At 52.2% G+C, this 243,793-nt stretch overlaps 1 protein-coding gene across 2 annotated transcripts; it reads right to left on the bottom strand.

Annotated features, from left to right (window-relative positions):
• Positions 1-10,487: 10,487 nt before the first annotated feature.
• Positions 10,488-193,609, bottom strand: KLHL29 (kelch like family member 29). Of its 2 annotated transcripts, none has more exons than XM_043987626.1 (13): positions 193,496-193,609; positions 76,771-77,083; positions 47,757-47,898; positions 45,423-45,935; positions 38,002-38,140; positions 29,605-29,801; positions 28,753-29,012; positions 20,053-20,251; positions 19,329-19,511; positions 18,948-19,128; positions 13,367-13,560; positions 12,749-12,893; positions 10,488-12,284 (listed from the first exon to the last, which is right to left on the bottom strand). In XM_043987626.1, exons 2-13 carry the CDS (start codon positions 77,038-77,040, stop codon positions 12,101-12,103), a joined length of 2,607 nt encoding a protein of 868 aa, XP_043843561.1. In that variant the 5' UTR covers positions 77,041-77,083; positions 193,496-193,609; the 3' UTR covers positions 10,488-12,100. The 2 variants fall into 2 exon arrangements, with proteins under 2 accessions (XP_043843561.1, XP_043843560.1); XM_043987625.1 differs by lacking the exon at positions 193,496-193,609 and adding an exon at positions 140,789-140,889.
• Positions 193,610-243,793: the final 50,184 nt, after the last annotated feature.

The raw sequence follows: 243,793 nt of genomic DNA, 5'->3' as shown, positions 1-243,793 counted from the left end.
TTGTCTTTAATATAAAATGATAGCAGTTTCTGAGGTTGAGCCATTGGACAGGGCCAAGGACTTTCCTTTCTGGGTCCCTAGCAGCCGTGTCTGTAGCCCCTGCAGGAGCAGTCATGCTGCCCCAGACTGCATCTCCCTAGGGGATGTGACCCAGGATGATGGCTGCGGGCACTGGATTGGAGACTTTGCCGTTCTCAAGGCTCTTGAACTCAGGATCCTGGGCTGTCTCCATTAGGATCTGAGGGGAGATAGTGGTCGAGCTGGTGGGGTGGTTTGACTTGCCTTCTTTCTGTCAGGGTGCCCTGCTTGCTGCTCCAGGTAGGCTGGCTTATCTCCCCCGTGTATGGCCATTAGTTGACAATTAGTGAAGGTGTCAGCCTCTTTTCCACAGCAGTTGCTTCCCTGGATGCTGGCTGTGAAGGCTGAGCTAGAGGCAGGGCAGGTGATCTAGGGAGTGGGAGGTACATATTGCCACTTCCAGGACTCCTCTGTTTCTCTTCCCATTGGAAAGTTAGTTAGCAGTTGCTGCTTGTAATGGTGAGGCAGGCGGACACCCCTCGTTGCTCCCTCAATAAAACTGAGGGCTGGGCTAGAAACAAGTCTCCTAGTTTGGGGGACACCACTATTTCTCAGAATCTGGGGCTCCCCAATCCGGGTCTGAAGGGTGGTCTAAGTGGGGGGGGGTTGATTTGCTTGGCACATGCTGGGCTCTGTCTTCCTTGTGACTTGGTTCCCATTCCCACCCCACTCACTGTCTACCCTGCAGCTTTTGCCTCTTGCCTGAGAACTGAAATGTGTAATGAAGCTTCAGGGCACGTCTAGCCCCCTGAAGTTGGAAGCACCCAGGTGGGAAACACCAGGGACCTGGCGCAGAGGGTAGACATTCTGTGCTAGCCTACCATGGGATTGGGAGCAGCTTTTTGACCATTTGCTCCACAGCCAGAACTAGATGGGCCTTTAAATCTGGCCATGACTCAGTTGCTCTCTCTTTTACTGTGGTATCCAGAAATGAAGCTTCTTTCTCCTCCCCCTTGGGCCATGTGATCATGAGAGATGGGGTTTGGAACTTGTTTTGTTTTCCCATTTTCAATTCTAGGTGCAGAGTGGGAGCTAGAACCTTGGAACCCCGGCTTCCAGGTAAGCCCCGAAAAACCAGTGTCCCCACAATCCAAGCCAGAAGCGTTTTGGGTTTGGAACTTAGTGGACTAATGCCGGGTAGGAACTGAGACAAACTGTGAACCTGATCTCGCCCCCAATGCAGGCAGTGTCGGGGATTACATCACCAGGTCCTGGGCTTGTTCTTCACATGCCTTTGAAAGAAATATTTCGATATTCACCTTGGTAAAAAGCTCAGCTGACTGCTAAGTGGCTAAATGGAGCTGTGGTGCTTGGACCGCACAATTGCCAGGGCCTTGAAGCAGTGGCACAGGGAAGAACCGGCCATCCCCCCCCACCCCACCCCTCCCCCACCTCCTGTGAGGTGCAAATGGAATGGACCGGACCTTTAAGCAGGGAAAGGGGGCAGAGAATCACTATTTAAAATGAAATGTCATCTCCTCCATGGTGTGCCCCACCCAGGAACCTCATCATCTTGCAAGGTCACATTAGCCTTGGTACCCAACCTTCATCAGTACCTTATACCCCTGAGGCCTCTCTGACTGGAGAGCAGAGGGGAGAGCTCCCCAGACCTCATTTAAGGAGGTGCCCAGGCCAACCACATCTTCCTTTCTTACCCAGCTGAATTCCTTCCCTTCCCTGCTCCCCACCCGCTTGTCTCTCTTCCCTCATAAGACTGTAAGCTCCTTGGGGACATAATGCCTGGTACACAGTAGGTGTCTAATAAATGTTGATTGAAATCAAAAGGATTGTTATCTCTGTGCATCACTGGGTCTCCCTGTTGTCCCACTCACCATCTTTGCCTTCCTTGGCCAAAACTCCCGTTCCTCCCACTCCCCAACCCCAGCCTCCTCAGGAATGGAAACAGCTTTTATATCTGCATCAATCAAAAATACTCATTGTTTCCGGTCTTGTTTTTAGTTCAGCTGTAGGATTTTTTAAGGAAGCCTTCAAATTGTCTACAAAACCCTATACTTTCCTTTCTCCTTTGCCTATGCTTATTACCCTGATTTCTTTTTCTTCTTTTCTTGCTGTAGTTAGTGTTTTTATTCCTTCCTTTCTTCCTTCCTTCCTTCCTTCCTTCCTTTCTTTTTTTTTTTGGTGGGGCAGTGAGGGTTAAGCAACTTGCCCAAGGTCACACAGCTAGTAAGTGTCAAGTGTCTGAGGCCGGATTTGAACTCAGGTCCTCCTGAATCCAGGGCCTGTGCTTTATCCATTGCACCACCTAGCTGCCCCTGTAGTTAGTGTTTTTAGAACTATGTAAATTAATGGTGGTGACTGTGGACATCCTTGCTTTATGCCTGATCCTATTGGAAAGGACTAGACTTTCTCTGGTACAGATAAGGTTAGTTCTTAGTTTAAAAAATGAAGGAGGGGGGCAGCTAGGTGGCACAGTGGATAAAGCACCGGTCCTGGATTCAGGAGGACTTGAGTTCAAATCTGGCTTCAGACAATTAACACTTATTATTATTAGCTGTGTGACCCTGGGCAAGTCACTTAACCCCAATTGCCTCACATCAAAAAAAAAAGAAGAAGGAATTAAAAGACACTTATTAAGCACTTACTGTGTGCCAATTGCTATGCTGAGCCCTGCAGGTACAAATAGAATGAGCAGGATGGGCCCTGGTTTCATGGGGCACAGCTGTAGGGCAGATTAAAAGTCCCCCAAGTCCTGAGGAAGTGGCTTGTTGTTTGTCCTTCGGCCAGGGAATCAAAGAGGACCATGACATCAGGGTGATGTTGTGACTTGAAGTGAAGTGGATTTAAGGGAGGGAGAGCTGTGCAAGGTCACCAGCCTCACTCCTCCAGAACCATCTGGGTCCAGTGGCAAGATATATATCAGGACAACTAGAGATGGCCCCGGATGTTTCAGGCCATCGGGGTTAAGTGACTTGCCCAGGGCCACACTGCTAGTAAGTGTCTGGGGTGAGATTTGAACTCAGGCCCTCCCAACGTCAGGGCTAGTGCTTTATCCATTGCATCACCTATCTGCCCCTGAGGGAGTGGCAGCAGCAGGGTGAATGGCAAGGCTCAGTGCCCTTAGATTAAATGGTAAGACTAGGTTACAGGGCCAGGGGACTATGGGACATGGAGGCTGAACAGGTGAGAAAGCCCTCTGTTGTTGCCTCCCATCTCATCTACATCCTATGACAGTCAAACAGCCCAGGCCAATGGGGAAGGCAAAAGCTTCAGAGAGTGACCATAACTAAATTTTCTAAAACATTTTTCAGGTCCTGAACTTAATCATTTATCTTACTGTTAATTTGTCTAGGTCTGAAAGGGGCACTTTGAGGTCCCCAACTAGAGCCATTTTACAATCTTATTTCTCCCTGTAATTCAATTAATTTTTCTTTCAGAAACTTATGATGCTATGGCATTTGGTCTATATAATAAGGATAGACAGATGTATCTATCTATAATTATGCATATGTATATATACACACACTTATACACATGTGTACATACGCACATTTATATATTTGTCTATGGTGCCTTTATAATTCCCTGCTTATCTCATTTCTATTTTTATGGTTGTCTTACCTGAGATCATGATTGTTACCCCCGGTTCTTTTGGAATTTTCCTAAAGCAAAATAAATTCTGCTCCACTCCTCCATTTTATTTTTTTTAATCAAATTAAATTAAATTAATTAAATTCTATTTTTTCTCTTACCAAAAATCTGCCTTAGTGTAGTTCCTGACACATAGAAAACACTTAATAAAGGTTTATTGATGACTGCCTCCTCTCCCTTCCATCTTCCCACCTCTCCCCTCTCACATGGAGAAAAAGAAAACCCTTGCATAAAAAACATGCATAGCCAAGCAAAACAAGTTCCCTCTTGTCTATGTCCAGAACAATCTCAATTGTCCTCTCAGTCCTTCACCTTTATCAGGAGATAGGTTGCATGTTTCATCATGGATCCTTTGAAATTGTGGTTGGCCATGGTGTTATTGGTCAGAGTTCCTAAGTTTTTCAAAGTTGTTTGTTTGTACAGTATTGTTATTGTATACATTCTTCTGGTTCTATTCACTTTACTTTGCATAAGTTCATACAAGTCTTCCCAGGTTTCTCTGAAACCATCCCCTTCATAATTTCTTATAGCACATTAGTGTTCTGTCACATTCATATGCCACAAATTGTTAATTTCCCAATTGATGGACATCCCCTAAGTTTTGATTCTTTGACACCACTAAGTAAGCTGGTATAAATATTTTTGTATATCCTTAGTTAGATTTCATTTTCCCAGGCCCTTTGTCCGATTGAACTCGTTCTATAACTCCTAATTGTGATGGAGTTCTGGTGGGACACAACTCCATCCCCACAGTAGAATGCTATCTTATAGTCAACATGTTGACTATTTTAAGTTTTTCTTGACCTCCTGTATTTGCATTTTAGAGTTTCTACACAGTTCTGGTCTTTTTTATCAGAAGTGCAGGTAAGTCATTTCTCCCCATAGGATTATACTAAGCTAATTTTGGTTTTAGGCCTGCATTTTTCGACTTTTGGAATATATTCCAAGCTCTCTGCTCCATTAAAGTGATGGCTGCTAAGTTTTATATGATACTGACTGTGGCTCCTTAGTACTTGAACAACTTTTTTTTTTCTGGTTGCTTGCATTCTGGTTGCAGCATTTTTCTTTAACCTGGAAGTTCTGGATTTGGGCTGTGGTGTTCTGAGAGTTTTCATTTTGGCATTTCTTTTAGAGGTGACTGGTAGATTCTTTGTTTTTCTTTTGTCCTCTGGTTCTAAGAGATCTGGGCAGTTTTCTTTGAAGATTTCTTGGAATATAATATTAAGGCACTTTTATTGATTATGCCTTTCAAGGAGTCCAATTATTCTTAAATTATCTCTCTTCAAGTTTTTTAGGTCATTTGTTTTTTTTTCTGTGAGATCTCTTACACTTCTCTTTTTTCTCTTTTTGGACTTTAATATTTCTTACTTGGTCTATTCTAATTTCCATGGAGTGTGTTCCTTGGGCAATGTTTTGTAAGCCTTGTACCATGCTGTTAATTGCCAATTCTATCTTCCATAAATCTTATTTCTCAGATTATTTCAGGTGCAATGGATAGAGCACCAGGCTCTCAGGTCAGGAAGACCTGAATCCAAATCTGGTCTCAGACACTTAGTAGCTGTGTGATCCTGTGCAGGTCACTTTACCTCTGTTTGCCTCTGTAAAATGTAAAATGGGGTTTCAGAACAGCTCCTTCCCTCCTCTTCTCCTGTTTTCCTCTTGCCCATCAGAAGTTGAAGAAAGAAGGAATTGGTTCAGTATTTGCAGTCTATAATTGAAATTGGCTGTCCATATTCCTCTGTCCCTCCTTGCCTCACCATGCCCAGATCTGGGCTCTGTTGTTTATCTCTCTTTTCACTCACCTTTGATGACTGACCCTCCAAAGTTAGTTTATTCTGCTTGTTGTTCTCTCCTTGATTGATTCAGTTTTCCCTCTTAGACTGCCCCCACCTTTCTTTTTCATGTTGCTTCCTGTCTCCCTTTTGGACTTAATTGTGTATGTGTGTGGTGTATATTCCATCCTCCTTGAACCCTGTTCAGATAAGAATGAGGTTTTGAGGTGTCCACTCACCCCCCCCCCATTTCTCTTCTTTGTACATACCTCATGTGTGCAAATCAGTGAGTTCCTCATTTCTTTCTTACACTTTCCTTTTTTCCTCCTTTTTCCTTTGTTTAAACAAACTCATGCCCAGGTTCTGTGTTTGTCCCATTGACCTTCCTCTGTGGCCCTTGAAGACATTATGAGAGGTAAGGGCACTTACCCTCCCCCAGCCATTAGAGCCCATGTTTTTTGTTGTTCAGACCCCCTTCCATTTATTAAAGCGTGTTCAGCTTTTTAGGGTTCTCTTGCCTCTCATGTTGGTGTTGCCAGGTTTCAGCCCAGGAATTTTAGTCAAGGTTTTTTAAATGGCTTCTGAGTTATTGTTGTTTCTTAGACTTTATCTTTTGTCTTTTGGCATATTGTAGTTTAAGGTGCCCTCATTTGTAGTGATCACTAGCAAGTCCTGTGTGATTTTTGCTGAAGTTTGTTTCTGGATCTTAGATACTCTGGATTTTGGGTATTTTCAGAGGCAGCTAGGTGGCACAGTGGATAGAGCACTGGGCCTGGAATTGGGAAAATCTGAGTTTGAATCTGGCTTTAGACACTTACTAGCTGTGTGACCCTGGGCAAGTCACTTTTCTATTTGCCTCAGTTTCCTCAACTGTAGAATGAGGATACTAACAGTACCTACCTCCCAGGCTGGTGTCAGGACCAAAAGAGAACATTAGCAGTGTGCTTGCACAGGACTTGGCCCCTAGTAGGCCCTTAATAAATGCTTCCTCTCTCCCTTCCTTTTGGGGGGGAAAGGGGGAGAGACCAGGGGACTTAGTACAGGTAGATCCTGACATATTTTGCTCTTCTCTGATTCCTGATGTCTAGGCTTTTCCTCTGGCTGTGGCTTTTAGAGTCACACTCTCTCTGCCAGGCCCTTGTCCAGATCCAGGGGTGGTGAGGAGGAAGAGTCACCCCCCAATTCTGCCTGCCCTTGCAGGGGGAGGGGCTCACTCACAGACCCCCTCAGGGCTAAGATCCCTCACAAGCACGTGAGGAAGGCAGGGCTCTGCCACCCCAGCAGCCAAAAATCGAAGGTGCCCACTAGCAGACAATGAGCAATTGTGGAACCAAAAGTCCCGACGGAGTCCTTGCCCTCTCAGAATCTACGCACCAGTTCAGACCTTGGAGGGCCCGGAGCCCTGCCCAGACTGAGCCCCGATGGGGCCCCACCTTCTGTTCTGAGACAGCTCTCTGCATGAATTAGCCTTTTCCCACATCTAGCCTAAACATTCCAGTATGTCCTTGTCCTGCCCTCCCAGGCCCCTCCTGCTTGAAGGCTGCTCCTCCTGTAGCACTGCTGCCTCCCTTGGACACTTGAGCTCACCCAAGTCTGTCTTCAGCTCTGCTGCCCAGCTGAACACTGCCCTGGTCCTGGAAGCTAGGTCTTCACCATGGCAGCCAAAGATGACATGAGCTCATTGGGCTGATACTCAACTCCTGTGGAGCTAGCAGTGTACACAGACCCCCCAGATCGTTTTCGGAACAACTGCATTCCATCATAGCTCTTCCTTTTGTACATGGGAAATTGAGTTTTCATCACTTCGTATTCATCTGCATTGCATCTCTTCGTCTTGGATCCAGCCCGGTGTGCTAGATATGGCTCTATCATCTCACAAGCTAGGGTCTTTCCCCATGCCTGGAAGGCTCCTTCCTGGCTCCTTTCAGGTTCCACTTAAAATCCCACCCTCTGGGGGCAGCTAGGTGGGATTGTGGATAGAGCACCAGCCCTGGATTCAGGAGGACCTGAATTCAAATCCGGCTTCAGACACTTGACACTTACTAGCTGTGTGACCCTAGGCAAGTCACTTAACCCCAATTGCCTCACCAAAAAAAAAAAAGTAAAATAAAAATCCCACCCTCTGAAGGGATTTTCCCAATCCCCTTAATTCGAGGCCTTTCTTTGGCTATTTCCGGTTTCTCCGGTTTCTGGTTTATTGGTACATAGCTGTTGTATGTCGTCTCCCCCATGAGACTGTAAGTTCCTGGAGGGCAGGAGCTGGCTTTTGCCTCTTTATTCCCAGTAGGCGTAAGGAATGCCGCCTGAATTAGCTTCGCCTCCTGCTTCTGCGCCCTTTGTAGATCTGATGGCCGTGCCACTGACATGTTCACTTGAGTCCTGATGGAAGGCGTTCCAAAGCTCGGGGCCCTTCCGGGGAGAGGCCCTTCCGAAGCCTCGGCTGCTGTGGGCGCCGCCACCCCCTCGCGCTGGTCCCGGGCGGCTCAGCCTTCCCTGCGCCTCGGAGCTCTGGAGTGCCGTCCCTCCGACCGCATTCCAGGAGCTGGGTCAGCTCTGTGCGTGACGGAGCATCCGCGGACGCCAGCCTGACGCTGAGCTGACGCAGAAGCCTCGGAGCCCTCCCTGGCGCGGCCGCCCGCGTTCGCCCAACAGGGTCTAGCCCACGTCCTGGGAGGCCCAAACCTCAGCGGGGTGGGCCACCCGGCTGGCCGGTCTCTTGCATCACAGAGCGGGGGAGCCGCGGGAAGAACGGCCCAGCCATTGCTCGGGGACTCCCGCGGGAGAGGTGCCCTCCCTGCTGGGGAGCTTCTGCTGTCAAGCCGCCACTGGGCTCCTTGCCACTTTCGGGGTCCCCGCGTGTCTCATCCCTTTTCCAGGCCTTCCTGCATTGAAAGGAAGCTGTGATTGATGTCCCTCTCCCTAGAGCCCTTAGCCCTTAACACACAAGGGGACGCTTGACACAAAGAGCCGTGGGTCTGCCCTGATCTCATCGAACCAAGACGGCGGAGTCAGAAGACCCGCGTTCAAATTTTGCCTTTGATACTTAGGACTTGTGTGATCTGGGGTGAGTCGCTTCTCTCTGGGCCTGCTTCCTCAGGTGCCAACGATTCCTGCTCTGGTTCCAGGATCCCGTGATCTCGCTGGGCCTCAGTTTCCTCCTTTGTAAAATGAAGCACTGGCCTCAGTGGCCTCAATAGCTCTAGATCCAGAATCCTCCTGGCTTAGATTTGCTTTTCATTTCCATATAGACGTTTGAAGCCGGCACTTGGCTCTTGGTTTTGCTTTTGGATAAGGCATCATCGTTGCAGTTGGACCTGACTCCAGATCTTGCCTCAGCACATCATTGGTTGTGTGACCCTGGACAAGTCACTTGATTGTTTCCTTAACCACAAAATGGGACTGCTAATAGCTTACCTCCCAGCGCTTCTGTGGGACCAGGTGAGCGCTCGACAGGCTATTTATTAAGTGCCTACTGTGTGCCAGCTACTGCGCTTACAATTCAAGGGAGGAAGCTGAAGGGCTGGGATGATGGAGATGACACCGTGCTGAGCCCCGGCCGGGGAATGAAGAGCTGCCTGCGCCCTAGTACAGTTCTTAGAGGGAGGTGGGCGGGGCAGGCAGGTGGTTTGTGGAGACCGAACCAAAGCGCCCTCTGCTGGGCAACCTGAACACCGGCTGTCCTCTTCACGGCATCTCTGCCGCTGTGCTGCTCTTTGTGTTGCGAGGCCGTCTCTGGGAATCTGGCTCCCACACCCCGCCCCAGGCTTCTCAGATCAAAGCCCTTTTGGACTTTGGGAAAGATTTGGGCAAATCCATTTCTACTGTCCTCAGGACAGGGGCTGCTGGTGGCGCAGTGGACAGAGCGCTGGGCCTGGATTCAAATTCAGACTCAGACACTTCCTTGCTGGGTGATCTGGGCAGGTCACAACCTCTCTCTACCTCAGTTGTCATGAGGATCAAATGAGACCCATTCGTAAATCGATTTGTGATCTCCAGGTGCTCCCAGAGCTGAGCCCAGAGGGCTGTGACTGGGACTGAATGATTCCTCCCCCACTCTTGGACCGGGAACTCCCCTTAACTCGGCAGCTTCTGAGCCCTTGTTTCTGCCCCATAGCTCTATTGGGCACCTCCTGCTTGGCATCCCAGTGCCCCTGAGCTCTGGGAGTGGGAGCCCTCTGGAGAGTCGAATTCCTCCATCTTGAGTGAGCACCCATCATTGCTTTTGCTTGGGATCTTTACTGAGTTTTGAGGGCACTCTCCCTGTCCCCCAGAGGGGACCCCTCCTCATCCCTCCTTAGAACCTAAGAGCAAACTTCAGGTTCTCTTCTGGTCCCTGGTTAGCCATCGTCTCCTTGGTTACTGAGACTGGAGCAGTGGGACTGAACCCATTGGGTGGGCAGATCCCAAAGACCGGCAGTGTGGTGCAGGGGGGAGAATGCTTGAATTAGAGTTTGAAAACTTGGCTTGAGCCAGAGCTCTGGCATTTGTGGGGGCCAGAGCAGGTCACCCAGCTGCTCCCTTTCCTCCCCCCCCCCCACTTCTGAGTTGATAGCCCTAGGAGTCTATGACTTGGGCATCTCTGCCTAGGTAATTCTGCACCTGCAGACAGGGAGGCCCACAGGGCCCATTCACTGGAAGCCCCGCTAGTCCGGGTTTGGTTGATCTGATGTGGCCTGGATGGCACATTTGTGGCTCAGTCTGTGGCCCTAAGGGGAGGGTGGGCAGCTTCCCAGCTGCTGTTTCTTCTTTATGAAGGTGAGAATAGAACAGAAGGGGCCTTCGTGGCCAGTCTGGGGGTGTGTGTAGCCCCTCCCATTCTTCCTAAGTGACCCAGTGCCTGTTTGAGGCCCGCTTTTTTGTAGAGAAGGAAGTGAAGCCCGTGCAAAGGGTGAGGCGGGATAAGTATCAGAGGCATCGGGATTTGTACCTGGACTCTGTCATTCTGCCGCGGGTGGGTGTGGCCTGGGGCTGGCCCCAATGCCCCCACAGCTCCCACCAGCCCAAGAATGCACCGGGGCACTGGGAGTCTAGGTCTATAAATAGATTTATTACGGTATACCAAGAGCTAACCAATAAACATAGCTATATACACTCCTGTAGCAGAGAACCCTGTTCAGAGAGCTCACAGAAATTGCCAGCTTCGCTCCAGTGTGACCGACGAGGAGAGGAAGTCAGTCATCCCGCTGGGATGCTGGCTGGGCCTCCCTCGGAGGCAGACTCGCAGCCCGCACCCTGTGGACCATGGAGGCGCCATGACGGAGGACGGGGTGGAGTTTCATTGTGCTTATTACTTTTAAAAAAAGAATAAATAATCTCCCACATCGCTGCATAACCAGGATCGGCGGCAAGGTGGAGCCAGACCCTGCAGATCAGAGGTCCGAGTGGGGGCTCAGATCCTGGGACACAGAGATCTCGCTGTCCATGTCTCTGCGTCCCTGACCCATGGGCTGGAGGCCAGTGGGGGATATGCACCCCCTGCACAGCTCTCCTGATGCCCAGTGGCTGCCCAGGCTTGGCAGGAGGCATTCTGCCCTGCCCGTCCCTGGCTGGAGAGGCCTGGCCCAGAGCTACCTCTAGGGGGCATGCTCTGGTGTCATGGACTAGTTAAAAATTGAAAAAGGCTGTCCCCATCATGAGCTCTCATGGGAGCCATTCAATATATAGCTATCAATATCAAAAATAATCTCCTGTGCTTTGTAGAGAGACGCTCCCCCTCTGCCCTGGCCCCGATCTGGCCCCCACTGGCACTCGCTCCTTCCTGAGGCCAGTCCCAGCCTCTCCAGGGGCATCCCCACAAGGCACAGCTTCCGCGGGCTGCTGGGCTAGAAAGGCTCCCAAAATAAAGATGGGGTGTGGTCCCCAGGAGCAGCCAGGAATCTAATATGGGCGTAGAAAAGTTAGCGGGAGGGCCCTGTTTGCTTGCTTCCTCCCACCCCAGAGGGTGCAGGGATGAGTCTCTCACCCCGATCCCTTCCTCTACTTACCTCCTCCTCCTTTCAACCCCCCAAAGTGGCTCTCGAAAAGGTCAAGAATTCGGGTGGGATTGGAGAAAGCAGGCCTGGCTTTTTGCCCTCCAGCAGCCAGACTCGCCCGACAATCTGCGTGGGGGTGGGGGCCGGGCTGCTCTGTCAGCCTCCCTGGATGCCACTGCCATCCCCCCATCCAGAGCCGCCCCTCCAGGCTGCTGTCAGCCCCTAGGGAGCTGCCCCCGCAGTGCCCCCCCACGCCCCACCGGGCAGGCGCCTCCACTCAGCCGCTGGGAGCCTGAGGTGGTTTGAAAAGCTGAGCTTGGACTCAAAGTGAGTGAGGGCACTTGGGCCGGCCTGGCCGGAGCCTGGGCTCACTCTGGGCCAGGGAGGGAGGCTGCGTCCCTCCCATCCCACAAGTAAAAAAGAGGGAGTTTCTATTGCACCTGGACGCGGGAAGGGCGCGAAGGACACAGGCAGGCACCAGAGCATCCCTAGCGCGGAGCACCAGCCGCAACCCCGCTCCCCGCATTCAGGGGGAGGGCGGCTGTTGTACATTCGATGCAGAGAATACTCTCGAGTCCGTGCAGGGAGTCCTGTGTCCGTCCGTCCGTCCGTCTGCTGCGCGTGGCCTCCCCAGCCACGGCCGCAGCCCCACGGGCGTGTCCCGCGGCCTCAGCCGCTCTGGATGTACTTCTTGATCACCACGCAGCCGTGCCGGAAGACGGGGCAGGGCATGTGTGGCAGGAGGGTCCACGTGTTGGTGGTCGGCTCGTAGGCCTCCATGTTGCCCAGGGCCGGCCCCTCGCTGCTGACGATGCCGCCGGTGGCGTAGATCTTGCCGTCCAGCACAACTGCGCTGTGGAGGAGAGCGGAAAGGGAGGTCAAAATTCCCGGGCTAGGCCCAACCCCCGGACTCACGTCACGTCCCTTGGGCCAACGCCCTCTTTAGCGTCTGTGGGTGGGGCATTTGGCCCGGATGGAAGTTTAGGACTCCCAAGGTCATCTAGTCTGCACCCTGCCTTTGACAGACGAGGAAACTGAGGCAGCCCAGACAGGTGAGGGAGGAGAGCCAGAAGGCCCAGACTCCCCTGCTAATATGGAAACCTTGAGCCCTGGCCCCGCTGACGGAGGATGGGAGGAAAGGGAGATGCTGGCCCCCCAGTGCACAGGATCCGTGTGCATGCGCATGCACGTGTGTATGTGTATGTGTGTTCATGCATGTAGATGCAGGCGTCTGTATGCGTTCTGGTGTGGAGTAGCGAGAGTTGCAAGAAGGGGAGCCAGGCCCAGCCCTGTGCCCTGCGCCAGCGTCTGGCTCACCTGCAGAACTGGCGGGAGTGGTTCATGTTGGGCCCCGCCTTGATGTTGCCCTTGTCTGGGTCGTAGATGGTGGTGGCCCGGGCGTAGGCACCCCCCAGGATGAAGATGAAGCCGTTGAGGGTGACCGCCGGGGCATACTTGTTATCTGGGTGGAGGGAGAAGAGCAAAGCCAGAGTCAAGGCTGGGGGGGGGCACTGGGCACGCACGAGGGTGCAGGGCTCCCCTCTGGGTCCCTGTGCTCCGCCCCAGGCCCCAGGTCTGACTACAGTATCATAGGACCTAAGACCCAGGGCAGCTAGGTGGGGCAGGGGATAAAGCACCGGCCCTGGAGTCAGGAGGACCTGAGTTCAAATCCGGCCTCAGACACTTGACACTTACTAGCTGTGTGACCCTGGGCAAGTCACTTAACCCCCATTGCCCCGCAAAAAAAAAAAAAAAAGGACCTAAGACCCTCCCAGCCAGAGGGCCTTTACTGACAGCAGAAGCCCGGCCCTCCCACGTCAGTTCCTGTGTCAGCCTGGGGGCCGGGAGCCTTTAAGTCAGCATGTCCCGGTAGAAGTGGGGTGTCTGGAGAGGCCTCCCTCACTGTCCCCCCAACTCCTATATCCTACTGCTCACCGATCATGGGGGACTCAATGAAGCTCCACGTATTGGTGTGCGGGGTGTAGGACTGCAGCACCCCGGCAGCCCGGCCGGCCTCGTTCACTCCTCCAAACACGTAGATCTTGCCCCCGCACACGGTAGCTGCAGCTGAGTGCACGGCCTTGGGGAGTGGGGCCACCGGCTCCCACTGGTTGGTGATCGTGTCATACCTGTGGGCAGAGCACAGGGCCCCGATCACGTCCAGGTCACTGGTGGGGATGCTCAGGGAACTGCGCACCAGCAGATGGGTCCTCCGCATGCTCTCCCTCAGCCCCCCCTCCACTCAGAAGCTGACACACTTCCTCTTCTGGCCAGGAAGGTCCCCTCCTCCTGTTTTCCACCCTCTCCTCCTCCCCTTTGCCCCCACCCCCACCCCAACGCTCTCCTCCTTGTCCGGGGAGGGGAGGACGGTGACATGGCAGCCAGGAACACAGTACCCAGATGTAGAAAGACAGACATGCAGAGAGGGGCAAAGCTTTCCTCTCTTGGTGCCGAGGTCTCAAGCCACGCTCCACCATCCGGTGGCAGTGGTGGCTCTCTCTGACTGTCCTGCTTTTACTTGGAAGGTTTTTAAAGGTTTTGGGGGAGGGATAGGGTGCTGGGGGCGGGGCATGGAGTGCCAGGTCAAGGGACAGGATCAGAGAAAGTACAGTCCTTGTACAGGAAAGTTAAAAGAGGTGGGGTTTGAAGGTTGTTTTGTTTTGTTTTTTTAATTCGGACTTCTTTCAGAATTCTTTAAGTCAACTCGAATTTATGCAAATGTACATAAAGTGAGAACTGTATTGTATCTTTAAGGGGCAGGAAGATTTTGGACCGTTTTCATTTCACTCCCATTCTCTTAAGAGTTGAACTGCACAGCTTGTGGTTAACTGTGATGCCTGGAGAGAAGATCCAGAAGAGGGGGCTAAGAGAACTTCTATCCCAAGAAGTCCTACATTTATTCCTTATCTTGTGAAGAAACACGAAGAGAATTCCTGGGGGAAAGTTTGCATTGTCGTGCTGAAAGGAAGAGATGGTAGGGCTGCATTTCCAGAACTGAGGAGCAGTTAGCAGTTGTAGTGCTGGTTAAAGGTGTCTTTAGCTATGATCTTTCTCACAGTAGATAGATTGTAAATAATTACATCTTTGTTTTAATCTTGGTTACATTGGTAATAAATAGTATAGACAATCACTTTGATATTGAAGTTTAGAAGACTGAAGGTTTTGAGACATAAAACATGATGTATATTATATATGTATAATATATACATAAATATAATAGAATAAACATATGGAAATGAGAAAAACTTATGGAAAGAGAAAATTTCATTTTATTAAATGACATTTCATAAGCTAGAATGATTTATCAAACAATTAATGGAGAAATGTTGAATTTACAGTCATTGAAAAGGATATAGCAAAACATATCCCTTCACTGCCTTCTAGCTTAGAATGAGAATTAGTCATGAAAATGGACTGGGTAGATAGAGAGGTGGTCACCCCACACAGGCTCCACATAAAGGGCTTGACTGACACAAGGACTCCTGCCATCGGGATTTTTTTATCTTTAAATTAAAAAATTTTTTTTTGCAGGGCAATGAGGGTCAAGTGACTTGCCCAGGGTCACACAGCTAGTGTCAAGTGTCTGAGGTCGGATTTGAACTCAGGTCCTTCTGAATCCAGGGCCGGTGCTTTATCCACTGCCCCACCTAGCTTCCCCCATCGGAATTTTTTTAAAGCAAAGAAAGGAGGACCAAAGATGGGACGGGAGGGCTGCTGGGGAGGGGAGGGCTTGGTGAAAACTGCTGACTCGGAGGAGGGTGAGCTGCTCAGCTGTAACTTCGCTTCTTTTTTCTCTGGCTAGGAGACTGTTCTTTGGGCTTTTTTTTTTTTTTTTTAGTGAGGCAATTGGGGTTAAGTGACTTGCCCAGGGTCACACAGCTAGTAAGTGTTAAGTGTCTGAGGTCACATTTGAACTCAGGTACTCCTGACTCCAGGGCCAGTGCTCTATCTACTGTGCCACCTAGCTGCCCTCTTTGGGCTTTTAAAAAAGAAAGAACAGAAAGGGCTAATGGGGAGTTGGATCCCAGAGAAGTAAGGAACCATTAAAGGCTTAATACCTTGCGATCTGTGAGCACGGATGGCAAAAAGAATCCCATCTTCCTTTTCACTGACCTCTAAATGAAATTTAGCATTTCCTCCAATGATGAATTTTAAAATTCTGAGAAGCCCTTCATAGGCTTCCCAAAGCATCGAAGGGATCCATGACACAAAAGGTGAGGCCCCCTGAGATGCTAAGACAGCTGCTCGGGACAAATTCCAGTCAGCCAAGATGGAGCTGAAATGAGTTGAATGGCTCTGTTCAGATATTAGTCATTAATGTCTTAATGTCAGCCGGGAGGGGGTGCCCCAGGAAGGACTCCCGAGGCTGGGGGCAGGCCCCTAGGCAGCATGTGGAGGGGAGCAGGGGAAGCCAGGGACAATGGAGTCTTGTATTCAGCCCTGTGAAGTCCTGTCCCTCTTCCCATCTGGAGAATGGAGGGCAGTTCGTGACGCCCTGAAGTGCAGGTGAGTGCACAAGCCTTTCTTAAGCACCTGCACTTAGTGAGAGGCCGGTCTGGCCATGCCAGAGTTGGAGGAGAGGAATGGCCGGTGGAGGAAGGCCAGAGGGGCTGAGCTGGCCTGTCCGCTCTGCTGGCTCATTTCCAATCACTGAATGATGTTTCGTATTTGTCACTGAGTGTAAGTTTTCAAAATGAGTAATCAACATTTTAGAAGATTAAAAACGGCCGACAAGAGCCGGGACAGGATGACAGATCCAGCCCGCTTTCCTCCCACACAGAGAATATTCTTTTCTCCATGTGTTTATTATTGGATGACAAATGGCCTTGAAGCCGGGCTTGATCAGAAAGCCAATGCTGCTGCTGGCTGTTTTGCACAGGCCCCGTGGGAGGTGAGGGCCCGGAGCTACCTCAAGCTCATGCAGTGCATGTCGCGGTTGCTGTGTACCATTGATCGTCCTGGGGCTGACGGGTGGGCACCGAGTGTGCCCCCTCATGGCCCACCCTGGAGTGGCTCAGGCCCGGGCTCAGCTTGGACAAAGAGCTCAGATGACCCCCATCTACTCCAGAGCTGAGCCTCATCTCGTCCATAGAAGACCCCACGCCATCCCACGACTTCTCGGGGGCTCACTAATGCACAGCAGGGCAAGGTGGGGGTGGAGGGAAGAGCCCTCCCCCCATCCCATAGGCACATCTTAGGTAGCCCTACACCCAAGCTAGGAAGGATGCGTGGAACTCAGCAGAGGGTGCCTACAGCCTGGCCTGGTCTTTGTCCAGTAGAGAAATCTAGGATTCAGTCCTTTTCCATCTCTCCCCACAGCAGCTCTCTGCCATCTTGAGTGACCTTGGGATCAGCAGACTTCCCTGCACATGCTTTTCCCTTGCGTGGTGTGATGGGGCAGTGCTGGGCTGGGAAGCAGAGAGCCTGGGCTCACGTCCTGGATTTTGGGGGCAGCCTCACTTCCCACCTGTACAATGACAGAACATGACACCAACGAGTTCCTTGCACCTCTAAGCTGATTCTCTTGTGTGGTGTAGAACCATGAGTCAGTCTGCAGAGATACAGTCGCTTCTCCCTAAAGCCCATTATCATGTTATGGCCCAGGTGGCTCTGTGGTGATGACCCTTCTCAAAGGCAGATCCCTCCTGCCAAGAGCTCTGGCAGAGGAGGCAGAACCACAGGGGACAAGACCACCAGGCTGGGATGGCGCTCTGGATAAATCACCTCTTGTGTTCAACCTTATGTCTCCTCTCTTTTTGCTTCTTTGGAGAGACTTGCCACTGTTGAGTCGTGTGTTCCTCCTCTGCTCATTGTTCCTGCTGTGCAGGCCACCCACCATTTCAATTCTTCCAACTGTTCTGGAACCTGCTGCAGCAACTCCTTTCTGTCTTGGGAACTCACCCAGTTCTGTGGTTGGTCAGTTGCATTTCCATTGTCTTTTTTTTTTTTTTTTGGTGGGTCAATGAGGGTTAAGTGACTTGCCCAGGGTCACACAGCTAGTAAGTGTCAAGGGTCTGAGGCCGGATTTGAACTCAGGTCCTCCTGAGTCCAGCGCTGGTGCTTTCCACTGCACCACCCAGCTGCCCCACATTTCCATCATCTTTCAATATTTATTTTGAGATGTTTGAAATCTTCTAGTTGTCTTGTTTCTCATCTTCTCTTCTGGGCAGAGTTGAGGTCCTCTTCTTCTTGCAACATAATGCTGTTAGTAAGGTCAGGGGCGGCAAGTGCAAGGACATTCCTGAGCAGGTGGCAGAACACGAGCCGGGGGTCAGCTGGTGTGCCCTGCTTGGTGTCAAGGCTAGTGGGGGGAAGGGTGCTGAGAGCTCAGGGATGAGCAGTCTTTACTGTTACACCCCTTTCCTGTCCCAGTGACTGGAGGAAATGGCTAGACCTCCATCTTGTTGACACCACTGGATTGTTTTTCAAGTTCGAAGGAGAACCTTGGCCTAAGAGCGCCCAGGTCTTTGTCCCTGCCCTGCTCCCCTCACACCTCCAAGACTGAGTGTGACCATGAATTCTGGTCAGGCCTGGCCTCCATCAGGCTTCTTGTCTCCTCACGGGGACCCTGAGTCTGGGATCCCTAGAGGACGTGCTTGCGCCCAAAGGCCACAAGAAGGTTGGGGAAGGCCTGAGGCCTGAGCTGGCTACTTCTCCAAGCCCAGAGGTTTTCATTGGGAGGACCTCAGTTGTTTTTCAGTCCTTTCCAACTCTTTGTGGCCCCATTTTGGGGTCTTCTTGGAGTGGTTTTCCATTTCCTTCTTTAGTTCATTTTACAGATGAGGAAACTGAGGTCCACAGGGTGAAGTGCCTCAGTAAGTGTCTGAGGCCAGATTTGAACTCATGATGAGTCTTTCTGACTCCTGGCCCAGGACTCTGTGCACTATGGTGCCCCCTAGTGGCCAGGGGTGTGGTTCAGTTCTGCTGAGCCACTTTCTGTCGCAGTCTCATCCCAGGCTCCAGGGACAACAGCTGTTATGTCCTTGGCACCCTGGGAATAGAGGCTTGCTAAGGTTTATGCAGTAAATCTCAGGGGCAGAATTCAAACCCAGGGTCGTGGCGCCACGCTTTCCAAGAGGAAGGAGTGCCCTGCAGAAGTGGGTGGGGGGTGTGTGACAACTGCACAGAGAAGGCCTCCAAACATTCCAGAGGCAGCAGGGAGCCGCTGAAGGATTGATGGAGGGCTTACAGCTCAAGAAGATCATTTTAGCGTGGGCTGGAAGCAGGGAGTGCAGCGAGGAGGGGCCTCTGAAAGGCCTGGCTGGGGCCCCGGGCTTCTGCCAAAGGTCACCAAGTGGGGACATGCCTCCGCTCTGGCCTAACGCGTTCCTTCCGGGGCTGAGCCTGAGCGGCTCCTAGCCCCTGGATGCCGGCAGCTGGAATGGACCAGGCGCAGCTGCTGTGTGCTGAGCACATTCCCAGCAGGACCTCCTCTGGGGACCTGGGCCCTGTTTCTGAGAGCTTGAGCCCCTGTCCTTTGACCTCAGGCAGCAGCTCCCCCCAGGACGCCCCCTACCTTTCCACATGGTCCACGTTGCCAGCCACGCCAAGGCCTCCCAGAGTGTAAATCTTGCCGTCATACACCAGGCTGTTGTGTCGACATCGGGGCACCGTCATCCTGGAGACCAGGTTCCAGTTGTCAAGCAGGGACATGTAACACCAGACGTCAGCCAGAGTCACCCCCGACTCCATCCCACCTAGAGTTGGAAGCCGGAGGCAGAGAGAAGCACAAGGTGAGCACCGGGCTGAAGAGACCAACCCTTCCTCTGCTCTTGCTCCGCCCTGGTGCCCGTGGAGCAGGAGTGGCCGCCCCTGGGCGTCCCTCCCCTGGCCCTGATCCACACTCCCCGCCTTGGGGCCGTCCCAGTTCCCTGATACCTCGGTCTCAGGGCCTCACCAGAGAGGTAGACGTTGTCCCCGGCGCTGACGACACTGAAGAACTCCCGATCGTAGAAGGGCAGGGCTGCCAGGGGGTACCACTTATTGTTTTGGGGATTCCAGCAGGTGACGGCAGCCAGGGACCGCTGGCTCATCCCGACCATCTGTCGGCCCCCGACCAGGACGATGACTTCAGCCACACCTGCGGGAGCCCGGCAACATACTCCCTGTTCACCAGGACACTCACTCCCCCCAGTCCCCAAACCGCCATTAGGATGTGTGTGGGTAGGGGCAGCTAGGTGGCGCAGTGGATAGAGCACTGGCCCTGGATTCGGGAGTACCTGAGTTCAAATCCGGCCTCAGTCACTTGACACTTACTAGCTGTGCGACCCTGGACAAGTCACTTAACCCCAATTGCCTCACCAACCCCCCCCTCCCCCCGCCAAAAAAGGATGTGTGTGGGTGCGCATGTGTATGTGAGTGGGTGTGAGTGTGTATGTGTATGTGAGAGAGATATGTAGGGAGGGAACAGAGAAGTGGGGGGAGGAAGAAGGGGGAAGGGGGGAGGGGAAAGGGAGGAGAGAGAGAAGGGCGGGGGAGGAAGGGAGGAGGGATGGGGAGAGAGAAAAGAAGAAGGGAGAGAGCCAGAGCCTGGTGTGCACGGGTACAAGTGAGTGGCTGGATGATCTGTCCAGAGTCCTCAGGGCCCAATCCCCCTGCCTAGCCCACTTCCTGGACCATACCTGCTGAGAGCCGGGGCCTTGTGCGGGGTGTCTGCATCTCCTGGCGTGCATGGGGCAGCATGTGGTAGCGCTTGGCCTCATTGACCAGGTCTCTGCAGGCCTCAGATGACTTGATCAGCTCCTCATTGTCCACCACATTGAGCAGGTAGCTGGGGTGGATGAAGGGAAGACGCACTACGGCCAGTAGCTCCGCAGCGTGCTGGGGAGAGAGGTGACCAGCTAGTCCCTGCCCTAGGAAGGCAAAGGGGCCAGGGAGGGAAGAGGGAGTTCTGTCTCTGAGGGAGGTGGTATGGGAAAGCTTTGTAGCATTGTTTGACCCTGGCCCTGCTTTGCTGAGAGACCAGATGATTTGCTTAGTACTTAACTCTCAACTTAAGTAGGTTATGCTGACTAGACACCTTTCAGATCTGAAGACTGATGGGAGGAGTTTCCTCCCACTGCTCCACATGTCTTATCTAAAAACTGCTCCAGTGTTTGCCAATCAGCTGTTGTTTCCTTGGTCCTCTGAAATGTTAGTGATAGACACCTTCCACAGACTCTGGGGGAGCAGCCACCACTGGATTGGCTCTCCACTCTGCCAGGTGACTTTACAAACTTTCTACACTCTTTCAGTTCTGGGTTTTGTTCTCTGCTGCCACACAGTGTCAGAAGTGGGGTCTCTGATGATCAACCCGAGGGGTGAGGCTGATTGTACCCCAAGAACCAGGTGATTAACCTGAGGATTCAGGTGAAATGCAGTCATTGGTCCTTTGTTGGAATTCTCTATAATATAGGGGCTTGTATGACACTTTGACGCAGGGAATTTCTCAGAGTAGGCACCCTTACTGACAAATCAGGAGTCCTCTTGGATTAATCAACCAAGGGCTTTGGGAGCAGAGCTCCATCTACGTCCTCTGGTCCCTCTGTCACCTTTGTTTTCTCTTCCCTTGACCCTCCTGCAACCATTAGAAATAAGGCAGGTGGGGCAGCTAGGTGGCGCAGTGGGTGGAGCGCCGACCCTGGAGTCAGGAGGTCCTGAGTTCAAGTCTGGCCTCAGACACTTATCACTTACTGGCTGTGTGACCCTGGGCAAGTCACTTAACCCTAATTGCCTCACACACACAAAAATAGAAATAAGGCAGGTACTTGTGTCTGTGACTCTGTATTGGCAGCTGCTGCCCGGGCATTCTGGTGAGTATGGGACTGTGACCATGTGCACTTTCTTCTTATTGGTGCTGAGAAAGGGACCCTGGATAACATACCTGGATAATCCAAACCTGGATTATCCAAACCTACTCTGGAGTCAACCCACTCAGCTCTGTGAGTTCTACAAGCCACTAGATTGAAGACAATGGGCGATCACTCACTCACTCACCCAGCACTTGTCAAGTGCCTCTTGGACACCAGGGGGTGGTCACTGTGCTTGGGCTGAGAATACAGACAAAAGTGAAGCAACCCTTGTCCCTGAAGAGCTGAGGGGCTGGCCACTGAGCCCAACCCTGCGAGCCTTTGCAAAAAGCAGGCTGCTTGCCATGGGGTGCAAGAAGCCTTTGTGCGGCGCTGGGGAGCCAGAATGTGGGTACATTCAGGAGATACTAGTCCATGAGAGCCCTGTCTCTTCTCTTTGGCTGACTCGTCCCTGCCTGGTGCTGTAGTGCAGGTGTGAGATGATGCTGTAAGGGGAGAATCCTCAGGCCCTCCCCATCCAAGGCTGACAATGGCCAACCCACAGTAATGGCCTCAGTGTTTGGTTGTTCATTTTAGGAGGAGATTGAAGACCCCTGTGACCTTGTGAGTTCTCAGAGACCTGGAGAGAAAACCAGTGGGAGGTCTGGGAATGGAGTCAATCCAGCTTGGAGGCCCCAGAAATACAGGGGAACCCTTAGGACTCAGACTAGGGGTGGCTGAGATGAGGCTCATTCATTCAGCTGTGAATGAAAGTCTGCGCCATTGACCAAGACAGAGAAAGAGAGGATGCCCCCCCCCCAAAGTGATGGAGGGAAACATCTGTACTTTTCTTCCTGCTACCTCTTCAAAGTGATTATCTCTTTGTAGAAGCTAATTGACATTAATTAGATAAATGGAACTGGAGTTCTGTGAGGGTGAATACGCCAGACTATGGACTCAAGAGAAAAGGCATTGAAAACCTTCAGGGGTACCTACTAGAAGCCTGAGGGAAAATATGTAGGCCTAAGCAAGGCCAGAGAGCAATTGCTCCAACTACATGGGGAGACAGAGATCTCTGTATAAGTATAAATATAATAGATTAAAAACCAATACAATGTTATTTGGGGAGGGGGTGTCAGCAGCTGGAGGAATCCGGAAAACCTTCATGGAGGAGGTGGTATCTGAGCAGTGGAAACCACGGCTTCTGAGAGGCAGGGGGGGTGGTGGACGGGACAGCCTGTGCAAAGGCCTGAGTGGGAGATGGAAGGACAAGGCCAGTGTGGCCAGACCACAGACAAAAGAAAAGAGTCATGTGTAAGAAGACTGGGAAGGTAGGAAGGGGCCAGGTGTTAAATGCCAAAGGCATCTCCAATTGCCTTCTAGATATCTCAAACTAGATGTCCAGTAGTCATCTTAAAGTGCTATGTCCAAAACTGAACTCATGATCTTTTCCCCAAACCCTCCCCCTTCCTACCTTCCCTATGACTATAGAGAACAACACCCTCCTCCCAGTCCCTCAGGCTCCCAACCTAGAAGTTATCATTGGCTCCTCACTCTCTCATCCCTGATTCAATATGGTGCCAAAGCCTGTGCATTTCACCTCTGCAGCATCTCTGGTCAATTTCACCTCTGCAGCATCTCTGGTCAATTTCACCTCTGCAGCATCTCTGGTCAATTTCACTTCTGCTGTGTCTCTCATCAATTTCACCTCTGCAGCATCTCCAATGTGCCCCCTTCTCTTCTCTGACACAGTACCCACCCCCTTTATCCCTCACACCTGGACTATGGAAATAGCTGTTGGGGGGGGGTTCTGCTTGCCTTAAATCTCCAGTCCATTCAGCCACCAAAATGACTTTCTATAAGTTCAGGTCTGACAATGTTACACCCTACTCTGTAAACTCCAATGGCTTCCTATCATCTCCAGGAGCGAATAAAAAATGCTTTACTTGGCATTCGAAGCCTAGAGCCCTCATACCTTTCCAGTCTTCTCACACCTCACTCCCTACCATGTACTTTCCATCCAGTGACACTGGCCTCCTGGCTGTTCTGTGAACAAGACCCTCCATCTCCTGACTCCATGCCTTTGCACTACGCTGCCCTCTATGCCTGGAATGCCATCCCTCCTCAACTCCACCTCTTGGTATTCCAGGCTTCCTTTATCTCAGCTAAAATCCCACCTGTCGTAATTCTCCCCCTCCCCGCTTCCACCAGGGCCTTCTCTCCAAGATTTACCTTTCATTATTCTGTATCTTGTACATACAAGGTTATTTGCATATTGTCTCATGAGCTCTTTGAGAGCAGGGGCTGTGTTCTACCTTTTTTTTTTATCCCCTGCCCCTATCACAGTGCCTGGCACACAGTGGGTGCTTAATAAATGCTCGTTGTTGTCTATGATAATTATGATGATGCCAGCTTTGGCCTGGCTTTTGTAGCCACCCGTGGAAATTGGGCGATCATAGATAAGGTCTGGTAGGTGCCTGTCGGGGCATCTCACTAGGGATCCATCCTAATGATGTGGATGAAGGGAAAGGACTCAGCAGTGTGAGTGACCCTCCAGTTGAGCACTGTCTGCTTCTATATAGGACACCTTTCTCCCCAGCCCTTGGCTGTGGCTGCCCACACAGCTCAGCCATGCCAGATATATTTGGGACTCAGTCCCTTCACTGTGCCAGGGACTTTGGGTGAATGAGGCAAAGGATTGGGACCATGGATCTTCATGAGATCATGAATGGAGCTGGAAGGACTCCAAAGGTCATCTAGTCCTAATCCCTCAGTTTACAGATTGGGGAAACAGGCCCTGAGGGTAGTGAGTGCTTCGTCCAAGATCTGAACCCTGGCTCTCTGTCTTCAGAGCCACAGCTGTTTTTCTCATGTAAGGCGGTGAGGCCCAGACCTTTGTCCACGGATGGTAACACATCAAGCAGTCAGGCCCCTTGTTCCCACAAGAACGCATTCCATGGAAGCCCTGTGGCTCCAGGTTGCTTGGTCAGTCAGAGGCTGTGGTGATGGATTCTTAATAAACACCACAAGGTGGCGCAAGACAGGCTGGGGAAGCCTTCACTCTCCAGATCCCTGCTGTAAGTCTGTCTCTGTCTCAAGGTCTTTCAAACAGAGCAGTTGGCATGTCCCTGCTTTGCTTTTTCGGTTGATTCATCTTTCAGAAGGGGGGAAGAAGCAGTGAGAGGAGCTGCTCTTCTAGACCTGGCAGAATAGAGAGGAGGAGGAAAGGGCCACTCCTCCTTGGTGGTGGTAAGAGAGGAAGGAAAGACCGGACAGACAATTCCCCCCACCCCCACCCCCGCTAGACTTGGAGAGCTGATTTCAGGGGGTTCAGAGAAAGGCTCACATGAAAATGGCATCAAGGTGTGGATGGTGCAGTGTGGACTGGACTGGCGGAGAACCCCTGTTTTCTTGGGGGTTTTAAGCCAAAGTTAGCACAAGCAGCATAGAATCGATCTATGCTCTTTTGCATCTCAGTCTCAGAGGCTGCACTGAGTGCATAATTATCTGAAGACAAAAAACAGAGCATGAGTTCTCCCACTTTAGTCTTGGCTTGTAGCCTTTTCTTTTCTTTTCTTTTTTTGGTGGGCAGTGAGGGTTAAGTGATTTGCCCAAGGTCACACAGCTAGAAAGTATCAAGTGTCTGAGGCTGGATTTGAACTCAGGTCCTCCTGAATCCAGGGCTGGTGCCTTATCCACTGCTCCACCTAACTGCCCCATGCTTTTTCAAGTTAAATGATTTACCATCAGTGTGGTGGCTGACCTAGATATCCCTTTTGTCCTTGTTGAAAGCATTTGACAAAATTACTGAAAACATCATTATAAAATATGGGAGCAAACACACAGCCCTGCTTCACTCCATTGGTGACTGGGAAAGTTCTAGAACATCATCCATTATCCAGAACTTGTGCAAGCACACTGTCATTAACTGGAGTACAGTACTCAAGAACTTTTCTGGACAACCACATTTTGCCATACTCTTCCACATACTGTCATGATTGACAGTATCAAAGGCCTTGGCCAGACTGATGAATGTTGGCTTCAGAACTCTGTTCTGTTCCTGGCATTTTCCTGAAGTTGTTGGGCAGCAAACACCATATTGATCATCCCTCTCTGAAGCCACATTGACTCTCAGGTAAATGACCATCTTCCAGGTGAAGGATGATTCCGGCAAGAATCTTGCCAGCAATGACTGTCATGGGAAAGTCTATTTCCTTTACCTTTATAGAGATGGACCACAGAGGTGTCCTTGAACTCCTGGGGCATAACCTCCTCTCGCCATATAACCTGGAAGATTTCTGTCAGCTTTTGTATAAGCAGTAGACTAGCCCCCTCCACCTTGTAAATCTCTGCTGGGATAGAATCAGCACCAGGCGCTTTGCCACAGGTGAAGAGCCTAATGGCATTCAAAACCTCTTCTTCAGTTGGAAGTTCAGCTATGGAGGGAGGGACTTCAACCCAAGATAAATGGTCAGTGGCTTCAGCATTGATTGAAGGTGGTCTGTTGAGACCACTGTGGAAGTGTTCAGTCCATCTCTCCAGGATCATGTCCTTTTTATTCAACAATGTGACTCTATCAGCACTGAGGAGCTGAGATGCACCATATGTCTTTGGCCCATAAATCACCTTTGGGTTGTCCTAAAAGTGCTTTGGATTGTTACTATCAGAGTAAAACTGATGTTCATTTGCCTTCTTACTGAGTTAAGAATCCTACATCTCTCTAAGCTTTGCTTCCAATATACTTTTTTTTTTTTTTTTTTTTTTTTGGTGAGGCAATTGGGGTTAAGTGACTTGCCCAGGGTCACACAGCTAATAAGTGTTAAGTGTCCGAGGCCGGATTTGAACTCAGGTACTCCTGACTCCAGGGCTGGTGCTCTATCCACTGTGCCACCTAGCTGCCCCTCCAATATACTTTTTAAAAAATATTTTATTTTTTCCAATTACATGTAGACAATTTTTAACATTCATTAAAAATTTTTTGAGTTTCAAATTTTCTCCCTCTCCTCTCCCTAAAACAATAATTTGATATAGGTTATATATAAATATATGTTACTTCTGATGGGGTTAAATACCGTCTTCTTAGAGATGGGTGAATTGTCCTGCTGGTAAACCCTGTGGAGTTCTCGTTTTTCATTTAGCAGCTTCTGAATTTCCCCATCATTTATGTCAAACCAGTTTTGATGTTTGTGAATGTTCTGGCCCAGATGTGTAAATGCAGTGCTGTACACCAAGTCTCTGGAAGATGCCCATTGCCCTTATCCACTGTTGCCAACCATGTGTTGACACAGCTTTCCCTCCAAGTCAACAAGAAAGTGTTCATGTCAGACAACTGAAATACTAAGAAGAGATCAAGAGCCTCTATTATCCCTCAAGAAGTTCGAGTTGCCAGGCTGATCTGAACTACATCCTAGGTTATTCAAAGGACTGATGGATGTGACTGATGAGCCAGTGATACTGGAAAGATGGTGGAGAGTGGAGGAGCTACTGTAGAGCTGGAGAAAGGCAAATGTTGCCTTGATTTTTTTTTTTTCCGGGGCAATGGGGGTTAAGTGACTTGCCCAGCATCACACAGCTAGTAAGTGTGAAATGTCTGAGGCCAGATTTGAACTCAGGTCCTCCTGCATCCTGGGCCGGTGCTTTATCCACTGTGCCACCTAGCTGTCCCCTTGATTTTTTTTTTTGTTTTGTTTTTTGCAGGGCAATGAGGGTTAAGTGACTTGCCCAGGGTCACACAGCTAGTAAGTGTCAAGTGTCTGAGGCCGGATTTGAACTCAGGTACTCCTGACTCCAGGGCCGGTGCTAGATGGCACAGTGGTTAAAGCACCGGCCCTGAATTCAGGAGTACCTGAGTTCAAATCCGGCCTCAGACACTTGACACTTACTAGCTGTGTGACCCTGGGCAAGTCACTTAACCCCCATTGCCTGAAAAAAAAATCACCGGCCCTTGATTGTTTTTAAAGAAGGTAGATAAAAAGAGTGGATATTTCCAACTAAAGGCTGGGCACACTGACATTGTCATGATCCTCATTATGATAGCTAGCATTTATGTAGTGCCTTATATAGGCACTCACTGTACTGCTTCACAAATATCTTATTTGATTCTCACAATAACCCTGGAAGGTATGGCTACTTTCACCCCCTTTTTACAGGTAAGGAAACTGAAGTTAAGTGACTTGACCAAGACCACATACCTAGTAACTGTCTGAGGCTAGATTTGAACTCAGGTCTTTTTGACTTCAGGCCTACTGCTGTATGTACTATGGTGCCATCTAGCTGCCTAAAACTACAGGCAAAACTCTCAACTGGGAGATGCAATATCTCATGCTGTGGACAAGTTGGAGAGGTGTGGACTAGATAGACAACATGGCAGTTAGATTCAGTTTGGAAATGCTAAGATGGCCAGCAGGGCTTGGTGACCAGAGTCCAATGCAGTGTGTGTGTGTGGGGGTGATGGTGATAAAGCTCATTTTCTCTCCTTCCCCAATCTAACTCAGAGACAAAGCCTGTCCCTTAATATTATCTCATTTCACCCTCATAATCATCTTTGGAGGTTGGAGCAATCATTAGCCACATTTTACAGATGGAGAAACTGAGGCAGATAGCAGTTCAATGACTTTCCCAGAGTCACCTAGCTAGTAAGTATCTGAGGCTGGACTGACCCCATGCCTTCCTCCTTCCAGGCCCATCCATGCTCTGCCTGCCTTTGATCACTGCCCTCTGTTTTCCAGAGTTCATTTCCTGGCTCACAGACTTCCTCTCCCCTCCAATCCCTGAATCTGGGGACAACCTCACCCACGGGGGCTTGATGCAAATGTGGCATCAAGGCCTAGGGAAGGCCCCTGCCCTGGTCAGACCACCCCGGGGAGACCTGCTTGGTTTTGGGTCTGAGGGCACAGATAAGCCAGAGAGAATTTGGGGAAGGGCAGCTACCATGGGGAAGGTTCTAGACTGCACGGCCTAAAAATGGGCCGAAGGAATCGGGGAGAGGTTTGGGCCGGAGGGGAGAGGACTCAGGAGACCTGAGGCTCCTCTCCAGGAACTGGAAAGGCTGTTCTCCTTCCCGATGGGGAGCTGGAGTCAGGACACTGGGGGAGAAAAGAAGGACTGGGCCTGGGCTGTGCTCCCTGAGGGTTCAAGAGGAGGCGAAATAGGGTGGGGGGGCAGAGGGGGCGGAGGCAATGCCCTTTCCACTGCCCACTGTACTCTGACATCTCTGGCAATTCTTGGATTTTGTGACTTAGTTACCGGGAATATGGGTCGTGGCCAAAGCACCAAGGGCAGAGAGTCACCAAGCACCACGGGGTCACCCAGTACAGCCCCTCTACCCACAGCAACCATGTCTTCTCCGACAGCCTCTGTTTTTGTCTTGAGTGACTATGGGCTTCTGCCCCTGGAGTTGGCTCTGGTGGGGTGCCCGAGCGAGGCAATGGTGGGCTGATACCTGGCCCTCAGTCCTCAGCAGGGGGTCCTGGTGTTTCCCCCCCCACCCCCATCCCATGCCAGGCTGCTAGCCCTCAGCGCTCCTCCCTCCCAGACTCCCCTGACTGGCCTCACCTGTGCTCTGGCCGCCGGGTCCTTCTTGATCCACTTCATCACAGTCTCATAGACAAGCTCCTCTGCTTTGGTGTTGAGGCTGTCATTGGACAGGTAGGCGATGAAATCGTCCTTGGAGATGTTCAGAATCTCGTCCTGGGCCGCCACCTCAGGAAAGATCTGCAGCGCGAAGGCCTTGGCCATGTGGTACAACTCGCTGCACTGCATGGCCTCTGCCATGCCCAGCACTCCCAAGCAGTTCCCAGGGGTCAGCTGCTTCTCTGCAGGGCAGAAGGGGGCCTGGTCACTCCCCTGACTAGGGAGCGCTCCCATGCTCCTGTCTCCCCACGGCCCAGAGACCTTCTCCGGCTTGGCCTCCACCCTCTTGATGGAGAAGGGACAGAGTTGGCAGAGCTCTGGGGTCCTCCTTGGCCCTGCTGGCCCTGGGCCGGCTTTGAAGGAACCAGGAGACATAGTCAAGGGACCAGCTTTGTGGCTGACTCGGGAATGGGGGTTGGTCTGTTTGGGACAAGGGCCAGAGACTTAGTCTGTGGCTGGTTTAGGGGTCGGGGAGGATCAGTCCATGGCTAGATTGAGGGTTAGGAAGGGTCAGCACAGATGCTTGAGGGATTATGGGTCAGTCTGTGGCCAGGCTGGGGGTGGGGAGGTCAGCTCGACCCGATTCAATAACATTTACGAAGCACCTGCGATGCCGGGCACCATCGTGGTCAGCCTGGGGCTGGGCCAGGGCTGGCTCAGGGTGAGGGTCTGGCCCACGGTGGGGGTGGCACCCATGCCCTGTGGTGCTGGGCCCCAGGTAAGCCCCCGAGGAGCCGCGATGCCCCGCCTCCCGGGCAGGGCAGGGGAGCTCACCTAGGAAGGACACGCAGACTTTGCAGAAGGTGTGGAACTGGAACTTGCTGGCGGCCTCCAGCAGCGTCTTGGCGTTGGCCGCGTCGATGGTCAGCGAGCCAGTGTAGACGAACTCGAGGAGTAGCTCCAGAACGTCGGCGCGGAGGTCCGGCAGGCTGAGCTCCAGCTTGTCACGGCTGTCGCGCTCCCGGGGAGACCTAGGCACAGCAGACCAGAGCCTTCTCAGCCCCCGGGCCGGCCGGGCCTCGCTCCCCAGCAGGGTGAGGCCTGGCTTCCTTCCCTTCCAGCCTCAGTCACGTGCTTCTCTTTGGGGGATCAGAAAGCGGGGCACACCTGACCCCAGGGCCCCAGCTCCGCATCTGCAAGAGAAGAGCGTGACCCGGAGGGAGCCCGCGGGGCAACAGAAAGCCCTGGTGGGTGCTAGTCGGCTTGTCATGCAAAAAAGGGTGCGAACCAAAAAGGATGAGTCACACGGATGGAGATGAGGGACGGGTTGGCTCCCAAGGGAAACAATACACTTTTGGCCCCCGCCGGGCGGGGGGGGGGGGAGGGGGGCGGCCCTTCGCCCCTCCCCCCTCCCTGCCTTCCTTCCGCGGATGCAGCTGGGAGGCGGCAGCAGAAGGGCCCCGCGAAGGGTGGGGGTGGGGGCAAGGAGGGCCCCCGCAGGGAGGGCCCACGCCCAGCCCCTCCTGCCCAGTCCGGCCCCCAAATATATTGTTCCCTGTTGGGCACAGCAAAGGAAGCCCTTCATGGGATTGCTTGGAAACGGAAGACGAGACGAGATAGACGACAGAATGGTTAGAGCCGGGAGGAGCAGGGGGAGCGACCCTCTCCCTCCGCCACAGGAAGCCAGCAGCCATCCATCCCGCGGGGCCTCGTCTGGGGGCTGGGGCAGCGCCTGGGCCTGTGTGTGAGCTCGTGCTGGTGAACCTGGGGGGGATGCTGGGAGAGGGGGCACGTGGGGATGGGGGAAGGGAAGTCTGTCAGGGTTCGAGGGACAGACAGCGGGACAGAGGGCATGCCCTGCCGCCCGTGGGGGCCTAGCAGGCACCGGCACCAACCCTAGAGAGGACCTAAAAGACAGAAACAGAAAGAAACCCCAGCCCCAACTGTGCCGGCAGGAGAAGGAAGCAAAGATGAGGTGGGTTAGGAGATGGGTGAGTCCTCAGGAAAAACCGCCACCCGCCCGTCCGCTGGAGCCTGGCAGAGCTCGGGGCCGGTCAGGCCGCCCTTCTTTGCCCTCTGGGTGGGGAGAGGGAAGCGAGGTCCAGAGAGGGGCAGGGATTCCGCGAGCCGCAAGCCTGGGAAAAGGTGGGGTCCAGATTCGACCCTCGGGCTCCCAGACCCAGGGGGGCTGGTCTCACTGGCTCCTCCTGCCCGAAGGCCCTGTCTGGCCCCCCAGGCAGGCCAGCAGCCATCAGACCCGGAGCCGACTCTTGGGGCAGGCTCTCCCGGTGGGCGGTGTCCTGGACTGGGGTCCAGGCTCAGCCAGCGACCTGCCCCCATGGTCCGGGAAGGGGTGCTGGCCCCTCCCCCCGGGCCAGGCTCCTCTCCCCTAAAGTGTGAGGAGTTTGACTAGACAGTTGTGTCAGAGACCCAGGGGAGGGGGCCAGAGACACCCCCTCCTTGCTCCTGTTTGCCTCCTTCCGGCCACAACCATCCTAAAGCTGCACTGGCTTCCTTTCGGTGCCCCCTCCCCCCATGTCCATTAGTCACATCACAAAGCCATGGAACAAGCGGAAGGCAGGGGCATAGAAGGGATTGGCCAGAGGGAGGACTTCAAGCTCTGTCCCCCTTGTGGGCATATGGGCACCCCCAAGCACACATGCAGGAACACACAGAGGCCAGGGCCCTGCCCCTGCTCTGTGGGCCTCAGGGGACACAGCCTGTCTCTGCCCTGAGCACACTCCTCCCGGGGGAGGGTTAGGTGAGAGAGAGCCCTGAGGGTCACCCGATGGCCCTGAGGCCAGCAATCATTGCAGCTCCTACCTGGCCCCTTAATGGTCTTGAGAAGCCCTCTCTGTCTCTGCCAGGAGCTGTTCTCTTCCCAGACTGCCCCTCTCCCTGGGCTGCCATGTCCTTTCACAGGTGCCCTGGGTACACCTGGGGGAGGGGAGGCAGGATCATGGCTCCCTCTGGGCCAGCACCTGCCGCTCTGGTGCCACTCGGACCTGAGAATGATGGTGCTGACCACAGGAAGGATGCAAGACCCTTGCTTACCAAAACCCCCTTCCTTTCCAAGCCACAGGCCAGACCCAGGGCAGGGAGGGCAGAATGAGCCCCAGGAGCTTCCCTCAGAGGCCCTCCCTTGTCACTGGGTACCCACAGATGAGGCTTGGCTAGAGCAGGTCTGGAGTCATGAACTGACTCCGGATAGTGCCCCAGACTTGTTCCTGGCTTTTCCTCTTCACTTCTTAAGAGACTTCTTAAGGTAAACAAAGGGAGGCCTCTCATCCCCAGCCCCGGGGAGCTCCTTCTGGAGGGTCACAGCACCCCAGATCTAGAGCCAGCCCCTGAGAGGGAGGTGGAGGCCCAGGGGGACATCCTGGAGGACTGCAGGGAGGATGGCGGAGAGCAGGAAGGGAGAAGGGCAGTCGGCTCCGTTTTCAAAAAGAGGGAAAGAACATCGATCTTCTTGGGAAAATCTCGGCTATATTATTAAAGGGCTGAAGCGAACCTCTCAAAATGGAAGCCCTGAGCACAGAGAACCTGATGAGCTTCAGCCCTTAAGGCACTAGATGGCGCCGCAGCGCCTAGAGTGGTGGGCCTGGCATCAGTAAGACCGTTGGAATCTTGCCTCAGACCATCCTTGCTGTGTGAGCTTCAGCCAATCGCATAACCTCTGCCTCATTTTCCTCATCTGTGAAAGGGAGACGGTATTGGCAGCTACTTCCCCAGACTGTTGAGATGGTGTTTGGAGAGCACTGTGCCAACTCTAGTGCGTAATAATGACTTAGAGCCGTCTTGACCAGAACAGGTTAAGGTTATCATGGGTCAGGCCATACCAACCTTGTTGGCTTTTTTTTTACAGGGTTTGTTTTTCAGGGTCCTTCCGTAGACGTAGAATTCCTGGGTGAAGGACCATAAGGGTTAGAACCTCTTTGTTTTACACAGGAGGAAGCTGAGACACACAGAAGGGGGGAGACTTGGCCAGCCTCTCTGAGGCACCCACGGGCTTCTCTCTCAGAGAGATGTGAGCCGGATGGTGGCCAGAGGGTCGTGCAGAGGGACTGATGCTAGTGTGCAGGGTGGGCCCCAGGGCTCATCTCTTCTTCCCTCAGGGGACCCGTCTTGCTGTCCTCTGTCCTGGCTAGGCCCTGCGTAGCCAGAGCACCTCCTGTTAGGGAATAAGTCAGAGAGCGTCCAGGAGAGGGGATTGGGCCTAATGGCATCCATGGGACAGGGTGAAGGATGGGCCTGAGGAAGATCCGGGGGCCAGGAAGGGCCCCACATCCAATTGAGCCATGAGGCAGGTTCCAGGCAGGGAAGGGGCTTTGGAACAAGGGAGAGCTGTCCAGCCAGGGAGGTAGTGAGCACCTGGTCACTGGAGGTAGTCTAGGGCTAGGCTCAGCCAGGGAAGCACACGTGGGTGGGCAGAGGTCAGCTTCGAGGTGCCCAGAGACAGCCCGCAGTGGCAGGAGAGCAGATGGCCATGGAAGGGTAGTGACCTTGGAGTGGTGTCCCCTCGATCTCACCCAACTGAACCTCATGGCCCTGCCCAGGCCCCGGGGCATGGCCACTCTTCTAGGTGAGGAAGGGGCCCCTCTGAAGTGGAGGAAGCCTCAGGTGAAGTGGGTGGTGCAGGACGTCCTGCCCGGAGACCACCAGGGCCTCTGGGCTCCACACCCCCCACAGAGAAGCGATGGGGGACTCCACTTTTCCCTGGCATCCCTTCGTTGTGTGGGGGTCTCTCTGCAGCCTGCTCAGAGATCCCAGGTGGGCAGAGAAGGTCTGAGATCTCTTAGGGCACAGGTGTCAGAGCTGAGGTTAGAGTCAGGTCTTCAGACTCCCTGTCGGGTACAAACAGGGAGGCACCACCATATAGGAGCAGCTGGTCTGGGACTGACCCTCCTGCTGGCTCACAGGTCTGATGCTTCTGTCAGCGCATCATGAGGGGACACTCCTTGTGACTTCTGTCTGTCTGTCTGTCTCAATCCCAAGCCAAGAGGGTCAGCCGAGAGAGTGAGCCAGGCAGAACCCAGGCCAGAGACCCACAGAGGGGACAGCGCCTTGTAAGGGAAAGCCTGGGCAGAAATGTGGGCCTCGGTTCTGTCACCAGGAAAGGGAGGATGCTCAGTTTCCAGCAGGATGTCCTCAGAGTCTGCCTTGGCCGTCCCACCACCAGAGCTGTCGATGGAGTTAGCGAGGGGCTGGGGGCTGCAGGCAGAGACAGGCGTCCCTGCTCTCCATGAGGTCAGGGCGGGGCTTCGACTCACCCATCCTGGAAGGCCCCCTGGTTCTGCCATTCAATGCCCTTGTGATTCCTTGACTTCTTTCAGAAGCTTTGGTGACTTTTTTGTCCAGGGAAAGATTCACTTCATTGTGCGTGAAATCAATAGATGTTTAATTAGAGTGCAGCAAAAATGGGCTTTCTTGTTCAAATGAACCCCCCTCCTTGGGCTTGGGCATCGGGCATCTCCATGGCTGCACACGCACAGATGCCTCAACAAGACGGCGGCTGATGGCCTGGAACCCCCTCCTGCTTCATGGGCGCACTGAACCAACCATCCCCCGCTGGGGACCAAAGCCTCTCTGCTCCTCACCAAGGGACCCTCTGCTTGGCCCTCCTGCACGAAGGCCCCTTCGGCTCTCCCAGCCCGTGGCACACATCCCTCGCTTCTCCCATTGGAGAGCTTGGAACCACACGGGGGTGTCCTGCCCATCCCCGACCTCACAGCCAGTCTCAGTCCAGGACGCTCGCCCGACTTGGGGCAGCTCTGCCCTAGACTGTTCCTCTGTTCTTCAGGCCATCCCCGAGGTTGGGCCTGGTTCCCAGCTGCCCCCTTGGGAACCGCTGGTCCTCTGGCCTGGCTCTTCCTTCCCCGGGGTCCAGGGCTCCAATTAGCAGCTCGGTGCCTGTCAGCCTGGCAGGGCTCTTGTGGAAGGCTGGCTTCAGGGAGCCTGGACCCTTATGCAGCCTCGGGGGCTCAGGCTTGCTCAGGCCTCCTGGCCTTTTTCCTGGGGCCTGTCTGCTAGGTCCAAGAAGCTGACCACCTTCTGTGTCCCGTCTGGTACCCAGGAGCGTTCAGTGATTCCAATCCTGGGTTCCAATGGAAATGAGAGCATCGGTGCAAACGAATGTCCACTGTGACCTGTACCCCCAGGCAGGGCTGGAGAGTCCCCCCAGACTGGGCACTGTGCCAGCTCACCTGGCATCTGGCGAGTGCCCTGTTGGCACATCCAGGGGCCCTTGGAGACTTCAAGCCCTGGGGACCTGGGCCTCAGGGCATCTCCTGCAAAGGGGCGGGGCCGGAGCCTGACCGTGCCTTATTCTGGCCTCCAGGGATGGGCCCCAAGCTCCATTCAGGGATGGGGCCCCAGGATCTGACTCCAGGGTGGAGCCGAGCCCCGCCTCTAGCCCCAGTCTTCCTTCCCAGGGAGCCTCTGGCTCTCCTCTCTAGTCAGGCCACCTCGCTCCGGCCCCACCACAGCCAGCTCCCACTCCTCTCTCCTTCCCCGGTCGCACAGCTCCCTCGGGCTAAAATGCCCTCCTCTCATCCCAAGCCTGCCTTCCCTGACTGTTCCAGGCCAGACTGTGTGTGTGTGTGGAGGGGCAGCGACCACAGTGGCACCTGACACCATCATGGCTGGCCTTCAGGGAAGGGAAGAGTCCCTGGATCCCAGGCACACAGGGATGGGGTGGAGGGGCATCCTGGGAGGCGGAGGATTCCCTTGATCAGCAGCTCTGGGCCCCGGCCCTCAGATCCAGCGCCACCAGTACTTTGGCCTAGAAATGCCCTCTGGGGCCACACCTCCTTTCTCAGGGGCTCCTGCCAGCCCCGAGAAGCAGAGCCCGTCGGAGCTGGCAGGGACCCTGTAGGTCATGGGCACGGCCCCTAGAGCAGAGGCGATGGGCCCTCCAAGGCTGGCCCCGCCCCACCCCTCTGGGCTGGTCTGAAGGCACCTCCTCCCTCCATCCTTGCCTCCATGCTCCTCTCCTCAGACTCATCCACTTAAATACCACTTGCACTGGCTCTCTGCCCATCCCTTAAATGGACAGTGGCTTCCTATGGCCCATCTGATCAAGTCCCGACTCCCCCCAAACCTGGCTCTAGGAGGGTCCTCGGCATTGTTGGAGGGGCAGGGGCAGATGGGACGTTACCTAGACTATGAAATATGGTCTTGGCGATGGGGGGAGGGGCGGAGTCGGGGAGATGGAGAAAGACACGAGGAGAGGAGGCCAGTTCTGGCTGGAGGGTCTGGTGGCCAGACTGCCCAGGCTGCAGGCTTCTCTGAGGGGCCTCAGGGCTGTCCCTTCTTCCTCCCCGTCCCTCTCCTGTCCAGGCCCTGGCCCAGCTCGGCTGACCCGACCTCCACAGTGTCTCTTGTATCCAGCACCTTCTCTCCCCTGCTGGGGCCGCCACCTCTTGTCACCCGGGCTGCTCGTCCCCTGTCTCCTCCCAGGCCTGCCCCACACAGCTGCAGATAGCAGCTCCTGCAGGACATCCCTCCTCCCAGGATCCAATATAGGCTGCGCTCTTTGGCCCCTGGAGTCCTACACAGTCTGGACCCAGCCTTCCTTCTAGTGCTTAGCACAGGGTCTAGCATATAGTAAGCACGTAATGGAGCCTTCCTTTCCTCCCTCCCTCTCTTCCTTTCTTTCTTCCTTCCTTCTTTCCTCCCCTTCCTTCCTTCCTTCTTCCCTCCCTCTCTTTCTTTCTTCCTTCTTTCCTCCCCTTCCTTCCTCCCTCCCTCTCTTCCTCCCTCCCTCCCTCCCTCCCTCCCTCCCTCCCTCCCTTCCTTCCTTCCTTCCTTCCTTCCTTCCTTCCTTCCTTCCTTCCTTCCTTCCTTCCTTCCTTCCTTCCTTCCTTCCTTCCTTCCTTCCTTCCCTCTTTCCTTCCTCCCTCCCTCTCTTCCTTTCTTCCTTCCTTTTTTCCTCCCCTTCCTTCCAGTTAGGGCAGGGACCTTAGTGAGACCTCATCCTCTCTTCCTCCTCAAATTACCCAGCCCCCACTCATCTTTGTACATGAATGCATCCCACTGGGGGCAAGGACCAGTTCACTGCTGCCTGTGTTTCCCCAGGGCCAAGCACAAGGTTGCACACAGTAAAAGCCGATTCAATGTTGGTTGAAAGGGGAAGAGTGGAGGGAAGGGATGGGGAGGGGAGGAGAGGAGGCCCAGCACCAGAATTCCCCCTCCCAGTCAGAGACAGTGCAGCCCTCCTTGGGGTCGGGCCAACTCTGCCCCCTTCTGAAATGTGGACAATGCCATGGCGGGATGACATCAGAGGAAAGTCACACATATCCACAAGAAACAGAAATATAGAGCTTTAGGCTCAGGACTCGACCGTGTGGAAAGGAGACAGTGGCCAACGGGCCGTCCTGAAACAAAAGGCAGTCGCTGGGGCGTTAGCTGGAGGCTGACAGCATGTTCTGGGCCCGGCATCTGCTGGGAGGGTGCTGCAAGGCAAGCGTCTGGTGGCATTAATGTGCTGATGTCGGGGGGAGGGGATTGGTGGGAATGGGGCCCCTGCTCCTCTAACTCACCAGGAGGGCCCCAAGCAGTGGCTGCCTAGAATTCTCTGCCAGGACGTGAAGGACAGGAATCCAGAAGTCAGTGAGATGGATAAAAACTTTGCATGTAGGCAAGAGGGTCTGTCTGCCAGAACTATCAGAGGATGGGGCAGGAGGCACCTGGAGGGGAGACTGATGCTCAAAGGGTGGGGCCTGGCCTGCATCCTAATGCTCGATGGGATGGGGGTGAAGGAGAGACCTTGGTGCCAAGACTCCCAGGCTGGGCCTAGGGACAAAGCTGTCCCCACCCCTTGGGACCTGGCCTAAAGTGCTCATGGGATGGGCCAGTGGGGAGGGAGATGGGAGGAGGTGAGTGTGATGTGGTCCCTTGGGAGTGAAGACAGTGCCCCTTCTATTCTGGGGTCTGGCCCCTTAAGACTTGGGCTGCTTGGGGTGGGGGGGTGCTTTTCTTCATCGGAATTAGGCAGAGGGACAACAATTGCCTATCTGAGATAGAGTCCATCTGAATCTGAGTGAGTGAGGGGAGATGCTGGGAAGGGATGGATTGGAGGCGGGTAGGGCCCCCGCTGAGGAGGCGGACAGCGTGGCTGCTGGCTCTGGGAGAGGAGAGTCACTCTTCAGGACCTGCAAGAGAGGGGGGAGAAAAGCCACACAATGCGTCCTACAGAGGAGTAGACCAGATCGCGGCTGGAGGGGAGCAAACCTTTTGATCAGGTCCTTGAGATACAAGCTGCAGGAAGCTACCACATTTTGGTGGACTTCAAACACTTTGCCGTCAACAATAATTTTCAGGTCTGTGAACTCTTTCGTTTTCCGCTGCTGGTTCAACTCCTTCAACATTTCTGCAGAACAGAGAAGACAGACAGGCCAGGTCCCATTAAGGTAAGGGGTCGGCGGCTGCATGGGGGGGGGCGGGGCTTTGCTTCTGATTTTTTTTGGGGGGTCAGGAAGTCGAGAAATCAGAAATACTGGACACTGTTTCTTGGCAAGACTGACTCAACACTGACGGTCAAAGAGTCACAGACAGAAGGTGTCAGACAAGCAGCAACAGGAGGAGCTGGGGGGGTGAGAGACCCACCAGAACTGTCACTTTTAAAAAGCAAAACAACAACGAACCACTTAAATTTGAAAGGATAAGAAATAAACAAGGTTTCCACACAGAGAAATCAGAAACACTCACAGAGAATTGAGCCCACAGCTGCTCCCTGCCCAGTGTGGCAGCATTTCTCCCACCAGATGGGCATGATTGTAATGGGTTGGGTACCTGGGCAAACATGAGGATGCGATGGGGGCTGGGGATGGTGCAAAGCCAGCGAGGCTCGTGGGCAGCCCCGGGGATGATCTTTCCCCTGTGGCCGACCCCACCAGAGCCACCACCACTGGCGTCCCTGGGCTCTCCTGTACCTCCTCATTTCTCAGGAGTGCCTGGGGTGTGGAGTTGGGCCCTTTGTGGGTTTTAGGTCAAAGGTTTCCTTGCTCCTGCAGTTTGAATGAGCCTGAAAAACTGCAGTGGAGGAATGGGAATGAGGGAGTGGAGGAGAGGATCGGGTGGCAGTACCTACCTTTGCCTGGCATCCACAACACAGAAAAGCAAATGTTTGCCCACGGGTTTCTTGACCGGGTGAGGGTGTGGCCCAAGCCCCCTCCCCCTGGAAGGTTAACACACCCAAAGCTTTCCCCCAAACAAGTGGGAGGAGGGTGAGGGGAGGCCAGGCTGCCCAGGCAGGTTCAGCCAGGACTCCCTGGATCAGCTCCACTGACATTTGTATTGCAGCAGATGGCCAAAGGCCGAGATGTGGTGGCACGTGGGTCCACCACCTTCTCTCTCACTTCCCCCACCCAGGAACCAAATCCTGTCAGTCTTCATGGAATCGGGGTTTAAATGTGGCCTTCTCCATCTTCCAAGCCTCTCAGCTGGACTACTGTATAAACCTCATCCATCTCTCCAGTCTTTCCCCCTCAATTCATCCTCCACAAGCTGTCAAGATGGATGCCCTAAGCTACGAGATCTGAGCGGGTCATCCCTGCTCAATGAGCTGCCGACATACAACACAGAATCCCGTTTGGCATTTCAAGCCCATCCCAGCCTGGTCCCTTCCTACCTGCCCAGCCTTCTTCCTGGATGGAAGATCTCGGGAGGAGGGGAAGGAGAACTAGGGCTGAAATCTGCAGGAGACAGAGGGGAGGAAGGAGGGCTGGGTGACAGGGCCACTTGTTGCTGAGAGCCCCAGAAGCATGAGGACCGAGACTGGGATTCAGATCTGGTGATCAAGGGATCGTGGGTGACACGGGAGCGGAGGCAGGGCAGCCCGACTTGTCTCAGAGCTGGCCCATGAAAGGGAGAGGAGATGTAGGCTGCTGGCATGGATGGGGAGGCAGCGGACTCCCACGTGCATGTGAAGGCTTTGGCCACTTTTCCACCAGAGGTTAGAGAGTAGGGGGTGCTGCCGAGTACGACAAGCGGAAGATGTGGCGCTTGGGAGAAGAGCCTGGGACAGACGGCCCCTGTTTTCCAAGTGCAGTGGGAGGTGAGGGCTGCAAGGGAGAGAATGCGGAGGGGGTGGGGTAGTCGGCTTAAGAAGAGAAGATCGGGAAGAGATGCCACGGGAGGCACAGCAGTCACTTAGAGTACATGGCTTGGCACGAAGGGCATGGAGGACGCCCAGGCAGGCGACTTCCTTCATTATTCAGTGACAAGTGAGTAAGAGCGGAGGATGCTGATGGTGGAGGGAACCCAGGTTGGGCTGGGCTAGGCTAGGAAGCAAGAGAGTCATGGAGAGAGCGAGCCAGAGAAAACCAACATGGATGGTGAGCGCCTCGTAGGAGAATGAGGTTGTGGGAAGCATAATGAGGTCTAAAGGAGCAACCTGGTGGAAAATGAAGCAGAGCCATGTGATGAACAGAATTTAGACTAAGATGCTGATGGCTGATAGCTGTAGAACCTTCTCGGAGTACTTGCCCTTTTAAAGAGGCCACTGTTCACTTCAAAGATTAGGTGGCATAATGGATAGAGCACTGCATCTGGTGTGTGGAAGACCTGAGTTCAAATTCTGCTTCAGACATTTATGAACTGTGTGATCCTGGGTGTCACTTAACCTGTATCTGCCTCAATTTTATCTTCTATCAGATGGGCATAATGATGGCCCTTCCTCCCAGCCTTGTGAGGATGCAATAAGACAATATTTGTAAAGTGATGTGCAGACCTTCAAGCACTATGTAAACACGGTCACTGTCCAATAACAGTAGGATGAATTGTGACTCGTTTGCCTGTCTTTGTACTTACAGAGAGAAGTGCTGCTAGTGTCTAGAAGGGCACTGTGCTGTGTAGACACGGCCTGGCCCCCCCAGAGTGCTTCATCACTGCATGTGGCTTGATTTGACTTGGGGCGGCACAAAAAGAGGAACAAGAGATTGTGGCCATTGTGGGCAGGGAGACCCTCCCGATCACTCCTTTTACTTCAGGGCCAGAGCAGGATGCCCAGACGTGGGGCACAGTGGAGGGTCGGCTAAGAAAGGAATGGGGTGGTCATCAGCCCAAAAGACTGGCCTCACTGCTCCTGTACTTCCCGGTCGGAATTGGGTAGAGGGAGATCCTTGGGCTGGCCGGCTCCTAGGAGACAGGCAGACAGTGGAGTCCGTGGTCCTTGGGTGACCTTGGGGGACTAATGCGCCTTCTCTGGGCCCTTTCACCATCTGATAAACAGATGGGCTTCCTGCATGCCTGAACCTTTTCTCCTTCCCTCAGAACCAAGCTGATCTGCTGAGAAAGGCACAAAGGGCCACCCCAAAGCTTGGGAGACTGTGGGACCCTGGGCTTTGAGATCTTCAGATGAGACGACCCAGAGGATCCTTCCAGCCCCGGCATTCTGGGACAAAAGCTTGAGCGAGGTTGTTTTGTTTTGTTTTTGTTTTTGCAGGGTCCCACTCATAGCCCTCAGGGCTCTGCTCCTCCTGGGGGGGGGGTTCCCACAGGGGAGACTGCCAAGGATGCTGGACACCTTGAAGTGAGCCTGGACAGGGATGGAGGCTCTCTGAGGATGCCAGGTGTCAGAAGGGCAGGTTCTCAAGGAGCGAGGACACGACCCAGGGACCGACAGAGGAGAGCGGCTCAGCCCAGGAGGGCCGTGCTGGGAAGTGAGGTCTGGGCTGAGGCATAGCTGGAGAAGGATGAAGGTGAGGGGTGGGTGACCCAGCTGTGAGCAGCTAGTGGAGGGCGGCAGAATGGGGCTGCTGTCTAGGGGGCGTCAACAGGGTGATCACTTCTCTAGTTCCCCAAGATCTTCTCACCACCTGGTCCTGGCAGGTTCGAGACACCACCCAGCCCGACTGTCCCCAAACGCCAGAACATTCTTCAGCCGCGCCTAAACCGTGTCACTGCAGGCGCACACCAGCCAAGCCTGTCTCCTGGGCTTGTTGGGACAGAGGCATCCTTGGCACCTTAAGCTGGCAGGGGCTGCTGACGCCACGGGGTCTGTGGGAGGGGGCATTGGGTCTCACGGGCCAGAGGTAGCAGACGTGTGGGGGCTTGGCAGGGACAGTGGTGGATGTCAGGGGGCTAACGGAAGGCTCAGAGGGCAGCCTTCTCAGGCCACTGACCCTCCGGTGCAGCTTCTCCTATTGCTGATGGAGGGGGGGAGTGTCTTCCGGCTCATTTTTCACGAGTGGCGGGGGTTGGGCTGGGCGGGGACTTTGCATCCGGGAGGCTGGCTTTTCCCTCTCTGGGCACTGTGAAGAGAGAGCCACCGGGGCTGTCCCGCTCATCGGGAATTTTGAGGAAGGGACTCTCTCGAGACCTCCTTCGAATCATTGAACCTGGGTCTGGTCATGGGCAGAAGCTTGGGGTCTCCCAGAGAAACCAGCCCATCCTGCGTGGCCTGCGGACAAGCCTCCCTCGGGCCGCTCATCCAGTCAGGTCCCGCTGGACAGCGACACCAGGAAGGCCAGGCGGCTCCCACCCGGGCTCTCATCCCTCACTCCACATCCTCTCTGCCCACGGCCAGGGCCTGCCCTGGCCCCTCATCCCCTCTCATCGGGACTAACCGAGCTCTGCCTCCAGCCCTTCCCATCCTTTTCTCCTTGTCTTCCTGATGCCCCAAGGATAAGGGACAAACGTCTGAGCCAGGTCTTCAAGGCCCTGCGCAATTTGGCCTCAAGCACGTCTGGGGCGTGCCGTCTCCCATCCCACCCCTTGGCCCATAGAAGGTAAGCCCCGCCCCCCCCAGAGGGCAGGGCCGGATCCTCTTCACCCCCAGCTCTTGGCTCAGAGACAATTCAGGTAAAGCACTCGCTCATGGGGGAGGCGCGGGATTAAAGCTTGTGGGATGGAACTGAGTTTGGAGTTGGTTTTCTTGGGCTCCTAAGGCTGCATTGTCAAAGCCAGACCCCTGAGGGCAGAGGTCCCAAGGCGGATGTGGGGCGGGGTGTGCCTTGATGGGCCTGCGCTGCCTCCTCTCCCCCTAAAAAGAGGATGCTGTTTTACATGGCCTCGGAGGAGGCGGAGGCACAGACAACATAAGTGTTTGAGCCCAGAATCAAACCCAGGCAGTGAGTCCAAACGAGAGCAAGTAACCAGATAGAACAGAGCATCAGGCAGAGGAGCTGGGTTCGAATCCTGCCTGTAGACTTGCATGACCTTTGAGAATCTGGGTTGCACCATCTGGAAAAGATGGGGTTGGACTAATAGAGGCTCATCCAAGGGGTGCCACAGTGCACAGAGTGGGGAAGACCAGAGTTCAAATCCAGCCGGGTGAGCTTGGGCAAGTCACTTCACCTCTGGCTGCCTCAATGGTAAAGGGAGCCAATAGGAGCTCAAGGCAGAAGTGCCTGCCTTGGACCCCTTCCTGCTCTGCTCCAGGGAAGCCAGGCTTCATCAATTCCCCACCTCCTGCCATCCTCGAGGAAGGAAGGGTCAAGGACTCGCTTTCTACTCATTAAGGCAGGAGGCATGAGCTCGCCTGAGTCAGCGAGAGATCATCACTCAACCTATTGCAAATCCAAGAGGATTCCCAGCTTCCTTTATTTTTCAATTGATTAATTTTTAAATTAAAGTAGCCAATTAAGAGTCCAGTACCCATTTTGGTGAGCTGCTGAACACAGCCTGGCTAACACCCACGCCATCCAAACTGGCAAGATCAGAAACAAAACCGGGCATTTCACACTAAGCCATTGATGAAGTCTGGGAATATCTAGGGCCTAGCCCCTGCTCTCTGGGGGAGCTCGCTGTCCCTGCTCCCAGCCCCCGAGGAATGGGGAGGAGGTGCTCTGGGGGGGGTGCTTGCTGTCTCTGCTGAGGCACCACCCTGGGCTGTAAAAGAACCATCTGCAGGCTGGCTCTAGTGGGCTGTCCTCAGATTGCAGAACAAGCGAGCCGGTGAAGCTCAGACAGGGAGAATGGACAGGACAACTGTCTTTTGGCCTGGCACCTGCCAGGTGCCCTTCATGCACAAGCATGGAGCCAATGGATGGCTTTCAGAGCCGGCTGACCCCAGGGGCAGCCCCTGAGAAAGAGCAGCCTTTGTCTCGATGTGCCCAGGGCTTGGCACTGCCCACAGCCCACTGTTCTTTAGAAATCCTGTGGTCATTTGACGGGAGCCATGAAGGCTGGCAGATGCCAGGCTCCTGATGCCCAGGAAGGACTGGCTCTCCAGGCTGCTGGGCAGAGACCAGACCCCAGCCTGCCCAGGAAGCCCATGAATGGGTCTGGGAGAGCAGCGGCCAGCATCTCGAGCTTGACGAGTGACTGGGCTGTGTGTGCCCGTAGGACCGGAGCTGGCCTGGCTCATTTCTGGCCTTCCAGGGAGGCGGCCACCTGTGCCCCCTGCCCCTTTTATCTGCTCACTGGGCTCCTCCTGGGGTCTCTGGGGCTTTGGGGTCAGTTCCAGAAGAGGTGGGAGAAGTGTTGGGGTCTCAACTGGCTCCTGTAAAGAATTAATTGTTATTTGAGGTTTTTATGCCTTGGTGAGCACTGGCTTGGGGCTCTGCAAACCGTACTCACATCATCACCACTCGCCGACGCCTACATGGGCCTGGCAAAATGATAATGATTGGAAGCTTAGTGAGGGCAGACCCATGTAGGCGTCGGCGAGTGATGATGACGTGAGGTGCCAGAGCCCTGGCAACGGCTACAACCAGTGGGTGGAGCACCGTGCGGTTTGCGGAGCCCCAGACCAGTGCTCACCGAGGCATAAAAACCTCAAACAATTAATTCTTTACACTCCTGTGCCTATACAGGTATCAAGGTCTAGCCTGGGCTGCCTAGCCCGCTTTAGAAGCCTTGCACGAGACAAAGGTCGGGTGTTGCGGTGGGACTGTCTAATGGTTAGAGCTCAGTGCCTGTGAGGTTACAGGGTCTGCTCGGGGCTGCAATTCCTAGCAGTGGCCTCCTGGGCATCAAGATGACAAAGTAGCAGGGCACAGGGCCGGCCCGCCCCCTCCTGAAGAGTTGGGACACGGGCCCTGCCCCTCCCTATCATGGGCTGTTAGGAAAAGCCCTAACCATCACCCAACTCCAACAAAACACCTATTAGCACTTTAAAAAAATCAAGGATGAAGGCACTAAAGACCAGCCAAACAAGAGGGTTCTCAGCCTTGAGACGTGGCTCCCTCTCTGTTTTGCCAAGATGTGGCACCTCACATAGGATTTCAGCAGCTCTGGGCAAGCCATTCTGGAAGGCTAGGGGCAGACCCACTTTCCTTGCCCAGAAAGTGTCTGTGGCCTCTTTGAGGTCTGTCCTAGGTCTTCTGAAGCCCGAGTTCTGCCCGGCCCAGCTGTGGTCTGCCATCCTGGGGTCCTATCTTCCGCAGCCCTCATTCCTCTCCCTCTTCCTCCCCCCCTCCCTCGGACCTCCCCCAGCCCCGCCCTTCCTTCTGGCTGCTCTTCCTCCAGGCTCCTCTCTATTCTGCTTCCTGTTGCCCTTAATTCTTTTTCTGGCCCCTTTGCCAGTTTCTAGCCTCAGAACCTCATCCCCAGTGGCCGCCTCCTTCCCCAGCCCCAGCCCAGCTGAGGCCCCAGTCCTGGACCGGAGCCTCCTGCCTCATGGGAAAGGTAGGCCTGGCTTCTCCCTGGCCCGGCTGGACCTCAATGGGGCCACGTGAGCCCACGGGTGGGAAGGTCGCAGGACCTACCTTTGGGATGCCATGGGTCTGTGAACTCGTATTTCCCCATGCCAATTGTCCGAAGCATCTGTACACTCTGGCCCTGGGCAGAGTCTGTGGGAGGGGCAGGGGGCCCCGCCGGCCCGTTGGTGGTGGGGATGCTGTTGGGCAGGGCAGCCACAGGCACAGAGGGAGGCGGCGGCGGCGGGAGGACCGGGCACGCCATATGCCCGTTGCCTACGGCCGCGGGGCCTGGGCGGGTCGCCGGTCCCACGCCAGGCATTGAGGTTAGGCTCAAGGGCTGGCTGCCGCTATACAAGTTCTGGCTGGGCAGGGTGACCACCAGACCGCTCAGTGGCTGGGGAGGCTGAGCCTGGAGCTGATAGTGAGCCGGCATCAGTGGTAACGAAGGGGTCACCCCAATGACGGGGGCTGGGACGCTCACGGCTGGACTGAAGGCTGGAGGCTGGGCCATCCCATAGGAATGCGCGAGGAGGGCCGGCTGGCTCCCTGCGGTCACTGCGGTCACCCAAGGTGTGGTCCCTGCAACAGAGACGGGCACGCATTAGCTGAGCTCCCTCCTCCGGACGGAGGCCTCAGAGACGCCCCCTCCCCTGAGGGCGGTGGGGCCCGGGCTCAGCACCACTGCTCCCTAGCTCAGGAGGCTGCTCGCCCCCCAGGGTGGGAGAGGGCAACGAGGGGAATTCTTGGCAGGGGCCTTGGAGGAGAGAGCCGCCTGCCTTGGTGGTGGTGGGGCACTGGAGGTGAGGGGAACCTCTGAGGGGCTCCTGGGATGGGAGGGAGACCCTGCAGGATTGTCATGGCAAAGGCCCAGCGTGGGGTGTTGGGGGCAGGGGACTGGAGGCAGCCAGGAAGAGTGGCACTAGTTGGGTCTGCCAGTCCCCAGGCCCCAGGCAGGGCCTCGGCTCTTAGCTCTCCTTTCCAACAGGCTGGCTGGGCGGGATTCCGGGGGCCCTCCTTGCTCAAAGGCCAGTGGGCTCCAGCTACGTTCTGGGGATCTCTGCATGTCCCCAAAGGAGCCCTCCGAGCCAGCCCTGGGCTGTGAGAGTTCTCCCAGCACTATGGAGACAGGGCAGTCAGTGGACAGCTCCCTAGGCCTGAGGCCAGAGGTCTGGCCTATGTCCTGGCTGGATGAGCCTGCTTCTGGCTCATAGGGAGGGGCATGCCTGGGGGCCAGTCTTGGGTCTCTTGGGCCCAGAGGAGATGATGGGGGACAGAAGGGATGGGTCTGCTCAGCCTCCTCCCCTGGAAGGCCCCTGGGGGCCCTCCCTCCTCCATGGGCTCACCTCCCACTCAGTCCTCTCTTCTTCAGATCTGGCTTCCAGCTCCCCGCCTCCCCCCCCCCCCCAGCTGCCAAGGTGGCTCATTCCATTTGACACAAAACACTGTGCTAGCCTCGAAGAAGATGGGTGGAGATGTCAGCTCCCAGAGAAGGGGGCTCCTCAGACTACTCACCCCTCCTCCCTGGCCCCTGGGATGGCCCTCCCTCCCCTTCCTAGTCTTTGTTCCAGGGTCAGCTCAAGCCACCTTCCTTTCCAGCCCCTCTCCCCCAACCCGGGCTCTGGTTCCATGCATGGCCGATCCCTCCTCTTTGGACCCAGCACACCATGCCTTGTGCTGGACTTACCTGGGTATGTCTGATTGTCTCCCTGAGGACAGAGGGGCCTCCAGCACTGGACTGGGGCCTTGCCCACTGCACAGCAGTGGGGGCAGTGCCAAAGGGCCAGAAAACATCCCTAACAGTAAGGCTGCAAGGGTGCAATGGGATGCCTTGACAGGTAGCGAGCTCCTCATCTCTGGCTGGATGCAAGCAGAGGCTGGATGCCTACTTGGTGGGGATGGGATGGCCTGTTGGGTCTGGGTTGGGTTGGAGGCTGCTAGGGGCTCCTCCTACTCTGAGGGTCTGTGATTCTACAAATTGTGCTTTGAATTCAAAGGAGATGAATGGTGTAGAATGGAGGGAGGAGCCTGGATGGGGACTAGTGGAGTCAGCCATGTGCCAGTAATATGCCCATACACCTGGCACAGAAAACAGTGGCTGCCCACACTCAGGAGGCACAGGAGACCCTGGTACCTAAGGCTGGGGTGGCTCTTTGGGCCAGATCCTTGGAAGGAGGGAAGAAAAGGGCATGGGCACAGTGAGGGCATTCCACTCCAGACAGGGACTGGCAGGGGAGTGAGCTCCGAAGTCCAGAGAGATGTGGCTGGAAGTTCTCAGCAGAGGAAGCGTGGGAGGGAAGGAGGGAGAAGAAGGGTGCCTGGAGATGGAGGGAAGGGCAGGGGCGCCCTCCTTAGCCCTGTCAGGGAGGAGGCACAGCACTGGGCACCACTGCCCCTGTATACCTGGGTTCTCACTTTCCCGAATCTGCTTGGGTGGTGGCTCATCTGTGTCCCAAGGTGTGGACTGGTTGATGGGCGTCTGCCCCCACCTGACACTGGTCGCCAATCCTTGTGATGGAGTCTCTACTTTGGAGAGGACAGGAACCTGTAGGGGAAGAAAAGGGAAATGCCCCTTGGAGCCTGCACACCCTCCCCCTCAGCCAGCAGGTCCGGATAGACCCTCGACCCTCCTCCCACACTTGCCACCTGCAGCTGGCTCTTGTTGCTGGTCACTCATTCTCTCCTGTCCCATGAGCCCACCTGGGCTCCTTCCTCAGGGATAGACCAGCCCAATGGCATCAGAGCCACTCGTAGGAACACCATAGCCCAGCAAGGGAAGAGTGGCCATTAAGGTTAGTGTCCACCCTCAAGGAGAAGCGCTCGGAGCCATGGAAGGAGCTTAGAGGTGACCCACAAAACAAGGCTGAGGGATGACCGGCCACCAAAGTCCTCCCAGCTCCACGTGCCCAGGGGCTCCATGGCCAGAGAGAGTGAGGGAGCTGAAGATCTGGGAGTCAGGGGGCCAGATTGCTGGAAAGGGCAGGGCTGCACAGGCCGGCAACAGTGATCCAGAAAAGGGAACACCGTACTACCCTCCCCTCCTTCTTGGACAGGACTAGTGCATTAGCAGATGGGGAGAATGCTCACCTAGGTTTTAGCAAAGCATTGACACAATGAGGACCTCCCCACTTCCTGCTTGCCTCAGTTTTCCCGTCTGTAACATGCGCTGGAGAAGGAAATGGCAAAACCACTCCCGCATCTCTGCTGTGGGAACCCCAAAGGGCCCTCCAAGGGCCTCCGGTCCTGACACTTTGTACAAGGCAAGACTTCTGGATGGGTCTCAGTTCTGTGAAGGAGATCGGGCCGCCCAGCCCGACCCCGCCTTCTACAGAGCGTAGCCCATTGAGGACACTGGTGACATGGGCCAGGTCTCTGGTTCCCAACTTGCTAATCCACAATGGGGAGGGGGTAGCAGCCCACGTGCCTTTGTGGGAAGGGTCTGGGTGTTCCTCATCACTGAATCAGTGCTCTGGAGGTCAGGTCTGCCCTTCAGCCTTGGCTGGTGCTCAGATGCTAGCCCATCCCTGAGGCCTCTCCCCCTGGGCAGCGATATCGCCACTGTTCCAATCACATGGTCATGAACAAGGTGACCAGGATTCCTGGGACCAGATGTGATCAGGACAGGGAAGTACCAGTGGGGAGACCCTGGCTGCCAGTGCGGATGGGCACTGCCCCTTGAGATCTTAGGGAGATGCCAGGGATGAAAGACCAGAGCACACACTGGGGATTGCCAGAGGCAGGGCTTCCTGATTTGGACACTGGCTCTCTACCCACTAGGCAACACTGCCCCTCATGCTCACTTTGAGAGTGGTAACTGACATCCATAAAGTGCTTAAGGCTTACAAAACCTTGGCATATGTTATCTCATTTGATTCTCACAGGGAAGGTGCTGTTGTGATCCCCATTTATGGGTGAGGAAAAGGAGGCTCCAAGGTAGAAACTTATTCAGGGCCACAGCACTTGTTAGAGTCAGAGGAAGGATTTGAATTCAGATCTTCCTGACTCTAAGTTCAGCTAGGAAGCGTTGGGGTTGGGACTCAAACTCAGGCTTGGGCCAGCCAGAGCCTGTGCCTCGGAGAGGCCAGAGTGGTTGCTACATTAGGCAAAGGCCCCACTCCTCCTTGCTGAAGTCAATGCCCCCCTTAGGCCACGGTTGATGACTCAACAGAAAAAATGATCTTTGTGGCAAAGCAGAAAATGGTGAATGAAGAAATAAGACACAAAACCCAGTCCTCTCCCCTTCATCTCTTCCTCTCTCTCTGTCTCTGGTTCTCTTTCATGTCTGCAAACACTCTGCTTGGGGAAGAGTTATCAGTGACTTTCTTGATGTTCAAGGATAGTCTTATCCTGCCGTCTTCCTTGTACCAGGTCGGGGCGGGTCACCATACATCAGAAAAAGGGTCAGTCTTGTGGATCCCTGGCTTCCTCTGAAGATGAGGAAGGGAGGAGAATGTTTACTTCTCTCAGCCTGATGAACAAGTGACTTTCCGGCTTCATCTCAGGGTCCAGGAGTCCTAGACACTGAGAGAAGGGGACGCACTCTCTGAACCACTTTGTTGCTGCGTCATTAGCTTCTTGGTTTGGAAGCCTCAAACTCGCCTCAGACACATACTCAGCGCAAAGATCTTTCCGTTGTGCTGTGATTCTGGTGACTCTTACCAGCAATGGCTTCCCTCCCTGATCCAGCCAGATAAAACCAGCTGTTCACCACGCCTGTGGCTGCTTCTCCAGCCATAAGCCACTTGTAGGAGATGCATTTCTCTGATTTATTTCTGAGAGTAATGAATACTGCTGCCCACCTCCATCTCGATCAGGACATGGGGGATGTCCCTTCACCCCACAGCTGGCCTTCCGGTGAGTCTGTCTGGCTGCTCAGAATGGCTAGATGGGAATGCCCAGTGGTGTGATCACACTGGTGACCCAGAAGGTGGGTCTGGGACCCCTGCATCTCTGGCTGGGCTTGTCCTCGCTCCCATCCACTCCCCAGTTGGCACTGCTCATCTACCCAGCCCGATGACCAGTTCCCCAGGTCAGCAGGGTGAGGGGCCTTCCCCGCATCTTGCTCTCACCCCTCCTGGGCCAGGCTGGGCAGGATTTGTGGCCCAGGAGTGGAGATTCCTGGGGGGAGGGGAGGTAGCAACAGCGAGGTCAGCCCCTCCCCAGCCAAAGCTGGAGGGTGGCAGGCAGGCTTCGGGGCACTCCTAGGTTCCTGGGCAATGAGATGCTAATGTATTCTCCATGAATGCAGGGCTGCCTTCCAGAGCCCTGGGGCCTCTCCAAAGGTCACCTCGGAGGCACCTCCCCAGCCTTCATTTATTCTTAGTCTGAGGATGGGGCCCCATGCTGGGCCCAGCCACAGGCCGCACACGTGGCTCAGGGCCGCCCGTTTGGAGGGCCAGTGTTGGGGAAGGAGGCCAGGTCCAGGGAAGGGAGCCGCCTCTCCCAGGCTGGGGGTGGGGTCTGAGGAATCTTCTCCTTCCTGGGCCCCCGCAGTCAGCGTCGGGGGTCAGATGGAATCCGCTGGTGGCCCGGTCTGGGCCCGGCCAACCTCCCACCAGGTCTGCCATGGGGGCAGAGCCGCTGGGACAGGCAGGGCTTGCAAAGAGAGCCTGAACCTTGGACTGCCTGGCCCGACTGCAGAAAGGCTGACTCAGGTAGGACCCTCCCAGCCACTGGAGCTGTCCTGGGTGTGGGGCCCACCTCCCTGCCACACTTGCAAGGTAGGATACGAACCCACAAAGTGCAGTCCAGCCGCGAGTTTCCTGTGAAAGGAAGCGCCTCCTGGCTGAATACTGGGCAGAGCTGGGACCTACCCACGGCCCTTGGACCTGGTGCTCATGCCCACAGATGGCTGAGCCGGGAGCCCAGTCGGATGCTCCCCTTCCCCAAGGCACTGCCACCCTGTTTCCAGAGTCTGAGCACTGAAGGCCAAAGCTGGGGCCCGGGCATCCTCAGGCTTCAGCCAGGCCCCCACTCGGGTCATGCCGGTCATCGGAGGCATTGCTGAGCCAACTGTCCCCCTCTTCCCTGGTGGGAGGTTGGCCGGGCCCAGACTGGGCCACCAGCGGATTCCATCTGATCCCTGACGCTGACTGCGGGGGCCCAGGAAGGAGAAGATTCCTCAGACCCCACCCCAGCCACAGCCTCTCTGTCCAGATGGAAGGGGAGGAAGGGGACGCAGCCGGGGCAGCCCCAGAAGTAATGGAGACCTCCTGGCCTCCCCCCATTCTGCTCAGCCCCTACCCCCGGGTGCCCCCCGCCCCAGGCTCCTTCTGCAAGCAGGAGAGAAGGGGATTAACCTCTGAAGACTCGCTAACAAGGCCCTGGCCCGGCCTTCCCTTTAGACTCTAGTGGGAGCTGGTGCTCCGCGGCCCAGCGAAATTTCTAATAATACAAACCAATGATGTGTTAAATTGGACACTTGGAGCGCCAGCGCCCACAGCTTGGAGAGGCTGGAGGAACGAGGCTTCCTTTTCTCCATCAATTCACAGGCGCCTTGGTCTCCGCTCTCTTAGCGGCTCGCAGAAAGGCAGGTTTGGGTTTAAACTTTAATTTCACTCTTGTCATTTTCAATATCCATTCAGATCCCTCGACATGAGTGGGCGCGCCTGTGTCCAGAAGGTCACTGGCTCCTGAGGAAATGGGAGGGGTGGGGCCAGGCACAGGGCAGGGCACACCAGGGCTCTCAAAGCACAGCACCTCCAGCTTCCCACTGGATTCTTCCCCTCATTTCACAAGGGAGGAAACGGAGGCACAGAAATTTGGACTCACTCGATCACAGTTTGAAGCTAGTCTCATCCAAGAGGAAAAGACCTCTACTCCTATCACTGCTGGGTCTGAGGCCGCTCAGACCAACGCAGACTTTAGGATGAGTCTGGAGAGAGTCATGAACGCTTGAGGAGGGGCCATGTGCCCCTTCCCTCCCACCTTCCACCAGAGAATGTCCAACGAGCAAAGCACAGACAGGGTTGGGCTCTCTGCCCTCCCAGTCTGGCATCCCCGCGACAGCGCCCCGCAGCTACCAGGCTGTCTCCACTCTCAGCTCTCCCGTTGTCCCTCTTTCCCCCTCTGTTTCTCTCTCCCCTGCCTTGCCTTCCTGCTTTTCGTCTCTCTTTCTCTCTTCTGCCTTCACTTCCTTCCTGTCTTTCCATGGGTCCCTCTGGCTCCCTCTCCGTCTCTTTCCTGTTTTGCCTCCCCCTCCCCTCTCCCCTCCCCCCTTGCCTATCCCTGTTTCTATCTTTCTGTATTCCTTCCTGAATGAAGAGTTTTGAATGGACCTTGCCCCACTGATGATGGACAGGGTTCCCACCTCTCTGCCTCCTTCCAGCCCCTCAGGCTACTGTGGTCTGGTTTGTACCTCCATCTCTCCAGGAGGCCTCCCCCTCTTATGGCCCCCTCCAGTGATCTTCCACCAGCCCAGCCATGAGCCTGTTTGCCCTGGTCACCGCCCCTGGCCCCTCTGGGTCTCCTTTGGCCTTGGATGCTCCCTGCTCTCCTCCCTCCCTGCCCGCTTCTCCTTTGGCCTCTCTGAGTGGCTGCCCTCTGCCCTTTGCCCTCTACCCTCTGCCGTAGACCCTTCCAAGACTGATTGAAGCTGGGCTTCTAAAACGAGAGCATCTTTATCATAAGGCATGGTCAAATCCCGCCCCCACCCCCCAACCTTGAGTTGTCTGGACTGGTGAATGTTAAGCTAGTATGGTGTCCTGCCTCCCACCCTGCTCTGGTCCCCAGCCCTTCTCAGCAAATGCCAGGGTAGCTTCGACTGGAGACTCCCCCAGGTTCCCCAGCACATGGCGGTGTCTCCCCTGGCCATGGGAGTCAGGAAAAGGGGAGCTGGGACAGGGGGTGTCCTGATTCTTGCCCCCAGAAGCCCAACCTCCCTAGTGCTGGCCTCAGACAAAGAAGGCAGCGGATGTGACAGCACCGGGAAAATCAAAGCTCTTGACCGCTCTCCAAACACTTTCAACTGCAAACTTCTTAGGCCTCATTTCCAGGTAACTTTTCATCCACAGCAAAATCCAAAAAAACATTTCAAAGGGGCTTTGAACTAAGATCACTGAGGGAACGCCCCGCCCCCAGCCCAAGCTCCCTAAACAAAGGTAGCTTTGAAAAGACAGGGCCCCTTCTTCTTCTAAGGAAGGCGGGCGCTGTGATAGTTGATGGCGCCCCTCCTGTTCTGCCCTAGGATGTCGGGGACAGGGACGGCCTCTCTCAGTGGCTGCCTGTGATGTGGGCGAGGAAAGAGGCCCGTTGGAGCGGCAGCGTTGGGCAGGGCCCTCTGAAGGCCCCCTCCATCTTCCATCCGGGCTCCTGGGGGGCCAAGGCCTTTTCATCCCTGCAGCAAGGCCGGCTGGGGGCTCTCTGGGTTGAGAGTCACGGGGTCTTGGCATTTCTTTGAAGCAGAGAGGTAGGGCCCCGGGGAGGTTCCGGCCTTTAACAAAGTCCAAGCCTGGGCCCTCGAAGCCTCGGGTGCTGACCCACTCCGCCTACCCAGGATGTGCCGTCCTGCAAGCAGCAGACATCTGAGAATTCTTCCTGACCTGGGTTTAGGCTCATCCTCCTCACCAGGGCTGATTGCTGGCATCCAGGGGTGGCGGGGAGAGTATGGGGGAAGACCTGGCTTCTAGCCCTAGCCCAGGTATGGGGGCGGTGGCACTGGGGATCCCGAGGGAAGGCCCTCCCACTCCGGAGCTGGTTGTGACGAGGTGACCTCTATGCTATTCTCCAGTCCTGTGGGCCCGAGTCTGTCTGTATGGAGCCCTCCAAACCGTCAGCGGTGCTTTCTGCTCTGAAGGACGAAGCTCTCTAGCTGGGTGGCTGCAGGAGCCCCGAATCTCCCTGGCCCTCAGTCTCCCAATCTGTAAAATGGCACATTGGCACTGCCAGCCCGGTGGAACCCCGGGCCCTGGTTTGGCTGCTCTGCTAAGTGGTCCTGGGAAAGTCTCTTCCCCTTTCTAGGGTTCAGTTTCTTCATCTGTACAGGAGGGACTGGACCCAAGGGGGATGTTTACAGAAGTGTAGGCAGCTCAGGGCATGTCCATGGTGGCTGGATGCTGACTGCGTGTGCCTGGCACTGTGCTAGGGGCCAGGCAGACAAGGAGCAGACAGAAACAGGCTCCTCTTCTGGGAGCTCCACCCTGGTTAGGGCACAAGCAGAGTCCTGGGATTGCCTCCGAGTGCCCTGGCTAAGGGAGGTGCTGTCTCACTTGAGTCTGTGCATACCTAGTGTCTGGTCCAGAATAATGACTGTTCATTGACTGTGACCCTTCCCTCCCTGGCCGCCCTGCTCTGGACACTAAGCTGTTATATCCAGAGTAGAGCCCAGTCCTCCCAGCGAGTCCAGTTGGAATAGAGGATAGAGGCAGGCCCACCTCTCTATTTTGGGAAGCTTTGCCTTCATGCAGCCCAAGAGCTCATTAGTTTGGTGGCCTGCCTCGTTACTCTGATAACCCATGTTCAGCTTGAGGTCCACTCAGACCCCCCAGATCTTTTCCCAGATAAACTCCTGTGTAAGTAGAGCTCACAGAAGGAGTCTCTCCTGGGAAGGTCCAAGCCTGGGCAGGGCAATAAGGAAATGAGTCCTGGTCCCCTAGTTACTCTGTATGCTCCCCACCCTCCCAAGCCTGGGGTCTGATTATGCAGCCATGGCCCACGGTAGAGGAGAAGGTTGGGTCTCTTAAGGTCTGACTCACAAAGCAGGGTCCCTCCAGATGGGGAGCAGGGGGTGGGTCCGAGAAGAGCTTGGATGTAGGCAAACACAGTCGAGGACAATGGAGCTGAGTCAGTCAGGGTCAGGTAGGACACAGCACAAAGGCTAGCCAGGTCTGCAAGGGGCCAGAGAGCTTCCTGGCCCAGGTCTGAAGACTTGCTCTATGCCCAGAGAAGGCCTGCAGCTCTGAAGGACTGTGCAGGCCCTGGGTGGGGGACCGAGCCCCAGAGTGATTTGCAGGAAGTCAAGCCTATCTATAGGGAGGATCATTAGGGGTGTGGGGAATGGTATGGGCAAAGGGACAGAGACAGGAGGGGGCAACATGGCAACTGGCACAGGAGGGTTCCAGTCCGGCAAATCGGGGAAGGTTGGGGGGGCGTGTGTGATTCAATAGTATCCTTGAAAAAGGCAGTGGAGTTACACTCTGCAGGGCCTTGAATGATAGGCTAAAGGCTTTTTTCACCCAAGGGTGGAGAAGAGACTAAAAATATTTACTAGTCGAGGGAATACTGTTCATGGCTGGAAATGTAGCCCAGAAAGATTTCTGGGTCAGCATTTGCCGAGATGAGCCAATGGCTCTGGGGATGAAGTTCGGATTCTCTGCTCCCCTCCTCCACTTCCAAAGCGCTCACTACTGCACCTCCCTCCCATCTTCCTCCCCACACCGGGCCCCTCCGGGGAATTCGGCGCTTCGGAGAGAGGGCTGGGACCCCGGCAGGGGCAGAGGTGGAGGCGGGCTGTTTGCCCACCGGCAGAGGAAGGCTTCGGCGCACCCACAGAGATGCCTCCCAGACAGTCTCCCCAAACAGCTCCAATTCCACTCATTTTGGATTGAAAACAAGAAAACATCAACAAACACAAAGGGGAAAACAAATGGCAATGAGCACGGGAGGGAGGATGGGCCTCCTCGGACCAGGGAGGACAGCCTCGCACCGCTTCCAAGCTTCCAACGTGGCTCATGGGAAGGCGTTCTCTGGCGCGGCGCTGAAACCGCTAAGGAACTGCGGCCTGTGCTGTAGAAATGGGCCGGTGCCCCAGGGCACGCCAGGAGGAGGGGGCGGCTCAGCCGGGGCTCCAGTCCCACCTCAGTCCTCAATGGGACCCTCAGGACTAGGAGGCAGGCAAACCATTCCCAGTCCGGAAGGTGGTCCAGGGGAGGAGGGCGTGGCCTTGGGTGGGGCAGACGAGAGGACAGAATGCAGGCAGTGGGGTGATTTAGGAGGGCCCCCCGCGGTGAGCTCCCTGGCCCGGAGCGAAGCGGCTTCGCTTCAGACAGAGGCTCCTTGTCGTAGCGGGGCTCCTTTGGGATAGGGTTGGACTTGAGGCTGCTGAGGTCCTGCCCACTGGAGACATTCAATGACGCTGCCAGGCTCTGGAAGGCAGGTGGTGAGTTTGAGGGGCAGCCTTGCTCAGGATCTTGGCTCTGCTCCTTCCTATCTGTGTGACCTTGGAGCGGCCTCAGCCCCTTTCTGTGCCTCAGTTTCTTCATCTCTAAGAGAAGGCGGTGGAGGGTGCTGAGGGTCCCCTATGCAGTAAGCCCATGAGCTCAGAGATGCCAGAGGACCCAGTGACTGTCTCACTCATACCTAGAAGAGAATCCTCTGTCTTGTACCTCCCAGAGGTCTGATAGGAGGAAGGCATGGGAACCGGGGCTGTCCCTGGGGCTGCCTGGATACTGGCTGGGCGGGGGGAGATCCCCATGGACAGGGCCTCAGGGACCCAGAAAAACAGCTGGCAGTTTTGGGGGGCTGGGCTTGTCATCAGGCTGTCACTAGGGCCCCGGCACCCCTAGAAGTCAAGTTTCCTGCCTAAGCAGGGGGGTCACTGAGTCCTGGGGGGAAGCTGTGGATTCACCTGCTCCGGCCTGAACAGAACCCACATCAGCACTGCCCCCAAGCTCAGAGGCTGTGCCCCCTCTACCCCCATGGGACTCAGACTCTGCAGGAACTGTATCGGGAGCTGGGGGCTGGGAGGCCCGGCCCTGCCTCTTCAGAAGACACTCGGGCTCAGAGAGGTCGCAGAATTTGAACCTTGGGCTCCTGACTGCAGAACCTACTGCTTCTGGCTCCCTGAGGTCCTTGCCAGTCCTGTAGAGGTTGACTCCATGTCCACACTCCCAAGTACTGTGCTGACAGCATCTGCCCCTGCCCTTTTCCTCCCACCCTATCCCCTCCTTCCTAAAGCCCTCTGGGGACTCTGGTCCTGAAAGCCCCACCCAGGCCCCTAATCTGTGGCTGCTGGAGGGGGCAGCCACAGGGTCTTCACAGGCCGAGGGCACAGGGGCCCTCCTTGGCTCTGGCTGCAGCTGACTGGCCTCCCTTGGTACGTGGGACAGTCTGTCTGTCTTGCTGGCTCCCAGCACAGCTCCTCCTTCTGTGGGAAGCTGGGGAGCTCAGCCACAGAACCTCCTCCCTGCTCCCCCCTCCCCAGAGGATATGTCCAGGGCACCTCCCCCTTGGCTTGATCCCTCTGGCCTACCCCGGACAGCCGCAGCTGCCACCTTTCCTCCATGCACTTGCCTCCCCTGGGGACCCCTCGGGCCCCAGCTTTCTGAGCCGCTGGCTCCTAGATGACCTACACCGTCAAAAATGTTCCACGGGTGGTTTCAAGATTCCTCAAAAACAACTGGAGACTTTGGAAGGCGCCATCTGTCTGGGGGTGGGTGGGGGTGCCAGGGGTAAGATGAGTCTGTCAGCCCCTGGGGACACTGCTAAGGGCCTGGCTGGCTGGGCTCAGCCTCAGGTCTGTCTGTCCTGCCACCTGCCTTCTCCTACCCCGCCCCCCTCAGCCCCACTTTGGGCTTCCCTCTGAAGAGGAACATCTGGCCCAGGATTTCTTCTGAACCCCGAAATGGTAGGCAGTCACCCACCACAGCAGGCATTTCCTGCATGCTGGTTTCCCAGTCATTACTGGAAAGTCTCAAATCGCCAACTGGGCACAACACCCACCCTCTGTATTTCTGCTCCCAAGGGCCCCCTCCCCAGAGCTGGCTCGGCTGCCACCTCCTTAGTCACCCCAAATCTCCTTACCGGGGCACGTGCTGCTTCTCTCCCTCACTCCGCCAGGAGGCTGTATGCGTCCTGAGGGCAGGCACCTGGCCATTTGTCACTGAGCAGCTTCAGTGTAGACGTGTAGCCCAGTGGTTGGGGGGGGGGAAGGCTCTGGCTGCAGCAGGACTTGGCCTGCTTTGCCCAAGAGACTGGGCAGCAGCCAGACTTGGTTTCTCTGGCAGGGGGAGGAACAAGGTCTTGCATTTCACCAAGGTGAGGTCCATCAGGTGCTAAGAGCCCCCTGCCCACTGACTAGCCTTGGAGTTGGAAGGCTAAACAGAGACAGGATTCTTCCTTCACCCAGGGGCCCCAGTCAGGAGGCTGAGGAGCAGCCAAGGGCAGGGTCTGGAGGCCTCGGCTGACCAGCTGTGTGACCTAAGGCAAGCCCGGCTCTCTCTGGGCCATTGGACCAAGCATCCCTAAGGTGGCTGGGCAGGTGAGGTGTGGTCTGGGGTGTGACCACAACACTTTCGAATGGGGATTTCCACAAGCACACCCGTGCTCAGTGTGAGATGGGAAGGTGAAGACTGTAAAGCCTCGGCCAGACAGGAACCCGAGGGCACCAGTCTGACCCTGCTCTGGCCCAACAAATCAAGGCCCAGATGATCCCACTATCATTTCTTGAGCGGCTCTGAAGGTCTGGTCTCTGCCCAGGAGACTCAGCCCCCATGGGAGGGTCCCAGGTCTGGTCTTTGCTGAGAAGAGGAAGGCTGTAGGGAGGGGCTTGTCCTGCTCCTGCTCTGGCAGGTGCAGAGCCAGGCCTGCTGAGGGGCACTGCCTCCCTCCTGGGCTCCTGGTCTGGGCATCTTTTTGACCTGGTTGCCCAAGTTTCATTTCTAGACTTCATTCTATTAATGCAAGTTTGACTTTCAAAAATAATGGTAGTAACTGGGGGCCTCCCAGACTCAGGGGAGTGTGGGGGTGGTGTGGGGCAATAGAATGTGGTTAGGGATGCTCTGGGGCTCATCATCTCCACAGCCTCCGCCCCCCCATCATTCCACAGCCTCTCCGCCAGGCTCACTTCTCCCCACATCATCTTATCAAGTTGAGATAATATGAGTCAAATGATACAAAAGGCCAAATCACCCCCAGGTTTAAGGATAAAATAAGCAACCTTACACCTGCCTGGGTGGGATCTTTGGGGTGGGGGATCTGGGGCCACTGAGATGGCACAGAGGCCAGGTCCCATGATGAGGCAGGCAGCAGAACAAGGTCTACGTGTGGGGGTGGCGTGGAGCAGAAGTGTGCACCCCCCAATTCCGTGACCAGGGCAGAGCAGGGAGAGGAGGGGTAGGGGTGTGCACCCCCCCCACGCTGTGACCCTTCCGTCTGAAGTGGCGGGGGGTGGGGGGCCCGGCGGAGGCCGCGGCAGCTGGGGCGCTTGTCTGATATGTGCAGCCAGGCCTAATGGGCAAACAGAGGGGCTCCCAGCACGGGCACTGACCTGGGAGACGGAGCAAAATAATTACCACAGAAGGACAGCGATAATTGAAACACCTGACCCAGTAAGAGGCGCGCGAGCTGAGCCAGGAAATGGAGGCTGCAATTAGCTTAATTTCCTGAAAAAGGAATCCCAGCCTGACTCCGGCGGGACAGCGAGGGGCCTCGCATCCACTGTAAAATGTTTGTTAAACGATGCAAAGTTGGGAAGGAGCTGGGGCGCCGTCCGGAGGCCTTTGAACCCCGCCCACCCCAAAGCCCCCTGCGCTGCTCCGGGGGTCTCTACGAGAACCCAGCACCCCAGGGATGGACGATTCCGGCACTCGGAGCGGAGGGGGCGTCGGGGAACCTGAGAGGGGTGGGGCCCGTGTAGTCTCACGGAGACATAGGCCCCACGCTGAGAAAGGGGATTCCCACCAGACTTGAGCGAGGTGGGGGCGGGGGAGGACCATTGAGCTTCCCGGGGTCTCAAAGCCCGGAGGAGTCCGTCGAGGCTCCTGAGCCACCGGGGTGGCTGGGGGGAGGGGGCAGATTTGCGCAGACCTGGAGTTCGGGGGTGGGACCCGGGCAGGAGAAGGGCCCCCAAGCCAGAGGCCGAAGTGCCCCTCCTGCCTGTTCGTCAGCCTGCTCCCCTACGGGCCTCAGCACCCCGCCCCTTCCCCTTCTTTATGCTGTTACAGATATTGAGAGGCAGGAGGTTGGGGCGCCTTTGAATGCTTTTCATTCATCTGAGTTCAGGGGGAACATTCCTGGTCCTAGGGAACAGAAGAGGGCCCCCACTGCCCCGGCTCTGTCACTGGTAGGGGTTACCACCCACCATGGATTCTCCAGTCACTGGCTTTGGAGCGCCGGCACCTGACCCCGCCCACTCCTCCCAGTCCATTGCCCCCAACTGGGAGTGACTCCCGAAGGGGATGGTCAGCCCAGGCCGGGTTGGCCTCGGTGTCCCCGGAGGTCCCGCCCCCTTGACTTAAGAAGAGCCCAATGAAAAGGCCCAGCCTGAGGGCATTCGCTCCTCTTTGTTTGAGAGGACTTGGCACATGGGCCTGGAAATTCCTTGCTAGGGAGAGGAGAGGCCTCCGTAGCCAGGACCAGAAGGGGCATGCCAGGGAGGTGTTTTGGTCTCCCGGGTAGGGAGTTCTGTCTTTTTTCCCCTTTTCCTCTGAGAGGTTAGAGAAGGAGGCTTTAGGCTAAGAAAGCATGGTAGCGTCCACTGTTCCCTGAGGTGGAGCTAGCCATGAAATGAATTCTGGACAGCAAAGCGGAGGCCTGGAGGCTGCAAGGGTAGGGCCTGAGCAGGGGCCCTGAGCCTGCCGGGGTCAGCAGCTCCTCCAGAGGTGTGGCCAAGGCCTGAGGCTCCATACAGGGCAACGCTCCCTCTTCCCAGTTGCTCCGTGTACTGGTGGACTAGTGCAGCCCAGCTAATGGGGACATGCTTTGTTGCTAACTTTCCCAGCCAGGTGGGTCATCTTAGTTAAAGACCTTGAGGAACCACAGAGCTGGCTCTAGATAAAGGGCATCGATGGTTATGCTATTGCACAGATGCTTCACTTCCAAACTCACTGTGTTCTCTGGCTTACCTTGGAAGACACACACACACACACACACACACACACACACAGGAAGGCCTCAGAGCTGTGACCCCTGTGGAGTTCCCAGCTGCCTCTGCAGACTCTGGCCATTTTCTCTGGTTGTGGCCCATGTCTGGAATGACGTCGCTCCTCTAGGGCCCCCTTTGCCAGGCAGCTTGTCCTGATCCCCTGGATGCCAGTCCTTCCCTCTGAGGCGCTCTCTGTCTGTCCTGTTTATAAAGAGATGTTTACTGTTGTCTCCTTGAGGACGAGACTGCCTTCTGCCTCAGTAGCCCCAGTGCTTATTGAACTTAGTGCTGGCACACAGTAGGTGCTTTGTAAGTGGCAGGTGCCTGACTAAGCACCCTGACTCAGGAATAAGTGCCCTGGGCACTGAGATCGCCACCAGCTGCCACTGCTGCTGAGACTTTTCTCATTCCTGTCCCTCCTCCTGACCTCTCCAAATCCTATCTATCCTCCAAGGCCCAGCTCCCACCACCTCTTCCAGGAAGCCTCCCCAGCTGCATGTGGCCCACTCAAGCATCACTAATGAAAAAGCCTGGCAGCTTTCTAGTCTGCACCAGTCAGTCGGTCAGAGAGCATTTATTATGCCCTTACTGTGTGCCGGCAAGCCCCCCTCTCGTCTTTAGGTGTTTCCATTCTAATGGGGGAGGGGCCCCTACACCTCTGAGGACCCTGAGGCACAAAGAGAGAAGGATGAGAGCATTGGGGGGGGGCAGAGGGGAGGAAACTCAGAGCAAAACAATTCTGCCCTAGAATGTCCCCCCCAGTGAAAAGACAGCACCTCTCACTGGGCCGGTTGGGTCTCTGTTTCTGCTGGTGACCCAAGGCAACTGACAATTGTCACAATACCCCAGACACTCATCGCCCCCAAATAGAGGCCTTGCAGAAGATGTCCAAAGGAGGTGGGTTGTACCTCATGGGAGGACTGGGGGGGGGGGAGGGAGGGAGTCAGAATTGATTGAGCACCTACTGTGCGATAAGTGCTTTACAAATAGAATCTCACGTGACTGAGTCCCAGGACAGGGTTGGTGGCTGAACCCTGAGAGAGACTCCCCGAATGTAACTTGAGAGCTGGCCTCCCTCTCCAGCCTCCACGGCCTCCTGGGGAGTCGGCAGTTTTCATCATTATCACTTTTGTCCTCCGAGTTACCTGATTCCCTGAGGGACCACTTACTGGGAAGCCAGCCGATGCAGAAATCTGACAACAGCTTCTGTAGCCATGAGAACGCGCAATTAACCCCCAGCCTCCAGAGAAGCCGCCTGCTTAGACGGACCACAAAGGCCCAGGGGCCCTGGCTGGCATCTGGGGCCATGCTGTAGCCTGCTTAGGACAGGGCTGGCCATGAGGGGTGATGGGAGCTGTCTGCTCTGGTCCATCCTGCAGGTGTCCGTAAGTCGCAGACAGGCCGGGCCAGTCTCACAGGCCTGCGACCTGATCAGGGGGTGTGGGTGTGAACAACAGGAGCCTGGGCAGACTTCTCACCGTATCCTGTGATCTGGGCACAGCAGCCTCCGAGACCTGACCCTGGGCACTCCCTTGGGCTGCCACCTCCGGCTTCCTTCAGTCCCATCTCCTGTAAGGCTAGTGCTTGTCTGGTCCTTGTCTCCTGTGCCCGTCTCCTGAGGGTCTCTATGCCTGGTGTCTCCCCATTCGAATGGGCACCTTTAGAGGCTGGGCCTGCTTCTGCCTTTCTCGGTATGCCCAGAACTTGGCTCATGGCCTGGCACATGAGGATGACTTTGTCACCTGGACTTGGGGGTCATTGCTTGGGGCTGACCCTGGCGCAGTCTGTGACATCTTCCTTGGCCCACCCCCAAGCAGACACCTGGGACCATTTTCAGCTTGCAGCCCCCAGGCAGGACTAGCCCAGCCTGTTCCTGCCATGCCTCGCCCAGTCTTAGCTTAACACATACAGGGTTGCCCCCACAACTAGCACTGAGGGACTGAAGGCAAGATAAAATCGGAAGCTCTGCACTTGAGAAGTCGGAGAGAATTCACCAGACAGTGGGAGGGGGAGTCTGAGGCAGGTTAGCCAGGGAGATTCCTCCTCCAGGCAGGAAGCTGTTACTGGGTTACTTTGTATCAGAGCTTCTAAGAGCTCCCAGAACTAGGAGGTCCAGTGCTGGGGAGTCAGAGAGTGACTTCAGGGCGTCTGCAGGAAAGGTCCAGAGCCCACTTCCCAGGTCCGGGCAGGATTCCTGGGCAGTCCACCTGGAGCCCCCAGCTCTCCTTCCCCACATCTACAAGCTCGAGGTTCTAGGTTCTTCACAACTTGGTAGAAAGTGGCTGGCCACCTGGGCTGGAGCCCTGGCCCCCAGCCACATTCCTCTCTGAACTCTGGTTATTCTGGTGATGGTGTTGGTACAGAACCACCAGGATGCCCATGCCAACCTGGCCACAACTACATAGGAAGAGGACCCTCCCACAGGAGAGGTCTGCTCCTCATTCACCAGCACAGACAGCACCCTGTGCTTGGAGCTGAAGATGCATCCCCAGCTGCTCCAGGACCAGGAATATCTGCTTCCTAGAGCCCCCACAACTGTCTCTCTGAACCTGGGATTACTGGAAGGAACCTCAGTTTAGAGAAGAGGACCCTGAGGCCCGGGGCAATGACTTGTTCAAGGTCACATGAATTTGAAGGGGTTCAGCTGGGCTTTGAAGCCAGGGCCTCTGACTCCACAAGCTCTAGGGCTCTTTTCTGGGTCACCCAGAGGGTTGTCCCTTGGGGGCTGGGTTGGACTCCAGCTTTCCCTCCTAATATGGCCTGCCTTTCCTCTCCCCTCCCCCCTCTCCCTCCCCCCCCCAACTGCTCAGGTGGGAGGGAAAGCCTGGCTGGTGGCCTAGAACGCCCACCTCTGTCCTGAAGGAGGCTGAGGGGTTCGGCTCCCTGTGGGTGGACTCCCCCCAGCCTCAGCTGAGAAGGGGGCCTGAGCACCAAGCCCGGCTGTCCAGGCTGGAGAGGGGAGGCCGATCTTCCTCTTTCTTGGCTCCGTCTTAAACAATGAGGCTCTCTGACCTGTCATGGCTGCTTGGGATGAAGGCTTCCACTCTTGCTCTGGCTCTGCCCTCCTGAAGGGCCCCCAGCCTGCATCCCTGGCCTGCCCAGACTCTGCCAGCTGACTGTGGAAGACGCAATCTCCCTGGCACGGGGTCTTGTGGCGGCACCTCGGCTAGGCCAGCCCACACACTGGGTTGTGATGGTCTCATGGCTCTTCCCTTGGGTGCCACCAGCCCGGCCTCCCATTCAAGGGAGAAAGGCGCCCTGGTCCTTCCCAGCTGGGCACTGCCCGCTCCAGAAATTGAGATGATGGCGGCCTCATGATGGCACAAGGAATGGCTGGTGGGGGGGGGGGAGGACTGCTTCCAGCCTGACCCCTGGGAGGAGCCCATACTAGCTGAGCCCGGGAGAAAGGAGGGCGTGACGGGCAGTGAGTGGCAGAAATGCTCTTTGCGAAGGCAGCAGCTAATAATTATCCTAAGTGTGAATGTCGGGCCCTCATTTATAATTCTCCTTGCTCTGCTCACTTTCCAAAGAGTGAGTTTTTAATTTAAAAAGAAAATCAGCCTCTATTTTGGGAGTGAAAGTGATTGAAAAAGTGATGAACAAACAAAGTTCTTTGCTCCCATAGCTTCTGTGGGGCCGCCCGTCCACGGCAGACATTGGTAGCTGTATGGGCTCCACCAACACCAAGGAGATGGCTGCTGGGCGGGGCAGGGGGCTTAGGGCCTCCCACCCCATTTGGGATCTTGCTGGGCCCTCCTAGTCAGCCCCCAGGGGTGCAGTGCAGGCCTCATGCTCCTTCCCATCAGGCTGACGAGGAAATGGAATGGAGAGACTTCTCAAGGCTACCCTACAGGGGCAGGATTAGAATCCAGGCCTCCCTAGAGAGGGCTTCGCAAATGACAAGAACCCCCGTGTTTCTGCACTTGGGGTCCTGGCACACAAAGAAGGCAACCAGACCTGTGCTCCCGACCTTTGCAGAGAAGCTTCTCTGGGCCATTGGAGGAGCCTCCAAGCTGAGGGCTCCCCCACCTGCTCAGGGTCCTCCAGGGAAGACATGAGCACTGCTTTCCTTTGGGGCCCTACACCTAAATTCTGCTCTGAAAAGCCAGCTCTGCTGCCTGGTCTGGGGTGGGCTCTCACAGAGAAAGGGGCAGCTCACTACCAAGAACAGGGCTCGGCTTGGCCTGGCTGGCACTGCCCCCAAGGCATCTGAAGTCACAGGAGCCTTGCCCAGAGAACCAGCTGCCAGGGGAGAAACCACAGCTGTGAGCCGCCTCCCCCAAAGAGGGCGTGCTGTCTCCTGGCCAGGCTTCTGGCTCAGGGTGTTCCCGTCGGTCTGGGCTGGCCAGCCTTGCTCCCTCTTGGCCTGATTGTCCCCATTGGAGTGTAAGCACCCAGAGGGTAGGGGGTGGTTTTCTTTCTGTCTCTCCATCTTGGAGCACAGTGCTTGGCACACAGAGGTGTTCACTGTTGCCTTGTGGGCGGCCACGCTGAAGAAACCTGGTTTCCTTGAATGTCCACAGGCTTCCCCTCCTGATCCCTTAAGACAGCAGGGGCTGGTTTTCAGATGGAGCCCCCTGACCCATACAGGCATTGAGGAGGGGCCCACAATGAACCCCCGCGATCCTCAGAGCAGGCCTGGGGGTGAGGTTTGGATCCGCATCAAGTTATAAAAGTCAGGCAGCCCCTGCCTCCACTGAAGCCCCTGAGGGGCCGGATTTCGGTCTGGCCTGATGCCTGCTCGGCTGCCCGGTCTGGGGCCCGGGCCATCCTGGGGGCCAGGTGGGAACAGTGCCACCTACACCATCAGGGGCCCTGTAGACCCGGTCAAGCCGGGCATCCAGCTCTGGCCGGGCAGGGGGTGGGGGGTGGTTTCCATTCCCCCATGGCCAGGCAGGTTTTCTCATCAGTGGTGGGAGTTTGCAGAGGATCAGTGTTTACCCTTAGAGCCCTCACCCGTTGCCAGGCCCCATTCCTGGGCCCAGGTTTGTGGCGGATCCTGCACAAAGAATGGGAAATGGGAAAACAGTTTATTTTATGAGCACATGCCGTACTCGCAGAATATTTCTGGGGATGAAAAACAGTGCTGTGAGTGGCCTTGATAACTTCGGTGATGACAGCCAAGCCCAGAGGAGGGGATGGGGTGGGGGGGGGATGCGGGCGAGGCACGTGCCTGCCCATGTGAGTGACCCCCACACAAGACCAGACACATCCCACCCCCACCAGGCAGCGAGTCAGGGGAGACCGGAGCCAAATTCTGCCTTCATCTCAGTCCCTGCAAGGCTTTGCGTGGGGGCCCTCCGGATCTCCCTCTGTCCAGTCAGAAGCTCCCTTCCAGCTCTCACTCCTAGGGTCCCTGTCCATCTCTACCTTACAGAAGGGCCCTTTGGTGGTCCCAGAGATGGGGAACCACGGAATCTGAGATGTGCTCAGCGAGGCCAACCCTTCCTGGAAGGAGCACCCCCTCCCTAGCATGCCGGACAACTCCATGTCACCTCACCTGGACAGCTCCACCGGAGGGGAGCCCTCCTCCTCCTGAGGCTCCCCTAGCTGCTCACTCCCTGCTCTCCCAATTCTCACTGTTGGGACCAAGGTCAAAGCTCCTGAGTGGCTCCCCTCCCCTCCCCATGGCTCCCCGTGCCCCATTCCCACAAGGCTAACCTCTTCTCCTTGTGACCCATTTTAGCCATTTATCCCCAAGCGTCCCGTCCCCCGAGTCTCTAGGCCAGACAGAATGTGGAAACTCTTGCCCGGTCTGGACTCCGGGTCCTTCCTCCTCAGCACCTGCATTTGGCCCCTCTAGCCGGTCCTTTTCAAAGTGTGGCCCCAGGACAGGGCCCTTCCGGAGCCGCCCGAGGACAGACTCCTCTCCGGGCTTGGGAGCTATTTTGACCGCGACCTCACACGGTTAACTCACCGATCTTCTGTCTGTTAGCAAGCACCCCTTCCACCTTTCTCAAAACCACTGTCTATCCATGCCTCCCTCAGTGCACACCGCTGCAGACCGACTTTCTATCTGCTCTCAGTTCGACCACTCTGGAGTGATCTGCCTTCCCTGAGCCCACACCCCTTGACCAAAGGGCTGCTAAACTCTAGGTAACCCGCATCTCAGCATCTTCCGGATTTCCCCACTAACTAAGGGAATGAGGCTAGCTCATCTTGTCCTGCTCTGGCTGGAGCCGAGAGCGGAAGAAGGCTCTAGAACCTCCTGTGACCTCAGGGAAGACGCGGGTCTGACTGACAGAGAGCGGAGGGAGCATCGAAGGCAGTCCCCGGTTGCCCCTTGGCTCAAGGACTCGGAGAGAGAAGCCGGCCTTGCATTTCAAGAGGAGCTGTTAGACGTGTGCAGGAAAGGAAATAGCAAGTGTTCAGCATTAATAGTCACCGGGCATCGGGAAAAATTCCCACTGATTAGTACTGTCCGGGAGCGGAACGGACTACACCCCATTTTGCTGAGGTAGGGAGCTCCCCATCCTTGGCGGTATTTCATCCACATTGGATGGCACTTGTGGAAGATGCTTTGTTCGGTCAAGCGGTCCTTGTTCAGTCCAGTTTGGAGTTAATGATACTCGGATTCAATGGCGACCCCTGATGGTTACCCCCTGCCCCCAGCCTGTTGGAAGGGTGGGGCTGATCTCGGCCAACAGCCTCATTAGATGTCCTCCCAAACCTGCCGCCGTCTGAACCTTCCATCTCTATGGGCCAAGGCAACGGCTTTAATTGACGAAGCCGGGCCGAGCAGTCCCCCATCTTCAGGCAATTAAAAACTGTCTTACTCTTCCGAGCAAAAGAGATTCTGCCGCGTGTGAACAGCGCTAAAATAATTAAAATGGCTCGTGCTTCGGTCATAAATAATGATGATAAATGAACACCATGACCTTCAGGAAAAATAGGAAATTAAAACCCATTTGGTATGTAAATGCATCCAGGATGGAAGGGAGGAGAAGATGCTGCCGAGCACCCCGAGACACAGAGAGGGCGGACCCAAGGACTAACTGTGCCCCCCCCACCCCTCAGGGCTCAGGGCCTCGAGGGAGGAACCACCCCATTCCTCTGAGCCGGAGGACCTGCTGCCACGGCCAAAGCAGTCACATTTTGCTCAGTTTTGGGGCGCCCCAAAGCCTTCCAGTACCGGCCAGTGACCAATCAATCAACCGATGAGTGCTTGTTAAGCACCTACTGTGCGTCAGGCACTGCATAAGGGCTCAAACGATCACGGCTTCCAGAGGAGTTTCTGTCCTAAGGTGGGAGACGCCGAGCTCGTATCAAAGGCTTTCTCCACAACCCAAAGGGAGAGTGAATAAGCACATTAACAACACACTTAGATCCCAGGTGGAGTGTAGAAGGTGGTGCCCGACACCCTTCGAGGCAGAGGTAAAGACAGAGGGCACTCCTGTCGAGGGGCATGGCCGGGGCAAAGGCACGGAGATGGTAGATGGAGTGTTGTGCGTAAGCAGGCCGGTAGGGAAGGGAAGGCTCCTAGGACCCGGGAGGCACACGTTCTCTTCTCCTCAGAGAGCTCCCTGGCTCCTCCCGGCAGCACCAGGTGACAGGCCTGCCTTCCAATAGGAAGTCTGGGACCTGATGAGCTCCAGATGTTGCCCCCCCCACAAGGAGAGGCCCAGAGCCAGATGTTGAGCTCCCAGCCCATTGCGTTTGCCTGTTCCTGTGAAGCCTGAGGCTCACCAGGGCTCCCAGACTCTCCCCCTCTCCCCCCCACCACCCCTGGCCTCCGGAGCTCCAAGGAGCAAGACAGGGCTGGGTTGGGCCCCTCCTCCCTCCCCTGGCCAGAGTGTGAGCTCCCCAGACAGATGGGCCCATTCAGCACGTGGGGAAGCTGGAGCCTAGAGGCCTCCAGACACAGTGGGGTAGGACAATGTAGAGGAAGCCTGTGTCATTCTGGGTGGGGGCTCCTTATACCTTTATCAGCCCCCCCCCATTCACAAACACACTCATACAATACACATAAACACAATCAATCAATTGCTAAACATGGATTAAGCGCCTACTATGTGCCAGGCAATCGCACTCACACAATATACATGCAGACACAGCACACTTTCAAAGCCTGACATTTCCAGCGAGGGACATTCCCTCCCCCCACTCTGGGGGAGAGCAGAGCCATCCTGCCTCATCAGTCCCTCTGGGACTGCTGCATTCCTGACAGAAGGGGAAAGTGAGTTACTGAATGCAGGGTTTCTAGCCCCAGGGAGCTGCTGCTGAGGCTCCCCATGGAGAGGGGGCTCCTTAGAGGACAGCTGGGTCAGCCCCTCCTTTTCTCGAAGGGGAAACTGAGTCCGGGACAGGGAAAGCATTGGCCGGGAGAATGAGCTGGGATCTGGTTGGATAAGGCCAACCCTCTAGCTGCTCCCAGGGTCAGAGGAGCTCTGGATCCCAAATGCCCTTTGATCTCCCCTTGGCATGTCGCTCTTCCCATGGATGGTGCATGTATTTGTGAGAGAGTGTGCCTGGGGGTTATAGGGGAAATGTTTGATTGTGATTTGGCAGGTGTGCTGGAGGACTGGACTTAGAGTCAGGAAGACCTGAGTTCAAATTCAGCCAGATACTTGCCAGCTGTGTGTGACCTCGGACACATTGCTTAACCTCTCTGGGCCTCAGTTTCCTTATCTGTAAAATGGGGATGATGGTAACATCTGCCTCACAGAGTTGTTAGAGGAGAAAGTGAGGCCCTCTGCCAACCATAAAGCATGATTTATATCGGTGCCAACTACTTTCAGCATCACCGCTGCTAATTCTTATCACTCTAGCTCATTAAATGAGGGCCTCGCTGGGCTCTTGGGGTGCTTGCAGCTGGCCCCAGAACTGGGAATCTGGGAGGATCCCCACCAGGGGCCCTGGATGTGTCTTGAGGGACTCTGTTCCTATCTTTTCTCTCCCTCTTGGCAGAGGTTGCAGATCTTGGAGAAAAGCCTTTGCATTCCCAGAGGCCGTGAGAGGCCTCCTGGCTCCTGGGGTAGCACTAGGCTTCCTGAAGCCAAGGTGTGTGCAGTCCTCTGTGGAATCTAGATTGAATGAGTCATTCAGGCAAGGATAGGGGTCAGCTCCTTTCCAAGGGCACCTACTGGGTGCCAGGTGCTGTTGGGAATAACCTCAAGTGTGGGGAGAGCACTGAGTGTGTCCTCAGGGGACCCAGCCGTTTGTGGCAGAGAGGGTATTCCAAGAGTTAGGCTCTTCTGTCTGGGCTCCATGCCCAAGGGGAGATTTCAGACCTTGGGCATGGCTTCTGCCTAGGGGGAATGTCAGGGCCCCACAGCCTCTGCTCCTGGAGGGCCAGGTGGCCACTGCCTCAGCCTACCTCCAGCTCTCCTCTTCCTGGGAGGGCCACATGGTCAGAGGCTTCCGTGCCAGCTGTTTGTTTGCTCTCAGCCCCTTTGCTGGCTCTCTGGTCCTCACTCCCTGCTGTCCTGGGGGCAGTAGAGATGCTGGCCCAGGTGTCAATTTGTGATGTGGACACCATGGCTTCAGGTAGCCCTTTCATTGGGCCTGACCTTGGTCCAGTTATAAATCACCTCCCTTGGAGCCAAGGGTCCTTCTCCCAAGCCCTTCCTGGGCATGGGGCACGGGGCAGTGTGTTCGGGAGGGCCCTGCCTGTGAGGCTTGACAGGTACAATGAGACCAGGGGCGGAGTGGTGACTATTCTCCTAGACAGACAGGGCCTCCCCTGCCTTCACATCCATCTGCTTTGGGCTTCCTCTTGCAGCTCCTGCCTCTGCCCAGGGCCAAGGATGTGGGGGACAGGATCTGGCTGTCGTGGCCCCTAGCAGTGCCTGATCCGCCCCCCACCAGGGTTCCTGTTTCCCCTCATGGCTTCAGTGGGGTGCAGGGCCAAGACCATGCCCTCAGCCCCAGGGGCCCTGTCCTAGGTCTGGAGTTCAGGGTGGCTTCCCACCCTTTGGTCCCCTGACCTCCTCCCGCCAGTCGTTACCCAGCCCTCAGGACATCAGTTTGGAGCTCAGCAGCTGACTTGGGGACAGAAGGGAAGGGTGGCAGCCTTCTGAGCACGAGGCCACAGGCTGGAGACTCGGCCTTCCTTCCCATCCCATGAGCAATGAAAGCCTGGCTGATAACTGGGGTTAAATGAGGGTGTGGCCACCAGCCGCCCAGGGCTGAGAAAGAGGAGGGGGCAGGGCCTGGAGCAGCTTGGCTCTCTGGGAACCTGGCCTCACACAGGGCCTGAGTGGGCCTATGGGGTCACTGCTCTGGGAGGGGCCCCCTTTTTTTTTTAAATATTTTTTTTCAGTGAGGCAATTGGGGTTAAGTGACTTGCCCAGGGTCACACAGCTAGTAAGTGTTAAGTGTCTGAGGCCGGATTTGAACTCAGGTACTCCTGACTCCAGGGCCGATGCTCTATCCACTGTGCCACCTAGCTGCCCCAAGGTAGGAGGCCAAAGCACTTGGCAAAGCCCAAGACTTTGTCTTAGGGCTCGAGGCAGAGCTCGCAGGTGCTGCTATTCAGGCTGATGCACCCCAGACAGTGGAGCTGGGGGAAGGCAGGTCCAGCCTCCTCCTGGCTGACCTGATGAGGGCTGGGCCATCTGAGCACCAGTGGGGAGGAAGGCAGGGACCAGGTGGGCAGAAGGAAAGGCTCCCAGAAGAGGGGTGTGTGAGCACTCTGAGGAAGAGGGAAGGCTGAACAGACTTGGCCAATTGTGCTTGGACAGAGCCTCTCTAACCTTTCTCCTAGGAGGCTGAGTCTGAAGGCTGCCTTGCCCCCACCTGCTTGAGCACAGGGGCTACCAGAGGTCCCTACCTGCATGGACAGCACCTCTGTGGTTGGGTCTTACCATGCCGTGCTACCCTTGGGGCATGGGGGATAGGGAAGTGAATAAGCATTTACAGAGTGCCTACAGTGCCAAGCACTGAGCTCAGTGATTTACGATTATAGAGTGCCTACTGTGTGCCAGGTACTGTGCTTAGTGATTACAGAGCACCTACTGTGTGCCAGGCACTGTGCTCAGTGATTTACAATTATAGAGCACCTACTGTGTGCCAGGTGCTGTGCTTAGTGATAACAGAGCACTTACTATGTGCCAGGCACTGAGCTCAGTGTTTACAGAGTATCTACTCTGTGCCAGGCACAGTGCTCAGTGGTTTACAATCATAGAATACCTACTGTGTACCAGGCACAGTGCTCAGTGATTCATAATTATAGAATACCTACTATGTGCCAGGCAAGTGCTCAGTGGTTTACAATTATAGAGTGCCTACTGTGTGACACCTTGTTCCCTGGAACAGAGGCCTAGGGCTTCCTGGACCAATCAGGAAACAGTCTAAGTCGACCTGGGACCTCTCCCTCCATTCAGGAAGAGACCCCCTTGTTGGCCCCGTGTTCCAAATGCCAACTCCTTTGGGCACTGCCCTGGGTGGGTGGCAGGGGGGAGGGGGTCAGCCCAGCCCATCTACTTACTGAGCCCTGCCCGGGGATGAGGGGCCCAGCTCCCTGACAGGAGGTGCTGTGGCCCAGAGAGACCCCGAACAGCTGCAGAGGGGCGGCCCTGGTGACGTCTCCACAACCTAGATGCTCACTGCTGAAGGACCCTTCAGAGGCCATTGGTCCTAGCACTGCCTGAAGATTCCCATCCAGCTTGGGCTCCTCATGGCATTCCTTAGCCTCCCTGAGCCTGGAGCAGCCTCAGTTGCCTCACCCTGAAAATGGGCACCGTAATAGGCACGGCAAGGATGCCCGTGTCAGAGCCAGCTATGTCACGGCCATGGGCAGAGCCTCCCCCGTGGGACTGGCCCAGTGCCCTCCCCCCAGTTTCTACACAAATTTCTCTCTCCCTTCCGTGGCTGGGCTGGAGGAGACTCGCTTCTCTTGGGTGGCAGGCGGCGCTGGCTGTGGTCAGCGGTCAGCAGCTGAGCCTTTACTCCTTTAGGACACGCACATGCCCGGGATCCTCTGTAAGTCCCTCAAAGTCCACTGCAGGATTTTCGTCTCCACTTTGTTGCGGCCGCAGATGGGACCTGGTGCCTGCTGTCGGGGGCAGTGCCCCCGGTGGCTGGAGGCCAGCCTGCAGGGGGCCCGATGCCCTCGAGTGGTCTCTCTCCACGGGATGCCGGCTGCCCCCCTCCCCCCCACCATGATGTGGCCGCTGGGCCCTTCCTGAGATTCCAGGGCGAGTGACCCTGTTGCCCCGGGTGCCACGGAGGCACGGCACTGACCCTATTCCACAGGAGGACTCGGCACTGTTGCTGAATTCCCATTTGGGTGAATGCCCCCTCTGCTGGTCCCCCAGAGGGCCCTCCCTGACGGGAGGAGGCAGCAGGGGCCACGCTGGCCTGGTCTCAGGCCCCGGCTCCCTCAAGGGGAGGCTGTTTTATCAGCATTTGAGATCAGGGTAGGCCTTGTTCAGGCTGGGCTGTTTTCAGAGCATGAGCCACCAATCCGGCAGTCCGAGCCGGACCCCAACACAACAGCTTCGGGCTCCCTCTCATGCTCTGCCGCAGTGGGCTGACCCTGGTCGACCCTGTCAGAATCAGACCCTGCCCCGGAGTTCCCATCTCTCCTCCCCTGACATGGCCTGATGCCAACGGGGGTCCTGGGGCGGGGTGCTGTTCTCATCTGCCTCCTGGGTGCTGAGAGTTGATGAATTTCGGCGTATCCAGGGAGGTGGTGCTGGGGTCCCTGCCACGGAGGGGCTGATCCTGGGAGGTGCCAAATCGGAAAGATTCTGAACGCAGTGGGGAAGGGAGGGGACGAGCGCTCATTAAGCCCCCACTCAGCACGATGCCAGCCCTTTGCAGATTGTACAAATGTGGGTTTCTCGCAGTAATTCAGAAGAATCTTTGCTGAGAAAACCCCGAACGGGTCACGGAGAGTTAGACCGAGCGACCACTGCCACTCTGAGAGGGAGGGGCCGTCATGATTCCTATTTCACACTTGGGGAACCTGAGGCAGGTAGTGGCTAAGTGAATCCAAGCAAGCCCATCACTGGGGCAGAACCAGAACCAGCCCAGATGGAGGGGGACAGGGGGACTGAAGGCCACCCTCCCGGACAAGCAAGGGAGGAGACCCTGACGGGGCAGCAGCAGCTTTGACCAGGGTGTCCTGGGAAGGAGGCCAATCTGCCAAGGAGGCGGTGCCCTGGGGATGCAGGGCAGGGACAAAAGGGGCAGCCTTGTCCCGCCTCCCCTGACTCCCCTGAGGTTGGTGCATGGGACAAGACAGAGATAGCACTAATGGTAATGTTCCAGTCACCCCAGAGGTGGGCTCCAGCCTGTGCAGCTGGGCCTCTGGGCATGTGCTGCCCACTTTATAGAGCAGGAAACGGCTCCTCCTGCCACTCTGCTTGGTGGGCCGGCTCTCCATCCAGGGGAAGCCCACAAGCTGTGCAGGTCCCCCGGCTCTATCCTGAGGCCTTTGCTCTTTTTTGCCTCACACCCCGCACATCCTGAGCCAGTCTCACATCTCCGGTCACCTCTTGGACACTCCAAAATGGACGTTGCAAAGACACCTGAAACTCCGGAACGGAACACGTGGTCTTGTCCCCTCCCAAGCGTCCCTGTCCCCATTGAGGGGACCTCTATTTCCCAGTCACTTAGAGTTGCAGAGCGTGGAGATGACATGGGGCTGGCAGAGCTGAGGTTTGGTAAGCCTGGCCCCCCCCCATCCCTGGTCCCTTTGGGGCCAATCTTATCAGAGAATGGCTCGGCCTAAAAAAGCATGTGAGCCAGACCAGGAACAAGCATCAGGGACCCTGCAGGACAACCTATGCCCTACCCTGGCATTCACGAGTGTCCCCACAGTAAGAGGCCCCTCCAGGGAGAGCTGAGGTGAGCCCATGGAGCAGTCACAGTGTGCACAGTGAGGTGGTGATGCATTATGGGGGGCACATTCCTCTGAAGGGGCACACCTGCACGGATGCATGGAGGGTGGCACACCCTTCCGGAAGGGCACATCCGCATGGGAGTTCAGAATCCCCAAAGTGACCAAGTGCTGGTAACACTGACTATTCACAGTTTCTTTGTAAGCTTGTTTTGACATGGAAAGGTGCTCCCCCATAGAAGAAGCACCTGGCCGTGGCTCCTGGGTGGGCAGCCGAAGCCCCCAGGGTGTCTCTGAGCCAGATGCAGCTGAAGTCCTGGTCACAGAGAGACACAAAGCCGGGCAAAGGAGGGGCCGCTTATGTGTCTATCAGCAGCCTGCAGGCTGGTGTTGGAGGAAGGGTGCTCTCAAAGCCAAGGTCCCCTATGGAGGGTGAGGAGGGGCATAGCCCCTGGCACAGCGAGGCCCCCCCGGAATCCTGCCTGGCATGTCCTCTGCCCCCCTGGGCCTGCTTGGGCATCCTCTCCCCACCCTCCTCTGCGGTGGCTTCTGATTTTGCCATGGTCTCCCTCTGGTTGGGGCTGGTCACTGCCCCCGTGCCAGAGTGGCATTGATGTTTGTCCATGATCTCCCTGCCAGGCGCACCGAGGAATCTCGATCACCTCTTCTGGAGTGTGGTACGAAATGGATCCTGCCTGCCCGCCTTCAGGTGGCCCCTGTCACCTGACCCCTCCCGCCTCAGAAGCTGGCTCACCATGCCCATTGTCACTGACAACTGGCCCAAGACAGTTCAGAGGATATTCCAGGGGAGCTGTTGACCTCTGCCCTTTGGGCCCTGGCCACTGGCCCACCAGACCCCAGGTGGTGCTCTGGGTGGTTCCCCTGCTGGGAAGCCAGACTTCCTGGAGCCTGAGCCCAACCTAAACTCTTTCCAGAAGCTCTCAGTGGTAAGGAAGGGAGGCTGATACCCTCCCTCCCCACCTCCTGGGCTGGACTGCCGTGTCTGGAGGAGGGATGATTAAACACTGTGGTCTGGGGCTGCGGGGGGGCCCCCGGACTCCATGCACACGGCCCTGAACGGAGGCACCAGAGGCCTGCAGATGTGGGGGTGGGGGAAGGGCTGTAGGCTGGTAGGTTCCCTTCTAAAGACAGCAGAGACATGGGACTGCCCCACGTTGGCGGCTGTGCCCTGGGTCCCTGTCCCTGACCTTGTTGCTGCTCTCTAGGAGCTGAGCTGAGTCAGATGCCCAGCCTCAGGGAGGGCTAGGGAGATGCCAGGGATGGGGCCAAGGGGCCAGCCCTTCCTCCTCCTCCCCCTCCTCCTTTTCCTCATGTCCCCCCTCCCCTGTCAGACGCCCCCCCCCCCAGATTCCTCTCCCTCTCTCTCACGAGGCCGATGGCGCCTGTGGCCACAGCGCTGCCTACCCCAAGCCTTCCCTCTGCCCATTATCTCCTTATTGTGTCTGTGGTATCTGTTTGCTTGTTGTCTCTGCCCCATTGGACTGGAAGTTCTCTGAGGGCAGGGACTGTCCTCAGGGCTTAGCACAGGGCATGGCTCTTCATAAAGGTTGGTTGAGTGACCGCGGGAGTCACTGACATGGGGTGCCTCGTGTGGTAGTGAGCCCCCTGTCACGGCTACTGTACTGGGTTGGTGCCCTGGGGTTTGAGCACCATTGTCACTCCCAAGGAGTAGACCCCGCAGGGCCTCTGGAAGATTGAGGGAGCCTGTTAGCCAATCTCAGGGCACCTTCCTTTGTCAAGAGGCTGGGCCGCCCCCCCCCCCGCCCCAGAAGCCCCTGCATGACCCCCAGGTGGCTCGGGCTCCTTCCTACCTTGCTGGAGGCCCCGGAGGAGGAGCTGACCACGAGGCTGGTGATGGAGTCGCTGCTGCCAGTGGTGCAGGGAGCCCCGGGGGCGGCCGGTGTGGGGAGCCTGGAGGGCACGATGGGCAGAGGCAGGAGGCCGGGCCGGGCACTGATGGCGCCAGCGGCCGCGGCACTACAGCTGGTGAGGCTCCCATGGGTGCCATTGGCGCTCCATTCACGGCGGTCCCAGCCGGGGGCGCGGTACTCTCGTTCGAATCGGCTGTGATGCCGGGACATGTCGGGGCCGGGCAGCTGGTGTGCACGGGACCACTGAGACCACCTGGAGACAGAGGACAGAGAGAAGCATCTTAAGAAGGACCGCTCTCCAAGGCCCCCTTGTTCAGGGACCAGGCAGGGTCGTGGTGGTCAGGGGTGCTCCTGGGGGGAGACCCCCTAAACTGCCAGGCTTCCCCCTGACTCACCAGAGCACTTGGGACCCCAGGAGCTCTCCCACTTGCCCCTCAGCCCACATGGTGCTCTCTTACAGGTCTGGAAACTAGGCTACAGCCAGGGAAACTGAGGCACAAGCTGGCAGGGGAGCCTCCTGAGGCTACACTCCTGGATCCTGGGTCTCCTTGCTCAGCTCCTTCAATGCTGCCTCCATGTCTAGAGTCTGATGGCTTTGGTGCTACCAGGGCTTGGGTGGGAAGAACCAACAAACATCACCCTTTGTCCATCACAGACGATCAGCCAACAAACTGTCCTTGGATGCTAGGAGCCTGTGTGGTAACTGTGAGCTCCGGGATCTCCGCAGGATCATCCCCAGGCCTGGAGTCGAAAGCTCTCTAGGACCAGGCTGCCGATCCATTTCCCACCTCTGCACCTTTGCCCGAGTGGGGCTCTCCCACCCCTCCTCTGCCTCAAGGTGGCCCGCCCCACGTGCAGTCTCTTGTCTGATTCTCTCAGTGGTCAGGGCTGAAATCACCCCCTGAAATCACTTAGGGTCACTTTTGTGTTTGTCTGTGTACAAGGTGTCCCCCACCCCTTTTGTCTTTGAAGACCCTGTGCTCGGCACACAGTGGGTGCTTCATCACTGCTTGTTGTGGGGCAGCGTTGGGTAGTGGTTAGGGCAGTGGACCCGGAGTCAGAAGACCTGGGTCTGAACGCTGCCCTGTGACCCTGTGGCCTCAGTCTCCCCCTTTGTTAGACTGGAATCAGACTCGGAGCACATGCCTCCCGGGCTTGGGGCAAGGCTTGGGGAGATGACCTCAGTAAGGGACTTAGGGCCCCCATTGGGGGTGTTGGCCCTCACCTCTGGTATGGTCAACCTCAGACTCTGGTAGAACCCTTCCTCTGGGGCTAGCACACACACCCTGACATGCCCAAGCACGTGGGCAGGTCACACGTGCACAGCCCTGCCGCCAATGTGAGGCTTCAGTGGACACAGCTGCATGGGGGCGTCCTGCCCTGAAGCGTCTGCTGGCACCAGGCACTGGCTGCACAATGCCCACTTGTCCCAGGCCAGAGCCAGACTCCATAATTAACTCCCCTCTGGCCATGCACAGACGCCAGCAGACAGACACTCAACGTTTCTGGTCCCCTTTTTTCCTGGATCATGGGGCCTGAGAGAACTGGGGGTGGCTATGACTCAGACTACAATGGGACCTCTGTCCTCCAGCTTCCTGATCCACAGCCACCCTGAGGCAGCCATGGGGTGCCACAGGGCTCGGGCCACTCGGCCTGCAGTCAGGAAGCCTTGGTTCAATTCAGCCCCCTATACTTCCTAGTTCTGTGACCTTGGGTGAGTCACTTAACTCTCGTCTGCCTCAGTACCCTCAATTGCAAAATGAGGATAATAACAGCACTCACTTCCTAGGGTTGTGAGATAACATTTGTGAAAGTGCTTAGCATAGGGCCCAGCACATAGTGGGTGCTTTCTAATGTTGCTGTTGTTATTATCAGTAGCAGTGTCGTAGCTGCTGTCATCTTCATAGTACATTCCGGTTTTGCCTGCCCTGGGCCAAGCCCCAGCTACATCATCTTCCCTGGCTGGGCCACATGTGCAGTGTCAGGTTGAATCCCAGGCATCACACACTAGGAAGGGCGCTGATAAGGAGACCGAGGCCAGAGGGGGCAACCAGGGTGGGGAACCACCCCCCCACCCCCCGCCCAGGAAGGCAGACAGGCTTCCCACGACTTCTTGCTGGGGGACCATAGGCAGCGAGATGCTCTGGCCTGCCTGTGGAGAGCCATCTAACCAGACATGGGAGAGAAACCCCCAGGGACACATGCTGCAGGAAGAAGAGGCGGGCAGCCTGGGTGCCAGCCCCCAGCTCCCCAGGAAGCTCTGCCATCTTGTCTGGACCCTTCTCAGGCTCAGCACTCTCCCACAAGCCCCATGAGGGGGAGTGCAAGGACTGTTGCTCCCATTTTACAAATGAAGAAACTGAGGCTTGGGGATATTAAGGACTAGCTATGGGGGCTGGGCACCTACTATGTGCTGGGCAGAGCTAGGATTCAAAGCCTCATTCTCCCAGTTCCAAGCCCAGGCGTCCCCCTCATCTGACAGCAGGTGTACTCCCATGGAAAGCTGCCTGGGAGGGAAAGGCTTGGTGAGGCAGAGGGTGGGTGCTTCTCCCCAGGAGAGGCCCTCCAGCCTCCCTCCAGAGGGGCCAGGCCCTAACCTAGCATCAAGCAGCCTCCTCCTCACCATGTGGCCAGCCCGGCTCCTGGCCCACTCAATGGTGTCCCTTGCTATGTCTCACGCGAGGGCCTCCTTTCACCCTGGGCCCAATTCCACGGCTCTTCTGCCAAGCCTGCTTCTCTGGGGACCCTGGTTTGCACCTGGTGGCATCCCTGGGACAGTTCTAGGGCCGGGGGCAGGGAACATCTGGGGGTCCTCCACGACACCCAACTGTCCTTGCTCTTGTCTTCTGGTAAAGGCTCACCCCATCCTCTGGAAGAATTCCACTTGGCAACAGACGCATTATGTGGAGACTGATAGAAAAAAAATCCCATTTCCTGTTGAGTTTTACATGTGCAAGATGGGACTTCTGGGAGTGAGAATGACTCATGGAACCCTTGATGAAGAAGGTGCCAAGGAGGAGGGGTGGGTGGCAGGTTCCTGGCTGGAAGCTAAGCTCTTAGAGCACCACCTCTCTGAAGCCAGAGGGATGGGAGAGCCATTCCCTAACTTAGAATCCCAGTCTGAGCAGGAAGGGACATCAGGGGCATCTAATCCTGTCCGTGCCCCAGTGAGAATCCCCTGTGTACGTCAACATTGCTGGCAAGGGGTGTCCAGCTTTGCCTGAAGCCCTCCTGTGGGGGTAGGGAGACGGAGCCTGGACACTCTGCAGGACAGTCTGGGTCACACTGGGACACCCTGGGCCACTCCACGGGGCAGCCTGGGTCACTCTGCAGGACAGCCCATGGGGCAGCCCCACTCTGAGGGTCATTCTGGAATGACTCTTGCTATTAGGGAGTTCTTCCTGACATCCAGCCTAAAGTGGCAGGGGCTGCCCTGTGGAGCCGAGAAGACAAGGCTCAGCACCGCTGCCGCGGACAGCTCCCTTCAGAGGGCACTTGTGCACAGCACCCCCTACAGGACCCAGCCGACTCTGCTCTTCTCCCAGTTCCCTGACCTGCTCCTGGTCTAGAAGAGGCTCCAGAGTCTTCCCTGTCCTTCCTGGATGCTCTTTCCATCTCATCATTTCCCTTCTTAAGCCACCCTCCAGAGCCAGGGGCAGCAGAGCTAGAGCGGAGCCAGGGGCAGCAGGATTCTGGGCTTCTTTGAAGGCAGCCTAAGATCTTGGCTGCTGGTTACACTCATGCTTAGCTTGTGGCCCACTATAGGCCCCTGATCATTTTCAGATGAGCTGCCGTCTAGCCACCCACCCCTACGTTGTCCTTGTGAAGTTGTGTTTTTGAACCAAGTATTACTTTACTACATTTATCCCCAGTCCATTAGTGAAATAGGGACAAATTGGAGCTGGGCATAGGGAGGAGGGGGAAGGAGGGAGGAGGAGGAAGAGAAGAAAAGGGGAAGGGGAAAGGGGTGGCCTGTTTTGTTCACATGCAGCTCTGTGGGTGAAGCCAAGCTCTGTCTCTTGTTAGCACCACCCACTTCCCAGAGATACTGTGCAGCCACGAATTATAGTGGGATGCCACCATCTTAGAGGGGGCAATCTGCTTTCCCTCCAGAGGGCATGGGCAGATTGCAGCCTGGTCATGAGGAAGGGTGTGAAAGACAACACCAAAGGAACCCACTACCCAACAAAGGCTAGGTGGCCGGCATCCAGGCTCTCAGCAGTGGGTGAGAACCGGAAGGGAGCCACCCAGACGGGGCTGCGATCTGCACCTTGCAAGGGACTCCCCACACTGGGATGACTGAGCTCAGCTCTAGGACAAGGTGGCAGACGCTGGATGCTCTGAGCATGCTCTCCACCGTCATTGCTCACTCTGACATGTTCTGGGGAACAAAAGTCAGGCAGAAGCACAGAGAAGGCCAGGAGGCCCTGACACATCTGCCTTCGTGTACATTCTCAGTAGAACTTCACAAATGCCGACTAAGTGCCTGATGCAGATGTTCCTAGGCTGCTAGACAAGCCAGCCCCTGCTTCCTAGAGCCCTATCCTACATATTAGAGGGGGCAGCTGGGTGGCATGGTGGATAGAGAGCTGGGCCTAGAGTTAGGAAGCCCTGAAGTCAAATCTGACTTCAGACTTACTAGCTGTGTGACCCTGGGCAAGTCACACAACCCTGTTTGCCCCAGTTTCCTCATCTGTCAAATAAGCTGGAGAAGGAAATGGGAAATCACTCCAGTATCTCTGCCGAGAAAACCCCCAACGGGGTCACGAAGAGTCGGACATGACTGAAACTCCTGAACAACAACACATGTTAGAGAGGGACGAGGTGCCTGGTCAGACCCGGAGGGGAATGGGGTTACTGGAATCACAGAAGACTGCCTGGAGGAGGCAGCTTTTGGGCTAGGCTTTGAAGGAGGGGGAGGATTTTCACAAGAGTCCTGGGGGACGGAGCATGAGCAAAAGCAGGGAGGGGGTCAACTATCCAGACTCAGCTTCTTCATATGCAAACTGGGGTCAATAATAGCACCTCCCCCCAGGGCTCTTGTGAGGGTCAGAGTTGCTACTGGTGGGAAGTGCTTGGCCTGCTTTGCAGAGCTCTTCTTGGGGTGATCTGCACCCATTCGAGCGAACTCCCTGAGAGCAGGGATTGTAGGGAGCTCTTTCTCCATCCGTCTGTCCCTCCCTCCCTCCCTCCCTGACACCGAGCCCTCCACGCCCGCATTGGCAAGAGAGCCCTCGGGATACTTGGCCAAACAAGAGCAAGCATGGAGGCCACCCCAGCCTTCTCTGCTCTGGGCCAGACTCCTGCCCTTCCCCTCTGTCTTATAGACCCCAAGCCTGCCTGGGACCACCCTGGCTGCCTCCTCCAGAGGCTCAGCAGCTCACCAGGGTCTCCCTAATGTGGCGGCTGGAACTCAGCCATGGCCTGAGCAGGGCAGCGGGCACGTGCTCTGGGGGGAGGGGCACGCTGGAGCCAAGGACTCTCTCCCCACCCCCTTTGCTTTGCCCAACCCCCATCAAGGAGGCTGGCAGGCCGAGCCTGTGGTGTGGAATATGGCAATGAAAGTTCCCTGGCCTGTCACTGGATGGCGCCCTCTCTATCCAGAGGCCAGGTCAGAGAAAGGAAGAGGCCCCAGTGTGAGGGTGCAGGGGCTGAGACAGAGCTCGTCCCATCCTCTTTGGGGCGGGGCCTGGCTGTTCAGAGGGTAGCCCGGCCAGGTCCTGGGCACTGGGGCCTCACCGTCCATCCCTCTTGTTCCTGGGGACCTCCTGTGAGGGCATAGTGTGCCTCCCAAAGCTGAGGGCTCTTCCTGAGCCTCGGGTGCCCTCCCCATTTTGGAGGTGTGGGAGCCCTACCTCAGGCTTCATTCCCCACACATCAGAGCCTCAGGCCCAGAGAACCCAGACAGGGCCTTAGGGCTCATCCAATCCTACTCTCATTTTACGGATGAGGAAACAGGCCCAACAGAGGCAGGATTCAGGCCCTGCTCTGGGGACTCCCCAGAAGGAGACCCCCTACCCCTGTCCGGACCACCCCCATCTCTACAAGGACAGACGGGCACATCCCCAGGGCCAGTTGCGGTCACTCTGGGCTGTCAGGCCCAAGGCCTCAGGGCACACGAAGCAGGCAGCTGCGTGCTCCCCGGGCAGGCCTGCCAACCCCTCACTACATTTATCAAAGGCTTATCACTTGCCAGCCTCGGCTTTCAGGGGAAATGGGTCCATTAGGTGGAGGTGGGGTTTCCTCTGGCTCTGTGACAGGGGCCAGAGGAGCAGGTGTTCTCTGCATCCGACCACTCAATTCCTCTGGAGAGGAGGCTAATCTCTTGCTCCCACGGAGGCCCAGAGCCAGGCGGCCCCCGCCTCATTAGCTCCCTGTCACACATGGTGGCCTGACCCAAGAGGAGAGAAGCCAGGGTTAGTGACAGGACTTAGCTGGGGACTTAAAACTTCCCACCTGTCGCTTGGAGGCTTGGCTGGAGGAGGCAGGGGAAGGACAGGGACTCTTGAGTGACCTCGGGTCAGGGCTGGGCCTGGCTGGCTGGGCTGGGCAGGGGTGGGTTAGGCTAGAGAGGATGGACAGGACAGAGCTGGGCTGGGTTGGCAGTGGGTGGCTCCCCTCCAAGCTGAGCCAGGTCAAGGTGTGTGTGTGTATATGCATCTGTGTGCACATGCGTGTGCATGCATGTGTATGTGTGTGCACGTGCGTGCGCGTATGTGTGTGTACATGTGTGCGTGTGCGTGTGTGTGTGTATGCGCTCAGGCTGCTCCCTGTGCTGCCCTCTGTGAAGAAACTCAAAGCTGCAAATATGTTGATCCCCACAGCCTCTGCCCACTCCCTCCTCCGGCTCTGAGCTCAGTTCTGGGGCTGTCCCAGAAAGCCCCGGGAGGGGCGTGCTGGAGGCCAGCTCACATTCCAGAGGCACAGAAGGGAGCTTTTGTGAGCAGCAGCCCAGGCCCAGCCAGCCCTGGGGCCTCACTTGACCCTCTGCTCTCAGAGCAGTCAATGTCGGTCTAGCACAAGGAGGGTTAGGGTTAGGGTTAGGAGGTGAGGACCCAAGGAGAGGCCTGGCCCAGATGCCTGCTCTCGGGTCTCTGTGAGGGGCAGGGCCCCTTGTGCTACGGAGCTGCCAGAGCAGATGCCACAGCCTGACCCAGCCTCGCTCAGAAAAACCCTTCCCAGAGCTGGACCAAGTTTCCAGCAAAGAGGGTGAGACCGGCAGGACCTCTGCTGGGCGCTCCTCTCTATGTGAGTGTGCCCAAGGTCTGCAGGACGTGTCACCACATTACAAAACTTGTTTTGTAAGAAGGTGCAGGTTTGTTACACTCTCAGTCTTCCTCAAACTAATGACCCCCGTTGTTGTCATGGACGGGGACAGACCCTCTGTGTGGTGTTGGTGGCACTGGTGGAGCCCTTAGAGAGTCAGGGAGGTTGACTAGGGACAACTGGAGCACGGTCCAGGGAACCAGGACTGTAGCTGGAGAGCGTTTTTGATAGACACAAGACTTCATGAGCACATACCCTGGCAGGAAAGAGACCACTAGCACGACACATTTTCATGAAGCCCCTCCCCAAGAACTCAGTGCTAAAAGCAGGAACAATCCTCCTCCCATCCCACTGTCCCTCTCCCCAGTGCCAAGGCTGATCGATCTCAGCCCAGAATCACGGCATTGGAAAGGACCTTGACAGAACCGGACCTTTGGCATCCCCAACCAGTGATGTTCAGCCACTGCCTGCAGACCCCTGGGAGGGGGAGCCCACCCCCTGGGCAGCCCCTTCCAGTCTGGGATGCCTTTCACTGTTGGCAAGTGTAGCCCACTTGCCAGCCAGCCTGCATTGGCCTCTTTTTCCTGCTGTTAGGTGCCACACTGAGCCTGATGCCACCCTAAGCCTGGTGCCACTCTGAGACTGATGCCACCCTGAGCCTGGTACCACCCTGAGCCTGGTGCCATCCTGAGCCTGGTGCCACTCGGAGCCTGGTACCACCCTGAGACTGATGCCACCCTGAGCCTGGTACCACCCTGAGCCTGATGCCACCCTGAGCCTGGTGCCACTCTGAGCCTGGTACCACCCTGAGCCTGATGCCACCATTAGTCCAATGCTACCTTCAGCCTGATGCCTCCCTGAGCCCGATGCCACTATGACCATGTTGCCACCCTGAGCCTGGTACCACCTTGGGCCTGAGGCTACCTTCAGCCTGCTGCCACTCTTAGCCTGAGGCCACCCTCAGCCTGCTGCCACCCTTAGCCTGCTGCCACCTTCAGCCTGGTGCCATCCTGAGCCTGCTGTCACCCTCAGCCTTCTTCCACCCTCAGCCTGGTGCCATCTCTCCTGGGGTAAGTGAGTCAGTCTCCTTGTCAGCCCTGGCCAGGTCAGCTCCAGCTCCTTCACATTTTTTGGGTGGCAGCCATGGCGCCTTCAGTTTGGGGCTTCAGTGAGCTCTGGGACGCAACCAGCACAAGCTGCCTGTGATATCAAGCATATAGGTGAGCTTTTCTCTCATGTTTTAAGGTTGGCAAACATGATCTCATTGGACCCTCAGCATGGCCCTGGGAGGCAGGTACCAACTTCTGCCCATTCTACACTTGAGGAGACTAAGGCAGCAGAGGTCAGGTGACCACAAAGAGCTGCTCTGGGGGGTCACCCCCAACTGAAGGATGTCACAGGTCCCAAGAAACAACTCTGTCCCTCACTGGGAGGCCAAGGCTTTGCCATGTGACCGATTCACCCAATCCAAGCACAAAGTTGGTTGCCCCACGGGAACACAGTGACACACACAGAGCACACAGACAGAGACATACACACACACATGCCACACACATGCACACACGCACACACAGCACACAAACACAGAGACATAGACACACAGACACACACACAGACACATAAAACATATACATACACATACCACACACATATGCATACACCACGTGCACACACACAGAGGTACAAATACACACACAAACACATACATGGATATAGAAAGGACTCCAAAGTGTTTGGGCTTCTACCATAGTCCTTGCCCCTAAGACTGCGTCTGGACGGAAGGAGCCCATTAGCCTGAAATGAGGCTCACACCACAGAGGATCCTGCTGTCAGGGCCCTCTTCCATTGATTTTTTTTTCTTTTTTTTGGGGGGGGGTGAGGCAGTTGGGGTTAAATGACTTGCCCAGGGTCACACAGCTAGTAAGTGTCAAGTGTCTGACCTCAGATTTGAACTCAGGTCCTCCTGAATCCAGGGCCAGTGCTCTATCCACTGCACCACCTAGCTGCCCCTCTTCCATTGAATTTTCAAGATCAGAAAGCAGCCATTTCCACTGTAATTATCTTTTCTTTACTATGTAGACAAATGTTTCTTTCTAAATTGTGTATGTGTGTGTGCGTGCATGAGTGTGCCTGCCTATATCTGTGTGTATGTGTGTGGGGGGGGAGTGGAAGCAAAGACAAACATTTTAAACCAAAAATAATAAAAATACTCAAACTCATTTTCTTTTAAGGAAAAAAGAAAAGGAACCCCAGGGTAGTTGATGCGATTCTGGCTTCATCCTTAGGAGTATCTGCTCTTTGTGTCCTGAATCCTGGAGTGGTGGGGAGACAGGCTGGGTAGCAGGGATGGTAGAAGCCACCTGGGGAGTGTCCCCTCTTCTGAAGGGGGGCCTGATACCTCTGGAGGATGGAGCTGGAATAGTAACAGTCACAGAGACTCCTCTGGGTCTGTGAGGGAGAGAGGGAAGGAGAGAGGGAGAAAGGGAGGGAGAGAAGAAGGGAAGGAGGGAAAGAGAGACACAGAAAGACAGAGAGGGAAAGAGAGAGGGAGGGAGAGACAGGGAGGGAAAGAGAGAAGGAGGGATGGAGAGAGTGAGAGAGAGAAGGAGGGAGGGAGATAAGGACAGACGGGGTGGGGGAAAGAGGGAGGGAGAGAGAGAGAAAGAATGAGATACACAGAGACAGAGAGACAGAGGGGGAAAAGGGGGAAGGGAGGGAGAGAGAGGAGGAGGAGGGGGGGAACACTTTAGGACTGACCCTCCTTAGTTCGGAGCTATCTGGCTAAGTTCCCCTTTGTCTTTCCCCATGGAGCACTCGTTCCTTCAGAGCCAACACCAGTTCAGGATGCCATAAACACCAGCTTATCTGCAGACAAAACCCATTACAAAAGGAGGCAGTGGGAAGCTCCCAAGGGTGCATGCTGCCAGGCCACCAGGCTTGCCGGCTCGAGGATGGCAGTACGCACTGTCTTGATGGGCTGAGATCCTTCTGTGGGTCAGTGAGCTTGTCCAGTATCTGTTTGCTACTAACCACACTGAGATCAGGGTAGCAGTAGCCCCTGCTATGGCCACAGGCTGAGTCTGGCACTTGGCCCGATGGCCTCTGGGCCTCTGTCTTGGGCTCCTTGCCCATGTCATTCTTATCTGCCGTGACCTTTCCATTCTCCTTCCAGCAGAGAAAGCCTTCTGGGCATAAAGGGGTGAGGGTGGTACAGGAAAGTGGCTTCTCTAACTTGCAGGGTCTCCAGATCAAGTCAACCTCTGCCTGCCTTAGTTTCCTCCCCTACCTTGAAGGATTGTTGTGAGCATCAAATGTCTGTAAAGTGGGGCAGATAGGTGGCACAGTGGATAGAGCACCGGCCCTGGAATCAGGAGGACCTGAGTTCAAATCTGACCTCAGACACTTAACACTTACTAGCTGTGTGATCCTGGGCAAGTCACTTAACCCCAATTGCCTCACCAAAAAAACCAACCAACCAAACAAACAGACAAAAAATATCCATAAAGCACCTAGAACAGTGCCTGACACATAGTAGGTATTCAAATGCTTCTCCCTCTCCCTCTTGTGAAGTTAGTGACTTGTTCAGGGTCACACTGCCAATCTGTGCCAGAGACAGGCCCTCTGAGGCCTCTCTATCTACTAATCACATAGACTCCATTAGTGAATAGCTAATAAAAATGCTAAATGACAGTGTGGCAAACACACCACAACAATACATCCACAATATGATTCCTGAAAACCAGACTGGATTCATACTACGGACACAGGGATGGTCCAACATTAGGAAAACAATCAACAGAATTCATCACATTAAAAACAAGAACAGTCCCAACCATGTACCATATACTTATATCATGAGACACCGAAAAAGTCTTTGGCAAAGCCAGGCTCTCATTTATGCCCCAAACTTATAAGGCAGAGGAAGAGAAGGGTCTTCTTAAAAGAGAAAAAGGTCTGTCTAAAATCTAATATTAACACTGTATACAATGGGGAGACAGGAGAGGCTCTCCCGAGAATTAAAACAAGGCTATATCTTCACCTTTCCCGGCCATTTCTTGATATCATTCTAGAAATGCCATCAATAATAATAAGGCAAAAGCAAGAGATGGAACCACAAACACAGTCAAAGAGGAGATAAAACGAGTGTTCATGACCACTCTGTTTACTCAGAAAACCCCAGAGAATCAGAAAAAGGAAGCAGTAGCTTCGGTAAAATGACAAGACACAGGATCAATGCACAAAAAGTCCGCAGCATTTCTATGTAGAGACAATAAAATCCAAGAGAAAACAAGAGAAAGGTAAATCCTAGTCAAGCCAACTACTGTTGGTGAGGGGGACGGCTGCCATTATAAAGTTCTCTTTCCTGAAACAAAGGGTGACATGCATCTGCAGGGATATTCGGTACAAATAAGTGGCGACAAGACGATAGAAAATGAACCCAACAAAGCTCAGAATATAAATTACTTAGTAGGAAACTACATGAATATAAGGGTTTTTGGTTTTTCTTTTTTTGGAAAACAGGAAAGCAGTTGGCAGAAATCAGGTTTAGACCAGGAGCTTACACTATCCATGCTTCAATAAGCTCACAAGAGATACACGAATATTAAACATCACAGCATAAAACAGGAGCCCCCAGTAAGGCGCTTCCTGCACAACGGCTAGGGGTAGGACCATTTATAGTGTTTGTCCATAGCTTTAATGTTTACTGTTCTGTCCATCCTTTCCAGCACAACTCAGATCCCGCCCACAGCTTGAGGCTGCCCTGATTGGTTCTTCTCTGTCTGTGTCTCCTCCTCACACCTCCAAATTCCTTTGCATTTGCTTTTAGTAATTGATGATCTGTGTATCTCTGTCCCCATCTTGCCCACCAGTGGAAGGTCCTTTAGGAAAGGGATCGCTTCACTCTGGTCTCAGTTTCTCGGCACATGGTAGTGGCTTAGTTATTGCTGGTTAACCCGAGCTCATTAGAGCTGGAGGGTGGGGTGGGGGTGGTCTATAGGGCCGTCCTGTGGGGCAGGTACCAGGAGGCAGGCAGCCTGAGGTGACTTCCTGACTTACATGAGTGTGTGTGTGTGCGCTGCCCTGGGAGGTGGGGGCAGGCCTCTGCAGGAGCTGGGTGGCCACTTCTCTGCTACACAAGGAGGCATTCTTTTGGGGAGAAGCTGGGAGGTCCCCTCCCAAGCTCCTGTGAAAGCCTGGCTGGCAGATCAAATGTTCCGGTTTCATTATTTGCTCCCAATTAAAAGTTGTACTTGTCTGAATTTTACACAATGACCTTTGAAAAATACAGATCAAGGCAATTAGGAGGAGAAACATCCACATACCAGGGGCACGTAGAAGGAAAAACCCCTCAGTGCCTGGCAGTGGGCATAGCTCCTGTGAGGAGCTGGCAGCTAGTGCCCGGTGTGGGGTCAAAGGGGGCTGTGCTCATGGTGCTGGGGCCCGACCCTGACCTTGCTGCTGACCAGCCATGGACTCTGGGCATCAGCAATTGGTCTGTAAAATGAGGGCATCTGGCATCAAGTCCTGCCTCCCTCACCCAGAGCCCCTTGTCCACCCAGCAGAACCCAGCAGACCCTGCGGGGCCCTGTGACCGACAAGTGTGTGTATGTGTGTGGGGGGGATGTGATGAGCTCCCTCACTGGGGCCCAGTGGAACAGGGCAGAGGCTTCTCCTTGATAAAACCTGATAGCTTTCTAAAAATAGTCAGGTCACCTCCCTTCTTGGGTGGGGCCCAGGCCCCAGGATTATTTTATTAATGAGGCATTTTGAGGGGTTTTCTATTAGCTGAGCCACCGAGGATGGGGGGACCCTTTTAGTAGCTCTCCACCAAAGCTCCTGTATGAGACCTGCATGCCTCAGGAGGAGGGGAAGGAGGGGGAGAGGGAGGAAGAGGGGGAGGAGGGGGAGGAGAAGAGGAAGGAGGGGGGAAGAGGAGGAGGAGGAGGGGGAGGAGGAGGAGGAGGAGAAGGAGGAAGAGGGGGGGAGGAGGAGGGAGGAGGAGGGGAAGGAGGGGGGAAGGAGGAGGGAGGAGGAGGAGAGGGAGGAGGGGGAGGAGGAGGAGGAGGGGGGAGGGGAAGAGGGGGAGAGGGAGGAGGAGGGGAAGAAGGAGGGGGGAGGAGGAGGAGGGGGAGGAGTAAGAGAGGGAGGAGGAGGTGAAGGAGGGGGAGGAGGAGGGGGGGAGGAGGGACACAGTGCCCAAGATGCTTCCTTCCAAGCACCCGGCCAGGGAGAGACAGGGCCAGGACTTCCTACGGCAGGTTCCTGGCCCAGAACCCTGTCCTGCTCTGCTGTTCTGGTGTAGCCGACAAGACCTGAAAGCATTTCCTGAGTCACTTGCAGATCAGGAGGCTGGGCCTCTGCCTTCTCTGCATCCAGACCCAGAGATGAGGACAGAAAGAGACAGAGAAAGCCACAGAGGGACCGAGACAGAAATGGCCGTTCCTTCTCCCCCACCCCGGGCCAGATCAGAGGGAAGCCTCGGGAGGCAGAGTCAGGAGAAGCTCCCCCCCAGCCCAGGATCCCCACATTCATCCCCTAGACACAGACACTGGGGCAGAGAGCTGCAGGCCAGGCACTCACGGCAATGACTTGGGCCTCTCCCTTACCCTCGGGGGCACAGTGGGAGAGAGCCCAGCCTCAAGATGAGGGAGGCCGTAATAACTTCCTTTTTGCAGGATATCATCTGAGGCTCGAAGGCCTGGGAGCTAGGATGGAGATGGTGGGAGGGCGTTCCAGGCACCAGGGGCAGGCACTGGGCAATGGTGTGCCCGGCACGGAGGCTGGAGAGGCAGGGAGGGGCCAGGGTGGGAAGGACTAGGCAGGGTAGGAAGTTCAGAAGGGGTAGCAGGCTCTGGGGAAAAGAGAAAAAAGAGTCTGGGGCCTCTCCAAGTGGTCTTTGAGCAGAGGCAGAACAGCCTCTTGTCTGGGGTTGGTCTTTCCACCTCTGAGATCTGGATCCTGAGACCCTGAAATCCTATTCCCCCCAATCTCCCTGACTGGGCACTGAGCTCCCCGAGGGCAGGAGGGGGTCACCTCTTATCATCCCTGTCTCTGCCAGGAGAGAGGACTGGCCAGGGCGGGGCTCCGGAAAGGAGGCAGGATCAAGGTTCTCCTGCTGCAGGTCAGGCCTTGGGCATGGAAACCCAGCCTCCTGCCTTCCTAGATTCTCTCCCCCCCCCCATAACCTGGATAGTAAAAAAGGGGTGAGACAGATGGAGGAGGAGAGGGCTAGAAGAGGGAGGGGGGAGAGAAACAGAGAGAGAAAGAGACAGAGAGAAAGAGAGACAGACACACAGAGAAAAAGAGAGACAGACACACAGAGAGACAGAGGGGGCAGACAGAGAGAGAGAGGCAGAGGCAGAGGCAGAGACAGAGATAACTCAGAGGGACAAACACAGAAAGAGACAGAGATACAGAGATACAGAGACAGAGAGATACAGAGACAAGCACCCAGAAAGACAGAGACACAGACACAGAAAAAGACAGAGATACAGAGAGAGACAGAGACAGAGACACAGACAGGGAAAGAGACAGGCAGAAACAGAGAGAGAGAGAGACAGACAGACAGACAGACAGACAGACGGAGGGAGGCAGAGACAGAGAGTGCACTGGCTATACATGGGAAGAAATTCACCCAGAAGGAGGAGGGGCAGACAGAGGAAGACAGAGAACAGGGAGGGAGAGACAGCGGAAAGCCGGTCAGAGAAGCGGCTCAGAGAGAAGCGGCGGAGAGATGCGCACGCACCGGCGGAGCCAGGGAGAGCCCCGCCCCAGCAGAGAGCCCCGCCCAGGCCCCAGGCCCCACTGTCCGGGCAGAGGCTAGGAGGGCTATTTCTGGATCTGTGAGGTGTCCAGTGACTGGGCCGGGCAGAGCCAGCAGCTGGCCAGACCCCGGCCTCTCGAATTTCATTTGGGTTTCACCAGGAGTCGTTGATCCCTTGTACAGAAGGACGAGCAGCTGCCCGCCCAGCCCCACCCCCCAGGTGTCCTTCGGGGTGGGGGTGGGGGGGGCGGTCCTGGGTCCTAGGGAGCACAAGTGCCGCTGTACAGGTCGGGGAGGGGGAGTAAATGACCAGTGCTGACAAGCCCGGCTGGACAAGAGCGCGGGGCCCACAGGGCAGGACAGGGATGAGGGTCAAGCCAGACCCTGCGCCTCCTGCCCCCCAACCAGCCCCCCCAACCCCCATTAAGGGAGGAGAAGGAATATGGGAGGGGCTGGCAGAGAGGGTGCCCCTGCCCATGGGTGGGGGGCTGCTGACTCTGCAGTGGGCACAGATCCGCTTGGATCTGCAGGTCTGACCATCGGCTCCTTCCACAAAATCCTCTGGCATTTAAGGCCCCTCCTCCTTCCCGGTCTCTCCACCGCGTCCTCTCCCACACGCCGGCCCTTCCGACCCTCCCTCGGGGCCTTTGCCTCCTGGTCTCCCTGACTTCTTTCAGGATGCCGCCGGGAGCCGCCCCTTGCTGGTTCTACTTTCCTTCTTGGGGTCATGTCCAATGGAGCCCATCTACATGACGTCCGTGCTCAGGCGGCGGCCTCCTCCGGCTCGGGACGGTTTTGCCTTTCTTTGCACCCCGGGGCGGGCCATTGGAGGCCCAGACTGATGAAGGCAGCTAATGGTTAGGAGGCCGGCCCCACACTGCCCAGGGTCTGTCCCATGCTCGGGGGCCATCTATGGAGGGCCACAATGAACCGGGCCAGGCATCACCTGCACTGGCCGGGCTTAAGGGAGCCCCAGCTGAACCCTGGGCTGTAAATCCTCTTGGCTGTGTGTCCGCAGGCTAGACCCTTCCCCCCAGGGTGGAGCTAGGCGACCCCTGCCGATCGGCCTGCCCCGGGACAGGCTCTTCCAGAGGATATCTGAGGAGCCTCTGGCGTTGGCCTTTCCGGCCCTCCCCTCTCTCCAGCAGGCCCAGGTCGAGCACCATTCCCAAATGTCACTGAATGACTCGGGACAAGACGCAGTGACTGGAAGGAACTCCATGCCGGAAGAAACAGGCCCAGAGAGGGGAAGGCCCTGGCCTGGTGTCCCCCGGGCCGTCCAGGGGTCAGGGTTCGGCCCCTGGCCAGGATGGAGTCATTGCCTCTGGGTCAGCCCCAGCCTCTCCCAAAACAGCATCTCCACGGAGGCCACCCAGCCTCTGCTTCCATCCCTGTCGTGGCCCAGAGGCCCTCACCCCATCCCCAAGGCCCGGGCAGCTCCGCTCCGGAGAGCCTCTTCCCTACCTGACAAGTGTCCCTGGCGAGGGTCTCACCAGCCCTCTCTGGGGCCCAGGGCACGGGAGGTTCAGCTGTCATGAGACCGTAAATCATGCTGGCAGGGACAGTACGCCACTCCGTAGAAGGGGAGGAATTCCGGCCAAGCCAGAGACGGCAGCAGGCCTGCTGGGAACGCCCTTGGTGGGGAGCGAGCCAGCCGGGGGATGAGGCCCATCACGTGGGCATCTCAGCCACCTGGGGCGCTCTGCCCACACCCCCAGGAGGCCTGTGGCCTCTCAAACTGGGCTGGTCACCTGGGCGACTTCTTGTGTGGGGCGGGGCTTGGAGCCTTCTGGGAAGAGGGAACCCACTTGGCTTTGAATGTTTTTGGCGGCCCAAGCAGGGCTTTCCTGAATGTCCTGAGGATGGAGCTCTGGGGGCAGATGTCCACAGGGATGAGGCAGGGCCCCAGGTGCCCTAATCTAAGGCAATTGTTTTTGGGAAGGAAAGCACCTTGGGTTTCTCTTCTCCACTGCTTAGAACAGCTCAGTCTTCCTCTGATGTTTTCCTCAAAGAGGTCCACACCACCTCCTCCACAGCCCCCAAGATGCACACCAAGCCTCTCTCCCTAGTCCTCAGAGCTCCCAGTGCATTAGGAGGAGGTCTGCCCTGGGTGCTGAGATGGGGAGCTGCCTGAGGGCAGGCAGTGCTCATTCCAGGCCTTCAGCTCCCTTCAGCCTAGGAGCAGCCTGCTGTCTTCCCCAGACAGGGAGATGCCTGGGGCAGGGTCCAGGCCTGCTCCTCCTCTAGGCTGGGCACTCCCCAGGAAAGAGCCTGGGGTTTCTGGTTCAGGGCTGAGGGCACAGTAGGCCTCCTCACTGATAGACTGACAGGAGAGAGAGCCGCTTTCTCCCTGCAGAAGTCGGCTGGTAGCTTGTGCTGATGCCTCAGTGCTGGGTCTGCCTGGCATTGCTGCCACATTGCACTTCTTTGGCTTTTTTGCAAACAGGTATCATTCCACCCTCACAACAGCCCTGGCAGACAGAGCTTATTAACCCCATTTTACAGATGAGGGAATTGAAGCTAAGGGAGTCTCGGTGACTAGCTCCGGGTTTACACAGCACTGGGAATGACTCCAAGCCCGGCCCACTGAGCCTAAGGCGGCAGGAGGTGAGAATGCTATGACAATCCCCTTGGGGGTCAGCCCCCATCTGTGGGTGGGCTTCACATCTTGGCCAATTGCTTTTGCTCCTGGAGGCAAGCGTGGAGATCAGGCTGGGCGGGGGCTCAGGAGAGGAGATCCATGCCTGATAGTGACCACCCTGGACCCCGGGGGAACATAAGGGGGCTCCCCAATGATGACACAACTGAAACACCTGCGGGGGCTCCCCATTGGAAGGTAAGTTCCCTGAGGGCAGGGACCGCCCAGCTCTGCTCTCTGACTCTCCATGCTTAGCATACTTGGCCCAGGGCCTTCCAGTTCATCTTCATTGTTCATGTTGGGGATGCGGCTGACACTTCTGCTACTCTTTGAGGTGGGCATGTGCACCCTTGATGACACCTACCTGCTCCAAGGGGGCTCCCAGGGCCCCTCCACAGTCACCACCCCCTGGAAAAATTTGTTCAGCTGCCCTTGGGTCGGCTGCCAGTGGGCACAGACAGCCCACGAAGCAGCTGGGACACAGGTAGGTCCAGGCGATGCTTCTGCTGCCCGCTCCCTGGGGATCCTGCCTGAGTTTTGTTTTGTATCTGCTGAATGCAAAATGCCCTTGTGGACAAGGGATGTGACCGGGAGCATTGATGATGCCTGGCAGATGGCTTTCAGGAAGGCACAGTCCACCCTGGGGCTCAGCAGGCCTGAGCAGCTCACAATGGGCTGGCTGAGGGCCTGCCTTCAGGGGACAATGGAGCAGGAAGAGAGGCTGTCCACAGGGCCTTGCCCCCTGGACACTTCCACTCGTGGGGAGGCATCCAGTGGTTACAGTTCAGGGGCTGAAAAACTGAAGAAGGCCTCAATCCCAGATGGGCCATCCCACTTCCGACTGTCCCAGAGCTCTCTGGGGACACTCTTCTCTAGGATCCTGGCAGGCCACGGTTGCTGATCAATATCCATAGGACCAGAGATACCCACAAGAGTGAGGACACCCCTGGCTAGGGGACTAGAGTTTTCTATCCCCACTGGCCAGACACCAAATCAGTCAGCCACAGCAGCTTTTAAAAGCAACCATAATAGGAACAGAACTAGTATAAGAGGCAGTGTGGTCAAAATAGGGCTGGCCTGAGCTAGAAGACTTCCCAGTATAGTCAGGGGTAAAGTAAGGATGCCCATGATCACCTCTATTATTTAATATTGCACTAGAAATGTTAGAAATAAGAGAAGAAAAGGAAATCAAAGGAATTAGAATAGACAATGAGGGGGGCGCAGTGGATAGAGCACCGGCCCTGGAGTCAGGAGGACCTGAGTTCAAATCCGGCCTCAGACACTTAACACTTACTGGCTGTGTGACCCTGGGCAAGTCACTTAACCCCAATTGCCTCACTAAAAAAAAAAGAACAGACAATGAGGAAACAAAATGATCACTCTTTGCAGATGACGTGATGTTATACTTAGAAAATCCTAGAGACTCAACTGAAAACAAAGCTACCTGAAATCATTAACAACTTCAGCAAAGTTGCAGGATACAAAATGAACCCACATAAGTCATCATCATTTCTATATATTGCCAACAAAGTCCAGCAGCAAGTTATAGACAGAGAAATTCTGTTTAAAATAACTGTAGACAGTATAAAATACTTGGGAGTCTACATGCCGAGACAAACCCAGGAACTATATGAACATAACTATAAAAACACTTTTCACACAAATAAAGTCAGATGTAAACAATTGGGAAAATATTAATTGCTCATGGGCAGGCCAAGCCAATATAATAAAAATGATAATTCTACCTAAATTAATCTATTTATTTAGTACTATGCCAATCAAACTATTCAGTGGAATAGGTACAAATTATATTATGGTAAACGATCATAGTAATCTAGTACAAAACTTCTTAAACTGTGGGCCACAACCCCATATGGGGTTGTGTAACTGAATGTGGGGGTTGTAAAAAATTTGGCAAAAGTTTAAGAAGCCCTGACCTAGTATATGATAAACCCTAAGATCTTAGCTTTTGGAACAAAAACTCATTATTTGACAAAAACTGCTAGGAAAACTGAAACACAGTATGGCAGAAACTAGGTATAGACCAACATCTCACACCATATATCAAGATAAGGTAAAAATGGGTACATGATTTACACATAAAGGGTGATACCATAGGCAAAATAAGAGAGCATGGAATAAATTATATGTCATATTTATGAACAAGGGAAGAATTTAGGACCACAGAAGATATAGAGAGCATTATAAAATGTATAACAGATCATTTTGATTATGTAAAATTAAAGTTTTTGCACAAATAAAACCAATGCAGCCAAAATGATAAGAAAAGCAGAAAAATGGGACCAGTTTTTGCAACATGTATCTCTGACAAAGGAGAACTGAGTCTAATTTGTAAGAATACAAGTCATTCCCCAATTGATAAATGGTCAAAGAATATGAACAGGCAGTATTCAAACAAAGAAACCAAAGCTATCTCTAATCATATGGAAAAATGCTCTAGATCACTATTGATCAGAAAAATGAAAATTAAAATAATTTTGAGGTACCACTTCACACCTATCAAAATACTGGATGTTGTTGGGGGCAGCTAGGTGGTACAGTGGATAAAGCACCGGCCCTGGATTCAGGAGGACCTGAGTTCAAGTCTGGCCTCAGACACTTGTCACTTACTAGCTGTGTGATCCTGGGCAAGTCACTTAACACTCATTGACCTGCCCCCCCCCAAAATACTGGATGTTGGAGGGGATGTGGGAAAACTGGGACACTAATGCACTGTTGGTGGAGTTGTGAACTGATCCAACCACTCTGGAGAGCAATTGGGAACTAGGCCTAAAGGACTATAGAACTGTGAGTTTTCTATTAATGAAAGTCTAGGTCTGGACCTTCTCCTTCCCAGTGCTTAGTAGCAGGCCTCATATATTATAGCCTCCTAATCTATGTCTGTGGATTAACTGACTGATTGATAGCCTGGAAGCTCAGAACTTGGCCAACTTTAGGGTCCTCTCACAGTCAGCCCCCTCAGACAAAAACATGCAGATTCCCAGAGAATAGGAAGGTGGAACCTGGTGTTGATCTATAGATCGAGTCAACAAGTCAGAAAACATGATTAAGTGCCTACTATGTGCCAGGCACTGTGCTAAGCTCTGGGGATCCAAAGAGAGGCCAAAGACTGTCCCTGCCCTCAAGGAGAGAATGGGGGAGACAACAAATAAAGAGCTACCAATAAGCTATAGACAGGACAAACAGGAAATAATGAAGAGAGAGGGATGGCACCAGAAGAAGTCAGGAAAGCCTGTAAGCAGAGATAAGGAGGAAGATGAACTGGATTGGGGAGAGACTTGGGACAGGCAGATCTCCCCAGCTGCTGCAGGAGTTCAGGTGTGAGGGAGTGAGGGTCTTCACCAGGGTGGGGCCAAGGTCAGAGAGGAGGAGGCACATTAGAGATGTTGCAATGGTGAAATCAACAAGAGATGCTGCAATGGTGAAATCAACAAGAGATGCTACAGGGGTGAAATCGACAGGCCTTGGCACCCTACTGGATCTGGGTGGGGGTCAGCAATGAGAGTGTGGAGCCTGAGGAATTGGGAGGAGGGTGCCGACCTCTACAGTTAGAGAGGTTTGGCAGAGGGGAGGATTTGGGAGGAAAGATCTTGAGTACTGCTTTGGACATATTGAGTTGAAGCTGTCTGAGAGGCAGTTAGAGAAATGAGTCTGAAAGTTAGGAGAGAGGGCAGGGCTGGATAAGTAGGGTTGAGAATCATCCCAACTATCACCCCATTTTTTTTTTTTGGTGAGGCAATGGGGGTTAAGTGACTTGCCCAGGGTCACACAGCTAGTTAAGTGTTAAGTGTCTGAGGCCCGATGTGAACTCAGGTCCTCCTGAATCCAGGGCCGGTGCTCTATCCACTGCGCCACCTAGCTGCCCCTATCACCCCATTTTTGATAGGAAACTTTCCCATCCTCTCTTTCTGCCAGGGTTTTCCTGTCAGTTATCTCTTAGGTGTCTTTTATATAGCTCGTCTGCACACAATGGGTTTGCCTGTTGTTCCTCTCATTCAATTGCAAATGACTTGGGAGAAGGGACCATCTTTTGCCTCTTTTTGTGTCCCCAGTGATTAGCACAGTACTTGTCACTTAATAGACATTCAATAAATGTTGATTGATTAAATGATAGAGAATAGCGAAGGTAATGAAATCCATGGGAGCTGATGAGATTACCAAATGATGTAGTATAGAGGGAGAAGAGAAGAGGACCCAGGACAGGACAGGACCCTGAGGGACACCTATGGCTAGGTGTGATGGGGAGAAAGAGAGAGAGAGAGAGAGAGAGAGAGAGAGAGAGAGAGAGAGAGAGAGAGAGAGAGAGAGATCTTGAAAACCTAGAGAGAAGAGAAGATCCAGGAGGAGAGAGTGGCCCCCAGTGTCCAGGGCTGCAGAGGTCAAGGAGGATATGGATGGAGAAGAGGCCATTGGATTAGTCATCCAAGGGATCACTGGTCACCTTGGAATGGGTGGTCAGGTGCCAGACAGTAGAGTTAAAAGGGAATAAGCAGAAAGGAAGTGGACAATTGTAGATGGCCTTTAAAAGGAGTTTGGCTAGAAAAGAGAGGAGAAATAAAGTACAATAATGAGAAGGAATGGATGGATCCAGTGTTTTCTGAGGATGGAAGAGACATGGGCGTGTTTCTAAGCAGGAGGGAAGGAGCCAATAGACAGGGAGAGATTGAAGATAAGGGAGATAGGGGAATGACAGAGCAGTCCTCCTGCTGGAGGAGACGGGATGGAAGGGGATCTCTTGAGCAGATGGAGGAGCCAGCCTTGGTCAGGAGTAAGGCTGCCGCATCATGGGAGAGTGGAGTGAAGGAGGAGAGAGGGGCCGAGGGTGCTTGAGCGATAGGAGATAAGGAAGAGAAGAGGTAACTCATGACAAATGGCTTCCATTTTAGGGTAAAATATGAAATGAGGGTCTCAGCTGAGAGAGTGGGGGGCAGAGGGAGCTATGGGAGATTTGAGGAGGGATGAGAAGGTCTGGAAGAGTCACTGTGGAAGGTGGGAGAATGAGCCAATGGGGGAGGTATGGGTAGGATCGCCGAGCAGCAGTGAGGGCCCGTCTGGCTGAGGTTGAGTCACACCAGTTTGTAGTGGGCCCTGTCTGAGGGATGGGCATTCAGCAGCGGATGGTGTGAATGACCCAGGGCTGTGGCGTGATCTTGTCTGCCCTGCCAACTGAAGTTCTCTGGGGAAGGTGCCAAGGTGGGTATGGTCTCCTCGGGTGTCTCTCCTCCCCCATACTGCTCAGCACAGTGCCAGGTCCTCAGTAACATTAGAAACAATCTCATCCAACATTTCCAAATTGCCGCAGAATCCTTCATCACTCACAGTGAGCCCTGCACAGAGCCCTTCTATCTCCCCTGGCCAGGTGCCCAGTCCTCTCCGCTCAGCAACTTGGCAGTCAGGCCATCGATGAGTGCTAGAGACTAGATCTCTCAGCAGCCTTGCACCTGCCAGACCCCAGGATCTGGCCACCTGTGCCAATCCCCCTCTGGGCATCCTAAGCCCCTGTCCTTGGAGCCAGAGACCACCCAATCCACTTGCCAGATCGGAGTAAGCACAGGCCAGAACCGCTTTCCCCAGCTTTGTTGAATAGGAGGAGGTCTAGATGTGCAACCCAACAGGCCATGGGGAGGGTCTGCTGGGACCACAAGACCAGGTGTGACTGCAGAGATTGAGGGGAGAGCCTGGATGGGGGCTGAGCCAGCCACCCTACAGGGGGCTTCTGAGCAGTTTGAGTGGACCTTCCTCCTCCCCTCCTCCTCCCCTCCTCCTTCCCTCCTCCTCCTCTTCCTTCTCCTCCCCTCCCCCTCCCCATCCTCCTCCTCCTCCTCCTCCTCCTCTTCCTTCTCCTCCCCTCCCCCTCCCCATCCTCCTCCTCCTCCTCCTCTCCCTCCTCCTCCCCTCCTCCTCCTCTCCCTCCTCCTCACCTCCTCCTTCCCTCCTCCTCCTCTTCCTTCTCCTCCCCTCCCCCTCCCCATCCTCCTCCTCCTCCTCCTCCTCCTTCTCCTTCTCCTCCTCCTGCTTTCTCGGAGGGCATCGTCAAAGTCCCAGGCCCTTGGGACAGGGGAGGGCAGCAGGGAGCCTTCTCCATGAATGAGAACCAATGGCTGGATGGGAGCTACCTCTCCACTTCCCTGCTGGGCCCCTCGATGCAGAGGCTGGACTTTTTAAAGGGGACCGAGGTTTACCCTCGGCTTCAGTCTGTCATTGAGAAGCCCCCAATGGGCTCCCTGTCTGTCCTCCATGGGTCCAGTTTAGAAGGCGCCTGGCCCCTGGCCAGCAGGCAGGGGAGTGGGAGTGGTGCTGCTGGGGGGCTGATCTCTCAGGCCCAGCAATTCCCATTTCACCCCATTGTAAAGTGGAGCCCAAGATGTGGCATCATACACCACAGGGAGAAGGGAGGGGTGTCTGAGGGAGGAAGCAGGGGAAAGGGAGAGGGGAGTAACAGTGGCCGAGTTCCACTCTCACTCCTGCCCATCAGTAGCCTGGACTTTGGCTGCTCATGGCCAGTGAACTTGGGAAGGGACGGGGAGAGGGGTCAGGACTCCTCTGAAGGGCCTTCTGGTTGAGAAATGCTCACATTGGCTCAGTTCATAAAACGAAACAATAAAAAAGAAAACAGATGGTGTGTGTACGTGTGTGTCCATGTGTGCACGTGTGCATGTGTGCGTGTGTCCATGTGTATACGTGTGCGCGTGTGCGGGCACCGAGTCACCACAGTGGGAGCCAGGACCTCCAGTGAAGCTAGACTGAAGCCAGTCAGTGGCTTCTCACTGCACAGGGGGAGAGAAGGGTCTTGCTCAGGGCCGCAGTCTGGACACAGCCGGAGGCACCAGGGCTCGGTTGGCCCTCTGAGGCCAGGGCCCTGCTCTGCCCACTGTACTGGGTACTGGCCTCTTGAATGTGTGGATTCCTCTGTCCGGTAAGGCTGGGGAGAGCTTCTTCCCCTGATGCCCCTCCAGGACAGCTGGCTGGTCCCCAGGTGCTGCCCTCCCTGTCTCAGGCTGGATGTGGGATGTGGGAGGGCCCAGTGACACTGCCAAGTCCCAGGAGGCCAATGCTCACTGGTGGCCGGTGGGCTGGTAAGGAACAGGCAATGCCATTGGGGTGGACACAGAGGATCTGGGGAGGGCGGGCGACTGCTCCTGTGCTGTGACTAGTCTGAGGTGCTGGCTCCTCCTCCCTTCCTCCTCTTCCTCCTCTTCCTCCTCCTTCCTTCCTTTTCCTCCTCCCTCTCCTCCTCCCTCTCCTCCTCCTCTTCCTTCTCCTCTTCCTCTTCTTCCTCCTCTTTCTCCTCCTTCTCCTCTTCCTCTTCTTCCTCTTCCTTCCTTCCTTTTCCTCCTCCCTCTCCTCCTCCTCTTCCTCCTCCTCTTCCTCTTCTTCCTCTTCCTTCCTTCCTTTTCCTCCTCCCTCTCCTCCTCCTCTTCCTTTTCCTCTTCCTCTTCTTCCTCCTCTTTCTCCTCCTTCCTTCCTCTTCCTCCTCCTCTTCCTCTTCTTCCTCATCCTTCCTTCCTCTTCCTCCTCCTTCCTTCCTCTTCTTCCTCCTCTTTTTCTTCTTCCTCCTCCTTCCTTCCTCTTCCTTCTCCCTCTCCTCCTCCTCCTCTTCCTCCTCCTCTTCTTCTTCTTCTTCTTCATCTTCCTCCTCCTCCTCCTTCATCTTCCTCCTCCTTCCTCTTTTTCCTTCCTCTTCCTCCTCTCCCCAGGGATGCCTAAGTCCGGGCTGTCCTGGGGGACTGCACCATCAGAGAGTAGGGTCGACCCTACCCCAGAGTCAGCCACAGACCTCGCAGCTGGAAGGGTCCCTTCTAGGATGTCCCTCCAGTCCAGAATCCCTCCAGGACAATTCTGGTGCCAGTGGGGGCTGGACTTTCCAATCTGGTATCTTGGGTTTCTGGAAGTGACTTGTCCAAGGTCTCCCTGATGGGGTGTAGCAGCAGGATTCTCCTCCAGCTCTTCTTGACTCCAGCATCGGGGCGCACAAGGCAAGCTTGGCTTTTCACCATTCCCAGAGGGTCCCTGTGCTTCTCCATGACTAGCTTCCAAAAGCAGAGACACATTTAAAGGTGGTTTGTGATCTGGCCCACAGGACGCTTTGCAATTTTATTTTAAACTGGGCAAACAGAAGTTGGTGATGCCACGTGTGAACACATATGTTCACACATGTGTGGGCATGTCGCCTCTGCCCCAGGGGCTGGGCTGGCTGTGGGCTCAGCTGTCACAGGTCAGTGGGAGCCTTGCTGAGCGATGGTGATGTTGACATCCTAATGACCCCTGGGCTAACCCGGCAGGGCCTGGAGGTGTTGGGCAGCAGTGTCCACCGGAGGCCTCCAGGGTGACTCCAGGAAGCCTCTGACGTCCCCTCGGTGAAGGCCTGGGAAGAGATTTACTACTCATGTGGCGTGTGGCTCCAGGATGACCCCAAGCATCCCATCATTTGCAGCTTCCCCTTCTGCGGAGCAAGAAGGGGATCCCCAGCCCCTCAGCCGTCTGTCCCTTTCCCTGAGGTCAGAGCCAGCTGTCCTCAGGGCCACAGAGCCCTCGGCTTCAGCTTCTCCTGGAGGATTCTGGGGCCCATCTCTCTGGGACCCTTGGTGACATTCAAGGCCCCGCGCACCCTCCGGCACAGGGAAGCTTGTGTCTTCAGGTTTAATGTGCTTAGTATATGAGAGCTGGCTTAGGGGCCAGTGGGATTTGGGTTCAAATTCTGCCTCTGTGTGAGCCTGGGCAAGTCCTTTAACTCCGAGACTCTAAGTTGAAGAGAAGGGACCAGCCTGTATTGGTAGAGGGAGATTCCTTCATCCCAAGTCTCACAGGTCCAGTGTCTATTCCTGGGGGAGACTGGCAGGTTTTGAGGGTCACGGAGGGTGCAGAGCACAAGCCCTTTATTTTATAGAAGGGTAAACAGAGGTACAGACTGGGAAAAGTCACAGAAGCCTCCTGATCCCCAGGTGACCACTCGGTTCATCTCCCTGTGTGGCTGCTGTTCTCATGGTGCCAGCTCCCTCCTCTGTCCCCTCTCCCAGGTCCTCCTGCAGGGCCTGGGGGGAGGGGCCTGGCATGTTCATTGATAGCAGAGCCCAGCACTTCATGCTCACACATGCACACAGTGCACACAAGCACATGTGTATACACAATGTACACAAGCATACACATAAACACATGTGCATACACACCATGCACACAAATACACATGCATACAAACAATGCATGTACACAATGCACACATATGTGATCACACATGTACACATGACAATGCACACAAGCACACACAATGTGTGCGTGCAAAAGTACACACAACACATGCACACAAGCACATGTGTATACACAATGTACACAAGCATACACATAAACACATGTGCATACACACCATGCACACAAATACACATGCATACAAACAATGCATGTACACAATGCACACATATGTGATCACACATGTACACACGACAATGCACACAAGCACACACAATGTGCGCGTGCAAAAGTACACACAACACATGCACACAAGCACATGTGTATACACAATGTACACAAGCATACACATAAACACATGTGCATACACACCATGCACACAAATACACATGCATACAAACAATGCATGTACACAATGCACACATATGTGATCACACATGTACACACGACAAGGCACACAAGCACACACAATGTGTGCGTGCAAAAGTACACACAACACATGCACATAAGCACATGTGTATACACAATGTACACAAGCATACACATAAACACATGTGCATACACACCATGCACACAAATACACATGCATACAAACAATGCATGTACACAATGCACACATATGTGATCACACATGTACACACGACAATGCACACAAGCACACACAATGTGCGCGTGCAAAAGTACACACAACACATGCACACAAGCACATGTGTATACACAATGTACACAAGCATACACATAAACACATGTGCATACACACCATGCACACAAATACACATGCATACAAACAATGCATGTACACAATGCACACATATGTGATCACACATGTACACACGACAAGGCACACAAGCACACACAATGTGTGCGTGCAAAAGTACACACAACACATGCACATAAGCACATGTGTATACACAATGTACACAAGCATACACATAAACACATGTGCATACACACCATGCACACAAATACACATGCATACAAACAATGCATGTACACAATGCACATATATGTGATCACACATGTACACACAACAATGCACACAAGCACACACAATGTGTGCATGCAAAAGTACACACAACACATGCACATAAGCACATGTGTACACAGTGCACGCAGATGCACAATGCACACAAGCATGCATGTGCACATAACCACACATGTACACAGTGCACACACACATACATATGCACACATGCACACACACACGGCTTAGCCTCAGTTCTCCATAAACACTTGCAGCATGCTTAATGACAACTTCATCAGGCACCTTCTGGGCAGAGTCATGCTCACTCATGCTCACAGAGATGGCAACGCCCCAAACCACCAGACCAGATATCCTCCTGAGAATCCCCTGGACTTGGGTGTGGACAGCTTACACTTTACTAAGGACCCTGCAGTGGAAGGCACAGACAACAGGCGATTGGGATGCTGGGGCCGACAGGGAGGACAGCACCAGGGCACACAAGGACCTGGATGGGGCAGTGGAACCAGTGACAGGCCTGGAGTCAGGAAGACCTGAGTTAAAATCCAGCCCCAGACACTTAGTTGTATGACCCTGGGGAAGTCAATGGGGAGAGCAACAGCACCTACCACTCAGGGTTGTGGTGAGGATCAAATGAAAGAATGATAATGTGCTTAGTACAAAGCCTGGCACACAGTAAGCGCTACACAAATGCTTATAAGAAGGGTTATTATTATTATTGTTATTAGTGTTGGCATCATCATTGCTATGATTAACCAGAGGTAACTTCCAAAGCAAGGGATGAGGGAGCTCCAGCCATATGTGTTGGCGTATCTGAAAAGGACCCTAGGGTCTGAATGGACTACAAGCACCAGCTAATTCTGCGTGGCAGCTAAGAATTGAGGGAGACCTTGCAGGGCATTCAGAGACTGAGAAGGGAGGAACTAAGCATCCAGGGACAGGGAGGTGAGCATCCCTCTGGCCTTTGTCTTGGGCCCCATGACTCTCTGCATGGATTAACCAATCAGACATTTATTAAATGCCTCCTGTGTGTTGGGTATGCTGGTAAGTGCTGGCGATACAAGGAAGAGTAAAAAACAGCCCCTCCCCTCCAGGTACCCACAGTCTAATGGGGGCACAGCCAGGCCAAGTATCTGGAGGCAGGGTCACTTGGGGAGAAGGCACTAGAATGAAGGGGGATTGGGGGAGGCTTCTTGTGGAACTCAGGGAAGTGGGGAGGAGGTGAGGAGGGGAGCCTTCCAGGCCTGGGGAACTGGAGTATCCAGACTCCTAAGGGGGATGGGCAGGGCAGCCTGGCCGGGGCTGGAGGGGTCCTCGGCTCGGCGTTTAGAGCCCTGCCACCCTGACAGTCTTCTCACGCCTTGCTCTCCTCCTCTGTGGTCCAGCTACGCTGGCACAAGGCACTCCCATCTTCCCCTTTCCTGGGCCTCTCTTCCTCTTCAGCCCTGTCCCGGCTCCCCTGAATACAGCTCAGATCCTCCCTTTTCAAAGAGACTTTTCTCACCCCCCAGCGCTGCTAGGGCCTTCCCTTTGAGGTGGGCTGCTCTGCAGGCATCTCATTCACAAACAACAAGGTCGTCTCTCCCCATTTGGATGCCAGCTGCTTGTGGGTGGGAACCATGTTTGACCTTGCTTTGGAAGGGCTTGGAACATGGTGGCGGCACTGAACAACTGTTGTTGATGGTGATGATGGGTCTCATGGCCAAATGGAAGAATTTGGGGTTCTGCATCCCAGCGGGGAATGCATAGGGTGGGGTGCGATCGAGGGCGTGGCCATCTCTTGGTGCGGCTGAGGGCAGAGGGGAGGAAGGCAGCGTGAGAGTTGGAGTGGCTGACCACTTAAGCCAGGGAGTTGCTGAGGGGGTATCAAGTTATAGACGGACTTCCCCCACCCCAAGTATACAGGCAGGGGCAGGGGCTATGGACCTGGTCCTCGACTCCTTTGGGAAGGAGGCCGCCAGATCCCGGAGATGACAAGAGATGTGGATGAACGAACCTTGAAGGAAGAAAGATTGTGAGGAATGGCAGTGTGTGTGTGAGTGGTGGTGGCTGGAAGGGGCAGCAAGCCTCCTGCTTGCCTTTCTTTATCCCCCGTGTGTCAGGAGACATTAGAAAAGGTCCACACTGTGCCAAAGAGGGGAGCAGTGACTTCTGGGAGGACCTTAGGGTCTGTGAGGGCAAGAGGAAAGAAATGTCTGAGATGAAGGACATTTGTCAACGCCAGGACAGGGCTTCCGAGGGCACGGCGGGCAGGGAAGACAGACCTGTGCTGGGAGGGTGAGGGCCGAGGCAGATGGGGACAAGACTAAGCCTAGGGTTTTGCTTTTCATTTGCCGGGTAGTGGCAGACCCTGCCACCCTGGCATCAGGAAAGGAAGAGGAGACCTTGGGGAGTGACCCAATTTCCTGGTATTCTCATTCCCAGGCTGCTGAATAAGAGTAGGGATGGCACCTGCCTAGTGGGGGCTGGCAAGGAGCAAACAGAAGGGCAGCAGGAAGGGAGGACCAGGGGTGAGCAGCACCACAGGATAAGAAGTCTTCAGAGAGAGAATAAAGAACAATAGGAATGGGACAAAGAATTCTGGAATTTGTTCCCAGCGGGAAGATTAAAGACAAGGGAAAGCTTTGAAAAGGACTCTCCGGGGATTTCAAGGTATCAGAAGAGGAAATCAAAGATAGACAGATGAGCATATGAAAATCCAAGCCTGAAAACACCTGGGGGACAGACAGGGAAGCCTAGTTCTCAGCTCCAGAGGCTCAAGGAGGCCTGCTTGAGAGTCTCCCCACATCCCCTGGGGCTCTGTGTTCTTTGCCTGGCTCTCTCTGCAGGGCAGATGGGCTGCTTGGCATCCAGTCTCATGGCCAGGGTTAGGAGAGGCCACACTTTGCTTTTTTCAAGACTCAGATCTGAGCTGGGTCCAAGCTGGTGTGTGTGTGTGTGTGTGTGTGTGAGTATGTATGTGTGTGAATGTGTATGTGGGTGTGTGAGTGTATGTGGGTGAGAGTATGTGTGTGTGTGCACGAGAGTGTGTATGTGTGTGAGTGTATGTGGGTGAGAGTATGTGTGTGTGCGCGAGAGTGTGTATGTGTGTGAGTGTATGTGGGTGAGAGTATGTGTGTGTGTGAGTGTGTATGTGTGAGTATGTGTGTGAATGTGTATGTGGGTGTGTGAGTATGTGTGTGAATGTGTATGTGTGTGTGTGTGTGTGTGTGAATGTGTATGTGGGTGTGTGAGTGGATGTGGGTGAGAGTATGTGTGTGTGTGTGTGTGTGTGTGTGTGAGAGAGAGAGAGAGAGAGAGAGAGGGAGAGGGAGGGAGAGAGAGCACTTGGGTAAATCACTTTCTAAACCTCAGTTTTCTCATCTGTAAAATAGAGATAAGAATATATTGACAAAGAAGCCTAAAAAAAATGACTGTCATGAATATTTGTTTGTGGAAACTGAGGGGGTTAGGAAGACAATTTAGGACCAAGTCTTTGCCGCTAGAAATGACAGAAGTCTGATATTTAAGGAGCCCAAACTTGTTGATCAATGCAGATTATCTGAGAAAATAGTGGGGATGGAAGAAGTACATCACTTGGAAAATTATGCACCGGCCAAACAGCTAGCAAGTGGCTGGAAGTCAACTTCAGAAGTTCATTTATTACCTTTCATGGCCAGATGACAGACAGACAAACAGACAGATGACAGATGACAGATGGATAGACAACAGACAGATGGATGGACGACAGACAGATAGACAACCAATCCCCACACTGCAAACAAAAAGCTCCAAATATCCTGGGGAATTCAACCAAGAAACTAGCCCATGATCCCAACTAAAAGATTGGCCACAGTGACCAGGGCATAGCACTGGTCCAGAAACCTAAAACAATGTTTTTCACGGATGTCACTGTCCCCAAATACTCATAATCTCCAACCTGTGCGGGATGAAAAGTTTTCAAGTTGTAGAGACCTGGTTGAGGAGATCAAAGCCACGTGGGAACAGGGTGGGGCCCGTATTGTCCTGCCTATGGAGGATGCTTGTGATGAGCCCACAGGGGTGAGTTTGTACCCAAATCCCATGATTCAGCTCCAAAAAGGAGCCACCTCACTCCCCTTGTGATAGCCAGCAGAACATGAAATCTAAGAGAGGAAGAGGGAAGCAGATTGTCTAGGGACTGTTTCTGTCTGGAGCCCTTCCAAGCAAGCTGAGATAGCAGGGGAGTCTGAGAGGCGGCACTTGGGGAAGCTGGCCACAGCCAGCCTCGCAGCCGTCCTGACGAACAATCTTTGCTTCATGAGAGAGCCCTTTGCCATCATATTTCAGAGCTTGATTTTTGTGCTCAGGCCTTGAGGAGGTTTGGAAATGGCCAAATAGGCAACCGAGTTCCAAGCCAGGGTCCTCAGGGGTCATTTCTGACACAGGGGCTTCATGGGCTACCGTGGTGGAGAAGCGGGAAGAAGTAAAGGATCTGAGTTCGAATCCTAGCCCTGCACCTTTGGTTACCGCACCCTGCATTTCAGCCGGTCTCATCTACACCATGAGAACAGGAGAACATCATCTATGGGTCAGGCCCCAGGGATCTGAAGGCGGGGTTGGACCCGCCGTGGCCCCAGGCTCGTGAATCCTGACTCCCAGCTTCTTCTATGGGGGCCACCTGGCCCAGGGCCCTGTTCGAGATTGCATGTCTCAGCCCAGCACCCCACCTGCCTCAGTGCTTCTCTGGCTAGTGCTGCAGCTTGGGACCCTGGCCTACCTCTTCCCGTGTCTAGGAGAGATCGCTACCTGCCCTGGTCCAGTCTTCCGGAGGCTCTGGCTGCTACTCACTGAGTGCAAACAAAGCAGGCCATTGGTTTCAGCTGCATTTGCTGCACTGCCCCACTTTTCTGTTTCCTCCGGCCAGACAAAAGTTGAGCTACTGTCCGTGGTCACTAAAGGCCCTTGGAGAAGAGGAGGGGCACCAAAGAGCTGGAGCCCAACAATGCTATATGGCAACACCATTCCTATTTAAAAAATGGAGGGGTGGAGCCTGCAAACCAGACCAGTGGGCTGGATGCTTCTCTAAGGATGGTGAGGGAACACTTAGAAAAGGAAGCTGCTGTACCTGAGAGGGGCCCGTCTCTGTCGAGTACAGAGTGTGCTGGAGCCCCTTCATGTCCTCTTCTGACAGTCACTGGATCAGAGAATGTTGTGGACAAAGGGCCCATCGCCGTCCTCACGTAGACCCAGAACATGGATCTGGGCTGCTCTTGCGGCCTTTGTGGGGAGGATGGAGGGACGTGGGCCTGATGGGAACTGAATGATGTGGATGTGGGACTGGTCAAAGGAGCAAACACAAAGAGTTATTCGTGACTCAATGTGGACCTGGCAGGAAGTCACCGGTGGAGTACCCCAGGGATCTGTGCTCAGCTCTGGGCTGTTAAGCTTTTTTTTTTTTATCAATGATTTAGATAAAAGGATGCTCATCGAATGTGCAGCTGACATGAAGCTGGAAAGATTGCTGACATGCTCAGATAAGTGACAGGATCCAACAAGATCCTGACAGGCTGGAACACTGGGCCAAATTGAATGATGTGAAACTTAATTATGATAAATGTAAAATCTTTTATTTGGTTTAAAAAAATTTCACCAAAGCAATATAACAAAAATGACATTCTACCTAAATTAATTTGTTCAGTGCCATACCAATCAAATGAACAAAAATTATTTTATAGAACTAGAAAAAATAAAATTCATCTGGAAAAACAATAAGTCAAGCAAATCAAGGATCCCAATGGGGAAAAAATGTGAAAGACAGTGGTCTAGCAGTACCAGATTTCAAACCATATCACAAAGTGGCAACCATCAAAACAATCTGGTGCTGCCTAAGAAATAGAGTGGTGGATCGGTGGAACAGATCAGGCACGCAAGACATGGAGTAAATGACCAAAGTAACCTAGTGTTTGATAAACCCAAAGACTCAAGCTTTGGGGAGCAGAACTTACTATCTGACAAAAATTGCTGGGAAAATAGGAAAGCAGTTTGGCAGAAACGAGGTATAGACTAACATCTCATACCACATACCACATACCAAGATAAGGTCAAAATGGGTACATGATTTAAACATACGATATCATTAGCAAATTAGAGGAGCATGGAAAATTTTACCTGCTGGATCTATGGTTAAGGGAAGAATTTATGACCAAACGAGAGATGGAGAGGATCATGGGAAATAAAATGGATAATTTTGATTACGTTACATTAAAAAGGTTTTGCACAAACAAAACCAATGCAGCCACAATTAGTAGGAAAGCAGGTGACTGCAGGGACATTTTTACAGGAAATTTCTTTTATAAAGGCCTCATTTATCAAAGAGATAAGGAACTGAATTAAATTTATAAAAATACAAGTAATTCCTCAAATGATATGAACTGGTAATTTTCAGAAGAAGGAATCAAAACTGTCTAGAGTCATATGAAAAAATGTGCCAAATCACTACTGCTTAGAGAAATACAAATTAAAACAACTCTGGATTATCTAACATGGCAGAAAAGGAAAATAACAAATATTGGAGGGGTCCTGGAAAAATTGGAACATTAATGTACTGTTGGTAAAGTTGTGAACTGGTACAAGCATTCTGGAGAACATTTTAGAACTATCTCCAAGGGGCTATAAAACTGTACACACCTTTTAATCGAGCAATACTACTACTAGGTTTGCATTCCAAAGAGATCAAAGAAAAAAGAAAAGGAAAATATGTACAGAAATATTTACAGCAGCTATTTCCATGGTATTGAAAAGTTGGAAATCACGGGGATGCCCATCGATTGGAGAATGGCTGAACAAGTTGTGGCACATGATTGTGATGGAAAACTATAGTGCTGTAAGAAATGATAAGCAGGATAGGTTCAGAAAAACCTGGGAGGACTCATGTGAACTGATGCAAAGTAAAGAGAGCAGAACCAGGAGAACATTGTACACAGTAAGAGGAATATCATATGATGAACAAAAATGGCAGACTTTGCTATTTGATCAATACAATGATCCAAGACGATTCCAAAGGACTTAGGATGAAAAATGCAGAGGCAGAATTGATGAAGTCTGACTGCAGATTGAAGTATATTTTTCTCACTTTCTTTTCTTTCTTTTTTTTTTTTTTGCAACATGGCTAATATAGAAATATGTTTTGCATGATTTCACATGTATAATTGATATCACATTTCTTGCCTTTTCAATGGGTGTGGGAAGAGTGGGAGGAAGGAAAGGAATTCCGAACTCAAGATTTAAAAATAAAAATAAATAATAATTTTATTTTAAAATAATCCACTTCACAAGTCGATGATGGGGAAGACATGGTTGCATCACTGTCAAACAGATGTGGGGGTTTAGTTGACTCCAAACTAAACAAGAGCCAGCAGTGTGATGTGGTGATCAGAAAAGTCACTGTGGTCATAGGCTTTCTAGAAAAAGCATTGTGTCCACAGTGGGGAATGGGAAGGGGACAACATCGCCATGCTCGGCTCTGGTCAGAGCTGTGTGGAGACCCACAGAGGATCCAAGTGCCACATTTGAGGAAGGGCATGAAGAATCTGGAGAATAACCAAAGGAGGCAGCCAGGATGGGGAAGGGAATTGGGTCCCCATCATATAAGGGATGATGGAAAGACCCGGGCACGTGCTCCGTAAAGCAAAGAAGGCTGAGAAGCTAAACGCCGGGTCGAACATTTGAAGGACTGTCACGTCAGCTCCTTGAGGGCAGACTGAGCTTTGGTTTTGCCTCCAGGGTCTAGGACAGGGCCTGGCCCACAGCTGGCAGATGCCTGAATAAATGGTTGTTAATGTAAAAGGTGAACGGCCGGGTCAGGGTGGAAAGAGCCAGGTGCCGGGGGTAGGGGTGAGGTGAGGGGCCGTTAGGCAAAGGAAAAGCTTCCTGACCATCAGAAGTGTCCACCCATGGAATGTACACTCACTGTGCCAGCTCTAAGTGTCCCACCACATGTGGTGCATTCAATAGCAATGTGGGCACTTTCCCTGTGGTCCTCCCCTTGAGGGGATGGAGATCTGGTAAACAGAGAGCCTAGTGTTCTGGCAAAATAAAGCAGGTGACTAGCAAACTACCTAAGAAAGGGTCCTGGGGTCCAGTCCCAGGTTCAGCACTCACTGTGTGGCCCTGTGCCTCTATTTCCCCCTCTGCAGACCAAGGAGTTCTTTCAGACTACAATTGCTCCCCCCATAAGAAATAGCCAATGGAGGGAGGCGGAGGGGGGGGGCTGGAAGGGGCTGCCTGGTGCCTGAACAAGGAGCCACTTCCTCCTGGACAGCGTTCTCCTCAGCCCTCCTCCTCACAGTGGGACCAGCACAATAACAGCTTTTCTTCAGTTCTCCCTTCAGCTCCACTTCCTCCCAACAGGCACCTTTCTGGCTTCTTCAGCGAGCTGCTTTCTCTTGGGGACTGAGCTGTGTCTCAGTGAGACAGGCAGGCAGGCAGGCAGGCGGGCAGAGGGTTCTGAGGGTGGTGAAGGGGTGGTCCTGCAGCAGCATTCCGGCTGCCTGGCTACCCACATGGAAAGACAGCCTGACAAAGAAGCCTTGTCCCGCTTCTGGAGAAGTCACACCATCCTCCACCAGCCCTGATGCGGCCCCAGGGAGCTCAGTATCCTTACAAGGGATGATGTCCCTGCCTCCTGAGCCACTTACACGTGGTTCTAAAGAATGTTCGGCTTTGCCTGTCAGAATTGTGTGGTCTTTATTTCTCTTCTAGGGCAGCTGGATGGTGCAGTGGATAGAGCACCAGCCCTGGAATCAGGCAGACCTGAGGTCAAATTCGGCTTCAGGCACCTACTAGCTCTGTGACCCTGGGCAAATCGCTTCTCCCTGTTTGCCTCAGTTTCCTCATCTGTAAACTGAGCTGGAGAAGGAAATGGCAAAGCACTCCAGTATCTCTGCCAAGAAAACCTCAAATGGGGTCATGAAGGCTGGAACAGCAACTACTAGACAATGACAACAAGTATTTCTCTTCTAGTCTCTTCACATTGGTCACTGGCTCACTGCCCACTCCCAGCCCCAAACCTTTGTGTCTCTCTCTCCATAAGCCCAACTTTGCAGGGAGCCTAAGGTTTCTCCACTTCCTCTGATGCCCAAGGGCATAGTGATTGACTGGGGGTCCTGGGGAGCTCCTGCCCCGTCTCCCTCCAGGTAGGTGAGTGCCCTCCACTAGCAGTGCTGAACCTATTGAGGCCAAGGTTGGCTCACGCTTTCCCACAGAGATGTCCACATGAGGTGGGGGGTTCTTGGTGGTCTCACCATTGCCTGTGGTGGGCTCCTCCTCATAGATGGGGTGAGAGGTTTGGAGAGAAAGTTGGTCCCAAATCAGACATTCACCTTGCTCAGGGCATAAAGCCCTGGAGCCTTGAACCTATCACAGATGGAGGTAGGAGGTAGAGTGACTTCCAAGGGCTTCTCTCAGGGCTTCTGCCAGTTCCTCACCCTACAGGGGCCTGTGGCCATCCCCACGGGGATAACAATCTTGGGGGCTTCCCTGCTTGTAGCTGCTCAGCCTGGCTCAGCCCTAATCAGGGACTGCTGGCTGTCGGCCTTGTGGGTTCTCTAGTAAAGTGAGCTGGCTCCAGGCAGGAGCTAAGCCTCATCCACTATCCATGTAGGATGTACCCCCAGGCCAGGGCCAGTCACTTAAGCTTTCCGTGAAGATCTGTTCACTCTGAGGGTGCCCGAGAGAAACTTTCTGACTGAGACACACCCTATCAGACCCCACCCCATGTGCCAGGGAAATAAGGAAGACAACAGGGACACCAACTAGGGACACCCCATCCCCCAGGTCAGGGGAGATGGAGTCTGTGTTCCCCCAGATCCCTGCGGTCACCGCCAGAGTCGTGAGACACCTCATCCCCACACATTGCCCTCCGTCACACTCACTCATTGCGTTCTTTTTCCTCCGGAGGTGAGGGATCACGGAGGCTCAGGGTTCAGAGGAACTTGGGGGACCAAACCCCTTCAACTCCCAAATGAGCAAACTGAGGCACAGGGAAATGAAAGTGACTTAGCTGGCCAGGCGCTCTGCCCAGAGTCAGGGGCTTTCTGCTTTTGCAGATCTATGACCTTATTCTTCCCCAAAGAGCAAAGGTACCTCCCTATGCTCTCTATAGTGAGGCAGATTCCTTTCTCTCCTGGAGGGTCCCATTCCTGGCTCACTCCAGGCTGGTTCTTGCCTCTCCACCTTACTCTGGCAGGGGTCCTCACTTGGAGGGCCCTCCTCTGGTCTTTGTTTTCTTCCAATATAGTCCATCCATCAGGGCAGCCCACCTCACCCAGGAAGCCCCCCTTGCTGGCTCTGCCCTCCTCTCTTAGATGGCTGTGTTCTCCAGAAATCACTCCATCTCTCCTTCCTCCTCCCCTCCCCCTCTTCCTCTTCCTCCCCCTCCCCATCTCTCCTTCCTCCCCTCCTCCTCCTCCTCTTCCTCTCCCCCATCTCTTCTTCCTCCCCCCCCCACTCCTCAGAGGGTTCCTGCTTCCATGAAACCTTGAGATTTCCCAAAGTCCTCTCTCTTACTCAAGCTGCTCCTCTGTTCCCAGAACCACTTTGATGTCTTGATGACAACTGAGTGGGGAAGAAGCCAGTGGTCTTTGGTCTCATCTCAGCCCTGATCTCTATGACCACTGCCCCTGTTAATAGCTGAGCTAAGTAACGCAGCTGGGGCTTCCCTGAGGTCTTAAAAGACAGCACTCCTCTGGGTTCTTGTTCTCTGCTGAGCAGATACCGCGTGTACCGGGCTGCTCCGGGAGACCGCCCCCCCCCCCAGGCTCTCTGCTGTCCACCGGCCTCCTGAAGGGCAGGGCAGGGCACCCTCTGTTCTCTCTCCCTCTGAGCCCAGAGATTCCACAGGCACCTAATGTAGGCTGTGATTTCCCATCCCTCCTAAAGCAGGATACAAAAGTCACCTTCCTTCTCCGAACTCCCTGCCTCCTTCCCCCACAGCAGAAATGAGCCCACAACCCCCCTCCCCTCCATGTTCCCGCATAGGCAGGCAGACAGACAGACGCACAGAATCACCACAGAACACGGTCCCGCGGAATCCGGGATCAAAAGCCCCGCGCAACGGCTGCAGAAATCTGTTTTCAGAAGAAATCAATGTACGAAGCAGCCTGAAAAACAATGCCTCCGACACCGGCACCGGCAGATCTGTATTTAAATGGCTTCATTTCTATTCATGAGCTCTCTGATTAGATACATGAGGAGGATCATCAGGAAAAGAGGAATAATTCTGGCAAATTAATAAGTTGTTGGGGGGGGGGGTTATACTGAGAGTATATGTAAGCGTCTCATCCCTCCTGGATGAGACATCCTGCGGAGCATCAAGCGCAACTCGTCCCCAGGCCGGCTGGGGAGGGCGCGGTGTGTGTGTGTGTGTGTGTGTGTGTGTGTGTGTGTGTGTGTGTGTGTGTGTGTGTGTGTGTGTAAATGGGGCTGAGAAGCTCTGCTGGCTCAGACTGAAGCTGCCCAGAAAACCACACAGATGGAGGGAAGGGCGAGGACACCCTTGATGGCCGTTGGAGAAGCCCTTTCACCTCCATCTTCTCATCTGACCCGATAGTGCCTGCCCTATTGTTGTTGGCATGTTCTCTCCCCACCAGACTGGGAGCTTCTTGAGGGCAGGGATGGTCTTTTGCCTTTCTTTGTATCCCCAACACTTAGCACAGGGTCTGGCACGTGGTAGGTGCTTCAGAAATGCTTGTTGATTGGAAGCTTATGATGGTTGTCATGAACTTAGCAGGATCCTCCCCTTCTCCCATTTAAGAGATAAGAAAATCAACATTAAAAGAGTTCCAGAATTCAATTCACAAACACTTATTGAGAGCCTACTATGTGCCAGACACTGTGCTAAGTGTTGGGGATACAAAAAGAGGCAGAAGACAGTCCCTGCCCTCAAGGAGCTCACAATCTAATGGGGAAGACAATATGCAAACACATATACACAAACTCTGGACACATCTTCTATATATAGCTCCCGCCGAGCTCCAAAGCCCATGGCCCCACACAGTGTGCACCCACCCCTCTTCACAGGATTTCTGGAAATCCTCTGGCTGTCCCAAGATGGGGAGAGGGGCTTCTCAGGCAGTAGCAGAGAAAGCCCAGGCCCACTGATGGGTGGGAGGAGCCAAGAGGCTTCCGCTAGCACAGTGCAAGGATAAAGGGGTCCGTCTCTGTCCCCACAGGTCCTGGGCCCCAACCACACACACATAGCAAAAGGACTTCTTCCCTTAGGATGTGAGGGGGAAGAAACAATTGCCCCTGGATCATCAACAGGCTGGAGTCACTGACTGACAGGGGTGTGACGATGGGACCCCCACCCCCATCCCTTCCCATGCCCAGTGGGGGGCACTCTTGCCACAACCATGATGCCCACCCATGCCCATTTCTCAGACCACAAGAGGCTGGGTAGGATCTAACACCTCTAACCAGGCACCAGGGTTAACCAGAATTCACATTAATCACCTGCCATTTCCTCCCTTGGTGAGCCCCAACTTCCCATAAATCTAAGCCCAAACCAATAACCTTTTGTGCTCATGCCCATTATTCCAATTTGACCCCTTCGTGTCTTCTCCCCCTCTTCTCCCATGAGCTGAAGCTGAAGTAGGAAGGGGCTGATGACTGGGGCACTGGGGAGATGAGTGCCGGCCTGTGTTCTCCTCTCAGGGATCTTGCCCTTGCTCCACCCTGCTCTGGAGCTCCAGCAGCCCGAGAAGAAGCATCCTTGTGGTGGCTTCCCACACTGTCAGGGGTTCTGAAGGCCCCCGTTTTGAGTCAGATCAAGAGTCACAAGCTGTTTGAACTCTGCTGGCCTAACAAGTGATGGGGAAACTGAGGCCCACCTGGGGAAGGGGTGTGCCTGAGGTCACACATCTGGGACTGGTCTTGGCCCAGCCTGGCCCTCTCCTTCCCTCTAGGGGTCTGCCACATCGCTTTCCTTGCTCTGGACCTCTCTGAGAACTTGGGCCTCCCTGTTTTGGAACAGAGTTGAAAGGGCCCTCAGCTGCCACTTCCCGCAGGGGCCAGGCTGCATCCTGATGAACAGGACCTGGGTAACTACCAGCCCAGTATCCATGAGAGGCAATACCCCAAATCTCGGCCCCAGAGCAGACACGCTGGCCAAGGAGGAAGGGCTGAGTCAGGCAGTGGAAGCCGCTGGGGCAGGACGACCTGCTCCTTTGGGTCCAGGTCTCCGCTCTGCTCCTCATTCCCTGAGTGGCCTTGGGAAGGTCCTCCCCCCTCTCTGAGGCCCAGTTTCCTCATCTGGAGAATGGGGGAATGGGGGGTGGGCAGAAGGCATGCTCTGCCCCCTCCCTTCCTGTCTGACCTTCTCATAGGGGGATGGTTGCTGTCCTTTGTGTTTGGGAAGGACCCAAGTGACATCACTATGTCGGGTCCGACTGTGGCTGCTCAGATCAGCATGAGTGTGGAAGGCTCTGGCACCACTTGGGCACACGTGGTCCACACTGAGATTCCTGTTTTACAGGAAGCTCCAGCAGGGGGAGGGGTCTGGCTCAAGGGGTCCCTGGCAGGGGCAGAATAGGCATTCCACCCTGTCTTCTCCAAATCTTTCCCATTCTTTAAGGCCTAGCTCAAGTGCTGCCTCCTCTTGAAAGCCTTCCCTGACCACCTCAGGCCACAGTGATCTTGCCTCCTCTTAGTCACAATATAGGCCACAAGTTCACAGGACATGAGGGCTGGAAGGAGTACATGGGGATGCGTTCACCAGGGAGTTAGTGAGGGTCACGGGCAGAACTAGAACACAGGTCTCCTGGCTCCCTCTACTGCCCCACACTGCTCGATTCAGTCTGTCCTGCCCAGATCCCATGGAGCCGCACTGAGCCGGGGCAGTGCTTGTCCTGCTCATGCTGGGTCACCTGAGGCTCAGCTGAAGGAATGGGGATGTCTTCTGAAGAGAAGAGAAGACGTGGGGGTGTGTGGGGGAGCTGGTGGAGCCGGGTTCAAAGCCATTACCTAAAAGAGGGCTTAGCCCTGTTTGCTTGGCCCCTGAGGGCACAACAGGGAGCAGCAATGGGGGGAGGGGGCAGAGACCTGCATCTAGGTGGGGTGTTGGGAAGCCTTGCTCATGGACACTGGGTGCAGTCCCAGAGTACCTGGAGGCTGCCTGGAGGCTCCGAGCTGAGGCTGGACAGCTCCTTGCGGGGGAGGAGGGGAGTGTGTTAGAGATTTTTGTTCTAGTGCTGTGGGATGGAGTCTTGGAGGGCCAGATTTTGTGTGACTATGGAGCCTCCCTCACTGGACTGTGGGCGGGCGCTCTGAGGGCGGGATTCTCAGCCTCTCTACACTCTTCTCCCACCAAGCAGCAGGCAAGCAGACAAAGGAATGGGCTCGGGGGCCCCAGCGAGAGGGGTGCGTGAGCTCTCTGCCTCCTCTCAAACTTGCAGAGCCCCTGGGTGCCCAGTGGACCCAGTGGGCCTCGGGAGGAGTCCGGTGACCACGCACTGCCCGTCTCCCTGAGCTCCAAACAAGAGGAAATTGGCTTCAATTGTAGAGGGGGAGATTTAGGTCAGATAAAAGAAAAGACTTGAGGATCGCTGATGAGCCACTGGAATGGTGATGGGGGAAGTGATGGAATTTCTTTCCCCCGAGACCTTTGAAAACAAGCTTCAATGTCAGAGCGATTTAGTTACAAGCCCGACTCTGGAGAAGGAGCTGACTGAGGTGAACGCCGGGGCAGCCAGCCCTCGTGCCGGAGTCCCTGAAGCCTAGAGGGAGACAGGAGGGCCGGGAGGCTGAGCAGAGAGGGGTCTCTGTGAGGGGACTCACTGACCCCACGGTAGTGACACGTTTCGTCTTTCCCTGCTCCAGATCTGGGAGCAGGAATCCCACCTCCCCCCATGTCATTGGGTTGGCCAGAGCAGTCCAGGGGACAAGCCTTCTCCTCCACACCATCTGTCTTGTCACATCCTTGTAGGACTCCAAGGGCCAAGCAGAATCAGCTCTCAGTAAATGGCGGCTGATTGGGGATGGCTCCCTGGGCCCTGGGAATTCCTGTGAGAGCCTGACACAGGTTTTGTTGGGTCAGGGAGCCTCTCTTGTCTAGGATACTCTCCCTTTCCTGATGCAGGGTCCTCCAGGACTGGGGAGCTTCTGGCTGCACCCTGGAGTGGGGCGGTGGGGGGATATGGGGAGAGACATGGTGGTGAGACTGAGCGAAGGACCAGCCTATCCCAAGCCTCCTTGGCCCTGAACATATCACCCCCATCATGTGACTGTGCCATCCATCTTGTTTCTAAACAAAGACCCTCTTTGGTGGCAAAGAATGGGAATTTGAGGGTGCCCATGAATTGGGGGAATGGCTGAACAAGTGATGGGCTATAAATGTGGCGGGATACTGTTGTGCTGACCTCTTGTCAGGGTGGGGACCAACCAGACTGCCCGAGGCCTAAGGCTCAGGGGCAGAATGAGACCATATTTTGGGCGTGGCCAATGAGAAGTTGGTTCCGAATGGCTAGAGGTCTTTGTGATGGGTTTTGTTTATCTTTATTCTCAGCTGGGGGTGGGAAGAGGGGAAGAGGACGATTTTGGTTGATTAAAACCCTCCTTACCTCTGCCCAGCAGGCTCTGGCTTTCAAAGTCATTTCCCTTCATTATTACCAGTCCTGACCACAGCCCAGAGAGGCAGACACTGCAGAGATTAGCCCCATTTCAATAGGAATAGCTTACACTGATGTTGCTTTGTTAAGTGTCTTAGGAGATAGTGGCCCTGGGAGATCAGGACTATTATTATTACCCTCATTTTACAGATGAGAAAACGGAGGCACAGGCAGTAAGTGACTTGCCTAAGGTCACACAGTGAGGATGGGTCTAAGGCAGGATGTGAACTAAAGTCTTCCCACTCATGCACTGGGCTACCCAGCTGCCTACCCACTTTACAGACAGGGAAATGGAGGTTCAGGAAAGGTAAGTGTCTTGCCCAATGTGGCCTAGACAGGTCGAGGACTGAAGTCTCCTGGTGTCCAGACCATGCTCCTCTTTCCATTCAGTGTCATGTTAACCTCCTCCTTGTCTACAGCATATCTTTCCTACCAAATGGCTGGTGACCTTCCAGACCACGTCTGGTCTGGTCACAGTAATGACCACGATGATGCCCCAACAGCTGCTGCCCAAGGCTACAAAGCTCCTTTCTCACCAGGTCACCATGACACTGTGAGGGAAGATGGCAAGCGTGATGAACCCCATTTGACAGAAGAAGAAACTGAGACTGAGACAGGGAGGTGACTTGCCCAAGGTCACACAGCAGATTGCCCTACTGCCCATGGTGTTAATGCATGAGTGTGCACACACATACGCACACACACGTGCACACATATACTGGTCAAGCCAGGGACTTCAGACGTGATACATTTAGCCCATAAAATGGTGGTAATTCCTCTCTCCTCATCAAGAACATCTTCCTGACTGTCTCGCCTCAGGATGTCCACGAGCCTCATCCAAGGTTTGCTCACTGGCTGACATACACAGTGTGTGTTTCTGCTGGTATTTATAAATAAGGGAAGGTAAAGGAGGGAGGGCTTGTGTTGGGCTTCACAGAAGCCTCATCAGCAGCTGCTCAGGGCCCCTCAAAGGGCAGAAGGCACTCCCTGAGGCACTGGCACCCACCTTGGCCCAGAATGCTGCTTTTAGAAGGGAGCTTTCCAGAGGCTCAGAGGGGAGCGGTTAACTCCCCAGCCAGTCTCCAGGGACACTGCTAGGGGGCCCACTGACCCGATCAGATTCTCTCTGCAGATCAATACCCTGAGATCTCCTCAGGACACCCCCTGAACCTCTGGAATGCCGGCTACCTGTTGGTGTCCAGGTGAGCTTGGGTCCAGCCCCTTCCTGTCTAAGGATAGACAGACAGGCACTTCCTGCCCCCCAGAGTGCTCAGCCAAGGGCATCATCCGTTAGGGACATGGCTAAAGCAGGGAGCATCCAACCCCTCACCTCCCTACTCCAACCAAGCTCTTCTGCTAATCATGTGCCCACAAACACCTCATTCCTTGCCATCTCCAGGGTCACCTCCTCTAGGAAGCCTCCTTGGATAGCCATGGCCTAGCCAGATCCCTTAGCAGTGAAGTCTGTTGTCCTGCCCTGAAGTTGGGAGGACCCGAGTTCAAATCTCCCCTCAGATACTTACTAGCTGTGTGACTCTGGGCCAGTCACTTAATTCCAATTGTCTTAAACTTGGGGCCATCTCCAGTCATCCTGATGTATATCTTGCTACTAGACCAGATGACTCTGGAGAAGATAATGAGATTGGTGACTCCCTTATTTAAATCCAATTTACTGCAAGTCATGACATAACCCCAATGTCATGGTCTTCTTCAAGAATGACAGGTAAACAGGGGCAGCTAGGTGGCACAGTGGATAAAGCACTGGCCCTGGATTCAGGAGGACCTGAGTTCAAATCTGACCTCAGACACTTGACACTTACTAGCTGTGTGACCCTGGGCAAGTCATTTGACCCTTATTGCCCCGTAAAAAAAAAAAGTAAAGATGTGACACGTTCTGATTCATTTGTGAGAACAAGTAACTCGACTGAGATCAGTGAAGATGGAGACTTTCCACACAAACCTAGACACCATTGCGGGGGGGGGGGGGGGGGGAGGGGCGGCGAGAGGGAAACTGAGGACCATAATTTGGTTGTGTGGTCAAAGAGGCACTTTTCCCATTTGTGTCTGTAGGGTTGACAGCCATTTGGGCTACAGTCAGACCTCTGAAATGTTGTATCACAAAGTGTTTTACCTAGATGTTAAAAATAATGAAGTCTATTCAAAGGCACGACTCTTGCTAAAAGGGCTAATCATGCTTTAATGAGAGCAAAAGGGATCCGTGCCAACAAATGTTTTCAAAATATTATTACATTTGCATTCCCCTCCTTTCAAGATGTCTGCCCTTGGGGTAGGTCTTGCAGTGGCCACCATTACTGGTATTGTGCCCATAAGTACCTGACAACTGAGAAGGACCTAGGCACCAAGGGGGGAGGAGCTCAGATATGGTTTCTGCATGGCCCACACGATCCCCTGCAGCGAGGTAGAGAAGTGAGGCCAGCTCCTGTCCCACAGTGTCCCCTGTCCCACAGTGCTGAGTCCCACAGAGCTCATGCCTCCAATGCCCATGTGGGTGCTGCCCACCCCTGCCTGCTCAACAAGGTCGTCGATGGAGGTTCAGACTGGCTTCTAGCAGTTGGACCCCTGGCCCACCCTGTGGCAATGGGCAGGGCGAGGGCCTCTCTCCTGTCTCACTACTCCTTAGGACCCCCCTGTCATGTTCTTGGCCCAGCTGTACCCTGACTAGCCAGGCTCTGTCTTTCCTGAAGGTGGCCTTTGGTGCCAGGATGCTGGCTTCCATTTTCCGCTCCTTGGGGGACAGGCTCACGCTGCCCAGAGTGGGGGCTGAGCCCAGGCACAGCACCTGGATATGCTGTCACACACAGCAGGGCAGGGGATCCCGGAGGTCTGGGGCCTCTGAGGCCTTCTGGCAGATCTTCATTCATCAGAGAAATACAGTTATATATGAGTCACATCCAGTGATAGGGATTCCTCAGAATGTACACTGTGGCTAAGGGGCCCACTGAGAGGCTGCCCCCCAGTGCCCTTCTTCCTGTCTCCCAGGTCTAGGAGTCCAGGCTTGGCCTGAAGAGGCTCAGAGGTCAGGCAGGAGCTCCCCTGATTCCTGCTCCTGATGGTAGAGGGCTCTGTGGTCTTTGTCCCCAATGCCCCAACGGCACCAGGCCCTTTGAATACACTGGCCCCGAATGTGGGCAGTAAGTGTGTGCCCAAGGGCCAGCATGGGACAGATGTCTAAATAAATGCAAAGCATTTGTGTGGGTGCATGTTTTGGCACTCCCCTTCCCCACAAGCAGAAGCTCTCAGAGGGCAGCCTCAACTTCATCTTCCCCTCTGTGGTCCCAGCATCCAGCAGGGCTACCTCAAAATAGTAGGCACTTGACCGTGCTCATGGGCTGGAAGGGAGGATTGTGGGAATAATGGCTGGTGTCTTTGCCTGGTGCAAACTCCGTGGAATGAGACGAGACACCCTGCCGGGAGAAGGGCATCACCTGAAATTGCCTCCTCCTGCTGCTTAATTTAACCTTGGAGATTGCACACCTCCTCAGCAACTCCCTCAGGTTCCCCTCCCTCTGTCAGGAGGGCTACAGGGCAGAACCCTCAACTCCTCCCAAAGCCTTCCTTTTTAGAGCTCCTTCTCCACTCTCCATCGGTACTCTGCCTGGCCTGAACACCAGAGACACCCCCCAGAGCTCCCCCTTCCCCCAGCTCCCTCTTACGTGTTGTCTTTCCCCATTTGATTGTAAGCTCCTGGAGGGCAGGGGCCGTCTTTGTCTTATTTGTATTCCCAGTATTGCCTGGCACACAGTAGGCACTTAGTAAATGTTTATTGAATTGAAGTTAATCTTGCTTGATGACTCTGATCATTAATATTAAGATCTGACAAGTACTGTGGGTTTGTTATTAGAAAAACTAGAAATATAAACACCCTTAAGAATTAAAAAAAATGAGAAAAGTCACACATTATCAAGTCAAAAAGTATGAATTGCTTCTTGTGTGTCAGGAACAGTGCCAAGCACCAGGGATACAAAAAGGCCAACCCCCCAAGACTCCCACCCATCCCTGTTCTCAAGTAGCTCATGGTCTCATGGGGGAGGTGACATGCAAGTATCTGTGCATAAACAAGACACAGACAGAAGAACCTGGTGATGATCTTAGAGACAAGGCACTAGCACAAAGGGGGATCAGGAAAGGCTGCTTCCACAAGGTGGAATTCCAGAGGGACTGTAAGGAAATCAGGCAAGTCAGGAGGCAGAGATGAGGGGGAATAGAATTCCCAATGCAGGGCTAAAGGCTGGAATGTTGGGTTAGGAACAGCAAGGAGGGCAATGTCTCCAGGCCACAGGGGAGGAGGAGGCTGAAGGAGAAGAAAGCTGGGAAGGTGAGTGGCAGCCAGACGGAGAGGGGCTGGAGCTGCCACTTGGTGGAGTTTATATTTCATCTTGGAGGAAACAGAAAGCCGCTGGAGATTACTGAATAGGGGAGCAACATGGGCAAGCTGCACTTTAGGAAGAGCAATTTGACAGCCAAATAGACTGGCATGGGAAAAGGGCAGGGAGACCAACAGAAGGCTATGGCAATAGTCCAGGAAAAGATTTTGACAAAATTCAAGACCCAAATCAGTTAAAAAAAAATACACACATTAAAAAGTATAGGAGGGGGCGGAGCCAAGATGGCAGAGAAGAAGCAGCAAGCTGCCTGAGCTCTCCTTCTGTTCCCTCAAAAAGAACATTAAATCAAGCCTCTGGACGGATTCTGAAACTACAGAACCTGCAAAGAGATAGAGAGACACAGTCTTCCAACCAGAGATAATTGAGAAGACTTCAGGAAAAGGTTGGTCTGACTTGGGCAAAAGGGAGGCCCAGTGCAGGGCAGTAGCCCAGCGCCGAGGGGGCGGGGCAAGTCAGCAGGAGCTGCGGTCCACAGCCAAACAACTGAGGCCCCTGGAACCTGGCTCAAAAATCTGGTGGCCAAGAAGGACAGTGGAAAAACCTACCTGCACCAGCCAGGAGGGCAGGTTGCCAGCTGTAGGGCCACGAACGGGACAGGTGGGATCAGGCGCCTGGCCAAGCGTGCTCAGACAGAAAGTGCAGGGCGGGGAACTGCACACACTATAAAGGCCTCAGAGTAAAAAGTCAGTCACATAGCACCTATACCCGTGAACAAGAAGCCCAAAACAGGGGCCCTGGTGCCCCCAGAGCAGACCTCAACTAAAAAAATAAATAAATAAGCTGGAATAATGAGTAAGAAGCAAAAAAGAGCCCTCTCCATTGAGAGCTTCTGTATCAATTGGGAAGAAGCCAACACAAATTCAGATGAGGACAATACCCTCAAATTGCCTACATGTGAAGCCTCACGAGGGAAGGTGAATTGGTCTCAAGAACAAAAAGCCTTCCTGGAAGAGCTCAAAATGGATTTTAAAAATCAATTGAGAGAGGTAGGAAAAAAAAATGGGGAGAGAAATGAAAGCAAAACAAGAAAACTATGAAAAAAGAATCAGCAGCTTGGAAAAGGAAGCACAAAGATTGACTGGCCATATGGAAAAAAAAAAGTGCAAAATTTTACTGAAGAAAACAATGCCTTAAAAAAATTCATTTGGCCAAATGGAAAAAAAGATTCATAATCTCATTGAAGAAAACAATGCCTTAAAAATTAAAATTGGACAGTTGGAATATAAGGAATCCATGAGACATCAGGAATCAGTCAAGCAGAATCAAAAGAATGAAAAAAAATAGAAGAAAATATGAAATACCTCATTGGAAAGACAACTGACTTGGAAAACAGATCCAGGAGAGATAATTTGAGAATCATTGGACTGCCTGAAAGCCATGACCAGAAAAAGAATCTAGATGCCATATTCCAGGAAATTATTAAGGAGAACTGCCCTGATATCATAGAATCAGAGGATAAAATCATCATTGAAAGAATCCACCGATCACCTCCTGAAAGAGACCCCAAAAGGAGAACTCCAAGGAATATTGTAGCCAAATTCCAGAATTATCAGGTGAAGGAGAAAATACTCCAAGCAGCCAGAAAGAAGCAATTTAAATATCATGGAGCCACAGTCAGGATTGCTCAGGACCTGGCAGCTTCAACATTAAAGGACCACAAGGCTTGGAATATGATATTCCGGAAGGCAAAGGAGCTTGGATGGCAGCCAAGAATCTATTACCCAGCAAAAACGTGCATTCTCTTTCAGGGGAAAAGATGGACATTTAATGACATTGGGTACTTTCAATCTTTCCTGATGAAAAGACCAGAACTGAATAGAAAATTCGATCTTAACATACAAGACTCAAGAGAAGTTAAAAAAGGTAAACAGAGGGAAAAAAAGGTTACTCAATTAGGTTAAACTGTTTATATCCCTACATGGGAAGATAATACTCATAACTCTTAAGAACTGTAAATGGGGCAGCTAGGTGGCGCAGTGGATACAGCACTGGCCCTGGAGTCAGGAGGACCTGAGTTCAAATCTGGCCTCAGACACTTAACACTTACTAGCTGTGTGACCCTGGGCAAGTCACTTAACCCCAATTGCCTCACTAAAAAAAAAAAAAAGAATTGTAAATGTATTTGGGCAGAGAGAAGGACTTTACACGGAGAGTATAAATATAAATTGTCTTTGATGTGATGATACAAAAAAAAATCAGGGGTTAAAAAGGGAGTCTATGGGGAGGAGAGGAAAGGGGAGGTGGAATGGGATGAATTATATCATATGAAGAGGTGAAAAAACCTATTACAGTAGAAGGAAAGAAAGGAGGGGTGAACATTGTTTCAACCCTACTCTCATTAGATTTGATTCAAAGAGGGAATAACATATCCGTTCATTGGGATAAAGAAACTTAAGTCATTCTTTAGGGAAGCAAAAGGGGAAGGGAAAGGGGGGGACTGACAGAAGGGAGGACAAAAGCAAGGGAGAAAAGGGTAAAGAAAAGAGAGGGGGGGTGATAAAAAGGGAGGGCAGATTGGGGGAGGCAGGGGTAAGAAATAAAACGTTGGTGAGGAGGAATAGGGTGAAAGAAGGGGGGAAAGGTACAAAGGGGGTAAATAGAATGGAGGGGAATACAGTCAGTAATAATAACTGTGAACGTGAATGGGATGAACTCTGCTATAAAACGGAAGCAAATTGCAGAGTGGATTAAAAACCAGAATCTTACAATATGCTGTTTACAAGAAATACATTTGAAGCAGAGAGATACACACAGAGTAAAGGTAAAAGGCTGGAGCAGAATATATTATGCTTCAGCTAAAGTAAAAAAAGCAGGGGTAGCAATCCTTATCTCAGACAAAGCCCAGGCAAAAATAGATCTCATTAAAAGAGATAAGGAAGGAAATTACGTCTTGCTAAAAGGTACTATAGATAATGAAGTAATATCAATATTAAATATATATGTGCCAAATGGTATAGCACTGTAACGATTGGAATAACGCCACCTGCTGGATACTTACTGTAGAGGAGTTCTGCCCATGAAGGGAAGGTCTTTGAGGGCAAGACCAGGAGTCAGGAAGTGACGCGGGCTAGTGGGAGGAGGAAGGAAGAGACTGGCGCTCAGTCTTGCTCTTTTTCCTGAGGACGCTGGCGGAGAAGGGAGCTAGAAATGTGCTCTCCCTTTAATAGATAGAGATCTAGGCCTTTCTCTCTCTTTACCAAATTCTTATTCTCCTTAATAAATGCTTAAAAGTCTAACTCTTGCTAAAGCTTATAATTTATTGGCGACCACTCATTAGATATTTTAGACAGTTTAGCTGGAATTTTAGCCCTTAACAGATGGCTGACCACGAAGAGGAAAGCTGAACCTCACTTCTGATCTTCTGGTTGGGTAAGAAATTTCCCTTACCCTTTAAACTGCTAAGTACTGGCCTACTGGCGTACTGGCTGTGTTTTCCCTTTAAATTTTTTCGAATGGACCTTTTAAACTCCCTAATTACCCTATTTTTGATTTTAGTCTGTTTAACCAGACAAATGGGAGATAAGATCATGTTAATGCTTTGTTTTTGTGGATTTTCTATTTTTCTTTTTATTTTTGTTAAAAGAGCCAGCAACTTACTCACACAAGGAAATATCTCTCCCTCTCCCAACCATACTTTTTCAGAGAAACCTGAAGAGATTCCCGCAGCTTTTCCCAGTTCTAACACTAATTGTTGCTCTAATTTTGCATGCCTGGAGGCAATGACCCACCCTCTAGAAGCTTTTAATCCCCTAGCACCTGGAGGCAAAGTGGGGGAAGAGGAATCCAGGCCTGAGTTCAAAATCAAGTCTGATTCAAATTGTGCTGGTCCCTCCCCTCCTCTCCAGACCCCACCCTCTACTCCTCCCATGGCCAAGCCCATAGCTTCCCCTGCCTGGGAAGTCCAGAGATCTGATGCGCATGCTCAACTTTCTCTAACTACATTTGCAGCTTCAGGCTCAGCCCTTCCCCAGCCTGGATGTGCTTCTGAGAGAAGCTTAGAAAGCCCTTTAAATTCCACATATGCCCGTTTTGTTCATAATTTTGCTAACCTGCTTTTGTCTTTAATTAGTAATCTTATAAAGCATTTGTATGGTGAAAAGACTGACAGACAATATAGAAGGGTTAAAGAAGAAAAACTTAAGCTGAATAAGAATGACAATCATCACCATAGTTCAAGACTCTGCTTCTTTTGCCATGGAAGGGTATATATTTTACAGAAATGTAAAAGTAAGCAGCAAGGTATTGATATGAGTATTGGGGATTTTAGATATCGGAATCAAAAGTGTTCTAAATTCACTCAGATTATTAATAGTATCAGTTCAGAGGTTACATAGGATTTCTATGCTATTACATATACATTTTGAAATTAATGGTATGGGTTTATTTTCATAGAGATTTTCATGCTTTTGAGATTGTGTCTTATACCTAGTTTCTAAAACAAGGAGAATATTTGTAAAAGCTTTTTATAGTCATGTGATCAAGTTTATATTTTATAATACTCTTATTGATATTAAGTTCATATTCATTTAGATTTCCTTAGTTTGAATTTCACTGTCTTTTATTGTTCCATGTGTATTTTCTTCTATTCATTTGTCTATCTAATTTTGAAACATTGCAAGATGGTTTTGATTTTATTATACAATGTTAATTCTAGGAGTATTGTGCTCCCATATTCTGAGTTGTTTGTTTTTGTTATTTTTTCTCAACTGATTATTTGATCAAACTCTTTAAAGCATTTCCCTGGCAAATTGGTTGCCATGGCAAGTGTAAATTGATTCTAGAAGTATTATTTTTGATAAGCATATTCCCCCCCCAAAAAAAAGAGGGGAACATTTGTAAAAGTTTTCTATTTTCAAAAAAAAAAAAGTTCTTTGAGATTCTGTTGTGCTTTAACTTGTATTTAAATATGTTCTGATTTTTCACAAAAGTAATTGTATACTAAGTAAAAAAAAGGGTATTATTTGAAATTGTTGCATAATTATATATTATATTTTGAGTCAAGATGTATTCACATTTTTTGCAATCATTTATTATCCTCAATTTTAAATCCATATGAGACTTGGATTATGGGAACTTATCATTTAAGACATTAATTGCCTTTATTCTGAGTTATCAGATGCCAGTTGGCCAAGATGCCATCCAATCACAAGAGGAATACATGCAAGAGCAGACACTGAACTGTCACATGAGGGGAGACATGCATGAAGTCAAGGTATGGCCGAGGGAACGGCTTTTGACAAATGTTGAGGTTGGATTCTCTTGGTTTAATATTTTATTCTCTTTTTCCCCACAATATTGTACAGATGGCTGGAAGTATTCATCCCACCCATCTCACTTCTACACCTGGCTTCTATGCTCCCTCCTATATGCCTGATGCCATGGACATCTCAATCCCATGCATCTGATTAAGTCTGACTCAGTTTCCTCCAATATGTTCGGTGGCATGGACATATATTCCATCCACCTATTTTAAACCTGGCATACTGCATGGGCAGTATATATTGCTTAAGTGTGGGAATGCTCATATCCCATCATTTCTCTGTTCTTTTATGGTAACCCCCATAATTATCTCAGGTGTCATGAAAAATAACAGTGTTGAATTTGGCCTTGACATCTGTTACCAATTATATTAGATTTGTAATTTCTCATAATGGCATGAGGATAATTAGGCAGATGATGCAAAAAGTGATGAAACAAAGATAAAAAATTATTTTTAATAATTAATATCTCAGCAATTGTCTTCTCAATTACCCTCCATAAGGGGGGGACTATAGTAATATTATAATTTTAAAGAATGGTTCAATTTTTGTTTTATTATATGTTTCATGTGTAACAACTAAGATTCTGAATTCCCTTAGACATGTTTTTGAGAACTTTCATTGTTTGATTTGATTATTGACAAAGCTATTTTAAAGTTGTGTTAAGCTCAATTTTGTAGGAAATTTTCCTGGCTGATTACAAGCATCCATACATCAACCCCTGAAAAGACTTCCATTCCACGACTACACCTAGAGGACATCTGAGAAAAGACTTTCAGAGACTTTAAATGAACAGTTTTGATTTGTTCTTTTTGTTGGTTTTTTTCTCTTTCTGTTATAATATACACCATCTGTAACATGTATTCTCTGCAGAGGCCCTCCCTTTGCAAGACTAATGTCAAAGCGTCGGTTCATGAGGACAAAAAAAATCGCCCCTCTGGACAAAACTTTCCTCTCTTCCTTTTCTATATTGTTGTTCACATATTATTAGTTAGCAATAGTTATCATATTGTTTTTACTGTTCCGTCAAGGAAACATTTTGTTTCTTGAGGAACAACAGGGGGGACTGTAACGATTGGAATAACGCCACCTGCTGGATACTTACTGTAGAGGAGTTCTGCCCATGAAGGGAAGGTCTTTGAGGGCAAGACCAGGAGTCAGGAAGTGACGCGGGCTAGTGGGAGGAGGAAGGAAGAGACTGGCGCTCAGTCTTGCTCTTTTTCCTGAGGACGCTGGCGGAGAAGGGAGCTAGAAATGTGCTCTCCCTTTAATAGATAGAGATCTAGGCCTTTCTCTCTCTTTACCAAATTCTTATTCTCCTTAATAAATGCTTAAAAGTCTAACTCTTGCTAAAGCTTATAATTTATTGGCGACCACTCATTAGATATTTTAGACAGTTTAGCTGGAATTTTAGCCCTTAACAGCATCCAAGTTCTTAGAGGAGAAGTTAAATGAGTTACAAGAGGAATTAGACAGTAATACTATACTAGTGGGGGATCTGAATCTCCCCCTCTCAGAATTAGATAAATCTAACCGAAAAATAAATAAGAAAGAAGTGAAAGAGGTGAATAGATTACTAGAAAAGTTAGACATGATAGATGTCTGGAGAAAATTGAATGGGGATAGAAAGGAATATACCTTTTTCTCAGCAGTACATGGCACATTTTCAAAAATTGACCATGTATTAGGGCACAAAAACATCATAGTCAAATGTAGAAAGGGAGAAATAGTAAATGCATCCTTCTCAGATCATGATGCGATAAAAATTACATGTAAGAAAGAGCCAGGGAAAAGTAGAATGAAAATCAATTGGAAACTAAATAATATCATTCTAAAGAATGAATGGGCCAAACAAGAAATCATAGAAACAATCAATAACTATATCCAAGAGAATGACAATAATGGGACAACATACCAAAATCTATGGGATGCAGCCAAAGCAGTGCTTAGGGGAAAACTTCTAGCTCTAAATGCTTACATGAATAAAAAAGAGAAAGAGGAGATTAATGAATTGGGCATGCAACTTAAAAAGTTAGAAAAAGAACAAATTATAAATCCCCAATTAGATACTAAACTAGAGATCCTGAAAATTAAAGGAGAAATTAATAAGATTGAAAGCAAAAAACCCAACAACTATAGAATTAATAAAACTAAGAGCTGGTTTTATGAAAAAACCAATAAAATAGATAAAATATTGGTTAATTTGATTAAAAAAAAAGAAAGAAGAAAGCCAAATGACCAGTATCAAAAATGAAAATGGTGATGTTACCACCAATGAAGTGGAAATTACATCAATAATTAGGAATTATTTTGCCCAGCTGTATGCCAATAAATTTGACAATCTAAATGAAATGGAAAAATATTTACAAAAATACAAACTGCCCAGGTTAACTGAAGAAGATATAAAATCCTTAAATAAACCCATATTAGAAAAAGAAATTGAACAAGCCATTAATGAACTCCCTAAGAAAAAATCCCCAGGGCCAGATGGGTTTTTAGGGTGAATTTTACCAAACATTTAAAGAACAATTAATTCCAATATTATACAAATTATTTGGAAAAATAGGTGAAGAAGGAGTTCTACCAAATTCGTTTTATGACACAAATATGGTGGTGATACCAAAACCAGGCAAAGCAAAAACAGAGAAAGAAAATTATAGACCAATTTCCCTAATGAATATTGATGCTAAAATCTTAAATAAGATATTAGCAAGGAGATTATAGCAAGTGATCACCAGGATAATACTCTATGACCAGGTGGGATTTATACCAGGAATGCAGGGCTGGTTCAACATTAGGAAAACTATTAACATAATTAACCACATCAATAAGAAAACCAACCAAAATCATATGATTATCTCAATAGATACAGAGAAAGCTTTTGACAAAATACAGCACCCATTCCTAATAAAAACACTAGAGAGTTTAGGAATAGGTGGAGCTTTCCTTAAAATAATAAACAGTATCTATCTAAAGACATCAGCAAGTATTATATGCAATGGAGATAAATTAGAGGCCTTCCCAATAAGATCAGGGGTGAAACAGGGATGTCCATAATCACCCCTATTATTTAATATTGTCCTAGAAATGTTAGCTTTAGCAATCAGAGAAGAAAAAGGAATTAAAGGAATTAGAATAGGCAAGGAGGAAACAAAACTATCACTCTTTGCAGATGATATGATGGTATACTTAAAGAATCCTAGAGAATGAACTCAAAAATTACTTGAAACAATTAACAACTTTAGCAAAGTAGCAGGATATAAAATAAATCCACATAAATCATCAGCATTTCTATACATCACCAACAAAGTCCAGCAGCAAGAGATAGAAAGAGAAATTCCATTTAAAGTAACAGTAGATAATATAAAATACTTGGGAGTCTACTTGCCAAGACAAACCCAGGAACTCTATGAACACAACTACCAAACATTCTTCACACAAATCAAATCAGATCTAAATAATTGGAAAGATATCAATTGCTCATGGATAGGCAGAGCTAATATAGTAAAAATGACAATACTACCCAAATTAATTTACTTATTCAGTGCCATACCAATCAGACTACCTAAAAATTATTTTATAGAGCTAGAAAAAAATAACAAAATTCATCTGGAAAAACAAAAAATAAAGAATATCCAGGGAAATAATGAAAAAAAATTCACAGGAAGGTGGGTTAGCGGTACCGAACCTAGAGCTTTACTATGAAGCAGCAGTCATCAAAACTATCTGGTACTGGCTAAGAAATAGAGTGAGGATCAGTGGAATAGGCTAGGCACAGGAAATGCAGTAGAGTAAATGACACTAGTAATGTAGTGTTTGATAAACCCAAAGACTCTAGCTTCTGGGATAGGAACTCAGTATTTGACAAAAACTGCAAGATAGTATGGCAGAAATTAGGCATAGACCAACATCTGACACCTTATACTAAAATAAGGTCAAAATGGATACATGATTTAGACATAAGAGGTGATACCATAGGTAAATTAGGAGAGAAAGGAATAGTCTACCTATCAGATCTTTGGAAAGGAAAACAGTTTATGACCAAACAAGAGATAGAGTATATTATAAAATGTAAAATGGATGATTTTGATTACATTAAATTAAAAAATTTTTGTACAAACAGAAACAATGCATCCAAAATTAGAAGGGAGGCAGAAAGCTGGGAAACTATTTTTATGGCCAGTACTTATGATAAAGGCCTCATTTATAAAATATATAGGGAACTAAATCAAATTTATAAGAATCCAAGTCATTACCCAATTGAGAAGTGGTCAAAGGATATGAACAGGCAGTTTTCTAATGAAGAAACCAAAGTTATCTATTCCCATATGAAAAAATGTTCTAAATCTCTAATGATTAGAGAGATGCAAGTTAAAACAACTCTGAGGTACCACCTGACACCTATCAGATTGGCTAAAATTACAAAAAAGGAAAATAATGAATGTTGGAAAAGTTGCAGAAAAACTGGAACACTAATTCTTTGTTGGTGGAGTTGTAAACTGATCCAACCATTCTGGAGAGCAATTTGGAATTATGCCCAAAGGGCAATAAAGCTGTGCATACCCTTTGACCCAGCAATACCACTTTTGGGTCTTTTGCCCAAAGAAATCATGGAAAGGGGAAAGGGACCCACATGTACAAAATTATTTATAGCTGCTCTTTATGTGGTGGCAAGGAATTGGAAGTTGAGGGGATGCCCATCCATTGGGGAACGGCTGGACAAGTTGCGGTATAGGAATACAATGGAATACTATTGTGCTGTAAGAAACGATGAGCAGGAGGAGTTCAGAGAAACCTGGAGGGTCTTGCGTGGGTTGATGATGAGTGAGATGAGCAGAACCAGAAGAACATTGTACACAGTATCATCAACATTGAGTGTTGATCTACTGTGATGGACTATATTCTTCTCACCAATGCAATGGTACAGAAGAGTTCCAGGGAACTCATGATAGAAGAGGATCTCCAAATCCAGGAAAAAAAAAGAACTGTGAAGTAGATGCTGAATGAACCATACTATTTCTTTTGTTTTTGGTGCTGATGTTTATCTATTTTGAGGTTTGTCGTCATTGCTCTGATTTTTCTCTTATAACATGACTAATGTATAAATATGTTTAATGTTTATATATATGTATATATATGTATATATATGTGTATATATACACACATAACCTATATCAGATTACCTGCTGTCTAGGGGAGGTAGGAGGGAGGGGAGGAAGGGAGAAAAATCTGAAATTGGAAAGCTTGTATAAACAAAAGTTGAGAACTATCTTTACATGTAAGGGGAAAAATACTTTATTAATTTAAAAAAAAGTATAGGAATAGGGGCAACTAGGTGGGACAGTGGATAGAGTACTGGTCCTGGAGTCAGAAGGACCTGGGTTCAGATCCGGTCTTAGACACTTGATACCTACTAGCTGTGTGACCCTCGGCAAGTCACTTAACCCCAACTGCCTCACCAAAAACCAAAACAAAATAACCCCGCCTCAAAAAAAAAAGTACTATCTAAAATTAAGATCCAGAATTATATGTAATAGAGAAACCTCACAGGTTTTTCCAGTAAGTTCAGGGGTAAAGCAAGGATGTCCATTATTACCTCTTTTATTTGATATAGTTACAGAAATGCTAGATGTCACAGTAGGAAAATAAAAAAAGAAATTGAGGCAATAAGTAAAGAGGAAAAAAGATTACTTATTGCTGAAGATATTTTGGTCTATTTAAAGAACATTGAAGATTCAACTAAAATAACTGAAACAATAACTCAAGCAAAAGAAATAGAACGTAAAATGAAGCTGCACATCATCAGCCTGCCTATATATCACAAACAAAACCCAGCAGGGAATTTTCATTGAAATTAATTATAGAATATATAAAATACTTGGGAATCTACCTACAAAGTCAGACTCAGGAATCATATGACTGACTACAACTGCAAAATGCATTTTGCAGAAATAAAGACAAGAAATTGAAGAGATATTAATTGCTCATGGTTGAGTGCTACAGATATAATCAAAATGACAATATTGCCTAAATTAATTTGCTTTTTCTGTGCCATACTAGTCAACATAATAATGAAATTCATCTGGAAGAACAAATGGTTAAGAATATCAAGGGAAATGATGTGAATGTGTGGGAAGGAAGTTGAACACCAGATCTCAAACTATGCTACAAAGTAGTCATTATAAAAACTATTTGCTACAGGTTAAAATGTAGGAAAGTTGATTAGTGATCCCAAGGAACAAAAAATCCAAAAGCAAACAAACTGATCAGTCTAGTAGGCTGTGAATCCAAAGAGTCAATCTATTAGGACTGTTGTTCAGTCATTTTTTCAGTTGTGTCTGACTCTTTGTCGCCCCTTTTTGGGTTTTTCTTTGCAAAGATACTGGAGTGATTTTCCATGTCCTTTTCCAGTTCATTTTACAGATAAGGAAACTCAGGCAAACACAGTTGAGAGACTCGCCCAAGGTCACACAGTTAGTCTGAGGCTGGTTTTGAACTCGGGTCTTTCTGAATCCAGGCATGGTGCTCTGCCCACTGCATCACCTCGTGTAAATCAGGTTGGCCAAGATGACAAAAATGGAAAATGACAATTGCTGGAGGTCCCAAGGAAGGAGAAGTGCGATAACTTGCTGACTCCTTCACTTTGCCTGCTCCACTCTCCACTCTCTGGATTCTTCCCCCCGACGCTGTGATCTCCTACTCTGACCGGTGAGCTCCTCTCGGGACGCCCAGGACAGCTAGGCTCCCTCCTTCCCTCCTGACTCTCCGGACTTGCTTCTCCACCATGCATACTCTCCCTCTACCTTTTAGCATCTTTTAGGTACTCTCTTCCACCATTAGAATATAAGCTTCTTGAAGGCAGATGACTGGGTGAGACAGTGGGTAAAATATAGGACCTGGAGTCAGAAGACCTGAGTTCAAATCCAGTTTCAGACACTTGCCCATTATGTGATCCTGGGAAAAGATGCTTAACCTCTAGCTGTCTCAGTTTCCTCATCTGTAAAGCACATTCCCTCTCATGTCTTAGTGAGGATCAGATGAAGCTTTATTTGTAAAGTGCTTTGCAAAATTTTAAAGCATGATATAAATGCCAGTTGTTATTATTCCTAGCACTTATCACAGTGCCTTATTATTAAAATTGTTATTATTCCCAACACTTGGCCTAGCACCACCACCTAACCCTTCTTCTTCCTCTTCTCCTCTTCCTCCTCCTCCTTCCTCTTCTTCCTCTCCTCCTCCTCCTCCTCCCTCTTCTTCTTCTCCTCCTCTTCCTCCTCCTCCTCCTTCCTCTTCCTCTCCTCCTCCTCCTCCTCCCTCTTCTTCTTCTCCTCCTCTTCCTCCTCCTCCTCCTTCCTCTTCTTCCTCTCCTCCTCTTCCTCCTCCTCCTTCTTCCTCTTCTTCTCCTCTTCTTCCTCCTCCTCCTTCCTCTTCTTCCTCTCCTCCTCCTCCTTCTTCCTCTTCTCCTCCTTCTTTTTTTCTCCTCCTCCTTCCTCTTCTACTTCTTCTTATATTATTATTGTTGTTGTTATTGTTATTATTATTGTTCCCAGCACTTAGCCCTGTGTCTGGCACATATTAATGCTTAACAAGTGTTTGTTGACTTGATGGAGCTGTGATTTGGTCCAGTCATTCTGGAAAGCATTTTGAACTATGACCCCAAAGACAATAAGCTGCCTATCTACCTTTTGGCCTGATGATACCACTACCAGGTTTAGACCCCCAAAGAGATCAGAGATGAGAAGAATCCACATGTACAATAATTCATAGCAGTACTGTTTGTGTAGCAAAGAACTGGGCAAAAGGGAATTGCTGTGACGTCATTTTGGGGAAGGGCTGAGGAAATTAGAGTATGTGAAAGTAATGCAATATTACTGTGTCATAAGAAATGAGGATTTCAGAGAAATATGTACCAAGCAATGCAGAGTGAAGGGAGCAGAAGGAGGGACGACGACATTGGAAAGCCAAACAGCCAGGAACAGCTTAAACATGCTGTTCATGGTATGGGCGAGTCTTCGCCCCCATCACCATCTCAGGCAGCTCTGGGGGCACAGTGAGTCACAGACTTCTGGAATGTGGTCACTGTGTGGATTTTCTGGACAACAGGGAGGTTTTTTTGAGGGGGTGGGGGCGGAGAGATAGGCCAGTGATGATGATGCAAAGACAAAAATAAAGAACAAGCACATCAATGAAGCACTTAACGACTGTCACTGATGTTTCTATGTGGGACTCAGTGTTTTGCAAAGCACTGTGCAGATGGTAGTTCATTTGATCCTCACAACTTTGGGTGGTGGGTTTTATTGCTATCTTTTTTTTACAGTTGAGGAAACTGAGGCAGACAGTGGCTAAATGACTTGCTCAGGGTTACACAGTCTGAGGCAAGATCCAAACTTGTATCTTCCTGACTGCAAGTCCCATGATAATAATAATGATGATGGTGATGTTAATAAAACTAATAATAGCTAGCATTTATGTAGCACCTACTATATCCAAGACTTTGTGCTATGTGCTTCACAACGATTACCCTGGGAAGTAGGTGCTGCTCACTTTACAGATGGGGATACTGAGGCAAAGAGGGTTAAGTGACTTTCTCAGGGTCATACAGGTAGCAAGTGTCTAAGATGATATTTGAACTCAGGTCTTCTTGACTCCAGGCCTAGAGATCTATCTACTGCCTAAAAATTAAGACATTAATTTAAAACTCCTCAGGGAAAACAGAAGGAGGTTAGAGGCAAACACAGAGGAGTGGGGCAGCTCTGGATCTACCCTAGCTGGATTAATTCTACATCATGGAAACTCCCAGTTCCAACCACACTCCTTTTTTCTGTTCTTCTTCGCATATAAAAATGCTCCCATTTGTTGGTATTTGTCAAATTGAGAACCACAAGGAATAAACAGGTTACTAAAAACAACCCCACGTCTTGAAGCCTGTCTTCCTGTTCCACGCACTGAGCTCTTGAAGGGCCCTGGAAAGGCACGAGGCTATGCATGTGACCCCAGCAGTGCCCTGAGCACAAATGACCTGGTCAGGAGCAAGAGAGAAGGCTGACAGCTGTCTGGTGGAGATGCTGGACACAGCCCTGGGGGAGGAGGCAGATGAGTCACAGCACCAGGGCCAAGGCGGAGCTGAGGATCAGAGCAGAGGAGACCACACATCCATCATGGGAATACCGACTTCCCCACCTCCCTCCCTTTGGCCGTGGGCTCTGCTCGGAAGCCTTGCCTTCCTAGCTCGGCCGCTGGCTGAGGCAGAAGCATCTTTCCTGCAAATGTGACAATCAGGCCAAGGAGGTTACTGATAAGACGGTTGTCACTATCAACAGGCGGGGCTAAGCACACATCCCTGGGGTGTCCCACTGGAGAACTCCCTCCCAAGTTGCTGCTGATCCCTTAATGAATGAACCCCATTCTCTGATCATTCAAACAGATCTGAAGCCTCCTCTACGAAGTTGTTTATCCCTCATCTCTTTAACACCTCATTGACCCAACTACAAGTAAAGCACAATCCTAGGCCCCACAAAGGGATACACAGCAAATGTAGCCCTTTTTTGGGTGCTAGACGAGGGATGGGAGAGTGGCAGCACCTTCTGCAGTGACATAACATTGGACAACCACAGCTACTTGCATACCGAGAGACGTCTTCCACGATGCCCATCTCAGGGCTTTGGGGATGTAGGGTCCTTGGGAGGAACCAAGGTATATTGGGAAGTGAGGGACCCTCTTCTACCCCTCAGAGGGGGAGCAGCAAGGGGCAAGAAGGAAGCCCTTTTGGAGGGTTGCAGAGTGTGCACCTGAAGGTAAGCCTATGGTAATTGAGAGAGTGGGGAGCCACAGATGCCTGTGGAGGGGGAGCTGCATCCAGCCAAGTCACCTGGCCATGGCTGTCCGATCTGTTACTATGGACAGCTTACTGGAGGTGCCCTCTGCCTTCCACTGAGGGGAGAGGGAGGATGGCAGATGGCAGAGACTGGCCCTATACCCCCTGCCCTGGGTGTCACTCTGACACAGGCTTATCCAAACTTCACCAACACCCAGAGGGATTTCAAAGGCACCAGGAACAAGGGGATTGTTTTGTATGGTGGCGTTATCCCCAAATGCCTCTTCACCCTTTTTTCACCCAAACGTAAATCATCCAGGTCATGAAGTTTGTGGCTGAAGGCTGAGCTCTGGTTGATTGTTTATTTGTGCCCCCATGAGGGGAGAGTCTAGGGAGACAGAGAGGAGCCAGTTCCACCAGGGCATCCTTACTTTGGAATCATGAACGTCGTTAAATAAAATCAAGCTCTCCTTGGCCCCCAGCCTGCCTTAGAACCAGGAGGTTTATTCTAGCCTTAGCCAGAAACCAATTCTTAGGATTCGGTTAAAACCTCCCGGAGAAGAACGGCTGTCCTGGAGAAGTTGTTTCCTCTGGTGGCACGTGTTGGATAAGACAGCCCCATCTGCTCTAAGGTGCAGAGATGGTCGAGAGTGTGTGCATGTGTGTATGTGTGTGTGCATACGTGCGTGAGTGTGCATGCATGTGTGCACATGGATGTGCATGCATGTGTGCAAACATATGCTGTTGCATGCACAGGTATGTGTGTGCCTGGATATGCATGTATGTGCCTGTCACCCTCTAGTCTGGCTTAGGGAAGGATCTATGATGGGGATGACGAAGGACGAATGACGTTCGAGTGAGAGCACGGCTCGTCCCCTGGCCCCTGGGAGGCGGATGATCTCTGTTCAAGGCCGGTGGCCAGGAAGAGCCTCTTGCAGACAGAGAGCTTCATACCCGCTGACTCATCGAGCAAACAGAGCTCCTTAAACAGGAATGACTTACCGCTGGGTTTGTGTCTACAAACTCGAGATCAGCGTCCAGGAAACTGCTTCTTAGTCCAGCAGCCAGCGCTCACCTCAGGCGAGAACCTCTGAGAAGCCAGTCTGGGAGAGAGAAGGCAGATGAGGGATCAGACACCATCGACTTCCCCCATTTGAATCGGGGGTGGTTGGGGAACCAGCCATGACAGGAAGGCCCTCAGCTCCTGGTCCCACAGTCAGAAGAAGAGCCAAGATGGGGGCCCAGACTCTACCCACTGGCATGCTCAGCCTCGCCTTCCCCTGAGGGGAAGAATGAGGGGAGCTGTCCTTGCCTCCCAAGCCTGTTAGTGGGAGAGATGCTCCTCCCTTCTCAGCCCCCTGTCTGTATACCCCCCTCAAATGAGAGGACTCCAGCAGGGATGGACAAGAGATGAGATGTTCAGGAGGTGAATAAATGGGGAGGGGAAGGAGAAGAGGTGGAGAGAGGGGTGAGGACAAAACGTGTTTAGGCAGACACTGCATACAGGTCTAGAGGTACCATATTGCCTGGATCCATCGTTATTCAAGCCGATCATTACCTCTCCAGAACAGGCCTAAGAAGTCCTTGAGGAGGCATAGAAGCGGACCCCAAGAGATGAGTGACTTAAAAACATGGAGCCAATCCCCAGCGTCGAGAGGTGATCCGTTCTGGGAAGGCAGCTCTCTACCGATTTTCCCTCTCCGATGTAACGGATGGAAAAACAGTGCCCATGAGCGGAAATGGCAACCCCTGCTGCCCACGCGTGTAGCCGCCCTCATCTGGGGATCAATCGACTTTTAAACAGAATCCATCATTGCCCATTGATTTTCCTCCCCCAACCCCCCCCCCCCCTTCTGGAGCTCTGGGCAGCCCAGGAAGGCCCTAATGCTAAGGCGTGCTATGTGACAGGAGGGAGCTCCCTCCAACGAAGCAACGGGGCATCTCCTGACAGAGACACAGACCATGGCAGGAACAGTGATACTTGTTCTACCAGGACAGAGTCCCCTGGATGATTAAGAAATGACTCCCCGCCCCCAGACAAAATCCAGCCCATTTCCCAGCAGCATCCCCTCCATCAGCCAGGCAGCAGCTGAAGCATCTTCCTCCCCCAACACCTCCCCCTCCCCAGGCCAGGGGGAGGGAGGGAACTGGATGGCTCCTATTCACCAGGCTCTTCTGGGGGAAAAACAGACCCTGTGTACACTAATCAGGCACCTACTGTATGCACAGTTGGGCTGAGGGTGCTGGTGGTACTAGGAGAGAATGATTGTCTAGATATGACTTCATTCTTGGCCTCAGGGAAATGCCAGTCTCCTAAGGGCATGTCATACCCAGAGCCCAATCTGATCAGTACAGTAGGGAGAGACATTTTGGACAGGGCCCTTATTGATGGTGGGAGTGAAAAAAGGCAAAGATGAGCTGGGCCTGCCCCATTATTCCCACTTTACAGGTGGGGAAACTGAGGCTCAGAACACTTAAATGACTTGCTCAGGGTTATACAGCTAATAAGTATTAGGGGCATGATCCAGGTCAAGCACTGTACCCACCAGGCAACACTGCATGTCAAAGGCTCTGAGTTATCAGCTGAACCCCACTTTTGGCCCGCTGAGCTCCTCATCCATGTGACTTGGCCAATACCTTCTTCACCTAATGAACACAATCCCAGCCCTGACCAGAGCATTCCCAAACTAAGAACTGTGATAAAGGCTACAAACCAGATAGATATTTCTTGAAGTAATGCCATCTCCTCCACCCTCAACACTGTCAGGCTCTGGGGGACATCTCTGGTACCAAGTGGCCAGAAATGGAATTTGAAATAAAAAAGCAGGCATTCTAAAGAAAGTTGTCTCAAAAAAAATATATTGGTGGGGCAGCTAGGTGGTGTAGCAGATAGAGCACCAGCCCTGGATTCAGGAGAACCTGAGTTCAAATGTGGCCTCAGACACTTAACACTTACTAGCTGTGGGACCCTGGGCAAGTCACTTAACCCCAATTGCCTCTAGAATATATATATATATATATATATATATATACACATACATACATACACACATATATATAATTTTTTCTTTCTTTTCTTTCTTTTTTTCTTTTTCTTTCTTTCTTTTTTTTTTTGCAGGGCAATGGGGGTTAAGTGACTTGCCCAGGGTCACACAGTAAGTGTTAAGTGTCTGCGGCTGGATTTGAACTCAGGTCCTCCTGAATCCAGGGCCGGTACTTTATCCACTGTACCACCTAGCTGCCCCCATATATATAATTAAAAGAGATAATCAGTGAAACTAAATTATGCTAAAAGGTACCATAGACAGAGAAGTAAAATAAAAAATTTTACAGCAAGTTTCCCTGATAAAGGCCTCATTTCTCAAATATATATTGAATATTGAACTGAGTGAAATTTATAAAAGTAAAAGTCATTTCTCAAATGATAAATGGTCAAAAGATATGAACTGGCAGTTTTCGAAAGAAGAAATCAAAATTATCTATAGTCATATAAAAGGCACTAAATCACTATTGATTAGAGAAATGCAAATTAAAACAACTCTTGAGGTACCACCTCACACTTACCAGAAATGACAAATCATGGAGGGGATGAGGAAATAGGTACACTAATAACTTATTGATGGAGTTGTGAACTGATCCTACCATTCTGAAGAACAATTTGGAACCATGCCCAAAGGGCTATGGGGCTATGCCTACCCTTTGATCCAGTAATACCACTACAAGGTCTATGCCCCAAAACTATCAAAGAAAAAGGAAAAGGAAAAGGACCCACATGTACAGAATTATTTACAGCAGCTCTCTTTGTGGTGGCAAAGAATCGGAAATAGAGGGGATGCCCATCTACTGGGGAATGGCTGAATAAGTTGTAACATATGATTTCAATGGAGGTAATACTGGGCTATAACAAATGACAAGGGGGTGGTTCCAAAAAACAGAACAAGAACTAGATGAACTGATTCAAAATGAAGTGAGAAGAACTAGGAGATCATTGTGTACAGTAACAGCAATGTTATCATGATGATCAACTGTGAAAGACTGGGATACTCTGATCAATACAGTGATGCAAGACAATTCAAAAGGACTCTTTTTTTTTTTTTTTGGTGGGGCAATCAGGGTTAAGTGATCAAAAGGACCTGTTGAAAAAATGCTCTCTACTTCCAGAGAGAACTGATGAGCTCTAAGTGTGTATAATTTTCCTCACTTTTTAATTCCTCATGTCATTAATTAATTAGTAATTAATTGTTGCAGTATGGCTAATATAGAAATATATTTTGCGTGATTTCGCATGTGTAATTGATATATTGCTTGCCTTCTCAGTGGGTGCGGGATAGGGTGGGAGGAAGAGAGAGAATTTGGAGCTCAAAATTTAAAAAGCATAGAATATTTTTTAAAAAGATTAAAAAAAACCCACATTGGTACAAAGATCTCCAAGAGGAGCATTGAAACCCTTCTGACATGAAGGAGCTGTTTTTTCAGGATTTGCAGCCAATCTACAATCCCTTGTCAGACCAGACCTGATGCTAGAGATCCCTGAAACTCTCAGCGTCCTTCTACATTCTGTCTGAAAGTGTTTCCCCTTCTCTCTCAGGTCTGGTCTTTTGTCTAGGCCTCAGGCTAGTCCCTCCCCTTCTGGGAAGTTTCCCTGACCACCCTAAGAACACAACTTCCCCCTCCTTGCAGTAGCATTGATTTCCTGTTTCTCTTATTGGCCCTCACTATGGAAGGAAGGCCCAGAGCCAGGTACCAGGAGAATGGAGGGAAATATACTACAGAGTATGGGGTCAGACCCAAGCAGCTGCTCTTGGCCAAGGAACCGGGCTCCGTCAGCCCTACCTCCACCTTCCCTGCATGGGGAGGCAGCTTAATTTTCAAAGATGAATTGGATGGACCACATGAATTCTGGCTCTGAACAGCCTCCTTGCGTATGGGGGAGGCCTCTGGCCTCCTCTGGTGGGGTGGGAGGGACTCTCAGAAGGTAGATGCTGACTTCTGAGGCCCAGCCTCTCACCAACTCTCCACCACAGACAGAATCAAAGGGAGGCAGGGGGCAGCTAGGTGGCAAAGAGGATAGAGCACCGGCCCTGGAGTCAGGAGTACCTGAGTTCAAATCCAGCCTCAGACACTTAACACTTACTAGCTGTGTGACCTTGGGCAAGTCACTTAACCCCAATTGCCTCACTTAAAAAAAAAAAAAGGGAGGCAGAAGAGATGTCGGCAACAGTCGATGCTTCCCAGAAGGAGCATGGTAAGAGGTAGCATCAGCTTTTCTAGGAGTGAGCTCCTGAGCAGAGGCACCAATGAACTGGTTGGTTGTGTGGTCTGCCCAGGATCAGAGAGCTGGCATCTCTTTGTGTCACAGCCCTGGCTGGTGTGGAACACTCTAGTCCTCAGTTATGACAGCCATGGAGAGAGTGCCTGCACCTTCGGGAGCCAAATAAACAGCACTGCTCAAATCAACCGGGCCCAGAGAACTTTGGTTGGTTTGCTTCAAAACAAACTCAGCATGGAGGTGGTGATGTTCTGGGCCGACACCCAGGACCCCCTCCTCTCGGAGGCGGTCTGTTCAGAGAAATACTGCTACGATGATCCTTGCTCTTTAAAGGAAGGGGAGAGAGCACCGGAGCAGCCATCAATAACAACCACCCCGAGTTCACAGAGACCTAGCCAACATTTTGACAAAGAAAAAAGAACTGTTCACAGAAGGTTTATCCATCGGCTGCACCAACAGCTCCTGGGAGGAGGCATCTGGAGCCCAGCAGTTTTTAAAGAGGAAAACAAAGAGGGTGCTGCTGAGCGTCCCCAGGCCAAGGTGGGAGCCGCTGTGGCCACCAGCTCCAGCTCTACCTGGACGCTTCCCTTTACCTGGAAGAGGAGAAGACCTGCTGGTTGTTCTCACTCACTGGGCACTAGCAGCCCTCGGCAGCCAGTCCTTTTTGGAAGCTGGGCTTGCAGCCGAAGCCCTGCGCTGTGGAAGCTAATGGGAACACTGGCACTTCTATTTCCATTCCACCCCGCTGACAGTCAGCAGGAAAGGCACGGCTCGGCCCTCGGGCTCCTCCTCCCAGACAAGCGTTCTGCCTGTGACTCACAGCCGCCTGTCCTGTCTCCCCTCCCTGCCTCCTGGCCGAGGCCAGGTCGACCCTTGTCTCAGGGCCTGAGGATTTTCTGCCGGGATATGGGATTCAGCCTGCTTGATGACAGCTTATTATTAAGCTGCATCAGACACAGTCACCTCCATAGGCCACTTCTCCCTTTGACGCGCCATTCCTGACAGCTCTGCACACCACAGGGAACCGCTGCTCTGCTCCCTCACCTTCTCCCGTGGGGGCCATGTCTCTGCTGACAAGCCTGAGGCCCCAGGGTTCTCAGCGAGGCCAGCTCCATCCTGTGTCTCTCCTTGGAACCGGGACAAGAAGTCAAAATGACAGGAGGTCATGAGAAGCCAAGCAGGGGCTTCTTTAGGAAAAAATTCCATCCTGGGCCCACCCAGGGCTCACTGCCCTGACAGAGCACAGTGGAGGCAGGACGGAGTAGGGGTGGGGGCTCATCCATTTCAGTTCCACTCAGCCAAAGCTGATGCATCCTGGGACTCTGGTGAAATGGGGAACAGACATGACATCAAAAGGAGATGGTGATAGGAATTTATCAAAAGGGAAGGACACTAGGGCGGCTAGGTGGTGCAGTGGATAGAGCACCGGCCCTGGAGTCAGGAAGACCTGAGTTCATATCCGGCCTCAGACACATAACACTTACTAGCTGTGTGACCCTGGGCAAGTCGCTTAAAGCCAATTGCCTCACTAAAAAAAAGAAAAAAAAACTGATGTTAAAAAAGGAAGGACACCCAACTGAGTGGCTGGAAGGGCGGTGATGGTCTCCACAGAGTTGGAGAAGCCTGGAGGAGGCCTGGTTCTGTGGGAGGAGGGAGATGGCTGGGCAGAAGGCAAGAAGCTTAGGTTGGGACAAGCTATGTCAGAGGTCTCAGCAAAACCTCAACATTTTAGAAAAAACATTTGGCCAAGGGGGCCTGGCTGACTTCTAGCTAAGCAGGCAGTTCAGATGAGAAGGTCCTCTCCCCTTTGTGTCCTCAGCAGTCAGTCCGGCCTGGCATCTCCAATGGCAGCACCTGGCCCAGGAGTGTGCCCACAGCCAACACTGGCAGGGTTTGTTGGACTCCCTCTTCTAAGGGTCTGACGGTGTCCTCCGCAGGCATCTGGTTGAGAAAGCCTCACAAAGCACTTGCATGATTCACATCCAAAACAGACCATCACCCCACACCGCTCCAAACAACAAACCAGATTTGGTTCTAATGGAGAGCTCTGCTTTTGTCTCTGGCAGCTCCTGGAAATCCTGCCCTGCGGCTGCTTCTCCTCTTAGCACAGCCGGGCAGGCTTCTTCTTAAGGTGCCTAAGGGTGTCAGTACCTGGTTTGGATGTCTCTATACTGGCCAGGCACTCTGCCAGCCTTCAGTGCTGTGTGTGTGCACGTGTGTGCATGTGCATGTGTGTGCCTGTGTGTATGCTCATGTGCATGTGTGTGCCCGTGTGTGTGTGTGTGTGTGTGTGTGTGTGCGCGCGCACGCGTGTCTGTTTCTCAAGCCCGAGGGGAAGAAGTGTGGGGGTCACCATCCCCAGTTCACAGACAAGCAAGCTCCCTTGCCTTGCTTGCACGACAGATTTTTTTTGTTGTTGTTGTTGGGGCAATGGAGATTAAGTGACTTGCCCAGGGTCACACAGCTGGTAAGTGTCAAGTGTCTGAGGCCAGATTTGAACTCAGGTACTCCTGAATCCAGGGCCGGTGCTTTATTCACTGCGCCACTTAGCCGCCTCCTGCACGACAGATCTTTGATTCTCCCTAGGTGATGGCACACAGAAGAAAGCCCTGAAATTCCCAGCTAGTGAGTGAGGCTCCCCTGCCCTTCCACTCCTCCTCCCTGAGGCTGGCATGACCCCGCTCCTCTTCCCTCATCAGGCCCTTCCTAGCTGGTCCTCGTGTTTCCCAGATGTCCTCCTCTCCTCTCTGGCTCCCATGAAAGGCATGCTGGGGTCAGCCAGAGGGCTTTCATCCATCAGCTGCCTTTAGGGATGATCCCATTCACCTGGGCTGGAACCTGCTCACCTCCGGTTAGCCCAGAAGCTCAGAGATGGAAGGAAGGCTGCTCCAGGTCAGGGCTTCTTCCACTTTTCCCTCTTGTGACCCCTTGTCACCGAGGACGGCCTTACGTGACCCCGGGGATATAGGGATAGAAAAGAGGTGCACATCACTTTGGACTGTGACCCCATTGAGTTACACAGCCCCATGTGGGATGGTGACCCACAGTTTAAGAAGCGAGGCTGGAGAAAGGGAAGCCGAGTGAGGTCTCCATCCTGGGTTAGTTCCTCCTGCAGTAGCCTCCTAGTCAGCCTCCCTGCCTCCAAAGCTTCCTAGTCCTTCTGGGATAGAAGGCCAGTCCCACCATGCTGCGCTCTCTGCCTTCACGGCCTTCTCAGCTGGGTCCCGGCTGCCTGGCTCCCCTGAGCTCAGATTGGCTTTTCTCAGTCCCTTGCACCGGGACTGCCCTCGAAGAAGCCCAAGACTCCTTCAAAATTCAGCTCAAGCACCGTTACCTCCCGGACCCCTCCCCTGATTCCCCAGGGCATCGGCGTTCTTCCCTTAAAAGCTACTTATTCACTTTGCATTTATTTGTCTGAGCCCACACGGTTCCCTGGAGCTACCTCTCCTCCCCATAACCCCCCGAGGGCAAGGCTCCTGCCAACCTCGGTTTTGCACGGCCACCAGCCACCTCCATCCCTGGCGCAGGGTGGGTGCAGACTCAGGGCTTGCAGAGTGGGATTGAAGCGCACAGAGGAGAGCGTTGTGAACAGCTGCTCTATTGGGGGCTGCCCTCACCAAGAATTCCCACAAGCTCCGTGCAGGCACGGGCCACAATCACCAGTGCACCGCACTGCCCTCCTGCCTACCCACGCCGACCTCGACGCTTTTGTCCAGTTACCGTCAGGCTAAATGCCGGTCATGGTCAGCATTTCCTGAATGAGAATTCTCTCCTTTGAGGAGAGGAGTCCACCCAGCAGGGGGAGGGGCAGGGAGAGGAGACTCTTCTGGATCCGAGTTGAGGTTGCTCGATTGCGATGGAGGAGGACTCGGTTACCAGGACGGAGATGATGGCAAGGAACACCAGACACAATTTGTGAAGGAGACAGGTTTGAAGAGGGCCAGAGGAAGGGCAGGGGGGATTCCCTGGATGCAAATTCTCCCAGGAGAGTCTGGTCAGAAGGGGTGGGAAACTCCCAAGAATGGAGTTTTGCAGCTTCTCAAAGAGACCTCTCTGAGGAGGAAGAAAAACGCTGGTGTGAATGCCCCGCATTCCCCATACACCTGTGCTCCTTCCTCTCCTGAGCCCTGTGGGAAATCCTCCTGGTTTTGAACAGGATGCCAATGGGCATGGGCTCTGCTGCCCCTCACTGCCCTTGGAGAAAAGCTGCCTCCACACTGGCGAAAGGGAAACTTTCACTTGGAAAACAGACCCAGGCTTACCCATTAGAGGAAAAATGCACCTCCTGGGAGAAAATCTGCATCATCCTTTGCTGACAGAAAGTGCTATCAACTACAAGACGGGGTACAGGAATGACCCATGAAACGAGTTCGAATCTTGATGCAGAAGTGTGGTGGACAAGCATGTCCTCATCACCCACCAACCCGGCCCAGCATGAGTGATCAGGAGCCATGACCAGAATCAGGCCCCTGTGACCATCAGAGCTGGAGGGACCGACCCTTAGAGAGCGCCGACTCCCTGGAGAAGGGATTGCTCAAGCCCGAGTGCTGTAAAGGCAGAAATTCTGGGCAAGTCGCCTCTAGCTTGAGAGAACTTTTCTCCTTCCTCTGTGGAAAGCTCTCTGCCCAGCCCGAGAGACTTTATTGAATGCAAACTTCTTGCCTGCTGCAAGAGTCTTCTGGGTAGAGACAGCTCTATAAATAATACACACAGCTTTACAGGAACAGTAAGAGACACAACCCACCCCACAATGCAGGCACCTGCCGATTCGTACTGCACTAATTGCCAACTCACACACAATGGAACTCGGTGGCTCCAATTGGGAGCACACACAGGTGAGGAGAAGCAGCAGCTTCCCCCATTTCTTGTTCAGGTTGGAGACCTGGGGTGGCAGAGGACAAGGAGGGAGGTGTGTGCTGAGTGTGGGACTGGAAGTTATCATCAGACACTTAACGAGGAAACAGCATGCTAAGATCCAATACTGCAGTTTCTACAGACACATCAAGACTCCTGAACTCAGCCTGTTTAGAGAGAAGGGTCTTCCCATTTCATAGTCGAAAAGCCTGAGTCCAAAAGGTTCAGCAGTGTGGTCAGAGGCATGCCACAATGCAGCAAGGGCCCACGGACGGAATGTGGGTCCTGGAATCACAACAGAACAACAGGGGAAGAAGACGATTTACCGTCACCTACCACCTGCTCACCCGAGACAAGAAACCGAGGTCTTTTGTCATCCGGTGTGTGTGGTCTCCCTCTATTAATACTATTACTACTGACAACAATAATGATGATGACTAACATTTATATATAACCTGGGGCAGCTAGGTGGTTCAGTGGATAGAGCACTGGCCCTGAAGTTGGGAGGACCCGAGTTCAAATCTCACCTCAGACACTTACTAGCTGTGTGACCCTGGGTAAGTCACTTAACCCCAATTGCCCCAAATATTCCGGGGCCATCTCCAGTTGTCCTGACATATATCTTGCCACTGGACCCAGATGGTTCTGGAGGAGAGAGTGAGGCTGGTGACCTTGCCCAGCCCTCCCTCACTTCAATCCAATTCAGTGCAAGTCATGACATCACCCAATGTCCTCTTTGGGAATGAAGGACAAACAACGCATAGTACCTACTTTGTGCCAGGCACTTTACTAAAACTGTCTCATTGTGATCCTCACAAACAACTCTGGGAGGGAGGCGCTATTATTGTCCTCATTTTACAGATGAGAACACTGAGGCAAGCAGGTGGTGACTTGTCCAAGGTCATACAGCTTGTAAGTACCTGAGGCCATATTCGAACTCAGGTCTTCCTGACTTCAGGCATAATGCTCTACCCACTGAGCCACCAGCTCCCAGAGAATGTGAGTTCTTTGAGGTTTGTTTTTATATTTGTATTCCCAGCACCATGTCCAGAGCTTTGCATATAGTAAGTCCTAAATCCATTTTATTCATTCTTTTACCTCTTTCCCTCCCTTCCATCCATCCACCCACCCAAACAATCTACTAACAGACTGATCTGTTCCGAATCTCCTACCCTCACACTACTCCTATGATAGAGACTTCTGGGACCACCTGTCCTTCCCAGCACACACACACACACACACACACACACACACACACACACACACACACACACACACTCAGCTCCCAATTGTCCATCTCAATTCATGAGCTCCATAGACTATAGAGTAGATAGCTCCTAGGCCACTTCTGTCTGTCTCCGGAATGTGTGTCTATACTTCTGCCTAAAAACAGGGGACATGATGCTCTGAAAGGTTGCTTCCCCACCAAGGACAAATCTTCATGGTGATCAGCCTTGGGAGGAGCTAGGAAGCCATCCCGTTTCTCCCTCCTGCCCACCGGTCTGGCTCTTCTGGGTGCGTGCTGAGGGCAGGCCCGTCACCTCTGAGATCAAGGCTTTTCTGGTTCTTCCTGCTCCCCATGTGTCTGGCTCACACTCCTCTGGCTAAGGAAGGGGAAGGATTCGTGACAGGCATTTAGGGCATAGGTTTAACGGCCTGCCTACCAGCTCCTGTGAGGCTGTCTTGGGTGCGGGACAGTGATCCCAGTGTAGTGTGCTGTCCAAGGAAGGACTGGGCTCATTGGAGTCAGAAGACCTGGATTGGAACCTTGATCCTGCAACTTCTTACTTGGTGCCCTGGGGCAATCCCCCTTCCTCTCTAGGCCCCAGCTCCCAGGGTCTCTCCCAGCTTCTCATTCCTTGGTGATCGTGGGTGCTAATGTGCCCAAGTGCTGGAAAGCGGAGGATGAGCCACTGAGAGCAAGGCTGTCACCAGGCGGGGGCTCGGTAAGCTGCTTTCGTCGCTGGGAGGTTGCCTGGCCTCCTAACACAGAGCACACGTGCTCATTCACAGCAGGAAGCCCTGGCTCTCTTATACAGGTCTGTAATGAGATTATCTGCTCTCTCCTTCAGCCCTGCACCAACATTGTTAGAGACACAACCCCATTTTGGACAGCCACTGAGGAATCTGTCTGTGATCCTGTTTGGAGGAGAAGGAGCCATTGTGGGTGAGCTGGTTCCAATTACACACAAATTATCCCAGAGAACACGCTGAATGGCTAATGATAGACATCTGAAACAGTCTCGATGGGGCCACAGGGAGATGCCAAGATCCCCAAGTGCCCAAACCTCAGCATCCAGTGGTCCTGGATTGACGTTTCCCTAAAAGGCTTAGAGACTTGACAAACTTTCCTTACTGCACATTTACTCCCTGGGAAAATGGAGGTGGGGCACCATCGGGCATGGCATCCCTTCAGGATCATCCTCAAAGGAAGCCAAAGCACCAGAAACCCTCTGGGGAATTTGTTTAGGGAAAAAGCAAACATTCAAAGACATAAGCAAACTGAGGCAGGGAGAGGAAAGGGATAGATACTTACTTAGTAACTGCCTACTGTGTGCCAGGCACTGTTTGAAGCACTTTACAAATATGAGCTCATTAGAGCCTCACAACAACCCTGAGAGGCAGGTGTTGTTATGATGCAAAGGAAAAGTCCTGACACAATGAAAAATATCACCGACTAAAAGAGACCACGGCAATGAACCGAAACACCAGGAGAGTTTCGCCAGAAACCAAAGGAGGATTTTTTTTCACAACTCTGTCAGATGCATAATAAACCTATTGAATGAGTTAATTAAAGACATGACATTGGCCAAAAAATCATGAAATGAACTAGAAAAGGAAGCAGGTGAGACAAAGAAATAGCCCAATAAAATGATGATGATAAACTTCAGAGTTTAAAATATTCATGGAAAATATGAACAAAACAGCAGCTAAAACGGAAGTTTGAGCTGAATCATTTGACAGTCGAGCGCATGCTACTGAAGTGGCTTTTGAAGGACCTCCCTTTTGGGGTGGAGACCGTGATGAACTTCCGGGACGCCAACTTAAAACTGAGGATGGAACGGAAGTTCGGTCTCTCGGCTTTGCAGCTTAGCGGTGGCAGTGCGTTTTGGTGTTCGGTTCTGGCTCTCGGCCTGGCAGGCGGTTTTGGGATTCAGTGAGTTTTATAATGGAATATAGACTAAGTTTAGATCTAAGATTATTCGTTTGTATTTCTACTTTCCTATTTCCCTAATCGGTATCACCTTTTTGTTGTCTAATTAATTCCCAAACAATAAAAACGAATCCCTCACTGATTAAAGCTCAGAGGCTTCTTTTTCTTAGTGGTCTGGGAGATATAGAAGGGAAAAGTTAAAGGGGGAGTTTAATGCTCTTATATCCAAGTTTAAATCTCACAAGACTCAATGAAAAACCAAATTATTTCATTGCAGGACATGCTGGAAAAAACTAGCAGAGGAAGGAGAAAACTAAGGCCAGAAAGTCCTTGCCTAGAAAAGGACTTGGAATTCACAGACCAGAAGGATGGTCTGTGGCTTCCATGAGGGAAGGGAGTGTCAGAATGATGAGATTCTCCATAAACTCCAAAGAAGAAAATGGTCTGAGTTTTGTATGATGGGGAATGTGGGGGGAAAGTTGACCAGAAAGGTTTCAAAGGCCAGACTGCAAACCATGAGAATACAAATGTCAATGGGGTGAAGTCCAAAGTCGGCTCCCAAACTGCTACCAGACCCTCCGTTCTTCCTCCATCCTTCATCTCTTCTTCGCCTTGACCTCTCTCAACTGAGACCTCCAGAGGCTAAGACGCTTGACTTTGAACTCCTGGCCAGGCAAGCCAGGAGGCTGAGGTCAGTAGGGAGTGTGCTCCAGGGGTAGAGGAAACAAGGTGTGGGGTTGGGAGATGGAGTATCATCTCCAAGGAAGAGCAAGGAGTCCAGTGTCACTGGATCGAAGAATAAGTTGGGTGTGGGCAGGGAAGAGAAAGATCCAAGGAAGGAATGACCTTAGCTTTGTGTTGAATAAGTGGGCACCATCTCGTTGACCTTGGTTCTCTGCAGTTGTTACTTTGTCAACCCCTTCTTTCATTTGCAAGGCTCTGGGCTGGGCAGTACTGACTCAAAGACATCATGAAAGAAGCTGTTGCCCTGGGAATACTTATAGCCTCCTGGGATGATGAGCATTGGAGTAGATCAATCCTTTAGCCCAAAGATAGAGGGCTGGGGCCAGACGGTGAAGAGCCTTGAATACCACACAGACATTTGCATCCTAGAGACACCAAAGAGCCATGTTGGGTATTGTCTCCAAGCCACGTTGTCATCATTGTGAATATTGTTTGCTGCTTCACACAATGCTGGGCAGACAGCACATACTTCAAAAACACCAGCTCACTGCCTGCTTAGCTCTGAATTGGTTCATACAAATCTTGTTGGCTTTCTCTGATTCTTTCCATTTGGTCTTCCTCCTAGAAGAGCATTATCTAATATATTCAATGGCACAATGGGTTTAGCCACTTCTCAAGGGCTAGGCACCTGCTTTGTTGGAGGAGGGACTGAGGGTGACTGAGTTTTACGCAAACCCAGGAGAGCTGAAGTTGTAGCGATGAGACTGGGCAAAGGTGAATTCAAACGAGAAGGCATTATGGGAGATAAACAAGAAAGTGGCATTCTGCTTCAAAGTGCCACTGGCTACGAGATGCTGCCAACCCAACAATACGGCAACTAGGTTAATCAAGGGAAAGTTAATTGAATTGTCCAACTTTATTATCCTGTGAACGTTGTAATGAGACGTTCCACAAAGCATAGAGGGAGAGAAGAGGGCTTGGGACTAGGTTGTGGGTCAGGTGAGTTCTCACAGGGTTCCTTCATACACAGGTTGGACCATCCAGCTCAGTGATTCTGAGATCAGGCCCAGCATCTCGGCTCTGCCACATAGAACCAGAGTGAGCCTGCTCTCCTCTGGACACTGGTTTCTGCATCTCAAAGGAAGGCGTTGGACTCCTTTGAGCCTCCTCCTGGCTCCCCAAATGCTGCCTGGCATGGGGAGGAGAGGGGAGAGTCCATGGCCCACCTCATGCCAACGTGGTCAGCCTGGCCTCTGCAGGTCATCCAGCCTCAAGGAGATCTCTTGGGCTGCATTGCAGGACCAGCCTCCCTCCAGGCAGCTGGGCTCACTTGGACGGCCTCTGAGGTCCTGTTGTGTCCAGCACCCCGCCTCCCTAGTTTTTAACTGGCCTCTTGCCTTCCGGGAAGCCCAGGTTAGGAACCTCCCAGAGCTGGCTTGCCTATCTGCCTAAGCGTTCCTCAGGAAGATGAGGGAATGTGTTCTTCATCCTGGGAACATGGGCTCGAAGGACACAGACACTGATCAGCAGCAGCGATCGTCAGACATATTCCCCAGAATCGAGTGATAACGTCTGATAATGGCCCCGATGGTCTAGAATTACAGCAATGATTGTTTAGCTTCACAGTCCCTTGTTGTCACGCACAGCACACATTTCCAAATGTCTCCAGCTGAAGTGGCCTTGGGAACAGTGCAGAAATGAAGCCAGCAGGTCCCCTGGATGTCGGGGAGGGGTCCTCTGGGACATGCCGAAGCTGGCATCTTTAGTGCTCTAGCCCTGGAGGTTGGTGGTCATGCCTCATCTCAGCCTGCTCATCCCAGTGAGAGGCTGGGTTGAGATTCTCCTCCACTGACTCATACACCCGTTGGCCCTTTAATGAAGTAATTCCTCCCTGTCACTTGCCAATTACCGCCATGCCTCCCAGACATCAATGGCTTCTCTATCAGAACATACCCTGGTGGTGTTTCAAGTCCCCCTTTAGCCCTTTTTTCCAGAGCAGCAGCCATGCTTCGGGCACTGCCTCACCCAGGGAGTCCTTTGCATTCCTGCCCCATCCTTCCTTTGGGAGGGGCAGCCTGGCCCACCAGCCCAGCATCGATTCTGGCAGCCCCCTCCCCAAGCTCATTACAGCATGACAGACACCTCCAGTCCACAGCAAAGACTCAGAACTATCATCCTGTCTACCGTGAGCAAGACCCCCCAATGGGAGGAACCGCCATAATGCCAACTCTCTGAGCCCGAGGTCTGCGCAGGTGACAAGGCAGTTCTGGGCCTCACGACCTACTTGAAGTTTTATTAATCATGCAGATTTCCCTTCTTCCTAGGGAGGAGAGGCTGGAGGAGCGCAGACAGAGGAGGGAGGAAGTGGGAGGCGACGGGAGCGGGGATGGGTGGGGGGTGGGGGTGGAGGCTGCTTTCCCTTTTGGTCAGTGGAGGAGGTGACATTCATGTGGCAAAGGAGACTGGGCATAAGTGCTGCCAACATCCTGGGAAAGAAAACCAGGGCATTTTCTGGTAGAAGCTCTTCTGCCCAAACTCTTCTTGGGAAGGAGACAGGGATGGTGGCAGCAGCCGGCACAGCCACCTCTTTGGAGCGTCTTGAGGGCGCCATCAGACCAGGACGCCAGGACACATGCCCCAGTGGCCCTCACCTGTGGAACATGCTGAGCCACGGGCAGTGAGCCTGGCCGGCAGCTCTCATCAGCCCCTGAGGCCAGCAGTTGTGACAAGAGAGGGGCAAGTTCACCCTCTTTCTTGGACCACAGCAGGAAAGATTGATGTTTGAGAACTCTTGCACTGCAGCCCAGCTGGCCAAGCCCAAAGCTTCCTGGCTCTTCCCTGGTGGGCGCCAGACACGCATCGCACGGTGTTGCTAGACTGTTTCAGACTCTGCTTTCTCGGTATTTTTGCTAAAGAATTGGAAGGAGGATCGGAAACCTCGGAGACCAGTTTTCAAGCACAGTCCTCCAGTTTATCCTGTACAAAGGCTTCTTGGGGGCCAGCCCCCTCCTGGTCCTGATGTCAGCTTCAAGGTGTCTCAGACTCTCCTGCTCCCTCACACCACCCGGCGTCCCCAGTGGCCTCTGCCGCTGCGCCTTCTCCTCTTTCCTGCCCCACCACCTTGGCCTGTCCTCCCCTCTCCCCTCAGCCTCCTCTTCTCCCTTCCCAATCATCCCAATGCAAACTGGCTTCAAAACTGAACCCTGCACGAAGGCATCCTTATTTCCCCAGTCTTGTCCAGGGCTCTTCATCTTAGCTTTTCTGGGCTCGCACACTCAGATCTGGTCCACTCTTCACTCCTGTGGATGCCACCTCTTGCCCCATTGTGGTAATGCCCTTATTCAGGCCCTCGGGCCCTTTTGCCTGGCCTAGCATCTTAGGGCTGCTCTTCCTGCCTTCAGCGTGGCCCCAAGGCACAGGTCTGACCAAAGAAAAAAACCCCAAAAAGATTCACCATCCCCCCTTTCCTCTTTGCCTGCTAAATAAATTATAATGCCCCTTCCCTAGCTCTGACAGCTCACCCCAATCTGGCACCAATCTACCTTTCCAGACTCCTCTCTTACCACCCACCTCTCATATGCATTCTATAGTATCAATCAATTGGGGCAGCTAGGTGGCTCAGTGGATAAAGCACCAGCCTTAGATTCAGGAGGACCTGAGTTCAAATCCAACCTCAGACGCTTGACACTTACTAGTTGTGTGACCCTGGGCAAGTCACTTAACCCTCATTGCCTCTGCAAAAAAAGAAATCAATCAATCAGTCAACCTTTGTTGAGCACCCGCTGTGTGCCAGACACTATGCTAAGCCCTGGGAGTACAAAAAGAGGTAAGAGACAGTCCCTGCCCTCAAGGAGAGGAGCCTATATTGTGATGGAGGAGACAGTGCACAAACCTAGACAAAGCAAGTCGTCTGTAGGGCAAACAATTCAAGGTGAAGATGCTGGGATGAAGAGGCAAAGGCTGCCTGTAGGAGGTAGGATGTCGCTGGCATCCAAGAGAAGCTTCGAGGTCAGAGGCATGGGGGATAGCCAGAGAGAATACCAGGAGTCCCCTTTGTGGGATTGCCAGGAGGCTGGGGTCACTGGATCAAGGAGTGTGTGGTGGGCAGGAAGATAGCAGGAGACTGGAGAGGGAGGAGAAGAGCTAGGTGGGGGAGGCTTTAAATGCCAAGTTGCATTTTGTATTGAATCCTAGAGGCAATAGGGAGCCATTGGGATTTATCGAGTGGGGTGGTGGTGATAGGATTGGACTTGCCTTTAAGGAAAATCTTTTTGGTGGCCGAGTGGAGGATGGAGTGGAGTGAAGGGAAACTCGTGGCAGGCAGACCCTCCAGCAGCCACTGCCACTGTCCTGGTGTGAGGTGATGAGGGTCTGCACCAGATTGGTGACAGTGTCAGAGGAGAGAAAGGGGGGGGTATATACAGATGCTGTGAAGGTGAAATCACAGGCTTTGACAACAGATTGGATATAAGGGGTGAAAGAGCATGAGGAATCTGGGATGCCTCCTAGGCTGGGAGCCTGGGGGGTTGGGAGGATGGGGGTGCCCTTGGTCATAGGGAACACATGAGGGAAAGGTTTTTGGGGAAAGATCATGAGCTCAGTTTTGGATACGTTTAGTGTAAGATGTCTACTGGATGTCCAGTTAGAGATGTCTAAAAGGGAGTTGGAGATGAGAGACGAGGTCAACAGAGAGTTTGGGGCAGGAAAAATAGGTCTGAGATTCATCAGTATAGAGATGATAACTAAATCCGCGGGAGCTGATGAGATCCTCAAAGGAAGTAGAATAGGGGGAGAAGAGCAGAGAGCCCAGGACAGAGCCATGGGGGGGCATCCACGGTTAAAGGGCAAAGGTCCAGCCCAGGAGACAGAGAAGGAGCAGTCAGAGAGGAAGGACTGGCAGAAAACATCAGGGCTGCATGGCACCGCTCACCATCCACTGTTCTTGTCCTACCTCTGTGAGCTCCAGTCATACCATCCCTTGTGACTGAAAGAGCCCCTCCTCCATCTCTTTGTGTTGACACTTCAAGACCCAAGTTAAGCGTCTCCTCCTTCATGAAACCTCCCTTAATTCCCCTCTCCTTCATAACATCATTGCTCCCTTCAGAAATATCTCCAGCATTCTCTCTTCTATCAAAGTTATTGACCCACTGATCCTATTACTGTCGACCGGTGTGGGCTGCTTTAAGGCAGGGACCCTCCAGCTTTGTCTTTGTATCCTAGGGATCTGGTAAAGTGCCTTTTAACTACTCAAGAAATAAAAATGGGGGCAGCTAGGCGGCGCAGTGGATAAAGCACCGGCCCTAGATTCAGGAGGAACTGAGTTCAAATACGGCCTCAGACCCTGGGCAAGTCACTTAACCCCCATTGCCCCGCTCCCCCCACCAAAATTTAAAAAAATGTTTGTTGACTTGAAGGGAATTTGGATCAGTCAACAAGGATTTACTCCATGACTACTTAATAGGAACTGTGTTCAGCCTCAAGGCCACGGACAGAAGCAAAACAATCTCTACCCTCAAGGAGCTCCTATTTGAATGGGAGCCACAGCAGGCGCATATATAGGTAGATACAGACAAAGCGGATACAAAGTAGGCTGGGAGGGGGAGCACCAGCAGCTGGGAGAACGAGGTAATGTCTCTTGCCTGTGCTCAATTTCTGGGCAAATGAGGGATTCCAATGTGTGGGATCTCAGTAGAAGCTTTGGCATTCTCACTATGAAATTTCATATTCTTCGACACAGCTGAGATCTTCTTGGATTCTGACTTCATCATTCAACATGTTAGCTCCCCCTTCCAGCATGAAGGCATCCACTACTTCTGCCTTCATCCACACCTGTGGTCCCTGATCTCTGGGGCACTCAGTGTGACAGTAACCCAGGAATAGCTATTTGGGGTCTGGCCGTTCGAACAGTTCCGAGAACCCTCCATTAGGTTGCCACTGAACCCATGCCTCGAGCTCTGAGAGACTTTGTCAGATGACTTGCTAAAATCTCAGCCAATCATCTCTACGTTTCTCTAACCCACCAGTCTACTGACATTGTTGAAAAAATAAAGGAAACGTGCTTGGATTGATCCCAATAAAGCCACACTGGTGACTTGTCATCCCTCTTTGCTTTTTCTAAATTTTCACTGGCTAACCATTTACTAAGGTGTCCTAGCACCTGGTCAGGAATGGAAATCAAGCTGACTGACTCAGGATTTGTAGACTCCACCGTCTCCCCTTTTTAGGAAGCAGGGATGACTAGTGCCCCTCCCCAGGCCTTTGGGATCTTTCAAAGAACTCTCCCTCCCCACCCTTCCCCCACCCTCTTCCCTCTCTCCTCTTTCTCCCTCCCCTACTCTTCTCTTCTCTCCTCTTCCCTTCCCTTCCCTTCTCTTTTCCCCCTCCCCCTTCATCCTCTTTCCCTTAGCAATCTCAGCCTTGAATTCATCCAGCTCAGTGAGATGTCATACTCTCCCCTTATTTCTTTTGGCTATTAGCTTCCTGTTAACCCTTTTTGTTCTACCAAAGCACATCCTCCTCGTCAGAGAAAACAGAAGCCAAACGAAGCACATTTAAATGGCGTTTTCCAATATTCAGACTGCTTTCACATACATTATTGGAGCCTCACAACTACTGTGTGAAGGAAGCACGAGAGGAATTATTATACCTGTTTTAAAGATGATAAATCCAAGCCCCAGAGAACACAAGTGTTAGATATAGGGTTGCAGCCCAGGACTTCCTGACTCCAATGCCAGCACACCATCTCCTTCACCTTATCTCTGGGGACAAATCACAGGTGGACATCATGGCCAATTTGGGGAGGAGGAAGGAGAACCCCGAGTTGCCTGCCACCCCTCTTCCACAATGGTTCCTGAGTCGACACCATCTTTTATTAGGGGTCCCTGGGGCCATCTTCCATTAGCTGATCGTACTGACCCTTTCAAGGAACTTGGAGAAAGGAGTTCCCCAGTGATCACCTGTTGTGCCTTTCAGGGCAGGGCTTGTTCAAAGACTAAGTCTCCCAAACCTCTCTATCAAAACTGTTCCTGGGGGCCGCTAGGTGGTGCAGTGGAGAGAGCATCGGCCCTGGAGTTTGGAGGACCTGAGTTCAAATCCGGCCTCAGACACTTAACACTTACTCGCTGTGTGACCCTAGGCAAGTCACTTAACCCCAATTGCCTCACCAAAAAAAAAAAAAAAAACCCAAACAACAACAGGAAACTGTTCCTCTGTGCATTGGAGCTTCTCCCAGCCATTTTGAGCTGACTTCCTGTCAGTGATTTAGATGATGGGAGCCTGTGTAGCCTTTCTTCATCACAACCCTTCTGCTTTTCTAGTGTTTGCTGTGCATGGCAGGTTTGAAGATTTGTCTCTTCCATCACAAATTCTCGGAGGGATTTCTACTTCAGCAAACAATTCATCATGGTTAGTGAGACCCCCAAGTCCTCCGTTTGATTCCATCACTTTTGGAAGGATGAACCAATGTCCTCTTTCCCTTCTACAACAAACCACAAGGGGCAGTGGCTAGGTGAGGGGAAGAGGGCACGACAGCATGTGTTGTTGGTCTCTGGGAGCTTCCCTCTGCCCACAGCTCTGTGTCCCTCTCCTAACAACTTTCATCCTTCCTGTGAAGAACCAAGAAAGAGAACGTTTTCCTCCTAGACCTGGCTTATGCTGTGTCATGAGTGGGTCCTGAGGACAATGGGACCCACAGGAACACCCTGCATCTTTGGATGCCTGGGATGCCAGAATTATGATGCGCCTTGGACCTTGGACCTATAGTCTGAGTCTATCCTGGCTCCCTGGGCTCTGCGCTCTGTGGGGAGATGGAGAAGAGCCAGGAAAGCTGCTGTCTTTGGGAAGCTTCCAGGCCCTGGGTCTGCCACTCACAAACACAGAACAGCTGTGGCTGGTACCCGGCCTATTATAATGATCTGCTGGAAAGTCGTGCAGACCCGTGGAGAACAGACAGAGAGGAGGGTGGCTAGAAGATGCGACAGGAGGCAGGGAGGCAGGGGAGGGGGGTGGATCTCCGTTGTCCATGGATGGGACCAAGCTACAGAGCCTCAGCCTCTCCTCTGCATCAAGGTGTGGTCCCTGGTGCTGTCCAGGGTTCTGAGTCAAGCTTTGTGAAGATGACTTCCTAAGAACGCCTCCAAGACCAGATCCTGCTGCAGGGCTCCACCCTTCAACCAACCCATCAGCTGACATTCATGAAGCACCTACTATGTGCCGGGCACTCTGTATTGATGAGGGGCCTGGATGGCTATTACCCCTGGGACAGATACCTAATCCTGGCATATCCCCCAGTCCTGATGCTTGGAAGCACCAGGAAGCTCTTCAAGGCCAGGAGACCCCCTCTCCGCACAGGACTGAGCTTCCCTCTGAGCTGAGTCGGGTCTGAAGATGCAGAGGGCACTGGGGGCCCCCAAGCCCTGAAGAGGACCACCTCCCCAGAGACGGCTAACTTGGGGGCTGCTGGGTCCTAGACCCTAGATGTAGGGGGAAGACCAGGTAGAGCCAATTGTACGTATCACACACACGGGCAGGTTAACGCACCCAAGAAAGCGTGAGAGATGAGGGGACATCCGGGAGGGCTTCATGGGGGAGGAAGCACCAGAAGTGGGTCTTGGCAGCACTTCAACAGGGAGAGATGGTAGAGGGAGCAGCATGAGCAAAGGCCTCGAGCGGGGACTGAGTGGGAATGCCCCTGGCAGGGGGTGATCAGGGAGCCATAATTCCTGACCACTTCCTAGCATGGCATGGCTTCCAAAGCTCTTCTGGTTCCTTCTTCCATCTGACCTTCCTCACTTGGGGAGGGGAGCCAGGGGTCACTGCCTCATTTCACAGAGGCTCAGAATACAAATGATAGACCCCTAGACACATGAGGTCATGTGGCTGGGAGGCGGCAGAGCCAAAACTGAGGCCACTGCTCCACAGTCTGAGCCCGGAGGCAGTGGGGGAACCAAGCAGGCAAAGGAAACAGGGCCTTGAATGCCAAGCTGAGCACTGCAGAGCCTCCCCATTGCTCCATCAGAGCCTTGGAATGCCCTGCCCACAGAGACCTGGGGATGTCTCCAGGCAGTCCTGGCTACAGCAGGATCTGGGGAAGTTCATTTGGGCTGGGGGCACAAGCTCTTCACTGGGCTTTTGGAGTCAATAAACACCCATCGTTCGCAGCCAGCGCGACCTGCCTTTCTAGCCTTGCTCTACACGATTCTGTCACAAGCCTGTGAATCAGCCAAACTGGCTTCCTTGCTGGCCCTATGCCCCCTCCCCCCCGCAGGATACACCAGTCATCCCCTAGGCTGGCATGCTCAGGGAATTCCTGGGTGCTCCAGCACCTCTTTCTTTGTACAGGAGGCCCATGCTGACCCCCACCAGCTGCCAGTGCTCCTGCAGACCTGTATTTGTTTGACACATGTGTCTGTGTACCCCTCCCCTCCAAGAGGGACGATAAACTCCACCAGAGCAGGCAGGGGCTCCTCCCCTTCTGTCTTTGCCACTCAATGCCCAGCCTAGTTCCTGGTAAAGGCTTATTGATCAATGGATGGGCAGTGAGGTGCTGCACTTGTGTCGGGTGTCCACTCCTGGTTCTTCTGTCCCCCCCCACTCACACAGGCCTCAGGATGGTCCTCAGCATCAGGCCCAGTAAGAGGGACAGTGCCCTGCCTCCTGCTGCCAGCCCAGGCCCGCCCCCTGCCCCTCGGGCATTTCTCAGCATCAATAGTAGACCTCCCCTGACCTGGGAGTTGGGCCCACCCTTCCACACCTGTGGCTCTGGGCTGCTCCTAATGAGGCCTGCCTCCCCAGGAGGACCCCTGTTTGGGAATACGCACACAGGCACGCGGGCACGCGCGCACGCATACATACACACACACACAGAGGAATCTTGGCTCTCCTCTGTGTTCACTACCACGGCCTGCTAGAGCCCATGGGGAGCTCATTATGCTCTTATGGAAGGAGAGGCTGAGTCATGGGCAAGGGGTGAGAGGAGAAAGAGGAGGGGGAAGGGAAGGAGGAGGAAGAGGAGGAGGAGGAGGAAGAGAAGGTGGAGGAAGAGGAGGAAGAGAAGGAGGAGGAAGAGGGGGATGGGAAGAGGAGGAGGAAGAGGGGGAGGAGGAAGAGGGGGATGGGAAGAGGAGGAGGAGGAAGGGGAGGAGGAGGGGGACAGGGAGAGGTGGAGGAGGACATGTCTGGTGTTGCTTTCCTACAATTCCCAGGGCTGCATGGTCAAGCCCCAGACCCCTTGCCTCCCCCAGGGCTCCCCAAGCCCCACTCTCAGGGGATTCCAGGCTCTCTTGGACAGGAAAACAAAAGAGAAAACAGAAATGATGCTGGCATGCCAGGGCTTCCTGGGGATCCCGACAGCGAGGCCAGAGGGTGGGAAGGTCCTCCAAGTGGAGGCAGGGAGACGAGTTCAGATTGAGCCTCAGACACTTAGCTGAGAGGCCCTGGGTGAGTCACTACCTCTGGGAGCTGAGGGTTGGCTTAGAGATTCTCGAGGCCCCCATAGCTGTTGTTCTGTGATGCCAGGACCCTGGTGTGGAGGGGGACAAGCTAAAGCACTGAGGCTGCTCTGAGGGGCTCCTTCCTTACCGGGCTGAAGGTCTGCAGGCAGTGGGCAGTGTCCTGGAGCAGGATGAGGGACAGCTGGGCACCAGGGTCTGTGCTACCCCTGCCCAATCTGGCCCTTGGCATTGAGCTGCCCTGCATTCTGCCCACCCGGGGCCCTGGCACCACCCCCCTGAGCCTTTGCTCCTGCCCTCCCCACTCTGATCCTCCAGCACTGTAGGGTTTTACACAAAATGTCGGGTCTGCCTAGCCCGTCCCAGGGTTCAAGGAGTGGCTTCAGAGCCTATCTGGTCACATCCCCTCTGGGGGAGGGGGGGGATCATCAGCCCCCGCTGCAGGCTGACACTCAGACTTGGGGGCAGCCTGCATGGGCAGAGAGGGCTTTGTTGCTCTCTGACATCCGGCCCCTTCCATTCCTGGGTCTGTGCTCTGAGGCCAAACTGCTTAGTCTGACCCCACCCCCAGCCCCAACCCGGGCACAGCCTTCAGATACGGGAAGATGGGCGGGCAGCTAGGTGGCGCAGTGGATAGAGCACAGGCCCTGGAGTCGGGAGGACCTGAGTTGAAATCCGACCTCAGACACTTAACACTTACTAGCTGTGTGACCCTGGGCAAGTCACTTAACCCCAATTGCCTCACTAAAAGAACAAACAAATAAACAAAAAACCAAACCAGATGCGGGAAGATGGTGACTAGGGCCACAGGGCCTTTCACCCCAGACTGATCACTCTGTGGTCCCTCCTGCTCTTTACCATCAAGGAACTCCTGCTCCCCCAAAGCCCCTGCAACTCCCGGCCTAAAGATCTGGAATCCAGGAACCAGCTCATGGGAAATGGGGGAGAGACTCTCTGTCTGTCTCTGTCTCTGTCTCACTGAAAAGGCAGAATTGAAACCAGAAGCACTGGCCCGGCCAGGGAGGTCCTAATGTATTGATTCTGTAAGGTCAGTGCGATCTTTCAGCTGGTAGCTGGGGTGTGACATGGGCTCTACAGAAAGAACCTGCCCCCTCCCCGGCCCACGAGGTTAGCAGAACCAGGCCTGGGCAACTGGCCAAGGGCTGCATCCTGCCTCACCCTGTGATGTCCAGGCAGGAGCCAGCCGCGGGCCCCAGAACACACCTCCCCACATCTCACGCCCAAGCCGGGGGACGGCAAAACAGGGATCTGCACCCAGGTTCCCTGGCTGAAAGCCTCAGGCTCCCCCACTACACAGAGAAGGCAGTAAGAGCTGGGCACCTCTTCCTCCCCTTCCATTGTCGCGTGTCCAGAAACCCGGGGAACAACCCTGAGCACAATGTGACAGTGATGTAATCCTGTAACCCTTCTGGGGACTTCTGAGGGAAGGGGGCTCAGCTCCATTCCCTTTGCTGGTTGTTGGGTGGCCCTCAATAGCCGGGCCTGGCCACAGGACCCGCATTGGATCCCCAGGTCTCTGACCACAGCCCTGCACAGTAGAGATGAGCGGCAAGGGACTCAGGGAGGGAAGGGGTCTGCTCAGGCTCACACAGTGACCCTTACCCTGCAACTCTGGGTACAGGGATGTGTCTATCATGCCCTGAGGGCCACCGGCTATGCCTGGCCAGCCTCATTGCTGGTCTTCTGTCAGCCAGACTGGACTGACCCCCTCCCAAGCTCTCTTCCCATTTCCATGCCTTTGCACATGCCATTCCCTCCACCTGAGGTACCATCCCCTCCATCTCTGCCTGCTGTCTGGCCCCAAATTCACCTCTTCCATGAAATCTTCTAGGACCTCTGATGCAGACCATGATCTCTGAGCATGCCGCTTTCTTGGGAACTGACCATGTCCTCCTTTGTGTCCCAGGTAGGGAGTCATGCACACCTGGCCATGTGAAGGCAGGGTCTGGGGCTGGCTCATGGTGTAGCATGAAGACCACTGCACCCGGAGTCCAGGGATCTGGGTTCGAATCCCAGTTTGGCCCCTTACTCACCGTGACTGTAGACAAGTTCCTGGTCCCTCTGCAGGTCTCCTCTGCCCCTCTATGGGGCAGCTGAGGGTGAATTCCTGCCTTCACACCAAGGTGTGGCCAGGACTCCACTGGATGGCTTCTCCATGGGCTCCCTCCCGCCCTTCCTCTCCCAGTTGGAGCCTCTGCTGTTGTCACCTAGGAGACGACCGGGCGTGATGGCCAGGTGGCCAAGCAAGGTCAGAAGGACAGACAGCAATGACCACTAACAGCATCCTGCACCACACCGGGAGGGGCCGAGGTACAAACCACATCCTGAAGTTGCTAACAACTGTCCTGCCCTTCCCTGGCGGGGCCCAGACCACTGAGGGAGTTGGAATGAGGTGACCGGCCGCCTCCTCCGTGACGGCTCTGTGTTATAAAACATGTCACAGGCTGACACCGAGGGCCCAGCTCAGCACCCGACAGATTTCAGAATCTTAACTTTAAATATTCCCCAGTGGCTGCATTACTTCAATGAGGCAATAAGCGGGCCCAGGCAAACAGCCCGCAAGCCTGTGTTTAGCCAATTTTGCATGACACCCAAATGCCCGAGTGCACGGGCAATCTTCCTCCCCTGGCCTGTGCACACGCCTGTCAGTCAGTGCTGAAAGGTGGCAATTTGGCAGAAGGGACGAATGGATGTAGCAGGAATGCTCTGGCCGCCGCTTAGAGGCCCTCCCCCGAGGGGGCCCCAGCCCCCTCATCCCAGCCTGCTCGCTATCCTGTCGGCCCCCAGGGCAGGTTTCCTTCAGAGACTGTGCCCAGGGCTCAGGTCCCACCAGGGCCAAGCTCCCTTGGTAAAGGTGGGCTAGAAGATGACTTCCGAAGCACTGGACCTGGGACGAGGTCACTCCTTACGTGCCCACTGGGCTTTTTAATACCCTATTGGGTACATCGTTCTACCTCCGTCTGGCACTGGAGACGATGCTGTGGAGAGGGCCCTCAGAGGCCCCTAAGGGCAGGGTTCGGTGCTTGGCCAAGGCCAGGAAGTAGGGGCCTGAGCTCCAGGGTCAAACCCCAAACCCTCATGACTCCATGGGAGGCCTTTCAAAGGACCAATCCATGGGAATCATTGCCTGATAGGACCCAGAGGTCAGGGGTCATCTAGTCCATGCCAGCAGAGAGGGGAGGGGTTTATGCTGGGGCCTGGGGCCTGAGGCCTGTGGTGCGGGCATGTCCTTATTGTGGGCAAAGCGAGAGATGTGTTTATGCTGCCTCAGTCTCAGAGAGCTGTGATTCAGTTGGGGGGCCTTATTTCAACGTTTGATTGACTTTGATTTTTCAATTCTAGTTCTCTCTCCTCAGGTAAGAAGAACAAGCTTCGTTCCCACCTACCAAGCAAAGGTAATTCCCGCATTGTCCATGTCCATCCCCTCTGCCAGGAGCTGGGTGACGCCCAGGAATCGTGGTTGGTGACTCCGCTGACCAGAGCACCTAAATCTGGCCCAGCTGTGCCGGGGTCGGCGCAGCCACATCCTCCTCTCGCCTCAGTTCATACAAGTCTTCCCAGGTTTCTCTGAAATCACACCCCACCTCCTTTCCTCTGGTATAACAACATGCCATCCCACTGCTCTAACACCAAGAGGCCAACTGTTGGTGCTCACTTCCTTTGATGTGTCTGTGGCCTCAATTCAATAATCATTTATTGAACACCTACTGTGTGCCAGGCATTGTGCCCCGAGGGAGCTTCTATTGTATTGAAAGACACAATGTGTGCCCGGATGAGTGAAGAGAGTAGGTGGAGAAAGATACAAAGCAAACAAATAGGGGGCAGTGCCAGTGAACAGGGGCAGTGTCAGTGAATAGGGGGTGGTGCCAGTGAATGGGGGGTGGTGCCAGTGAATGGGGGGCAGTGCCACCCCGTAGGGATGGGGTGCAGCTCCTCAGGTGGCACTTAGAGGAATCTAGGGGCTCCAGGAGATAGGGGTGACATTCAAACATGGTTGGGGGAGCCTGAAAAGGAAGGAGGGCTGGAAGGTCATGACCAACAAGCTGATTGCCATGGGATGGAGACTGTGTGCCCTGGAGGAGAGTGAGGAGAAATAGGCTGGAGGGGTCAGAGTTAGGGAGCCAGCGGTGGTGGTGGTGGGGCTTCACAGTACGGCCTGGGGAGGGGGCATTTCCTCCCATGGGCAGAGGGATGACAGAGCAGGGAGGGGGTGATGGCATCAGATCTGTGTGCTGTGACTTGGGGGGCACAGGTGGGAGGCCGTGGGGATGGAGGGAAGAGGCTGGAGCAGAGCAGTGAGGCATCTTTCCCCTTCCTGCTCAGGCGAGGCCCAAGGGCAGCAGGGGTGGCTGAGGACTCCCCCATCGCGGCAAAGTGTTTAGGAGGGGGATGAAAAGTGCTGGGAGGCACTCCGTGGTTCATGCCTGTCCCCCTCCTTCCTTCCCAGGCTCCTGACGCCTCATCCCCCACCCCCACCCCAACCCCACTGACCTTGTTGCTCCATCACTCAGCTCTGGGCACTTTCTTTTTCTTTTCTTTTTTTTTTTTGGTGAGGCAACTGGGGTTAAGTGACTTGCCCAGAGTCACACAGCTAGTAAGTGTCAAGCGTCTGAGGTCGGGTTTGAATTCAGGTCTTACTGACTCCAGGGCCGGTGCTCTATCCACTGCACCACTGAGCTGCCCCATAGCTCTGAGCACTTTTGCTGGCTGTCCCCAGGCCTGGAATGCTCTCTCTCCTGGTCAATCTTCACCCGTGGCCTTCCCTAACATCTCCTCTTACTGGAATCCGTGCCCATTTTCTTTTCATGCTAGCACCTCCTCCCTTTGGATAATCTCTTTTTTATCCCGTTCCTAGCTTGTTTGCATGTATTGGTTTGTCAGTGTGTTGCTCCACAAGATCCTTGAGGGCAAGAACTGTCATTTGACTCTTGGCATAGTGCCTGGCACATAGTAGGTACGCATAGTAGGGACACAGAAATGCTTACTGGTCTCCTCCTTTACCCCTGTTTCAGAGAGAGAACTTTCCCTGCTCCTTGCCATGGAAAACTCCTCCACCTGCATGAGCAACGCCCTCCCGGCCTGCCATCCCCAGAACACGCTGCTCCATCCATCATCTCAGCCCACAAACATGCCCATGTCCCCACTTTCCTGGAAAAACTGCCTTATTGGAGCCCTTTCTGAGGGTTTGCCCATTCACGCAGCAGCCTCCACCCTCTCCCTTCTCAGTCTCCTCCTCACCTCTTACCCTCGGCTTCCCCTGAAGCTGCTCTCTGCTCACAGTGACCCTTGACCTCTTAGCAGCCTTTTCTCGAGGACCTCTGCCCGTTTGGACGCTGCTGATCTCCCTCGTCTCTTCCTAGGCTCTCGGGACCCCTTTTCTTCTGGGTTCTCTCCTATCTGGCCACTCCTTCTCAGCCTCCTTTGCTGGATGCTCATGAAGAACACGCCTGCCCCCCATGGGGTCCTCTGCCCTTTACCCTCCAGGCTACTTTGCTGGGTGATCCATCTCCTCAACGCCTCTGGATTTAATGTTCCCCTCTGCTTTGTTCTCAAACTGACTTTTCCTGCCCCAGTCTCTCTGCCGACCTCCAGCCCCGCATCCCCAGCTGCCTCTCAAGACATCTTGAAATGCATGTCCAGAAGACATCTGAAGTTCACCATGTCCAGAACCGAACTCGTGATCTTTCTCCTTAAACGTTTCCCCCACCTCCAACCTTCCTTATCACCAGAGGGCAGCCCCCTCCTCCCAGGTCCCTGGGCTCCCGACCTAGGAGTCATTCTGGCCTTCTGGTCTCTGGGGAGCACCTTTGGAGGACGAGGAAGTGGGAGCTGGGCCTCAGTCAGAGGCCACGAGGGGAGGAGAGGCGCCCTGGGCCAAAGGCACCGCCCCACCCCTACCAGTCTGCCCTTGGCTCTGAATGATCTCTGAGTGGGGCCTGGATGCTGGGATGGGGCGGGGCCCATCTCATAACTGGGTCAGAGGCTGCCCCACTGAGCATCCCAGGGACTCTTGGCCCCGCTCCAGCCCTGGCCTACATCGGCTCTCCAGCGCCAGCCCCCAGCCCCCGTATCCTAAAATGTCAATCTGCCGGACTCGTCGGCAGCTGCTTCCTACTGAATGACTGATTTTCATTCTGTAAAAAACAGAGACATAAATGGCTTGTTGACATTTTAAAATCCACACTGGTGGGCGAGCGGCTGGCTCGCCTTTGTCTGAGGTGCCCCATTTAGCGCCGGAGAAGGCCTCAGCCAGAGGCGTGCTTCCAGCCTCCCGGGTCTCTGGGCCCCCGCCTGCAAGGAGGTGGAGGAGGATCCCACCGGCAAGCCGGGCCCTGTCCCCAGTCCACCCCCTCTGGCTCTGCCCCGGGAGGTCCAGCCTGGGGGCTTGCAGGACTGAGCCCACTCGGTTCATCTTCCACATCCTTCATGGCATTCATGCATGGGAAGGAGGGCCCGAGGGAAGACTGGGCAAGGCCACGACTCAGAGGGAGCCCTTCAGGGTCAGAGCTGACATTGTGGCTGGAGCCCACCATGCTCAAGGTCAGTCAGGGCTGGCTCCTGAGCCCCAAGGAAGCTGAACCCACACAGCAGGGGCCGGCCAGGCATTCCCAAGCACAGTCTTGGAGAGGGCAGGGGCCTGGAGGCCACCCAGCTCAAGTTGGTGACTGGTAGTCAGTGAGAGGCAGGATTCAAACCCATGCCCTGTGACTCCAGACCTTCAATGGTGCCCAGCACATAGTAGGTACTTAATCAACATTTATTGACTGACTGACTGTCCCATGCTGCATCAAGCCCCTCTGACACTGGCTCAGGACACTGAACAGGCTTCACCTCCTTCAAACCTTGTGATGACTCAGAGAGATGGGCAGGCACTCTGCAGTTACAGATGAGCAAACCAAGGCCTAGAGAGAGTAAGTGACTGGCCCAAGGTCACACAGCTATTAAGCACTGGAAATGGAAGTTGAACTCAGGCCTGAGTCCTAACAGCTTCCCAACAGTGTCCTAGGCAGTCTGAGACACATTAAACAGCCTCGAATAAAGCCCTACACACACACACACACACACACACACACACACACACACACACACTGAACTATGTAAACAGAGCTATTTGTGCCAAAAGCTCCCAGGGCCAGCCAAGGTTGATTAATTAAAAACACCATGAAGGAAACTATGCCCACAGGGCCATCAAACTGGGCATCCCCTTTGACCCAGCAACACCACTAACAGGTCTGTATCCCACAGAGATCATGAAAAAGGGAAAAGGACCCACATGTACAAAAATATTTATAGCTGTTCTTTTTGTGGTGGCAAAGAACTGGAAATCGAGGGAATGCCCATTCACTGGGGAATGGCTGAACAAGTTGTGGTATACGAATACCACGGAATTCTATTGTGCTGTAAGAAGGGATGAGCAGGCAGAGTTGGGAGAACCCTGGAAGGACTTAAGGGGACTGAGGCTGAGTGATGTGAGCAGAACCGGGAGAACATTGTGCGCAGTCACAGCACACTGTGACACGCTTGGCTCTCAGCCGTACAATGACCCAAGACAACTCCAAAGGACTCATGGTGAAGGATGCTATCTGCCTTCAGAGAGAACTAAGTCAGATGGAAGCAGATTTTCTATCACTTTATGTTGCTGCTTTTCTTGCTTTCTTTCACAACGCAGCCAATGCAGAAATCTGTTTTGCATGACTTCATATGTATAATGTGGTGTGTTTCTTGCTTTCTCAACGGGGGTGGGAGAGAGAGACAATTTGGAAACAAAAACAAAATGTTTTTAAAAGAATAAAAAAATCTATGGAGGGAAGGGAGAGGTTTCAGCTGGCCAGGTCTTAGCCTAATTCTAACCTCTGTCTGCCTCAGTTTCCTCCACTTTAAAATGGGGAATATAAAAGCACCCACCTCGCAGGGCTGTCGTGAGTATCCAATGAGATGATGTTTGTAAAGACTTTAGCTCAAGGCCTGGCGCACAGTAGGTGTTATAGAAATACTCATTCCCCTTCCCTTCCCCCATGAGAGTTTGTAGAGGAAAGGAGGGGGTGTCCTAGGTAGGAAGGACAAAAGCAAAGGCCTAGAGGTGAGAGGGAGAAAACCATACTTGGGACCATGAGGAGACATTTCATGCAGGTGAGCAGCATGAGGTAGGGCCAAGAGACTGCACAGAGCCTTGAATGCCACTCTCAGAACCACAAGGAGACACGGGATTTCAGGAAGCTTCCCTCCTTTCCCCCTCCAATTGACAGGGAAGGAGGCTGGTTCTCTGAAAGGGGAATGACCTGGCCAAAGACACACACAGAGGAGTTGGTGGCAAAAGCAGATATGTATGAAGCATGGGTATGTATGAAGCACCAACTAGTCACTAGGCACTGTGTCAAGCACTGGGGTTACAGAGAGAAGCAAAGCCTGTCCCTGCTCTCAAGCTCACTGGGAACACATGAATGACTGATGGGAGGACGTCATCAGAGACCCGAGGGAAACCGGGTATCCAGGTGATGGACAGGAGCTCCCACCACAGGGGCCAACCAGTGAAGGCTCTGTGTGGGGCAGGGGCTGTCCTGTGCGAGGGGCACAGAGGAGGCTGGGGTCACTGGACCAGAGAATGGAGGCTATGGGCACGATTGGCACCCAGGCTTTTCCCCGAATCTCCCTGTCCCTATCCCAGTTAACTCACACCATCACCACCTACCTAATAATGAGAAAGGAGGTTGAGAGAGGAGGAAAAGGCAGCTCTGGCAGCAGGCCTTGCCTCCCAGAGGATGACTCCTCCTGGGGGCCTCTGGTGGCTAAGACTGAAGGGCAGCTTGTGAACAATGAGGGCTCTGTACGAAGCCCTGGACTTTCAGCACCCCAGGCAGGCAGACAGACAGGCAGGCTAGCCGGACCAAGAGCTGTTTATTCTATCTTCCAGAAGAGGAAATTGAGGCTCAGGAAGACGAAGGGATTAGCTACGGTCATGCGGCTAGCGTCAGGCCAGGACTGCAGATGAGTCACTTCCAACATTCTTCAGCAAAGACACAGAGATGCATTTTTAGGGAGAGACTAAGACGAGCCTTGAGATTCACGGCCAGTGTCTGTGGCCGGTGGCTGGGCTCTGCAGTCAGAGCTCTCCCTGATGAGTCCCGTGAGGCAGCACATGGACAGTGGGTGGCCGTCTGCACTGTCTATGGGCCCTGGCAAGGCTGCCGTGACTCAGCACTGACCCTGGACTGTGGCTGGCAGCGGGTGGGCAGCAGCTGTTGCGGGCTCCCTCCCCCTCCATCAGGAGGCTGCTGGGCTAGGACGCTCTGGGTTTTGGAAGTCACGACATGCCCACCGATAGCAGGCAGGGCCTGGGGTGGGGGGCACACCTGACCGGACCGGCTTGGCTCTCTGCGTCCCAGCTCCTCCGTCCGGTGTTGCTGAGGTGAGGAGGGGAGGGGCCCCCGGGTTCACGGCACTTGGAGGCAACAAGGCTGGGCCAGAAGTGGTGGAAGCTGCCTTTCCCCCCTTAGTGGCTTATGGCCTCAGATCAGCTTTCTCCATCCAGCCCTGGTTGGGACTTCACTCAGAAGAATGCAAGGATTTTGCTGATGAAGGAACCCCCAGACCTGGGGAGTGAGGATGAGGTTTAGGAAAAGAGGGAAGGAACAGAACGCGCTAACTCTAAAGAGCCTGGGGTGCTGGGGGCCTGAGCCGCCCATTGACCCCGGAGCCCACCTTTCCCTCTAAGGTCCCCCTCGCAGAGCCTCGTCATGAGAGGAGGGGGCTGCCAGGGGCAGCGAAGAAGCGGGCTGGGGCTCCCTATTCCCAGGCCCTTTCTGGGGACTTCCTCCACAGCAGCTGGGTGGGTCCGCTCCAGGATGGCCCCTGGCCACTGCCAAGGCACTGAGAAGCCGCTCTTTGACCCCATCCCTCCATCTCGTGCTCTTCTTTGTTGTCCTTTCCCTTCCTCCCAGACATCCCCCATACCTGGCCTGACGTTGTCTTTACCTCGGGCTCTCTTGTCCTATGTGGGCCTGCGTGCCCAAAGCCAGCCCCCTGGACTTGGCTGGGGTCACCTCGGTTTCCCCCCAGGCCAGGCCTTTCTTCCCCAAATAATTCCCCAGCACACTCACCAGGACGCCGTCTCAGCTCTTCCCTCTCCCCAGTCACCTCATCCCTCCCGGGGAGACCTCACTTGCTCCCTGGACAAGAGGACAGAGACCCCTCCACTGTGCCCTCCCCTTCTCTCTCCCTTCACAGCCCTTTTTCGTCATCTCCTCCCGATGAGGTGCTGCCAAAGTCAGAGGGAGGGTGCGGGTTGGACTTCTGGCTCTGCGGGGATTATCCACTCGACCCTGGTCAAACTGAGGGGCCTCGCCTTCCTGGGAGCTAAAGCGAAGGGGTTGGATTCAGTGACCTCCAAGGTCTCCCGAAGCTCCAGATCTGTCCGGCCTCAGACAGGGCTTAGCCAAGGCCGCCTTCGGCTGCCCCACCCTCCCCTCTGGCCCAGCAGCCAGTGCTTGGCTTGTCGCGACCAATCTCTCCTGATGCTTGGGCTCCTCTTTCCTGCCCCGTCTCTAAAGACCTTCCTCAAACTGCCGTCCCTCAAACTGCTGTTCTAGATCTTTTCCTTGCAAGAGCAAACCCCTAAAAGCGGTCTTCTACACAGGCTGCCTCCATTTTCCCACCACGCTTTCCGGAGTGAGCTGGCCAAAACCCTCCCTCCAAGGAGTCCAGTGGTCTCAATGGCTGACCACAATGAGTTTCTTTCAGATCCCATCCTACCAGCTCTCTTAAGGAAGAGCTCCCCCTTCTAACCCCAAGCCTTTGTGTGTCGTCCTCGTCCTCAGCGAAGAACGGACAAGAGATCATTGCTGGCCTTTACCAAGGACCCTTCAAAGACAATTATCAAGGCTCTTCTCAGTCGTCCCTTTTCAACACGATATTATCACTGGTCTCTGGCCTTTCGAGAGCTGTTTTCCAGCAAGACCCATCCAGGGATCCAGCCCATCGTCTCACTACATTTACATTTATCTGCATAAAGGATGACCTGTTCACAGGTAATTCTTTCCCTTCAGTCTTAGTGCCCAGCTGGAGAGAGGGAAGGGGAGAGGAGAGAAGAGAGGAAGGGAGAGGTGGGGAGGGAGGCAAAGAGAAATGTGCCAAGGCCTGCCCGCAAGGAGCTGACCTTCTGCCGACTCCCTGCTGGGGACGATGGGAAGGAAATCCAAGCCTGGGGACACATAGGCTGCCAGAGGTGGCGGGCCTCCGGGGGTCTCTTCATAGAGACCTGGGGTTTGGGGTGTCTTTGGTCTGATACAGCAGGTGGGGATGAAGGGGGAGCACCAGATGAGGTTTGCGGTGTGCCTGCAGCACGGGCACGATGCTTCTGAAGAATCCCTGAGCTGTGGGGAGGCCTCAGTTTGAAGACCAAGGGAATGGGATGTCAGATGGCAGAGGTGCCCATCATGAGGGCCACTGGTTATAGCCATGGGGAAGGAGGATTATTCTCTGTCCTTCTCCTTGGGCACGTTGTCGGGGTCAGTGTGTATGTATGTGTGTGTGTGCGCGGGCATGCATGTGCATGTGCTCCATCATGGGGAGTGTGTCCATGGAAGCCTCGTGGGTCCTTCCAGGATCGATGTGGGTGACAGTGAGGTCTCACTGGCTATGCTGATGGCTGGCGTGGTGGATGCTGGTGCCCAGGGATACAGACACCCAGGGAGCAATCTGAGGGGTCTCTAACAGGCTGCTTCCCAGGGCCAGAGTGAACTCACATCTCTGCTGCCTCAGGGGCGGCTCTTCCTGGGATTTAGGGAGTCATCCAGAGGGGCCAGCTGGCAAAAGAGAGGCGCTCTCTTCCAGGGGTTCCAAGCTCAGGCTGCCTGGCAGGCAGATGGATCCTGGGCCACCCGCTGCCATCCTCTACCTCCTCTAGAAGCTGTGAGCCAGGGAAGAGCCAACAACAGCATCCAGCCTCTTGGGGGGATGGGTGTCTCAAGCACTCTAGGCCAGATTCCGTTCTCTCAACATAACAGCGGGAGGTGTGAGACAGGAGGCCAAGCCCAGGCTGAAGCTCAGTGTAGGTTTTGCTCGTCTAGAGCTGCATCATGTGGTACCCAGGCAAATCCTGGGTGGCCAGGCAGTTGGCTGGGGCTGCTGCCATACACCACATGCCACCCACTGCCAGTGGGGCGAGCAGGGCCAGCCTCTTTCTCCTGCAAAAGATTCCTTTGGTTTGTGAGGCATTCTGTGGTCAAGTTGTTAAACCCAAGCAGACCATGGTGACCCATGGGCTGTGCTGTTGAGCAGGACTACTGTTGGACACCAGGTGTGCAGGCTCCAGGCCCCAGGCCAGGCCCCTGGTGACCACCTGCCTCTCTCCCCTCTGGGCTGGATGTGTGTGTGGGGGGGTACCTTACACTTCCAAACTGACTTTTTTCCAGCAGTTTCTGAGAAAGACCCTTTTGTGGACATGTGACAGGAGTCCAACTGTCCCGGCCTCCTGGATTCCTGAAGTGTCTGGTTTTAACTAGCGAGTGAGAATCATCATCAGGTCTTCAAATGCACCCTTCATTAAAGGGAAAGTCCATTGTCTGACTCACTAACTATACCATTCAGGCCAGGAAGAATGGAGGGAGGAAGGAAGGAAGGAAGGAAGGGAAGGAGGAAGGAGGGAAGGAAGGAAGAAGGGAGGGAAGGAAGGAGGGAGGGAGGGATGGATGGACAGAGGGATGGAGGAGGGAAGAAGGGAGGGAGGAAAGAAAGCAGGGCCAACCCTCTGACCATTAGGCCTGGAAAGACAAGGGTTCCTCTGTAACTGTGCTGGGTGTACGTGAGAGTATGTTTGTATGTGTATGTGTGTATGCATGCATATGTGTGTGTGTGTGTGTGTATGTGTACACTTGTGCTCAAGGAGGAGCTAAGGCTCTGGGCCTCCCCTCCAGCCCCATGACTGTTCCTGAGCTCATCTGCCTGCTCTAAGTGACAGGTAGGTGGAGGGTAATGACCACAGATGACAAATGGTCAATCCCCCACTGATGCAATAAGGAATGTATATCCCAATCTGATGGAGGCCTAGAAGACACCCCATATTCAGCCTTCTTCAGCCTCCTCCCCTCATTTTCTCAAGCCACACGCATGGCCAAGCCTTCAGGTAAGAGCAGATCCTGCCTCCACATACTACTGCCTTCTGGGAGCCATCCAGAGTGGAGTCTTATGGGGGCTGCAGAGAGAGCTAGGCAGCAATGGGTCGGGAGTGACAAAAAGAGAGGGAGAGGGAGAGGAAGGGGGCAGGACAGACTGCAATCCTCACAAGGACCTTGGCCAGCTCTACAGTGGAGGGCCATCCAACAGCAGCCTAGCAGGCCCCTGACCGCCAGCAGGGTGAGTTTTGTAGGCAGACATCTCTGACTGTCTGTGCATTTGTTTATTATCACTGTTTTAGATGCTGAGCTCTGCAGGGGCCAGGATCTCAGTCAGATGCATTTCTCAGGTGCCATTGGCCACTGAGGGGACCAAGGAGGTGAGGATGCTGGCAGCCGAGCAGCAGCAGAGGCAACAGCAGCAGGAGCAGCAGCAGCACCAGCAGGAGCAGCAGCAGCAGCAGCAGCAGCAAGCTCACTGAGAAGCTGGGCTTCAGACTGAAGCCTTCAGGTCTTCCAGTTCTGCTGTCAGCCCCCGGCCTCCATACACCCAGGGCAATGGTGGAGAGGGGAGGCACAGCTCGGCTGGGGGCGACACAGGCCAGTTTTCTCCAGGGTTGACAGAAAGTTTCTTTTAAGCGATTATTGCAGATCTTTTCCAGACTCACAACAGGCTGGGAGGAGGTCCCCTGCTGTTTGCATATTCAGCAGGACAAAGCCCGGTCCATTCCTCCTAAGTCATGAGATGAGCCAAACGGAGTTTGCTGCCCTGCTTTCCAGCATTCTTCTCTTCAGATTAACAGTCCTAGGGAGCGTAGGGACAAGGCTGCCAGTGCCCAAGGACCCAGGGTTCGGAGCTCCTCCCTCCCTAGATGAGGCCTTTCTTCACATGGCTTTCAAGGGCAGGAGAAAGTCTGAGGGCTGCTGGGAGGGGAAGAAGTCACACTGCGCAGGAACTGCTGGACCATGGGGACAGGCATGCCTCAGAGAGGCCCAAGGAGAAGTGGGGGGAGGTGCCTGCCCAGCTGGACCTGCCTGGCTTTTCAAGTCCCTCAGATATTTCTAAATGACTTGAGGTTAGAAGCCTAGCCACTAGGCAGACACAGTCAGGATCACTGTCCTCCAGCTTGGATTCTCCCATGCCATTGGTTCTAAGTCCAGCAAAGGGTCCTCCCTAGAATAACCCGAGGGGGGAGAGCCAAGTGAGGCATCGCTCACCCCTTCAGACCCTCCTTGGAAAGGCCCTGGGGTTCTGCTCAAGTCAGCACAGAAAGACTTCAAGGCTGGGAGGCAGCAGTCTGGGAGCTAATGCCAATTCCCTGCCCTCGCAGCCTCAGTTTCCTCCTCTGTAAAGAGATGATTGGGCTAGCTGAACTCTAAGGCCCGGCCAGCTCTGACATTATGATTTAAAGACTGATTTAACACCAAGAACCAAGCATTGAAGCACGAAGGGGAAGCAAATCCTGGCCTCTGGGAGCCACAGACTAGTTCGGGAGGCTAGTCCCCTTCCTGTAGGGCAGCTGAGCAGAAACAGGACGCAGTTTTGACTAAGTGTCAAAGGATTACCAGGGCAGATTTGGGAAAGACAAGGAAGGCAAAGGTGCCTATTGGCATTGCAGCGGAGGGCTGGGCGTGGTGGTGAATGAAGGCTTCACACACAGAGAAGAGGCCACAGGTACCCATACTACTTGTGGGATGGACCCTGGCAAAACACTTAGAGGGGCCCCTCCCTTCTGGAATCAGGGGCAGGCTGGGGGCCTGGAGCAATGGGGAAAGGAGGCAGGCAGAGTAGTGTGGTGGGCTTAATTCTCCCCACCCCAGGCAAAGGAGAGCCTGTGGTCCAGGCCCTGCCCATCAGTCACAAGCCCCTGACCTTTCTGTCCTGTCTCTTGAACTCTGATGCCTCCTTCAGAGACACCTTTTGCAAGTCTCCTCAAAGACACATCTCCCCAAGTTGGGCCCAGTGGCTCTAACCCAGCAGTTGCTGCCTGCAGGAGATGGCACAGCACCTCTGGACATAAGACTAGGCTCTGGGCCGCCATGCCCACAAGCAGCTTACACTCTACTTGGGGTGGGTGACCGGTGGACGGCGCATCCCCTTCTGTGCCCCGCCTTCTGTGCCCCCAGAGCCTAATCTGGAAGGAAGGTGGGGGGAGGAGGAGGAGGGGATTTCACCCCAGGTGTACAGGAGGATGGTGTGAGAAGCCAGGAGGAGCTAATGTAAAGTCCTGACTTGGGCTCAAACAATCAACGGGAGAGGAATTGGAAAGTCACCAGGGAAAACTCTGACTGGGTTGCCCGGGAGGTGGGGTGGGCCTCCCACAAGTGACCACATGAAACCTAATGCTTGAGACTGGCTGCATCAAGAGAGGCCCAGGGTCCAAAATAAGGCAGGGGATGATTGAAGGACTCACTTCCAATGCACCAGGAAAAGAGCAGGATAATAGGTAAGAAGGCTGTCCAGTTCCCATAGTACTCAAGGCTAAATGAGGGCCAGAGAGTCTTTGCTGAAGGAATTTTGAGAGCTTCCCTGAAGCCTTCTTGGACCACCGAGGAAGCCTTGCTCACGAAAAACCGGAAATGAGTATTGAGGAGACTTTAGGGAAGGAGAGCGGCAAGAGGAAATGGTTTGAGAATGGCCAGAAAGAGACCCCAGTCTAAGGAACACCCCACCCCCTGTTCAACTGCAGATAGAAGCATTTACGATGGGGCCTTGAATGCCAAGCCAAGCAGGACCTCCTGTGTCATGGAGGGAGCCATGAGAGGCCTTGGAATAGGTGAGGATCGCTACCAGGTATGACCTTGCGGAGAGTCTGTCTGACAGCAGGGACAGGGCGGCGAGCGCAGGCAGGGGCGGAGGCCCGCCTGGGGCTCCGGCTCTGCCAGGGGAGAAGCAGGGAGATCTGGGCCAGAGCCTGCCCCGATGTTCTGACTGTGTGCCCTGGGGAAGTGCTTATGCCCTTCTAAGCCCGCTTCCACAGACACAATGTGGGGACAATAGTGTCTACCTCAGACGGTGATTGTGAGGGTGACGGGAGATGGTGTGAGTGTACATGTGCAGGTGCATAGACACACACAGTGACACAGACACAGACACAGACACACACGCAGACACAGAGAGACACACAGACACACACACAGTGACACAGACACAGAGAGACACACAGACAGACACAGAGAGACACACAGACACACAGAGAGACACACAGACACACACAGTGACACAGACACACACAGACACACACACAGACACACACACACAGACAGACAGACAGACAGACACACACACACACACACACACACACACACAGAGCTTTGTAAATCCTTAAAGTGGAATACAAATGTTTGCTGCTGCTGCTTTGGAAGTCAGCGCAGACCTCTACCAGCTTGACCTGGGATGCTCTTAACCACAAAAGAACAATTCACCTCCTTTGTTCATGTGCCACTAATTAAACCCAAGTTTGTCAAGACTTTTAAAATCACATTCAAATGTGTTTCAATGGACTGAACCCTCCCCTAAGACCCCTCTTTTTTGGTGCCTCCTGTCAGGCCATCTTCTACAATTGTCCTGTTCTCATAGAAAAATTTAGACTGTGGCTTAGAATCTGGTTAACTCTAATCCACAAATTTCTCCTTCCAGACCATTATCTCGGGAAAGCTCTAGTCTCCTGCCTGTGCCCTGTGCCCCGCCCCCCTGCCCTCCACAGCCTTGCCACTAGCAGGGGACCCTTTCCTTCCTCCTCCAATTCTGGAATCAGGAAACACAAATTCTGCCATTGTCTCTGGATGGGCTATGCCAATTTACTCCCCTTGTTGTTGTTTGTCCTTCATTCTTGAAGAGGACCATGACATCTGGATATCATGACTTGCATTGAATGGGATTTAAGTGAGGGAGGGCTGGGCAGCCTCACTCTGTCCTCAGAGCTATCTAGGTCCAGTGGCAATATATACGTCAGGGTGACTGGAGATCGCCCCAGATGTTTAAGGCAATTGGGGTTAAGTGACTTGCCCAAGGTCACACAGCCAGTCAGTGTCTGAGGTGAGATTTGAGAGGGCCACCACTCTACCCACCGGCCCACCCTCGCTATCATTGCCTTTCTGTGTCAGCGCCCTCATTAGAGCGTAAGCTTGAGGAGGGCAAAGACCACTTTTGTTTTTCTGCTTGTATCCCCATGGAACACCTGGCACAGCCACATAGGAAGGAAGCACTTCAATTCTTCTTGAAGAGCCCCAACTAAAATACCAGCTCCCATTGGAAGCCTTCCCCAAACCCTCTCTTAATTTGTTGCTGCAGTTCAGTCGTGTCCAACTCTTGGTGACCCTGTTGGGGTTTGCTTGGCAGAGATACTGCAGTAGTCTGCCATTTCCTTCTGCAGCTCCTTTTATAGATGAGGAAACTGAGGCCAACAGGGTTAAGTGACTTGCCCAGGGTCACATAGCTCGAAAGTGTTTGAGGCCAGATTTGAACTCACAAAGATGATTCACTCTGACTCTAGGCCCAGCAGTCTAGCCCCTGCTCAACCTAGCTGCCTAACCCTCTGTTAATTATGTCTTATTTATTCTGTGTGTATTGCATGGTGAGACTGCAAGCTCTTTGAGGGCAGAGACTGTCTTTTTCCTCTTTTTGTATTCTTATCATGTGCTTGGCACATGGTAGGGCCTTAATAAACGTAGACTGACTGATTGAGCTGCCCCTACATTCCATGCTGAGAACTCACCATGAGAAGTCCCCACCTCTGGTAGTTTCCCTTTCTCTGTGGCTTCCTTTTACGCCAGATACAAAGTATTACCTGCAACCTTGCTCCGGGAAGATAAAGATACAGAAAAGACACAAAGTTTCCCTTCTTCCCTGGGGGAGGGGCCACGATGCCCAATCCCACCCTGGGCAGTACCCTAACCCCAGAACAGTCCTCTGCCCTGTGTCCTCAGAATCCTGGTCCTGCCTCAGTGTGTCTTCGGGAGCAGTGGGACTGATCCTAAGGCTCCAGACGAGATGGGCTGGGGGTCCATCTCCAACTATGTTCATCTCTATACCCCACTGTCATCCAAAGGAGCCTCGATGAAACCCCTACTGTGTTTCAGACATGGTGCTCCAAAGAAAGGGCCAGCAGGCTTCCCCCTTGCCTAGCAGGAGCTCACACCCCAGCCCTTAACTTCCCTTCTCCAGGCCTTGGTGGGTATTCCAGGCCCTAGGGGTTCCCTGGATCGATGACAAGCCAATCAGACCGTTTCCAGTGTTTTCCAGCAGACACAAGCATAGAGACTTGCTATTTTCCAGCTCATCTCTTGAAAAATAATATGTAAAGAATCCAACAGCTGAGGTTATCTGCCAAGTTGGAATCGAATGGTAGAAGCCAAAAACCTGGGATGGGAGGGCACAGGATCCCAGCAAACTCTCTCATTGGTCACAGGGCCTGGCAGAAGTAGCCTACAACCTTTCTCTGATGCATTTCTCAGGAGCTAGGTATGCCTGTCTTCTGGCATCCCAGGAGACAGCCGGGAACCAGCCGCCCCAGCACCTTCACTAGGTGCTTAATAGATGTTGACTGAATAAAAAGGAAAGTGAACAAATACTTCCCCCCAGGCCCTCCCTCCAGGTCCTCTCCTGCCTCCCCCTCTTTCTCCTCACTAATTCCAGCAGGCAGTGTCTGCCACACCCCATCCGGACCCCGGCCACGTGCGCATGGATACTGGGCGATGCCAAGCTGCAAGGTCAAGTCGTGTCTGCTGTCTGGCTCCTGGAAAGCCCTGAGGGCAGAGCAGCAGCCCTCTTCCTCCTGCTTCCAGCAGATGTGATGTGTGCAGGAAATACTTGTAGATTTTCTGAGCGGGTCAGTTCTAAGTTATAAAACTCTGGGTGTGCCGGAGCCGGCTCAAAGCAGCTCATAAGCCCATGGTTAAACTTGACTGAACTTTCATGCCTCAAATCGGCAAGTTCTACAGATCGGAGCGCAACTTGTGACTTAAGAAAGGAATGAAGAAAATGTTCAAATTGAAGATTGAACTTAAAAGGAGAGGGCTTGCTTTCCCCCTCCCCTCTAGAGAGCCGGTTGTTAAACATTTACTAACAACCGCTTGGTGTCAGCACCACTCGAAGCTTCTAGAAACACTGGATTGTAAGGAACGTGAGGCCATCCAGCTTGATCCTTAACTCCAACAACATCCCCGAAAAGTGGTAGGATCACCTCTGCTTGAAGGCCCCCAGGAAAGGAAGCCCGCCTCCTGGGGGCGGGGATGGCTCTCACCATTAAGAAGTTTTCCGGACATCCAGCTTCAAATTGGCTTTTTGGTAATTCCCCAGCCCAGAGCATTCCTGGCTCCGCCCTCTGGGTAAGGCCCCGCCCCTATCATGCCTGGCCCCGCCCTCTGGGCAAACCCTCAGTCCCTCCCCCTCTAGGTTTTTTCTTCTAAGTCAAAGCTTCTTTAACTTCGGGTCGCCACCTAACTGAATGTGGGGGTCGGCAACAGTAAAGGGTCATGTACGCCTACTTCACATACCTCTCTACCCGGGGCGGTGAACATTTCTTTGACGAAAAGGGGTCTCCAGTGGGGAAGTTTCAGAAGTCTTGCTCTAGGTGAGCCTCCCCTGGTCCTTAGCTTATCCCTCCCTCTTTGTCATGAATTCAAGCCCCCTCACTGCTGTGATTGCCTTTTTCTGCATGCTCTCTAGTTTGTCAACGTCTTTCTTAAACGTCTTTCAGTCCCACTGCTTCCGAAGACACACTGAGGCAGGAACGTCAGTAAACAAACGTTTATAAAGTGCCGGCTTTAGGCTAGGCAGGGCAGCTGGGTGGCACAGCACACAGAGTGCTGGGCCTGGGGTCTGGCCTCAGACACTTCCTAGCTGGGTGACCCTGGGCAAGTCACTTCACCGTGTTGGCCTCAGTCTTCTCATTTGTCAAAGGAGCTGGAGAAGGAAACAGCAAAGCGCTCCAGGATCTCTGCCAAGACACCCCCAAATGGGGTAACGAAGAGCCTGATATGACTGGAATAAACGGCTGAACAGCACCGTGTGCCAGGCACTAAGCCCTGGGGTACAAAGGAAGGCAAAAGTCAGCCCCTGCTGTCGAGGAGTTCAGTCTGGGGAAAACAACATGCAAACAAGCTCTAGGCAGGAGAAAGTGGGAGCAGATGAGGTCTGATGAGAGCAGATGCAGCTGACAGGAAAGGGCAGCACCTCACTGTTCCTGAAGTACTGTCCTTGAAAGGAGCCCCTTTGTGTTCAGAGATCTCGTTGCCTTTCTTGTCTGTTCTGGACTCAGCTAACTCCTGCACAGCTTTTGGTCCACTCAAACCCCCAGCTTTTCTTCTGATGCCCTGCTTTCCAGCCCTACCTTCCCCCATCTTGTTCTTCTGAAAGTAAGGTTTGAAGCCTAAATGTGAGACTACTAATCCCATCCCTTTTAAGCATCACCAAATTCATGCTGGTCCAGAGTTCAGCTTGTCAATCTACGGAATGCTTGCTAAGTCCCCAGTGCCTCCCTTAGGTCTGTCCTCGACCTCTTGTGGCTCCTCCTCCTCCTCTGCTTTTGTAGCAAGTGTCTTGTCTTTATTTTGCACATGCTTAATATGGGGGGGGGGAAGGTGCTCAAAGGCTTAATTTTAAGCCTTAATGTGTGTAAATGCTGTTTCCCTCCTAGGATGTGAGCTCCCAGCACTCTCTTTGGTACTGGCACACCTCCTGGGGCATAGAAGATGCTGACCAGTTAGTTCTTCCTCCTTGCCTTCCTGTCTTATTTGGGGCAGACCCTGGCCTCAGCCTCAGCCAGGATCTTGCCTCTGACACTCCGCCTGTATCTGTGGCATTTACAGTCTGAGTGTGGGATACCCCAGATGGGTCTGGACATTAGATCCTGGGAGCTGGGCTCCAGCTTTCCCACGGCAAGAAGAAACAGAGCTGAGAGAAGAGTGTTCTCTTTTCTGCCTCCCCAGGCCAGTAAGGACTTTGGCCCGGCCCCACACCCACAGCCACATCTACCACACCCACACCTCTGAGCCACTGCCAGCGGCTTGGGGCTAGCTGAAAGATGTTGTTCCACACAGACTGGGCAGCAGGGGAGGACAGCAACTTTGCAATGGCCAAAGCCAGGATTTAGGACCAACTGCCTTCCTGTCTGGCTGCCCTAGCTGGAATGCAGGTGCAGAAGCCTGGAGCCTTCCCCAGACCACCTCTCCTGGATTTGTCCTTGGAGACTCACGCAAATTGCCCCAAAGCTCATGACAGTACCTCTGTACTGATTGATCTTGAAGGAACAAGGCAGCTGAGCAGTTGTTAGGAGGCCTGTTCAAATTCAGGGTAGCCCAAGTTCCAGGCCTCTGGGGCCCCCTTTGCTTTGAGATCCTGTAATCTCTGTGCTTACTGCTTCAGTAGGTGCTGATGGAGGGGGTGAGGGAGCACCCTGCAAATGGACAGGCCTGAGCCCCACTGGGCCCTGGATAAAACACGGGAAACACCTCAGGGAAGCAGCCCTCCTCCCTGCCCCCCCTCAACATTTTCTTCTTTCTTTTTAAATAGTGGGATGTTGGAGCTGTGGCCGAGAACCTCAGTGCTAGAAGATACCAGCCTGACCTAAGATCCAAGTAAGAATCCCCCGTCAATAAATGCTTAGTTTCTGCTTGAATGCCTTCACTGATGGGGAGCTCGTTACCCCATTTTCCTACTTTAAAGAGGGGCTCCAAGCCCTTGGGTACAGAATGTTTGGAGCTTGAAGGGTCTGAGAGATACCCTGGGCCTTTCTGCCATCTGAGTCATGTTCCCTTCACTTGGGCAGCTTGGCCAAGGGGGCTGACCATGGAAGCCTTTGGGGTCAGGGTCTCTGTGCCGGGATGAAGCCTCAGCTCCCAGAATTTTGTTGGCCTTATTGTCAGTGAGAGGGTGTCCTCTTCTCCCTTTGAAATTGGCTCTAGGTAGGATGCCGGGAGCAGGACACAACCATCACCTCAGTGCGGGCAGGCAGAACGAGGGGGACCCTGCTTCTGGCTCCCCCCCCCACATCCCTGACACAGTTTCTGCAACAGACTTCCTGGGCCCCTCTGGACTTTTCCTTCTGAAGTTGATTAGAAGTGGGGGCTCAGGACCACCCCCCCCCACGCCTCGCCACCCTGGGTCTATACTGGCATGCATTACACATCGGGATGCAGGAAGGCCAGACCTAAGGCAGGCCAAACTCAGCTTTCCCAGGGCTCCAGCTGAGGCCACATACTTGAGGCCACCAGAGGGCAGCACTATGCACTCACATGAGCGCTCTCCTCTCCTCTCCTCTCCTCTCCTCTCCTCTCCTCTCCTCTCCTCTCCTCTCCTCTCCTCTCCTCTCCTCTCCTCTCCTCTCCTCTCCTCTCCTCTCCTCTCCTCTCTCAGCCCCCCCTCTCTCTCACACTCACACACACACACACACACACACACACACACACACACACACACACACACACTCACTCTTCATCTTTCATCCTCCCAAGCTTCCAAGCCTGTTAAGAGGGAAGGAGCAAGGATCAGCTCTCTTTTTTTCCACTCAGAGAAACTGAGGCTCTGCCAATGACGATAGCCAGTAGAGCCGGCTAGCACTCCATGAGTCTCGGTGATTTTTCTACTAGCAGGTTGTGACAGACAGTGTAGCTCAAAGACAGGACCACGCATGAGTGTGCACATGGGTGTGTGCACGTGTGTGTGCTGGGAGGGGTCAGTGAGGCGAGAGGGACTGATTCACCCATCTCCCTGACTGTGCAAAGGTCGAGGTCTCCTAAAGGCCTTTCCTTGCATGAGAGGTATGGGAGGCCCGGACACCCTGGGGGCAGGATGCTGACTCCTCTAGTCCTATCTTCACCCACAGTAGCACCCACAGGACTGAGAGGAAGGCAGTGCCACCTAAGTCTGCCCCTCTTCTCCAGGGGCAAAGCTGGGGTGAGAGAATCCATATCACAAACAACCAGGGCCTGAGAGGCAAGCCTGGGACATAGCTGGGCTTATGTGTGTAACAAGTCCAGGAGGGTTAGGGTTAGAGCATGAAGCTGAGCCGACACCACATGCCAGCGACTGTAAGCCGCTGGTGTGGGAAGCAGGAATTGCGTTCCAATCTTGGTAGCAGCACTAGCTCCCTGGCCAGCCTTGTGCAGGCCCCTCCCTCTCTGGGGCTCACAGGCTCCTCCGCACAGTGACTGTGGGGGTCAGCCACAGGCTGGTGGCTCTTGCTCCTGGTCAGTGCCTCTGCCGGCTCAGTCCTGACTCAGGTATTGTGTGATCCTAGGGGCTGAGGGCCAGCAAGCCTGGAGGGTGAGCACTGACCCTCCTGACTTTGTGGCTCCACTTCTCTTGGGAGATGCAGGAGACTGAAGATGTTGGGCCTTGCAATCTCTGAGGCTCCCTCACTGCGGGGTGCTAGGTAGGTGGCCTCCCTCCCAGGTGGGTCTCAGTCATCAGGTGTGACAAGCTCAGAGACCTTCCAGTTTTTTCAAACCAGCGTCCTTTCTCTAAGCAGCCACAGCGGGGCATGCCATGCAAGCCCAAAGTCTGGAAGCATCTTCTCAGCTCAGCACAGGTGGGTGAGTCCTCTTTGTGGGGAGGCGAAGCAATCACTCCCAGGTAGGATCCCACCAATCAGGGCGGCCCCGTGCCCATTCAGAGTTGGCCCTGGTGAGAGGGGAGCATTAGGGCTCCTATGGAAATAGCCATGTACATGCAGGGCTAAGGATTGTGATGGTGCCTGCACGAACACACGCGTACACACACGCTCCCACTCGAGAGCACACACACACACACACACACACACACACACACACACACACACACACACACACGCCTGACGCATTTTTCATCCGATTGTGCTTTTGGCAAGCACCACAAATGGAATATTTTCACACAATATGTTGCTGTTAGAATTGGCAAAACACTTCCTGGGGGAGTCAAAGATCTGGGAATTCGGAGACTTGTGCAGCTGGAATTTAAAAATGGGGAAGTCAGAGGAGCCCCAGATGCCTCCCCCAGGGTGGCTTCTTTCTTCCTTCCTTTCTTTTTTTTTTTAAATAAATTCTCAGGCAGCTGCCTTCTTCAATGCAGCCTACCGATGATGCTTGGCAGGGTGGGGGGACACTCCTGGTTGCCAACTAGAGCCCAACCACTTTCCAATTCTGCAGGGAGATTTCCTACTATTACAACTTCTCCCCCTTGCGCTTGTCCAGCAGCCTCAGCTGGAAGGATCTCAGAGCCATAGCCTCCAGACTAGAGCTCAGGGGAGCTCCAGACAGGATCCAGGACAGCCCCATTGTTTTATAGCAGAGGACCAAGACCCAGAGAGATGCCACAGATAGTCTTGTTTACTAGAAATGAAAACAATGCCACCAGCACAGCAGGTCCCATGAAATGCACTCCATGGGCAGCTTTGTGGAGCTCTGGGAGGTGGTGAGCTGTGCGTTCCTGTAGGTCTCCAAGCAGTGAGCAGAGGAGCCCCTGGCCCATTAGATGATTGAGGTGCACTTTGGCCTGGATACCTCACAGGTTCCTTCTGGCTCTAAGCCCCTGGTCCTGCTTCAAGAGACTAGGTTGTCCCCCTTCAGCCCAAGCTTAAGGCAGTGTTCTTGGAGGCTGCAGGACCTCGAGTTGGGGGATGAGCCCCAGTGGTCCCAGGCCTGATAGGGCCAAGGGTTCCTCCATCTGCCTCACCTCCAGGAGAGCTACTTTATCCCCTCATGTGTGTCTCTCCTCCGCAGTCTTCCTTCCCTCCCCCTAAACACCCCAAACCCACAAGTTCTCCAAGCCCCTGTCCTTTAAGTGTTTTGGAGGGTGGCTTCAAGCTTTAACCAGCCCAGGAGCAAATCGAGACCAGCACTGCCCAAGGTCACCAGCGTCATGCCAAGTCTTGCCTTCTCAGTCCTGCAGCCAACTAGGTAGGACTGGCCCCTTTGGGTAAGAGGCCTGGCCCTAGGCAAGGCTTCCCTCTTCATGCACTCTGCTGGCTCTGTGGCCCGGGCCCATCCTCACACACCATGCCCACTAGCTGGTTTTCTGCTTTTTAGCGCACACTTGGTACTGTCGGTGCTCCATAAATGCCTTTGGCTGACTCAGGTACCAATTACAGAGGCAGTGTGGGGGACAAGCTTACTTCTCCATATGAATTGTCAATCTTGAACATTCATCGTCTCCACCCCCCAACCACCACCAGCACCACGACGGCATCTTTATCGGCCCCTAATTAGCAACTCGCTGACAGGCACTGACAGGTTGGAAACACACAAACCCCACCTGTGCTTAGCATCAGCAAACCCCCATGCCTAAGCCAGGTTCAAAGGTCATGTGAGGGAAGCCGGGGTCTTGGGATGCTCCTCAAGGGGACTGGGGCGGGGCAACCCCGAGTCCACCGAGCCAGCCCAGGCTTCATCCTTGTAGGTGCTAGTGTAGGCTCCCTCTGGGAGCTGCTTTGAGAATCTGTCTACCCCAGCATCCTCATTCTCTGTCATCCATTGACCTGGGCCTCTGAACACTGGCCAGCTCTGATGGCTTCGGCAGAGAGCATGCTTGGAGGCTGGCCCACCACAAGGAGATGGATGGTTCCCATCCTGCTCCCGTCTCTGGCCCACTGCAGAGCAGGACACCGCCGCCCCCAAAGGAGCGCCACCGAGCCACGAACAGGACCTCTGGCCACCTCTTGAGCCACGACCAACAAGACTAAGGGCGGATTCGTAGACACAGCCGCTGCTAAGGACTGGTGCAGATGGCTAGACAGCCACCCCAAGGAAGAAGAGTGGGAGCCTCGCCACAAGGTGGGGATGGATGCCATTGATATCCCAGGGCAAGGTTGGGCAAGGAGACTCGGAAGCTCCTCCTCACCAGGGTAAGACGTGCACACTGACGGGAGGGAGACCAGAAGAAAGGTGTCCAGGTGGTGACGACACAGGTGTCACTGCATCTCCACAAACATCCCCCTTTGCACTGGCTCCCCAAAGCCTGCCAACGGACTCCAGGAGCTCCGAGGCCCAGGGCAGTGGCTTCAGTGCACATGTATCCTCTTGTCTGAGAGGGAGGGAAGGGAGGGAGAGAAGGTGCCCCAGAGGTGGATTTAATGGGTTTCTGCATGAAAAACAAACCATTTCCATCCACTTGTTTTCTGGATGTGAGGGAAAATCACTCTCCCCAGCAAGCCATGGAGGGAGGGAAGGAGCTAGTGAGGGAGTCAGTGAGAGGGTGGCCCCCACTCTGCTCCTGGAAACCTCCTCCCAAAGCCTTTCACATCTGCTCAGCTCCTGTGGCCAGTACTTGGAGGATGACCCCGCTCATGGGAAACGTAATTAAAAAGTGACAAAAAGGGAGGCCCCCACCCCATTGCATGCAGATGAAAACCAGTCACCCTTAAGCTCCTCTTTGTTACCATAGCAACCATGGGGTATTTCACTTCAGCAAAAGAAACCCTCCCTAGGTATGTGTGTGGCTGGGGAGAGGGGGCTTGCTTCGGAAAAGTTGGAGCCGGGTCCACTGCAGTACCTGCCCCAGAGAACCGAACCCCTGGGCGGCACCAGCTGAGGTGGCATGTCCTCAGCAAGCATGAGCAGACTTGCTGAAAGGTGGAGAGGAAAGCACTCGAGTCATGTGAATATGGCAGCCCTGAAGCATCCAGACATGGGCATGTCCCAGTCTGGGAAGAGAGACGCTCACTCGGGTGGGAGCTGGGCTCTGCACCCGGGTAACTGGCTTCTGCTCGGCCTCAGCATTCAGCCTCACACATCTGCACAGAGCTACCACACTCGCTTGCTCACACGCGAAGCTGATATTCAGATAGGCCCGGCACCCCCAACACTTTTAAGGCGGGCCTCACCTCTCAGCCTAGTCTGGAAGAATCTCAGAAGGCCCCACTGGCAGAAGAAGAGACCCCGGGTGGACTGGCACTGTGCTTCTCTTTAGTCCAAGGCTGGGCCTAGCCTAACCTCACCAAGCCTCAGCCACAGGGCAGGCAGGGGATGTGTCAGGTGTGCCCAGCGATGCCCAAACCACAAAGTACAAAGGGGGTGGGGGTGGCCACTAAATATTTGCAGTAGTTCCTCCCTGCCCCCAATCATTGTCAAGGTGAGTGGCCTGAAGCCCGAAGGCCAGAAGAGCCAGCTGGAGGAGGGGAATGTCTGCTGCTTCCTATCCGGGGACTGAGAAATCTCCGGCTTCCTTTGGCAACTCAATTCACAGCCTTTCACCCCGAACTAGAGAAATGTCTTCTCAAGGGTCCCACCAGGAGCCAGCACAGGGAGTGACAGGAGAGCTGGGAGAAGGGAGCGGAGAGAAGGGAGGACGAGAACCCAGCACGGGGAGGCTCCATCTTGCACCCATGTCTTCCCCAAACCAACTCAAGCAGCACGCAGTAGGTTTGCATGAAAAAGAGGCACAGGTTAGGCACAGGGCGGAAGAGCTGGCTGACTCTGCCAGAAGGGGAGAGCTCACTCAGGCTTCCCTTCCCAGCCCATCGGAGAGCTGCTGCTTGCCTCTGCAATCGGCACAGGAGGCAAGAGACAGCGGCACAGCCGCGACTCCTACGGAGCCCCCAGAGGGCACACCAGCGACCTAGCCACGGAGTAAGCCGGCAGCTGCTTGGGTCCAAAAGGTTCCCACTGAGGGGTCTCCCTGGGAAGCCTCACCTTGTACTCCTCCTCAGCCCCAAAGCTGGCCTGCCTGCCGGCCGGCCTGCCTGCCTGCTTGGCTGCCTGCGATGGGCCCAGGCTCCCTCCCGCAGTGGTAGTGGCAGCTCCTCAGTAGGGGCCAGGAGAAGCAGGCAGGCAGGCAGGCAGGCAGGCAGGCAGCCTCTTCCGAATAGGCACGAATGCAGCAGCCCAGAAGCCTTGCTGCAAAGGGGGATTTCCAACAGGGGTTGGGGAAGGAGGGATGGTGGGATGGACGAGTTGGATGGATGGACAGACGGACGGATGGATGGACTGATGGATGGATGGACAGATGGATGGATGGATAGACTGATGGATGGGTGGACTGAGAGACGAGGGGCTTGCTACCTTCTTCAGCCCCACAGTGACAGAGGAGGCAGGAACAGTGTCTGGCCGTGGCAAACAGCAGCGGCAGCACCACCACGGAGGGCACCCCCACCCCCAACATACACACTCAGAGAGGGATGGAGGCCCCGAAGGAGGAGGCAGGCCCTGCCCAACAACCGTCACCGCTAACCGGAGCCCGGAGCACAGAGCCCCGGAGCCCCGAAACCCTCTCCGGACTTCCATGGGGTGGGGGTCGAGGGGGACTACACCTGGAATAACTTCATCCTCAGACAACCTGGAGGGAGGGAGGGAGGGGGGAGGGGGGAGGGAGAAGGCTGGGTCACAGGCAGTCCCATCCGGAGTGGGTGGTGGTAGAGGCAGGCCCCGTTTCCACTTCAGGCCAGAACACGGGGCCGCACCACGGACACGGCACGAAACCCCTCTATCCCCTCCGCTGCCAAATCCCTTCTCCAACGCCCGCCTATCCGTCGGTCTCGCTCTCTCTCTCTCTCTCTCTCTCTCTCTCTCTCTCTCTCTCTCTCTCTCTCACACACACACACACACACACACACTGTCTCTCTCTCTCTCTCTCTCTCTCTCTCTCTCTCTCTCTCTCTCACACACACACACACACAAACAGCTGCAAGGAATAAACAAACCGCTCCAGGGCCACAGTCAGGTGTGTGTACGTGTGTGTGGTGGTGGTGGTGGGAATGAAACTCAGCCTACCGCACCCCTCTCCCCACCTTCCTTCTCCCTTTCTCGGGGCCACCAAAGTTATATCGGGGAAGGGAGCCCAGTGAGAAGCAGCTTTCCGGAGCCGGCTAGGGTCCCACTGCCTCACACGCGAGCACACACACGTAGACACACGCACACGCGCGGATACACGCGCGCGCGCAGGACACACACACACACACACACACACACACACACACACACACACACCCCGGCGCGGCGATCGGGCGCACACACACTCACGCCTGTTGGGGGGCTCATCCTGGACTCCCGCCCCGAGCGGGCACGCGCACACGCGCACACATATACACACACAGACAGACACCGACACACACACGCAGGAAGTTTTTCTCCCCTTTTCCATCATCATCAGCAGTCACGGCGGCGGCGGCGGCAGTAGCGCAGGCGCACCGGGCCGCCCCCCCCCCCCGCCCTCCTGGAGTGGGGTTGGGGGGGGCCCCAGGGTCTGGCCCCACTGACCTGCTGGGCTCCCTCGGGGGCAGCGGCTCTTCTTCCTCCTCTTCCTCTGGGGCCCGGCCTGGCTGAGGCTCGGGGGTCGCTCCGGCGTCCGAGGGTTGGCTCCGGTTTCGGGCACCCTCGGGGGGCCCCGGGACAGGCACTGCCGCCGTCCCGGGGCTGGCGCGGGGAGAGTCCAGGAACGGGTCACCGGGGTGGCGGCGGCGGCAGCGGCAGCCCGGGCAGCGGCCGCACCATCTCGCCCCCGGCGCCCCTCCACCCCGGCTCCCCCGAGGCGGGCTCTCTTTAGCCGCCGCCGCCGCGGCCGGGGCCCGAGCTGGGGCTTCGGGGGCTACGGGGGGCTGGCTCGGGCTCGGGCCGGCCGAGGCTGCGGTTTGGAGGCGGCGGCGGCAGCGGCGGCGGCGGGGATGGCGCGGAGACCATGCCTCCCGCTGGTGCCTCCGCTCCGGGGACCGGCCGCCCGCCCGTCTGGCTGCTCCGGCTGCCGAGGCGAAGACTGAGCGAGGGAGGGAGGGAGGGGGCGGGGCTGGCCAATCCGAGGAGCCGGGGGGGGGCCGCGCGGGGCGGGGCCTAGGAGGGGGTGGGGGAGGGGGCGAGGAGGAGGAGAAGGAGGAGGAGAAGGAGGAGGAGGAGGGGGAGGAGGAGAAGGAAGGAGGGGGCGGGGCCGCGGCGGGGACTCTCCAGCCCGAGCCTGGCTCCGAGTGGCTGCCGGCTGCGGCTGGGTGTCTGATCCTGGGGGCTCTGGACCACTGCCGGGTAGCCAGCCCAGTGAGTGGACTGTGTGCCAGGGCTGGGGCGACGCCAAGCCCCGCCCCCTGCCCCCGTAGACCTCACACCCCACTTCCTACACTAAAACTAATCCCACCGCCACCACCTCCTCCTACTCCTCTTCCTCCTCCTCCTCCCTCCTCCCCCTTCTCCTCATCCTTCCACTCTTCCTCCTCTGCCTTCCTCTCTTCCTCCCTCTTCTCCCCTTCCTCCCCCCTCCTCCTTCCCCTCTTCCTCCTCCTCCTCCTTCCCTTCTTCCTCCTCCCTCCTCCCCCTTCTCTTCCTCCTCCCTCCTCCCCCTTCTCTTCCTCCTCCTTCCCCTCTTCCTCCTCCTCCTTCCCCTCTTCCTCCTCCTCCTTCCCCTCTTCCTCCTCCTCCTTCCTCTCTTCTTCCCTCTTCTCCCCCTCCTCCCCTTCCCCCCCCCTCCTCCTTCCCTTCCTCCTCCTCCCCTCCTTCTCCCTTCCTCCTCCTTCCCCTCTTCTCTCCTCTCCCCTCCTCCTCCCTCCTCTGCCTCCCTTCCTCCCCCCTCCTCCCCTTTCTCCTCCTCTCCCTCTTCCTCCCTCTGCCTGACCTAGCCCCATATGGATGACCAGGCCAGAGCACTGAACTCCCATTTACTCCAATGGGCAGGGGCTGGAGCTGGCAAGCTGGGGCAAGAGCCCTTGGGACTCTCAAGCTGGGGCCTCGGGGGCTGCCCAGAGGCCAAAAGATCAAGGGGAAGGGGCACCCACTGGGCACTGGGCCTCAGAGAAGCTCTGGGCTGGGGGTCCTTGGTCTGGGGTTGGCAGCCACCCATGGTCGGGACTGTGACTGCAGGGCACAGACTAGCAGGGGGAGCCCTGCCCTGACATGACACTCCCCTGCCTACCTCCTGCCCCTCCACTGGGCAGGAGTTGTCAGCTAGCTGCTGCCTTGCCCCAAAAGACGTTGGGTTTTCTCCTCTTGACGTGTCTCTTTGCCTGTCTGACTCTGTCCTTGGGCTGTCTGTCAATCATGGGCTAGGATAGGGCGGTACCAGCTGCTACACAGTCAGGCCACACTCCAGAATGACCGTCAGGACCAGGGGGTGAGTGGCCAAGGAAGACAATGAGTAGAGCTTCTGGGGAACGCCCAGAAAAATCTCCTCCTCATGCCTGTGTGTGTGTATGTGCGTGCGCATGTGTGCACATGTGTATGCATGTGTGCAAATATACACGTGTGCGAGCGCGAGTGCATGCGTGCGTGCGTGTGTGTGTGTGTGTGTGTGTGTGTGTGTCTGTACGGGTGGAGGGATTGGGCAGGGAAGGGATGGAAGAAGCGTTGGGCTCAGTGGAGATGGGAGGGAGGGACATGGGCTCATTGGGGATCTCTGTAGACAATGCTGTCCAACGTGAGAATTGGCACGGAAGGAGGGAGGCTGAGGAAGATTTCCGGAAGTCAGGGAAGGGGCAGGTCAGTTCTTAAAGTATCCTGGGCAAGCTGGCTGAGGCAGGATGCAGAGAATTCAATGGGGAGAGGATGGTTGATTTCCTTGAAACTGAGGAGAGAGAGACACAAGGAGCAAGGGTGGGAATCAGCTCTGGGCACCAGTGGAAGGCCCCCACACTCCTCTTCCCTGTCTTCCCCTTCCCCCAGTGGAGGTTAGGGGTGACAGAAGGCAAGCAGAGACAACAGCTTCTCCCTCCAGAATCTAGGGGGACACCAAGCTCAGGCATGTGAAGACGCAGCCGACATAGGAATGACGTCTCTAAAGAGATGGGTCACGAGAACCAGTGTGGCCCCAGGGCCTCAGCATGGCCTTCACCCTGACCTGAAGCTGAGAGAAAGGGGATGCTGGGTTTGTCAGGCTGCCCCTTCAGCAGAAGATGGTCCAGATTCACCTGCCTCTGACCCCCAGGGACATCTGGTTCTCACCAAGATGTCACCCCCTTCATAGAGGCCACTGGAAATCCATCTCCCTCCTCTAGTCCTGGGTGAGTATTGTCTCCACCCTCCTTTCTGAGTTCTCCATGATGAATCTCTGCAGTATCTCATGGAGGCTACCCATTGTTTACCCCACATGCTCACTCCGTGACTTATCCTGCTCCCTTTCCAATTAATGCTCCATCTCCTGGATGACAAGTCCTGAAAAGCTTGTCTGGTGATCAGAATTATTCCGGTTGTTGGAGGTCCTGGGAGGGCTTTGGTTTTAAACACTGTGTTATCCGGGTCACTGAAGGCTTCAAGCCTTCCTTCAAACCTGGTGGGTGGTATGGTGGGCAGGATGCAGGGAGCTCTTGGTTTGGACATTGATTTGCTAGGCCTCTGAAACTCTTGGACTCCAGTTGCTTGGAAGCAATGAGACTCAGGGTCCCTCAGGTCATATGTAGGGAGGCTGAGGGAGGCCCCTTCTCTCCCATACCATGCTGCCTCTCCTGACTTGGCTAATTCCATTTAAATTCTTCCAGACCCTAGAGGGTGAATTTTTTCTAGCACTGAAAATGCAAGGGTGGGGTTGAAACCATTTGGGTGCCTTGGCTAAGTGAGAACACTTTTTGATTGAATCATACAATCAGAACTGAGTGTGAACAGGGCCTGTACCCCTCCTTGAATCAATCAAAGCCATTGTATAAAAGACTGGGCCTGCCCTAAGTAAATTTATATAGAGAGAAGAAGCTGTCTCAGACACAGGGGGAGAGATTCAGAGCACTTGAATTTGAAACAGAGCCAGCATGGCATTTCCATCCCTCTTTTGAGGAGCGGAGCAAGATCTGAACTGTGGCAGAGGAGGGCGTCTTCAGAAGTGGAGGACCCAAGTGAAGGGAGATTCCAGAAAAGGACAGCTCTTCCCTTCCTGATTCTTGTCTATCTACAGGCATCTTGGTATAATCTGCTGTCTCATTACCCAAGTGTTTCCAATAATCTGATTTTTGTCTTAACCACAAGGAGGCCAGTGGTTAACTAGAGATAGATATCAATGTAAGGTTGGGCAAAGAACCCAATCTATGTTGAGGACTTAGGAACTGTCCTAACTAGGGACTCAGAGTGGCTATAAATGACCTCAGAACTTTTCATCTAAAATAAAACCTCTGACGCAGCAGAGGAGGGAGCCAAGTAGATCTGCAGGGCCGCCATGTTGTCCTGAGATTTTCAATGAATCAATTCAATGAATGCCAAAACACAGTTTCAGAGGATCATGTGCAAAGAGGCCAGTCACTGGGCAATGAATTCTTTGAAGAACAACAAGTGGCCCTCAGTGCCCTTTGGTCCCCTACTTCTGCAGTGATGGTGGTAGGGAGGTGAGAAAGGAATTAAAGGATTCAAAGACTCGCATTGTTTTTAGAACATCTATACACTAACCCGGCTGTTGAAATGTGAGATACACATTCAAATGACCGATCAGTGGGCTCATTACTAGAAGAACAGAATTCTATCAATTGATTTTGACCCATAAAAAGAAGTCATAGATCCTCCTCGGGGGCAAACAAAGCAATTGATGGGGAGAGTTGCTTTCATCAGGCGCCCAAAGGCAACAGAAAACATCATTCCTTGGGACATTTGGTCATCTAGGATTTTAGTACTTAAGTGTTTGGACAAAAAGACCACTATGAACTCATTGGAGGCTACAGACCATCATCAGGACAACAGAGTTGGAGAAGACCTGTATGAAGTCAGAAAAGACTTCAGTGCAAAAGAGGAAATAAACCACTCTGGGAAGATGGAGAGAAATATGTTGGAAAACATGGATTATGGAACAGGAATGGGAGGCCAGAGGCTGGCAGATTACTCAGAAGGCTTCTGCCTGGCTCCCATCTTCTGTGGAGTGCCTCTCACACTCCACACATTCACAGGTTTGCTGACAGGGTCTCCAAGCATGAGCCGGATGACCACAGCCTTGGCTTCCAGGGGATCCTGTGGGTCTGCACTACGACGACAAGAGCTCACAGGGTCTCACTAGCATATTTCCCCTAACAGCAGCCTATAGACACAATTTTCTCAAAGCAATGGTATTGTGAGAGGAATCATTAAATCCCCACGAACCTGTGGTGCCCTCTGCCACAGATACATATAACTTCTGTGGAAGAGTAGGCCCAAACCTAGAGGATGATGATGGCTAGTGAGTGCAGTGGACAGAGCCCTCATTCTGGATCCAGCTGTGGGATAAGTCACGTTGCCTCTGCCTGCCTCAGTTTTTTCATCTGTAAATGAGGATAATAGCAGCACCTACCTCCCAGGTGGTTGTGAGGATCAAATGAGATGGACTTGTAAAGCACATTGCAAACCTTAATCTTTGTAGAAAGACTGCTGCTGCTGCTGCTGCTGCTGCTGCGTAAGGGAAGCCTAGGTCACTCACACCAACAGTAGAGCAGGCCCCAATGTTCTTTTTCCCTTCATGGCACAGAGCACTTGCCAAATGGATGACTCAGCTGGGTTCCCAGGGTCTTTTCCAATCTGTATGTCCACACTCTACTTCCAGGTCCAATTTTCTCTTTGAGTCTACAGTTGGCTCTCTTCTCTGCTGCATGAGGCATCAGTCCTTCCTTGATGCTACTTCCTGCCTGGAATGCCCTTCCTCTTTGTGACTGTGTGTGCTTCTGATCCCAGTGGGATACATCTCAACTATTCTTCTTCATCAGTTGGACTGTCTTTTCCCCAGTCAATGGTCCCTTACAATCTATCTTTTACTCTCTTTGTTACATCCTTGGATGGGGTGGTTGGTCAGGGATGAACTGTACCCCCCACCCTACTACCAACATTCCATGAATGCTTTCTTTGGTAAGAGAATTGCTAGGCACTAGACTTGGGCACCCAATAACATCACAAGGCAGGAAACATTATATTTTAGCAGACTTACCACGACAAGTTATTGATATGGAAGGAATTCCTGAATGGCATCTGTATATAGTCACATCAAAATTAGTACTACATTAGAAGAATGAATAGAATAAGTGAAGATTTGGCACACAGAGAAAACAACGTCTATTCCAACCTATTTAAGCAAGTGATTGATGATGAAAAAATTGGAAATGGATGGAAGACAAGATATAAATAAAATTAAAACAGCCTCATGAAGAAATCTAATTTAATCTAAATTAATTGGCATAATAAGGAGACCAAGAGAGCCTAAGAAAAACCTTAGTCAGCAAATTCAACTTCTCTCCAAATGACTGGTTACAGCAGCCAAGACTGCTGCCATCTTGTAACACTATATAAACTCGTCTATGACATCTCATGAAATAAGGGATGAATGGGCTCATGATGGAGATTCTGTAGAGGGCAAACCACCTTGATCCAATCCAGACACCAAAGGAAATCCCACCATGACAATCCCAAGAAGTGGCCTCTGCTCCAAGTCCTCCAGGGAAAAGGAGGCTGCTCCCTCTCGAAGCCCACTCAGCTTATTACTGGTTGGAAAGTCTGTCTAGATGCCGAGCCTACATCTTCCCTTGGTCCCCTTCGCCCATTGCTCCTAGTACTGCACTCTGGGACCAAACGGGCTAAACTACTCCACAGAACAACCTTTCAGACACTGGCATACGTCCATTATGTAGCCCCTTGGCCTTTCCTTCTCCATCCTCACATCAGGTGGACTCCAGAGCCTTTCCACCTTGGCTGCCTTCTTCGGGCCATTGTCCAATTTATCAGGGTCCTTTTAAAACCATGACAGCCACGAGTGAATGCCGAGGGACTGTCAGCTCTTGAGGCTGGACCCCTGTGGTTCTTAATGTATTCCAAGATCCCGTCAGCTCCTCTGGAGCTGCTGACTCACTGCGGTCCATTCAGACCTCCGGGTCTTTTTTCCAGAAGGCCTCCTATCTAAGCTTGTCTCCCTGTCTTGTCATGGTGAAGTTGATTATTTTGTATCCATTGTGAGACTTGGTGTTTATTCCAAATGAATCTCATCTACTTAGATCCATCCCACTGTTCTAACCCAGGAGTTCTCTGTCTGTCTCTGTCTCTGTCTCTCCTCTCTCTGTCTCTCTCTCTGTCTCTCTGTCTCTCTCTGTCTCTCTCTCTCTGTCTCTGTCTTTCTCTGTGTATGTGTGTGATGGACCATTTTGGCAGGTAGTCTGGTGAAACCTATGGATCCCTGTTCTGACTAGCATTTTAAAAACTCATAATTGGAGAAAGTGCTAAATGTCAATTAGTGAAAGTAAAGATATGATTTTTCCATCCAAGTTCCCAGACTTGAAATCTGCCCACAGACTCCCTGCATCATCACTTAAGTGTGAAGTCCACAGCTCTGTTCTTTAGTGTGTTATCTCCCCTTCCCATTTGGGGGTTCCCCAAACATTGTATTAGCGTGCCAGTTGGCTCTTTTCCCAATCACTGATAAAAACGGTTAACCAGTCCAGTCTAAGCACAGATCCCTAGGACATGCCACTTTCACCTTCTGTCGAGTCAGCATCAGACCGTTCATCACTTCTCTTAGGATCTAGTCATTCCACCAGCTCTGGTGCCTTCTATTCAGGCTGTCATCCATCCCTAGCCCCTCCTTCCTTTTCTACAAGAAAAGCATGAGAAGCTTTGTCTGATGCTTTCCGAAAATCTTGGTCCATGCCATTCCCAGCATTCTCTGAGCTACTAGGTTAAGAAGGCTGTCAGACAAGCAAATAAGATACAAGGAGGATCCCACACCCCCTCTCTCCAGCGAGCCATCCTAGAACCTTCTCTGGAGTCAAAGTCAAGCTCGCTGCTCTGGAGTCAGCAGACTCTATTCTCTACCCAGTTTGGAAAAGCAGGACATTTGCCCTTCTCCAGTCCTGCCAGACTTCTCCCATTTCCCTTCGTCTTTTCAATATTACTGACAGTGGCTCAGCACTGCTTCCCCTGCCCCCAATCCAGGCTTTTCCATACCTGAAGATGAAGTGCATCTGGGCCAGGGAACTGAAATTCATCTGCTCCCTTATCATGTGTCCTCACTTATCCTGAGTATCAGCTCCCTGTTGTTCATTTTTGTTCCGACCTTTCCAGGCCAAAGGTCATTCAATAGCACAGGAAACAGAAGCAAAATGAATAAGAAATGAGATCTCCCTTCCCTTGGTCCCTAATTCCATCAGACCACCTACCTGTGCTGTTGTCTCTTTATCGAGTCTTTCCCTCCTAATATCCCCAAAGGGTCCGTGTCTACATTTCTGGGAGGTTGTAAATTTGGATGGGGAAAATGACAAATTCAAAATAATTGGGTTCCTTTATAATTTCATGTACTTTATGCATTTTAAAAACATTATTCTGAGAAGTGATCCATAAACTTTACCAGCCTGATTGCCAAAGTGGTCCAAGACACAAAAAGGGGAAGAAGCTTTGTTCTTTGTTCTCTAACTTGGAGTGTGTAAACACAGATATGTAGACACACAGAGACACAGAGACACACATACAGACACACACAGATACACAGACACAGAGTCACACACACAGAGACAGACACATATATACAGACACAATGAGACACAGACACATACAGATAGGCACACAGACACACAGAGACACACATAGAAACAAAGAGACACACAGACAGACAGACACAGACACACATTCATTGGGCTTGTAATGTGCCAAACAAACAATCTTACCGGTGTTTTCTTGCTGGACTTCATCCCTGGTTTGGATCGATCAAGCTGTGGTCCAGAAACCTAAATCCTGCTTTGGGACACTATTTTCTTAGCTAGTTATTACTTCTCAAATACTTTTTAAAAATTATAAAAGTATTTTATTATTTTCCAGTTACATGTTGTTGAAGATAGTTTTCAACATTTGTTTTTATGAGATGAGATTTCTAGTTTCAAATTTTTCTCTCTCCTTCCTCTCCCTCTCCCCTCCCCAAGACAGCAAGTAATCTGATATAGGTTATATATGTACAATGACATTAAACATATTTCTACATTAGTCTTGCTGTGAAAGAAGAATCAGAGCAAAAGGGGAAAAACTTCAAAAAAGAAAAACAACAGCACCAAAAACACTTTTTTTGGTTTCTGTATCCCTCATCTTCAGTGGGAAGCAGTCATAAAAACAGTACTTTTGTCCTTGTGGACTTCATTTTCTCTGGGCCCAGATTCAGGAAGATGTGAGTTTAAATTCAGCTTCAGACACTTACTAGTGTGACCCTGGGCAAGTCACTTTACCCAATTTGCTTCAATTCCTCATCTGGGAAATGAGCTGGAGAAGGAAGTGGCAAACCACTCCAAATCTTGCAAGAAAACCCCAAAGGGGGTCAGGAAGAGTTGGCCATGATGGAAACTACTGAACAGCCTCAGTTTCTTCATTGACAAAGTGGGGATGGTAACAGCACCTCCCTCCCAGGGTTGTTGCAAAGATACAATGAGATCCTATTTGTAAAGTGCTTGGCTCAGTGCCGGCGCACAGTAGATGCTATATAAGTGGTGGCGGTTAGGGTCTTTGTCGGTGCTTTCTGGGTTTTTGGTAGTATCATCTGAGCCAGTGAAGGACCAGAGGGCCTCTAGTAGTCAGCTATTTGGATGAGTGGTAGGAGGGTCTCTGTCTCTTCTTGGCTACATGCCTGGGAAGAGAGCAGGCTTCTCTCTGTTGTCAGGTCAACAAATACCTTCTGTGGCACCCTGAGCAGGGAGCCAGCCTCTGACCCACGCTGCTCTTCTCTGGATCTTCCTCCCTCACCTCCCCTTCCTCCTGGACACTCCTCTACCCTCCAGCTGCCAGACAGAAGCTTGTTACAATTCTCCCTGTTAACTGAAGCCTGCCTTCAGGCGATGTCATCCTTGGTAACATGGAGAAAGCAGAGCCGCTGGTGGGGGTGTCCACAGCAGTCATCATGTATTCTATAAAACAGTCTCCCAGCTCTCCCTTCTTGCTGGTAGTGGGAGCCTTGTCCTGCCTTTCAATCCCCTGGGGCCGATTAGGTCTCATCTCATCGTATCATCATTAACGTGCCATTTGAGTGTCTCTGAATACCTTGGCAGCCATGTCTATCTCCCTTGTCTCACCGCTGGCTAATCTCCTTTTTCTTCCTCACCTTGTCAGGCAAGAAGGAGTGGGTAGAATGTGGGGCCTGGAGACAGGAAGACCCAAGTTCATATCCTGTCTCAGACACATCCTTGCTGCGTCACCCTAGGCAAGTCATAAAAAACCTTTGTTTGCCTCAGTTTCCTTAACTGTAAAATGGGGTGATAATAGCACCTCCTTCCCAGGGTTGTTATGAAGAACAAGTGAGATGATATTTGTAAAATGCTTAGCAAGTGCCTAACACACAATAGGTACTGTATCAATACTAGCTATTATAATGCCAGGTGCTTCCTCCACCTTGGGCCCTTCTCCTTCTCCTCTGGCTCAGGTGAGACTCCAGATTTTCTTCAGCTGCTCCTGAATTCAGCGTCTGGCCTCCTTCATAAGTCCAAAGCTGTCAGCCTAATACCAGGTGTACAGTAGCCACTTAACTCGTGGTTAATGACTGACTGACCCAGCCACCTGATCACGGTCTCCTCATTCAGCTCAAACCCTCCTCTTCAGCCTCTTCTTTCTGAAAATGACTTGAGGGCATTTCTTTTCCCCTCTGAGCCTCGGTCCTTCATGTGTCCAGTGAGGGGGTGGACGCGCCTGCCTCTACAGGTGCCTCCCAGCTCTTTCCATCCTAGGTTCAAATGCATCCCCTTCCTCAGGGACCCCACGGCAGGGAAACCCAATGTGAGGTGGAGATGCCATTGAGATCATTTTATTCAAGGCCCGCCCTCTTACTCAGAGGAGGAAACTGAGGTCCAGAGAGGTGACCTCTTGTTTGGGTCCCATGGGAGCTGACCAGAAGAGCCAGGACTCACACCTGCATCCTCAGCCTCTTAGTTCTTGGGTCCTTCAAGGCTCCCGATACCTCCCTGAGCTTTGTCAGCTCAGGGCTCAGCTGGCTGGGGCGGTTCTGCTTTTTGTACAGTGGAATTCTGGCTACCTGCCACTTCGCCCACTCGAAGGTCTTTGGAATCCTGGGGCTCTCAGGGCTTTGGGGATGATGTCATGCTTCCGTCCTACGGGAAGTGCCAGGAGACTTTCTGGAAGGACCTGATCCTGGTGACTTGGGCAGGAGAGAAGAGAGGACCTTCGGGCTGGTTGGGCAATTATCATTCACCTCGACAGCCAGTGCTGTGCACGGTCTCTTCCTCCTGAATTTCAGGGCCCTGGACCTCCACAGTGACAGAAGTTGGGAGCTGAGCCATTTCTCGACCTCTGGTCTGACAGTATTTGTGCACTGAAGGCCTTGCAGCTGCAAAAGTCATATCTTTAGGCCAAAGGGACATAGCTGTCTGCCACAGAAGATGTAAAAAGAGACTGGAAATGCAGGTTAGTAATCCATGGCTTTTCCGTAGCAAGGGTCTGGGACCAGCCCCTGGGGCCCCAGGGAAGGAAGAGGGTGAGGGGCCCAGGCCCCCCAGCACCCCTCAGGCTCTCTGCTGATTGCTGGGCTTAGGGGCTTGAGTGGGATGTGCAGGGGAATGGACAAGACCATTGGGTCACACACCTCCAGAGGCTCCCAGCTCATGGTCACTCACTGCCCTGGCTTTCCCTGGGGTCCTGTTTACTGCATGATGCTGCTGAGTAGCCAGGGAGCTCCTCCCACCCCTTCTCCATTTTCTAGCCCTGTTTTCCTCCTCCAATTCCTTCTCCGTCCAAGGTGGCAGACTCTGTAGGACTCCCTCAGGGGTTCCCCTGGGGTCTGCAGAGACCATGCTGATGTAGAGAGGCTTCCATAATATAAGCTAGGTCTGAATGGTGCTGAATGTTAGGCACCCCTGCTCCATCAAAGAGTCAGGTCATCATTTAATGGAAGAAGATTCCTGGGGGCTCATGGCCTCTGCCTTATCTACTAATCTTCAGTCAACCAGGATGGGAAGGCTGCTGGGTCCAGAAAGGGGAAACTGGCCTTGGCATCCTCTGCCCTGTACACACCACAACTCCCAGGTCCCTAGTCCTGTCTCCTTTACCAATAGAAATGTCCTTAGCATTGGAAATGACAGAACAAAAATGACTAATGGGGAGCAGATGCCCAAGATACTTGAGGAGATGGTAAGAATTCTCCAGCTGGGTGAAGTCCCCAACCCCTGATGAACATGGGTTCTGGAAGCATAGCTGGATGTGGTGGCAGATTCATTGTCTAGAACATGTGAGAGATCATGGTAAAGGGGAGAGGTGTCTGCAGATTGGAGAAGGGAGGAGAGCAAAGTCTACAAATAACTGGCTAGTTAGCATGACTTTGATTCTTGGGAAAATCCTCAGCAAGGCTATTAAAGAGATGCTTGGCTAACATTTGGAGAAGCAATTGGTGATGACCAGGACCTAGCTGGACTTTGTTGAGAACAGGTTGTGCCCAACTAACTCCACTTCCTTTTTTTGGCAGGGCAATGAGGGTTAAGTGACTTGTCCAGGGTCACACAGCTAGTAAGTGTCAAGTGTCTGAGGCCAGATTTGAACTCAGGTCCTCCTGTATCCAGGGCCGGTGCTTTGTCCACTGTGCCACCTAGCTGCCCTCCATTTTCTTTTATGACAGGGCTGGTAGCTCAGTAAATTTGGACAATGTGGAGGACAGTTTACCTAAAAGTTATCAAACCTTTTGATCATATATCACAAAGTCTCCCCATGGAGAAGAGGGAGATATGGAAGCCTAAACAATAATATGATTAGATGGTTTTGGAACTGGTCCGAAGGACAGACTTAGAGAGTGTCCATGAGTGGTCAGCTTGGTAGGAGGCCTCCAGAGGAGTGTCCCAGGAATCTGCACTTGGCTCTGTGCTCTTTAATATTTTAATTGATGACTTGCCAAAGGCATACATGATGCTTACAGCATTTTCAGATGACCCAGAACTTGGAGGAATTGCTAACATACTGAGTGACAGTCAGGATCCCAAAAGAGTTTGGCAGACCAGACCATTAAGATGAGTTTAATAAGACAAAACTTAGTAGGGACAAATGTAAAGTCTTACCTGTGGGTTCAGATAACTGGCCTTACAAGTACAGAATGGGGGAAACATGGGGTGAAACACCATTGGTTCTGAAAAAGGTTGGTGAGTTTGGGTGAATCACAAGTTTACTGTGAGCCAGCCATGAATGGAACAGACTGAGGCCGGCTGTCAGGAAAGAATGTCCTCAGTACACAGGCTGCCTCAGGAAGGGGGTGTGTGTGTGTGTGTAGTGTATGTGTATGGGGGCTCCCCCTTACTGGGGCAGGCTGCCTCAGGAAGTGGAGGGCAGAGGCTGGATGAAGGTTTCTGTGGGGAATAGACTGGACTGGAGGCTCCTGAGGACCCCTCCATGCACGGTGTGGGCTCTGTGACCCCCCCCCTTCCCATTACAGGCATCAGGAGTCTAGAGTACTTGGCTTTGAAAGTGGCAGACACACCTTTTCTCCAATAGGCAAGCACATACGTGGGTGTGCATGCATGGATGTGTGGGCACATGTGCATGCATACACACACACAGACACATGCACAGCTCAGATCCCATGGCTGGGGGCATTTGAAGATTCTCACTTGATTTTCAAAGCCTTTTTCTCACAGCAACTTAATAGAAAAACTGTGTAGAATCACCTTGGGGAGAGCAGCATGATGCCCTAAATACACCAGTGGATTCAGTTGAGGCTGGCATCCCATCTGAGACACTGACTGGCTGTTTGCCTTGGTACAAGCTCCTCCACCTCACTGTGCCTCAGTTTCCTCGATAGAAAGAGAAGGTAACACCTACACTCTCTACCTTTGTGAGCCTCAAAGCACCCGAAGAACTGGGAGATGGGAGGGATTCTGGCCTTTGTTCCTGTGCCTTGTACTTGGGCCTGCATGTAATGAAGGGTGGAGCCTTAGCTGAATTTGGGGCTTTCCTGATCTGGCTCCCTCCTCTTCATCCTGTTCCTGTAGACCAGATGGCCTTTCAGTGTAGATTCCTCCCTCCCTTCTTTCCCACCCTCCCTCCTTCCCTCTCTCCCTCCCTCCTTCTCTCTCTCCCTCCCTCCCTCCCTCCCTCCCTTCCTTCCCACCCTCCCTCCCTCCCTCTGTCCCTCCCTCCCTCCCTCCCTCCTTCCCTCTCTCCCTCCTTCCCTCCCTCCCTTCCTTCCTTCCTTCTTTTCTTCCTTCCTTCCTTCTTTCCTTCCTTCCTTCTTTCCTTCCTTCCTTCTTTTCTTCCTTCCTTCCTTCCTTCCTTCCTTCCTTCCTTCCTTCCTTCCTTCCTTCCTTCCTTCCTTCCTTCCTTCCTTCCTTCCTTCCTTCCTTCCTTCCTTCCTTCCTTCCTTCCTTCCTTCCTTCCTCCCTCCCTCCCTCCCTCCCTCCCTCCCTCCCTCCCTTCCTCCCTCTCTTCCTTCTCTTCCCCTTCTCCCTTCCTCCCCCTCTCCTTTCCTTACTATAATTAGAAAAGGGCCAGAATCTTTAAAAATGAGGGTCATTCCTGGGGTCTGTGGGTACTGCTCTGTAAGAGGCTCTGTGCACCATGGCGCCACCTAGCTGCCCCAACTGGCACATAGTAGGTCATGATTGATTTTCTGCAAGAGCACCATGAGGAAGTCTATGGCCAGTTTGAGGATTTCTATGTAAGCTTCAATCTCAGCGTCTCCTGGCCTTCTGTGTAAAATCCTTTGGAAAATGAGCTGGAGCCCCTCTGGGTATGAACACGAGTCCTGCTTTTCTCTCCAGGTGACATTTCTCTTAGGCTGCTTTCTACAAGTTGACCAGGCCCCAGAGCTGGGCTCCCAGCTCAGTGTGTTCAGACTCTGCTCTCTTCCCTTTCTGGACAAGGGGACTCTGTTTTTCCCCAGGAGCGTTCACATATTCCTGACCATGGCTCAGCCATCCTCTTCTATTCCAGGTCTGTCAGGACCCCAGCCTCTAGTTCATCTAGGACAGGGGACCTGAGTGAAGCTGGAGCCCCTGGGTGCTCTCACTACCTCCTCACTTATCATTCTTTCCATTCCCAAGGTCCTCCTCCCCGGCAGAGAAAACACAAGACAAAGGTCAGGCGGCTCCACCCTCTCACTGTTGTCTGTCACCCGAGCTCTGTCCAACACGAGAAGCCTTCTCTTCTTCCTTTGAGCGTCCTCTTCCCCAAGTAGTTTGTACAGCAAAGCCCCTTCTTTCATTGTCTTTGGTCTTCCTAATCCACCAGAACACTTCCGTACCATGCTCTGGAATGCCTCCTTTCCAACTTGTCCTTGCCTCCCTGTCAGTGATAGAGCGATGGCTTACTTACTGGCACCCTCGCCTGCTCATTGCCCTCCAAGGCCTGGCAACAGTGTTGGTTAGCAACCAGGGATGCTTCTAGGAATGGCTGGGCTTCCTAGGTGAGTGTGTCCCAGTACTAGAGCTTTGGACTTGGGCTCCCTTCCTATGCAGAGGTGGGAACTGCTGCCCCAGGAACACAGGGCTCTGGCTTTGGGGAATGTGGTGGCCACCAGAGCCAGACTCTGAGAAATGAACAGGAGCCAGTGCTTATGAAGAACCGAGCTCCCGGATCGATGCAGGGGAAGAAACACATGTGAAAGAAAAGACAGCCCCTGTCTTCAAGGGGTTTTCATTTGAACAGGGGATAGAAGGTCTAAAAAGGGTCTGGGGGCAGCTAGGTGGCATAGTATATAAAGCACCGGCCCTGGAATCAGGAGTACCTGAGTTCAAATCCAGCCTCAGACACTTGACACTTACTAGCTGTGTGACCCTAGGCAAGTCACTTAACCCCAATTGCCTCACTAAAACAAAACAAAACAAAACAAAAACAAAATAAAAAGGGTCTGGAAAGGGTGTGCATGTGTGTGCACGCATGTGCATGCACACAGGTGTGGTATTGTGTGGACATGTACATACATATGGGCACATGTGCGCATGCACTTGTGTTTAGATGTGTGCACGCACACGTGAAGAATGTATTATGCATGTGTATGCATGCATATGCATATATGTATGCCTTGCATACATGCGTGTGTATGTGTGTATGTGTGTATGAGGTGCGGGAACCGCCCACTGGAGGTATGATGGTATCATCTGGGGCATGAAGAGGAGCTGGGCTGGACACTTCTTTAGGATGGAGCTTCTGGGAGACCTTTGGTAAATGCGAGACTGTCACAGGGATGGATCAGGGGCTGAGGGCTCTGGACCAGCCAGACTCTTTGCCTATGAGGTCTGGGAGATGCCTTTAAATGGAATCTTGACTGGGTTTCTGGGAAATGTTGTTTTTTAAAACACTTCATTCAGCCTTTTATCTATTTTATGTCCTAGCTCCAAAAACTACACGTGCCCTGGACTCAGGGGCTTCTGTGGAGCCCGGTAAACAGACAGGCTTCAAATGGAGCCGATGTGCCAGGCCCCGATGCCCTGGAGAGAAGTGTGAATGAGCTGGGGAGGACACATAAAACAGCCGGGACATTTATACGGGGCTCCCCTACCTCACAGAACAAACAATTATGAGATAAGAGAGGCAGCAATGGGAAGAAATCCTTGCATTTCTTTCATTGCCAGGGAGAGCCATCCACTAGCCTGTTTATGAAGAACCATAAAGAAGATACATGAACTCGGTAAAAAGCTGTTCCAAATATATTGGCCCTTCCCAAAGACCAGGGCTGGGCCTTGTGGTTGGGCTTCAGTGGAGCTGTCAGAAGCAGAGGAGACTTTTTCTCCTTTTTTTGGGTGAAAAACACTACCTAGCACAAGAGGTTTGTTACAATTGGCAGCAAGAGTTATCACTTTTTCTCTGGGACTTGTGAATGCAATTAGAGGAGCCGATCAGCTGGGATTAAATGAAGCTGAAACTACCAAGAGGAAGCATTTCCTCTGGCCTTGTAAGCCAACCCCAAAAGTCGGTCTTCCAGCTCCTGGTCTTTCGTCTGAGGCGAGGAGAACCCCTTCCCTTACAAGACAAGGGAGCCCCAGAACATTAGCCGCACAGTGGGTGACTTCTTATACTGAGGCCTGACCCGGGAGGTTCTACTTCTCTCTTAGGCTCAGTTAGGTCTGGACATTTCCTACATTCCTCATGGTATTAACTTTCCTCACATATAGGTAAAAGGTAGCCCCAGTTTCTTTCCAAGCCCTCCAGGTAGCACATGCAAATCGGATAAGGGACAGCCTTGATTTCACCCTCCCAGAAGATGCAGAAACGCATCAGACTCCCTGAATCCCATGAACATAGACAGGAACATATGGGAATGGAGCTACTACTGGGCAGTGTTTGACATCCCAACGAGTTCCTTTCTCTCTCCCTCTGCCTCTTTCCCCCTCCCCCTCTCCCTCTCGCTCTCCTCCTCTCTCTTCCCTCTGTCTCTCTTAGGGTATGAACTTTTGAACTGGGGGCTCTTGAATTTGGGGCTCCCCATGAATCAATCCCCAATGCTATCACTGTCCAAGGAATCTCTCTTCTCTCGTTAGATGGCCAGATTCTGTCAGTGTATGGTCCAGGGAATCCAAATTCTCTCCTCTTCTACACAGTTCAAGAACATTGTTCACAAGCTACCCTTCCAGGCATAAACAAACATATATCTGCCTCTGCTACAAGTCCCCAAGTCCCCCCCCCCCCACTGGGAAGGAAACCATAGACGGGTAAAGGTCTCCACTAGGTGCCCAAATGCAAAGCTGATCTGTTGTGCACTGTTTGGTCTTTTCCAAGTCACACACATCCCTAAACAGAAGTGGTCTGTGTGGTCACTTTCCTGGACCACAGAGAGGGACAGTTTATCTCAAAGAAGGGATAGCAGGTCTCAGCCAGACATCCAACCAGCAATTGTCAGCAATGTGCCCTGGGGAGGTATCCCTCAGGCACCTCCAAACAAAGCTGTATACCTTATAGTATCATCAGATTGATCAGGGACTCTCCTGCTCAGTCCCACTTATAAAAATGTATGAGTGCATCACTTGGAAAAATGAAATCCAAGGCCATGAATAGATGGGTTTAGCCAGTCAGTTAAACACAGCCCTTCCCTTAGGGGACTGGCCCAGCAGAGCAATCTGAACACAAGGGGCACCACTCCTGCCAAAGGGAGATTGGCTATTTAGTAGTAGAAATGTCAGTGGATGAGGATAATGTGAATGTAGACCCTTTGCTGCTTTCCTCCTGACCGACATGTCTCTAACCACTCCTTTATTTTATATTTTAAGAAGATGGGAAGAGAAGTTGGCACAGACCCAGCACATATGGTAGGAATCTGGGGGTGCTGATTCCATTCTGGAGGTGACAGTGTTGGAAGCATTGAGTGAGAGGCTTTTAAGAGCTCAATGAGGGGAAGACAGAATCATTTTTTTAAAAAAAAAGTATAGACAGCATTATTACCCAAAAGGGGAAATTGGGGATCCTTTGGAACTATTGGCCTCTCTGCTTACTCTCTCTTCTACAAACTCTTTACATACTGAGGGTGTTCTTGATGAAGATTGGAGAAGGGATTAGATGAGCTTTGAAAAACAGCATTTTACCACAGATGGTGACATCTTCAGAGTCACATAAATGACTGAAAGGTGTAAGGAATGCAAAGTCCCACTGTGCTGACTATTCATTGCCTCAAGGCAATAGGGAGACCCTGAAGATTCTTGGGTAGGAAAATGACATGGTCATATTTGTACTTCAGCAAGGTTATTTTAGCAGCCCTGTCAGATTGGGTGGAGGGGTAGAGGCCAATTAGAAGACTGATTTAGTCTGCTCCTGAGGCTGAAGGGGGAGCTTTCAAGCAGAACACTCCCTCTGGATTGCTCCCTTGTACTTGAGTCCACAGAGGGCAGCTGCCACATCGAGTTCCAAGGGGCAGCCTGTGAGAACCCCTTTCTAACAGTATTGCTCAGAAGTCTTCTTCAGTGTGTTGAACTTTAACAATAAGAAAGTAGATACAATTAACTCTTTTTAAAAAGTATTTTATTATTTTCCAGTTACACATAAGGATAGTTTTCAACATTTGTTTTCACAGGATTTTTAGTTCCATTTTTTCTCCCACCCTCCCTTCCCTCCCTCCTCCCCAAGAGGGAAAGCAGTCTGATATAGGTTGTATTTGTACAATCACATTAAACATATTTTTATATTAGTCATCTTGTGAAAGAAGAATCAGAGCACAGGGAAAAACATCAAAAAAGAAGGGAAAAAACAGTCCAAAAGTAGCAAAAGTATGGTTCAATCTGCATTCATAATTCACAGTTCTTTTTTTCTGGATGTCGAGAACATTTTCTATCATGAGTTCTTTGAAACTGTTTTGGATTGTTGCACTGCTGAGAAGAGCCAAGTCTATCCCCAGAGTTCATCACAAAATGTTGCTGTTACTGTGTACAATGTTCTCCCGGTTCTGCTCATCTCACTCAGCATCAGTTCATGCAAGTCCTTCCAGGTTTCTCTGAACTCCTTCTGCTCATCATTTCTTACAGAACAATAGCATTCCATTACATTCATATACCACAACTTGTTCAGCCATTTCCCAATTGATGGACATCCCCATAATTTCCAATTCTTTGCCACCACAAAGATCTGATATAAATATTTTTGTACACATGGGTTCTTTTCCCTTTTCTATGGTCTCTTTGGGATACAGACCTAGCAGTGTTACCACTGGGTCAAAGAGTATGAACAGTCTCATAGCCCTTTGGGCATGGATACAATTAACTGTTGGCAAAGTACAACAGCTACATAAACATTCTCCTTCCTGTAAATCTGGAGTGCACTCTCCTACAAATCTACACATCACTCCTGAGAAGAGTGTGCTCAGTCTTAGGGTCCACCTGTAATGAGGCACACTTGTAGAACCCTCCCATCAGGTGCAGTATGTCAGCTGGGCAGGTTCCCCTCTCCATATCTGGCTCTCTTCTCTGATGCCAGGGGTCCTATTCCTTGAAGTTTCATCTTCTCTTGGTTAAGAATCTTTCTGTGGCTGTATCTTCCTGGAATGGATGTCTCTGTTCACTGCTGGACATATGGTCTCTCTACTCATTCAAGTAGCTCTGGTCCAAACAACATAGCTAATGGTGCGGGGAAGCAAGAAAATTTCTTCCCTTTTTTGCTGTCTTCTGGTGTGGGTGAAAGAGGCTTCTCCATAGTTGTCTCCAACTCTTGAATTCTTTTTTTGTGTGTGTTGTTTTTTTTTTTTTTAGGGCAATTGGGGTTAAGTGACTTGCCCAGGGTCACACAGCTAGTAAGTGTCAAGTGTCTGAGGCCGGATTTGAACTCTGGTTCTCTTGACTCCAGGGCTGGTGCTCTAACCATTGCACCACCTAGCTGCCCCCAACTCTTGAATTCTTAAACCTCAACTCTGGAATGTGTCCAAGGTTTAGCTCTTTCCTAGCTCCAGGGATGGGGATAATCTGTTTGTTCAGACTCTCCTGTTCCCTCCTTAGCTCAATCAAAGAGGTGTTTGCATCTCATAAAAGGCAGGGCAAAGGTCATTTTTTACATTTAGTCTAATCCCTTGGGATTATGTTTCATTGCTTTTCGTAACCACAGCAATTGAAGTATGTGGTGTGCGTGTGTGTTTAGTGTATATGTGAAACCTCTCTTCCTTTTACAAAGCAATGGGCCCATCTATTTGGGGTGTTTAAGAGAAATCCACATGGCTTAATGGAGACCCTCTTCCCAGCCCCCACCCCCACTCAAAGGCTGGGAGCATGGCTGAGAGAAAAGTGCAACAAAGGCAGGACCTGGGGCAGCAGTGGCCCATCCTCCCCCTATCCCCAGTAGGGCAGCAGCTGATATCTCCCAAACTGGGACAGCAGCTGACACCACAATAGGATGGGGAAGGACAGGGAAGGACAATGGAGGGACAAAGCCAAGGAGCTCTCCAGAGTCCTGGGTAGGATGGAAGAGGTAATCTATTATAATCCTTAATGAAGCTTCACTTACCCTTCCTCTGGGGATGGTCACTCCATACCTCAGGATGCTGAAAGGGGCTGGGTGTTTCTTTTTCTTTTTAATAGTATCTTATTTTATTTTCCCCCAATTACATGTAAAGATAGTTTTCAGCATTCATTTTTGTAAGATTTTGAGTTTCAAATTTTTCTCCCTCCCTCTCTTCCCCCCTCCCAAAGCCAGCAAGCAATCTGATATAGATTATACAGTATAGTCATGTTAAATATATTTCCACATTAGTCATGTTGTGAGAGAAGAATCAGAATAAAAGGGAAAAACCACAAGAAAGAAGAAACAAAAAAAAACAACAAAAAGTGAAAATAGTATGCTTCAATCTGCATTTAGACTCTATAGTTCTTTTTCTGGATGTGGAGAGCATTTTCCATCATGAGTCTTTGTGAATTGTCTTGGATCATTGTATTACTAAGAAGAGCTAAGTCTATCACAGTTGATCATCACACAATGTTGTTGATACTATGTTCAGTTATCTTGGTTCTGTTCACTTCGCTCAGCATCAGTTCATGTAAGTCTTTCCAAGTTTTTCTGAGATCTTCCTGCTCATCATTTCTTATAGCACAATAGTGTTCCATTACATTCAAATGCCACAATTTGTTCAGCCATTCTCCAATTGATGGGCATTCCCTCAATGTCCAATTCTTTGCTACCACAAAAAGAGCAGCTATAAATATTTTTGTACTTGTGGGTCCTTTTCCTTTTTTATGATCACTTTTGGATATAGATCTAGTAGTAGTATTGCTGCATTTTCAGTATGGATCTGTTAAGGGCTAAAATTCTAGCTAGTCTGTCTAAAATATCTAATGAGTGGTCGCCAATAAATTATAAGCTTTAGCAAGAGTTAGACTTTTAAGCATTTATTAAGGAGAATAAGAATTTGGTAAAGAGAAAGGCCTAGATTCCTATCTATTAAAGGGAGAGCACATTTCTAGCTCCCTTCTCCACCAGAGTCCAGAGGAAAAAGCCCCAGAGTCAGCGCCAGTCTCTTCCTTCCTCCTCCCACTAGTCCGCGCCACTTCCTCCCGCCAAAGAAAAGACTCCTGGTCTTGCCCTCAAAGACCTTCGCTTCATGGGCAGAACTCTTCTACAGTAAGTATCCAGCAGGTGGCGTCATTCCAATCGTTACAGATCCAAATTGCTGTCCAGAATGGTTGGATTAGTTCACAACTTTGTCAACAATGAATTAATGTTCTAATTTTCCAGTATCTTCACCAACATTTATAATTTTCCTTTTTTGTCATGTAAGCCAATCTGATAGGTTTGAGCTGGTACCTCAGAGTAGTTTTAATTTGTATTTCTCTAATCAATTGCTATTAAGAACATTTTATATAGCTATAGACATTTAATTTCTTCATCTGAAAACTGCTTATTCATATCCTTTGACCATTTCTCAATTGGAGAATGACTTGCATTCTTATAACTTTTATTAAGTTCTCTATATATTTGAGAAATAAAGTCTTTATCTGAAATACTGGCTGTAAAAATTGTTTCCCAGCTTTCTGCTTTCCTTCTTTTTTCCCTTGAGACTTAGAGATGTATCTCTTAAAAAATAATAAACATTTTTATTTAAAGTTTTGAGTTCCTAAATTTATCCCTCCTTCTTTCTCTCCCCTCCCTCCTCCCTGAGGCAGTGAGTAATCAGATACAGGTTATACATGTGCATTTATGTAAAACACTACCATATTAGTAATTTTGTATAAGAAAACTTAAATAAGAGAAAAAAAAGAAAGTGAAAAATAGCATGCTTCACTCTGTGCTCAATCAATACCAGTTCTTTGGAGGTAGATAGTAGTTTCATCATTAGTCCTTTGGGATTGTCTTGGATAATTGTATTGCAGAGAATAGTCAAGTCATTCACAGTTCTTCATCAAACAATTTTGTTGTCACTGTGCACACCGTTCTCTTGGTTCTGCTCACTTCATTATATATCAGTTAATACAAGTCTTTCCAGGCCTTTCTGAAATAATCCTGCTTGTCATTTCTTATGGCACAATAATATTTCATCACTCTCATATACCACAGTTTGTTTAGCCATTCCCCAATTGATGGGTATTCCTTTGACTTCCAATACTTTCTGCTTGCCTCCTTTTTTTTTTTTTGAGGGGCAAGGAGGGTTAAGTGACTTGCCCAAGGTTACACAGCTAGTAACTGTCAAGTGTCTGAGGCTGGATTTGAACTCAGGTACTCCTGAATCCAAGGTCAGTGCTTTATCCACTGTACCACCTAGCTGCCCCCTGCTTTCCTTCTAATCTTGGTTGCATTGGTTTTGTTTGTGCAAAACCTTTTTAATTTAATGTAACCAAAATAATCCTCTCTGCATTTCATAATGTTCCCTGTCTCATCTTTTGTCATAAATTCTTCCCCTCTCCATAGATCTGACAACTAAACTATTCCTTCCTTTTCTAATTTGCCTATGGTATCACCCTTTATTTGTAGATCATGTACCCATTTTGACTTTACTTTGGTGTATGATATAACATGTTGGTCTATGCCTAATTTCTGCCATACTATTTTCCAGTTTTCCCAGAAGTTTTTGTCAAATAGTGAGGTCTTATCCCAGAAGCTGGAGTTTTTGGATTTATCAAACAGGAGATTGCTCTATTAAATTATTACTATATTTTGTCTTCCTAACCTATTCCACTGATCTACCACTATTTCTTAGCAGCACCAAATAGTTTTGATAGTTGCCACTTTATAATATAGCTTTAAATTTGGTACAGGTAGGCCACCTTACTTTGCATTTTTCATTAATTCTCTTGATATTCTTGACTTTTTGTTCTTCCAGATGAATTTTGTTATTTTATTTTTCTAGCTCTGTAAAATAATTTTTGATAGTTAGATTGGTATGGCACTGAATAAATAAATTACCTTAGGTAGAATTGTCATTTTTTATTATATTAGCTCAGCCTACCCATGAGCAATTGATATTTTCCCATTTGTTTAGATCTGATTTTATTTGTGTGAAAAGTGTTTTGTAATTGTGTTCATATAATTCCTGGCTTTGTTTTGGCAGATAGACTCCCAAATATTTTATGTTGTCTATAGTTATTTTAAATGGAATTCATCTCTTGCTACTGGGCTTTGTTGGTCATGTTTATTTTATATCCTGCAACTTTGCTCAAGTTGTTAATTGTTTCAAGTAGTTTTTGAGTTGGTGCTTTAGGATTCTCTAAGTATACCATCATACCATCTGCAAAGAGTGATAGTTCTGTTTCCTCCTTGTCTATTCTAATTCCTTCAAGGGGTCAGGTGTTTTGTAGGCCTCTCCCTAAACATCATCTGATTGATTGCCAACCTCTGATATGCAGGTAGGAAAGCATTAGTCAGAGAAGTGACATAGGAATTAGATCTCTGGTAGATCCTGGAGAAGGCAGGTGAGGTGGTATGTCTAGGACAGAGACTACCTGCCAGTTAATGACCAGGATCCTACCTAGGAGGTTATCATGATGGTCTGGGACAAAAGTGATGGCCTGAAATTGTGAGAGTGGAGAGATGTGAGAGATACTGTGAAGGTAGAATCCGCAACAGAGGTGGGCATTGATCATTCACAGGAAGCATTACCTAGACCTAGAATCCCCTCTCCAGCATCCCTGGTGAGTGGCTCTTTAGCATCTGCTTTAAATCTCTCTGGTGAGGGATCTCTGAGCCAGTCCCTTCCACTAGGGGTTAACTCTCATTTTAAGAAGTTTTCCCTAAAATTGAGGCCAAAATAGTCTCTTAAGTTTTCTGGGGACAAGCAGGAAAGTTGAATCTCTCTCCTGGGCACCTCTGAGGTTGAAGATCAGTATCATATCTTGATGTTTTTTCTTGGTTGTTGTTTGTTATTTTGTGAGGCAATTTGGGTTAAGTGACTTGTCTAGGGTCACACAGCTAGTAAGTGTCAAGTGTCTGAGGCTGGATTTGAACTCAGGTCCTCCTGAATCCAGGGCCAATAATCTGTCCCCTGTGCTATCCAGCTGCCCCTATATCTCCATGTTTAACCAGACCTGAACTCAGTGAAGCCATGGAGAGACAAGAGAAAGCTAGGACAGAGCCTCCATCCATCCACAAGGAGCTTCCAATATGACCGTGAGCATGGGACATACACACATGAGGAGAAATACTAATTGTGGGCAAGGTTTCAGTTAGGGGCTGTCCATTTTCCCTACTGCTGGAGTTCTGAGAGGAGAGGGACTAGTGCAGCCTGGAGAGAACAGTCAGGGCCACTTATTGTCTGGAAAAACATCATTTCCAAAGTGTTCCTATTTTCCCAGGGTGGAGCTCTTTGTTCATAGAGGCAATGGGGTTCTGCAGTCTCAGGTTTTGAGATGAGTGATAGCAGAAACTAGAGCAGACAAGTCTTCTCTCTGTCAGTCAGTCGATAAACATTGATTAAGTGCCTACTGTGTGTCAAGTACTGTTTTAAGTGCTGGGGTTCCAAAGGGAAAGGGTGGTTCCTGCTCTCAAGTTTGAAATCTAATGACTTCTGGGAGAAGGTGAGATTTTAACTAGGGAGATTCATAGTCAGAGTGGAGAAGGGAGGGGCCAGCCAGGGGACACACCCAGAGCTGAGAGATGGAGGCTCTTGTCTGGGGGACGGCTTCGAGGCTGGCATTGGGATCCAAGAGCAGACGGGGGCCATCTAAGGTGTTAGAAGCCTGCTGGCAGGGGGTGGGCTATGGAGAGTTTTGAATACCAGAGGTTTCTGTGTATAATCCTGAATCTCATAGGGAGTCACTGGAGGTGACATGGTTAGACCTGCATGTTGGGAAAATCACTTTAGTGGCTGAATGGAGGGTGGACTGGAATGGGGAGAGACTTGAGGTGGGCAGACTCCCCAGCAGCTACTGACATAGTCCAGGAGTGAGGCGATGAGGGTCTGTGTCAGGGTTGGGGGAGATTGGAGACATGCTCCAGAGGTGGAAGGGACAGTCTTGGCACCAGGTTGGATATGGGAGCAGGGCCAGAGCTAGCTAAAAAAGGGACGATTAAACAAGATCCTTTCTCCCCATCCTCAGATTTCCTCATCAGCCTCAGCTCTTTCTGAGATTCTGCACTCTTGACACTTGCTGCAGCACTGCCCCAGGCCTTTTCATCTTCTTTGTTGTCTGCCTTCACAGCTACTTTCTGTACCTGTTTTTGAAAATCCAAGCCAGGTGGTGAGTTCCCTTGCCCCCACATCGATCTCCTCAGGTAAGATCCTAAAGTACATGAGTAACCACATTAGTCTCTGCTCAAGAAGCTTCTGTGGTGCCATATGTCTTCTAGAATAAAATGCAAACACCTCTTTTTGTCATTGAGAACCCTTTAAATCTGGCTCCCACATGCATGAGATTAATCTCTCATTACTTCCTGTATCACCTTCCTGTTGCCGTTCAGTCACTTCAGTTCTGTCTGACTCTGTGATCCTAGTTGGGGGTTTCTTGGCAGAGATACTGGAGTGGTTTGCCATTTCCTTCTCCAGCTCATTTGACAAATGAGGAAACTGAGGCAATGATGAAATGACTTGCTAAGAGTCACACAACTAGTCACTATCTGAGGTAAAATTTGAACTCAGGAAGATGAGTCTTCCTGACTCCAGGGCCAGGGCTCTATCCATTATGGCACCACCTAGCTGACCACCTACTATCCTCCAGCCAAGTTGAAATTCTCTGTACTGGTCATTCCTCTAGGTCTTTGCCATGGCCATCCCCTTGCTTCCAAAGCTCTCTTTCCTCACCCCTCCCCTTGGAATGACTCTCTTTGATTCTCCAATCAAATGCCCCCTCTTGTAGTAGACCTTTCCTAATTCTCTTCATGGCTAGGGCTTTTCCTTTTCCTTTACTTATCTGATAGAGTGTGAGTGCCTTGAGGGCCAGGACTGTGTTGCTTTTGGCTTTGTGGATGGAGAAACTGAGTCTCAGAGAACTTCACTGACCTGCTTAAAGGTCCCAGGGACTCTAAATCAGAGCTGAATTTAAACCCAGGTCCTCTGACTCCAAATTCCCTTCCATTTCTACTGTATTTTGGTGCCTTATTTAAAATAAATAATAAACATTTTTATTTAAAGTTTTGAGTTTTGAATTTTATCCCTCCTTACTCCCTCTCCTCCCTGCTCCCTGAGGTGGTAAGCAATCATATATAGGTTATCCATGTGCAATTATGTAAAACATTGCTTGGTGCCTCTTCTAAGGATGATAAGATATAGAGATTCCAACTTCCCCTTCAGATCTTTTCCTATGCTGTGACCTCACTGATTCTTGTAAGAATCCCCAAACTTTTTGACAAAATACCTGGAACATCAATACTCTTCTAAAATTCTTGATGAAGAGCCAAATTATGATAGCCTTGCACCATTTTTGAAGCCCTTTGCACCCATTGCTTCCTTTAAAACCTCATAATTACCATTTGGGTGTAAATATAGCACCTGATATTATCTCCTTTGACAAATAAGGAAACGGAGGCTCAGAAAATGAATACAGCAAAGCTCTGAATACTGTGTTTCCTCTGTGCTCATTCTTAGAAGATGGAGGAGCTTACTCCTCTAATGCACTTTCTATGTCACCATGTGTTGTAATTGTTCAAATTTGTGCCTCCTGTCCCTCCTAGACTTGGAGCCCTCAGAGAGTGGGGGCTGGACATTCTCTGTAATCTGTGTAATCTGGGTTTCAGGACCCAGGGTCTAGGGCTCTCTATACAGCAGGTGCTTAATCAATGTGTGTAGAATTGAATTGGGCTTCCTCCCTTATAGGAGAATTCACATTCATTCAGCCACAAAAGCTCTGCAGAGGGCTGCGGCCAAGTTCAGCACATTCTTCTGATCCAATATTTTTCTTAAGTAGGAAGTGGGGATTAAGAACTCTTTAGAATATACCTGAAGGAGTAAAAAACTGTGTGCTCCTCTTAGCTGGAGAGAGAGAGAAAAGAAATAGGGTTGTCTTTTTTAAAGGTAAAAATAGTTCAAGACTATTTTTTAAAACTTAATCACACAATATTCAAAGGGCGTTTGGTAGCCTGGCTCAGTGGTTCGGGCTGTGTGGCAGGTGTACTTTGTGGTCGTAGGGAGATGTGTCTTTCTCTGCCTCATGCATCTTAATTCCTCTTTTATTATCTCTACAAAGGAGCATTTTCAGGACCAATCTGCAATGAAGGGAAGGTGTGGAGGCCTAGTAAAAGCAGTGACAGTTTGCAGTGGACTAGGGCTCAGCATGGAGAAAAAAACATGGGTTCTGTGTGGGAGAGTTCTATTAAATGGGCCAGTCCTTCCAAGAGTCTGAATTTGGGGTTAGGGTTAGAGTTGGAAGGCATGTTCTAAGGGTGTGGGTGGCTGTAGGCTGGCGTGTGCCTCTTCAGGACCACAGACAGGGGTGGCTGCCCACCAGGCTCTCTGTCCAGTTCACCTAGGAGTATGATTCATTCAGTTGTGACCTTGGCCTTCACTGACTCGGGCTTCAGTTCTCTGCCTTCTCTTCCCTGGGTCTTCATTTATCCACCTTTCCTCAAGATAATCATTTAAACCCAGTCCTTCCTGCCTTCCCAGGCTTCCCTACTATCTCTGGCTAGGTGGCCATCCTTCCTATCTGACACTCCACTTATCATCTCTATCCTTTTGATTTGGCTGACCCCTCTACCTGGAGTATTCTCCTACCTGAGTCTTCCTTCAAGATTCGGCTCAGACCCTCCCTTCTGCAGGAGGCTTTCCTGGTCTGTTGTTGCCCTCCTAACCAGCAGCTGTTAGGGCCTTCCCCATGAGCTCACCTTCCATCTATGATGCATTTGTCTCGTATATACCAAGTGCTTTACACATTATGTCCCATATTAGAATGTCAGCTCTTTGAGGGAAGAGACCATGGACTTTGCCTGTCTTTGTATCTCCAGCCTGGCTTCTAGCAAGCATGTCATAAATGCTTTCTGATTTCTGATGGATTGCCATTCCATTTCAATAATGAGCCCTAGTTTTGCACTAATTGTATCCTCCAGCTGACCATTAGAGGGAAACGATTGGTTAAAGCTAATGAGTGAGGATTTGAAGATAAATGAAGCCACAGAGTTACAATAATAACTAGCATTAACATAGGCTTTAAGGGTGGCAAAGGGGTCCCCACAACAACCCTGGGAGGTAGGTGCCATTATCACCATTTTACAGTTAAGGAAACTGAGGTAAACAGAGGTTAAGTGACACCCAAAGTCACACATCTAGTAAGTATCTGAGGTTGGATTTGAACTCAGGTCTTTCTGACTGGGTTGATGACTCTATCTGTTGTGCCACCTATTTGCCTATCTTGAACCTGAGGGCTGCTCAGGATCTGGGAGATCTTCCTTGCAAGGTAGAGGATATCCCCAAAGGTTATAGATATAGAGGCAGCATAGTATAGGGATTAGAAAAGTGGCTTTGGACTCTAGAAGATCCAGTTCAAATACCACCTCAGACTTCTACTAGCTATGTGACATTGGGCAAGGCACTGAACCTTTCTCTGCCTCTCAGCTCCCTCCTCTGTAAAAGGAGGGGCTTGGATTCCTTGGCTCCTGAAGTCTTCACCACCCTTAAATATGGGAGTCTGTGATCTTCCATGCATGTTACTTTGCTTTTAGAAATGTATTTCTGTTCTGAATTTACCCCAAACCAACTCAAAAAGCATTCCCATATAGAAGTCAAGGATTGTGATCCATTTAACTTCAGAGACATGTTTTTCTAACTTTGACATGGTGGGAGGCAGGTACAAAGGTCCCTGAGACAGTCTCTGCCTTCAGGGCATTCACAGCCTTGGGGGTGTGATGAAGGGAGGATGGGGGGCAGTCAGAGGTGACTCGAAAATAGCTTTATTGGTGGTGCCCCTGTAGGAAGGAAGGAAGGTGTCAAGGATGGGTGTGAGGTGAATTAGGGTGCACAGGGTGAATTGGAGGGAGGAAGGGCCTTTGGCACACAGACGACAGTGTGGGTACGCTGGGCTGCCAGTTGGTCATGCACAGAGAAGTGCAGCTAGACTGCAGTTCAAGGACCTGGAGGGAAGGAGCAGGAAATGGAGAGGAGAAGGTTCCCTCTCCTTTTTTCCCTGCAGTGTTTTAGGGCCTAGTTCATCACCCCCACCCCACCCTGAGCCTAGTCCAGGAGCAGGCTTGACCCCGTGTAATAAGCCCATGAAAAGCCAAACCATGGAAGACTGGAGAAAGAACCCAGGCTTTCTCTGCCCTCCCTTGGGGACAGTTCATCCATCTTAGTGATCAGCAGCTCAGTTTCGGAGGAGCCAAGAGACCTGGTTCAAGTCTTATCTCCAACATTTAGTAGGTATGTGATCGTGGGTAAAATCTCCCTATCTCAGTTTCCTCATCTGTAAAATGGGGATGTGCTCATTTGTCTTAGTCCAGAGTCACGGAGATGCGAGTTGTGGCTCTTTCAGCAGTGCCTTTTGGCGGTTGGCACTTGGTATCTTCAGGGCTCTAGGCCCAAGTTTGCAGGTGCTGAGGGTGAACACTGGCCCAAGCCTCTGTAAGGCGAGTTAGAAGAAGAGGAGGAGGAGGCAGAGGAGGAGGATGGTGATTTCCTGGGACCCAGTCTGGATTCACCTGAAAGGAAAGGCTTCATTGAAAAGGAGGTTGTACTGGGGAACATGTGAAGTATGGGAGAAGAGCACTGGGAGGAACGCTGGGCCCTTGGGGCCTGCGGTCTGAGAGGGTTGGCAGGAAGCAGAGAAAGACTTGGAAGCCCAGCCCAGGAGGTGAAGCTGCTAATTAGGATGTTGTTCTCGCTGGGATCCTGGCTGAGAGTTCATGCCTTTGTTTCTTGAAGAAATACCTGCGGATGGAGAGTAAAACGACAGAACCGCAGGCTGGCAAGCCCGGGCAGAGGGCCCACAATGCATTGGCCTGGGAGGTGGGCAAGTGTGAGAACGGCAGGAGCCGGCCAGCCAGGCCAGCCGGGCTGGTGAGAGGCCCAGAATGCAGGCTGCAGGAAGGTCTGTGCAAGGCACTGGGGGTGCCCAGCAAGCACTTACTGTGAGCCCAGGGCTGGGAATACAAACTAAACAAAGTCCTTGCCCTCTGGAGCTCCCACTCCTGAGGCAAAAGGGAGGAGGGGAGGGGCTCACGCCTCGGGGAGGGAGCCCTCCTTGGCTGCAGGGTCTGGGAGGGGCTTCAGGGGCAGGGGGAGTCCCTAGATTGTCTAGGAGGAAGAGTCTTCTGGGATGCGATGGAGGAGGCCTGAGAAGGGAGGCCACCTGGTGGGGGGACTGTCCTGTGGGAAAGGGGACTTAGCCTTCCTGTGTGGCCTGGAGGTCATGGGAGGAAACTCCAAGGAGATGAAGCAGGGCTGGCTCTCAGGAACTAGCTCCTCACCCTGATGGCTCTTCTAGTGTGGGTGGTCTGCAGGCAGGCACTGCAGGAGAGGCTGGCGAGACTCAGGGGACAGGGTGCCCTCTGAGGCCCTTCTGGCACTAGCATTCTGGCCCGGGTGGGACCCTTGCTTTTGGAGGCAGAAACCAGGCACATCCCACCTCCAACCAAGCCCACCATGTTTGTGACCGGTCAGCCTGCTGCTGCTCAAGGAACCTGCCACCTGGAGACCTGGGCTCTCCTGATGCTGGAATGCTGAGGAAGGGGCTGGCCTCTCTTCCTTCCTCCAGGGGCCTTCATGCTCCCTGTTTCTGCCTCTTTCTGAGTCTCTGTCCTGGTTTCTCTCTCCTCCAAGGAGGTGCTTACAGACTGACTATTGATCCCAGACTGCCTCCCCACAAAGCGCCAGGTATTAAGATGAGCTATTGACTCTGTCAGCCTGGTTAGGGTAATTATCCTTTGCTTCTCACCTGAGGCCTAGCACGGGTCCTCCCTAACCCTTCTTCCACCAGGCACCTGGTAGCCATTGGCTTCACTGAATCCCACCAGAGCTGGCAAGGAATGCCCAGGCAAGAGCCCTGGCAAGTGGCTGTCTAAACCAGGCTGGGCATGTGTGTTCACATATGCACATGTGTATGAATTCACATGTGAGAGAGTGTTATTGGGGGTGGGAGGAGAGTGTTGGGAACATGAGACTTGGGCCTAACTAGACCCAAGAGCAGACCTCTGGGCCTCTGGTGTCAGACAGCTCAGGCTGATTGTCATCTCCACTTACCCTGAAACAGCCCCGTGGGCAGGGACACCAGACCAGGAGAAGGGCAGGATTCAGAGGTCTGGGTATAAGGCAGATGGGGTCAGGGCTCAGGGCTGGTGGGGATTCCACACCAGAGTCCAGGAAGCTCTAAGAGGCCAAAGCGAGACACTGCTGGAGCGACCCTTGGTTTTCCGTATTAGGACACGGGAGCCCAGAGAGGGGAAGGGGATGGTCCGTGGTTCCCCCACAAGGTGCTAGCTGAGCCAGGCTTAGAATGTGGGTGGAAATCCTCCCCCTCAACCTTGCAGAAGCTTCCTCCTTGCTCCAACAAGGCTGATCTCAGCCTGGCTCCTCCCCTCCTTCCCTGCTTGCCTGCCTTGGGGATCTGACAACTGTAGACTCTAAAGACTTGGGGGAAGGACAAGTTCATGCTGGCTTTTACCCTTGGGTCACTAGCCAGGACCTGGCAAGGGATGGGAAGGCTGGCCTTCAGAAACATTGAGCAAACTTAAACCTCCCCTTCAGGTGACTGTACCCCCAAACAATGAGGAATAAACTGGATGGATGCATGGACAGATGGGTATATGGAAGGACGGATGGATAAATGGAAGGACAGATGGATGGATGGAAGTGACAGGTGAGAGCTGGGAATGGAGGCTCCTCCTTCTGTTGTGTTTAGGAAGGCCCTATCAGCTAAGGCCAGGCCAGGCTAAGCCTCTGCCTCCCTTACTCCCTCCATGACCACCTGTGCCTCCTCTGCCCATTCTTACCTTGTCCCATGGCCAGTCGGCACCAACCTTCATCTCCTCTTCCTGACCATAACCTGTCCTGGGTGAAGCTGGTCAGGCCAAGATCCTCTGCTTATGATGGGCAGAATGAGAGCAGGCTGGTGACTCAATCTGTTTTCTCACAGAAAGTTGGCATTAGGGCATTTGAATTCTATATGCAAATGTATTCAAATGAGGGCATTCTCTGATTAACAGGGAAAAACATTAGAAATCTGGCTTGCTTTTGCTCTAAAGGGCTGATTAAGGAGTGTGGGAGTAGCTGCTCCCCCACCACCTGTAGTGTTAGGGCCACTGCCCTTTGGAGGCTGGGTGGGAAGCTGGGGGTAGCAGGTGCCCTGTGTTGCCAGGTGTGGTGGCCACAGTGGGCCTCAGGGCTCAGCAGCTTCCTTCTTGTTTGCAAAAGGGATGACAATTTGGGGCCGTCTTCATGGTGGGTTTGCATCACAAATAATGCTGGTAGGAGAATTGTGCCTAAATTCCCCTAAAATATGAGAATATCAGGCCAACTGTAGGAGAATTTTTAATTGAAAACCTGGCAACCCTGGTGGGGTTTTTTCCCACAGCATCTGTTCCTTCCTCCTCCTGCCTCCTGGTTCCCTCAACTTTCTCCTTTCCAGCTTTTTCCTATGGCAAGGCTCAAGACTCCATCAATCTTCTCTGTCTCTATCTATCCTACACACACATGCACATACACTTACACTCTTCGCTCCATCTGAAGCCACATTGTACCTCCCCTAGGTCAGACCAGTAGCTGTGACTGGTTTACTTCCCAAAAGAAAGCCCAAGTTGGGAACACGCATTTATCAGGGAATGCCAGCATCTTGACCTCATACAACTCTCAGGTCAGTGGTAGGGGTCTCCAGAGTAGCAACAAGGGGTTAGAATTGTTCCAATGTTTGCTCCTTGGGTGTGGGCATGTGCATACACGTGTGTGTGTGTGTGTGTGTGTGTGTGTGTGTGTGTGTGTGTGTGTGTGTGTGCTGGGTTGATGGAATGGCTTCTGGGAGGGCAGAAGTCTGGCTTCCTCTGAGGAGCCCATACCCTGGACAGCTGAGGAGGATGCACCGACAATGTGCCCATGAACAGGAACCTCCATGGACTTCGCCTTAGCACTGCTCTGGGATGCTGACAGAAAACTTCCTAGTGATGTTGCAGGATCGCAGGACCTCTGGGTGTGGTCATCAGTGTGTTCACTCTATGCCTGACCAAGCATTCCCCCTAACCCTACCCAGTGGTCCTCTAACATCTGCTTGGGGGTGCGGTTAGCACTTCTTGAGCTGGACAGCTCCGAGAAAGCTTTAAAGATATATTTTAGAAAGTTTTCCTGATGTGGAGCCTAAATCATTCCCACAACGGCTGTTTCTGTCCTCTGTTGCCAAGCAGAGCAAGGCAAATCCTGCACCTGGGGATGGCCTGATCCAAGTCAGGGAATGGACGAAGTTCATTCTGGAGACTGAAACTGCAAAAGAATCAGTTTGACTAAATTGGAGAGAGTATGAAGGGAGGCTTGGGAAGTGGGCATCATTGCCAAGTCGAGGACCCTGGTTTTTGTCCTAGAGGCAATAGGGAGCCATTGGAGATTTGGGGTGGAGGAGGGACATGGTCAGACTCAGGTTTGGGAAGATGATTTCAGCAGCCATATGGAGGATGGATCGGAGGGAAAGAGATTGGAAGGAAGCACACAGAGAAGCTAGGTGATCCCAATGATCCAGGCTAGAGCTAGTGGTGGCACAGTGGAGAGTGTCGGGTCTGGGCTTGACATTTGCTCTGTTCCGCTGGAATGTATCTCCCCTCACTGCCTTTCCCTCCTGCTCCTGGCACAATAATTTGATCAATATATCCATTGGTTATGTCAGTCGGCTGCCCTTTGGATCAATTCAAGACAACTGGAGATGGCTCTGAATGTTTGAAGCAATTGGGGTTAAGTGACTTGCCCAGCTAGTAAGTATCTCAAGTGAGATTTGAACTCAGGTCCTCTTGACTCCAGGGCCAGTGTGGAACAATGGTCATTGAGTTATCTTCCCATTTTGAAATCTCTCTAATTTCTTGTTTGTTGAGTCTCTCTCTCTCTCTATATATTTTGCAGGGCAATGGGGGTTAAGTGACTTGCCCAGGGTCACACAGCTAGTAAGTGTCAAGTGTCTGAGGCCGGATTTGAACTCAGGTCCTCCTGAATCCAGGGCCGGTGCTTTATCCACTGTACCAACTAGCTGTCCTTCAACATTTGTGGGTTTTTTTGGTGAGGCAATTGGGGTTAAGTGACTTGCCCAAGGTCACACAGCTAGTAAGTGTTAAGTATCTGAGGCCAGATTTGAACTCAGGTACTCCTGACTTCAGGGTCGGTTCTCTATCCACTGCACCACCGAGCTGCCCAACATTTGTTTTTATGAGTTCCTAATTTTTCTCCCTCCCTCCCTTCCTCCCTCCACAAGATAGCAACGGATCTGATATAGGTTCTATATGTACAATCATGTTATTGTTTGTTTATTCTTTTGAGTTTACTCTTTTGTTGGTTAATAGCTACTAACAACCAACAAAGTACACCTTTTATGATGACACCGGGAGTCCAGAATTGAGTAATAAAGAAAGAGTTTTGGTTGGTCCAATTTGGAGTACTATTTGGTGGGGTTGGGGGTGAAGGGAGGGGCAGTCTCCCTCTGGGATGTGCCCAACAACCCAAGCCCAGCTGTTGACCTGCTTGGTGCACAGATGGAGAGCTTGGGAGGAGGGGTCCCAGTCCAGCACTCCATTCTGGCAGGAACCAGGCAGAGGTAGGTGGTTGTTTTCAAACAGTTTTTGTTTCAGGCATGAAGGAAATGTCTGTCTCTCCAGGCTACATCTGTAGCTTGCCTTGAAGTTTTGGGTGCCCAGCAAAGCTATGGGGGCTCACTCTGCGTGTCTAAGGGCCCTGATCCCAAGGCAAAGATACCCTTTATTTTAGGGGGAGTTGTGTGCCCTGGGAGGCTCATTTGAGAGGCATCGATGTACATGCTCCCACCAAAGGACCCCCATCCTGGGACTGGGGCAGTTGATCATTCCTGTATTATCAGGTAGGGGAGGCTTCCCTGATGCCCCATAGGAGGTGCGTGAATGTCAATCTGGCCATGTCCTTACCATATCCATGCCCTCCTTTGTGATGTCACTCCCAGGACCTCCTGCTGCCTCTCATGAGGTTGGAACCAGCCTGTGTTCCCTTGGGTCTTGCCAGGCTCCAGCTAGAGCAGATGGAGTGAACTTGGGTCCTCCCTCGGTGCCTGGTCTTCTGTGGCTGTCCCAAATGGATCATGGCACCACTGTTCTGTCTGAGACTGGGAAACTGGGAAGTTGGCTTTCTAAGGTCGTCTGACTCAGAGAGTTCTTTCCATGGTTTCTCTGGGGCTCCTCAATTTGCTGGGGCCTGATTCAATTGAATGAAACAACATTTGTTGAGGACCTACTGTGTGTAAGGATGAAAAAACCATGGAAACTGCTCCTGAACCAGGTTATGATGCAGGAAGAGGGTGGAGGGGAGGCAGGGATGAGGCTCATACACATGAGACCATTCACATACAGCTGGCTGCATAATGGGTGGTGGTGGGTAGACAGGGGAGGCTATTTAAGGAAGGAGAGGCAGCAGGGTCATCTCTCAACCACCTGAACTACAGTGACCTGGGGCTGAACTGAAGAGGCAGAGCCTCCAAGAGTGACCATAATAGCAAGCACTTAAAGTTTGCAAAGCACTTTCTGAATCTCATCTCATTTGATCATCCCAACAGTTTTGGGAGGGAAGTGCTATCATTATCATTATGAGGCAGCTAGAGGTTGAATGACTTGCCCAGGGTCACACAGCTAGTCAGTGTCAGAGGCTGGATTTGAACCCTGACTCTCTGCCCAGGGTTCTGTCCACTGTTTAGCTAGTGTTAACTGTCCTGCTGTGCTCTCTATCACAGCTCTTTGTCTGAACCACAGGGAACTGAGCAGGACCAAAGGGGGAAAAGGGGAACATGTCCTGACTTGGTGTCAGGAGAAACTTCTTTACCATGAGAGTTATCACAATGTGGAATGAGCTTCCTTGGAGATAGTGGGTTCCCCATCACTGGAGGTATTCAAGCAAAAGTTCGATATCCGCTTTTTGGGTGTGATGTGGAAGGGGATAGTTGTTCAGAGGTGCTTCGGCCTGGGGTTTCAGTGAGTCCGAACCTTCAGTTTCTGATGTCTCCTTCCGTCCTCTGGGGTTCTGAAGTTTAGAGTGTGAGAAAGCAGACTTCTCACTTATTTAGCAAGAATAACAAAGTTAAACTGGAAGCTCCCAGGTGGTGAGCATCCCTCTCAACCTTAGTCTGGTCCCAACCCCAAAGGAGCGCCTCCAAGCGCCCATGCGTGCATACTAACCCTTACTCCCGCTAGCCCCAGCTAAGCTCTCCCAGGAGCAGCCTCAAGGTGTCATCGAAACCCTCCCCCACACCTCCCAGGTGCTCAGTCCTGAGGCGTTCCGGTGCCGTCCCTCCCTCCCAGGGTCACAGCTGTCCGTCACACTCTGGCAGGCACCCAAGGGATATTGGCCTGAGTGAGGAAATGAGCCCAGGGCCCCCATGCGGAGTCAGTCTGCTGCTCTAGCCCCGGGCTGGGGAGGGGAAGGTGCTATTGCCTTCCCGCAGTCGGATCTCTGAGCTGGCTCGCTCTGGGCAGCGCTCATCCACCCTTCCCTCTATCCCACGGCTATCCCCTCCCGCCCTGGGACCCTAGATGGATCATCCCGGGACTGCCGATAGAAGGACAGGAGGGAATGGGCTCCTGGAGTTTTTCTCCTCACTCCGTCCCATCCTCTGTTCTCCCCTCCCTTCCAGCTCTTCCTTTTCCTCCCCTCCCCTCTCCCCCTTTGTCCTCCCCATGTGCTCCACTCACTCACCCAGGCTTAGAAAACTATGTTTGGCTTCATGCCTTTGAATATTTGTCATGTAGGGCGGGCGCTTCCCCCAGGAGCAAAGGCGGTCACTTGGGCCCTCCTCCTCCCCCTCCTCTCCTTCCTCCTCCTCTTCCTCCTCCAGTCCTCTTCCCCTTCCCCTTCCCCCCACCCCCTTGAAAAAGAGCGTTTTGTGGGTGTGGCTTCTGAAAGAGGGGCAGTGTCCAGTCCCGTCTCCTTCTCCTTCTGCCTCCCAGGGCTCTCTCTAGGTCTTAGTCCCCTCCTCTCGGTCGCTGGTGGGAATTCAGTTATGGAAGTACCCCTTCTCCCTCCTGCTGGTGCCGCTCCTGCATGTCCCTTGTGATCATTCTTACCTGCTTGGAGAACCTTGGATTGTTCACATTTCAGGGGGAGCATTGGCACCTCAGACTTAGGGCTTGAACTATCGTATTGTTGATTGTCTCGACTTAAAGGGATGGGGAAGATGTTGACAAAGCCTATTAAACTTGTAAGTCTTGAGTTGGGATGTGCTGGTCAGTGTTTAACAACTGGCTCTCCAAAAGTACCCCAAATGCACTCAAGTTTCATCTCCAGTATTAACGAGCTCTTCACCACTGCCTAAGTCTGGGCAGTGGATTCAACGGCAAATCAATGGTTTGGAACATTTGCAGATTGCCAAAGTCTGAATACTTACACTGAAAATTTAACAATCTTCTCCAGCAGCTCCCTCCAACCAGTTGTTAAACATTTATCAGTGCAGCCCTATGGCTAGTGGAGAGAGCACTGGCACAATGCCCCAATCTAACTGCATATCTTTTGGGCATCTTCAACTCAACAGGTTCAAAACAGAAATCATTATCTCCCCCCAGCCTCCAAGTCTTTCCCCAGTTTTCCTGTTAGTGCTGAGATCCCCACCAAGCCCCTAGTCCCCCAGGCTCCGGTCTCCTGGCTGTTCCTCACACCAGACCCTTCCTCTCCCCAGCATTTTCTCTGTTCCAGATTCTGGAACACTCCCTTCTGCAAGAAACTGTTCCTCTAATCTTGGTGTTTTCCCTCTGCTGATTATGCACAGTTGATCCTGTCTGTAGATCATCCCTGGACATTTGCATGTTGTTCCCCCCCCCCACTGGACTGGGAGTTCTCAGAACAGTATCTGGCACGTAGTAGGTACTTAAGAAAGGTTCAGCTGACTGTCTGACCTGAGTTCTAGCCTTGCCCAGCTACAAACTGCCTGAATGACCTTGAAGCAAAGTGCTTGGGTTGGCTGGGATTGACAATGCCTCCAGGTGGATGCTTCCATAGGTGGGGACCCCCTTTGCCTGAGAGCCCCCCTAGCAACGCCCCTGCTGCCTTAGCCCACAGAGATTTCTCCCCTTTTCCATAGGATAGGGCCCTCTCCTAGCCCTGACCACGTGCCTCCATTGTCCCTGATCAGCCTAAGTCAGGCAGCAGTTGAGTCTCACACCTCATTGTCCCCCAGTGGTGCTCAGTACAGGGAGAGACACACAAGAAATTTGTGCTAGGAAAGGATTAATGAATCTTCTCTTGGAAGGGGAGGAGGAGGACTCAAAAGATTCCCTTGAGGCATGGTGGCCTGTGTTACCTACAGGTCAAGGAGAGAAAGAAAGGAAGATCCAGGATGAGCTTGGTGCTCAGGGAAAGGAGGGCTTGGCTTCTCATGTGGATGAGCAGTGGCTCCTGGAAATCCTGAGTCTTGGAGTTTGGCTTATGCAGCTCAGTTTGGAGCCCAGCCCCTTTCTTGTGTGAGTACATGCATGTATATTCATGTATATGTTTGTACACTTGTGCATGGATGGGCATATGCAGGCATTAGATCCATATTACTGCACCCTCGCTTTTCCAGACAGACAGTGGGCATGCTAAACAGGGCATTGGGCATTAGGGAGAGGAGAGAGCTTGCCTTGCATGAGGAGATCCTCATCAGAGATCCAGCAGAGGCTGTGTCTGGGTAATGGCAGAGATAGTTAAGGACCACTGTCCTCCCTCTTCTGCTCACCCAGAGTAATGAAGCCCTGGGGAATAATGTGACGATTCTGCTTCCCCACGTCAGTTTATGATTCATTTGTTGCAGCTACAATTGTTTTCACAGGGAAAATGTCCAACACCATGTCAAGTAATTGTTATTCATCTTAATTGTAATCACCCACCCCAGAAACAAGACGCATCAGGGACACCTGGGCATGCACAGTCCCCCTCCTCCAGTAAACAAGTCAACAAGCATTTAGTTTTTATTTTTATTTCTGAATAATAACCATTTTTATTTAAAGTTTTGAGTTTCAAGTTTTATCTGTCCCTTCCCTCCACCCTCTCTGAGGTGGTAAGCAATCAGACATAGGTTATAAATGTACAATTATGTGCAACGTTACCATATCAGCCCTTTTGTACAAGAAAACTTGAATAAAAAAACATGAAAGAGAGAGTGTGAACACTAGCCTGCTTTGGTCTGTGCTCCATCAACACCAGGTCTTTCTTTGGAGCTGGAGAGTATGCTTCATCAACAAGTATTTATTAAGCACCTACAGTGTACCAGGCACTGCTCTGATACCAGAGAGGGAGAGACTCATGCCCCTGGCATCCACCTGGGATGGCTGCTGCATTGAAGAGAGGCTTAGGCTCTGGGCGTGGCCCTGGAACTGTGGCACAAGTTGATACATGTGGTACGTGATGTGAGGGGAACACGCCATGCATTTTTCCTCTTGTGTGTGATATTTCCAGGTGGGGTCTCCATATTTTGTTGGCTGCCAGTGTCAAACTCAGAGACTTCCAGAACTGACAAACTCAGGAGTGGGCAGGATCTTGGAGGTCGTTCACTCCAGTGAGTTCAATTCAATGAGTTCCACTCATTGGACACATGGGGAAACTGAGGCTCAGAGCTGGGAAGAACTGGTCTTCAGTGCCATGGAAGTAAGCGGTAGACCACTTAGGCTTAGGGTCCTCTGGAACCTTCCCCAATATCCAAGGCTTCCAACCCTCTCCTTTTAAAAGCTAAGAACATTCCCCCAGATGTGCACATGTCAGTAGTTACACTCTTGGCATCTGTGGATTGAGAAAATACAGGATGATCCACCTCAAGCCCAGGAGGCTCATCTATCCTGAGCTGGCAGGGGCCCTAGACAAGCTCCTGGGCATTCAGTGCCAGTATGAGATGGAGTGATGTTTTCTCACATATTCACTTGGAAGATGGCAATAGGTGAAGACATCATGCTTGTCTGCATCTTTGCACCACCTCAAGGAGTAGCCTCTCCAGCCTGCCCCAGGTCCCTGCATCCTGAGCTTGATTATTAGGTGCCCAGAAGAGCCTGCATTACCTCTGTGTGCACTTATTATCCCCCTTTGGAATGCATCCTGTGTTAAGAAGGCTTCTTTGTCTATCTACAGCAACCTCATGTGTCTCGCTATGTTATGGTCCTTAGCCTTTCACTCATTCACTCAACAAACCACAGAGATCCAAGTGGCTGGGGAAACACAAGGAGAAACCTGGAGCCCAGCAGTAAGGAGAAACAAGGCAGGTAATGAGATCTAATTAGAGCAGAGCATTCCTGCTGATGGAGAGGCTTGCATTTTTCCTGCTTGTATTGAGTCGTGACAGGAATGTGCTCATTGACAATTAAAAGCATCTGAGCAAAGAGCTGTCTCCCGGCATAGGAAGTATGGACAGCTGACCCCTAATGAACTGAGCCTTGCTCAGAAGCCCCTAGACCCACCAGTGAGCAGGCATGGCCAGCCAGCCTTCGGTGAGAGGGCCGGAGAAGAGGTCCTCCACTCTCCTGCTGGTCAGAAACATCGACACCCCGCTTTGCAAGGAGGGACTTGGTCTCTGGCCAGTTGATTTTTGACTCCCCGATCCCCCCTCCCCCACAGACACAGAAAGTAAAGGACAGAACACACAGGTAATGAGGCACTGGCCTCATATAAAATATGATTGAATTGGAAGGGGAGCTGAAAAGTGACCACGCCCTTAAAGCCTCTAAATAGCCAAGGCTCCAAGTCCTGTGGGCCTGCCAGAAAGTCCGGGGCAGGGGCTGCTTTCTGGGCCCATACCAAAGACCAGCAGTGGGGGAGGGGCTAAGCAATGGCCTCTCAATACTGGAGCAGGAGGAGATGGTCTTGAGAGTTTCTGTTTGGAGAGAGTTTGAGGCAGGTGGAGAGTCATCCAGCAGGGAACAGACACACAGCCTCCAGTCCCTGGCAGCAGAGAAGAGAGCCGAGCATGGATTCAAGGGAGAACCAGCCCCGGTGGTTCAAGGTGGAGTTGCAGAGAGAATGAAACCCTGCAAACCTTGGTGAGGCTGCACGCAGCAGGGATGCTGAACCCAGGGCTTCTGTATCCAGCGTGAGAACTCCAGAAAGAGAGAGTGGGTCGTAATAGGAGTGTTGCCTTAGTTCTATGAGTTCCCCACATTTATGCCCCACTGTACACTAAGCATAAGTTCATTATTCTCTCGGATGATTTGGGTGTTTTTAGAAGAACGTGCCTCGTGTTTATGGGGGAATATTTGTATAGCTACTATATTGGTACGATGCCATTTCAGGAAGTGCCTTTGCTTCAGTCTAATTGTGTATACTGGCTGGTTATTAAAGGCAAACTCATTAGTAGGGGGGCTCATGGGCTATAGTTTGGAAAGTGTGCATACCCACTGATGGAATCTAGAACCTGGGAATAGTCATTCCTTCTCCCCTTCTGCTCCAGGATCCAATTTGCAAACCTGTGCATGTTGAGTTAGGGAGGTTAGGGGGATATTACATTGTGGGGGCTCATCCAGGATATATTTGGGTTCCCTATGCATTTCCGGTGACCCAGTGGAGAGATTCTGTAACTGGGACTCTCCTTAGTGGAGAAAATTAGTGTTACTTTCCTTCTTTTGTTTTCGATCCTAAGTGAACCATCAGTTTTCGGTCTTTTACAAGTCAGGACAGTTTCTCTGAGGTAACATTTACATAGTTGAGATCAACGACTCTCTTGAAAACAAGAACAAAACCAATACCAAAGAAACAAGCATGGAAGGGCTTTCCTGTCAAACAAAGAAGATTAAGCATATACAGGGCAGAGGGGACTCCCGGGCTTGGCCGGACGCGTTGCTTAGGGGGTGGAAGGCTGTGACTCAGATGGAAGAGAAAGGCCATGGAGAGCTTGGAACTAAGTAACACGTAGAAGCCACTTCTTCTGGGAAGGGAGATGAGAGGAGAGATGATTGGTGGCTTCTTGCTGAGGGGTCACAAGACTGCCAGATAACAGAGTGGATGGGAGAATGCACCTGGGAAATGATGAAAGGCCTCCTGAGGCTGGCCAAGCCTGAGCACCACAGACCACTCCTGGGATGCACGTGGGGCTGGATGATGCCACCAGGAGGCTTAGGTCCTAGACCACATCCTGAGACATGAGAGGTCATGACCCATGAAGGCAGGGCATTGAGAAGAGAAGATGCAGGGAATGCATGGCCACAGACCAAGGCTTCCATAGGATGGACACAGGCAGAGACAGTTGACTCTGGGGTCCTGAATGGACCTGGCCTCTGAAGACGCTTCCAGATTGGCAGAGCACCTCCCATCCTCCTGGCTTCTCTGGGTAGCAGGCACACATTCCACATGCCCAGCCCTCTGGAGGCTTCCCTGGGAAGCTCTTTGACCACCTCTTGTCCCCAATGAGCTGACCAAGCCTGGCTTGTTCCTGGCTTCTTCTTTGGCCTGCTGGGCATCCTTCAGGTGAGCTGTTTCCTCTGCCCCCACTCCCCCTCCCCACCCTCACCCCAGGCTTGCAGTGGGCAGAGGGCTGGATGGAGGACAGGCATCAGGAAGGAGGGACTACAGGATCAAACATGTGGTAGCCTAGGTAACAGGCAGGTGGAGCCTCCCTCTGCAAGCCTGGTGGGATGACTCATGACTGACTATTCTTTGCATATTGGGTCTCAGTGATAATTCATTGTTTATTAAGAGCTTCCTGCCAGTGTGGGGGTGGGGGTGTTGTCCACACTTGGATGCCCATTTTCAAGGGGCTTCCTTCCCACAAGGTGCCCTGCCTTTCCCCCACCCACCCTGAGCCTAGCCCTCTCTGTCTCTGGCCAAGGGCTCCCCAAGGGATTGCTCTGTTAACCTGCATGATGGAGGTAGTCTGGTTGTGGGCACCTACAGCATCAGGGCAGTGGCAGGCATTGCACACCTGGGTGCATTTGCAGGGCTTGAATGATCTTCCTGGTCCCTTGGACCTTCTACTCCTTGCACTGTTTGGCAAGCCTGGCTGGTGGCCTCTGCCCAGTGGATGCTACCTAGGGTCATTGTTGGGCAATCAGTCTCCATGGGCTACAGATGGAACAATCTTTTCTCCCTGATAACAGTAAAGAATTACCATGGAAAAAAACTTGCATCCATTTTTTTTTCTGTGATGGGCAGGCCTAGTCCAGAAGTGGAGTATGAGATTTATCTGTGATTTCCTTAATTCTGTGTAGCTACCAAGGTGGATCATTTGAGCCCTCCCTCCTAATTCTGTTTAGGGTCCAATTATCAGATGTTTGGCTGTTTTAATTAAAATTTAATTTAATTTGTTTTGGTGAGACAATTGGGGTTAAGTGACCTGCCCAGGGTCACACAGCTAGTGTCAAGTGTCTGAGGCTGGATTTGAACTCAGGTCCTCCTGAATCCAGGGCTGGTGCTCTATCTACTGCACCACCCAACTGCCCCCTGTTTGGCCTTTTTTGATCTTATTCATTAGGATGTCCAGGATGGGGAAGGGTCTAGAGCTAGCCATAAGGATCAATGAAATGGATTGGATAATCCCAGTTAAAAGTAGAAAAGGCTCAGAGAGATGCCCAGGCTGAGTTCAGGGACTTGAAGGGATTGGTCGGACTTGCTCTATCTACAGAAATAGAAGCCCTGGTTTCCTCACTAGGTGGGTACTGTGCTCCCCATCACTAGAAGGATTCAAGTAAAGACTGAATAATTCCCTGACTAAGATGCCATAGAAGAGTTGCCTGCATAGAGTGAGAGCTTGGGTCAGGTGGAAAGAATCTTTTTAAAAATAGTATTTTATTTTATTTTTTCCAATTACACACAAAGAAAGTTTTCAACGTTCATTTTTGTAAGATTTTGAGTTCCAAATTTTTCTCCCTCCTTTCCCTCTCCCCTTCCCGAAGCCAGAAAGCAATCCGATATAGGTCGTATATGTACAATCATGATAAACACATTTACACATTAGTCATTTTGTAAGAGAAGAATCAGAACAAAAGGGAAAAAACACAAGAAAGGAAAAACAAAACAAAACAAACTCCCCCCCAAAAGGGAAAATGGTCTGCTTCAATCTGCATTCAGACTCCATGGTTCTTTTTCTGGATGTGGAGAACATTTTCCATCATGAGTTCTTTGGAATTGTCTTGGGTCATTGCACTGCTGAGAAGAGGCAAGTCCATCACAATTGATCATCACACAACATTGCTGTTACTGTGTACAGTGTTCTCCTGGTTCTGCTCACTTCACTTTACTCGTGTAAGTTTGAAGAATCCTTTTCAAGGTTGCTGTGTATAGGGATTCATGGAACCATCCTCTCTCTCTGTCTCTGTCTCTCTCTGTTTCTCTCTGTCTCTCTCTGTCTCTCTGTCTCTGTCTCTCTGTCTCTCTCTGTCTCTGTCTCTCTCTCTCTCTTTCTCTCCTTCCTTCCCCCACCCCTTCCCCTTCCCCCTCCTACTCTCTATTCTCAGCTCTGGTCATTTTCTGTCTGTCCCCCAAGCCTGGAATGCTCTCCCTCCTCTGCTCTGACTACTGACCTTCTTGGCCTCCTTATGTCCCAACTAAAACTCCACCTCCTACAGGAAGCCTTCCACAATCCTCTTAATTCCAGTGCTTTCCCTCTGTTAATTTCCCCCTATTTATCCTATTCCTATTCCTATTTATCCTATGTGGCTTGTTTGTGTATATTTGCTTCTTGTCTCCCCTTTGAGACTGTAAGCAGCATGAGGGCAGGGTGTATCTTTCTTTTTTTTTTTTTTTTTAGTGAGGCAATTGGGGTTAAGTCACTTGCCTAGGGTCACACAGCTAGTAAGTGTTAAGTGTCTGAGGCTGGATTTGAACTCAGGTACTCCTGACTCCAGGTCCGGTGCTCTATCCACTGTGCCACCTAGCTGCCCCAAGGGTGTATCTTTTGCCTCTCTTTGTATTTCCAGCACTTAGAACAGTGCCTGGTCAATAGCGGGTGCATAATAAATGTTTATTTGCTACTGATTGGTATAAGAAAACCCAGGGACCATGGTGGAGAGCGTTTGGGTGAAGATCAATGGCAGGAAGAAGAGATGGTTTTTTGTCATTAGAGTTCACTAGAGATGTCAGGACAGAAAGAGGCAAAGATGAATTCCAGAGGCAGAGCCCTAGATGTCTGCTCTAGTTCTCTCTTTGCCAAAATTCAGCATTTGCCATCTTGTGATCTTGCTTCCTTTGCATATGTCTGTTTGTTTGTTGTGTCCCCCACTGGGCTGGGAGCTCCTTGAAGGCAGGGACTGTCTTTGGCTTCCTTTTGTAGCCCCAGGGATTAGCACAGTGCCTGGCACACAGTAGGTGCTTAATCAATGTTGATCGATTGATTGTTCTTTGTGGCATTTAAAACTCTGTACAACTCAGCCCCTTCCTAAGTCTTCTTGTACTTCTCACTTCTCCACACAGTCCTCAATGCAGCCAAACTGGCTTTCTTGTTCATCCGACACATCACTCTGCCTCCCACCCCGGTGTCTTTGCACTGTTTGCCTCCTGTGCCAGAAGTACCTTCTCTCCTCCCCTCCACCTCTTAGCTTCCCTGCCTTCTTTTTACTTTTAATTAAAAAAATTTTCCTGCCTTCTGACTCAGCTCTAATCTCACCTTCTGCAGGAGGCTTTTCCTGCTCCCTTCTCCCCCATATACATGGTTCTCTCTCATATTGCTTCCTGGACACTCTGTATATGTCTCATATATGCTTTGTTATTTTCATGTTTGCCACCCCACCCCCCATTAGAATGTGAGCTCCCTCCTGTTATTTGTATCATCAGCAGTTAGCACAGTGTCTGGCACATAGTAAGCACTTGTTAAATGTATGTTGACTGACAATGAATAATGTCTCGATTTGCCTCAATCATGATTCCATCCTTTTGTAGAGTCTCTGCTGGAGATGATGTGCAGGAGGCCAGGCAGAAAGCCCAGTGTTCTCTGACTCAAGGACTGAAGAGGTCAGGACTGTGTCCGAAAGGGCAGCCTCTTCCCTTCCCCATTATAACAAGAGCATCAATCTCGTGAGAGGTGAACAAGAGCCCTGGGGAGGGGCTGACGACAGTGTCAGGAGGCAGGGGGGCTGCTGCTGTGGGTGCCACAGCATGATTGAAGCACTGACCTGGACACTGAGGAAAGAGGACATCTTCATGCCAATACCAAGACTGGCAGATCTGTATGCTTGCCTCACCAGTTGCTTTCTCTATTCTTCCGCCCAAGAAGGGATCAGCCATTTCCTAATTTTTGTTCTTCAAAAGTTCTTGGTGTTCTGTGGTCTGTTTTTTCCTCCAACAGAGACTGTTTTCTTTAAAATAGCATGGGAAATGTGGCCAAAGTGGAGGCAGAGTCATTGTGAGGGATCAGGCAAAGGCAAATGCTATCTAGTGCCCATTTTCTGATGACATAACTACTTCTCAGACTTCCTCCTGAAATGCATGCTGGACTCTTCATGGACCACTTGCTACCCTCCCCCAACCACATTCCATTTTGGCTCCCCCTCACCGCTAAGCTCTGAAATGAACAGTCCATGGAGAAAGTCTGGGTAAGACTAATTTGGCTTTCTAATCATTAGCTGGTGGACCTCTATGATTCCCACGGTTTTCATAAAGATGATCTTGTATAACCTTTATCAAATTGTTTGCCTTCTCAAGGAGGGGAGTAGGGAGATAATTTGGAACTCAAAATTTTGAATGTTAAATATTTTTATTTACATGTAATTGAGAAAAAATAAAAATGAAATGTAACAAGAGGATCATCTTTTATTGTGTTGCATTTTAATCTTAATCTGTATCTGTATATTTCATCAGTCTGTATTAAGTTTGATCCCCTAACACATCATTCCCAATAGGAGTGCCCATGGGTTCCTCTACCTGAGGGACCTTCTAAGTGAGGCTCATGTTGTGACCTAGCCCTGGGGGTTGGTGATATCCATAAACAGAGCCAGGGTTAAGTAGGCATCTTCCTCCCCACCTTTTCTGTAGTGATCTCAACAAATCAAGTTGGCATCAGGGTTTTCTCCTAGTCCTCTCTCTGCCTCTGGCCAGCAGCGTGACCATCTTTGGGCTTGAGTCCTCTCCTGGTCGTCGAGGCATATGTTTCCAAAAGGACCTTCCAATTTTCTTTGCTTCGTGAGTACATAAACAATGTTCTAAAGGGAAGGAGTGGTTCAGGGGTGTAAGACCTGTCCTCGAGTATCTGAAAGGCCTGAACATGGAAGGCGGATTGGCTGATTTCTCTTTGGCCCCTGGAAGCAGAGCCAGGAGTGATGGAGGAAGCTTCCAAAAGGCCGATTTGGGTTGGATTTAGGCCAGGAAGCTCTTCCTGGTGACGAGCGATGTCTTAGGGAGGCCTTGGCCGCTGGCCAGTTCTTCATCTCTAGAGGTCTCCAGGTGAAGGCTGGATGGCCGAGGGTTACAGACTTGAGAAAAGGGATTTTTCCTCTTTAGGTGTGGACTAGACTAGATCCTACTAAAATGCCTGGTCACTCTGACATTCTGTGGTATGCAGAGATTGAAACCATCTAGTCACACTCCTTATTACAGAGGGGAAACTGAGGTCACGAGAGTGATTTGCCAAATGTGCTTACACAGCACAAAGGAGAAGAGGTAGAGTTCGAACCCAGTCACTCTGACACCCGATCCTGTGCTTTTCTCACCATGCTAAGTTTTGGTTTGATGTGGACGTTCCACTTCCTAGCTCCCAGGATCCTGGGTGGGGTCTATGGGCAGAAGCAGGCCTGTGACCCAGGCCTGGGGTTGGTCACATTCATCAGCCTGGGATTCTCTACTTCTTCGCCGTAGCGCCCAATGTGCAGAACCATTACCTGCAGCTGTTCTAGGTTGGTAGCAGCTGAGCTATTCTGTGGAGGGGAGGAGGAGTGAGGGAAGACTCCCTTCGAGGTGCTTGGTTTGGGGCTCATGGAAGCCGCTTGTAAATGCTCCAGAGTTCGACCAAGATGACACATATTAATGGGACAGACATCAGTCTGCATCCCAGATGAATTATTCTGTCTAGGGCCTAATTTTGGCTGGGGACATGTCTCAATTGCCTGCTTGCAATTCAAAGCTGCATGCCGGCAGCAGGAGTGTGAAAGAGCAGCATTTCTAACAGATGGTCAAGAGGGTAGGACTGACCCACATAGTCCTTAGCAACAAGCAGGCAATCCCATTGACTTCTGGCCCATTACGCTCTGAAAGGGCTATGAAAGTCAACCAAGAATCCGATGGGCATCAACTGTGTGTTTCCAAGCCTGGCCTAGGCCCTGTGAAGGAAAGAGGAGGCAGAAACCCAGGGCTTTCACCCAGGGGTCCTCCAGTCTAGGAGAAACAGAGGAGGCTCAGGCCCTGCCCTCTGGGAAATCAGAGTGTGGGGAAGAGAGAGCAGGAGCAGTCCCGGGCTCTGCCTTCAGAAAGCTCCCCCATGCAACCTTTGTTGGAGTATCTTCTCTCAAGGTTAAAACATGGGAACCCCCCAAAAACAAACAAACAAAAGCCCACGGGGACCTGCTGGGTGACCTGCCATCTCTCTCTGCCTTGTTCCCACACCTGGAACATCAGTATCTCTCCAGAAGTGGTCGGCTTATCTGCGAGTTAGGGGCGGGATGTAAGGTATAAGAAGACTGTAAAGGGAGGAAGGAGTCAGGTAATCAAGAATTTTAGGAGCCAGAAGGTTTTCTATATCTGATTGTGTGCTGCCTCAGGGAGGGGGGAGGGGAAGGAGGGATAGAATTTGGAACTTAGAACTTTAAATACAAATGTTTATTATAGAAAAAGAGTCCGAAGGTTTTAAGTTGGATCCTGGAGTTAATAGGGAGCCACTGCAGTTTCTTGAGTGTGGGGGTGACACGGTCGCACCAGTCTCTCAGGAAGACGTTTGTATAGAGAATGGATTGGAGCAGGGAGAGGCTGGAGGCAGATCCCTGGTACAGAGGAGCCGAGAGGTGTGGAGAGCTGTCCCTGGAGCACTGAGCCCAGTCCTTACTAGAGTATGAGTATTGTCATAGAGCCTGATTCTCCAGGGCTAGTCCACAGCAAGATCGATGATAGAACAACAAACAATGGCTTTGTTGGAGGTCGGGGGAAGCAGAGATGAGGAGGGTCAGCCCTGAGTCTGGTCCTTCTTCCCTGCCCCACCCCATCCATTACCTCCTGTCTTATCTGTCAGCAACAGCCCAGTCATGGGCCCTGGGACGCCAGGACATCGTGACTCAAAGTGCAGGTGGGTCTCATTTTAGTCCTTGGTCACCCACCAAGAGGGGCCTGCTAGAAGACCTCAGGTAGGCCTTGAGGCAAAGGGGAGAATCTGGGAGGTTCCATCATGCTGTAGGCCTGGGGTGGTCGTGATGATGGGGAATGTCCTGCTTAGAAGCTGCAGCAGGCATAGTGGGGAGGGTAGCCCAGGGGTCATTCCAAATCTCTCTCTCTTTTTTGGGGGGTAAGGCAATTGGGGTTAAGTGACTTGCCCAGGGTCACACAGCTAGTAAGTGTCAAGTGTCTGAGGCCAGATTTGAACTCAGGTCCTCCTGACTCCAGGGCTGGTGCTCTATCCACTGCACCTCCTAGCTGCTCTGGTCATTCCAAGTCTCAAGAAAACCAGGGTGAATGGGGACCTGCTGGGATTTTCTGGTGATTTATCCCAGCAGGAGATCTAGGCTTTCCTTTTCTGTGTACTCTTTTTTTTTTTTTTTTTTTGGTGAGGCAATGGGGGTTAAGTGACTTGCCCAGGGTCACACAGCTAGTAAGTATCAAGGGTCTGAGGCTGGATTTGAACTCAGGTACTCCTGACTCCAGGGCCGGTGCTTTATCCACTGTGCCAC

This window comes from Dromiciops gliroides, chromosome 2, assembly GCF_019393635.1.
Source record: "Dromiciops gliroides isolate mDroGli1 chromosome 2, mDroGli1.pri, whole genome shotgun sequence".
NCBI lineage: Eukaryota > Metazoa > Chordata > Mammalia > Microbiotheria > Microbiotheriidae > Dromiciops > Dromiciops gliroides.
This window is presented reverse-complemented; position numbering and strand designations above follow the sequence as displayed.

Bases quoted from the DNA above. Each gene is read 5' to 3' on its own strand.
- KLHL29 (XM_043987626.1), bottom strand. From the start codon at position 77,040: ATGTCCCGGCATCACAGCCGATTCGAACGAGAGTACCGCGCCCCCGGC. The intron at 38,141-45,422 runs GTAGGTCCTGCG...TCTGTTCTGCAG, and splicing joins AGACCCATGGCATCCCAAAG to AAATGTTGAAGGAGTTGAAC. The intron at 12,894-13,366 runs GTGAGCAGTAGG...CCCTCCACCCAG, and splicing joins CATTGAGTCCCCCATGATCG to ATAACAAGTATGCCCCGGCG.